Genomic DNA, 202,271 nt, shown 5'->3' on the forward strand with positions numbered 1-202,271 from the left:
TACACCAGCGGCAGAGAACCCAGTACTCAGGGCAGGGTACCCAGTCCGGTAACTACTGCAGAGCAGGGCAGTACCAGTGTCCCAGTACCAGCCAGCACAGAGCACCCAGTGCAGGACCAGTCCAGGACCAGTCTACCAGTCCGGGACCAGTCTACCAGTCTGGGACCAGTCTACCAGTGCAGAACCAGTACAGAGCATTAGGGCTGCACCGATGGCGAGTGATGCCGATGCCGATCCCGATGCTGATGCCCGATCCCGATCCCGATGCCCGATCCCCGATCCCGAACCCGATGCTGATGCCGATGCCCAATCCCGATGCCCAATCCCGATGCCCGATGCCCAATCCCGATGCCTGATGCCCGATGCCCAATCCCGATGCCTGATGCCCGATCCCGATGCCCGATGCCGATCCCGATGCCCGATCCCGATGCCCGATCCCGATGCCCGATCCCGATGCCCGATGCCGTGCCCGCGCGGAGGCGCCGGGGCCCGCCGGTGGTCCCCGGTGCTCCGGGAGGTGGCGCGGCCCCTTTAAGAGCCCGGGCGGCCGTACCAAAACAAAACGGCGGCGCGGCCATTGGCTGGGGCGCGGGCACGTGGCGCACAGCTGGTTTCCTGCGGCCGCGCGCCGGTGGCAGCCCCGCCGCCCCCTCTCCCGCTCCCGGTGCCGCCGCCCCCCCCACCCCTCGGGGTTCCGGGGCGGGACCCGGCGCTGCCGCGGCTCCGCGATCGCCAAGGGCCCGGCCCGGCCCGGCCATGGCGCAGTCGGCGCCGCTCGGCCTCCTGGAGCAGGGCTGCCCCATCCAGGTGGAGCACGATCGGAAGCGGCGGCAGTTCACCGTGCGGCTGAACGGTGAGGAGTGGGGGGCCGGGGCTCCGCGGTGCCTCCTCCGCCCCCGGTTCCACCTCCCGGGGGGGTCCCGGTACCTACAACCTCCTCTCCCCCCTCGTTTCTCCCCCGGGCCCCTTCCCCCCCCACACCCCCTGTCCCCTCCTGAGCCCCCCCCCGGTCCCTGGGGTGCCCCCCACCCTCCCTGCCCTTCCCTGAAGCTTGGCCCGGGGGCTCTGGGGGTCTCCCGGCTCCCTGGGTTGGTGTCAGGGTGTGGAGCCCCGGGCAGGTCTTGGGGTGTCGTGTGTGTGTCCCCCCCCTGCCCGGAGCAGGTGCCGGTGGGTGACATGGGGGTGCGGGGGAACATTCTGGGGCGTGCGGCCGCTCGGGGGGCTTTGCTGGTGGGGTTGGGATGCGAGCAGCCCGTGTGGTCCCCGGCCTGGCAGGACCCCTCAGCACGGAGCCAAGCTGGGGTGAGCGCCTGCGGGGCTGCCGGGCTCCGGCGATGCAGTGACCCCCCGGCAGCTCCATCGCCCGTCGGGCAGAGCGAGCAGAGGAGGGGGTGCCGGTTCCTTTCCAGCCGTCCTCAGGATGGTTAATCCCAAATATTCAGCCGTCCCGATGTCTCTTCCCTGTCTGTCATCCCAAGAACCGCTCTGGAGAGCGCAGGCCGGCTCGCTGCCCTGCAGAAATCGCAGGGTAGTTTCCTTTTAAAAAATAAAATAAAATGGGTAGTTCAGAAGTTATCCAGACTGTAGGAGACATTCTCAAGAAAACAACAGGAATAGGCTGGATTTTATTTTAGACTCTTCTTTCCCCCCCACCCCATTTTTATTCCAACCACTAATTACAAAGCGCAGGCTGGAGGCTCCGCGGTGGTGGAACAAGGAAGGAGGAGACGGGCGTGCTGGGTGCGGGCAAAACGATTTCGCCGACTGCTTGTTTCGAACGGGGAGAGGTGAAGCGAGCTCCCGGGTGACGGGTCCCCACTGCCGCCACGAGAGCTGTGACATGGCGTTGTTGCTGTCGGCGAAGTTTGTACACGCACGAAAGAGAGAGGAGGGCTAACTTGTTAGGGAGACGTAATCTTTTGGTCATGGTTTGCCGAATAAAACCTCTGCCAGCCACGCTGTGGGCCGAGGAGCGTTCGGCGGCTGAGCGGGGGCGAGTCGGGTGGGGAGAGGATGAGCTCCGAGGGTGGGAGAATCAACTGTGGGACCCGTGGCGAGTGGCGGGTGTGAATCAGCCCGAAACCTCCTGCTTCGGGAGGGGACCGTCACGACTCGGGGTGGCCACGGCCTTCCCCAGGGTTGTAGAGGGATCCCCGTGATCGGAGTTGGGTTTTTTTTCTGGGAGTTCAGGGAGACTGAACCCCTTTTTTTGTGAGTCCCGTGCCGGCCACGCAAGGCGGCTGAGCTGAGCAGCATCCCGGCGTGACAGTGTTCCTGCCACTGGGCTGACTAACGTCCACGCGGGGCGGGTGAGCCGCCTCTCCTGCTTGTTCGGCGTTTGCTGATAACAGCCAAGCCCTGGAAGGTGGTCAGGCAGTAACCAGCCCCGTGGGGGTGCGGGGCGGGGTGTTGATTTCCTGCGCTGCTCTCTTCATCGCTCCTGGCATGCCGAGCAGCAGCGATGCTGAATGCCCTGGCCAGTTTTCCCTGCGGCACGCAGGGGAATGACACGGAACGGGTCAGGCACAGAATTTAGCTTCAGTGTGACCCGCATGTCCCTCTGAGAGCGCTTTGGCCCTGTGTTCCTGCGCCGTGGCAGAGATGAACAGCAGTCCCGTGGGGCGAGCCCGCGGCTCCTCGCTGGGCTCCAGGGTCAGCTTGCCTCTGGTGTCTCAGTCCTAATTTCAGCCAGATGTCAAGCGTGGGTGACGCTTTGGGAAAACACAGGTGCATCAGGCTTGTGGACCAAGGAGCCAGGCTTCTCTCAGCTCCAGTAATAGCTTGTCCCTGGGTTGTTGGCTTGGTGGTTTACCATGGTGTGATGTTGGGTAGAAAACTTTCTGCGGTGATATTCTTATGGAAATCCTTGGAGCCAGAGGACTGAGACACCATGAAAGCTGCAAACTGGTTGCAGAAGTGTTTTTGGTGTCACCCTGTGTCCCTGTGTAACCTCCTCTCGGGACTCCCTCCGCGTACACAAGAAAGATGAATTGCATTTGGTGATTTCTGGGTTGCCCTGTTGTTCCCTTCTCTGAGCCCTCGTTGCTGCACGTGGCTCCTAGAACTCCGATAAACAGCTGCCTCACTTCAACACATTCCCTTCTTCCTTGCATCCCAAATGCAGAAGCATTGAGAAGCTGAAAGCAAAGCTGATTATAACCAGACCTCACCAAGCTTCGTTGTCGCTCTGAGAGGGGGGTAGAAAGAAGCCCAACCGGATTTGTAATTGGTGAAGATGTGACTGACAGCACGAGCCAGCCAGAAACCTCCCCATGCAGCCACTGCGTTGGAAAACATCAGTTTTTCAAAGCTGAAAACTTCTATGGGAATCATATAGGCTGGTTTTGTCAGGAATAGTTTGGGTTGTTTTTTTTTTTTGGATCCGAGATAAAATTTCTGGTCAAGACAAGAAGCCCAAAGAGATTTCCATCCCAGAGCAGTGGGCCGGTCAGGCCAGCTGCTGGCACAGCTGCTTGGGGCAGGAGAGCAACACGGTTAGCAGCAGCCCCTTTGACCTCTCGAAGCCCACCAAACGCACTGGGCTCTCTGGCTGGGAGACGGGCTCACCGCGTGCACCCAGCGGCTCCGGTTCCTCGGGGACGCACGGGCTGCTTGCACACCCACGCTCCCATTCACTCAGCGCGTGGGTGCAGCAAGCCACGCTTCCCAAACCTCCCGCTCCTCCCCAGCTGGGTTTGGGCAGGATCCAGTGGCTGGAAGCTCCTGCTTTGCCTGCAGGAGATCTGACTCTCGGGAGCTCCCCTTTGGGAGTCTGGGCTCGCGTGTATTAGGAAAACCAGAGCAGGTCGTGCCTTGGTGCTCTCTTCCCTCCCGGGGCAGATGCTCTCCAGGAGGGGAAAGCTGCTGCGTGTGCAGCAGGGACGAAGGGACCTGGCCATGGGACACCGCACCAAGATGTCCCCGCTCTTCTCCTGCGCCGCAGTCACCTCGAAAGAGCTCCTAAACAGGAAACTGCTGCAAACCCGAGTGCTCCCCCACCGCGGCTCCTGCGAGCGAGGCCCCTCCGTGACGGTTGCGCCGTCTCTGCTCGCCGCTGTCTGTTGTGCTCTGTTGTGTTTTCTCTCCGTAGTAACGTGCCAGTAGCTCCCCTGGGAGCCAGGCCAGCCCGCGGCGTGCAGCGAGCCCCGGCCTGGGATGCACGCGCTCCTCGGGACGTCTCGTCCTCCCAGCTCGCCCTGTGTGCAGCTTTCGGTCGTCGCCTCTCGGCTCAGCAGCCAGCAGAGCCGAGCTGCTGCCTGCTTCTGGGTTTTCCTGGGTCTGAGAGTGGGAAACGGGGCTGACATCTGCTCTCTCCCCTGTTGCTCTCGGGGAATGGCTTTGCAGCAGTGCCCGAAGGAGGCTGGAGCTCAGGGGCTGCCTCCAAAGGCTGGTGAGCATGGAAATCGGCCCGCATGCAGCAACCAGCCCTCGCCAGGCCCCTGCCCTGCTCCGGTCCCGCGCACACAATGGTGGATTGTAGTCTGGGCCCGGAACAGAGGGACAGGGAGAGAGCCTCAGGCTGGAGGGATGGGTCCTGCCAGCGCTGCAGCATCCCCTTGCCGGGCCCTGGGAGGGGGGAACCAGTGAAGGACAGGCTGGAGCAGGGTGCCTGTGTCCTCCTGGATGCCTGCCGTGTCCCTTCCCCAGCTCAGGGCTGGGGCCGGGCTCGCTGCTTCTTCCCCCGGGGCTGACGAGCTGCCCAGCCTGGGGACTGGCGTCGGGCAGTGCGGCTCAGCCTCCTCTGCTGCCCAAAGCCGTCCGCCCTGCTTGGGTAGAAGCTCTGTGCCGCTGGTCCCAGTGGAAACCCTTCATGGAGAGCAAGTTTAGACCTGGTCTCTCTCCCACCACCCAGAAAAGCTTCCCCTTCCCTGTGCACCCTGTGAGTCGAGGGAGAGAGGGAGGGCTGGGGACCAGCTGCGCTGCCATTTTCATCGCGCAGCCTCTTCACAGAATCACAGAATGGTGGGGGTTGGCAGGGCCCTCTGTGGGTCACCCAGCCCAACCCCCTGCCCAAGCAGGGTCACCCAGAGCAGGCTGCACAGCACCGCGTCCAGGCGGGTCTGGAATATCTCCAGAGAAGGAGACTCCACAGCCTCCCTGGGCAGCCTGGGCCAGGGCTCCGTCACCCTCAGAGTGAAGAAGTTCTTCCTCGTGTTCAGCTGGAACTTCCTCTGCTTCAGTTTGTGCCCATTACCCCTTGTCCTATTGCTGGGCACCACTGAAATTAGTCTGGCCCCATCCTCTTGACATCCACCTTGGTCTCTCCCACCGCCCAGAAAAGTTTCCCCTTCCCTGTGCACCCTGTGAGTCAAGGGAGAGAGGGAGGGCTGGGGACCAGCTGCGCTGCCATTTTCGTCACGCAGCCTCTTCTTGCTCCCCTTTCTTGCTGTGCTGGTTTGCATTGACTCAGGCTTCCTCGCTCGCGGTGGCCTCAAAGCCGAGGCGCTGCGCAGGGAGTGTCTGCGAGTCAAACACCGTGATCGGGCTCTCGGGGCGCTGCTCGGGCTGGCCGAGACCTGAGCCTGTTTCGCCAAGCTCAGTCTGCGCGGGCTGGTCAAATCCCTGCCCCGAAGTCCGAGGGGGGTGAGACAGACAGGCGGGAGGCCGGCTTGCGGCGTCCCTCATGCCGTGTTTTGGTGTGGTTTCTGCTTGCGTGCCCTGTCTTTGGAGGGGATTGCAACAAGCTGGGGCTGGGCTGCTCCTGCGAGGAGTCAGCGCTGCTTCCAGCTCCCCTGGCTTTGCGATGTTCCCTTCGCTGGGAGCAGCTGCTGGTGGCCAAGGTACCATGTAGCTGCAGGGTTTCATCCAGTGCCATATCGCAGCGAAGCGCCTCTGCTCCCTCCGCTCATCCCTCTGGCCCCAGGGAGGCCTTTTGGTGTGAAAAAAAAGGTTATCCCCGGAGCTGCTCTTGGAGAGCCCAGGAACAGTCCTGGTTTGGGGGTACAGCCTGCTTCACCCTGCTTCTCCCTCAGGCTCTGGGCCCCGGTGAGGACGGTGCGGAGAGGACGTGCAGAGCAGCTGTTTTTGAAGGAAACAGGCTTTCCGCAGCTGGTCCTTCCCCTCCCTTCATGAGCTACTGGCCACCTCCAGCCTCGCTCAGCAGAGGAAAAGGGATCTCGATCTCCGGGAGAGGCTGTTCCTGCAGGACCTGTGCTCTGAGCCGGTGTCTCTGCGGCGGCAGGGGTGCTGCGAGCACACAGCCCGACAGCAGACAGTGGGGAATCCGGGCAGCACGCTGTCTCACAAGACCAAAACCCTTTTGGATCCTGGCTAGTTTCTCCTTTGTTGATCTGGGCTTTTTCCCACCTCCAGCCCCTGTGGCGGTGCGGTCCCATGCATCCAGCTGTGCCCAGCTTGGCTTGACCCGCTCTTGCCTGGAGAGGCTGCTGGGTGCATCTGCGGCGACCTTTAAGCGTAACCGCTCACCTCTGGCTGTCGCAGCTCCGTCTGTGGCTCTGCGTCACCCACCGTCCCGCTGCGGGCAGCTGGAGACAGGCGACCAGGAGGTGCTCGGTGTAGCCCAGCCCCGGGGCTGCGCAGGAGTGGGGACGCAGCAGCGATCTCCTCCCAAGCCGTCGGCGTCACCTGCAGGGTCCACACCAAACCCTGTGGCACGAGCGTCCCTAATTTCATGTGCTGGGTGGCTCAGGGTCCCATCGCCGAGGTGAGCGCATGCAGATGCACTTATGTACTTTACTTGGGATGTTTTTCTGAACTGGGACCAGTTTCCCACAGTGTTGGTGGCACTGGGTTTCTCGGCAGAACCGGCTGTAAAACCCTCTGGGCTCTGCGTCTGGTCGTCTGTACGCTGGCAGCACCCTGCAGCTCCCGTCCCGGCTGGGGTTTTGCAGCGCTGCTGTGATGCAGCGAAGATGGAGGGAAAGTCTATCCAGGGCACATCTGAGACTCTTCAAATGCTGCATCATCTTCCACTTTAAAATGTATTTTTGTGGGTGATACTTCTGTATGGATCATATATATATAAATTTAAGGTATAAAAGTATATTTTTTAAAGAACCCAACAATCTTGCTATGTCATCACTTGGAGGAGGATTTAATTCTGAACTTATCAAAACTTCAGGGAGAGCCTACGGAAAGTTTTGGCCTGCGAGAGCAGAGTGGAAGGTCCAGAGCATGTGAAAGCCGCCGTTTTATAAGAGCATTTTACAGCCTTTGGTTCTGCCAGCTCTGCCAACAGCACCTCTGAGAGAGGTGCTGCTGAACGTGTTGCTTCTGATGTGAGAGTGAGAGCACCCGGCTTTGGCTGCGCCCCGATCTGGGCAGGCTTTCTCTGTGCTTCTGGGGAAGAGCTGGGCTCGCAGCTGCTCCCTTGGCTCTTGGCTGTTTTGGGGTGCCTGCATCCACATGGGGAAATGCTGTGGTTCTCCTTTTCCCCCCCCCCTCAGAGATTTGCAGCTGTAAAATCTGTTGGGTTTTGTTTTTTGGTTTTTTTTTGCGGCTATAGGATCTCATCTGCGCTGGTCTTGCTAACGGGAAAGAGGCGAGCACCCCATCAGCCCCTTCCCCACCCCGTTACCTCTGCCCATCCCAGTGGTTCACCCCAAACCCTCTGGCCTGAGACAGCGCGGGGAGTCTGGGGTCTGCAGGGAGACTGAAGGAGCTTGGCTTTCTGGCGAACTAGAGGCTAAGGGGGCAGGACTGATGCCTGTAAATACTCAGGGAGGGGGGGAGTCGCAGGGAGGAGAATTATTTATGTCCACCCAAGAACAATGTTGGCACAAGAACGAGCGGGTAGAAACCAGCAGGAATAAACTCAGGCTGGAAACATGAAGGTTTCCACCCGATGCAGGAGGATGGAGTCTCTGCCTAAAAGGAGCAAGAACAAAAACTTGAGCTGCTTATTTTGAAACACAAAATTGAAATGGGCTCATTTCTAGTGCCCCTCAAATACAGGGATCAGGGGAACTGGGCTGGAGTTTTCAGCTGAAATGCAATCAAGTGTACTGAGCTCAGCTAAAGCCTATGGTAAATGCAGGTGAACTTTGCAGCCCTTCACTCTCCGATAACCACTGGAGGGAAAGGAAAGGTTTCCATTATTTTAATTGAGCTTGTCTCTTTGACTGGGAGCTTTCTGAAACTCACTTTTGAATACAGAAACCCTCTAGAAATGAAATGTTTGCTTTTGCATTGAAGACAGAAGCTCGGGTTCTGCAGGCAAAGCTGGAGGGGTGTTATTAGCTCTCCTCCGATTTACACGTGTGCTGAAACTTCTTTTCTCCTCCAACTGAACTGCTGTGAGAAAGGTCAGGGTGTCACAAACAGGAAGCCTCTGTGTGTGTGCGCATGTAAATGTGTGTGCGCAAACCCCCCTGCACGCCTGCCCACGCGTTCCTGGGTGTCTGTGGGATTCATCTCTCCCAGCATCTTCCCCACAATGTGTCTGTCCAAACACTGCAACACCAGGCCAGGAAGTCTTGTCCCATTTTAAATGCTGTGACAAAAAACTCTGTGCTTCAGAGAGGAAGGAATTGGCCGTTACCCAGGTCAGCTTTGCCCTGTGCATCCCCCTTCTCACTCCCCCGTCACCCCTCCCCGCCAGCTGCTCTCCTGCCCTAAACACTGTTGCGTTGGCACATCGGCCCTTGATTCAGGGCTGGATAGAAAAAGTGAAGGAGCTTGGAAAAGCCAAGCAGATCCTCCTCAGCTGGCACCTCCGGGGGACCAGCAGGGATCTCCAAACGTCAGTGAAAGGAAAATCTCTGCTGAGACTTTCCTATGTGAGGCCACCCAGCACTACAGCCCTTCCTGTGGGTGCAGGGAGCCGTGCCAGGGCAGTCCCAAAGCTGCCTGTCCCCTGCTGTGGGCTCCCCGGTGAACGGCTCCATCCAACGGTGGGCTGGGAGCCAGGGGTCCCCGGGGACGTTCCGAGCCTCACCCCTCTCTCGCATCCCCCAGGTTGCCACGACAAGGCGGTGCTGCTCTATGAATATGTGGGGAAGCGGATCGTGGACTTGCAGCACACGGAGGTACCGGATGCCTATCGAGGGAGAGGAATAGCCAAGCACCTCGCAAAGGTACGGCCCCAGCCATCCCTTTTACCCTGGGCGGGAGCTGTCACCATCCTGGTCGTGGTGAGAGACCCTGGCCAAAGCCAGGCCCCATCACATTGGCACTGTGTGCCCCACGGGAACCACCCCCGCTCTGATGGGAGACAGGGGGCAGCTGGTAGGATGGATGCAAATCTGTGGTCAGACATTGAAGGCTTCAAGGCCCTCGTGAGCCCTTCAGCCTTGCTTTTGAAGCCCGCAGCTGTGCAGTGAAAGCTGAGGAGCCACGAGCACAGTGGTGGGGGGGACTGCGGAGTGATGCTTTGGTGTTACAGCTGCTCCCTGCCCTGTAAGCCAGGGCAGATGGGTGACTTGGTGGCCTTCATGTGATGTGGCTGGGTCTCCTGCAGTGCAGCATCCACCAGACTGGGTGCGTTGAGGGTTACCTGGGGGGTCCCTGCGCACCTCTGGTTAAATTGGGGATGTTGTGGCAGGATGGCCGTGCTCTCCCCCAGCCCTCTGCCCGCAGCTGCCTCGCACAGAGGGTACGTGCGGGCAGCCTGCCATTTCCCCCAGCCGCATGTGGGGTACGGGAGTCCAGACCCCCGGCACGTTTCAGAGGAGAGCGTAGGCTGGGGGTGCTGGCTGTAACCCATCTGTCCTCTCTGGCTGGTTGCAGGCAGCCCTGGACTTCGTGGTGGAGGAGGACCTGAAAGCTCACCTGACGTGCTGGTACATTCAGAAATACGTCAAGGAGAACCCGCTGCCGCAGTACCTGGAACACTTGCAGCCTTAAGGCAGGACTGCTCTGACACCAGCGCGCCTGTCCCTGACTGTTCAACGCGGCCTTCGCTTCTCTGCGGTCTCAGGAAACCCCCTGCCCACACTCGGTTTTGGTTTTTTTTAAGCACATCCATGTGGTGCATGAGTGTGGGCATGACCTCCTCCTCTCTGCCCACGTGGGAGTGTGGCTACGGCCCCTGGGCCAGGCTGGCTCCGGGCACACGTGGTGCTCCCCGGTGCTCTTCTTCCCAGGGGGTGGAAGAGGATGATTTTCCCATCAAACTCCATCACAAGACCAGGGGATGACTCGATCTGCACCTCAACCTCTCCCCGCCGCTTGTTGACGGCTGTGAACTTGCTGGGGGATGTTGGTTAATGGTGGTCGCGGGGTACCAGCCCCCCTTTCCTCCCGGCAGCTGGGGAAGATGCTGTGGATGAAGCCTTGGGGGACAGAGGGAGGTGCTGGAGGAGCCCCAGCCCCACGGCAGGTTCATCCCCTGCAGCATCTGCTGGGCACCGAGCTTTGCCCAAGCCCACGTGGGGCGCGGGTGAGAACATGTGGGCCACGGTGCTGCCTCAGGGCCTTTGCTGCAGTGGCTGTGGGGATGCTGGGACGGTGACACCTTCAAGCCTAGAGACAGGAGCCGTGTGAGGAGCAGGCTTTGGCCACAGGAGCTGCGGCAGAGTATATGCTGTGTGAGTGTGCAGAGGAAGAAAGGCGGCTGAGTTGCAGATGCTGCTCCCCAGAGATGCCAGCTCCAGCCCAGCCTTCTGTACATAGCCCCGACGTGACACCCCCACAGGCTGTCACTCCTGTCTCTGCTCCCTGCTGTCGGTGGCGGCCATGCTGGTGTGGACACAGCCTCCTCGGGAGAAGAACGCCAGCCACCTCAGCCAGTCCTGGCCTAAGCAGTGAGAGGACGTCCCATGCTTTAGGAGGCCCCAGGGTGGTTTCCTGCAGCTGAAGATGAAGGCTCCCCCCATCTCCCTCGGCACCAGCTCTGCACCCCGGATTGTAAGGTCTGAGCCATCGTCACATCCTGAGGGCATCAGGGGTAAGGCCTCTGGGACCTGGCCCGTCTCCAGGGCCCGACGCTTGAGCTGCCTGTCTCTGCCTGGATGCTGATCACCTCTCCCTGCGGGCTTTGGAGAGAAGCCCTGGCTCAGGGCATTGCCCGTCTGCCCACTGTCCTCCTCGCAGCTCCACGCCCAGGGTGCTGGCAGCATGGCGGGGTCCCCAGCCAGCAGCAGGAGCACCCTCGCGTCGCGCTGTTACCTCCGCGGATGATGACCTCGTAGCACAGCTCAGCGTTGCCGCAGTCAGATGCAGAGGTAACGTGTGACGGCAAGGCACTGCCTGGCTCCAGCTTGCTGCCTGTCCTGCCTTGCCCAGGCTCGCCAGGGCCTGAGCAAGATCCCGGAGCATCTTCCCCTGAGCTCTTGGGATTCCGTGGTGTCCCAGGGCTGGGCGGTGGTGGGGCAGATGGCGATATCGGCATGCCAGCCCCGAGCAGCTGCTGGGGGCTGCAGCCAGGCAGAGCGAGCGAAAGCGCCTTTCACCTGGAGCCTGAACCTAGACCCAGCTTATCTCTCAGCAGGGACTAAAGTTTACAATCTGTGCCACGGACTGAACGAAGCCCTGGCCAAGAGGCAGCTCAGCCCTCTGCCAGAGCCCAGTGCAAAGTCCGCGGAGGCAAAGGCAAGAGCTCCTGCAGCCTGCTCTCCTCTTGGGTCGGTCGGAGATGGAGACCCTGTGCCTGATCTCAGTCAGGGAGGCCCTGAGCTGTTCCTCACAGGCACCAGCTCGAGGCGAAGCCCTGCTGCCTGCCTGTGCTTGTGGGCTGCCCGCTGCTGACATAACGCAGCCCTCTGCCCATGGGTTTGAGTAAAACCTCCCAAACTCCATCCCTGCCCTGCCACAACGCAGGCTGAGACCCCTGCCCGTGTCCACCGCCTGCCTGGGGTGGGGCCTGTGTCCAGCGGCAGACCCAGCTCCAGCTCGCGCTGCTCAGAAGCATCGGGCTCAGCCCTGCTGCTGCCTCGTGCTTCTCCCTCTTGCTGCCTATTTCAGCCTGGCTGCGACCTTCAGGATGGCTTGGAGGGACTGGGAAAGGGTCGCAGGTGATGAACTAAAGAAGAGAGGCTCAAGAAGAAATCTGGGCTGCTAAACGTTCACTCTTTAACGTGCAAAACACACTTCAACATCCAGTTACAGGAGCAAGGCTGGTTCTGTTACAGCCAAGTGATGACAGAACCATCACTGCTCTTGGTGCCAAGGTGAAGCTGAACCGTCTCCTCTCCTGCAAGCCAAGATAAGACACCGTCGTATCTTTGTCGCAGCAGGGCTGGGTTGTTGGAAGAGATGTGTGCCTGGTTGCCTCGTGGGAGCAATAGTGTGAGCCCTGTGCTGCAAGCCTCTGCCCTGGTTTTGGGCTCATTTCCACTGTGAGACAGTTCCCAGAAGTACCTCGTCGTGTCTGCTGCACGAGAGCGGCTCGCTGGAGGGTGTGCTGTGGTCGCTGCACTGGCAGCGTCCCAGCGTCCAAGCCCGGCCCTGGAGCCCTTCGTGCTGCTCTGGCAGGAACCTTGTGCTTCCAGGTGCTGGATGATAAGTGGCAATCGCTGCCTTAAATCAGGCACAGCACATGGTTTTGCTGCTGCTTCCCTTCGAGGTGCTGCAATCCCTCCGGTGTCTGACCTGACGGAGACGTGTGCCAGCATCCGTGCCAACCGTTTCACTGCTGTACCCGTCCTCCGCCCCAGCCTTCCCTTCCCTGTGGTCTTTGATGTCAGCGAATAGCAATACCCACAGATCACCAGCGATGCCACGATCCACGGTGCTCCTGTCATCTGGCGCTGCCGGGTGGGAGATGGCTCGGTGTCCCTCGGCGCTGGGCAGCCCTCCCGCCCGCCTCTCCGCCAGCTGCCCTTTCCCAGCTCGTCTCTGCAGGAAGGAGCTCTGAGTCCTGCACTGCCCCTTGGTGCTGACTAAGCCTGGAGGAGTTGGGGATCCTGGACTCTCTGCGGCAATGGGAGCGTGGAAGTGGTTTGGTTGAATATTGAGGTCCCCAAACCCATTTGAACTGCAGACCTTGGTGGGTGGGGAAATGCAGGTTGCTGTCAAGCCTGCTTCCACGTCACCCAACTTGAAACACCCCCATCCCTTGTCTGCTTTCCAGCGTTGTCTTCCTCTGACTGAGGTTTCCATTCTGTTGAATTCAGTGGTTACGATGTGCCTTTCCTTCTCAGGACCTGTTACAAATGACCTTTCTGCTTTTGTTTATGTCTAACATTTATCTTTATCCCTCCCTCTGTCATACTATAAAACATGAACATATTGCATGGAGTACAACACAATAAAAAGTGCGGATTAACCGACCCGCAGCAGTTCCCTGTGCTGCGCTTGGTGGGAGGCAGAACAAGGGGACCTTGGGCATCCCCAGCTCTGTCGCTGCTGGGCTGGGTCACTTCAGCAGGGCGCCTCTTTCACAGGTCCTGGCAAACAACTCTGCTCTCCAGTCCGTGTCCAGGGTGGGGTTTTTCACTGCTGTGTTGCTGCGTATTCATTTTGTACATAAATGTAAACAATCTTTTTGTCGCTCTCAAAAAACACATCCTCTAACAAGTCTAACTCCAAATCTCTCAGACAGTAGCTACCATGCATCTGTCGGTGTCTTGGAGGTGGGAGAAAAGGCCGAAGTTGGCAGATCTGCACGTTGGTGTACTCAGCAACTACTCTCCTGCTGCTTAATCTACCCTTCCAAAAAATGGAGAAAATGCTCCTTCTCTTCCTCACGAGGAAGAGGATCTTGTGCAAGAAGGACCCCATCCAGGCAGTGAGGACGATGGAGGGTCCCCAAGACCCCAGGGTACCGAGGGAGCTGGTGGAAGTGCTCACCAAGCCACTTTCAATCGTTTATCAGCAGTCCTGGCTAACTGGGGAGGTCCCAGTGGGCTGGAGGTTAGCAGATGTGATGCCCACCTACAAGAAGGGCCAGAAAGAGGACCTGGGAGCTGCAGGCCTGTCAGCCTGACCTTGGTGCCGGGGACATTCTGGAGCAGATCATCTTGAGTGCCATCACACAGCACAGACGGGGCAACCAGGAGATCAGGCCAGGTCAGCATGGGTTTATGAAAGGCAGGTCCTGCTTGAGTAACCTGATCTCCTTCTGTGATAACGTGACCTGCTTACTGGGTGAGGGAAAGGCTGTCGATGTCGTCTGCCTAGACTTTCAGCAAAGCCTTTGACACCATTTCCCACAGCATTCTCCTGGAGAACTGGCTGCTCGTGGCTTGGATGGGCGTTCCCTTCGCTGGATGAAAAACTGGCCGGATGGCTGGGTCCGAAGAACTGTGGTGAATGGAGTTAAATCCAGTTGGCAGCCAGTCACAAGTGGTGTTCCACAGGGCTCAGTACTGGGGCCAGTTCTGTTTAACATCTTTATCAACGACGTGGACGAGGGGATTGCTTGGCGTCAGCTTGCAGATGACACCAAGCTGGGCAGGAGTGTTGATCTGCTCGAGGGTAGGAAGGCTCTGCAGAGGGATCTGGACAGGCTGGATCGATGGGCTGAGGCCAACTGTATGGGGTTCAACAAGGCCAAATGCCGGGTCCTGCCCTTGGGTCACACCAGCCCCACACAATGTCATGGGCTTGGGGAGGAGCAGCTAGAGAGCTGCCTGGTGGGAAAGGACCTGGGGGTGCTGGTCGACAGCCGGCTGACCATGAGCCAGCAGTGTGCCCAGGTGGCCAAGAAGGCCAATGGCATCCTGGCTTGGATCAGGAATGGTGTGGCCAGCAGGAGCAGGGAGGGGATCGTGCCCCTGTGCTCGGAGCTGGTGAGGCCGCACCTCGAGTGCTGTGCTCAGTTTTGGGCCCCTCACTATAAGAAGGACATTGAGGGGCTGGAGCGTGTCCAGAGAAGAGCAACGAGGCTGGTGAAGGGTCCAGAGCAGAAGTCCTCTGAGGAGCGGCTGAGGGAGCTGGGGCTGTTTAGTCTGGAGAAGAGGAGGCTGAGGGGAGACCTTATCGCTCTCCACAACTCCCTGAAAGGAGTCTGTAGCAAGGCGGGTGTTGGTCTCTTCTTCTAAGTGACAAGTGATAGGACGAGAGGAAGTGGCCTCAAGTTATGTCAGGGGAGGTTTAGACTGGATATTAAGAAAAAATTCTTTACTGAAAGGATTGTCAAGCACTGGACCAGGCTGCCCAGGGAAGCAGTTGAGTCACCATCCCTGGAAGTATTTAAAAGATGTGTAGATGTGATGCTTAGGGACCTGGCTTAGTGGTGGACTTGGCAGGGCTAGGTTAATGGCTGGACTTGATCTTAAAAGTCTTTTCCAACCTAAATGGTTCTATGATTCTATGACCCTTGCTAGGTTCAGGACAAAGGAGCCCTGGTCCCAGTCCCGGTGCTGGCCGCAGCTCCCTGTGACCTGTGGGCAGCCACTCTTGTCTTTCATCACCCAGCCTGGGTGCTACCTGCAGCACCCTTCTCCCGTTATGGAGCACCTCGGAGCCAGATCCCAGCCGAGCCCGGCATGCTCCCATGGCAGATGAACAGGGAGGTATGGGCTGAAGCTATTGAATTTTATTTCAGGTCACAGGGCTGGCTAACCTCACGATGACAGCGCAGAGCTCGGGGTGAGTGGGACCACAGCTGGTTCCTCTCCTTTGCTGGCTGATCTGCCCCTGCTCACACTCACCAGTCCTGCCTCGAGATCTCAGGACAGTCTTCAGGGGCCATCCTGCAAACGCAGCCTCTGGTGAGCAGGCATTCAAGGTTTGTGTTCATCAGTTTAAGATGTTTGAAAACATTAAAGCAGGAAAACATTTATGAATAGCCAGCCGGTGGAGTTGTTCCCTGCTGTGCTTATCCAGAGCAAGGCAGTGTGCGGGTAGCTCAGACGAACCCAAGGCGCTTCCCTCCCGGGCCCAGCGCTCCTCAGCCCCGGGAGCACAGCCCGAGCCCTCAGCACGCGGCTCCCAGCACGGCGCCTTTCCCTCGCTTCCTAAAGCCAGTGCAAGCTACGGAGGCTGAGGCTGGAGTTTCAATAGCTGAAAATGCCAGGGCTGGGGGGGTTGAGGGGGAGAAGGGGCACAGCTTATTTACCCTTATGATTTGATCCAACAGGACAAGTGGCCCCTGGGCTGCAATTTGAGCAGGCAGGAGCGTGGGGTTTGCTCCTCCTGAGACAGCAGAGTAGGTTTGGGTTATAGCATGAAGCGGGGCTGTTGCTGGTAACACGCTCTGTTTACATTCCACATTCCAGACAGTCCGATGCTCCGGCCTGCCCCAGCAATGCCGCCGCTCGGCCGCGCGCTCTGCCAGGCTGGGCGCGCTTCCCAAACACCTCTTGTTTGTGCCAATGCACCATTTACCTCCGCCGAAAGAACCGACCCCCAAATTATACAGCTGAGAAAGCAGGGGCGCGGGAGGGCTCTGCGGTCTGGCAGTGCAGCCTCGCGATGCCTGGGAAGGTGGAGGCTGCCATGGCTCTGTTCTCTGTAGTTACATCGCTTGGAAATGATGTTGTCAAAAAGAGGGTTTTTCTAGGACTGGGAGATGCAAAGGCAGCGCTGCTCTCTTCTGAAACACACCGTCAGGCTGGTTGCGCTCTCCGGCATGTCCTGGGAGCCGAGGGTAGCTGGCAGCGCAGCGTCTCCAGGAATGGCGAGGCTGTGGGGCAGGGAGCTGCTGTTTGTGAAGGGAAAACGAATTCCTGAGAAAAACGCTCCTCTCCTGGGAGGAGTCGCAACTGGGAGCCCGAGAGGGCCCTGCAGAGGCACAAGGATCGCGGAGGCAGACCGTCCAGATGCCCCGACACAGGTCCCCTTGGGTGGCCCCGGGGCTGGAGGCCGAGGACGGGGTGGGCCCTGGGACACCCCCGCCCAAACCTCCCCATCCACTGCTGCTGGATCCGGGAGCTGGGAAACGCGGGACAGCGGCAAAGCCACGCTTGGCTGTTTAGTGAAGTGTTTGGCTATAAACCCTCATTCCTCCTCAGAGATGCGGCAGCGGTGGGGCCTGCCCCTGCCCCACTCCTCCTTCAGCGCTGACTGAAGGGGCTGCACTGGCCTCAGCAAAGCCCCGTCTCTCTTCCCCGGGGAGCTTCCGTTCCCCCCCCACCTGCCAGCAGAGCTCCTGCGTTTCTTTTCGAGCAGGAGAACAAGGCAACGCTGCGGCTCTGGAAGGCTGCGGAGCCCCAGCGAGGAATGACCCCGCTCCCGCCCGCGGCCCGGCCCTGCGCGCCTCGCCCGCGGCGGAGGCCGCGTCCCCTCATGGCGGGGCCGCGGGGCAGGCCGGGACTCGACCCGGCGCTCCTCCCACGGCCGGCCCGCGCCTCTTGGGGCGCTCCGGCGGAAGAGGCCGGGAGCGGGGCCCGAGCCGAGGGCCGCGGGGCTGCTCCGCCCGCCGCAGCCGATCGCTGGTGACGGAGGGCCACGTCCGCGCTCCCACCCCGGGCCTCGGCAGGCCCCGCCATCCCTGCCCCCGCCGAGGGGACTACGCGTCCCAGGGGCCCCCGCGGCCGTCTGGTGCGCGGGGCACTGTGGGACTTGTAGTCCGCGGTCGGGTCCGCCCCCCCTGCCCGGCGGTTCCGCCGACCCCCGCGCACTACATTTCCCGTCGGGCGCCGCGGCGGGCCTAGGGTCCCTCGGCGGAGACATTTGCGAGCCGAGTGTCTCCAAGATGGCGGCGTGGGGAAGGAGGCGCGCTGGCCCCGGCAGCACCAACAGCGGTGGCGGCCGGGAGAGGTGAGCCGCGGCCGGGGCGGGGGCCGCGGGGCTGACGGGGCGCTTCGGGCGGGCGGGGAGCGGGAGGAGGCGGACTGCAGCCGCTCGGGGCTCCCCGCGACCCCGGGGCAAGGGCGGGGGCCGCGCTGAGGGGAGCATGGCCGGGCAGGGCGGGCGGGGGCCGCGGCCCCGCTGAGGCGGGCCCGGGGCGGAGGGGTTCGTCGGGACCGGCGGCCTTCCGCTGCGGGCGGGCGCGGGGAAGGGGGCTGCGGGCGGGGAAGGTCAGCGCGGCCCGCGGTGTAGCCGCGGCCTCAGCCTTTCCCGCCGCGGGGATGCGGCGCTGGGGGCCGGGGCGGAGGAGGGCCGGCCCCGGGGAGGCTCCTTCCACGGCTATTTTTAAAGGCGGCGAGGGCAGCGGCGAGTCCTCCAGGGTGACCTCCTTCGGCGGGCCCGGTCCGGGCCCCGGGGGCGTCAGCGCGGGGCCGGGGCGGGCGGCGGTGGGCGCCTCGGCGCTGGCAGAGAGCTCCGTAACGCTCTCCCTTTGCCTCTGTCAGGACGGAGGAGCAGCTAGGACGTGCTGGAACTACCCACGGAGTAGCTGTGGAACTTTGGGAATCGGAACTTTAAAACAGGAAAAAGAGACAGAGGAAAATCTTGTTGAGCTGCTTTAAAATCTGCGTGCGCGGTTCTTTGCCTGCTTAAAACGTCCGGTTAAATCCTGTGTTTCCTCACGTTGGCGTCGTCCCTGTTTCGCCCCAGGGCTGACTGATGTAACCCGCAGCTGCTGAAAGCTGCGGTTTTATTGTGAGGAGTTTTCTTTTGTCCTGCCGCCTTGCCTAGAGACTCTGCTGTCTCTCCGGTTTTGCTGTGGCTGTTACTTCGTTGTGTTCCCTTGCTGTAATTCGGTAGTGTTGGTTGTGATGGTGCTGAATCTGCATAGCCAGGGAGAGGCACAAGTAGCCCGTAAAATCCTGGTGCTAGTGTGAATTGCAGGAACGCTGCTTGTGTTAAAGGAACTTAAAAGTAATTGAACTGGAAGAGCCAATGGAATTACTGCATCAGTGTAGTTTATATAAACAACTAAGAATACCACGGAGCTCGGTGGCCCGGTGGTAAAGCTGTCTGCTCCCAGGCTGGCACCTGCCCCAGAGCTAAGCGCATGAGGTGTGGAGTTTTCATGCGGTAGACCTGTCCTCCCAGCAGAAGTGAAGAAAAAAGTGTGGAAAAGAGCACTTAATAACATCGGTGAAAATTACTCTACCAGGATGAGGATTGATGCAGACTTAAAAGTGAGTTGTTACCTTGTAACTTAATCTGTGAACTATACAATAACATAATTGTAGATTGAGGTGACTTTTTAAGCTATGATTACTCTTGATCTTATGATCAAAAATACTTATTCATAAACAGGAGTTACGTCATGAACCTGCTGCATTTCCTTTGGCAATGAGAAGTATATAGCTAAGTATAAGACAGCTCAGAAGTGACATAGCAGAACAACAGATACAGCATTGAGCAGTGTTTCACAATCCCTGTCGAAAGATGATGGTTCTTTTAGGTGTCATCCCATACGAACGTGACGATAGATCGTGCTTCTGACGGGTGTCGGGTGATGTCAGCTAGGTACTGCTTCTTCCTTGCAGAGCTGGAGATACGCATGACTGGGCCTCTGCCTCTCTCCATCAGTGGCTAATCCCAAATCACACCTACCCATCTTGTTTGACTGCTGGCAACGCCAGTTGTGTAAAAGGCAGTGCTGACAGACCTGATGTCATCAAATGATGACGTATGCTTTTTATATGGTGAATACAGTTTTCTTACACGGAGCAGGATTCTTGTCCAAAGACACATTCCTTTGAACTGAATATTCGAATCCAGCTTTCCTCATAAATGAGCTGCTTCAAGGAGTTTTTATAGTTGTCAGCCAGCTCGTCTGAAAGGCATCTCTGTGTTGGGAGGTGGCGCGAGGAGACTCAGGAGTGAATAAAATACTGTCTGTTATTAGACTAGACCAACTTTTGTTAAAAAAAAAGTCCAGCAGGTCTATCTTTGGAGACTGTATCCCTTCATAAACGACTTTATCGATACAGGGCAGGCTGTAATTGGTCAAAAAGTGCTTTCCTCACTAGGACTAAGTGTAAGGACATTAATTTCAAAGGATGTTAGCTGTGAACTCCAGCTGGCACTCTAGTGGTGAAATAATAAAGTTAAACAAAATAACCCAAAACACTGAAGAGAACCGACTAAATATTTGTTTTTCTTCATTCTGGATAGACTCTTTAATGGAGACTGTCTGAAGGGAATTGTTGTTAATCTGTAGACCAAACCAACTTTTTTATACAGAACAGACACTGAATTGTACTTAGTGTTTTTTTGTATAAAATTCAGTGCGATGACCGCCAGAACACAAGCCAGAATGCCATTTGTTCCCCCGGGAGATGTGCTAACAAACTCCAGAAAGACCAGCTTTAATGTCATCGCCACTGCTTGCATTGGCTTCTCAGCGCCCTTAAAGAGGTCTCTCCTTTCGCTGCCTGCACTGCTCAGATTTCTGGTACTCTGTTTGCTTACAGCAATGATTGACCTATTTCCATTAGCCTGGCTAATCATTAGTTGACTTAAAATTGACACCTCCTTTTCGTCTGGTGGCTGGAGTGTTTTGTTATGGTTTGGCAATGTTTTCCTTAGTATTGTCTTCCCTTGCCGAGGCTGCTTGAAGATCTTGCTTATGCTCCCCTGTTCTCTTTCCTATTTGTATTTAAGGTACATCTTTTGAACAGCAGTCTTGCTTTATTGCTACGCTGTTCCTGTTCTTCCTCTGCTTCAGTGCGTGCATTGACAGCCTGTTGAGAATGGCCTTTTTAAAGCCATAGGCCTGACAGCCGCGGCTAATGGCCTGAGACTGGTAGATCGTGGGGACATTCAGCAGAGAAACAATTCCTCAGGTGTTTCAGCTCAGATGTGTCAGTACTTTCTGTACCCTGTATCCTGGAGCCCTCCCGAGTAGAAAAATATGCTGTTGAATATGACTTCGAGGTGGAGTATTTCCACTGAGAATTAAAGCCAGACCACAGCTCATTCCCAAATCTTGAAATCAAATTTCAAGAAGGATTTATGTGGGTGGAGGGAAGTTTAGTGTTTGAATTTTTTATTATGTCTTGACTTTATTGACTTACTCAAGCTTGGGTGAGATGCTAATTAATAATGATTCCACACACTGTGGTTTGGCCATCGGTAAAGTCGTTTTTCTGCAGTTCACTTGCACAGCCATCACGAAGTCTCTCTGTTGCATTGCTAAACTAGATTTTGTGCGTGTGTGCTGCTTGCGACAGGTGTTATCACACTGCTGCAAGCCTCTCCTTTCTTATTTTTTTAACTACTAATCAGACTGGTCTTCATTTGCAGTTAATTTGAATGTATGTTTGGTGCTCCAAGCAATACTGCTGCCCAGGAACAGTCTTCTTTTATTAAAAAAACAAACAAAACTTGACCTATATGTTAGGGGAGGGGTTTAAATGGAACTTTTTTTGCACAGAACTGTACTTGTGCTTTGTGCAGATTGCTTCTAATTGTGATTCTGAACATTTTGCAGAACCGAGATAGCTGGACGACTTGAAACCCTCACCAAAAGTCTTGTCTGGCAGATCGAGGAACACCTTTAGGCTGAGGGCAACGAACTCGTGAGGCTCAGTCATTCTCCCCTGCAAGTGGACAGTGGTAGAAGGATGCTGGGGTTTCTTCCAGGATGTCGTCATCTGCCCTGTTTTCAGCACTGTGATGATTTATTTCTCTTTTTGCCATTTGGCACCTGGCAGAACTTAAGGTCTTTTCACACTGAGCGGCACTGTACCTCCTCCTTAGAAAGGTATTTACTTCATCCATGAAGACCATCCAAGTGAAACTTACATTCAGCAGACAGGCTGCTGTTTTCAGGAGGCAGCTAGGAGACTGCCTCTGCGTTGGAGGCAGAGAAATGGAGCTGCCTTGAGGGCTGCAACTGGGAAGCTGCTGGAGCTGCTATTGTTCAGGCAGCCGCAGCACCCCTCTCCTGGTGCCCTCTGATATTCCCATGTTAGGAAGATAATCCAAATGTAATTTGAAGCTTGCCCTATAGCTAAGACAGACGCTTCTGCCCCTCCTGCTGGTGGTAGCTCTGTCAACAACTGATTCCTTATCTGTAACTTTGGCAATACCAAAATTTTACATCAGTGATTTTAAATCATTTTCATCTTTCTATGCTGAATAGTTGAGTGCTGTCACATTCCCCCATCTATGGATGGAGTTGGCACCAGGAGTGGGACATGTAATATTTCTGAAGAATACAGTGCACAAGGATGCAATAGAATAAACTATTTGGATATAAGGTCCAGAACTATTCTCAGAGAACAGCTGCACCAGTTTTTAACATAGTCCTCTTTTTTTTTTTGGTGAGGAGACACAGGTCCTGGAGAATCATTTGATTGAATACTATTAACAACTGTTTTTAGGTTCTGGTCTGTGTAGCAAATAGCATGCTGGGCTTCTGAACGTGTGGCAGCATTTTATGACTTCTGGAACTAGATCCTCTCTGACACTGGTTATTTACTATTCTTTTAAGTAAAATGGAATTTATGTAAAATCATTACAGTTTGTAACCGGTGGATGCTGGCTTGGAGTTGATTGCATAGCTCTGCATTTTTGTTTGTCAGTGCTGGGAGTGGGGGACAAGCTCCAAAAGGCAAACTCCTAGCGTCCAGTGTTTGAGCAAATCCAGTTGCTTTGACTGGGTTTGTTCATGTGCAAGTGCTGTGCTCAATTGAAGGGCTGCGTCAGGAGGGATTGCCTCTGTGGACTGAGGTCCTCTGCATGCCAGCAAGTTCTAAAACCTTCTCAAGCCTGCGTATCTCATCTGTGTCTGTATTGTCTGAAAACAAACCACTTTTCAGGTTGACATCCTCCAAGGGCAGCCGGTTCTTGTGTGGAAATAATTCGTGATAAATCCCACTTCCTCTGCTACAGAAATTGAGGCTTTCTGCTTGCGTTGCTCACTCTTCATGTGTCCTATTGTTTGAGCAGCTTATTTTTTATTCTTTGTCCTTCGTTTTTGGATTGCCCCCGTTGCCATTTGCAGCTTTAACACTGTGACAGATACTTATTCTGATACTTGACCACTAGTTTGGAGAAACAGCATAGTCAGGGGGCTGGACTCTATCGGAGATGAAGCCTTTGTGCGGTTTGGTTCCCAGTAATTTTTTTGCAACAGAACGTATTTTAAGCTCTGCTTGTTTTGGCTTGGGACGATTGTGCGTTGATTGACTTCATTGTTACAAAGCCCCAGCGCCCGGCAAGCTCAAATATTCCAGAAGAGATGGACAGTAGTGCCTCTGGCCAAAGCCTATTGTATTCCCGTGCTCTGACAGGTGGTTGCTGCTTGTGGTGTGGCTCTGCTTGTGTGGGTTATGGTGAAAGGAAAAAGGGATATTCGGAGGGAAGAACAGGCAGGCCTGAGTGAGGAGAAATGAGGCTGATGGGTTAGTGCCACCCGTCCTGATGGTGAGCCTGGAGAATTCCCCTGTAATCTAGTTCCTTCACTTACTTCCTAGAGTTAGAAGCCCAGTCCCCATGGCTGTTCTACAGGAAGAGAAGAAACAGGCTTGCTTCACCCTTGTTTTCCCAGTGATGGCTGGGAGATCCTAGGGTGGCTAGGCGACTGTGCTGTTCCTACGCCTCTGCAGAGTTCCTAACGGAATTTGGATTCTGCTTCTCTGTTTTGCAGACCCAAGCTGCGTGTTCCGAGGTGTTACAAAACATTGAAAATGCTCCTTGGTAGGAAATACTAATTTTATCTGGAGGGTTGTGTTAGCGCTGGGTCAGCTTCCAGCTTGAAAATGCCTTTCAGCAATAACTTTTCCCTGAAGTCGTTATGCCTTAGCAAGTGGTTGCACATAGTCATCGGTGATGTTTTACAGAGTTACCTTAAGTCTCAGCATGTCTTCTGCAATGAAACTGGAATTTTTGATTTGGAAGAAGCTGTGCTTGGAACAGTTGTCATCAAGAAAAAAAAATTCTTGGCAGAAACCATTACCAGCTGTGTCCTTAATGTGTCAGAGTAACACCTGGTTAGCTAACTCTTTGTTATGAACCCCTTAATGTTAGCTGATACACCTAGTGATTTAGAGATGTAGTACTCTGTAAAATTTTTATATCGGTGCTGTCCTTCAAAATTTTTCTTTAAATACTTGCCAATTCACAACAGAATGCCAGAGCCCACCATATCCTGTGCTGAAAGGGTTAATCGTCATTTTCCAAACAGTGTCTGACAAGGTGATGGCCTGAAAGAAGCCCCTGGCGTACACAGCATTGAGGTGGAGTCTTGTTTTTCTTTCTACCCCATGAACAGGCCGAGGGGCAAATGCACTGCAGAGAACTCAATAACTAGGTTGTAAGTTGAGTTTTCCTTGTTGTTTATATGAATTCCAGACAGACTTTTAATGAAACTGCTTATTACTGTGCTTTGAGAGAGGCTGCTGTGTCTTGGGTCTTGCTGTTTTATATGTTTGCCGCTGTTCACAAAAGCAGCTACGTCTGGCAACAGCTTGTAATTTAACAATATTCTTGATTACAGATGGCCACTGCACGATACCCTTTGCAGCATGAATGGAGCTGCACATTAAGAGTAATGTCTGGTAACACAGTAGTTTGCGATTGTGTATTTTTCTCCCTTATTTTCCAGCGCATGCACTTAACTACCATTGTGCTAATGGAGCAAAAAATGCTAGTTTCATTCTCCATCTCAGCAGCGTCTTACCTTCCTGTACTGGGTAGGTCTAAATGCTGTTGGGATGAGGCAGTTTTGTCTGCTGTGATTAGGTCAAATATGTGTGCGATTTGTTCTCCTTCTACTAAAGGAATCTGCTAGATATTTTTATCCCTGAGAAGCGACATGCTCAGTTTTGCTCTGGTTAAGCACAAGTATGTCGGAAATAGTTATTACTTCTGCTTCAGAGGGAGGATTTTGCCCTTTCTCAGCACAGGTAAACAGTCATAATCTTATTTCTTAGCAGTCTGTTATGTTAATGTAGCTGCAGCTAAGGTGATGTGTGTGAAGAGGCTGGAGGGAGGGTGGAAGTTGCCGTCACTTTTAGGTAGCTAAAAGCTGCTGCAGAAATGGAGGATGTAGAAGTCTTGTGAATCCCCTGTCAGTGGGGAGCCTGCTCCAAGGTAAAGCGCGCAGCTCTTTCTTCGCTGTTCAAGTCTGCCTGGGTTAAAAAAATGTTCTTTCTTGCTTTGCTGTGCCTTATTTCAGCAGAGGGAGTGAATTGTTCTGTCACAGAGTGCTCTGCTACCTTGCTCACCTTCGCTCCCAGCAACATTTCTTGGCCATCCTTGTTGGATTTACTATGGAGAACTAAACAGCACACTGCATCAGTGGCAAGGAGGTGGTTATTGTGGGGAAAAAGCAAACATCTTTGTCTGAAGATGCTTCCTCTCTTAAAACTTTCCAGTGCAACTTGCCCTCTTGATGGATGAGTAGTCTTATTTTCAGTGCAGACTCCTGAAGTCTGTACGGTTCACTCATTGATCCAGTGTGGTTGCTAAGGTGTGACAATTCCAGTATCTCTAGAGAAACTGCTTGGCTATCAGTGTGAGGAGCCATTTCGGGATTGTTAACAGGATCCTGTCTTCTCAAAATGTTTCAGTTCCTCCAAGTTAGGAAAAGGTAAGCAAAAATAAGTTGCCTTATTTTGGGATGGCTTCATGTACAGCAGGCATAATTAGCTGATGTGAAATGAACCTTGAGCTGGAAAAGCTTCTTATTGTTGAACAGAGGCAGTGACTGACCTTGAGGGACTGCCTCATTTCAGGTGTTCTTCTTACAGCTGGGTGGGTGAAAAGTCTGTCTCTAAGCTCTGTCATTTTAATGCTGTGTTTCCTGTGAACAGGGTCACCTTGTCCTCCACGGACTGTTACATCGTGCATGAGATCTACAATGGCGAGAATGCTCAGGACCAGTTTGAGTACGAGCTGGAGCAGGCCCTGGAAGCGCAGTACAAATACATAGTGATAGAGCCCACTCGCATCGGGGATGAGACGGCCCGCTGGATCACCGTCGGGAACTGCCTGCACAAGACGGCCGTGCTAGCGGGCACCACTTGTCTCTTCACCCCGCTGGCACTCCCAGCAGATTACTCTCACTACATCTCCCTGCCTGCTGGTGTGCTGAGCGTGGCTTGCTGCACCCTTTATGGTATCTCCTGGCAATTTGATCCCTGTTGCAAGTACCAAGTAGAGTACGATGCCTATAAACTCTCCCGCCTGCCCCTGCATACGCTCACCTCCTCCACTCCGGTGGTGCTGGTGAGGAAGGACGACCTGCACAGAAAGAGACTGCACAACACGATAGCACTCGCTGCCCTGGTGTACTGTGTAAAGAAGATCTATGAACTCTATGCTGTATGACTTCAGCAGGGAAGAGAGAAACCCACAAAGACAAGTGTATTAAGACTCCCACAGTAACATTTTGTTTTTCCTCTTTGAGAAGCAGTGGAGACTGGGAAGGATTTGGTTTAATGGAGCTGTTATTTTTAAAATAACACATCACTGGTGCACCAAGGTTTTTCAGTTCTTCGTTACACTTAAGATGTGGATGTGTGGTGACTTGAGAGCTGTATGTTAGGCCACGGGAGTCCAATCCAGCAGCAGAATGTCGATGAAAGAAAGATACAGAAAGAGGGGGTGTGAGAGCTTCTTTTTTTTTTTTTTTTTTTTTCGGAAACATTTAAGTATATTGTTTAATTGTATTACACAGAACCAGCCAGAATTATCATTGACCATTAAAGGATGAGAATTTCAAAAGCTTTTGCTCTCTTGTTACTGTTATCATAGTTCCCTTTGAAAGCGTGCTTCCAGGGGATGGAGGCTTTGCTGTGAGAACTCCAGTGGTGGTAACGATTTGTGCATGCTCACGCAGAGACCTGATACTCCTCTTGTCCACTGCACATGGCAGCAGCGTCCGTGTTGCTTCACAGCAGCTGTCTGTTGAAGGACTAGCTGTAGAAAGTTGCTTTCCCTCTTGCTTGACTAGTTGTGTTTCTTGGAAGAGGGCTTACTATTACCCCAGTGTTTATATCTTCTTGGTAACAGCTGAAACGTTGATGGTTGGGGCTAATGGTGTCCAAGTCCTCTGCGGCCCTGCCACCTCCATCACTGCTCTGCCCAGCGGAGGTAACGCTGCAGGTTTCAAGCTGCAAACACATTCTGCTCTGTTCTTGCCAAGCTCTTTCTAATGTGGACACGTCTCCACTGACATGCGCTGTGCCACGTGCGGCTGAGGACTGCCGAGGTGGGAGTGCAGCTGTCCTACCCTTGTGCGTTGTTACTGCTGCTGACACTCGGACGGCTGTGCCCCGACTACGCAATTCCACTGCTCTTGCTTGGAACGCGCTTCTGGAGTTGCCTGCTGCTGCCGCAAGGCATCCGCGTGATTGTACCCGGTAACTGTGTTAGCTGAAATTTTAGAATTCAATCTTGTGCATTAATTCATCTTTTAGCTCAAAACTGTCAAAATCTTGTTATTAGAATGGGAAGTATTTACTGTTCTGCCAGACCTGCCAGTTCCTTTTCAAAGACAGGGGCTTGCTTTCTGCAGTCTCCTCCTACCAGGTGGAAAATAGGTGTGGCTTGCGTTTACAAGGCCAGCTTGGCACAGCTTCAAGTGTTATGATCTGAATACAGGAGCAAAGCCCTGCAATAAAAGCTGCCTGCGCACAGGTGTACCGCTTGCTGCAGTGGTAGCTGCAGGCTGACCTCCACGGCTGAAGCACTGACCTTGGGAGGGAGCCTCGTGAGGTCGGGAACCAAATGCAGGAGTTCTATCTTTATCTTCCCAAACGGCAACAGCAGGCAGCGAGAAGTGCCCCTCGCCTCCGGGCTGCAGCAGGCTTTTCTGGCTGCTGTTCCCACTCGGGCTTTTCTGCTGATGCAGCTGTATTGCGAGCGGGGTGTGCGTCCCAGTTGTGTGCGTGCTGGGCAGACAGGGTTTGCTGGGAGTTCTGGACCAATTATTTTACCAGCCGTACCTGAGCAGGCACGCGGGCTGGAGGAAACTCCAGGGGCATCAAGAAGTTTCTAGGTGGTAACAGCCCTTTGCCTCTTTTGCTGGTACAGTGGCTGAGTTGTCTCTCTCCAAGGTTAAAAGAAGCTGGGATCCGGAGCGTCTCTATTTATAGCAACAATGTACAGTTGCCTTGGCAGAGAGGAGGGGAAGAAATGCAGCTACTTCATCGTTCTGTGGTTAGGCCAAGACTGCCGGGCAGGCTGCCTTTGAGTCCTGATGCTGTTTGTTTCTGAAATCCCGTCTACTGGATGAATTTTAAACGAGCGGCAGATCTGCCGCAGCTAATATGTACTTTATTGCTGCAGAAGGCCCTGAAATATCCTTGTGCTAATCACACAAACAACATTCCTGCTGGTTTTAATCAATGCAGGGTAATTGTCAGGGCTATTAGTTCATTTTCTTCACCAAATCTCTCTGGTCCTGGGCACTTTTCTTGTGTTAAGCTTTCCCTTGCCTGGAACGATCACAATGGCAGAAGGTCTAGGGATAAACACATGACTTGCATCAAAGACTCTGGAGTTTAAAATGAGCAAATGAGCATGTTTCCTGTGGTCTCTTATTGCAGGAGGAAAGGTGGAAAGTCAGCCTAGCTGTCACAACAGGTAGGTCTTTTAAAACCACGCCTTTCACTCTGTTCTGAGGTGTAGAGGACAGATGGGGGTGGGGGGGAGGGCTTGTTTTCCAAGAAATATTAGTGATAATCTAGTTCAAGTGCTTGGTGACATCCTGGCTATTGGTAAGTCGGTTCCGTAACTGTGCAAGGTGACCCAGGAGAGCAAGAGGGGTCTCGAGGGTCCCGTGTTGCAGTGCATTGCATGAGGTGGTTGCCGTATCTGCCCCCCTGTGCCGGCAGCAGTGGGTTACGGTGGCTGGGGACAAGGCTCCCTTCCGAAAGCCCCACACACCTTGCTGCCCATCCTGCCCATCCCGGAGGGGCTCTGGAATGGAGCGTGCTGCATTCCTCTTGGCCCAGAGAGGAAATTTGCTTTCAAAGGGGCACGTACAGGCTCCCAGTAACCCCTGACTTGTAGTTCAAACAGGAACCACAGTAACTCCCCACATGTAATTTTTTTCCCCTCAGGCCTGATGTGTTACCCGCTCAGCACCCTGGATGGTAACACAGAGATGCAGAGTGGCCCCTTGGTCCTTCCTGGGTAACCGTGATGTGAAACACCAGAAGACGGAGCAGCTGGACAAGACTGCCAGGAGTTCTATATTTTGCCAAGAAATGGAGGACCTGAACATGCAAAACTGAAAGGAAAAGCACAGCTAATGCCTATCGAATCTCCCCGTGTGGAGAGGGGGGGAAGGTAATGCCTTGGTTTCCTGTCTCAACAGGAAAACAGATACATACACTTGAAAGCTGCAACTTGGAATTTCGGCACTGGGCCTTTATGTAACAAATTTGCAACCTGAGACCCAGTGAAAATGGTAGAGGATGCCCTAACTGAGCAGCAGCATACGATCGTTAAACATGTCCTGGTCATCATCTGGGATGGACTCTCAGACAGCAATTATAACTGTAGTGGTCAAGAAAAGGCTTTTTGAAGGAGAAGGTCCTGCCAAGTCTGCACTCCTCCGTCAGAGTTTTAGGGTGACTAATCCTCGGTGTGGATTCACACCATGTCTGCTGTGAGCTAGCAGACCATGTAAAGAGGGCTGGGATGAAGCATGTTCTGCAGCTGCTGGTACAACAGCACCTTGCAGGAATGTAAGAAAAAAAATCCAACATCCCCCCCCTCATGCCTTCCCTTCCTCTAATGTTACGTGCTGTGAGGAGCTGGAATAGAACAGAGGATTAATTTCATAGCGATGTGATTTATTTGTCATCAGATGAGCGCTCACAGGCAGGACAGACTAGGCAGTACGCATGGAGAATGCTGCTAAGTGCATGGAGGCGGCAGCGGCGGTCTGGACCTTGTTCCTACTAGTAGGCTTTATTTCAATTACAAGTTGAAAGAAGATTGTTTCTGTCCTTGCTGAACTGTCTCTGTGCAGCCACTCCTTTTTCCTGGTGGTGCTGTTATCCCTCACGTGAGGAGAAGGGGTGAAGAACGGAATGTGGCCCTCCCCCAGGCTGTCAGACTCCCTGAAGCCTGTGATACGTGAACAGGCAGGTACCATTCCCCCACTGGATGAGATCCTAATTAGCACCCGCGATTGCTTTAAAACAGATGAGGGCTGAGGGTCTGTCTCCTACACTGTCCACCCTACGCACACAGATGTTCCTCTGCTTGCCAGGAGACAGTGTGCCTGGCCCTGAAGAACTGCCCCTGCTCCGTGCTCTAGGCCGGGGCCAGGCGCGCTGCTGTCGGCTGCACAGTGTTTGCACGCACCAGCACACCTTGCTCCGCTATCTTCTATCTGTCCAGTGCTTCCCCTGCATTAACTTGTGCTGGGGTTATGCTGTACTGTCAGCTAGCGCAGTTACGTGTCCCTGGGCATCGGTAAGGCGTGATTCAGACAGATAAAATAATTGCCAAATAAAACTTAAATTTTACATCAGTTACTTCTTTAAAAGTGGCACTGGGCTGGACTTCACGTATCGGGCGATTTGGCATGTTAACAAGCAGGGGCTCCGTGAAGTTTCCCACTTCCAGCAACATGTTCTAGGTCAGACTAGAAGGCGTGGGAAGGAGACAGGGATCATGAGAGCTCCCAGCCGGGGACTGTACTTTGCAGGGGCCGTGGCGTGGGGAAAGCCAAGATCTGCTTGTGTGAAGGCAAACCGGCGGGGGTTTATCTGTCCCAGGCCAGCAAAGCTGCGCGTGCGTGGAGCAAGGCGAGGTGCTGTCTTCCAGCACATGGGCCTCCCCTGCTGCAAGGTGTGTTCCCTCGAGCGGCCCCTGCAGCCCCAGCTCTCCCCCTCTGTCCAAGCACCCTTCTTCAGGTGAGGTTTAGGGGCTGTCTTCCAGCACGTGGACCTGCCCTGATGTGGGGGAAACCGCTCCCCACTCTCCATGCAATGGTAAATTGCGCCGTTTTGAGAAGTTTTTCCTGCAGGAGCAGCTCCACTGATGTCCCAGGCAAACTGCAGGGGCTCAGCCTCTCCCTACAGTTACGCTTGAATGAGTTGAGTGCTAAAAGTCCTTTGCTTTTCTCTCCTTTTTTGCTCTAGTTGCCATTAAGGTGAAGAAGAGCCGGGGGAAGAGGTGTCGCAGGTAGACAGCCAGGGAGGGTGTTAGGCCAGCTACAAGTACTTCCTTCTTCTTCTGTCCCACTGCATTGAGAACCACCTGAGCGACCTCTGCGGCTGTCTGTCCTTCGGCGGTGTTCTTGTCCATCACTGCCAAAGGAAAGCCGAGTAAGCAGCAACGCCAGCAGGTAAGCCCACGCTTAAGCACCTTTCCTAGGAATGCTCTAACTGTACAGGGCTGCTTGCATGGTTTTGGTTTTTACACCAGCTGTGTATGGGAGCACAGGCAGGTATACTCCATGGTGGGGCTAGAAGCCAGCAGCTGCTGTCTAGGAGGGCTAAATTTTGGGGGTTATTGTTCCTACCCTGCATGCAGAGTTGGCTTTTGGTACTTCAGGGCTAACCTGTGTCCCCACCAGAGGCTGTATGTCGTCAGCACACTTTGGAGTAACTCAGTGAGGTGGAGATTCTTTAGATAGAGGGCACAAAATCATCTCTCACCTCCATAGCGAGATCCATCTGCCGTTACAGCATTGAGAGAGAGGTTTGTCTGAATGTATCCGGGGCTCACAACCGTCACACTGATGTCATACTGCTCTACCTCTGCTCGCAGACAATCAAAGAAGGCCTGGGTGGCATGCTTAGAGGCAGCATCTGAAAAACAGGAAAAGGACTGTGCGCTAAGGAGAAGGAGCAAGTCTGAAGGAGGATTCACTCCCCTGAATGTCTTTTTAACTGCAGTGCAGCCACTTCTCAGCAACAACCCAGCAGCTGCTCTCCAACTTCTAGGTGGGTTTTGTTTGGTTTTTGTTTTTGTTTTTTTAGTGAATGGCAGCAATAGGTAGTGGGAGCGACAGGCAATTTCGGAAGGCAAAATGTAAATACTCAAGTTGGAAACTGGCTAGGATCCTGAGCTTAATATCACAGCCGTGCCAAAGTACTATGGAGTGAACCCAAGCTGCGTCCCACTCAGATCAGGGAGACGCGAAGCCTGGCTTGGGAAGCGCTTGCGAAGGCAGGCTGGGGCTGGGGGAATGCGATGCCAGTACAGGAGGGCAGAGCTGACGTTCGCTGCGGGGCGTGCTGCTGGCCTGCATGCGCTGAGCAGGTTCAGCAGGTTTAGAGCTGGGCTGCACACAAGTCAAAACCTGATCCCACAAGCAGACAGGAGCAGAGAAGTGTGGCCTAGGGCAGGATTCCCCCGTTCAGTGGCTGAGCGACTCCTTTTGCTCACTCCCTTTCCACGTATACTTGGTCACGACCACCGTGACTGCCACCACCGTGACTGCCATCGCGTCATCATGGCTGTGGGGCTGACGCCAGCAGCACAGAGCTGAGCGCAGGCTACTGCCCTGCCAGAGCAGAGGACCTAGGCAGGAGCTGAGCTCCTGCTGCCAGGCTCACGCGGCTCTGGAAGCTCTTCAGAACACCCTTCCTGGGGCAGTCGTACCCACATCATCTGCAAGACCAGATGGCCCAGACGTTCCAGGCTCTCCTTCGCTCAGCATCATGCCCTACCACTCTTCTGCCATCCCCACTGTGCACTTCATTTTTATCTTTATTTTCAGGGGTTTACAGAAGCTTGCATGCCAAACACTCTCCTTTTAGTTCCTCCATCTTTTATAAGGCTTTTTCCAGTAATCTCACCAATATTATTTCCTGTTGTAACTGATTTAGCATGAAGAGTTTGCTGGATGAAGATAACTGTTCAGGTTTTTATTTTGGCATTGGTTGTACTATGGTACTTCTTAACTTATTAAAACAAAACCATCCTGCTTTCTCACAGGAGATTAACCAGGCAAACAGCAAGGATAAAATGCAATAAAATTATGGAATTAATCAGCAAATTTATAGGGACTCTCAAGTGTTAAGACAGGAAGATCAAGCTGTATTCAAGACATTGAAAATATATTCTCCTTTCCCACCCCTTAACAACTTTAGGAAAGGGCTAAGATTTTGTATTTGAGGGTGCTTTCCTCAACAGCTGTCAGTGGTTTGTGACCACGCTAGGAGTGACGCACAGCTCTGCCTTCCCTGCATGCAGCCAGCTCTACGGAGAACTAAATGTGGAAGTGGTAGCCAAGTATTCATTCAGTCCGGTGCCCCAAATATGTCTCCCCCATCTTCTGTGGAGGTACTTACATGCGGATCTGAAAGGAATGCTTATTTTGCCTTGAACACTGCTGATGGCCACAATGTGGCCTTGTCTCCTCTTGATCATGGAGGGGAGAAGTGCTAGCAAAAGACAGAAAAGACCCATTCAGAATAACAGTCCCGCATTGCTGCTGTCAAGAATCGATGCTTTCGGAGCATTCAAAGATGCCTAAGTGAATTACAAGATCCTTGTTCAGTGCTGGGGCTGGGCAAGGGACAGTGCTTAGGATGCCTCTAACTGAAGCTGCAGTCTGGCTGGGAGGCTCACCTACGAGGAGACTCCTTGTACCAGGCTGCACAAAGGCCACTACAGTTGCCATGATCTCCTACAGGCACGGTGAGCAGGACTTCTTCTTTTCTGCCACCAGTACATCCTTCCATTTCCTGCAGCTGACGTACTCCAGGCTGAACTTTCTGTGTAACGGAAGAAGCTTCCTAGAAAAGCTACAGCTTCACCTAGAAGCCATACTATGTTCTCTAGGGTTTTATCAGTGCAGACAGGCTTCCCATCTCTCTCTTCATAAGTTCCTGCCAGAACTAGAGTCAGGAGGTGTTTTAAACAAGGTGGTATCTCTAATCGGGTACTTACCATGCAGTCATGCCCAACCATCTCCTTTAGGCCTGCCCAGAAAACAAAACTTTCCTCCCCTCTTACACTGCACTGTACCAAACACAATTACAAACAGAAGTTAAGCTGCGCTCAGCTGTGTTAGCCTGCAGAAAGTATCAGCCAAGTCCACTGTCCCCCTGTAATCCGGATCACCGGTACCTTTGGTGAGGGCTATAGGACCAAAATAATTAGTTTCCATCACTTTCTTATCCACATCCAGTCCTGTGTCCACAATTGTGCCTCGGAAACTGATGCCCGCATTGTTGATCAGTATGTCCACATGACCCAAGTACTTCAGGATCTCTTCAGCAGCATTTAGGACAGTTTTAGTGTCCGAGAGGTCAAATACCACGGTGTGAGGCTTGTGTGTCTGTGAATAAACAAAAGTTGGCAAAAGACCAGTTCAGGGCATGCTGAATCTGCTGTATGTTCACAGTTGTGATGGGATGTCCCAGCTCTGGGAGCACAGAAGCAGGGCCATCCAAGCCTTGTGCAGTTAGGGTGCAGCAGTCCTGTTTGGTAGGAACACACGACAGAAGCAGGTTGTGCTCTTGTCTTTACTGTTCCTGGAGCCTGTTACTTATACCAGAGCCTAGGAAAGGGGCAAGTGAGATCTTGCTCAACTGCTAAAGTTTGCTATTGTCTTACTAAAGAAAACACATCTGAAATAGCAAAAAATCTAACCCATATGTCTTCTTCAGAAGCCAGGAACACCTTTCTTAGCCACTGTCAGCAGAACTAGACATGGTAAATAAAAGTCAACAGAAGGAAAGTCACTTTCCCAGATTCAGTATGTGACGCACAAATGCAAGGGGGTCTGGGCACTCTGCACTCTCATATGCTTTCACCTCCATTACAAGGCAAGGAGTCTTTCAGTTGGCTTCTTTTTGTAGGGTTTTTACAAGATACAACACGTCAGCTCAGTGTGCTCCTACAGCACTATCTATCCCTCACCACAGAGTTGCATTTTTCCTATTGCTCAACAGAACAACCCACAAGCAATTCTGTAACTGCTGTAGTAACACAAACAGAAATCCCAGCTGCACGAGACAACAAGCCTTGCCTCCTCCCAGACTTACATTCTTCCGGTGATTGGTCATGGTAGAAAGCTGCTGCACCAGGTCTTTGAGTTTCTCGCTGTCTCTGCCGCAGAGCACCAGCTTGGAGCCAGCTGCATGGAAGGCTTTTGCACATTCTTTGGAGGAAGCAAGGAAGAGAGAAAAGTAGACATTTGAATGCCAGAGACAAATAGCAAATCCACAGCGTACCTGGTGACAGGCGAAAACTTCTTTTAGCTGATGAGGTCTAAGGTGGCTTTATCACTCCTGAACCATAGGCTCACTTACGGTGACGTCACAGCAAGGAGCCATTTTCCTGGGACTTTGCCAGACACGTGACAGCGGTGAGGTGGCTGCTGTGTTCACAGTTACTGTGCTGGTTATGCAGTTATCGTGCTGTTTACGCATCCGCTCCCATCAACCTGAATTTGCCTGTGCCTCTTCATTTTGGACTATATGCCCCTCTTAAAAGGGACTACAGCTACCTTGCATAGGTCATCTAATGCAGCAGGGCCTGGTCTGAGGAGTCCCAGTTTTAGTGAACACCTCCAAAAGTTTCACAAGCCTTGGAGCTAATGGCTTCATCAAGGTGGTCCTCTTCATCAGGAAAAAGCTGAAGAAGGGATGCCATGCTATTGTCCTCCTTTCAGTGCTACCAGCTGCTGAGGCAATCGCACGTTCTTCTACCCTACCCCGCTGGGATCCAGTGAGACAAATTGCTTATTTGTGCAGGAGATGACAGTGGATGGTAATGAAGGGTGTTTAAGAACACAGTAATTAGAGGTGGTCTAGTATATTAATGACTGGGAGTGATGGGAATAGTGTAAGATCTTGGCAGTGAGCCAATAAGGGAGGAAACTTCACTGTACAGCGGTGGAAATCACCACACCCAACACCACACAGCGCTTCGCCTGCCCGGCCTGTCGCAGCTGGAAGGTCTCTCTCGAGAAACCAGTTCTATCTCGTCCCGGTGTGAAATACAAATTCTTTCACTGCTACCAGCTCTTTGATTCTGACAGGCAGAGAGGACCATTTCACCTCCTTTGGCCATTCAGTTACTGAACACCCCGATCCGAAAGGACAAACCCACATGCGAAGACAGCATCAATTTAAGCTCGATTTGTTCCACAAATGTATTCATCCTAATGAAAGGCCTTGACTACAGAGAGCACCTTATCTTCCCTTCAGGAAGCTTTTAAAGCAATTATAGAAATCAGAATTAGAGAATATATCCAAAGAACAAATTTTTTGGGTAAAAAAAAATACTGTGTTTTTATTTAGAAAAATATACTCACTGGTGTTAATGTTGCCAAGAGTTTGAATTTAGAACGGATGGATTTGTACCGCAAGAGAAAAGGTACCTTAGTGTGGAGGTGAGAGGCGGGGAGGAGGAGTGGGAAGTATGGCAGGGTACCTGGAAATACAGCACACATGAATGCAGAACACCCGTTCTGGGAATTTTTAGAGAAACAATCTGACTTTTCAGGATTTAGAGGAAATACCCCCGACAGTACGAGAATAGTATAACTTGTTCCTTACTTTGGTGAGCTCCAGTCTATACAGCATGATTAAAATGTTCCTCAACAAATTTTGAGACTTTCTTGCATCAGGGTTTGTGCTGGCTATAGTTATAACTGATAGGGCTGTGCAAGCTCTGTCTCTCAAAATTCAGAGCAATGGGAACTTTCTGCTCATTACTGCTTTATTCCAACAGGTGCCCCTTCCACAACCCCCTGCTTGTCCTGCCACTGGCGCCCTTCTCTCGGTACCTACCTTTTCCCAGGCCAGAGGTAGCCCCTGTGATCACGACCACTGCTTCCTGGAGGTAAGCTCGCATCCGCATCCACTGCAGTAGCCGAAAAAGGCCGAAGATCCCCAAGCTGCCAAACAGCAGCGGGATGATCACTGTGCTTGTGAGATCCATGAGTTTTCCTTTCTGAACGCTCTTCCTAGAGCCACAAAGTGAAAGGAAACAGACCGTTTCACCATCAGGAAAATTAGCAGAGGCTTGAAAACTAGGGAAGTCCTTTATCTTAACCCTGCCTTAGACCACCAGTAAACCGAATCCCATACAGAGGTATCTTCAACAGATTTCCTCATCCCTTTATTTAGACCTGCAAAAGTTGACATCAGTACCCAATTTTAAGCATTTAAATGCTAATCTGAACGTCCCAGCAGGACACTTGGCCTTGGATCTTGTCAGCTGTCATGTAACAAACTTGGGTTCAGAGATGCTGTTCCCACATTTTGCTCTAGATGCACTCTCCTGTACAACGTGTATTTAGAGTGAAAGCTCCTCCAGGCTGGGATACATCTCTGCTTTCTTCTGATTGTAATAACACCTCTTAGATGTCTCTAGAACAGCCCGTACCACAGTATCCACATGCCATACACCAGTTACTGTGTATGATCCCAGATGTATACAAGCCAATCTGTCTTCTGGAGGCTCGGAGTAAGTTTTCTCCCTGAGCACTTTATTTGCTTAATGCACTGAAATCTGTGCTTCCATCTCCAGTGTCTTTCACCACCTGTTAGCAGAGACAAGTTGTCTGATTTAAATGAACCACATGTCTAATCTGGTAGGCTAAAGCCCACATTCATGCTCTTTACTTTTATGCCAACGTTAATTGTGCAGTTTAACAGCATAAACCTGTGCTCTGATATGCTGAAATTAAACCTGTGAATGAAACCCAAGCTAAAGGTTTGGGCTTTAAAAGTAGGCTAGAGACCAAGCTCATCCTGGATTTGGATTCTGATACCAATGCATAGCCCTAATCTCCTTGCTAAGCCATTGCCTTCAAGGGAGTAGTTTATGTTACAGCTTACTACATGGCCAAAAAGTAAGTGATACTTCTGCTGTCAAAAAGGTCACTGATTTTCCCACTGTGTCTACCCCCAAGCTTTTATGCTTGATGTCACAGTAAAGTCAGTTACAACCCCTTCCTGGAATCTATACAACCGTTGGGTCGTACATGAAGTCGAAACCAAATATTAGTGTATCTTCCCTGTTGTGCAGATAGAGTTTGAATTCTTGCAAGATAGGCCTTTACCAGGAAGATACTGGAAAGGGCACACAACTCATTCACTACTTCAAACAAAAGGACAGCATGAGAAGCAGTAAACAAGAGGTAACTAATAACGCTAAGCCAGAATTCAGTGTCATTAAGTAGGACTGAGCTTGTATGGAGCTGAAGGCTCTACATGCCGTGGAACAGAGCTAATGTGGAAAATGTCAGGCTCTTCCAGATTTCCAGCAGGGCCTTGGACAGAATTCCTCAAGTAGCTGGTCAGTGAACAGACTGGCTTGCTGAAAGAGTAGTGAACTGTATAAAATAAGTATTTCTGGAGGTATAGCTAGAACACAATAAAATAACGCATAAAGATAGCTGAGCTAGCTCTAAATGCACTTGACAAGGTCTAAAAATAAAACCATCAAGGTAATACACAACTCTTCTCGGGGTACTACGGAGCTTCCCACTCCTGAGCTAACTCATGTATCTAGAGTCCGTCCCTGTGTAATACACCGCGCGTAATGCAGCTGGACATGCAGGCCGCAAGCTCCCCTGGGCGTAGGGAGTTTGCCCAGAGTGGGAAATCGGAAACCCAAAAGGAGGATTAAACTCATTCCATTGCAAAGCAGCGCATGAGCGCAGCAACCAGTTGCTCAGAGCAGCGCCTCGTTCCTCCCCCTCTTTGGGCTGAGTGCACACAGAGGGCACATTTTGTACTGATTTACAGCAGAGGACTGCTAGAGTTGTTTTAATGTAAGAGTGCGTCTTGCCCCTAAAACAATTCCTGGGAAAGAGCTGTTTAGACACAAGGGCACTGGCCTTCGTTAGGCTGGATACGCAGGAGGTGCTGCTGACTGGTTCCTGTTCAGCTTGTCATTTAAAGCAGCTGCCCTCTTTATGTCGTGTGTGTGTGTGTCCCCCCTTTTTTTTTTTGCTCTAAAGGTCTCTTGAGATTCAGAAGATGAGATGTGGGCAGGGACAACAGGCTCTGTGCTGACACTGAGCAGCGTGGCTTACAGGACATTTTGGAATAAAAAATCTTCAGCTCCGATTTAGGACCTTTTGTTATTTCCAAAGTGGGAGCTGGCAGGTGGAGTGGCACTTCCCCTGTGAGCCCAGGTTGGAGCTGAGGCATTTTAAAAATCTGGCCCTGACCAGCTTTGCTTCTGATTTCAGTAAAACGCAGACAACGGGGTAAAGCAGATAAAAAGGTAACTGGGAAGACAGGGCCTTTCTGACAGCTTTTCTAACTGATCCACACCAGGAGATGGGAGGGAGTCCCACGTGTGATTACAGCGTGGTTCTTTCACATTCTTTGGCAAAAATAAAGGTTGACTTTGCAAGGACTGAACCCTCTGCCACAGGGGCTGGTGGAAAAGAGTCCCCAAGCCTACCAACTAAAAGCTAACCATGTTTTGGTCATGTAGCATCCATTGCTCATCACTATGAACCAGTTATGCCTGCTTAACTTATTCCTTAATCATACCCCTTATTCATCTACTTTCCAAACAAAGAAGGTCTGCCTTTTATCCTTTTTTCATTTGAAAAGTCTTTCCTAGCCTTTTATTGTCTGTCTTTCCTCCTCCCCTCCCCCCCCCCCCCCCCCTATTCTGTACAGGAACTGGGCAAATTACCCAGTCTCTGCCCACAGGTTGCAGCAAGCCATGCACCCAGTCAGCAGCAGCAACCCACCTTGCAGCTCCCAGGCTAGAGCATGAACCAGCAGGTGACTCCCTCCGATAGATGGGAAGGGGAAATATGGGATGGGGAAGAGAAAGACTGGATGAAGGAGGGGAGCAAGAGAGAGAGGGACTAGCTGATCAGAGATGTAGACCCTTTTTTATTAGGGCATACTGTTGCAGTACCTTCTTCCAAGGAATGTACTCAAATGGCCCCTTAAAAAGAGCCCTCAACAAAGAAAATGTCAGTTCAGTCAGGCTGGAGAAAGAGGACAACCTAGCTGAACCAAATTGTTTTGGAAAGAAGACAGAATTCCTGTAGCACTTCAGACCTTCAGCAACAAGGTTTTCTTTAATTTCATAGACCAGCTTATATCACAAAGCCATGAGTCCTTATTTTAGCTTGTCATATTGAACATGCTATAAAAAATCATTGACAAAATAAATATCAGTGGAACAAGAGAGCATGGAAATCGGCTCAAGCCATACTGCAGTCATGTTCACCAACATCCATCTTATGGAGCCCAGTGCCAGGCTACTGGCACAACAGGGTGGGAGTGAAGTTCTGTTCACTTTTCAGGGTTATTTGGTGGAAAGGCCAAAGGAAAAAATTGCTGCAACCCAAATAAGAAGTTATATTCTGTTCAATATTAGGGTTATTTGCTGCAAAAGCCAGAGGTAAAAACAGCTGCAATCTAAAGGAGAATGAGATCATAGACTAAAAAGACTTGATTCACACCAGCTAACATGCTAAGTTGCAAGAGAAAGGCTGGGAGAAGACGACAAAAAGCATAAAACCCAACTTAAGATAGATAACACTGAAGAAGCTAAGGACATCCCAGGGCAGCTAACGCCATGGCACATTAAAAACATGGGGGAGGGCAGGGAACACACGGGATTCCACACCAAATTCGAGATGAACTGGGTATCCTCAGACCTCCTGCTCAAAAGTCTGAGACCCCATGATCACCTTTGCTCACAAATTTGGCTATTAACTCCGGAAAAAACCTGTTAATAATTCTTGACAATGTTTATGACACCAGATTACGAGCAGTGGCTTCTCTCCTGCAGATACTTGGTTCAATAAAGTCCCGTAACTGTCACTTCTCCATCTCAAAAGGCAGGATGGGAACATGCAGGTTATCAGACAGCAGAAATAGGAACACTGATAACGTCCGCAAATACAGGCGATTGGAAACTTTTTGAAAGGCTTACCATGAAATACATCACACATACCCATTTTTAAAAAATCTTCCCCTTGAAACAAAAACTGGATGTTATCCTGTAAAAGCCAGGACAATGATTTCCAAAGGAACAAGGATCTTAGTTAATAAGGTCAAGAGCGCAGCAAAGGCAGCAAAGGTGAGATGGAGCCCTAAAAGAAACTAAAACATGGTCGTTTCCCTAAGCAACACCTATTCTCCTGTAGCTTCAGCCACCTAGAATCACATTGTCCTTTACACGACAAATGTCAGCAATGGGGAGGCTATTTTCAGAAATCAAAAGGTGTCATTTAAAAGGTGAGGGGATAAAAAGAAGGGAAAAAAATCATTTTTTTTCCTAAGGAAGCCCTTGTGCAGAATCACAGCGGCTCTAAGCTTGATTAGGTACCGACTTTAGTCTGAAGAAAGCACAATATCCTACCTTTGGAAAGAACTCACTTGCCAGTGACTCTGTGAGCTGGTGTCTCCCTCTGGTCTTTTAACAGGACAGACCTGACTTAAATTTGGAAGTGGCAGCAGGCCAAGCAAAGGCGCTCTGTCCAATGCTAGCACAGCCAAGAACTGCCTCTAAAAACAAACCTCAGGAACACGGTCTGTGACCTTTGAAAGGGGGGGGGGGGGGGGTGTCATCTAACCCCCAGATTAAATAGATAGAGGCGAACTCAACATGATACGAAACTTACTATGACCCTCTGATTATTTCTAGTACTAAACAAATGATTTCTGGTATTGAATCCAGAACATCCATCAGGACCAGTGTGAGTCTTTCCACACTCTAGATGGAAAAAAAAGGCAACTTGTGGATCAGTTGCAATTCTCTATTACCGTAATTAGTTTTGGGGCATACGCTGATGTTACAGCGCACACCCTAAAAGGGGTATCATGCTAATTAAAAGAAAACAAGACTTTTCATTTCTTCCCTTAGGATTCTTGAGAACTTTGCGTGCTGTGAGTGGCCAGATGAGTTTCTCATCACACTCCGCATCACAAGCCGGTACTCACTGGGGAAATGGGCATTCCCTGCAGCAGAGCAAATTCACTAAATCCTTATAAGCCATTTTGACAGGGAGAAAAGCGAGCGTTACTTGCATTTTGTATCAGCTAAAGTTTTACTGACCCACCTGCTTTGGAAAGAAACTGAAATCAAATTTACAGACATCTAAGCTAGGGGGAGGGGGGAAGTCACATAGCATTGTCTGTTAAATCTGGTGGTAACTTCTCTGATGCACAAATCCCCCTAAACGGTAAGTTAAACTTCAAAACCCACATTCATATCCCAACGAGAAAAAACAATGACTATATTAATTCAAACAACTGAATTATTGAAAGGCCACTGTACACTTACATGCTTACATCATCAGGTTTTGTTCCAAAGTTTCTAAACAGAAAATAATGTAAAAAAATACACTGAGGTCATTAGAAACCGTGAAACTCCAGAGGAGTGTGGGAGCTGGATGGAGCTCCTCACTACGATACAACCCTTTCAGTCAGAGACAGAGGAGGGGCTGAGGAGAAGGAATACAATAACCCAGCTGAAATTCTCCAAAGAAATGACGGCAGCTGGCCTGGGGAAGGGTGCCACAAAAGCACAACGTGCCGGTAGCTGGCAGGGCTCATTGCAAGTCACTGGCAACAACCAGCAGGCGCCTGGGCTTTGCCGAGGGGTGGGTCACGCTCAGCTGTAAGATCTGGAATTAACTTTTCTGGTGCGATTTGAACAAGCTGCCGCTTCAGGTGCGTTACTTGAAGCCACATCCAGGAGCACTAGCTGCTGCACCTCAGAGCCACTCAGCGGCACCCCGCCTGTTGTTACGCAGAACAGCCACCTCCCCTCGCGGTACCAGGAAGGCGGGGGGGGGAACGCGTTTCTAGCACCCAAAAAAACCCAGACTGGGGTTAAGAAATCGTCACCTCGCAGACCTCGCCGCCGCTTCTCTTCAGCCACCGGCTGCGTTCCCCACCCTCCCGCCCGCCAATGCTCTGCTGGGGCCTGGGCCGCGGACAGAGGCGAAGCAAAGCGGCGAAGAACGGAAAGGTTGTCTGGGCCGGAGGGGAGGATGCCGCAGCCATTCACCAACCCGGCCGCCGCCGGAGCACCGTGCGGAGGGAGGGCCGGCGGCAGCGACGAACGGCGCGCTCGGGAGCCCGGCGCGGCGCGGCGCGGCCCGGCCCGGCCCGGCCCGGTCCTGCCCGCCCCTCACCTCAGCCGGGCCCTACCTGCCCACCGCCGTCACCATGGCCACCGCCGGAAGTGCCCGGGAGCTGCGCGCATGCGCCCGAGGCGCCGCGGGCTTTCCGCCAATCAAGGACCGCTCCTTCGCCACGCGAACCGGAAGTGGATGCCGGAGGGCGGCCTGCTCTCGCCGGTCCGCCCGTAAGTGCCGCCCGGCCGGGGAGCGGCGGTCCCAGGTCGGGGTTCCGCTGGGTGGGTCTGTGTTCTGCTGCCGGTGGCTGGGCCTTCCCCGCGCAGAGCGGGGTCTGTGGCCGTGGGCCGGGCCTGCAGCCCTCGGTACGGGTGCGGCTTGCCCCGTGCCTCCGGCCAGGGCCGCCTCCGGCCGCCTGACTGACCCCGCGGGCAGGGAGCGCCCAGCCTGCTGCCCCCGGGGCGAGGGAGGGACAGAAATGGGGAAGGGGGGGAGGAAATTGGATTAAGGGGGGGGAGCAGCTTGGCTTCGCCAGACCCCGGCAGCTGAGGCCAGTGGTCACCCTCGGCGGGAAGGCACGGGAATGTGGCTGCTCCTCAGCGGCTGGGCTGGGCGGGCAGCGTCCGTGGCTCGTTTTAGGGGAATCTCCTGTGATGACCAGTTTGCCCTCGGAACAGGATCTGCGAGGAGCTCAGAAGACCTCCCGTCTGCAGTGGTCATTAGCTGATTAACGGGCACAAACTGAAGCAGAGGAAGTTCCAGCTGAACATGAGGAAGAACTTCTTCACTCTGAGGGTGACGGAGCCCTGGCCCAGGCTGCCCAGGGAGGCTGTGGAGTCTCCTTCTCTGGAGATATTCCAGACCCACCTGGATGCGGTGCTGTGCAGCCTGCTGTGGGTGACCCTGCTTGGGCAGGGGGTTGGGCTGGGTGACCCACAGAGGTCCCTTCCAACCCCAAACATGCTGGGATTCTGTGATGTGCGCGTTGCTGATTGCCCTGACCGGGGTCCTGTGCTCTGCTTTGACATCTCCGCAGGAAAGCTGCAGATGGAGAAACGGCTTGCGACAAGACTGCGCGCTGTGCGTGACTGTTTCAGAACGACGGACAGCAAAGTCCTGTAAAAGTGGAAAAAGAGGCACTTCAGTAGAGTCCCTTTCGAAGCTGTGATCAGGGGAAATCTGATTTCTCTCTGATTTCTCCATTTTTAAATGAGCTCTGGGTGGTGATGCTGACAGACTGCAGCAGTGGTACGGAAGCGTTTCAGTGTCTGATGAAATGGGGCCTGCGTGTGCCCCGTTCTGCAGGTTTAAATCTCCTCATTGAGGTAGTGGCACTGGTAAGGGGCAGCAGAGCATTGCCGGGCTGTAGCGCCCGAGGCCCCGGTGATCACAAAGCCCAAATGGGCTCAGTGGTGCAACGAGCTTTTGCCCTGAGGATGAAGGGGTGCCTGCCTTCATCCCAGCACAGGGAGCTTCTCCAGCTGCTTGTTACGGTGTGCGTGAGCAGAAGACACAGAGACAATCAGGAATATGTTAGTGTTATCCAGTGACAAAGGCAGTTAATCCCAGATTTCTTTTCCCTGTGAGCAGCAGCGAGATAAAGGATAGCTTTTTATGTCGGTTGTTTGAAGGACAGTTTTATCACAAGTTTTTATGATAAGAGTGTTCTGCTCCTCTCTTCTAATAAGGGAAATACACTGAAGCTGTGAATTCATTTCAGTAAGTTTGCCATTAGTAAGGGATTGATATTTCAGGAAAAAGGAGAAAAGAATTCATGGTCTTCCTAAAAAATTGCATTCTGAAAAGTCTGATGGTAATGCTCTTTTTTGGCCTCAGGACCAACGTGAAATGAAGGGATCAATACTTTTGTTTGCACAAATGATATTGAAAAATAAAATGCAGAAGAAGGTAATTCATGTTATGGCGACCTTACTGGAAGCTGTTGTCTTCAGTTGTCTTCTGAAAAGGAGAGCTGAAAAAAGCCATTTCAGACCGTCTTTCCCATCAAATCCGGGCAGTCTGAGCTGCAGCTGGATGCATTCTCGTTCTTCCAGGACAGCAGCGGTCCGAGAGCTCTGTCCGAGTGCCTGTGGTCATTTACCTGGTATCTGCCAGCTTATTTGTTTTAACAGGGAATAGTCTGTCACCAGTCTGGCAGGTGCTGGCACAGCTGACTGAAACCAAGGGCCCTGCAGCAGTTGTAGGAGTAGCGGAGCCCTGTAGCGAGGGGTTAGACTGCAGTCGCAATTAGAGCAGGAAACTCATTGAACTCAGGCTTGACTTTGTTGCTTTGATGGGGATTCTGTTTTCTTAGGTCAGCCCGGTGTAATCAGCAACAAACTCGCCGTCGATTTAAACCTGCTGATTCACTCATCGCACATTGGGTGGCAGTTGGGTGGCTTGGGTACGTTGACCTGGTTTTCTTCTCGGGAACATTAGACTAGAGTCGGTCCTGAACCGAAGACTTTTGTTTTGGAGACCGCACAGGCCCGACTGGTAAATGTTGGTGTAGTCTGCTAAAACGACGCCTGTTGTTTTTCTTAGCACTCGGTCTGCTCTTTTCTTTCCCACTGTGTCAGGCCAGAACTGCAAAGGGCTGGAATCCTTTTAGCATTTTAACACTTCCTTGACAGACATCCTGCTGTTCTGTGGCTGCCCTCCTGAAGTGTAGGAGCTCTTTTTTGAGAGGAGAACTATCTCCAAACTCAGGGAACTATTTGCACTTGTGTTTGTACTGCAAGCATCACAGAATGTGGATCTACAGCCTTTTAACCCTATTCTCTAGGGCAGCAATTTTGTGCTCTAGTTCTTCCAGGCTCTTATTTATAAGTCACCATTTTTCAAGGAGTAGAAGATGTAGCTTCTCTCTTAAGAAAAGCTTTGGTTGCTTATACTAAGAGCAGAGATCTCTGCAGAAATCCCCACAGGGTAACAAAAACCTTCTCCAGGGAAAAGATCCTTGAACTAGTTCGAACTGAAAGCTCCCAATTTCACAGTGCCTTTGGCTGGAAAATGCAAATGTTCAAAGGGCTGTGGCATGATTAAAGATTTTCTTGTCTCAGCCTCTGATGCAAGAGTGCAGGCTCCCCTCCTCCCCTCCCTGCTTGCATGGATTGGGTTTACAGGAGTGAATGAAAATGGACCGGGGTGTCAGGGGAAGAAACAGAGACCTAAGGTAGAAAACAGAGAAGGAAGGGCTTTGTGGGGCTTCTCCATTCTTTGCCCCTGCAGCTCGGTGCAGATCAGTCGCCTGTGTCCCCTCCAGGCGGTGGACCCAAGAGCATGGTGTTGGTTTTCGCCCCAGTTTTAGTTCTGGTTTGGAACTGGGCTCTGACTCAAGGACATCAGACTCCTCTCGGAGGACTCTTGCTGGACACCTGGTCACTAGTCTCCCAGCTCTTCTCTCTGGGGGAGTTTTGCTTTAGGTTCAGTTCACTGCACTCACAGGTTTTTGCACCATCCGAGTCTTCTTCTTTTAAGTTAGTTTCTGTAAGGTTTGGTCCCAGTTGTTTATAATTACTCTCTTCTCCAGACCCTGCACTGCAGCATTTCCAAGCTCAGTATGGAAACAGTGTAGACGTAGTGAGACTGCAGTTCTGATGTACGATCGTGCTGCAAATCCCTGATCTTTGCAGCTAACCCAAAAGCTGAGGAAGAGGGAGCAATATCCTCTCCTCCTGCAGCTAAAGGTCCTCAAGCATACACCACCACCATTTTAACTGAGAGCTGAACACCTCCGGGGCGACAGAAATGGAGACATGGCAAAGCTGAGGTACCATTTCCACTGCTTTAATTGCTGAGTGGACAGCTCGGGCCCCGTGCATAGAAATAGTCTCCTACCTGCAGCTTTGCTGATCTCAGGGTGTCCAACCTGGTCTCTCCCTGCAGCCTTCCCTCTTTGGTTTAGAGCAGATGAGGGCTGCGGGCCGGGCCCCCAGGAGCTGTAAGGCAGCAGGCTCCTATGCGGAGAAGTGTATCGCTTACCCCTCTTCTGCTTTTTGGTGGGTTAGGAAGGAGTTAAATGACAACAGAGGGAGAGGCCCTGCTATTGTTCAGGCATCCCTGGGTCCAGGGTAGCTGGTCTCTATTCCCGGATCTGCCTCCGGCTTCCTGCATGACCTTGGACTGGTCACTTACCTTTTCTTTTCCTTAGCTCCCAAATTATAACATGGAAATCATTCTTTTCCTGCGGTGCCTCCTTCCCTGCGGGTTTCAGGGTGGCGGAGATTCGCTGGTGGGAGATGACGGGAGGAGGAGAGCGCTTTTCCAACGGAGCGATGTTTACACAGAGGGCAGCAATTCTTGGCCGTGTTCTTGTTCGCTCAGATACAGCGCAGGCTGCTGCATATGGTGATATTTGGTTTTTTTTGTAGGCAAACCTGTGGTGGAAGTCAAATTCCATTTGTCGTTGCTGCAGCTGCCCGAGAGCAACGCCAGCTGCGTTGAGCCTGCTCTGCACTAGATGGTGCTTTTGGGCAGAGAGTGGAAGAACGGCAGTTCCCTGCACAGAATTTCCTCGTCTTTCTTCCCCGGTCTCCATTCCTTCCCCTCTTCTTCCTGTGCTTTAACACTACGGGGAGACACTGAACGATGCTGGGTATTGAGCAAGGCTGATGTGGCGGTAATACAGGCTCCGAGCCACCCGCGCCCACCAGCCAGCTTGTCCTGGGGGCTCTGGGTTTCGAGGCGTGTATCAGTGCTGCTGGGCTGTGGCGGAGAATTGAATTCTTTCCGTGTTTTCTATTCCCATAAGGAAAAGGCTTCAAAGAGCAGGTCCCCTCCCCCTCTCTGCTGGTGAAGGGCATTTAGGGAAGCTGGGAAAAAAAACCCCAGCTGACAGACGCGTTTATTTAACAAACCACTGCCTTTCCCTACCTTAGCAGAAGATTGGTTGTTTTTTAAAAAGGGAATTGCTGCTTTTATGCCCATCTTTGTATTCAGGAGATGGTTACCTAGCCAAGGTCATTGCTGCTGCATGCCAGTATCAAGCAGAGAGCCAGCCTGCTCTTGCTTGAAGGAGCACCGGTTTCAGTAAGGCTTCCCCAGGTAAAGAACAGGAATAGGCTCGAATCTGCCAGCGCAAGGCCCCACGCCGCTACTGGGCAGGGAAAGCCACAGGAGCAGCCTTCCCTTTTGTAAAGGCGGCAGAGGAGATGAATGAAATTGTGATCAAACATTTCCTGTGCAGACGGGCACGGGGATCGGCTGTGAGCTCGTACAGGGCGAGGGCGTGTGGGGGTGTGCTGTCATCACCCGTGACAGCGCGTGCGGGGCGAACGGCGCTGCCTGCCCCCGGCACCCCAGCCCAGCACGCACAGACCGGCACCGTGCTGGGCCCCTTCCCGTCCATCCTGAGGCTTCGCCCCGCCAGCGCTCGCCTGCAGCGATGGCGTTGGTGCTCACTGGTGTGCTGGCAGGGCTGCCTGCAGCCTGCTGTGCCTTCTGCCACGCTGCCTCGCATGCTGCAAGCGCGTACGCGGACGTTCCCATCGGGGAGGCTGCGAGGTTGCATCACTTCCAGCTCCCTCCTCGTGGAACTCCACAGGTATGAGTGGGGCTGGATTGCTGCTATGATCCCAATCGGCCATGCACAGATTTTCAGTCTGAGGCCAGGAGAGATTATGCTTCTGCCTCTGGCACCGCACCAACAACGGCGATTCCGTGTGCGTGCTGACAAGCCCGCAAGGCCGGTGCCTGCAGCAGCCCTGTCCTCACGTGCTGGATGTGATGCTCAGGGCAGTGACGTCCCCGCAGCAGGGACACGAGCTACACTCAACTGCGGTGTGACACAAGACTCCTCTTGGGACTGGGAGCTGACAGTGATTTCTTTGTCATTCCCCTGTTGGCATCTTCCCACTGCACATACGTTTGTTCATCATTAGCAAGATATTGCTGATGACTAAAGCCTGGGTCTGCATCACAGAGAAACTGTTTGAAGGAGCAGCGCAGAACGGCAGGGTTCGAACTGGTCTAAGAAGAGTGAGGAGTGGGGACAGTGCATTTCCTCACATCTGTTAGATCTGGAGAGCAAACCGCTCTCCCAGTCCCTCCTGACTGAGAGGGAATCACATCACTGGCTCATGTAGATACTTCTGAAATCTTGTTTTATTGTTTTCCTCTGATGGAATTTGCCAGTGTGTCTCAAATTACGTGGTTCTGAAATTTAAAAGCAACATACCTGTGTGTGGGGAGAGAATGAGCGGTTTTCACTTTGCAATCTGGCTCTTCCCTACCTCCTCCCTTTTCCCCACATCCCCCTGTGTTACAGAGCCAGCTGCTCCCGGAATAGTTTGGGAATGAAATGTCACCGTTTGAAACTGGTGAGTCACAGTTTTTGGGGGGAGAGAATATGCAATCTTGCGGTGTGGCAGAGCGTCTCCTGGTGAGTGCAGAGAGATTTTTAAAACCACAGAATCCCTGATGATGGAGTTGAGGGGCTTTGAATAAAGGCTGCTGGGTGTGCCTGTGCTGCTTTTTGCAGGAGGATCTCAAAACCCTCTGCAAACTTTAATCGCCTTCCTTAACGTGCCCACTGCAGCTGGATCCTAGTGCCTCCCCCAGCAGGACTAGGCTGTGTCTGTCTGACAACACACCTACAGTGACTCTCTTAATTAAATCTCCCTGCACTGCTGCGAGGTATGTAATTACTGTGAGACCTGACTTCAGCAACCACTCGAGGGACTAACAAAAAAAAAATTCTTTACTTGAGCAGGGAGGAACAGAATTTTACTGAATACATTTTTGGGTATATTTTAGGGAAAGTTTATTAAACAAAGGAGGTTAATTATGCTGGTTTCTTCTCAGTCTATCCCAATATTAGGATGTTGCCTTTAATATACCGTGTGTTAACATAATCAGTGTTTATTTTCCTTCTAAAAGGATCCTTGAGATCTTTTGTCTTTTAACAGAGATTGCTATAAAAAAATGTCAATTAGTGCAAATGGTGGCAATGGTCTTGTGAAATGAACCGTTGTTCTTCAGAGACTTAGTACCCAACCCCTGGCCAGTGGTAAAAATACTCAGTCAAAGGGCAACATTCAGGATTCCTGCTCTAGGGTATTACCACCACCCATTTTCGTGACTCTCATGGCACCTCGTAGTAGGTACTAGGAATCTTGAACTAGATTACCAGAGTAGTTGTGAGCCTAATGGTGTCTCCCACAGAGCTCTCGCAGTTCCAGGCAGGCTGGTTTCCAATGTGGCCGCCCCAGCCCACTGTCAGGGGTCTGTTCGGTACCCGAGGTGGCAGCCTGGACTGCACGCTGTCATTCTCAGCCCAGCGCATTAAACTGCCAACTATTTCAGGTTGCGGTAATATTCCCAGCACTGAACTGTGGCGGCCATGGAGAAGACATGCCACCCGTTTTGCAGCCTCTGCTTCAACAGTAATGCTCTCCAGCTGAAGGACAGGAAGAAGCTGGAAATAGTAATATCATAAACAGTCCCAGTATGGGCTGGCAGCCCTCCCCTCGAGTCCCACCTTCCACAGCATTCTGAATGCATGCTGTGAGTAAAACTCCCAAATTGCAAGCCAAGCTATGCAGCTAACTTGGTGAAGATTTTTGCAAGTGTAAGCCCCAGGGGGTTTGACGCCATCTCTATCTACTTTATTTGGAAGACTGAGCTAGTAGCAAGATTTTATGAAGTATGCATTTCTATCTCAAATTTTAGATAATGTTAACTAGAAACCCACATACTCTGTCATCACTGGATATGACAAAAATAATCTCTGGCTGCACAGATTTGCTGCAGAGCCTAAGATTTTATTTAAGACAAAACAAAACAACCTCAGAGACAACCTTGAGAAGTCAAATCTGGGTGCTGTTCCACATGCTTTTTTCTCTGCAGCAAAGGCTGCTTATCTGCCCCACTGTCTTCTCTTTTACCTGTCATTGTTGCCCTTTCTCCTTAACTCAGCCTGCTTCAGGGTTTTGGCTTACACTGCGGGTCTGCGAAGAGTTGAACCAGCAGCACCGCAGGAGCTGTTGAGTTGCAGCAGCAACGTGGGAATGAGCCAAGGAACCAGGGAAGAAAAGGCTACCCCGACAGGTACCTGCTACGCTGTCAAGTTTAGATTTCAGATATTCCAAACCAGTAACTCTGTAAGAGATATGAATGCCAGTGGATGGTCAGTTCTGAAGCAAAATGACAGTATTTTAGCTCTTGATATTGTCTTCTTAGCCTCTGTTTCTTCTAGGATAGCTGTCTGCCTGGCTGTTTACCTCCCCAGATCCCTAGTGGGGATTCCCTTTAGCTCACAGTTCCCCGCAGATAACTCCCAAGATAATGCCGGGCACGATCAGTACACATACGCCCTACTAAAAAGTAGCTTATTTCTGAGAATGAGGTTAGTGTCACTTCAAATTGAGTGACAAAAGATTAATTTACTGCGTATACAACTTACTGAAGCATGGAATTCAGTAAGCATTTGAATTCTCAAAGATAGGTGACGATTTCTTTACAACTTAATGGATTTTTGCCCAAAACAAAGGATTTTGCCTCATCACCTACTGTGGGATTTCCCAGTCTGCCCGAGACCACACATCCTCAGCCTCTTGGACCTTGGCATAACTGATACATAATGTGTGGAAGTCTTGCTAACATCAACAAGCATTTCAGTTCATTCTGAAAGGCCAAGATTACTACTGATTTGTTTTTTGGGGAAAAAAAAAAAAAAGGACAACCGAAATGAGGTTGGACATTCATTACCAAGGCATTGTCAGAACACAATAGAAGAACAGACAAAAGCCAGTCCAGATTCTGTGGTATTTCCTAAAGGGCTCCCTCTCGCACATGGTTATTCCCTGCCAATCCTTTTGTATTGTTTTTGATAATGAATAGAAGCTGAACAGATGATTGTTGCATTGTCCACTAAGTGATTCATTTACATTAAATAGTGCTCCAAAAGTAGGCTTTGGGTGGACTTTTTTAGTCACTTCAGTTATTTATTTGTACAGTTTAATTACTGTCTTTTAACTCTCCACTGTACATAATTATTTCCTGATTGTTTCAGCTAAATTACACGGGGTGTAACTCCTCTGAAGTCAGTGGTCCAACAAGCCCTGACCTAAGAAGTCGCATCTCTGCATTTTCAAATATGCTTAATTTTGAATGGCCACTTCTAGAAAACTGCTTCTGGTTTGGGAGGGTGCTGAGGTTCTTAAGCCTCTGCAGGTCCCCCGCGTCCTTGGTCGCTGTCTCCGAAAGTCAGGCTGTGGAGCACAAACCTTGCTGCTTAAACCATCACAGTTCCATTGATTTCCTCATTAATCGCTCAACTCCTGCTGGATGTCTGCACCAAGGCTTCTTTATGAAACCAGGGCTTCCATTACAATTTCAGGCTTCTCTTACAGAGGTCAGAAGTTTTATTTTGTGTTGTTTTGTTGTGTTTTATTTTGTTTTGTTTTGCAGGATGTGACGGGTGTTATGTGCTTGAGGGCATATTGACAGTTCTGCAGTTAGAAGAACTTCAATGTAAGAAGCTATTTAGCCCCAAGTCCAGAACTACAGGTCCGCTAACTTGGATGTTCTAATGGGTGGGGGAGAATGACACACACTGAAGGGCTTTTTGATGGCTGAAGAATCTAAGGAAATCAACACTCTAGGCCTTTCCATCTGCCGGTGTCTGAGAAGTTGCATGGCTTTGCATTTGTTGTAGCTGTAGTTACAGCTCAGAAGCCCTGATTTCCTAGTTATTCTCTGTTCCCCGTTCCATGTACCACAAAGAGAGGTTCAGTGTGGGCTTTTGGTTCTAGAGTCTGGGGAAAGGCAGCAAAATAGTGATGCAGAGAGGGAAAGGGAACAGTCCTAATAGGGTTGGGTTGTTCATGTGATATGGCCTAGGTTTAAATCCCCCAAGGCAGAGCAAAGCAGCCTTTGCAGTCTTTTGTGACATTTTCTCAGTCCCTTCTCCATCCAGTTAGGAAAAATGAAATCACCGGTCCTGTGCCTAAATATGAAAGAAAGAACACACCTTTGTTTTGAAGAGTTTATATGCTGTACCTGCCAAGGTGAGGCAAGAAGAAGATGGAGTTTTTGCAACCGGTTTCCTATCAACTCGTTAGCCAAATGAACAGGGAGGACAAGTACGGTCCAGTAATACTGTAGCCTTCCAACTGCACGACAGCTCCTTGCCATTCTCTGCTGCTCTGGCCACAGAACCCGGACAGAAGCTGCTATGTGGCTGCCTAAGGTTTAGGCTTCTGTGTAGGCTGTGTTTCTGCTACCCTGCTTCAGAAACTGCCTTTGCCTGGTCTGTGATTAAAGCAAAGTATCCACCCCTTAGGATCTCTCTGAGCTTTAGCCTTCTTTTGGGTTATATGGCATCTTCACAAACCCAGATAAAACTCAGCAGACACACTAATAAAACCAGCCCTCCCTCTGCATAAAACCGCAAAGTATTGCTAGGGTTTCCCCACTGCCTTCCACTTTAACCCTCCAGCATTGCTCTCCTTGTAGTCATGCTCTCCCAGGAGCCCACATCGCTCTGTGTTTAGTGGCAGGCGATGAAATCAAACCGTGCATTAGCAGCTCCATAATAGCTTTGCTCAGTGGAACCCAGCTTCCTTCATTAATCCAGAAAATGAGAGTTGTTTTCGTACATTTGAGAAGCTAATTATTTAAGTGCTGGGAATTAAGGCTCATCAGATACTGGAGACTGATTTTGGTTTTGCTTCCCAAGGGATAGAGCGAGATGGAAGGAAGCTGGCTTTGCACAGGTGTGCAGTATGGTAGCTCACCAGTACTTGGAGCAGGGAACAACAGCGTGCAGATCCTTGTCTACCTTAAGCATAAAAGCCCCTTTCTTTGTACGTCCCTTTTCCTCCAGACATCACCCGATGATTCTTCCCATTCGAATAGATTTTTAAAGTCATGACTGATAAAATAACTTAATAGCTTTATTTTTTTCTGCCATGAAAGATGTACCCCACTTGTGGTTGACCTAGCCTGAATATTTTGCAGTAAAACAATAATCCCTTGTCTCAGCTGGATTTTTAGAGAGGGAAACCAGCTCACATCAGTTGTCTTTATTCTAATCAGTTATCCTTCAGCCTTACCTTTGATCACCGTACTCAGAGAGGGGCTTAGATAGATGAGCTGCTGTCTAACCTAGCAAGGCCCCTTCTGGTGGCTTGGGAAACAGAAGATGAATTGGGTGAAAACCCCCCTTGTCTGTGGGAAACCACAGACGAGGACAGATCTGTCGTTATAAACAAAGTTTTTACAACAGAATGACTTTCAACAGGAGATGGGTGCTTTTGACATTCTTCCCAGAATACGACAGAGAATCCATTGATGCTATTGCCACTAACTATATGCTAAAGAACGGGCATTTGGTTCCGATAGTCACACTGGACGGATCCACTCTTCGTTACAAGCAGCTTGCCAAGAACAAATTTTTCATTTTTATTGAGATAGCCAATGTCCTGTGTTGTCTTCAGAGACTGAGGGAGGGAACTTTTCTGTGTGTTCAGTTGAAGCCAGATGTTAAAGTATTGTCTGGGTGTAATTGACTTGACAAATAGCAGGAGTGACATTTTAGCTCCATTTAAGTCAGTGGCAGAATTCCTGTTGAGTTCAACTGGGGCCAAGATTTCATCCTATGACAGTGGTGACGGGAAATCTAACAAATGATCTTCAGAAAAATAAGCACAGGCATTCTGTTTCTCTAGGACTCTTTTCAACCTATGGGCCACGAATCCTTGGAATTCTGTGCACCTCGCTGAAGAGATGTGCAAAAGATCACGAAGACAAGGAAGCTTATTATCAGCAGATTTAAATAAGCTATACAGGGATCCATAATTCCAGGGGAAAACTTCAGGATTCGATTGCGAAGTTCTAAGTCAGTGCAATCCATTGAAATCCGCCCATCTTTGTACTCCTTGGACTCACAAGCATCCTTCTGGCAGGACCCGTGCAGCTGAACTAACCCTTTGTCACTGAATATTGTGGATTCACGCAGCCATTCTGTCCCCTATACTAGGACTCAGCCATGTGGAAATCTCTAATCTGGCACCTATTAGGTGCCGTTACCAATGGATTGGGCTGAAAACAAAAACTTTGGTTTAGAGAAGCCGGTGTAGCTGGGACTATACAACCAAATCAGTTTTGCAGTAAGGTCAGTACTTTGTCCTTGAGATAAATGAGCAGATGCACAATGTTCTCCATGGACTGTGAGGTGTCTGAACCATCTCGGATGAACTTCATTGGGAACTAAAGGCAACCAGCTTCAGCTAGAATCACGGAACAGATCCTACCTATGATAACTCCAGAGGTTTAAGCCCTGTGGTCAGACATACAACCTGATATGTTTTAAAGGCTTTGGACTAAGTAATGGTAGTACTACTTGGATGGAAGTTCATAGTGCTTAGATGAAAAAAAAAGGCTTGAGCTAGGGAAAAAAAAATCACTAAAGATTTAAAAATAGAGTAATTGAAAAATGTTTAAAGTGTTCTGTTTAGGGTTTCAGAAATTTTTCCATGTGGGTTTTGGCAAGCAGAGTTGTTCTATAAGTTCTTTCCCATTATATTGTGGGAGAATTTGTGGTTTCTAGAGTGCCTGAAAAAATGCAGGAGAGGTACTGAGGAATCTATTCTGTACTGGATATTAGCATGGAGAGTCCTTGTGCTTGCAGGAGCAAATAGACTCTTTGTGACAAGCGCAAGATGCCATAACTGGATCTAGCATTTTAGCCATGTGCACACAGGCGGACTTCTCTGTGTCTCTTACTAGAAGATGAAATGGGATTCATACCTGGAGACCTGGGTCCAAGGGAAGCCAAAAAGGAGGGAGTGATGAAGCCCAGCATCTACCACAGAATACCTCAGCCATGCTTCTCTCCTCTTTCTATGGAGGCATGCCTACTTGGGAGTCTGCTTTGACTGCTCTACCGGAAGCAGGATGACACCTAAGGAGCACTACTTTATGGCAACGTATTCCTGAGTTCCTTTTTCAGTTCTACCAAGCATGTGCAGAATTAAGAACTTTGCAAGATACTCAGTCGTGGAGTTTCAAACCAGCAAGCAATGCAAGCTCCTGAACAGCCTCCTTCAAATCCATTTTTGGAGCCAGGGTCTTCAGTCTCTTGTAGTTCAGACTTAAGACAGCTTCACTTGTAATCCAAGGTTTTCTGAGGAACCCTAGCTAAATCCATGATGTTGCTCATACAACTGATCTAATGGAAGCGTTCATGTTTACCTGAGAACTAAATTGGACATTTTAACGCATATTATGTGGAAAAGCGTTCCCAAGTGATAAAGTAACAATTGATTCATGGCTATCCAGCAAAGTCTATCCGTGCCACCTTGGGATGACATGGATCGAAGATACAGTTACTTTGCTTTTCCATGTGAAGAACTCTGCTTCTTCCCAGCTGAGCTATCATGTAACGTAGATGACTCTCCGGAGGAAGTGTTTGCTGCATATTTACAGTATGTTTTAGCTACTATCAACATTTATATTCCATTGTCATTTGGGGGTAAGCACTAATTAGCATAATCATCAATGCTTTAAAATTAAAAATTCCTCCAGGAGACACAGGAGGGATTGAAACTGTTTCCTGCCCCCAGGGGCAAATCCTTTCCCAAGCTATCTGCTGCACCAAAAGGTTTTATTCTAGACACATTTCCAAGCTATGCCCAAGAGTAAATTAAACGACAGCAAACTTGTAAACTCTCATGTGCGCGCGCGTGTGTGTGTGTGTGTGTGTAGCAAGCAGGCCCTGATCTGACAACTACAAAGTGACAAAACGTTGTCACTATTTTCCACTCCTATTTTGTTTTGACTGCTGCTCAGTGCTGCCTTGTCACCTTTACTGTGTGGGCTGGAACAATCAAGAAGTAGAGTCTGAAGTTTTTATACTTCACAGGAAAGTATGTGCTGTCTTAACAACATGGAAAGCAACGGGTTTAATGACACTGCCCCCTTCTAGAGCTTGCCTCAAGCTCCCCAAGTCAGGAGCTGGCCTCAAAAAATCTCAAGAGCCATTCTTTTCTAGACTATTTTAGAGTGGATTTTTACTGTGGTTCCAAAATGATTCATTGATAACAAGAACCTCAGATTGGATTTCTGGCTTAAAGAGACTTCTCTTTATAGAGAATAAATGCCAGGAAAACCTTGGGAGATCTTTGAAAGGTTATGTCCATACCTTGAAAATGTCCCCTAGGAGTGGATCTTTAAATTTCTACATTCCTGCCTTTGGGAGGTGACAGTGGGCCTCAGCTCCTGTTGATGGCAGGTGTGGTCAAGGTTGGGCATCCTGCATGTGGGTTTGTTGTGCCCCAAAGAATGCTTCTTGCATCCTCAGAAGGTCTTCAAGTGGTGGGCTGTGAAACCTCAGGGAGCAGGAATAGTTAAATGTTGTAATTGTTCTTGAAATGGACAGAGAGAACAATATTTTTCCAAAGGAAATATTTCTTTGAGAGGGAAATGCTAACAAATGCAGGTGTTTCTTAAAAGAAAATGATTATGTTTATAAACTTGCAATTCTTGTTATTTCTGCATAAGACAAACGCCACCACACCCTACACTGAGTAAACATGGGGACTCTGCATGAAAGAGTGGCACAGAAATCTCTGTGAAAATTTCAGAATCTGCAGGGCATTGAACATATGTATTGTCTTTTTGGTATCCTATGTTTTCAGAGAGATGGACTTAAATTTCATTGGCAGAAGTTCTCTCTTTTATCTTTATCTCTTGTTTTGATGTGGTAGCCATGGAGAAAAGCCCAAGATTAGTAACAGCAGGTTGTTGCAGAATAAGAATAACTCTCTACTTGGATTTAGACTGTCGTACTATCAGGGGTTTTGTTTAACTGGTAGATACTCAGATTGCATAGAATAAATACTAGATGTTATTAGGACATTAATCACCCATCCCATTGAGTTCTCTCCACCTTGAACTAAATGCTGGTAATCTTTAACTTCCGTCTGTTCTGAGGGATGTTTGGGCGGCTTTCACAGGGTGGGGGGTCGCTCTCTACAACTTCTGCTGTTGGAAACAAGGATTAGTTCTCCTGAAGGTCAATGTGTTTGTACTTTTGCCCTGCTACAGACATCAGGGCAGCCAGACCCTTAGAGCTTGACTCTGTTTGGCTAATAATGAATGAAACGGGCTATATTCTGAAGCTGAGATGCCTCAAGTGCCACAAGAAAGCCAAATTCAAAAATACTATTTTAACAGCAGTGTCTAGCAATGAGTTTCCAGACTCCCTCTGGAAGCCTGTAGTGAGAAACTTTAGAGGAAGGAAGGAGGTGGTGAATCTTTTCTCAGAGAACCTAGGAAGAGCCTGAATGCCTTTGGCAGTGACACGGGCTAAGAAAGCAGGACAATGGCAGGAACAAAGACACCACACCTTGCTCTGGTTTGCTGTTGGTGAAGCAGACTATGGGTGGGATTAGTGAATGTTTGACCATAAAGTTTTAGTTTCCCTAGTACAGCTGATATCCTTGCTGGCTGGTATATTACCTGATTTGCCTCTCCTCAGCATCTTGGCATGTAGCCTCATGCACGTTTCGCAACTCTTCTTTAGAAAACTGTTTTGCATTTTACAGCAACATAAAACCAGAGCTCTTACAGCGTATTTAGGAAGAAGGGAATTTACACTGCTTTTGCTGGGATGACATTCTAGGACGACAAGAGACACATAATGACACATAGAGATAATATCACATATTGTTAAGTTCTACCAGTCAATGTGCTATTGCAACATACATCTTCTTTCCAAAGGATGACAGCTAATGTCTGTTTTGCTTCATGGTGATGGAAACTAGGTGTGGATGACTAGCTAATTTTAAGGCTACAGAGAAAAGGCAGCTTGTCAGAGACCAGGGTCTGCCTGAAGACCTGAATTAAAACTAATCGGTAGCTTCCTTTGATGGCTCTTTTGTATCTGGATGAGAAAGATCCAAGATAACTTATGTTTATTACTTATTTCCCGCCTTAATTTTAGCAGATCATGTCTGAATGCCATCATGACTTATGTACATCTTTTTGAGAAGATAAAAGGGTTTGATTAGTAAATGTAAAAGATCTATATTTTCTGCTGTGTTTTCATTGCTAAAGATCTGATAGATCTTAAGATCAAGGTTATTGAAAACAGTTTATGACATTTCTTAGGTGAGACAGTCTTTTGAATATGTCTACTGTAGGTCTGGTGTTAAAGTGATATTGAAGAGTATGGCTGATTATGGCATGTAAGAATTTTCTTTGGTATTGAATTTGTGAAGAGATGACAAGTGTGCAGCATTTAGAGTACAATTCTTTAACAACTGAAGTGAATGAGGAATATTAACATTGACTTAGTGGAAGTAAAAAAGGATCTTCACCAAATCCATGAGGCTGTTTCTTAACACCGGGAGAGCCTTCTCACATCTAATTTCACTTTAGCTCAGTTATTACCATTTATTATAACACCTAATAACCCCCACTGATCCTCCTTGGACAAATGCAAAAAAAAAGAAAAAAAGAGAAGTCTCTGCTCCAAACAGCTTAGGAGCTAGGACAAAGTAAGAGGGAGATTTTGAGAGCAGCAGAGTTCAGGGAAACAACCTACTAATCTACAGGTAGCCATTGGTACTGATATGTAAGTCATTTAGCGAGTCTCAGCTTCTTTGTGCGTGCTGCAAGCAAAGGGTTCTGATCCGGGGTTCAAAGGAAAGAAAGAGACAGCTACGTAGGTATCATCAGGGAGCTTGTCCCAAGCATGGGAGAAAACAGAGCTTAATTGGTTCATACTGTTTCTTATGTTTATAAAAGAGCCATTCAGACCGTGGGGAATGCTTGTCTTAGCAAGACATCCAGCCGTTCCTTGATGTGGGAAGTGCTCAACACCGGGGTCGTTAAACTGTGTTCATTAGCATCAGGAAGGTGTCACACGTGCAGGGATCTTCTCCCACAGAACGGATGAGCACTTAGAAGTCCTGTTACGGCTCATGGTCTCTCTGATGCATTCGGGTGAGCAGGTGGTGTCAGAGCTGCAGCGCTCGGGTGACTCTGGTTGGAAGCCTTACACTGCAGAGTCATGGTCAAAGATGTCTCTGAGGGTGACGGGTTAACGTGGGAAGTATGTGCAGCACCAGTTCCTGTTACCTTGTCAAGAAGAAGTGTAGGTTGCACGCTCACTATGATGACTTAATTGGTGATTATGTAGGGTCAAAGAGAGGGTACAGCCTTACTCCAGATTTCGCGTGTAAGCTTCTGAAACTTTAGCAGTGCAACTAGCAACCTCTACCAGCTTGTGTTAGCAACCTCTACCAGCTTGCGTACACAGCAGGATAATCTGGTCCTTTCCTGTCATATGCAAAGGTCTCTTGGCATCCTTTTTTCCTCCTGTGGGGCAATTCTAGTTTTATTGCTGGAGCCGTAATCCCCAAACTGCATGGAAGAGGGATTTCAGAGAGCGGCCAACAAGCAGTATGAGCCAGGCAGACTGAACAATCCGTGTCACCATTACAGGAGGTCTCCCATATGGCACACAGCTACGCTGGCAGGACAGCGTGGCCTGCTGCTGCTTCGCAGTCGGAGGGTGTAAACTCAGGTCTTCCACTAGCCCCATATTCCCTCCTTGCTTTGGCACCAAACCTTATGGTTACACACAAATCATGAAAAAACGTCTCTTGTACTACCAGATACCCTGTTTTCTTTTCAAAATGGCAGCACCTCTAAATAAAGTGGGAAGTGATTCGCTCCTCAGGTGATGGATGCAATTGTCTTTGATTTCTGCAGCAGTAGGCCAGGGAACTGGAGAGGGCCTTATAAAAGTCTGCCAGGGAAAGACTTCAAGGTTATAGCTCCTGAGAAAGAGTGTAAATAGCTCGTACTGAGAAATGGATTGAGAAAATAATGTGGTGGTACTTCACCACTTTCTCGTTGCACAGTCCTTCCAGGGCTCATGCCTCTGCAAAGCCCCCAGCCTCTCTTTTCACCAGTCATGGCAAAATTCCCATCCTTCCCCCCCTGCTCCACTCTACCGTTGTGCAGCCCTGCCGCGTGCCTGGCCTGCGATTGTCTCCTCACTTCCTTACATAGTCATTTCTAGGAAAAAGCTGCACTAACACCAGTTCTGGCTCCACACTACTTGTGTTTCTCTCCTGTGGAAGCACCGGCGGGGCAGGATGGCAGTAGAGGCACCACAGGCGGGCTTCGGGGCAAACCGCAGCGTTGCGCCCGTCTCCTCCCCAGAGCCCAACGACCCCGGTGCTGCGCCGGGCCCGTTACACCCGGACCTGCGCCCCGAGGCCGCACCCGGCCTTCTGAACCTGCGGACCACCGGGAGCGGGCAGGGCCCGCCTCTCGCGTTGGTGCTGTCCCGCCATACCGGCTGACCTCGCCGGAGCCCGCCCCGGGCGGGAGGCTAACGGCCGTTAACAGCCCTCAGCGCAGGAGCCCGGCGCGGGGGCCAACGCTGCCAGGCAGGGCCTCCGCCAAGAACACGGGGGCACAGGCGGGGAGGCGGCCCTACCCCGGGGAGCGTCCCGGCCGCCGCCGCCCCTCTCCCCTCAGGAAATCACTGAGGGAGCAGCGAAACAGCCGGGACCAGCGGATGTGACAGCAGCGCTGCCCCTACAGCGCAGGCTGCTGCTGGGAGGGACCGCCTCCTCAGCCGGCCAGCGCCAATCCCCTCTCACCTTGGGACGTGATTGACGACCCTTCCGGTCAATCCGGCCGCAACACTCGCCACACTGGCCACGCCCATGCTCTCCGTTGGCCGGATGTCCTGTCAATCGGCCGAGACCTTCCCGCCCCTTTCCGGCAGGGGGAAATGCTAGGTAGGAAGGGTGGAGGGGGGAGAAGAAAGGGAAAGAAACCAATGAGACGCTAGAGAAGGACACCTCGGCGGCGGAGTGACAGGCAGGGGGACCAATCGTCGCGCTCCTTCCCCCTCCGGCTCCCTCCCTCCAGGGTGGCGGGGCACAGGGGGCACACCTACCGCCCCTTCCCCGTTGGTCTGTCCCACTCCGGGCCTGGCGGGCTAGGTTGAGTTAGCGGCTCGGACCATTGCACACGGCGGGCGGAGGGGGGTGCGGGCGAGGAGGAGGAGGAAGGAGACGACGAAGGAGGCGGGGGGGGCGGTTTAAAGAGACAAGAGCCGAGCGGGCGGCCGGCTGGGGGAGCAGGAGCGGCGGCGGGCGGAGACTCGCCCCCTTCCCCACACACGCTCGCTCACACCGCGGCCAGGGTCGCCGCCGCCAGCGCCCCCCCCCCCCTTCCCCTCCGCCCGCCGCTTCCACAGCGGCCTCTATGAGGTAGAAGGGAGCGGCGGCCACTTCGGGGGCGGCAGCGGCCGCTACAGCCGCCGCCTCCTCCTCCTCCTCGCCTCAGAGAGCCCCATCTTTGTGTGTGAGGGAGAGGGCGGGCGAGAGGGAGTGCGCGCTGCCCGCCCGTCGCCGCGCTTTGTTCGGAGCCGGGGGGCCGTGGCGGCGCGGAGCCCCGGCTCTATGTGCCAGCCGCTCCCCGCGCCCCCACAGCAGCCGGCGGGGGCGGCGGAGGCCGCGGGGCGGGCGGCGGCGTGAGGGGCCGGGGCCCCTGAGGGCGGGGGGGGGGCCCGCGCCCGTGCGGTTGCTGCGGAGGAGGGGAAGGGGCCGGCTCGCTGCCCGCCGGCCCGGCCCGTCTGCGGGCGGATTGATGTGGGGGGGTCTGACATGAGTCCGCCGGCGGCCGGGTGCTGCCATGTGACCGGCTTCAAGGTGGAGAACTGGAAGCAGAACCTGCGGGCCATTTACCAGTGCTTCGTGTGGAGCGGCTCGGCCGAGACCAGGAAGCGCAAGGTACCGGGGGCGGCTCGCATCCACCCCCCTTCCCCTCCCGTCCCTTCCCCACACGCGCTCCCGTCCCTTCCCCTCCCTCCCTCCCCCGACCCAGCCGCCCGCCCTCCTTCCCTCCGCCGCTCACACGCACTCCGCCGCCTCGGCCTGCCCGCGGGCGCGGGGAGGGGACGGGTCCCCCGCCCCCCCCCCCCCCCCTCCCCTCCCCTCCCCTCCCCTCCCCTCCCCTCCCCTCCCCTCCCTCCCCACGGGGGCAGGTGGGCCCGGGCCACCCCCGGGGCCCGTCCCCGCCCCGCCGGCAGGGAAGGGGCCCGGGCTCCCACACGCGGTCGCGGAGGGAGGAGGAAGCGGTCGGCGTCGACGGCCTCCGGGGTGGGGTTGGGGTGTTGGGGGGGGAGGGGGGCAGAGCGGAGCCTCCCCGCCACCTGCCCCTGGCGCCCGGTTTCCCGCAGCGGGGCCGTTCCGCAGCGCCGCCGCCTCCTCCTCCTCGCGGGAGGTGCGGGAGGCAGCCAGGGTTTCCCGGAACGCGGCGGCGCGGGGGAGGGGAGTGGAGGCCCGGGGCGGCGGAGCGCTGCGCCGGCGGGGCCGCCCGGGGCACGGCGGGGGGCGCGGAGGAAAGGGGGCTGCCGTGGCTTCATTTATTGATTTGTTGTTCCCCCCCCCCCCCCCCGTTTAAATAATCGTTCTGATAATCCACTTGGAAAAGGAGGGGGGGAAGGAACGGACTCGGTCTGGATAGCGCGGAGGGGGAGAGGGGAGTTTGCTCCCGGAGCGTCTGGGGGCTGCGGGCGTGCACTGCTCAGGCAAACACCGGGAAAAAAAGAAAAAATCCCTGGAAAATTGAGGCAAAACGCGAGGGAAGAAGCACTTTCCCCCATGTTTCTTCTAAAATTACATCCCTGTCCAGACGCGTGATTCTGGAGGACTTCTCTCTTCACGGTGCGACTAATTGCTGGCTTCCAGAAAATAATCAACTAGTTTTTACTTCCAAGTGACTTGGCAAATTTCTGTCAGTGGTCGTATTCGTGACTGAGGAGGGGAGCGCAACAGCTACGCGTAGCAAAACTTGTTTCCTGGGACAGCACAGACTGTGGTGAAGGAACCCATTGAAAACTTTCCGATCCCAGTTGCTTTGCATTAAGCTGCTCAGCTTATTATTCATAATAGAGCTAGAGCATGAAAGATGCACTTCAGGGGTGAGGTGGCTAACCATTTTTCTGTGTTCAGTTTATGTTCTCAGGACAATCCAATTTTCCAGGTTTTTACTTGAACAGGAATAAGTGGAATCTCAGAAGAAACATATTTTAAATGTATTTAGTTACTTGATAGCCCTGCAAAATGTAGTCAAACTTGTTTTCAGTATTTTATAATCCCCTACAAGTCAATATTGTGAAGTGTATTAGTCAAGATCTGGTTTTATTTAGCCTTTAGTGCGTCAAAATACAAATTGGTATTTAATACACAGTACTGACAGCTTAAATGGAGGAAAAGATTATATATGTGCTGTGGAAGAAGAAAGGGACAAGTGAGGTAGGAAGATGTCTCAGACAAATACAAACCAAGGGTTATGTGGGAGAATCAAAACTTCATTAGCAAAATTAACGCTTCACCTTTTTTTTTTTTTTCAGTATGGGGCATCCTTCGTAACCTGCATACCATTTGTATGCTGCAACAGTTTGGGATTTTTATTCTGATATCTGATGGTAGTGATGTGTTCATCATTGCTTGAAAAATAGCTGGAAATAAATAGTATTTCATTGTAATCAATCTGTTCTCACCTCCTCTTTGCACAGCCAGGCTCATAAAGCAAAACAGGACTGTTTCAAAATTATCTGTCATCTCATGGAAAACATCAGTTTTCCAAATGCATGCTAAAAATATTTGTGTTTTCTTTTTCCCCTTTTTTTTTTTTTAAAGCACGTTACCAGTCTGAAAATAGCTGAACTCCCGAGTTCAACCAACCTGAAATGATCACACATAGGAAGTACATGATCACGTACAGGGAAATATTTTGGCTAGCTGAATTTGGGATTAAACTCCTAGTCTATATTCATAAAGATTGAAGAAAGTGTATAAACAGCAGTTACAGTACTTACCTCTCCTGCATATGGGCGTGAGACCATCTTCCATGGAATTTACTTTACTGAAATTCTCTGTCCATATGTATGCCTTACAGTTTTACATGTAAAATTTGATAAATGATATTTTCTGTTTGGAGGCATGTTTATAGTCCAATAACTAGAAAGCAATCCTTTGTCCTTTAATATTTTATATATACATTTATTATGTATGTGTATTTGTATATTTTAGGAGTATAGCTCTGACTGCTGAAGAGTACCTATTTATTGGTAAGGATTCTTGTTCTTAATCAAAATGATGAGGTCAAATTAAAGGTTTGGTAAAAGGTGATTTCCGTTGCAAGATCAAGGACAATCGCATCGTTCATTTGTCACAGAAAACATTTGACATATGTAGTTGATTGTTAATGGGAAGCACTGGTCAATTTAGTGAGATGAACCTAGCTATAAAAAATGTCTTGGCTGTCTGGTGATGGCCAGATGTAAATTGTTGGGTTTCTGGAATGGTAACCTAAGGCTGTCTTAAAAATCTAGATAGCAGTGGAAACTGCAGGGGGCAGAAAGTGTCTGTTCTCCTGCGTTACACTGCCTGCTGCATTATGCTTTGGAAGAGCATTTTAATGCTGCTTGCTGTTTGCTGTTTGTTTTTAATACGAACCTTTTCTGCGAATAAGCTTTTATGAGCTCCAGCTCTCAGTTCAGTGTGCTTGACAACCAGGGTTTTGAATAGAATAGCTGTAAAGCACAGTTCATAGTTGGAAAGCCATCTCCTGAACGTATACTTGAATTCTCAGTCAAAAGCAAGAGGTAGTTATGTGTATATCTTTGTAGATACTGGAATTCCGGTGAAGGTTTTAGGAGCACCTTTGCTTCTGAAGCGTTGTCTACACTGGGATTTAAGCTGTCGTCATGGTGCACTGTTGTATCCACACGAAGGAGCGAGGCTGTAGCTTGCCTCACCTCACTGCATCTTGGCCAAAGTAGTGAAGTGCAGCAGTCGTCGTACATGCTGTTCCAGGGAAAGGCTTTGCTTGGGAAATGCGCTGCTGATGGCAAAGCCCAAGCAAAGACAAAACGGGTCTGTCACGTTTGAAGAATGGAACAGGAAAAGGGGTAGAGGAAGAAATCTGAAGAATGGCTCTTGAAATTGTAATAATTGTGATTAAAAGTTGGAACTAGATTTCAGGGCTTAAGTTGTATGTGAAGTGGCACAAAATTAGGGTTGACCGTCTTGGCTTTAGGACATTGGCCTGTAAATCTTGATATTTAATTTGTGGTAGTTAGAATCTGTTTAATAAGCTGATGGAAAAGCTCATCTTTCTGTAGGTCATGGACTTTACCTTGAATATTTTGATGTGGAAATTACCTTACACTTAATTAAGTAGCGCTGTGTAAGAGGTTCTTAAATTTGACACCACTACCTCCCATTCAGGAATTATGGAACAGACAGAGAGGATGCTAAAAAGACCTGCTGCCAGCCATGCATGCCAGCCTTTTCCATTTTTTTGTAGGGTCACACTTAAAATGCTTTGTTTATTCCTTTGGAATTACAGATGAGAAAAATCTGTTTTGCAGTGCTGAATGTAGTTATTTGTCCTCATCAGTGAGCAACTGGACATGTAGATGCATCTTTGTGTCTAGGGGTTGGTAAGTAATGGTTTTGGTTCTTGAAGGGCAGCTGAATTTACAGTTAAATTCTGTCTTACTGGACTGTACACCTTGGAGGAAAACTGTCTTTCTCATTCTGAATGGTTCTTATTATCACTGCTTTGAAAAGGACCTTGATGATAAAAGTAAACTGCTCATCATGACCACAGTCGTGATATGCACAAGTTCCTATCTGGAATTTCAGAATGTTTGTTCTGTTCTTCTGCCAATAGATCAAAGAATAATTGCCTGTCAGGGGCTGTACTCTCTCATTGACAGCGGGCGCATTCTGGCATATTTCTTCCTGTTTGAGAGCTTCTGTTGTTTTTCTTTTTATTCTCTCTTTACATGGACCCTCCAGACTGGTTGATGCTTTCAGATAGGAAGAAACATTTTCTTTCCTAGACGATGACCTTGCCACAGGTATCCTCCCCATGTACTTGCCATGTCAGTCCTTCGTTCCTTGTAATATTTGACAGATAATTGATTCATAGATACTTATAACTGAAATGACTTTGGTTTGTTTCTTAACTTTAAAAGTAGAAAAAGCTTAGTAATATCTTAGCAAATAAATGCCATGTCATGTTTTCGGTCACAAGTATTGTGGTTCACAGTCTAAAGACGTCAAGTTCTTGCTAGAATGACCTTGCAGTTGCAGGATAAGCTAATGGTGGAACTTCTCATCGAAAGCCTGTTGAGGCATGCTTGCTCACTTGCTTTCTCCCTTAGAGCCTTGCCCCACGTACCTGTCCAGGAACAGGGAAGTGTTGCTTAGGCGATTTGCTTTGTACCATGACAGATGGGCAAGGAATCTTACCAGGCTGTGCTGCCTTCTCAGGCTCGGTGTTTTGATTGCTTAAATTAGTAAGGAAATCTTAGCTTGTTTTTCTTTAACGTTTTTAGCATATGCACCAAACTTCTGGATTACAAATCCTGTGGAGAATTTGAAAGAGGAGTCCAGAATTCAAGAAGCATATCTCTTTCAGCTGCATACTCCGCTTTGGCTGCCTATGTGAACTGTCTGATTCACTCAGGAAGGATGATGTTCTTTGCCAAGTGTTGCTTCTCCCTGAAAACCCATAAGAAGTGTCAAAATCAACTGCAAGCTTCATTGTTCAGGAGGTCTCCAGTTTCATAACTGAACGGTCTTCCTTAGTTCTTAATATCTAAGGAGTAGAAAGGTCCTTAGACCTGCTGAAGGTAATGTTCTCTTTCCTCTTGGCGCGAAGACACGATCTTTGGTGTGAGAGAGATCCAGACATGAGATTTTGGCTTGATACACAGCGGAGCCTTGCATATGTGGGACAAGCCAGACTGAAAGTGCTTCACTGAGCTATGTCTTTGTCGCCGAAGAAGGATATAATACAAGGCCTTCCTCTTCCTAGTGATGTTAATCCCTATGTTGTATCCTCTGCCATGTTTTTTAAAATAATCGTTGGTTTCTGGGCCAAAGCTTAGGAATTAGTCTTGTACAGCGGACTCTACAGTGGTGAACAGCAGTTCTTGAGTTGTGGGATCTGAACCATCAGGACTTGCCCAAATGCTTGCTCATCTCTCTCTCTCAGGTCAACACCCACAGTCTGATGTAAAGGTTACATAGGTCTCTGTCATTGAAGCTCACTCATGAGTAGCAGTTGTATTGGAACCACTTCATTCTCTATTTTTTTTAATATGGATGGAGAGACAGATGAGCACAATAAATGCAGTTTTCCCCATGCTTTTGTTTGTTCCCTGTTGCAGAGAAAGAAGATGGATCTGCACAAGCTGACGAAGGAAAAAGAGGGATATGCTGGACAAGAAGGCTTCTTTTTTTCTGTAGTTGTATCAACAGCCGAGGTTTTCTAATAGCCACGTTGTTTGTTGGGGGCGGTTGTAGCATCTCTCTAACTTCGTCTGCAGTCAACTATCTTATGTGCTCGATGTTGAAAATGTTGAAAGCTTTCAAACTAGAATGACAGCTAGTAGTGTGAAGGTGACCAGAGTGGAATGGCTTTGTTTGATTTGTTGGACTATCTGTTGGGCTTTATTTTAAGCCATCAAAGCTTTAAACCCCAAACAAAGGTTAGCTGATATCCTCATTTTTGTTTCAGGCCTTAATCTGTAGTGTTAACGTGAAACCGGAGCTTCAAATCAGTTTCAAACCTTCTACTCTCCTTCTTTCATTTGAGGATTTTCTGTCTTGGTAACTGGAGTAACAAATCAACGGGTAAATGCTGCTGACTGAGAGTGGAAGATGTCTGCCTGTGAATTGCTGACTCCCCTTCTCCTCGCTTACTACTACTTGAGACTGAGCAGAAAAAAGTATGTTTTCCTTTGGGACATACTTTGGGGATCCTGCTTTGTAACAAATGCTGTTGCAACTGTTAGTTTAATTCCCAGCGGTGGCAGAGGTGCCTGATTTGTTTTAAACCAGAGAAAGACTACCTCAGTTTAAAAGCTTTTGTTTCTCAGTTGAACCTAGCACCTGTAGTTTTGCCTTTTTATGTGTGACTGACTTCAAACTATGGTTTCTTGAAGTTTTTTTCCTGGTAGGTGTAGGGCTTTTTTTTGTGCCTATACCTTTCCATTTCATTTGGCTTATAGCTACTTGAAAAGGTTGGGTTTGGGTTTTTTAATTCTTGTATTCTTGCAGCTTTCCAAGTGGTTTTAATGTCTGTAGCATGTGGCAGCATCTAAACTGAAGCAATACCTATGTCTTGCTTATATTTCAATTATGGTGGCAGCGCAAGAAGGGCAATCTGAAGGTGACCTGTATGCATTTTGCTGGATTTACTAGAACTATATTTTTGAAAAGTAATATTTTATTTTTTTTTTTAGCCATGGAAAGAGCCATCGTTGTTAGAGCCTTTCTAGGCTTGGACAGAAAGCTGCCTAGAGCAGCTATCTCCAATCTCTTGTTAACGTATGGGCAGTAGAGCTAAGTGAGTGAAATGCTATGATGACGTTACAGTTTATTATGTTTTCTTGGACTGTGTTGTCAGCAAGCGGTGCTGAAGCGTAGGGAGAGCCATATGTTGTCTGAGAGGCCTGAATTTGGAACCTTGTCTTAGCAGAAGCAGTTCTAGAAGCTGATAGATCTGTTCTGACTGGATGAAAGCTCTGTCTTGGTAGTTGTATTCTTTTACATATTGATTTGGCAGTCCTTTATGTACACTCTGCTTACTTCAAGGTAAGAACTTTGCTGCATTAGCTAGTGATATAATCAACGTTGTAAATAGTTACTCATTGCAAAATTAGCCTGTGTTCTGTTTGGTTCAGAACACAAGCAACTTGCATAGCAACTCCAGAAAGATCTGTGGTTTGCTTTAGTGCTACGACAGCTTCTACCATGTTGGTATCATTTAAGAAAAAGAATAATTTTATCTGTTTCAAGACCTATTTGATGATAAGTGAACTGTTACCAGACACCAGTTGACTCAGAGTAACCTGAGATTCGCTTTATCTTGGTAGCTGATTAGCAGTAAGGTCTGTCTTGTCCCATTCTTTTGTGTGTGAAATACAGCAAATACTCAACTTTTTTTTCAGTTCCCTACCTCGGGAGAATGTTGCTCAAGTGTGGGATTTTTTTTTTTTTTTTTAAAACCTTTCAGTTATATGTAACACATTTAAAATTCTTACTTTTTTTTATGTCTGTCTCTGCTACTTTTCCAAGTTGGTAAAGGTAACTTTTTCTCATTTCTCCTTCTCCCTTTCCTGTGTTTAATGGAGCTTGAAATTAACGTGGCTCCTCTTGTCTACCTTTTGCATAGTATCAGTGGTGATGTCAGCATATCCCTGTGAAATATTTCTGTGAAGGTCTACAATGTACTAAATTTGTCACTGAATTAAAAAATTGGGTGTTAGACAAGGTGAAACTCAAAAAAAAAAAAAAAAAAAGGTAGACATAGTAACAAGTTGTTTTCAACACACCTAAATGTAGTGTCTTTTTAGCAGAAATATTGAGGCCAATGGAAGTTTGGAAGTTCTGATGTCCAGTAACAAATTCTGACATTAAACATGTCATATATATTAAATATCCTCATATTAAAAATAGTAGTGAGGAGCAGCTCACTATGTGTAGTGCTGCCTTAGTAGCACTGAAAAGAGCCTAGGTTTAACTATGCTTACGTGGTCTTGTTCTTATACCGTGCTGTTTTTGCAGTGTGACAGCTGGTTTGCACACACAGCCGAGTTCTGCACATACACGTAAGATGTAAAAATACAACTATTCGTAAATTCAATGAGTTGTATTTATGTAGAATTAAATTGTGGTGGTGATTGGTCTACATTTCAGTTAAGAGATTAATAGAATCTCTTCTTTTCCGTTAGCATCTTAATCTGGGGTTCTGTGTTGCAGCTCTTGACCTAGTACATTAAACCAAGTTGTTTTCATCCGTGTATATATATGTTAATTCACAATTTAGAAAATAATATGTATAAATCCAGAAAGGAAAGATTACAAAATTAGAAAGTATTTTTGTCTTAAACACATGAAAAAGCCTGTAGTACTTGAATATAGTAAAGTGGTGGGGATGATGCAGTATCAAACACCAGCGTGACACTGAGTTCCATTTGTGGTGATTGCCTTGCTTGTCACTCAGAAGTTCATGCATCCACGTAGTCTTTTTTAAATAGAATTTGTATTCATCTTAATGAATTAACTGCCATAGCTTTTATATGTATGTTTTACTTCTGTTTTTAAAGGGCTTTGTTTTGCATAAAGTACAGACTTGAATTCTGTTACTTCAGTGTGTATCAGCACAAGGAGAGAAAACAGCAGCTATAACCTTTATTTTTGCCTTACCACCCTTCTCTCCTCCGTAATTTGTGTTTTGTTTGGTTTTTCTTTTAAAAAGAGATTAATCTTCCCCTCCTTGTTTCTTCGAACCTCCTAATGTTAGTTCACAAAGTTTGTCTAATTATAATTTGTGCTTCTGTCCTGTCCTTGCATGCAAGTCAGATTTTAAGGGGCATTCTTTAGAATAGACTTGATAAATAAAGGTAAGATTTATTGCACAGCAGATGTGTGATGACTTCATGAGTGAAGACAGCTGAGATAGCTGACTGATTTCAGTACCTCACTTAGGTGAGGTTTTGTGACCCTGTGCTCTCCAGGGACAAATGCAAAATTTGTCTTAAGGTTTTATGTTTTTCTTTGCTGTGTGTCGTTATCTTCGTATTACTGCCCAGTTTTCTTCTTAAACTGGATCACAGTCCGGCTTGGCAGCTAGTAACCAGGGTGAAATTCTCATATGATCCTGTCTCCTGTACATTACTGACTCTCTTAGCAAGCATCCTCCCCAAAAAGCCAATCATGGGATATGTTTGTCTGAATGGTTAACACTCAATTCTTTGGTCATTTGTGACTACATTTTGTGTTTTTGGTTGTGGGATGATCTTAGTAGTGATGTGGAGAACAGAATGAGGAAGGCAGTGAAAATAGTTTCAAGAGTTATTGCAGTTATGTGTGTGAAGAGGAACAAGGCTCTCTTCTCTCGTTATGAGGCTCTTCCCTAACGAAATTGATCTTACAATTGATCTTTGTCCAGCATAATATTGTATTACTACCCCTAGTGATGTGTTTCCTTGTCACACAGTAATTCTGCTTCTTGTAACTTTCCTTGATGTTTGTTGCCCCAGTAAATTCACTTTCTTTTCTGCATCTCTTTGTAATTATTCTGCATTGATTTGGTTACCAGGATTGATTGACTTGCACATGTGGAAGAGTTACTGTCAACCGCTTGTTTGCAAATTGAGGGGATCTCAATCACAAAGTGCAATGGAACGGCACCAGAGTTCGTAATTACATGGAGTATATCACTGTGTATCTGTGAAATAGTGCCAAGTTTAAAAATTAAAAATACACATGGAGCATTAGAGAAATTGCTTTATGATGCCAAGTAAATCTTTTGTTGATCCATGCAGTTAAGTATCTTACAGAAAGGAGACTTGAGGGGAGAGATCCTGGTATGACTGAGGTCACAGGGACATCTCGTAATTGGAATGCAAGATTTCAGGCCCTGACCAAAAGATTTCAGGCCCTGATCAAAAGATTTCAGGCAGTAGGAGGTGGAGGGTTTTTTGTCTGTGTTACACTGCGTACTACAAAAATCAGACTGTAGAAAAACAGAACTCCAGTCTAGTGGTAACCTGAAGAATTAGTTCATTATAGCAATTCTTTATAAAGCAAGCAATTTAATTCTGTAAGCACATTGTACCTGTAGGTTGAAGCTGTTTTGCAAACAAGTTGTTTTAAGCAGTGGAAAAAAAAAAAAACCACAAGAAAATTACTTTAAGGAGGAAAAGGCAAATTAGCAAATCTGACAAATTTTAAAAGCTTGAATTAAAATTTAAAACCTAGCTATATATGTGGGTGCTAGTGAGACACAGATATGTGGTGGAATTGGCAGATGGTTTGGATGACAAAAATGCCATTCAGATACAGGACAGGACGATACTTGATTCAGCAGAGGAGAGCAAGAGATGTGAAATTTAGACCTTTCTGTGCGTGATCACTGAAGACTAGCGAGTGGGGAATATGAAACCCAACTCCCTGGCTTGTGTATATGTGTGTCTTTCCTTAACAGTCTAAGGAATTACCCGCTCTAGGTTGCATGCTCTTGCTGTCGTACCATTTGCTGCATCGTGTTCGTGCAGTTGTGCTGTGAACCAGAAAGAACAGATAAGGATGAAAGATATTTCTTTTTCTCTTAGTAATATTTCACCTGAATTGACTCTGTTATGTGTCTGTGTAGGGTTGAACAAAAAGCTGTAGCGTTGGTAGCTTGAGGGGAGCGGTGCCTGGGTGATGGCAGAGGACCTGAATGGTGATGCTTGGAGGCTACGTACGGCAGTTTGAGTAACAACTGCTGCTGGTGTGCAACTGCTGCTTTCCTCTGGACTTTGCCACTGACAGATTGAGTGTGTTTGAATGTGCTCCACGTACTAGTGTTTTTTATTGTGAAGTGTGGCTAATACTAACTTCATTTGAAAGGTTCCGAGAAGGTAGAGCCCTGTTACTGCTACAGTTGTACGACTGTACCTGCTACTCTAAGTATTGCGTGGTTTCACAGGTGTACTAGGGTGTGCTGAGGCTGATATGTGAAACTTGTCTTATGTTTGCAGTCATTAGAACTTATTCCTGTATGCAAATAATTTGCTTCTACTCCAGTTTCCCTGTGAAAAATAAATGAACCAGGGAGCGTAGAATGCGTGTAATCAGTGATCAGCTATTACAGAAAATCCACTTTTCACATTACGGCTTAATGAAATTAATAGTGTTTTTCTAAGTAATCAAGTTATGAGCCACTTGTTTCCCTCTTTAAACAGGCCTATCTCTAAGTTAAGATTTCTGTCTTCTATAATCAAACTCTGTGAAGATGTTTTAACGTTTTTGGTGGTGGTGGTTTAAAGCATCTGGTCACGGGGCATGTGCCTAGATCATACTCATGCTGCGTATAGTTGAGGGTGATGGGATAATGGGTTTGTAAATTAGCTCTTTATGGTACTGGTTTTCCTCTGGCCTGCTCCGTTGTGTAGTCTAGAGCAGCCCCAGGGCTGTTCTGAGCTGTGCCAGCTGGCTGTCGCCCTGCGGGACTGGTGTGCCAGATGGAGACAGCAGGAGAATAGCAGCACTCCAGGAAAACCCTGCCATGCTTCCTAGGGTGAGGAGAGGTGCTAGCTCTGCAGCCCCGTCAGCACGTCCTTGGGCAAGTGGCTGTGCTGGTACTCAGTTACTCTTGTACTGGTGCGGCTGTGGAAAGGACTGGACTAGGGGGTCTGGGGGTCTTTTTTTTTTTTTTTTGAGGAGATGCATAATACAAGATTCAGCTTTTGAAACATTTTGAGTGTGATAGCATCTCCTTTTTTTTTGTTTTATGCTTCTGTACTGTCTGTGAAATGTTAAATTTCATAGCTTGTACGGATAATCAAATAAGAAAAGAAATCTATCTTCGTATTAAGTGTGGTGTTTCCTGATATGTTATCCTATTTTTTTTTCCCCGACTACTGAAAAATGCTGTTATCGGTAAGATATCCAGACAAGAAAAAATTTGTTAATGATGATGGTTTTTCTTTTTTGTTAAAACAAAACCACCAAATGCTTCATGTTACTGCCTGAGAATGACAACTTCAAACATACTCAAAATGCAAGATATCAGAAGTTTTAATCCCCTCATTGGGTGAGCTGACCTCATAGGTTTTACTGAAAGAAATTTGTTTCTTCGAATACCAGTGAAATCTGTTGTTGGTACTACTGCAGCATATTCAGGTAGGGCTGCTGATCCGCCTCAGCCCTGTGGCCTTCTCTGTATTCAAGAGCAAGCTTAGTCAGAGTAGTCTTCATGCAGCAGCAGCAGCAGCATAGTGTCATCTGCAGAAGATGTACCCCACAAAACCCATGCGTTTGAAAATTTCCGTCTTGTGGAGATGAGGACAGTAAATGGGTGAAACTCCTTGAAGAACTGTATTGCCTGATGGCTGCTCAAACAGCAGACACTTTCCAGAGGAGCTGAGATGCACCAACTTACCCGGTGTTTCGTCACTCCCTTGCCACAGAAGACTTTGTTCTCATTGCCCCATTAATGCAGCTAACACTTCTAATCCAGCAGCCCAAAATAGCTGTCAAGCCTGGATTTTACTCTGGTGGCATTTGCTGCACAGATAGTCGATATAACCCTATATGCTGAATGGTAGCTGGGGAAAAAAACCCAACTGAGGAGCATAAGCCTGTTTTGGTGAAATATTTCAAATAACTGATTTAAATAAGCTAATAAACTCAACATAATCGTAGGTAAAAAGGCCCTTCTCAGAAGAACAACTTCATGTGAGACAAAAATAATCCCCTATCAACCTTCAGAACTGTGTGGGTTCTAGTGGGAATACATAGGCAAGGAAGGATGTGCCCTGTACCTTCCTTGCTCCAGTGATTGTCTGTGCTGAAGGCATGAACTAGGAGGAGAATGGACCACGCAAAGTGGTGGCTCTCATTCCCCCTTCCCGCGTCCCCCCTCGGCAGTATCTCTTTCTGCTCTTGAAGACAGAATCGTGGTATTTTTGTGATCCAGTAGGCCATTGTGTAGTTTTGGGAGTCAGCATTTTGTTAGCAAAGACCAGTGATTTAAGGCTGTGTCTATCATGAAAGATACACTAGCTTGAAGTAATGAAGTACTGGGAAGAAAGGTGTGGTGAGAAATAGTTTACAAGCTACTCTGTGGGAGTTAAAACCAGAACTGTCTGCTTTACCCCCCTTGTAATTTTACAGGAGTTGGAGGCTCGTGTGTTTTTGTTAGGATTGATGTGTGGATTTTTTTTTTTCTTTCCCTTGAGTGATCAGTTATAGATGATCATCAGCAGGTGTGATCTGTATGAATAATATGAATTAACTAGTGTTTCACAGCAATCTAGTGGAGCTTACGTGCTAGCGCTCTTCCCCAGAAGACGTGTCCAGCCTGCAGACACCTCACACTAAGCTGTGCCCCCTTGGATGAAGGTTGGTCTTCCCAGCCAATATAGCATTCATTTCATCATTACAAGCCAGAATTAAAAAGCATTAGATGCATTTCCCTAATTGCTTTCCAAAGTAGATTTTTCCAAACTGACTTCGGTTACAGGATTTGCTTCAACTCGATGTTTAGTCCTTTTTGCTAGACAACTTTCTTGCTACTTTCTTACAGGGAAGCTTCTAATCTCAGGGAATTGGAGCTAATTTTCTAGCAGGATAGTAGATGAATTGTAATCACTTCCTTACAAAATTCGCAACACATACTGTTCTTTTAATTCTGTCTAATGCTGTCATATTTGAGAGTTCGGAGGTATGTTACATCTACTTACAGGTATGTGTTTGAAATAAAGCTCTTCAAGGAAATAGTAAAATTTCCCTTTTGTCTTGCAGAAAGCTGTGTTCTATGTAAAACCATGCTGATTGTGATGCCTGTTAGACATTTCCTGTTACTTTAAGCATCTTTTTATATCCAGCTATTACTAATAGTGAATTAGATTTTTTTATTTTCTTTTTTTAAGAGAAAAAATCCTTTTGTCCTGGTTTTCCCCAGTGCTGAATCCCTTAACCTCACCTATTCATATGCTCCAAGTCACACTGCTTAACTTACTGAAGTATTTCCTTCAAGTGAAGATCTTATAAGTAGAACACATAATCTGTGAAATCAATTCTATCAGTATAATATTACATGTCTGTTCTGGTTCATGAAGCAAAGTAAAGTTGCATTTAGAGGCGAAGCTGATGGTTGGTGGGGTCTCCTAACTGCCTTTATAGAAAAACTCCTAGCAAACCAGATCAAAGAGCAGAAGTTACGCTTTACAGTCCTGTCGGTTCCGCAAAGCAGAAGGTCTAAATATGGTGAGTGTTCAAGAACGAAGGAGATTCCACCATGTTTTGTTTTCTTCAGCTTCATGGCTTTCTTCATTTCCTCTGTAGTTTTTAAGAAACTTGTGGTAAGGAACTTTGTTGTCAGGTGTCTTCTCTTTCTGGTCAGTTAGCTGGAAAAGTGGAATGGATGACCGTGAATCTGCCAGGCAGGACTCCTTAGTAGAGTTGGTTTTGATGTAATGTCGTGTCTGACCTTCCAGTGACACCAAAGCTGGTTTTGAATCTGCACTTGACTGACAGGTAATGGCATGTAGTGTTGGAAGACACAAAAGACTTGACAAACTCTGTAGCTCAGCATGACTAATGTCCTAAGTTGGACTTGGTGGTTGGTTTTTTTTTTTTTCCCCATACAATTTTCTTACTTCATGTCAGGTTGGTTTGACTTGATACTTTAATGATTTTGTCTTAAGCAGGAGAAATGTGCTGGGCTGTTTTCTAATTTTTATTTTTGTTCTGTAACTGTTCTTCGGAGCACATCCTCCATCATAGGCAGTACCTTGATTTCAGTTGCTGGTTTTTTTTTTTGTTTTTTTTTTTTTTTTTTCTTCCCCTTCCATACCTTGATTTTCACTTGGTGTTCCTACTTTTTTGGCTGTACACTGCCTTTTTCCCTAGAAATTATCTGTTTGTTTACAGTTTAGGCAAATGTCTGCATTTCTGTGCTCTGAAGTTTCTTAACGTGAGTCCACCCTTTCGAGTCTGGTCGTGGAGCACTACTCCTGGCACACTATCTGAGCAGACTGCTCTTCATGCCAAGGTTGTAAGTGTTAATCTTGCTGCAAACTGGGGTGATAATTCACTGCTGTCACAGCAACACATGCTTAAAGTTGCTTCTTGCCAGATTTGTTGGCTATATGCTACACTAGAGAAAATTATTTCAAGAGTCTTATTGCATAGCCAGATGCTGTAGAACTGGTGCAGTCAACCTCCCCTCCCCCTTTTTTATGACTGTTCTGACTTCAGGGAGGAAAAACTATCGTATAGTGCTCCACATTCCTGTGGAACACTAGTAACGAGGTAGACGAACTTCTGATCATGGCTCATTTCTCTGGTTTTGCTTCTAGGGAAGTTCCATTTTGTGTTTAGGTTAAAAGGGAAGGAAGGCTATTAAGGTAGGGTGAGGGGAATTGAAAAAGGAAGTAAACAGTGTCCCCCTTGCTGTTCTTGTTGTGTGTTCTGCAGTAGTTAAGTGTTGTGGGAGTTTGATGTGTTCTTTAAGAACACGTGCTAATGACTAGATTGGCTTGATTCTGGAGAACTGGTAACTTCTCCTGCCATCTTTGTCCTTAGGATCTTTCAGAAGAAGGAAACTTTGTGAACTCTCATTTGCTAATGATTAACATTATCTAGGCACTGGCCTGTAAGATGCTATTTGATTTACTTATGACTACTTTAGCTAGGTTAGGTGGTTCTAATTTTACCTCTCTTGGAATCTTTGTGCTGTTCTGTAAATTCCCAAGGATACATATCCTGCTACTGAAACTTACGGCTGTAGCCTGCAAAATCCTGTTATTTGCACTCAATGTAAGCCAAAGCGCAGGTCACCACTGACACTTGGTCACATCTACTCCTTGTAAGGCTTCTACAAGCCCCTACATCAGTAGCTGCTCAGTCGCTGAGATATTGTAGAGCTCTGAAGGATTGGTGGCTTTTTGGTACAGGATCTGAGGTCCCCCCAGACAACTCAACATTTGCCCTCGTATACATGCTGTAGGAAAACGCAAGTTATTTAGTGCATTGCTTCTGAGGAAACTACATTTTGTGCATGGTGGTGTTTTGATTACCAGGGAAGTGAGATTTACTGATTGTTTAGTCAGACATATATTGGGGAAAGCATATTAGCAAGTTTATTTCCAGCATAAATCTCACAATGTCCAGTGGCTAGGCATTGTGTCACCAGTAAGTTTATTCTCTCTTATATTTTAAGAGAAGTTGCCATAGAAGTTACATTATTATGAAAGTGTTCCCACGGGTCAAGATCCAGGCAAAAATGCGGTGTAGGAAAGTTTGCTGTAGCATCACCCAAACTGTGTGTCCTGCAGCCTCCCCTGCTTTTCACTCTTTGTACCTTGATTATTTGCACTACCAGATTATAGGAAACACTAGCTTGAAAATCAGATCTAGGAAGGACTTTTTTCAGACCTGAGTAAACCACCTCTTTACTTGGCAGGGTTAGCTTTTAAGCAACTGGAGGTGCTCTCAAGAAGGGCTGAGGCTGTACTCTCAAATTCTTTTTTTTAATCCCACTGTAAAGCGTGAAGACTGTGTATTTGTCCACAAAACACTACACATGTTTATAACCATAGAAACAAAGCAAGAGATCAGAACTAGAAATCTATATGGGATCTCGGGTAATACTTTTGCTCTACTCTGTGTGAGATTATTGGTGATTTGCAATTGTAATACTTTGCTCAAGAATCCCCTGGTTTTGCTTCAAGCTCTTAACTGGTTTTTCAAGTAAAGTATGCCAAGGCAGTTCTGGTTTTTGCTCAGGCAAAAGACTCAGTAACTCACTTTCTCCCACACTCCTGTGTTTTCCCTTGTCACCCCCATCCCAATGCTGCGGTTTGTGTGTACGTATTAGCCTTTCATTTTTCTGTATGCAGGGGCTTTAAGAGCCCAGACAACTTTATCATGCTGCTGGGGTAGCCTGTACAGCTCTTGGGAGCTGAGTAGAGAAAGGTTGAGTTCTGTGTCGTATTTCTGGCCTCCACTGACACATCGGAGTAAATCAGAGACTGAGGCTGAACCTGTGTTGCCGTGTGCGTTACAGGTATTGAATTTATTAGAGGTACCATTTATGTGAGCGCAGGGACGGAGATTTGCTCAGAACAAATTGCAAGATGAGTTCTCTGTTCTTACCAAAATTCATATTGTACTGTGGCTATCTCTTAATAGCAACTTTTTTTTTTTTTTTAACCAATACCAAAAGCATGTGCAAACTTCTGCTGTTGCGTTAACTTGAGTAAGGAGTCTGGAGCTGTAATGAGCTGTTAGAATACCAGCTAATGCCCTAATCAGCAGAAAGTGCTGGTAAGTCTATCTTAGTTTTGGAAACAGAGACGAGCTAGATCAGTGGAAGAGCATACCAGAAAGTACACCTCATCTGCTGAAGAATATTTGTTAGTATGTTGGGAGCAATAAATAATGAAGAGTTTCTGAAGACTGTTAATGTTCCTGTAGTATGGGGAGGAACAAGGAAAGCACGTAATGATGAATACCTTAGTTCTCTCTTTCCCAGTGAGACAGCAGTTTCAGATCTTCAAGTCCAAAGCAGCTGTCACCCCCTCCCAAATTCAATTGTTCAGTTGGGAGACAGGAAGTATTAAGCTTATCTGTTGCTTGAACTGATTGATTTCAGACCTCAGTCATTTGCAGCTTTGGGGCAGAGCTTGTGGAGTCCTACCTTTTGATGACGTTTCCTTGTTGGAATGCAATGTGTTAACTTCTGAGATTGCATCAGATGGATTCCCTGCTTAAGGGGAAGCTGCGGATACCAGCAGACAGTTCGTGCTGATTTGGGGACAGAACTGAAATTCAGCAGGGAAGGCAGGACACGCAAAACCCGTGCCATCTGTCCTCTGGCTTGTTCAGGCTTCTCTGCAGCTCAGTCTTCCACTTAAATCCACTTTATATAAATCTTTAACAAAAAAACTTTTCAGTTTCTGTATGGAAAGTAAGTAAACTGAAAATAATGATAGATGGAAGCCCGACCAGCATCTAATGCCAAGTGGAGGAAGGTAGAAGAGTTGGAAGCAAAGTGTGTTGTTTGGGGTGGGGAGATGTTGGGGGAAGAGCGTTGTAAGAATGGATGGTCCAGGGAACCCGTGGTGTAAGCAGCGAGGTTACACCGGGGAAGTAACTCTAGCAACTAGCTACCTGAGCAGCAGAGAAGAAGCCAGAGTGCTGTTCAGGTGTAAATATCCCTCTATCTCAGAGGGGAAGTACGATTTTGGCTTGATTCTGTCCGAGCGGGTTTTGGTGATACAGCTGATTCTGTACATCCCCGCAATGTGTTCTCTCATAGGAGATTGCTCACGTGAGGCCTTGGAGCAGGCACTGTTGGCCAGGTTTGATTTCCCCAAAGGACGTTATGATGTCAGCAGAAGTTACTGTGTAGACTTAGGCTGCCTGTGTGTATGAACACAGCTTTTTCGTATGAATGGCCTTCTTACCTTTTCGTCTTTCTTTTAAATGCTTAAATTCTGTGCAAAGTCTGTGTAGTTGCGTGTTAAACATAACTCAGCTTTTTCCATTGATGCATGCTTGTGTTGAAATTCAAATTTAAAACCACTTAACAAAATAAAATTTTTCTATCTGTCTGAAAAACCGAACCTGTCACTCTTGTGCTGTGGTAGCATACAAGATTTTGTGTTTCTACCACTATTCCTTGTTTTTTGGAGAGAAACTTGAATTACCATTATATTGGCTGCTGGGAAGCCAGTTAGAAATGATAACTTTTTTTATTCATTGGAAAACTAAATGAGTATATATGTCCCTGAAAAGCAGTGCTTGTGGTATCTAATGTCTGTTAATAATTTCTTAGGAGAAATTAGAGAAATACCAGTCAGTGTACTGATCTTCTACAGCTTTTCTAATTACTCCCTTGATTTTTGAAGCATAGATTTGTGTCAAGGTACACTGGGGTATATTTGAACAAAATTCAGAGCAATAAAACTGTAACTGTAATTCATGTATGATCAGCAAAGCATGTATTTTATTAGTTTTGCTAGCAGTCTCTGTGTTTGAAATGCGTGGTTGGTTCTTTCTTAAGCTCGTGCTTCATTAAAGTTTTTGGACTATTCTGTCTTGTCTATCGGGCAGTGTCTCGCATTGCATTGGTGTTTGTAGGTATGTGGGTATTTAATTAAAAAAAAAAGTGTGTAAAGGCTGGTTTAGTAGTTACTCTTGGTAAAGCCTTTCCCCTTCTCTATGGGATTATCTTCACCATAAAAGAAGAAAAACGTCACTGAAGTTGTTCCAGTCAGTCTGCATTCCATTGTTAAGTACTGGTGTGCTGAACAGTCACTGTTCTGTTGTATTAGATTAATCATACAGTGACTTCATCAATATTGTTTTACTAAAAAAGCAGAGAATTATTGTAAATAGTTTGAAAATTAATTTCTCATTACGATCTCTGTGTCTCATGGAAGACTTCTATTGAATTTTATCTTGTATCATGAGAGACCAGAACTGTGGGACGAGAAAATCTTTTGGTGTTTAGAAGCATGTAAGAACACTTCTTTTTTGTGATGTTACTGTTGGGTAGAGCTCAGGGGCTTTTTTGGCAAGTATAAATGTGTTTCTGAATCTGAACTTTCTAAAGTCTTATTTTGAATCTTGATTTTTTTAAATACTTGATTGCACAGAATATCATTGTCATGGATTTTTGACTTTAATTAGTTTTTTTGTGTATATATATATATGTTAACAAAAATACATATATAGTCAATGATAATTTGTTTAACCTTGGGAAGGAAAAGTGGAGAATGGTAATACAAGATAATTCAAGGTGTGTGGTATCCAGTAGAGTGCGGAATCTGTTTTTTCTCTACCTTTTTAAGGATCAGGTTCACTAATTTAGCAATCAATTAACGACTATTCAAGGTCTGCTGTGTTTTGTCAGAGCAACACAGGTAGACCACATGCGCAACTTCCCCCCTCCGCCTTTATATCTTTTGGTAATTTCTTTGGATGTGCATGGCTGTTGGTGTTCCTGTCTCCTCTTGTTTGATTAAAAGAGGAATTTAGTAGTTTTTTAATTACGCACAGTATTAATGGTTACTCTGAATTTTTTGCTCGTTTTCTAAGAGAATACTTGGCAGCAAAAAAGCTGCATAAAACCTGTGGTATAAAGAACTGCTGTCCCTTGAAATAGCTGCTGGTGCTGACTTTTTTTTTTTCCTCAGTACAAGCAGAATCTAGCTGCCCAAGGAGAGAGAGTATCTTCTTTTGCTGTAAATAAGGAAAGCTGAAACTGCCGCAAAGAACAGGTGAATGGAGACAATAGTGTTCTTGTAAATGCAAACACCATTCCTCTGCTCCCTCCCCAATAGTCTGGTTGAAGAATGATGGCAATAGTGGCTGCTTTTGAAAGATTGTCACTGCTGCAAAGCGCTGCTCTTTAGTCTCTTTCAAAAACGTGTTAGGAAAAAAAAAAACACACAACAAACCCGCCCCCCCAAAAAAAACCCAAAACAGAAGAGGGCAGTCTTTCCAGGTATATTCTTGTAATATTTTACTCAATGTTAAGTTCACAAAATCATTATTATAACAATTAGAAGTGAAGTCTGAGCCATATATAAAATATGACAGGACCCACTTTTTAAATTAATTTGTGGCTAAAATAATAGAGAATTTGTTGTATAATGGAGAATTTGTAAATTCTCCAAACTCCTGTTTTATACTGTACGTGCAGTGTAATGGATGTGAGGATGGGCTGTATTTTGAGTATTTATCAAACATAGCAAATCTGTATTTTAAGGTGTTGCAGCTCACCATCTTGTAATGCTTGCAAATCCTGACTGGTAAATAATCCCTTCTCTGAAGAACTACAGAATGATTTCTTATCAGTAAATGGAGTTCTGGTTATTTCAACCCATTATCTGCTTGCCCAGCAGTCTTGGGTAACTGGAATTCATCTGTATAGGACTGCCTTCTTTTCCTCTTTACCTTGCACCCCCCCCCCCCCCCAAACCCCCCTTGCAAAGAAACAGGATTTTGCTTTACCTCTTTCATTTATATGTTGACCTGAGAGTTTGAACTTCTGATGTTCAAAGAGCTACGTCTTAGGGAGAAGTGTGGAGCTAGTCCAGGAATAATTTTTGTATGAACTGTAAAAGCCCTGCTGTTTCAGATGACCAGTTTATATTCTAAAGCAAGTAACAGAGTAACTTGTTTGCACAGTGGATTGTGAGGCTTTGCAGCTACTGCTTTTTTATCAGTAATGCTTTTGGGTGGGGTTTGGTTTTTTTTTGAGAATTTAAAAGATCTGGTGATCTAGCTTTGTTTCTGGTTTTTAATTCAATCTTTTAATAAAATCTCATACTGCAGGAAGTTTCACATTGGTATACGGAATAGTTACACTGATACTGGTATAACTAACTCCACACATGCACAAGCCCCGTATTCTAGGATTATCGTCAAGACATCAGTAGTTTCTGCCATAGACAAGGCTACTTTTTGCGAGTACAGGAATGCTGGAGCCTTCTTTTCCCATCGGTTCTGGAGCATTGTGTCAAATCCGAAGCTGTACTTGGAAGGCTTTTTGGATACTGCTTTCCTGTCGTATTTTCAGACTCAGGCAGGTATTTCCTTCACAGCTCTGAGTGAGCTCTTCTGTCCTCGAGCAGGTGTCCTGAGGAGCAGTGAGTTCTGCTTCATCATTACACAGACTATGAGAGTTTAGCTGGCAAAGAGGAGACTTTCTTTTCTTGCAGCTTGTGTGAATCGTGGCAGCCATGTTAAGGTGAGATTCCATTACACAGAATTACGAGGTCACTGACTACAGCCCAGTCTGGCTTTGCAGATGTCAGTGACACTCAGTCTGTTTGGATGGCCAAAAAGATGATTTGATTTTGTCACAGTTGCTGTCTACGAATAGCTCAATTGTGTTTGCTATAGGAGTTAAAAAGCAATTTGTTCCACCAATGCATTTTCCAATTTTGAGTTGTGTATTTTTTTCACTTGGGAGTCCTCAGATCTCTGGCTTTTGCTTTGCAAAGAAGTTATTTAAATCACGTGATTATTACATTTATACAACTGAAGTTGTCTTTTCTGTGTTCTGCTTTACATGAAAATGCATGTGCACCCAACTACCTTTAAACTCTGCTGATAAAATAAACTGTAAATTATATCCGAGTAATGTGTTTCTGAAAGCAGTCTGCAGCTTTAATATACAGATGCTCTATTTGTAAATGAAACAGTACTTACCTTAATTATTAGTGTTAATGGACATTCTGTGGGCCCAGTATTTGCTAATGTCAGGTAGAATCTAAGTTCTGTCTTTTTATGCTTGACAAATGTGACAGTCACTGTAGTTCTGACTGTCTTGTCTGAACGAACCAATGGCATGTGCACGAGTAGTTGCTGGCAGTCACCTGCAATGCATAAGCAGACTATGTTGTTCCCTTCTTTCATGCATCTTCTGCAGGCACTGTTACTACTACAATGCTACATGCTACTAATTTGTCAGGTGCATGTGCTCCAGAATGCTCTCTGTAACTGGTGAATGTCTTTCAGTTTCTCCTTGTACATTTATCTTTTTTTAAAGGTCTCTCTGCTCTTGCTGAAACCGATATGCTTCTGTCCAAGTGTGTGATGCTAACTACTGAATGTCTATGGCGTTAATATAAGTAGACATAAATAGAGCAGGGCCTCTACAAAAAATGTATCTTCTCCCATCATACAAACTATACCTGTGTTCAGATACTATTTTTGGATAGAAAATTTGCAGTGGCTTCCTGGAGCTCAATATATACTTGAGTATATAATGTACCTTTGGAAACTATCTTTACAGGAAATTGAGATTCAGAGTCCTTTTTTTTTCCTCTTCAAAGTAGAATGGTTACACGTTTTTAACGTGTATGCGTGTGTATATGTACGTAAGTTGTGGTTTCATTTGACAAGGAAGATTCATATATGGTACAGTTCTGTTCAAAAGCCAAAGTTTCCCAAGAGCCAGTGGAGGAGAAGGGAGACATGAATGAAGTGGCTGAAACAATGTTGATTGTATTTGCAATGCTCCTATTTTGCAAGATATAGACAGGAAAATAACGTTTTGGTTTTTTTTGAAACATAAAAACTGAGCTGGCTTACAGAATTTGAAGCAATGTGTACAAATAGCTACTCCTGTTTACTTCTTGCCATGGATGTTATTTGGGGGGTTACTGTCTTTGTTTTAATAAACTAGTTTAACGTTTGGAGGGCAAACTGTACATCTTTTACATAAAACTGAAGACGAATCTTTACATGAATGGTGACATTAACTCTTAGCTGCACTAAATGCTTGCATATTTAAATGTTCTAGTAGTTGGACATTGCACAGAACAGCGTTTATATATAATTCATGTTTCTTGTACCAAGTGCTAAAGGAGTTGCCTGCAATAGTGATGCCTAAGAAGTTGTTGCATTCACTGGACTTCTGGTTTCCCACATTCTTCATAGCATTCCTGACCCGTCCACTATGTGAATTTTTTTTCTCCTGTCTCTTTTAGTGTCATCATTTATTTTACTTTTCTCTAGCAAAACTGTAGTGATGAGTTTGCTGTGCAGAAACACTTGTCCAAAGGGTTATGTGGAGTATGAATGTATCTGACAAATATTTTCTGTATTTCTCTTAGGAGGTAAGTTTTTGCCTGGGATTGGGGAATTGGGGAGTCCTAATGCAGATCTTGGGCTAAACACATGTAGGTAGTACTGTTCACAGAATCACAGTGTGGCAGGGGTTGGCAGGGACCTCTGTGGGTCACCCAGTCCAACCCCCTGCCCAAGCAGGGTCACCCAGAGCAGGCTGCACAGCACCGCGTCCAGGCGGGTCTGGAATATCTCCAGAGAAGGAGACTCCACAGCCTCCCTGGGCAGCCTGGGCCAGGGCTCCGTCACCCTCAGAGGGAAGAAGTTCTTCCTCATGTTCAGACGGAACTTCCTGTGCTTCAGTTTGTGCCCGTTGCCCCTTGTCCTGTTGCTTGGCTCCACTGAAAAGTGTCTGGCCCCATCCTCCTGACACCCACCCTGCAGATATTTGTAGGCATTTCTAAGGTCCCCTCTCAGCCTTCTCTTCTTCAGGCTGAACAAGCCCAGCTCCCTCAGTTTCTCCTCGTATATTCATATGTTCCCGCACTTCTGTCATCAGTTACCACTGCTATCACTTGATTATCAGAAACGGGATGCCAGGAAATCCTCCTCTGATTAAGTCTTCTGACACTTGAATTCCAAAAATTATTTCACTACTGAGAAAGAAATGCCCAGGCATGGGTACGCAGTACTGATGAGAAACACTTGAACTTGCCTGCAAACTTTCAGAGAAATTTCCATGCTCTTAGAGAACCTTTTCTCTGCATTCTTAATTTCTGTGTGATTAATCAAAGAAGAACTGGAGTAATTCATTACCTTTGACAGGCAAATTGTCTTCTGCATCAAAGTACTGTTCCTTCTAGCTCTCTGACAATGGACAATATTAAATCTTTAATAGAAATCTTAATGTCTTCACCAAAAAGAAGTGGAAAATGTTATGTATTATGTAGCATGTTACTTTTTCTTGCTTACAGGGTACAGGCATAATGGCTAGTACGGCATCTGAAAGGTGAGAGTATTGTTTTTAATACTTCCACTGATCTGACATGTATAATGGCAGTTGTTAAAACTGCTGAAGGTGAATCCATTTGTGTTTCTTTTTAAAATCAGGTCTTTGTGCTGATATGTATAAGCTTTTTTTTTATATATAGTTTTAAGGTGTTCTTCAGCACCTTTAAACATTTTTCTTTGCTGTCTCTTAACTTGAGTTCCAGTATTTTAATTTAAAGAGCGTTCAGTTGTGAGAATGTGAAGCAACGTGCGTATTATGAGTTCTGAAGTATTGTCAAAAAGATGCATCGTGGAATGAAACAACGGCATTGCGTCGAAAGCATTCTGTCTTCATGGTTCCTGTTCTGCATAACTTGGAATAGTTTCAAGAACTGGAATACTTTCAGGATTTTTTAAAAGTTGTTAGCCACAGCTTTTCAATTATTGAGTTGAAAGCTGTGTTCATTTCGAAAGGTTGCTAACGACTGTTTGGAGCTGGCTACCAGAAATTCTGCTCGTAACTCCCCAGTTGCTTTGTAAGATCAGTCTTTACCCCATAAAAGTGGTGTGGCGGTGTTATGTTTTTTTGTTTGTTTTGATACGTGTGGTTGTTGGGGTGGTTTGGGTTTCGGGGTTTTTTGGTGGGTTTTTTTTTGTTTTTTTGTTGTGGTTTTTTGTTGTTGTTGTTTTTGGGTTTTTTTGTTGTTTTGGGGGTTTTTTGGGTGGTTTGTTTTTTTTTTTTTACACTTTTCACTCTCTTCTGAAGCTACTTAAAAGGAGGCTTAGTATTTACCGTGTTTGGTAGCATTGCGGTGCATTGGTTAGTACCTTGCCAGGATTGGGTAGCACTTTGGCTGAAAAGTCTTCTTCCTTTCCATCTTTCATATTTCCGTAGGGGTATTAGAATTTTATGAAACCTAATGAATTGAGAAAGAAACTGACGTTCACACAGACTGATTGTATAATGGTTATGGCTCTGGGTACGCTTTCATGCTTGACATGAAGGAAGTAGGGGATGTTTTAGGTCCTGAAAGTGATGTTAACTGCACTTAATTGTGTTTTCGCCCTTTGTTCTGCAGCCCTTCCAGCATCTTCCTTTGGAATGGTAGAGGGTAGGTGAAGCTTTTCTAGAGACAGGCTTGACTTTAACACGTGGCTAGTAAAATGTCAAAAGTGGAGATGCCTTGTTTTTGTTCTATTTTGTCCTTTAAAGAGCAAGGAAAATGGGAAGAAAGATCTGTTGTTGATATTATGCAATAGGCCTTCACTGTAATTAACAGTCTGGGAATTTTTCTGCTTGCTTGTCTTATCCTCGTGTTGCGAAAGCTTGCTGTCCTGCTGGGGTTTCTTTTTGCAATGCAGAGGTGTGTTCTAGCTAGAAAGCATGTGCTTTGCCTAATAAGCTTTGCTAGCCATTGAGCCCAGCTGGCTGCTGCAGCCTGTATTTGTTTTGTCTTAGCCAATTTTTATATCCATGCTTTAAATTCAACTAACACTTTTTGCATTAAATGACAAACCAAGCACAATGTCCATAAATGAAACCAAACACTATAATCTACTAATTTTTGTTTTCCATGTGCAGCATTATGTAATCAAGCAGCCTAGTAAAAAGATGATGTGGAAATAATACTGGTGGCATGTAAATGGTGCTAAACTAAAACTTATCAGCCTTTGTTGAAGGGAATGTTTGTGTGGAGTTAAGGGTTTAGCACTTGCTCTCGTAAATACAGAAGACGAAGAGAGCAGGGTCTGGCTGTCCAGCACAGAAAGTGTTCTTGTCGAATCTTCATATCTTTTGCTGTAGGAGATTACACATGCTGCCAGCACGTGGCACTTAGCTGGAGTCTGCTGATGGGTTAATTTTCAGGGTTGCTGCAGTCTTGCAGCTGCTTCTGAAGTTGGTAAAAGTTCCAAGTACTTTCTGAAATTCAGCTATGTGTCTTTCAGTTTTGGTCCAAATTGTGAATGAGCAGAATAAATGTCAGAAGATGAAGCATGTCTATTTCAAAGTAGTTATGAATCAGTATTTACAAGGCTACAGCAATGACACTGGAATTGTTGCTGTAACATTGTTCATGTATTTGTGGAGCTTTAAATACGGTTTTTTTTCATATGCACCCTTTTGTTCTTGTGTCTCGGGTTTTGTTAGTGATGGAGATGTTTTCTGGCTACGAAAACATTGGCCAATGGGAAAAGGGATGCTTCTTTGCATCTTCTGTGATTGCTCATGGTTTTGAGACCATTGGATCGTATGTCCTTAGCTGTGGACAGAGACAGACGCACTGTGGCTGGTAGGTGTAATAAATACATGATTGTAATGTGGGTTTCGGCCTTGGAAGAATGCAGAGCCTTAGCTGCGTGGCTCGTGGTATATCATCTTCAGTGCTCTTTCAGTCAGTATTGCTTCTGTTCTTCCTCTCTGGGCTTGTGGGTGGCAGCAAGAGCTTGGGCTCTGGCACAGTTCCCCTCACCTCCCCAGCCCCTGTCGCTGTCAGCTTGGGGTGTGTGCCTGCCTTTCTTTTCTTCTCCTCCAGATGTCCATGCCTGACCCTGGTTTACAGCTGCAGTTGCCACACTCAATGCAATCGTAAGCATGGATGCAAGATGTAGGCTTGCCTCTTCTTTGGCTTTATTGCTCAATATGAAAGTTTTTCATATGGCACCAGTCAAATATACAAAGCTCTGGCCACTTCCCATTCTGCTGTTAAGTGCCAGACGAGATTTTTTTTAAGAAGATGCAACAGCTGCTTGGGAGTTAAATAAAAAACCTACAACAACAATAAACAACAACAACAACAGCAAAAATACCATCTTTTACCCTGTTTAGATATTTATTCTCACAGTAGTAAGGACAGACTATTTTCTTCTAGTGAATTCATGTAGTTTAAAACTGCTGTGAGTAGAAGCTTCTCCCTTTGCTGCTGGGTTGAGTGGCTTCTGACCTGCAAGTAAGTGCTCTCCTGTTCTCGTATTTGTTGTAGGCAAGCAGTCTGAGCTGGGTCAAAATGCAGATTTGAATCTATGTGATGATTTTCCATGTTGCTCTGCAGAGAATTGCATTGCAGTGAGGCTCTAGACCTTTTTTTTTTTTTCTCTCTACACAAATGTCAGTGGACAGATTTAGGGCCTGGATGTCAACTCCATTCACTTCCAGGTTTGCCTCATGTTTATTAAACTGTGTCTGATCAGAATCAAAGTAAATTTCCAGAAGTTAAAGCTACTGATGGTGAGACCTCGAACAGACTCAAATAATTGCATTTGTAGTTACGCTATCAAAAAAAGGCAAACTTTGGCATATGACTAAATTAAAAAACACCTTTTTTTTCCTAATAGGACCCCTTTTAGTAATGTACAAAATAGACTAATAAAAGTACCAGGATGAATTTCTCTAGACTTGATTTAAAAATCTCAGTTCAGAAGTTTGTCTGTTTATGTTTTGTCTGAACAAAGCAAGGACACTAATACACGAGATGTAATCTGTTAATGGCTTACAGGCATCTGTGAGAAGGGAATATGTGGATTTTACTTAATGGTATTGTTTGGTACATTAAAAAAAATGTATCATTGAGTGGTTGGATATTGCTGGAAAAAAAAACTCGGAGTATGAGAAGGAGCTCTCTTTAGCTGTAGTCAACAAACTAAAATGACGAAAAAAATGAGAACTCTTATGAGGTTGACATCCTTCACTTCTGAGGAGAAGGTTTCAGCATTGTAACTGAAACTTTGTTTTGTTTTGTTCTGTTTTTTTTTTTTTAAATAGTCCGGACATCAGTGATGGAAATTCATCACAGCCACTGTGACCTTTACAGTATTAAACCTGTCTAGGGATCGCTGTCCCAGCTTCTCAATAGCGCTCTGAAGCTGTCAAGAAATGGTGTCCTTGCTTTTATGAATTTGCTGCCGATGTGTATTTGAAGTTCGATAGTATGGGAGGAACAGAGATTTCAACCAGAAAATACAAAGATTGTGTTACACTAGTTCGGTTTAAACACAACTAGCTAGGTTAGAGATACTTCAAATGTAATAAACTTAAAATGCTCTTTCCTTAGTGGAAGATAATTAAGAGATAATTAACAAAGTGCTTGCTAGTATCTTGGGGGCAGGGGCAAAAGGAGCAGGTGGCTGAAACTTTGTACTTCCATTTTTTTACAGAAAAGAAAGTATTTGTTATGGCAGCATTGTGTTGTTTTTTCTTTGCCTTAACCTGTGGACAAGATGCTCTAGAGTCAGCTCCAAGAACTGAGTCTTAAGTGCCAAGCTGAAAACGTAATTGTGAAGTATTTTTTGTGTTGGCTTTTGGGGTGTTCTTTGTTGTGGGGGGGAGGGCCAGGTTGGAGGGTTTTTTGGCTCCTTCTTGATTCCATTTAGGTGATTCCAAATTTATCTACTTGGAAACCATCCTTTCCCTCAGCCATCCTTAACAACAGCAGCTAGAATTTGATGTGCCCAGATCTTGAGAGGTAGTAATAATTTAACTATACCTGTCCTCCCAGTTCGTTCCTTTGGGGGGCAGATAAAATGCACTTGCTCTGCAAAACAAGTTAATGTTCCAGGTGCAGCATGAAGCATTAAAACATAATAAATGGCCATACATCCTATGTAAAAAGACAGAAGCTCTTCACTAGGAAGGTATGACCCGCTTCCTACACACATTGCAATTAGTGATTATTCTGTGAGACCACAGCAACTTGCAAACTCTTTAAATGGATAAAGGAATACATTTTTGGCACGAGAATAATTATTTCCCAGTTGTGGTTTTTTGAAGATGTTTTCATTCATTTTACCAGTTTTAATGTGAGAAATCAAAACTCCTTTTCTCTTCCTGCAGGTATTTTGTGTTCATACTGCTTTAATAACAGTTTTTCTAGGCTGACTTGCTTGTCTGTAGGGTTCAGAATATCCGTCTAAATATTAAATCTTCCAAAGAGTGAATTGCAGTGCTGACTACCTCTGTCTTATCTCCATAATTTAGGTTTGTGAATTTGCATGAAAGTTTTCCAGTGAATGGAAGACATCTTATTTTGCCCTGGTAAAATGAATTATTAATTTGTTTTGTACTGAGGTATGAGGAAATAGTAAGCTCCAGCTTACTAGATGCCAAAGCGTGTTCTGTGCAAGCATACTGAGCATTAGCTTTCATTCGCTGGGTGTTTCTAGGGAGTAATATGCTAGTTGGCTTAGAGTATTCCTGTACATATACAGCTAGGTGAGCATAAATACGTCCTCAGATGCTGATGTCTTCGTATCGTAAGTGGGACTAGACAAGCAAAATTTCTAGTTTGTCCCTTATAGTTTCATTTTATGCTGCATGCTAGTGAAGCACTGGTGTTTGAGACCCTCTGAATGTTCTGTCTTATTTTCACCAGAGGACTCAATGTGTGGTTTTAGAGGATGCACTTTTTCTGTGATGAAGACTATTTAGTGTGTACAGATTAATGCTCTTTTCTGTGTTAGCTCATGTTTCTGGCGTGTTTTTAAGGGGGAATGTGTTTCTTGGGAATGGTTTGTGGTGCTTTGGGCCAATTGGTCTTTGGAAGAAAAAGCAGTAATGTTCTGTATAGCTCTTGTAAAACCAAAAGGGAAGTTTATTTTTTATTGCTCTAGTGGTTTTTCTTGTAGGCACTGTGAGGGGGCTAGAATTTGTCCTCAGCTCCCATTAGACAAAAGAAGTTTTATTTCTTGTTGCAAGAAGTGAGTTTGGCTTTTATGCCTGATTTGTTTGTTACATGTATCATCATTGAAACCCACAATTGTCAGAAAAGTTGTAAGCAGTGGGGTTAATTTCTGTGCTACCAGTTGGCTTGCTTTGATACAGTAAATATAAAAATGTCGTGTATAATAACTCTTAAACTCTTGTCAGAATGGTGCATAACTCATTGAAAGCTTTTAAAAGCAGAAATGTTCTCTACCAGACTAATGCTTTTTGGTTGGGCTCAACAATGGATCTACCCTATTTAGTGTGGCTTCTTTTTTTTTAAAAAAAAACAAATAGTCGCTAATAGATCCACTCTGTCACTCTGTTGTTGCTCATTTTCTACTAGTCTCCTTTTCTGCTGAGAGTATTTGTCTCATAAATAAGTCACGCCGCAGAGAATCTGTGCTGTAGCATCATCCCATCCATCTTTCCTACTAGTGGAATTGCTTTGACTTTGATGTGGACTAATTAAGTTCACATATTTTTATGGACATCTTAGAGTAGTTAAGGAAAAGATAGCTGACATATCTGTGCTTTTCTAAATGAGGCTGTAGGACTTGTTAGGGCTTTGATCCTGTGTATCCTGAAGTTTCTTTTTTCTTTCCTTTCTGAAAGGATGATCTCTAGAGTATTTCCATCAAAGTAGTATGGGAAACTTCCCAAGAGCATACCTGTTTTCATATGAAGAATCATATTTCTTAGTTTTATGCATGGCAAAATACAATCTCTGCGGCATGGGCAGGGTTTAATAAGACTCTCTGCACAGCATCAGGCAGGTTTGTCTGTTCAGCTTGCTCCTTGGATTGCTTCCCAAGTCATGTGCTCACAGAGTAGATCAATACATTACCTAATAGGACGTTTAAAAACATTTCCACTATTTGCTGACATGGGGGAATGGCGAGGTAAAGTAATAGATTTTTGTACTAGATCTTAGAATACACTACTGCGGTATTGGCAAGCCCCTTGTTCTCGTGTGAAGTTCGCTACTGCAGTGGTGCATTGCAGGAAATAGATAAAAATCAACACACAGAACATATCCACGCATCATATATATTCGGGGAAGGAGACATACATTTGAACCTTATGCACCTGACATGTTTTCACAAGACATATAGGCTTTCTACTTCTAAAAGAATCTTACTGTAGAAGGACATGCAATTTAATTTGAACAAGATCCTTTTTAAAATGATTTAAAAACACAACAGGCTCTTAAATGCGTCTTTTATAGAGTACTTGAGAAATCATTTAGATTTGTAAATGCTAGTGGTGGGGATAAGCACATACCAAAGGAGAAGCAAATAAGCAATTTCAGCATAGTCATTGGTATTCTAGAGAATTGCTTTGTTCTTGTTGAAATACAGCTTTTACTACTGCGACTATATATGGGAAAACCAAAATTACATCTTTAGAGCATCGTCCTATTTTCTCCTCTAGCTTGTGCTGTCTTTTAAATTGTGCAACTTTTTTTTTTTCCTCTGAAGTATTATTTCAGCCTTGTATCTGCTGTCGAATTCTCTGTGAAACATTAATTGGAAAAAAGTTGTGGTTTTTTTTTTTAAAAAAAAGACAATAAAAAAAAATCTCATTTAATGTCCACCTCTTGGCATAATATATCATCCAGAGTAAGGAGAGCAGGAAAAAATCTGTATGTAGAGGTGAAATGATAACTAGTCAGATCTCGTTTCACCCCAAATAGAATTCTTAATTTCATTGAAGTTCTCTAGTTTTAGATTGATTTGCACTGCTCTCTTGAGAAGAGCACTTGAACCAAAGCTGTGGTTTTGGAGCTTGCGCAGACTTTGGCTACAACATTGTTTTCATTTAAGAACATGTCTTTATTGCAGAGTTGATTCAGAAAAATGTTTTGTCTCTCTTCCGAGTATTGTCCATGTGTGTAATCCCTGAACTTCAGTGTGTTGGAGCTTTAACCGTGATTCCCTTCAGGGTACAGACGCTCCAAGCTTAAGATGGTACAGATTGTCTGTAGGAGTAACTCTCCAGCTGCGTAGTCTAGTTGTTTTAGAGCAGGAACACAGGACTACTGCACAAACAGCTGCAGTTGCTGTACATGTGTGTCACTACTCCTCGTTTGGAGATGCTTCCACCTACAGCTGAGCTTGTGGAACAATGTGAGTGCTCCTCATCAACATGAAGTCACCTGTCTCAGTTTAGAAAAATACATTAGGTGCAAATTGTATGAGATGAAGCAGAACAGTTTAAACCAGTCCCTTCCAGTAGGAAGGGGACAAATAAGATGAGTTTACTGATGTTTTCCATCCTGCCGTTTAGTGCAGAGCCTCACTGGAGCTTTGATCGTATTGAATGGAAAACCACATTAAAAGCAAGTCATTATTCTTGTTCGGAATCCTTGGGAAAAAATGGCTTACTTGAAGTAGCTCACTTAAGAATGGGAAAGGTCGCTCTAGGATAGGGTGATCCTAGTGTGTAACAGCATATAGTGTTAGCAACTACTAGATCAAGTTTAGTAGATGGGAACTAAAGTATCTGTTCTCAGGAGATGTGGTTAGTTCTAGAAGAAAGGCTCCAGAAAGGCTTTTCTGACTCCTAATCAGTCTTTCTATGTATTAATCGAGTATTTGTGGATAAGGAAGGGGGAAAAAGGAAGTTGTCTTTTCTGAAAAAACTTTCAGTGATTTGTTTTGTTTTGTTTTCTTCTCTCTCTCCCTTTACTGGTCTCAGAGCATCTCTAGTATGTTTGGGCACAGTGGAAAATGGTCTTTAACACTATTCTCTAAATTAATGCACTTCAGAATTCAGAAAAGCATGTGGAGTCGTAAGAACCCTTCTATATTATATGACAGTATGTATAGAAGCATATTTAAAGCTTTTTATTTGGAACCTGTTTGCCGTCTTTTTTTTTTTTTTTTTTGGACTCAAAGCTGTTTCAAGGTTGTTTCTTTCAGTTCAGATCAATGAGTCTCCTTATTTCATACTGTATCTTTTTCCAACTGCTGCTTAGTGAAGTGTTACCTATATTTTCCTTAACAGTGATAGGGAATGAACCCCTGCCAATTCAGGGCTGGAACAGTACTGCCAGGCAAATGACTCGTTAACGTAACTTCTCACTCTGCTCTAGAATGGCTCGGCGATATCCATTCCCATTTTCTGGTGCAGTTTGGACGAGGAGAGGGAATGTTCTGGCTATTGCTTTGTAAGTCACTGGACACTGGGATATTACCTGCTCTGTGAAAGTTTCTGGGATAACTTAACCCAAATTTTTCATCCTTCAGCAGAATGGATAGTGTTATTTCAAAAGAGCTGTGGCCCTTTCAGGCTTATGCTGCATGTTATTGGAACTGGAAACAATGTAATTGGTCTCTTTTTTCTCTCTCTCTCTTTTTTTTTTTTTTTTTTTTTTTTTTTTAAACTCAATTCTACCATTATTGTTTCTCTGGATGGGGATCCTGGTCCAGTCAAAATATTTGGCCAACTGTGCTTTGGCTCCTGGTGGGTTAGCCACACTGCTGTTGTGCAAGCCGTCACTCCTGCAGAAGGTAGCTCAGGCTGCTTAATTAATTAGGATAGACTCCCATTCTCCTCAGCCTCCAGAGACTTTGTCAGCCTGGCATCGGAGTACCACAGAACATTTAGCAGTGGCTTGTCATTGCCAGATGAGGAAATTGAGATAATTTGTCACAACCAAATAACACAACTGAAAAAGGAATGGGATTAGTGTGCTTTTAAAACTTTTAGACCAAAAAGTACTAATTAACCAGTCCATTCAAATTATTCTGATATTGTCCTCAAAAACACTCAAGTCTTGTTTCCCTTGTGTGGTTGCTAGTGTGTCTTCCGTGAAGAAAGGGGGGGGGGGGGGACCTGAAAAAATAAAGGGGAGAAAAATTGCCTTCAGTATTTGAATTGCAGAAAATATTTAGTCATTCTTTCTCTGGCAGTAGGTACTGTGCAACTAATATTTTTACAAAATCGAGGTTAAATTAAGATGAAATGGTTCTGAGGCTTAAACAGATGAGTTTAATGTACATGTTACTTTGCCTTATTGAAAGACAGTAGTTTGTGCCCTTGCTGTGATGCAGCATCTTGAATAAGGTGTAATGGAAAAGGTTTATCGGTTTGGAAGAAAAAAAATTTCCTCCAGTTGCTCTCTGGCATCTTTTGTAGCATGTTCAGTACTTTCGTTTTTCCCTCTTTCACAGTTTTTTCACATATAGGGAGAAGTAGGATTCGTCTGAATTAGCTGTGGGTTAATGTAATCTAGGAAGGACAGCAAGCTGCTCGCATCGTTATAATGGTGTCTTTTTACTTGCACTCAGTTTGAGTACTGTGATGTGATTTAACAATTTAAGCTATTTCATCTTTAATTATATATTGTGGTATCGGTGTCTCCAAGCTTGTGCTGGGGTGGTCAGAGCCAGGCGTCCTGTTCAGACTTGGAAAGCTGCGTAGGCCCCTTCTCTGTGCCGCACCCGCTGGCAGTATGGGAGCCAGCACATACACCAGTGTCGGGCAAGCGCCGGAGACTCAATGTTTGCTGCTGAACAGAGCTGAGATACTGAACTGCCTTTGCCTGCTGCTGTCTAAACAAACGTTTAGAATAACCCAGTTAAAGAGTTACCTGTACTTGGCTTTTTTTTTTAAAGATGGCTTTCTGAACACTTACTAAGCCACAAAATTCTGTAACTAGTGCAGTTTGGCTAGTACTAGTAAAACCTTTACTAGTACCCCAGACCTTGGTGGGACTGGAAACAAAAGTTACAGTATTTATGGAATATACTTTTTAAAAAATAATTGACATTTCTAATTGGACAATATCATAATTAAGACTTGGTTGCAGGGAGTGAACAATTCTTGATTTCTTTTTTTTTATAGCTGATGTGTCAGAAATGTGCGCTGACTCAGAGTAACTCTGAATCATCCTGTGAGCAGGTGGAGGAGTGATTTATATGCCATATCATGGAGAACTGTAGAATCAATTCCCTCTTTTTGTTTCTTGAAACCAAAGAACATGGCTTTGAAGGTTTAAGTATTTAAATTTATGAAATATTCCAGCCGCTATACTAATGGATGATGGGTCTGTGGCATACCTGCCTTAGGAAAGCAGTACAGTGAATCTTGAATTAAATGTAGCATGAGAAATGATAGAAATGTTGTAAAGCAGATTTGACCTATATTTGTTACTGTTGCGGTGCAAAGAGTACTCAAGTAATAAACCTTGTCAGCGGTGGCTTAATACTGGCTTTCTCCTCCCACGAGGCAGAAGGTATGCTACTGTTGGACTAGCCATAGGGTCTCTGCCTTCAGCGAAGAAAGAAGCAGTGGTTGTGTGACCTTTGTGATTGTCTGTCCTTTTTTTCTTTCAACAAAAAGTAGGCTGGGGGAAGCGTGCTGTTCATCACTCAACATGTGCTGCTGTGTCTGCATTACGTTTGGACAAGAATGGGTTGCAGCACAAGTGGATAACAATAAAAAATAAAGGTCTGCCTAGGCTATGGTCTAGATGTGGCAAGGTGAATAGCAGAGGCAAAAATTGAGAGAGGATTGACTGTACCAAAGATCTGCATATTAAGACCAGGAACTCTGAATATGTGAGGAAATGTTTAAATCTCCCTTAAGAATTTGATCTGTGGCGCAGTGAGGGCATTTGCACTTCATGTCTCCAAATTTTCAGTTGAAGGTCTCTGACTCTTTTGTTTTGGGCTGTGTTTTTTTTCTTTCCCCTGTTCTGCTGTTAAACTAATGAACACTGCAAACTTTAAATCGGGCTCTTCAGTTTGGTTCATGTGTCTGTAAGGGATTAATAATTCAAGAAGGTTTTATTGCGAAGGCTGTCACAGGTTCCTAAGGCTCTGGGCAGGTGGACCCTCATTTGTTGCTTTCTCCTACTTGCTTCCCCCACCAGTGTGTAGAAGCATGACCAGGAAAAAGGGATGGGACTTGAAAGGATGTATTAGTTTATCTCATAATATCTAGTTTTAACTCAAAGCAAGTTTAAACATAGAAACATCAAATTGTAACAGGAGGGAAAGTATTGATAATTACAGATACTCTGCTACCAGGCATCTCACAGCATTGTGAAATTTTGCCTCTTGACTTTCGGGCTAGCAGCTTGTCCTGCCGAAGTAACTGCTGTGGTGGTTGTACGAAGGTTATCTCTGGAATACGTTTCTCAATTTCTCATGGAAATCCTACTTCAAAATTCAGCAACCACAAGTGGGACTCCTCAATGTCTCCTTGTGCCTGGAGTTCACCTTCTTTCAAGTCCACTTAAGTACTGCCTTGTAAGGAATAGTTTGAGCCGCAGTAACACTTCTGGAGCACAAATGCTGCTTCTTGGGAACAAAGCAGATTATGGTGACAAACTTATGCATGGAGTAAGAATTTCCCACATATATCTGTATTCTGTAGGTAGGCATATTTAGAGCTGCGCAACAAACGCCTTAATCTGTGTAGACAGATTAAAGTTCTTTCTGAAGAATTAGACTTGGTTTCACATTGGAGAGTGAAGCATACCTCTCCAAAGACTGTCAGTAATGATGATAACATATTAGAAAATAAAATACTTTCTCCTCTTGTTTCTGACATGTCTAAATGTTATGTCTGCTTTACACAAAAGCTTACTTTAATAAGTGGGGAAATAGATTTGTGTTGGGAAACTTCTGCTTTCCTAATGCTACCAATTTGTACATGATGAAACACTTGCAGAGATCCATAGCTGGTGTATTTGCTTTAAGACTACCTTAAGAATCTGCTTCTTCGAGTTACTTGTGAACACGTATGGTGTGGCAACGTCTTCCTTATGATCTTTTAACCTGCTAAGCCTCCCACTGTCTTGTTAGTGTTACCTAGTTCATCTTTTCCCATCAACCTTGGTGGTGAATGTGGTTCGCAGACTGCGAAAGGTAGGAGGTCTTTGGCTTACAAGCTTGTAACTCACAACAGCTCTGTTCTGAAAGTGCTTTGATATATTTAGTGTGAGCGTGAGAGGCAAGACTCCTTAAGTACCCTAATGGAAAACTTCTTTGAAAAGGTGTTCTCCTCTCATGTACAATTAAATAAAAATTGTGTTTCAAAAGCTACTTGGGAAATAGCTGGAAATACGGAAGGGTATTTTGCAATAGCTAAGGCCCATTGTATGCCGCTGCCTTTTCTGCACGGTTTGCTCTGCAGAGGTAGTGTATTGCCACTCAAAACTGCTGTTCATTGATTTGGGGAGTCAGTATTACAAGAAGTTGGGACAGGTTTGTAAGTTTTGGGAAAAACTGATGCTATGTGCCCAGCGTGACCTTCTTGCTTTAGGTGGAGCCTGAGCTGGCCCGGGGTGGGAGAGCAGGAATGGGACCTGTCAGCTAGAGAACTGCTAGGGCAAAGCAACGTAAGCTGGATGCATTCATTCTGTCCACCGCGCTTTCGATGGTAGGATGGTAAACTAATAATAAGCTGTTCTGACAATTTGGGAAGACTTGAAGTGTCAGCAGTCTAGTTTTTGACCTACCGATGCCTGCTGCTTTCTTTTTAACTCATTTCATGTCATACCTATGAACACTGTTAAAAGAGCAGGTAGCCTTTTAGAGATGGACTCTGACGTGTATTACAGGTGATGACAACCAGTTCCCTGTTGTGTGTCGTGCACTAGTTTTTACACCCTCATTTGCTAGGCTGTTTAAAGCTGCTTTAGAGAAGTTACAGAACCCATTGCTAAGGGTCTGGGCACGTGAGTTACTCCTGTCTTAGTAGCAAGAAGGGAGGTAAGTGGAAGAAAAGACACTGAGGAGAGAATTGGGATATCTAATGTTGCTCACTCCTGCAGCTTTGTCAGGAATGTTGTCAGTTACTCTGTGTGTGTATTGTGCAGGATCATTCTTTCCAGTTTTCTATTATAGAAAAAGCAGGTTATAATCTTGCAGAAAGAAAACGCTGAAGGCATCTTTTTGTTTCTGTGTGCAGTTTGTTAGAATATCAAAGCAAAGTTAAAGGAGATAGACAGAGGTTCAGTATGGACTGAAGGAGGTCTGGCTGGGGGCATAAGAGGGACAGAGTGTGTGGTGAGAGAGAATAGGGTTAAAGATGGAGAGTGGAGTACTTGAGGATGAGGAGAATAAAGGAGAGAAGCAAGTAGGGAACAGAGTAAAATGATGGGAGGAGCAGAATAATAATAACAACAGGAGAGGGTATGGAGGAAGGGGAAGACTCTACATTTATGTCTTGGGATAAGGAAGGGGGTTTCTTGTATCTAGGAGGACATACCAGAGAAGAGAAGTGACAGGTTGATTCTGCAGCCGAAATTCTGGTTGACTTTCCTAAAGCATCTGGACCACAAACAAGATCTAACTTGCTTTTAAGAAAGTTGAGTTGTATTCTAAAGCAAGCTTGTGACTTTTTGCTTCAATTGATTTTGTAGATTACTCATTTGCAGTATTCTGTTTCATCTTAAACTGTAGAGATGTGAGCAGGGGTGGGAGTATTATAAAACAAAATAATTTGATTATTTGGGGTGGGGTGGGAGGGTGGCAGATTTCTTTTAACTTAAATTGTTTAAAAGCACAGACAGATGAACAGGAGACAGCTAATCTAGTTAAGAATAGCCGCTATCTTTTTGATATTGATTTCTTTCTTCACTCTGTGTCTTTTAACCTTGTTTTCTTACAATTTTAGAAAAACCATCTTGAACTATACTGAATATACAGAGGACATGGATAAACAATTTACATAAGCGATTGAACTTCTTTTTTAACTTACCACTTTTTTTTTTACATTCTTCAATTTCTCTTAATTTTCATTGAAAGAACAGCATTTAGTATATGAATTTTCTGCCTTTTAGCCTAAAATGATTGGGTTTTACATGCTTGTTATGTTATCTATTTACGATACATTTAATGCTAAAAGATTTATTTTTAGCTGGCTAAGTAAAATAGCTAGTTGCTAGAGTTGTTGTCATAGCAGCAATCTTAACAGATAGGCTGATCCTATTTAGTTTTTGCAGCCAAAGAGCGACCGTTAGGCAACAGTTTGACAGTTCTGCAGTATTTTTCTAAAGATGGAAATTGTGCTGCTGAGGGTGAATTTTTTTGGTCCTACTTTAAAATTTTTCCTTCTGTAGGTGTGTGGAGTTTGATTCAACTGATCTATTTTCATCTAACAGAACTTAGGAGAACTTTGAATACACAATGTGTGATATTCAGGATTTAAGTCTTAATTAGTAGAGGCTTGAAAATAAATTACACAGTGCAGCATATTGCAAGCTTCTTTGTGGATTGCTTTCTTAACAGCCATAAGTATTCTGAAAGAGAAATGCCAGACTAGAGAACGGGATCATGTGTTTATTCAGCACTAATTTTAAGTTGTGGCAGACTGTGCAAATATTACTGAAAAACTTTGGGGGTTATTTTTGATGAAATGCACTGCTTGGGTTAGATGATAGCTGAGTAGTTTAGTAATTCTGTTTCTTATTTTTATAATATGAAGAAAAAAAGGTGCTACTATATTGACAAGAAAAGGAGTATTATTTTCAGATTAATCTGTAAAACAAGGTGTATGTCTAAGTGTCTCTGTAGGTCTTGAGCTGTTACAGAAGTTCACTTACTCTGTAACGTATGTCTGAATGCAGTTGCTGTTGTCTGAGATGAAAAGTGAATTTACTGTGAGGAACTTCTGTCTGTAACTTCCAATCAGATGGTACTGGACCTGAATTATTTTTGGTGATGTCGAGCGAAAGACTTATCCCTCAGACTCTCTTAAGTCTCTTAGTAGACAGTAATTTTTCAGAAGATTTGTTGAAGTATGTGAGTTTAATGCTAAGAGAAAGTTTTGGCTGTTAGCTGAAAGAGTGCTTCAGATATGATTGAGAGTCCAAAATTTTACTACTTAACCTTTTAATTGCCCTTTTTTTTTTCCTCTCCAGGACTGCTTGTTTAAATGTACTGTTACAGGAATGCAAGCCATCATGTTACACTTACATGTTTATTAATTTCCAACAAATCGTCGTAACTTTCATCACATACCTCCCCATTCTGCGTCACTCTGGGGAATAGTCAGCACATTGCTTTCAAAACTTGATTCAAAGCCAGTCTGAGTGTGGCAAAAAGTGACTTCTGTAAGTCTTTGACTGGTGTGAATTTGATGTTGTGCCACTATTTTGTGGGCTGATACAAAGAAATCTGATGAATGAATCTGGCAGACTCTCCTAGCAGAGAAATGAGATACCATATACTCACAAACATCGCAATGTTCAAGTTACAGTGCAGCTTTTGAGTGGATCAAGGAGATTGGTGCTGTGAAACAGCGGCGTTCGTGCTGTGGTCCCACCACCCAAAACTCCTACTTCTTCACTCCTTTTATCTCCCTGCTAGGCATCTGCTTTCCCTGAGCTCTGATGTTCATCTGAGTCTACTCCATCTCCCCTTATCTCCGAATTTACTAACCTGACAGACAGTTAGTTTTAGTGTAGCTTCAACTCGAGACCTCGCTCCACTGGTAGTCGTTGTCTGTGCTGCTGTAATGTTAAACCCGTGCTGCGCTAGCCATAATGCCCAAAGGTTTTACACCAGCAGTGAATGTTTGCGTGGCTCGTAGTGAGCTGGATGGAGGAGCTGATAGAGGTTAATCTGGGGGGGAGTGGCAGGTTTGTTTCACACACATCTTTCTCCTGGGTTGCACATGGCTGTGCAGGTCGTTCTGCTGGTACATGGTTTGTATGGGAACGGAGATGCCGAGGTGGAGTGGGGGAATGGTGGGATTGTGTGTATTAGCAGCAGTGCCTGCTTATCCCTGCTTGAAGTGTTCATTGAACTACAGGCTGAGACTGTCATCTGCTCTTAGATGAGACCTGCTCCCTATCAGGACTTGGAAAAGTGTTGGACAAATGGAAGAGTTTTCTCTGTTCGTATTTCTGATTGGTGGTTTTGTCACATGGGGGCAGAACTGTTTCCTCTGATCTGCAGTGTTGAAAAGGGACCGAGGGAAAGGGAAAGCTGGCAGTTAGATCTCCACCCATTTACCTGGACTCGGAGATACGTTTCGGTCGCTCATATTGTGTGTCTGTTTGTCTATTTCAGGCAAAGTCGTGCATTTGTCATATGTGTGGTGCCCACCTGAACAGACTCCACTCTTGCCTCTACTGTGTCTTCTTTGGCTGTTTTACAAAGAAACATATTCACGAGCACGCAAAGACAAAGCGACACAATTTAGGTAAGCTTGTCATCCTGATGTACTCACTGGTGCTTTTTAACTCGCTGCATTATCCCTGTCAATTCCAGGCCAGTAAGGCGATACTTTCTTTTATCTATCTCATTAGACAGGGAGACCAATTTTATTGGCATTTAGTGATATTATTTTAAACTTGGTGCTTAAGCTTCCCCTACATCACAGAGAAGTTTTTGTTCATAACTTAAAATCTGAATTATTATTATATATTATCTTAGTATTTATGAATTAAGGTCATATATAGGGAAAAATAATAAAAATGTGTGTAGACAGAGGGTTTGTTTTTTTTTTTTTCTAAGTGTGAAAAATAATGGGTTTAGTGCCTTGAACTAGAGCATTTATTTCAGTGAAACTTCTTCAGGAGATTGTGTTCACACCTTTTGTTCGTGCTAAGGAAAAAAGCATTATTCCTATCACAAAGACAACTAATCAAGTAACAATCACAATTATTTAAACTTTGAAAGTTTTGGTGTGGGTTTGTTTTTTTTTTTTCTGTCTTGGCTTCTTGTTTCCCGTTGGGTCAGTAACCTAAGCAATAAGAAAACAGCGTAACTGACAGGGAGTACTTTCCCTCAACTGCCTCAAAAACATTGTTAAAATGACAAGAAGTTCTTCTATTCTGTCAGCTTTGGTGCTACATAATGTTCAAAACCAAAAGCATTGAGTTTTGTTTTAAATTACTTAGTGATTATAGTTTAGAACATTTTAGAGTTATAATGCAAAATCCTGATCATATTATATTAAAATTCTAGCTGTGTCAAAATGGGTGTATATAGTTTTGCTTGGTGTACAGCACACTTAATTTTACTTCAAATGAAAATACATTCTTGGTGGAGTGATACAAGAAACAGGAAAAAATGCATTGTTTCATGGAATAAATTTTCTCTTGACCAGTGTGGCCACCATTTTAATTTAATTTATCCTAAGTGCTTATGGAACAAACCGTCTTTATCTTCCATGAAGACAAAGATGCTCTAGAAGTCCAACGGAGCTGTGTACTCCTGTGCTTAAGAAACTGTTGTGTAAGTTTGCTATTTATGGAAAAGATTATTTCAAACAGCAAATCACTACAGTTTCTTCCTCCATATGTCTCAAGAAAGTAAAAAAATCAGGCTCCATAGGGGTATAGCTTAAGTTTGTAAATGCCTCAAGAGCTAGAACACTGGAAAATAGTGCTGAATATCCATAATGTTTATGAAGTTGGTAGCCTTTGCGAGTGACGTGATCATAATTCGTGATGTCAAGGTAAGCAGCAATATTCAGTATAAAGTGAAGCACAGGTAGCTGTACTTGAAGTGATAAGTTCCGGGGAAAAAAATGAAATGTACTGGTATGAGAAGACATCTGAAATTGGTAAGTGCTGCTAAGGCCACATCTGGAATCCTGTGTTGAGTTCTGGGCTACCCAGTAAGAGGGAGACTGGAGCTACTGGAGAGAGTCTAGCAGAGGGCCACAAAGATGGTGGAGGTGCTGGAACACCTCTTATGAGGAAAGGCTGAGAGCACTGTGAATGTTTACCTTAAAAAAGTGGAGTCAATGCCTGTACAACAGGCACTGAACACCAAGTGAAACCCAGAAGGTTCTGTCTGATCCGTCAGGGAACACATTTTTACTGTGAGGGTGACCAAGGACTGGAACAGGTTGCCTCAAGAATCTGTGAAGTGTCTATCTTTGGATATATTCAGAAGGTGTCCTGGAAAACCTACTCTAGATGGCCCTGCCTGAGCAGGAGGGTTGGACAAGGTGAGCTTCAGAGGTCCCTACCAACCTCAGCTCTTCTTTGAAAATAGAAAAAAACAAACCAACCCTGTATGGCAATCTTTTATTGCTTTTTACAGGATGTAATCTCAAAGAGCTTTTGAAGTCAGTTCATTAGGTGAAATTATTTGGGATTCCTTACCAGTGCGGAAGTACGAATTACTCTAGGTAAACTCTGTCTAAAGATTTCTGGTAAAACGTGTATATGTGTAAAAAACCCTTTTGTGCCAATATAAGTTTATGGTCAGGTTTAAGGTTTAAAAAAATACAGTGCTAAATTGAGTCCGTAGACAGTATTTGCCTGTTTGTCTGTGGATACTGTGTAAGCACTGTAATATTTTTATCACTAAACTTACCATATTTATGGAGAATCTTTTAAAAGAGCTTTATGATTGCGCATGTTGGGAGCTGCTGTTTATCTGCATATTTGGGAAGCCAAAATTCTTCAAGTTAATTTTTACGCAAGGTAGAATTTGCTGTTGTCTGCTGTAGTGAAATATCTTATGTTTCCATAAAGGGAAAACAAAACTGGCAGAGGAAGAAGATGCTTTGAAGATGCACTGTTGCTTAAAGACTGTTGTAGTTATTGTCGTGGTACTAGACAATTAAGGATGTGTCGGATAAGGTACCTCCCAAGAGGAATAGCCTTTATATAAAAAGGACAAGAGTTAATTATACAAGCCAAAGTACAGAATACAGTATTTTATCATCCCAAAAAGGATTCTGTTGCAGCTAAATATAATGTACCCGGCGCACAAATACGCGTAATGTGAGGAGGGTGCAACTGGCTGCTTGATTTCTGGTTTCGGAGATTCCTTTTATCTTTTTTTTTTTTAATGTATGTTTTGGTGTTTAATTTCCAGCTGCATGTGAAATGAGCTGTAAAAATATTTTTTTGTAGTTTTGCTAGTGCTTTTGGTTGCTTTTACTGCTGCAGTTTTCATTGGGGAACTAACTCATTTTTGCCTATCAGATGTTAAGTGCTTTGAAATTTCAAAACGAACAGAAATTATTTTAAAACACTTGGTGACTTTTTGCTGAGCCAACATCAGTCTCCATGGAGACTAGCAGGAACTGCACACTTAATCACAGTTCTAAAAAATACCATAGATTTCAGCTGTAACAGCTGTCTGAGCACTGGAAGCGATGTTTCTGCAGCTAACTGCTATATGTTTCAGGAGGCTTCAGGATCGTGGTCCAGAGAGTTCTTAAAATACATCTCGTTATCTGTGCTTCCCTGAGCAATATAAACTAGACATTTACTCTGACCTTATAGTGGTACCTGTGCTCTTGCATCTGCTTGCCTATTCAGTGTATATTAATAGTACTGCACTTATTTTAATGTATTCCGTGAGTTGTAGGTGTACGTGACGGGTAGGTGAAGTAATATCTGGCTATATGAACTGCATTGAACAGTCTCTGTTAGTCGATCACCATGGTAGGCTGATATTTCCACTGGCTTGGGAGTTGTTAATGCAGTGTAAAATTTTCATACAGGTGTGAAAACCTTTGGAAAGCAGTAGATAAGGCTGACCTTTCCAGGACCTTGAAGACTTGGGAGAATTCAAACTAACCTTTTCCTGTTGTGTTTCAGTGCTGTTTCCTTAGTATGTAGGCATTCCTCACCCCCTTCCCTCCCCCCAGTACATTAGCATGGTATCAAAAACATGTAGCATGCAAAGGGGTTGTCAGTAGCAGATGAGGCAGGGCTGTCTGTCCATGCCCTCCTTGGGAATTGTAAGGTACTTAATCAAAGTCACTGTTGTCACAGACATGATTGTAGATGCTACGGATCTGAAATCCGGCAGCCTAAGCCAAGTGATGTCTTAGTCTGTGGAAGTTGTTACTTCAGGGAATAGTTTCTGCTGTTGCAATTTTAATGACATAGAATCTTTAATTTTTCCTTTTTTTCTCTTGTAATTTCGTAAAACAGGTTTTGCTCTTTTGAAGTGGTTGTACTGGCTGAAGCTCGACCATAAATATCCAGCCTCCTATACCTGATAGTGGTCAAGAGAGGCAGCTTAGAGAATAGACAGCAGTATAGTTATTAAGCATTTTTTCCCTTGTTCTGCTCTCCCTTTTTCTACTACTCAGCTCTTCAAAAACCTTCTGAACAGGAGACTGCTTCTAGGTGTGTTCCAGTAGCTGCCAATAGCCTGTCCAGTGTTGAAGCCTGGTTCCTTTGTGGCACCCACAACATGAAAAGGCAGCGAGTTCCATGTTTTTTCTGAGCCCTATGAAAAATGCATGTGTGTTTCTGCTTTGCTTTATAAAGGATCCTGTAACTTTGCTCTGTGTTTCTTTTGTGAGGAAATGAAAAAGGGTGAGTAAAATGTCTATATTGATCTCTTCTGGGATTGTTGATCTGTTTGAGATTGTCAGATGTTTCCTTTTCTGACCCTGTAGGATCCCGAACTACTTTCAGTTTTTCTTATTGAAACTGTTGCATGATTCTCAACATCCTCATCATAACTTCTTTCTAGTTCTAATGTGTCCATCTGTGGTGACAACTCTCTGGATTAGTACAGTTTACTAATGACTTGTATTCTTAGTTAATACTCAGTGACTTCTGTGTTTCTTAATATGCTGCTCAACACTGAGCTGATGTTATTTGGGAGTTAAGTGACTCCAAAACTTCTTTCCTGAGCAGTAATTGTTACTCATCCACTACCTTATTGGTAGCGATTAGAGTTTCACACTTGGTGGTATTGCCTGTTTGCTCAGTATCTTGAAATCCTTCTGGAGCTTTTTGCAAGCTTCAGATTTGATTGTTCTAAATGAATATGTGCAATCAGTGTACTTTGTCCTGTGTAGTCGTTCCAAATTGGGTTCCAGCACCTGGGGAATCTGCTTTTGGTTTCTGTGCTTGTGAAAACTGGTGGTCCCTTCCTTGTCTCTTCTACAGTTGCACTGTGAAGGAAAATACGTAGCAACTTGGTCCCAGAGTAGTAGCAACAGGAAGATGACTGTGAACAGTAGTTCTAAAAGAGGAGAGAGGTTGGTGCTGTACAGAGAGTTAATTTTGAAACTGTGGTAGTGATTCTTTTATCAGTTTCCTGTTTGGGACTGAAAATCCTGGGCAGGAACCAAATGGAGTTTTAATATTCTCTCAAAGTGAGTGTTTTCCATTTCTGTTACATAAGGGTTAAAACTTGTGTTGGGGGATGTCATATGAGAAAACAAAATTGAGGATTTTGGGAGTGGAATATTTATGTAACCTTGCTTGGGAGTTTTCCCCTACATGCTTTTTTATGTATATATTTCTTTTTTTTATATATATGCACACACTTAAGTGCAAGCAAAATCACGGGTATGAGGCTTAGGAGTCTTGTTACAGATAACCGTTCTGAGTTAGATTAGTTCAATTATGGTATCAAAGCTCTGTGTAGACCTATTTAAACTCCTTGGTGAGGAGCCAACTCATGCATTTCCCTGCTATGCTTCTGTCTGTTAGAGATGCGCTCTTAACACATGAATAGTATCTCTGAAACAGCACGTAATGAAGTTTTTGGTTGAAGTCTTGGTCTACTCTAAGGCCCAGTTCTGGAGTTAAAGAATAGAGGTAGGTGACATAGCAGGACTGAGGCTCTGTGGTTAAAAGACTAAACAAGAAACAGTTGGAAGACTGAAGTACCATTCAGTTTCTAAGGAGACTGGCAAACAGTTGATTTCAGAATTAGTTCTGTTAGAGTACATTGATTATTTATTGGGTCACAAACTGTTCGTTGAGGAACTGTTTTTTCTAAGTATATGCTGAGGTAAGGTTCAGTCTGTTAAACACATTTGTGGTGAGAGGAACTGGGTGGGTGAGCATAATAATAATGCTTTTAGATTAAGTTGAGGATTTTTTGGTGGAATTAACAAAGCTTTTGCTTCCTCTAGAAAATGACATTTTTTTCCTCTGAGTCCGGAAACGTGACAAAAAGCTATTTCTGCACTTGAAGTTGGTCAAAGGAAAAAATTTGGTTACTGCCGCTAATACATACCTGTCTGTTGAAATTTAATATGTAGAAACAGAATGCTTATGTAAAGGAACGGCAGTAAAAGTTGTTTGATTTCCATTGGAGTTGGAAGGTATTGACTGTAGTGTTAATGCTGCATGATGGCAGTGGAGTTCTCTTGTAAACAGCGAAGGCTTTGATGATACTCTGTGTGGAAGGGGCAATTAAAGCACTCCCCAGTGCAGTGTGTTGCAGTGCTAAAGTAGCCATTTGGTTTTTGCTGTTGCATTTAGGCTCAGAAAGGGGTAGAAAAGGTCATCTGGGCATTTTACCAGCCTCTTGATTTGACTTCTGTTCTAGTGTTTTGCTTGGTGTGGGTGTTGAAAAAGTCTGTTAAGGAGATGAAAGCAAATGGAAAACAGGATACAGTGTTTTTCAGTCCTGTCAGAGATGGATTGTGTCAGACTAATACATCTTTTTGACAATATAACTGATTTTCTTAGGAAAAGGAAATACTCTGGACCTAATTTGTCTAGATCAGGTGAAGAATTTGACATTTTTCCCCCTTGGAAATTATTACATGAGGTGGAAGTGACAAAGATTAATGTAAGAATTGTGGTATGTATGAAGCAGGGTAAAGGGAGACTGAGGATGCGTAAACTGCAGGTAGCGTGTGTTGGAAGCATGGACTTTACTAGCAGGACCAGTCCTGGTTTACCGCTGTTTTCTGCTAATTGAAGAGAACGAATTGTATCCGTGTATGAAATTCATGATGGTCACAAAATTAAGCGGTATTGCTTATACTGAGGAGGGCTGGGTAGTCTTGTAATAAGAATTAAATAGCTTCATTGGCTACAGTCATAAAAGTGAGATGAAATTTGATAACAGAAAGTATAACTCTTTGTACTTCAACATAATAATAACCTTGTGATGTAAACCAGAGCGTTCATTGACTGGAAGTGGAGAAGGAGAAAAGCGTTTTGGATATACAGGTCAGCAGCAGGGTATGGTTTTGAACCTATGATTTTTCTCATACCATTAAGATATAAAAATATCTGCTGTTCTAGGATGCATCGTGCAAAGTACTGCAAGCAGTTTTTCATTTGCGTATGTGACGCACATTCCAGCATGGCATTCCTATAGCTTAGCTCAATTTTGGAGCCAGACTGAACTCGTAAGAAGGCAGCCGGCGTGTGTTCATTGCAACTGTCTTGTGCTAGGAGCTGCTTTGGTAAGGGAGGGTAGTTGTGAGCTCCTGCAAACCATCATGAGAAAGCTCCTCATAGCATCAGAACTGACTCCTGATGACTTCTCTGTACACCTGGAATATTCTTAGCCCTCAGAAAGCCAACCTTCTGAATAGTTGCCTGCATATTGCCAGCTCTGCATGCATCTGCTTGCCTCAGACCCAACTACTAACTACTGTGCAGTTCTGGATCTTACTACTGCTGTTACTGAAAATAGTGCTTTGTGGTTAAGTCTCCACTGTTGATCAAATGAGAATATGCAGATGAGCGCAAGCATTCTGCATCATGGCAAATGAAGCAACGCAAAACTTGGTGGCTGTGATTTTGGGATTCTGCCCCCAAATTTCTGAAGAAAACAACAAGATTAAGTGGGGGATGTTGAACAATTTTGCTCCTTTAAACCTGAATAATATTTTGTGGGATCAAGAAAAGGTGCTTTAGCCTGGAGGATTTAATCCTTTTCACTTTTCAAATACTTGCTACAAACAAGGGAGCTGTTGAAGTTTTTGTAGGGTCAGAGAAGGGCAGGGAGAAGACTGACAAAAGGCAAAATATCTTTTATAAGAGGAAGTGCAGGGCAGCTTAAAGATAGGCATGCTGCAGACTCCTCTGTAGTATACTGGGTGCATGCACCCAGTGTACAAGTTGTGTGTGTGTGATACATGTATTTCTGAATAAGGTCAAGGAGCTGAAGTTAATATTTTGTTCATAATAAATTAACATAAAATGTTTTGACAGATTGGTTCCTCTGAATTAACAGTCAGAAATATTTTTGGTGTCTAGATTCCCCAGGGATACCAGGACATATTTCCTTCATCTGAACATCTGATCTTTCCTGGCTTGAATTTGCATGTTAGTGTAGGATAATACTCTAAACCATCACAGAGGCAAGCGTACAGCATAGAGGTTGGGCATTTGGCTCCTCGTTTTTCAGTGTAGTATTGGGTACTTGCCATGTTTGGATTGCAGGCAAATCGGTCCCTTTAAATATTAAAATATTAGATCTATATGGGGCCAATAGGCATCTTAGAGACTTTAGAGCACAGCCCACAAAAACACTTCTTATCTGTCGGCTGCTGGTTTAAAAGAAGTAGTAGTAGTAGTACTTGGAAGAATAGAATGGTTTTATCTCGAGTATTAGGAGAAGAAAATACCATTTCTGTTACATATTGAATGTGTGGGGGAAGGATAATGCTTAACTGTGGCTATAATTTTTAATGTGTGTTACAAGATTTGGTATCTGACACTGCATTATTTTGGCAACAAAAGGAAGTTTGGTGTCCCACCACCTTCTCCCCGCCCTGCAGGTGAGTACCTGCGATTCGCATTGATTTCAGTGCAAGCTAGCTTGGCTCACCATTTAGCAGGATAAACAGCGTATACGTGGAGAATTGATAAGGCTGTGATTGCCTTGATACAGACTGAGAGAATAAGGGAAAAGTGTGAATAGCCTTTAATGTGTCTGCTCACTAGTTTCTGGAAAAACCTCAAATATGTAAGTTGATTGATGCCTCAGATGAGTCTGCTGGTGTGTTTTGTCATCTCTTTTTTTGTTTTTTTTTTTTTTTCTTATTGAGATTAGTAAGATTTTTTTTTTTTACTCGTACCAGTAAACCTTAATTTCTCATCAGTTTCCAGGTGCCAAGAAAACAGGAAGAAAGCAATCAGATACTTGTTTTGTGCTAATATATCACATAGAAGAAAAGTGGAGAGCTGGCTGAAGTTTACAAAATCACTTCTTGTGGACTTGAGACTATTATCTAAAACTGGTTTAATGATTAACACTTCATACAAGAAATTAGGGAGTATGAATTAGCCTAGGATGTTGGCTTGGAATACTGTCTAAGAGTTACCAGTTTAGTCTCCTTTTGTTGCACAAGTTGAACAAAATGTAGGTGACTTGCATAGAGTAGGAGTGTGTGTTGATTTTGGGTTGATAACGTGCCAAGACTGAGTCACAGAAATTCACAGTGGAATTAATTTCAATGCAGGTAAAAATTGACCTGAATTCTGTGTAGCTGAATGTTTTATTGTATTTGAATGCAACCAGTGTTCCTAGGAAAATGATCACAGAATCACAGAATGGTAGGGGTTGGAAGGGACCTCTGTGGGTCATCTAGTCCAACCGTCCTGCCGAAGCAGGGTCACCTACAGTAGGCTGTAGAGGACCTTGTCCAGGCGGGTCTTGAATATCTCCAGAGAAGGAGACTCCACAGCCTCCCTGGGCAGCCTGTTCCAGGGCTCCATCACCCTCAGAGGGAAGAAGTTCTTCCTCATGTTCAGCTGGAGCTTCCTCTGCTTCAGTTTGTGCCCGTTGCCCCTTGTCCCATTGCTGGGCACTACTGGAAAGAGCTTGGCCCCGTCCTCCTGACACCCACCCTTCAGATATTTGTAGGTATATATTAGTTCCCCTTGCAGCCTTCATGATACCAAAACATAATTCACAACTACATGATATCTGATGGAAGGCTGTTGTATAATGTGAAGGATCCCATTTTCAACTGAGCAGAGTTAGTTCTGTTCACCTGGGTTTTTAAAAAACTGAACCTACAAGTTTCCTAACTGGATGAGACGTGTGTGCACGTGCGCACTCTGGATGTAGCACGCTTCCCAGATTTTTTTACATATTGTTGTTTTGTTCCCATCATCTCTGGTCTCTTAACATTTTCACAAGGACGTCAGTAGATATTTGGCAAAGTAAAGCACTCGGACTTAAACAAAACACTTCACTTGGCTCCCAGGCGGAGAGTTGGAAGACCTCTTGCTGCCTAAATTTAAACTTTCACCCCTGAGCTGTTGTCTTTTGAAAATTACTGTCACTTGCGCTGGTAGATAAAGTTGCTCTCGTTCCCTTATGATCTTCTGTGATGCTTCATTGTTTGTCTGGGCGGATAGCTTTATTTTTAAATGCAAAATGAATCTTTGGACTTTCTCTCTCTTGTATTGCAGCGGTTTAGAATTTTGTATGTGAAGGGGTACAAGAAGATTTGACGTCAAAATAATGGTAGCCTGTTGTCAGCGTAGAAGGTATGAAAGCAAAGAAAAATGTTACATTCCAAGAGGCCTTTTCATTCTTAAATTACTTTGCCTGTGATCCACAAGTAGGTAGTTCGAATTCCTGAAACGGGAAACTAGATTGGTCAAATCTAATAAAGTGACATTATGATTCTTCTGGTTCTTCCCTGTGAAAGAAAAAAGTATATGTCTACTGAATGTATGTTTTATTTTTCCAGTGTAATCAATTCTGTACATGTATTAAGATAAAACTCAATTAAAATAGTGGCTTTACCCTCCGCCCCCTTCCAAGAGGGGTGGTAGTAGTGTTAGGAAAAGCAGATATTGAAAGGTAGGAGTAGCAGCTATGCTGGAGGAGCCTTGGAAAAGGGCTGTTTATCTTGAGGAGTGTGGGGCGTCGTGGCAGTTGGCAGTGGATTAATCCGAAACATCTAGGCTTCTTGGTTTGTAGTTCCCAAATGTCTTACGAATTTGAGGCCCATTTCTGTTAGTTTTGTGATCCGCAAATAATGAAATTTGTTACACGTGTGTTCTCATACTTTACTGTCATAGTGCTTTTTACTGAATTTTCTGGTCAGGTGTTTTGTGGTACAGCTTCACAGCAATTTAGTTTAAAAAAAACAAGCAAACAAAAAACAAGCAAACAAAAAACAAGCCAACCAAAACCCCCCAAAAACCCCGTTTTAGCTTGTTTCTAACAGTGAAGTGAAATTTGTGTTGTGCCCTGCCAAAAAAAATTGTTGAAGGGAGAAAGTTTTATATAGACTTTGTCCTTTTGGGGTGGTTTAACTTCAGTTAGTGCTAACGATGTGCTTGCTTTGGAAGCATTCCGTCAGTAAGACGAGTCCCTGCAGTGGCTCCTCCGTTGGGGACCCTCGGCCCCGCACCTGCCAGGCAGGTAGGGGGGCTCACCAGGGTGACTTGGTAGCGGATGTTTTGCACTTTGCCCTAAAGAAAACATCGTTTTCACCTCAAGAAGACCAGAAGGAGAAGGTTAAAGTACATTTCAAGGGAAAAATTCAAATTATCCTAATTTGAAACAGTTAACTTAGGAACTTTACTAGTGGACTCTCTTCCTAGGGTCCTGAAAGTGAGCAGCCGTGTTCTGGCTCTCATGAGAAACTCCTGTCCGTCCTTTGTGCTGTAACCAGGCCTGTACCAGCTGCCTTGTCACTGGTGCTTGAGGTAATTTGTCCGAAACCTATTGCAGTCGTCTTAATGCCGGTGGAAGTGTTGGCATATATACAACTGTATTGTTCAGATAAGTATGCTGGAGAGAGGACCTTTCCTCAAGAGTCCTTAATCAGGCGCTGGACAATGACAGCTTTTACTCCAGCAGTGTTTCCGTTAAACTCACTGATTCTTTACACCAGAAATTCATTCTGCTCTGAACAAGTGGTTTCTGTGAGGTGATCTGTTGTTGGTTATGATCTTGACATCTATACTTCATCACTTGTCCGTGTAAATCCAGAAAACTGAGAAAAGTAAGGAATCCTCTGAGCACAACGTAGGCCTGTCTGTTCTGATGGTCGACTGAAGGTCTTAGTGCTGACAGAGGGTCCTGTTTATTGAATGTTCTGCTGGGAGTGGGACTGGCCTGTTTGTGGGATCTGTTAAAAAATAGGTGGAGAACAATATTTGATTTTGTGTTTTGAGACCAATACTTTGGATTTTCAACAACTCTCTGTTGACAACTCTGTATAACGGGTAGTGCAGTAGATAATGGACTAAATATTATACAACTCTAATACTCTGTGGCTCAATTGTGATGATTTTTTTTTCTTTTTTCCCTTCCCCCCTGTGTTAGGTTGTCTTGTTATTCATCTCCACCTCGGCTAAGATTCTTATCCCTTTTGTGATACTTTGCTAAAGGAGTTTAAGTTCTCTGGGCACCAGGGTGAAAATTCTGGTGTTCAGACATTACACAAAGTAGTGCAAGCAGACCTTACCCTCTTCCACAAACTGATTGTGGTCCGAATAGACAAAACAAAAGTGTAAAATAGTGAAGCAGGCAAGCAAGATGACAGCCAACAGACATTAAGCGAAGTCTTTAAAGTAGTCATTCCCTTTATTACAGAATATGAGAAGTAACAAACAATTTTGCATAATCATTGAAAAAGTGATTTTTGAGAGAGGAGGAGAAGGAGAAGAAAAAGGGACGTACAGGACTAAAGGAGAGGAGTAGTGGGTTGTGAGATAGGTAGAGGCTGCGAAGGATGGATGAGACGTGGTTAGAAGCTTGCCAAGCTCACCAGCCTTACCAAGGCTGCTGTGGGGGAGGGCACAAAGACTGCACCTTTCTCTTCCTGATGAGACTGGCAGCAGAACTCCTGCTGCGTGGCGTGTGGTTTGCCTTATTGATAACTTCAGAGTAACCCAGTGCTGTTTCTTGCAGGCCACCTCTTGTGGTAGTGGGTTCCTAAGTTTCTACCATAGTGAGATTTTTTAAAATAATGCTACTTATCTGGAAATAAAATGAAATAAAACAAATGGAGGATACGCTCTTGAGGGAGAACGGTGATGTGTTTCTCGGCTGTCTGCTAGATGCAGATCATATGTTAGTACCTGGCTAAGAATTTGTTAGTGCCCACTGATTTGATTTTTTTTTTTTTTTTCCCCCCTCTGGTTGTGGCTTTTTCCATATCTATATACTGAAAATAAGCAATTTGCTATGATTAGTTTGCACTTACTCTTCAGTATATGTTGAAGCAAAATGTCATTTCGCAGTTAGCTGATTTATTTAATTTCTTGGCTTTCTTTTATGCAGGGTTCTGTGAGAAAAACATTTTTAACATTGGTCAGTGTTCATATGTCCATTCAAAAACAGCATGTGAAACAAGAAATTGAGAGACATGTAACCTGTGCAGTAAGCTACTGTGGAAAACCATTCCCCTGGACAAGTATCTTTGACCTTTCAGTGCTGTCTTCCGTTTGAGCCTTCATCTGGATAGGTGCTTTCTAATTATTGTAATGGCTTTGAACAGAAATTACTGAAGTCTTAGAAAAAGTTCAAACTTGCATATCAAATCTAGTGGTGCTAGTTCTGCATGCATTTCAGTCAGTCACTGTAATTATGCCTTTTGGTTACTTATGTCTTTGAAAGGTATATTGTGAATTACAAACAACTTGAAGGCAGCTAGTGCTTTGTTGTCTTGCGCAGCTTTCTTGCTGTGCCAGAAGCAATTCAATAACTCATACTGTAACTGGAAAAATATCCCTGTTTTTTTTCTGGTTTTTTTTCCCCTCCAGATTCAAGGTACAGATTTTACTTTTTGTGAACTGCTGAGAAGAAAGAGTGCCTGACTTGGAAGCCTGATTTAAAATGTCTTCTAGTTTATGAACTCACATCTTTTTTCCTCCTCCCCAACTTCCCTTCTGTTTTGCAGCCATAGACCTTTTGTATGGGGGTATATACTGCTTTATGTGTCAAGATTACATATACGACAAAGACATGGAACAAATTGCCAAAGAAGAACAACGAAAAGCTTGGAAATTACAAGGTTTGGTTTTCCTGCCTGAATTTCTTGTTTCTGTTTTTAATCATACCTATCCCTCCCATTTGTCAATGGCAAAAACCAGTAAGAGGAAGAAAAAGCTCTTTAGAGATAGTAGTGCAGGCCTTGGGAGAGAACGATGTCTAGCTATTGCTTTCCAGGAGTTAGACTGTTAGTTTAACATGTGCACCACACCTAATTGTAGCAAAAATATTTAAATTTTAATTGCAAAAAATATAAAAATAGCTAACATTAATCCTGCAAAACTTGCATAATAGCAGAATCAGATCTGTATTAGGTAGAAAATGTAACAGTCTGCTCCTTTCGGCTAATTTAGGCAATACAGGCAATCAATCTGTTCCCCTCACATGAAATGCCACCCTTGTGTGATTTTTTTTTTCTTTTTTTTTTTTTTTCTTTTTTTAGTTAATAGAACGTGCCAGCTTACTTACACACCTGTGCTTTTGTGGTACATGCACAGTATCTATGTAGAAATATTTACACACAAATATATGTACACACATTTGTTTTATTCAGTTTGCTTTCCCTAATTTTTTCTTTTTTAGCCTTCACCCCAACAGTGGTTTCTCACTACCAGTGTACAATGACAGGTAAGAGGCGTGGGCTGGCGACGCACTTCACTAACAAGCGTCCCTTTGCTGATTATCCTGCCATTTTAGACATGAATCACAGTTAAGAATGCCAGTTTTATCGTGCAAATTGTTTTCCTCTTGTTTGGATATGTTCCAATGATTGAATGATTACAGCAGACTTGATTTCATATGCCCTTTCCGTAATAGAACTACTCCAAACCAAACCTTTCTCTTTTTTATTTATTTTTTTTTGAAAGGAAAGGAAGTAGCATTTACCTTTAACTGAGTAGTTTTTGAGCATCAGTTATAAAAGCATGTCATCTTCCATTTCCAGTGGCCTCTAGGGGGTGTGTTTTCTTAAAGTGGGAAAGTCTGTATCTGAAGACAGATGACTTCTGTCTAGTAATGTCTCTTACTGAATCCATGGCATCCTGTTTCAATGTGACAGCCTTAGTCAGGGCTGATATGACTTCAAACCATTCTTAACCTCATTTCCAATTTTAAAAATAGCAGCTAACGTCGTATTAACTAGAGCCTTTCTGATGGCATATCAAAAGTATAGCTGCTAGTTTCTTAGTTCCTACTACAGACCCCATTCTACTTTCTGCTTTGCCCCGTTTTGAGGGAGTGGAATCAGAGGAAAGGAGGATAGTGAGATCGCCAGTGAGCCATAGGACAAGAAAATACGGCTTAAAATGCTTTAGCACAAAGCACTGGTTTTCAAAGCAAGGCAGAATGGAAGGAGTTTCTAAACCTTTCATTTAGGCTGTGCACCTCATCTGAAAACACCTTCAAAAACCCTTCTAAGCTGTGATGTTTAAGGCACCAAACTAATCAGCTGTAACAACATAGCACTTCTTCATGATGCTATAGAAGAGGAAGGCCTCCCAGTTCCTTACTTTTGAATAAGGAAATTCAAAGAGCAATTTCTTAATTGTGTTGTCCCAAGCAAAGGATATATTTGTGCCTTATCGACTGAGATACAGCCAGTTTGTCCTCCAGTGGATGTCAGGCTGCTATAGCTTATATTCTAGGGTAATTACAGCTACAAGATTGTTCATCTTGTCACCTTGGACCACAAAGTTGTGCGGTGAAGGGAAGAAACACCAAGAGGAGCTGCCAGGCAGAAGAACTTCTCTATACTAGTTAACTGACTAATGAATGGTATATTAAATATATATGTGGGTGTATATTTATATGAATATGCACATTGCATCTTCTGTCACTGGAGAGCCAATCTGTAATGACCAATGAAGATATAAAATGAAGAGATAGACAATGATACACTTTAAATTACTGGTGTACACAGTATAGACAATTTTTCTTTAAAGTTATGGCATAGGATCTTTGTTTTATGGCTTTGCATCGTGAAACCATGTGTGTTTACCCGCAAATTTATGTAAGGAATGGGAAAGGGAGATACATGCGAGAAACAATGGAGAATTTTATCGTCTTTTTTTCCTTCTTCCTCCATTGCTTCAATCTATCCCCTCCTTCCTGTAGTGACTTGTGTTGTCTGAAAGATGATAAAGGGAGAGGGAACCCTTCTTCCTCCAAACTGAATGTCAACTTCAGTACAAACCCCAAACTCGGTGTCTTGGTTCTATATTTCTACCACAGAGTTAGTTAACATCAGATAGTGTTGCCAACTTAGAGAACTTAAGAAGCGGATCCAGTCTGCAAAAACTGAGATTGGCTTAAAACTTGAATTGTCAATGTTGCGTATTTTCAGACTTCTATCCATGGTGCTTGAAGGATATTAGTATGTACTTTTATAGATGCTCACATAACAACATGATGCCTGGAGAAAAAACTTTAAGAAAAACCCCAAATATAATGAGATTCATTTCATACTCTTGTAATATGAACTTGTAGTGTGATGAGTTCCCATGTTCAGCTGGAGTTCAGGGTTATGTGATGTAACTCTGAACAAGTTGCAACTCAACCATTTTTTTTCTTTTCTCTACTGTTGAATATTCTTTAATAACGAGGGAGGTGAGAATACATGGAGCCCTTCATTCTAATTAACATTTGGATTTTTGGGTGGGGTGGGGGGGCGAGGGGTATTTGCTGAAGTATAGCAAAGTAAACAATCTATACTAGTGATTACTTGAAAAATTATGACTTCTATGATCTAGAGCCTTCATCGCCTTTTCCTTCACTCATCCATATCTCCCTGATAAAGTCTCTGAAAAAATTGTAATTTGTATATTTGACCTAGTAAAATTAATTCTTGGATGGAGATTTCACATGCTGACTTGAATCTCTGGCTATTTTATAGCATCATTTTTAAAATGATGAATTTTCACTCCTATAACGCTACTTTCCTTTAATTGTAAATGGTAACCTGTGCATGTCTTGCAAATCTTTAAGGTAGTTTATATTGGAGTTTTTGACGTGTTTGTGGCAGTTACTAAACCTTTTTCCTTTTTTTTTGTTATTGTTGGTTTGGTTTTTTTTTTATTTTAAACACTGAACCATTCCTAATAAATGGTTCTGTTTTCCAAATTTTCAAGAGTAATAAAACCTCAATATTGTTGTTAAATTATATAGACAGAACAGAACACCTTTTAATTTCTGTCGCTGACTTAACTTGTGCTCTGTCTAATGAAAGGTTCCTGTAAGAAAGTTTTCTGTCTGTTTTGCTCTGTATTTGTTGTGGCATTAACTGTATGTGTTTTTCTGTTTGGTTTCATTTCTTTTTAATTGAACAAAATTTGATTCACCCAGAATCCTGCAAAGTAATCCAGTTTGTCATGTTTAACTTCACTTGAAGGGTTGCTCTTGTGAAATGCTTTGGTCTGCATCTTCTATAAGCATTTAAGCTATATAATTGTATATAGATATAAATATATATGAATAGTCCCACTGACATATGTGGAACTATTGCATGCCTAAAGTTGAGCGCACATGTGTTTCCAGGTGTGAATTTTGTTGTATTTGATTTAAAACAGGATTTAAACATATCCAAGTTTGTTTTTATTACGAGATTTCATCCCGTTGTCAGATTATACGAACTGTGCTTGGCTGTGTTTAAATTACGGTGAACCCAAATGCAAGAGTTCACGTTTACAGCTGGCCAGTGCAAAAGCTGGTACTAACAGGGTGTTGAAAGTTATTCTGAGCTTTTTTACAAACCAGTTTATATAAATTCCGAAGGGAGTATTGCAAATATGAAAAGGGTTGCTGGAGACATCTAATACAAAACTTGTTGCAAGCCAATGTTCTGTCATATGTGAACTGTCCATATGTGCGTCTCTAAAGTTGCTTCATGCGTTTGCCTATGCATACTGTGTAGTGTGTTCAAAGCATTGCAGCTGTTTTATCTCATCAATCTGTTACACAGTAATTAGTTTCCTTTTCTGTTTTCCTGGGTGTGTAGCTTGATGCTGAACCTTGGATAAAGGAAAGGGACTGTATGATCCTGGTATTCTTTCTTGTGCTTCTTGCATAATCTATTGTTGAATCAAATAGTGAGAGATGGGTGCATCCATGTAAATAAGAATTTCCTAGTCCTCAAGAATCTGAAAATGAGACCTTTTATTACTAGAACCTGGAGGGTCAGTAGTAACTATGAATTGAACATTTTTGGGTGGGTAGCTGCTGACAAGCATAGCTATTTCTGAAAATGAAGATCAAAGAGCTATTAAAATTTAATGTATATTATGCAGAATGTGTAAGCCTCTAGCTACGTTTTCTACTCCCCTTCTTTTCATATGTATGATTTATAATTTATTTTCTGTAGCACAGCACTGTTTCTGCTCCATGCATTCTGTGAAAAATAACTCTTAATTGACTTTAATCCTCAGTTTTAGACTATATTGCTTGTCATCTTATTATTCTTTATTGTTAATGCCAAGATGCTTATGTGACTCACTATAATTGACCTTGCATAGTAGCTGCTCTGTGCTGCATAGAATGCTGCAGCAATACTTAGCTGGTCAGCACATAAATCGTCTCTCTTGTTCTTGTATCAGACTTACATTGAACACAACTCTGTGCTTGCTTTAGAGCTATTCTCTGTACTACTTACCTGACTCATTTCTGCTGTGCTTTCCTTTGAACAAAAGAAATGTATTGGAGCTACAGTGTTGATGTTTAAAGAGAATAATGACAGATTTTAGCTGCAGCTTATGAGAAAGGGTAGTTAAGTATTTGGAGAGCTTTGGTTGGTTGGTAGGGGGGAGGGTTATGGTTAAACCTACTACTAATGGCATTTTTAGGTAACGTTAGATCTGTCAGTAAAGTGATCTCAAGTGTTAGAACTTGCTAATACTCAGTCCTAGATCACTGGTTATAAGGAGGGACCATACTCTGTAATGGTATATCCTAAGACATGTAGTAACTACTTAGTATATTGAATTACTAAATTCTGCTGTTCATCTGTAAAGATTAAGCCTGTATCTGTCCATTAAGTTGGGTCAATTTTGATTTATTTCATAACTTGTCAAAATTTGGTGATGAGATTTCTTGGTTATCCTGTATCTTCTCCTAAAATCATATGGTGGTTCTTTCATTTGACCTCCTCTGAGCACAAAGAAATGCATTTTTGAGTAGCAGTGGTTTATTCTTGTGCTGGAATGTCTTTTTAACTGAAAGGAGGATTATAATCCAATAATGGAAAATTTATTTGGGCTAAGTATTCTTTATAAGTAAAGAAGTGTTTCCGTTTTTTTTAGTTCTTATTTGTTGGAAGATTGATATCTTTCTGAAGAATATTTTTTGAGGGGATTAAAAAGAAACCAGTCTCTTGTAGTTGTACATATATTGAATCTAACTTAATGGACAGCATGTTGAAAGTTTTAATTTGAACAGAGGTTTTTAATCTTTTTACTAAACAGCTTCCTGAAACTTTCTTTTCGTCTGCTTAGGCATTGGAGAGAAGTATTCAACATGGGAGCCAACCAAACGAGAGTTAGAATTGCTACGACACAACCCCAAGCGGAGAAAAATAACCACAAACTGCACCATAGGTAAGTTCTAGAAATCCTTTCTAAACCCAATTCTCATCCACTTGTAAGTTCAAAATTGTGTGGTGTTTTTCGATAAATATTTTTACCCTGAGGTGGTAGTTGTAGATTTCCTTAACTGTTAGGATAACAAATTTATTTTACACTACCTTTTTCTCACTATAGAAGGATATCTGCTCTGTCACTTCAGGTACTGAGGATGAACGATCTGTGTAACAGCTACAAAACAGAACTTTTTTTTGACAATATACATTTAAAGACTTTAGCAGAAATCAGTGATACTGTCTCGACTCAGTCTTCATCAGCGGTCCAATGCAGGGAAGTATGAAGGGAAATCCTGTTGTTGAGATGTATGCTTGACTGTAGCAGTATATTGGGAAATGCATTTTTAGCAGACAGAATAAGCACAGTGATGTCTTTCTGTTTCAGATTGTAAACTCAAAATGGGGTCTCTTCAGTTTCATATTCACTCTGAAAAGATGCGATTTGATCTCCATTGTATGTCAAATAGCAGTTTTGAAATGCATATCAGATGTTTAATGTTTGGTGTTCAGTACTCTGACATGTGGGCATGTATTTACTTATGGCTGGAGAGTATATGGGTAAGGCTGATGAAAATGAACAGTGTTGTCCAATTTTTTTTTTCTCCTGTCTTTAGTCTGGGGGAGTAGGGGGCTAGAAGCAGCTTCCTGACAAGCTCTAATGAAGATTATTGGGCATTTTCCTGTACTGTTAAATACACAGTAACACTTTATTGGTGAAGATACAAGGGCGAGATGTAGCTACAGGCATTGGAAGTAGGAAACTGTTAAATTTTTTTCCTAATTTTAAGCTGCTTACTGTTTTGTGAGAACGCGTCATGCTTTCAGCATATTTACTTTTGTCAAAACACACCAAACACAATTGCTAAAACTTTCTAATGTCATGTTTCTAATACGGTAAATCATATTTAATCCAGAATATGTGTGTAACTATCTGGAAAAATGGACTGAGAAGCACAGAGTAAGTTGTAAGTTGAAAACGTGTATGGCATGGCAATTCTAAAGAAGGGACCTATGTATGTGCAATAGTGGAACAGGAAAGACAGTTGGAAAAACATCTGGGCTTTAGAAACTTCAAGCAGCCTGGGAAAAAATAACTAGGCAAAGATTGCCTGCATCATGTTCACAGTGGGATTTTGTGTTTTATGAAACTGCAGTATATTTTGTAAAGGCTGTTACAAATTACTCGAGATAACAGAACTGCACATGTCCAAAAAAAAAAGTTTGATAGAATTTTGAAGGTGAATGTGACCTTTCTGAAGAATTGAAGCACATTTCTATGTTTCTTTTTCCAATTTGAAGGAATGCTGTGCCTACTTTTAAAGGATTTTAAATTTTTCAGTCTATTTAAAAAGGGCATGTCTGGTTGCATGAAATCTCATACAACGCTGCATGGGCGGGGGAGTGCTCGTGAAACACAGGGGATAAGGGAAATGACTGATCTCTTTACTTCTGCAGGCATGCTTTTAATAATTTCTCCTACTGAGCCCTGGAGCTGTCTGTGTGCCGAGATTTAGAAAGAGAAAAAAAATCAAAGCACCCAGGAGACATAATGCAGTTTTGGGCTACAGTTAAAAGAAAATGACTAGCTTTCTTTCACAAAAATACATTGGGGGTTTAGCTGAAGGAAGAAAAGACCTGCCATTGTCCTTGAGCCTTTTCTCTCCATCTAACCTGCTGCTAAATATATATCTGCTTCAGAGTCTTTTTCCCTTCGCTTTCCTCACATTGACTTGTCTGTTTGCAGTTTCAGATCAGTGAAGAGCCTATATGCAGACTGAAATGCTGCAATTATCTGGACATTCCCATTTCTCTCTTTTTCTAATACTCAATTCTTTTGACATCAAGTTTTTATCAATCCCATAGCAGATATTAGTGAATCCAGTTTATCTTCTGAGGTAGGTAAATGACTCTGAGAATAGGCATAATGTCCAGTTTTATTGCTTCTGAAAATGAAGATGATGTTGATAACCATCTATAATAAGCATTGCACATCTGTTGATCAGTTCTGTTTACAGAAGAGTCTGTTAAAGTATAACCAACTGCCTTTTATGTATAAAATGCTCTCTGCAAAGCTGTTTCAAGAGAAAGGCCAGAGGTGTTTGCTGCTTTGTCTTACCTCGAGAGATACACTGGTGCCAGTTGGGAGACAACATGTTTAACTGCTCTGCGATGACCTGAAATGGTTATTGTGCCAATGCCTGTTTCAGCATTTGTGTAAGACAAATGTGGTAGTGTTAGAACTAAAGTAGGTGGGACAGTACTCTGAAACCTAGACAGGCATGGCCTGGAAAGGATGCACTTAACTTGTATGTGAAGGACTTGCATATGATTTTGACTCCTAATAATTAAATACATTAAACGATGTTATTCATATGTGGAACACACTTAGGTGGTAAAGTATGTTTTGTTGTAGTTTCCCGGTACATCTGTATTATTTGCATGACGCATCATTTAGGTGAATGTTTTACTCTATGGCAGAACCTTCTTTGTACATAAAGGGATCTTTTTATTCCAGATTTGTAGCGATCTCACAATGCTTTTCAAACAGTTGGATGTGTCTGCTGCTTTTTGAGCTGTTTGAAATTTTATACAGCTACGGGATCCTTTGTCTTTCCTTGGCACCATAATTATGTCTGAAGAATACTCAGTCATGAAATTAATATGTTGGAAGATTGAACTGGTAGTTCCTTAGAGGAAATACTGTGCAAAACTCCTAGCTTTTGGTTTAGTGAAATGAAATGATGTTTCCATGTGACAATTTGAAAGCCATTGAAGAAGGAACTTCTTGTTCACATCCTCGAAAAAAGCAAAACAAAAGACCTCAAAAAAACCCAAAAAATTTTGCTTCATTCACTATTAAAATGATGTGTGTGTTTCCATTTTCCAGCTAGTAAGAAGACAGAGTAGGTAGCTTTGCTTGAATTACTATTTTGCCATGGAGCAAATCTCTCGTCAAATGAAAACTCACGTCAGGCACCGCTGCGGGCTGTAGACACTGTGCTGATTCCTGCCTTTCAGGATGTAAACAAAGGGCTGTTCCCAATGTTATACAAAAGTGTCTTCAAAGTGACTTGGAACACTCTGTTAGCCAAGAGGAAACGTTGAGCTATCTATGTGCAAGAAGCCGTGATGAAAAATCCTCGCAGTGTGGATTTTATGTGAGGCGTTTCATACTGTGATGTCGTAGCAGACTCGAAATGTTGATGGAGTTTCTGTATTTCAGGACATTCAAGAAGAGTGTACAGTCTACTCAGACCATAAACGTACACTCTTTGGTAGCAAGATCAGCTCAAGACGTTCTCAGACCTTGTGCCCGGATGCTATAGCATGCTGCCTTTTTCATTGTGCTGGTGCAGTTTTCAGGTGAACTAGATCAGGTTGAAGGGATGACATATTGTGGGGAATGCAGAGGGTGAGTAAAAAGCAGAAATTTCGTAAGTTATTATATATTGTTCTCAGCAGCAGTACTGAATCATGGCCTGGACTATTCAATTCAGAATATTTCTATTCATAGAAATGCTTATTTTGATTTTTGGTTGAAGCTGGTGTTTCACGCATCCTATAAACACCAAAACTTTTATATGAAAAATCAGATGAGACTTAGCAGTTATCAAATTAGATTCCAACAGTTCAAAAGAAAAACCCAGTCTTTCAGCTGCCTCTTGTCTGTGAAGAGGCTGCCCTCAGCAAGTGAGGGTAACGACAAAGCTCCAAGTTCACAAGCAAAGATTTTATTACGGGGCTGTACTAGAAGTGGAAGTGATGCAGTATCTTTCAGGAACTATCTTCCAGAGCTTGTCTTTCTCTGCTATCATTAATACTCCCAGCAGATCGGTTCTCCTGAGTACGTGAAGTATTAGCTTGGGATCAGCTGGTCGCTGATTAGCATATGAAGTGGCTTTGTGGCTAAAGATTGCTATATTAACAATAGGAAGAACTAGACTCCCAAGGCACATGGGTAATTAGCAGGAGCCACCTGGGATTCCCATTTTCAGTGTCGCAAAAAGGCAGAGGGGATAGCGTTTGTAGGAGACTGAGCAAATCCATTTCAGAAAGACTGATGAGATGTGGGGGAGGTAGCAGAAACAATGGCTACATGGGAGTAGCAGGTGGGTTGTGCAGCTGTGCAACGCTGAGCAGCGCGACGTGACCGAGAGCAGCATGAGTGGAATAAATATTGCAGCAGAGCTGCCGTGTAAAGGTGGCGAGGGAAGAGGAACAGTGGCCTGGAAGATATTTCTGGTTCTCTAGACGAGCTACCAGGAGCACTTTCGCTTCTGTAGAGGTAGTAGTAACTTGAGGTGTTGAAGACTCTGTTCGCGCTTGGAAGTTTTTTGTGAGCGTACCTGCTTTCTAGTATACTTTTTCTAGTGGAATGCTACTTAAGGTAGCTCAAATGGAAAAGTGGAATGAAAAACACGTTTTGGTACAGCATCAGATTTTTAGCTGTAACTTTAAAAGTTACTGATTTGTAAGCAGTTTTATGTTTGAAATCGTGACAACGCAAAGTGCACCTTGAATAGAAGTCATCATTGCATCTTAATTTTTTTTGGACTGCTGTGTGATGAAGGAAAAGAAAACCTCCTTCTAAGACTGCTCGGGTGAATGTTTCCTCTGTGACTTACTTTTTTCATCTAACTGCATAATTAGAATGGTGATACGGTTGGAAAACTTTACTAAAAGGTTGGATTAGTAAAATCAACCAATGCTACCCTTCTATCAGGGAGATCCTTCTGTTCCTCTTTTATCTTGTCGTGACCTCTCACCATTGGACTGAGTTGTGTAATATTTTTCTTAGGTCTAAAGTTGACAAACCTGATATTAAAAATAAATTAGAAAACCCTTTCCTTTCAAAGCTGCCAGGGAACTTGAAGAAAAATCAGAGGGGTGTGAATCTCTTCAGAATGCTAAATCAGAAGCTGTGATTTACTTGCTGAGATATGTAGATATTTGCTTTCAGAAAGTCTTGCTGGACTTTCAGTTTACCTCTTTAGCAATATAAAACACAAAGCTTTCCTCTGCAAAAGATGTTTCAAAAAGAAATTCCAGATTTGGTATTTCAGTCACCTTTTTGTGGCCTGGATAGGCTGGAAAGCTGGGCAGAGAGGAACCTGATGAGGTTCAACAAAGGCAAACGCAGGGTCCTGCACCTGGGGAGGAACAATCCCATGCACCAGTACAGGCTTGGGACGGACCTGCCGCAGAGCAGCTCTGCGGAGAGGGACCTGGGTGTCCTGGTGGACAACAGGTTAACCATGAGCCAGCAGTGTGCCCTGGCTGCCAAGAAAGCCAGTGGGATCCTGGGGTGCATCAAGAAGAGTGTGGCCAGCAGGACGAGGGAGGTTCTCCTTCCCCTCTACATTGCCCTGGTGAGGCCCCATCTGGAGTACTGTGTCCAGTTCTGGGCTCCCCAGTTCAAGAAAGATGAAGAGCTACTGGAGAGAGTCCAGCGGAGGGCTACGAGGATGATGAGGGGACTGGAACATCTGCCCTATGAGGAGAGGCTGAGGGAGCTGGGCTTGTTCAGCCTGGAGAAGAGAAGGCTGCGAGGGGACCTAATAAATGCTTATAAATATCTGCAGGGTGGGTGTCAGGAGGATGGGGCCAAGCTCTTTTCAGTGGTGCCCAGTGACAGGAGAAGGGGCAATGGGCACAAACTGAGGCACAGGAAGTTCCATCTGAACCTGAGGAAGAACTTCTTCCCTCTGAGGGTGACGGAGCCCTGGAACAGGCTGCCCAGGGAGGTTGTGGAGTCTCCTTCTCTGGAGATATTCAAGACCTGCTTGGACAAGGTCCTGTGCAGCCTGCTGTAGGTGACCCTGCTTCAGCAGGAGGGTTGGACTAGATGACCCACAGAGGTCCCTTCCAACCCCTACTATTCTGTGATTCTGTGATTCTGTTTTCTGAGAGCATGTCACCTAGTTTTCCAAAGCTAGTGGCAGAAAGCAATTTGCATTACTGCTGTAATGTCACTTTGTATGGTTTGTCTTTGCAGCAGTCATTGAGTTGCCTGTGATTTAACTGCTCCTGGGTAAGCCTAGGGACAACCACATTATCACTGAAGTCCCTGCAGTGTCTTACCTGCTTGGAGTGAGCAAACTTTTGTTATAGGAAAGCAAATCATCCTACCTTCACATGTATTAATTAACAGTACTTCTTCAGAATGCTTATTTGATCCTGGGCTAGCTTTGCTGAAGATCAAGGGAGGGTTTCTGCTCTTACTATCTCCGTATTTGATGGAATTTTAGGCCCTCTTTCACAAAGGACATAAGCTGATGTTTTGCATTATAGGAGTTATACTGTTTATGTTTTCATTTCATGTTGTGGTTTTGCAGGGGCGTACTCTTTAATGAACATCAAGAGAACCAAACTCCAAAAAGCATTTCTGATGAAAGCAGTAAGACTTATCTTTCCCTCTCCCCTCCCTCCATGTTGATGGTGTGCTTTAAGCAAAAGAACTAGCAGTGTACTTCTCTCTAATACCTGCAAAAGGTGAAGATGTATGCTACAAATGAGGTGGACAGCTTTCTTCCGTCAGGGGAAAATAATTTTTTTTCTCTTCATCCATGTGTATGCTTCCTCTTAATTCCAGCAGCATGGTCCTGTGTCTCTTGGGCATTCACTCTTGTGCTGTCAAGCTGGTTGCAGAGTCTGCTCAGCTCATTGACCTGGCAGAAAACATTGTGCTTTTTGGTGGTGGTGGTTTTGCAAGAGCAGTGTTCTGCTGTGTTACCGCACTCAGCAGTTGGACAAAGGTTCTGACACGTGCACAGAGCGGCGTGAGGAGGGCTTGGCACAGGAACAGGGTGCGTGGCTGGGATTAACGGGCAACCTCCTTTTGCTGCCAGCAAGCTACACTGCATCTGAGCTGTAGTTCTGTTTGCCACAGCAAAGTCAGCAAAGATTAACAGCTCCTGGATTGTCACCTTAGTAAGGCTTGAAATTAGAGTAAGCCAGGAAGTCAATTTTAAACAGCGAACAAACTTTTTGGGCTTTTTAGGATTGCATGTGAAGAAGACAAATTCTTTGAGAAGCTGACACCAGTGATAATGTGGCCTATATTGCTGCATACTTAGCTTAATATTTTTTTAAGTACATATTACATAATTACATGAATCCATCTTGTCTGCTGTGATTCTAAAATCAGTCAGTTACTACTGATTGATTTTTAAAAAGAAGTAAACTGATAAATACAAGGTAAGGCTGAAATCTAAATGACCTTTTTGGCTTAAGCCATTTGCTGTTCCTGCTGTAGTGTGTATGGATAACTGCAAAGTTATGGCTCTTCCTTTTCAGCCTTTATACACAGTCCCCCTCCCCAAGAGGGAAAAAAAAAAAAGCTCTTTGGAAGTAACTAACACAAAATGTTTGCCTGTCTTTTGGTTGATGATGGAAGAATAGTTGAAACTTGCAAGGCATGTTTTTCAGCTTGTAAAGATTAATGGAAGAAGGATACCGATTCCCCTTACAAAGAACTTTTTTGCCCAAGGGTTTAGTCCAGCTTTCAAGTTGAAATGCTGTAACCAGGTGACGTATAAACCAGTTAACATTTTTTTCTCCAGGGATTATCAGGCAATAGTATTGGGATAGCTTGGAAAATAAAATTGTGTTTTCAAGGAGATCATGGCTAGTTTTGGCCCTTATTTGGCCTCCCAGTATTTTTCGGTTTATCTTCTTGCAGTAGTGTATGGGTTGAAGAAACCACCAGACCGAACTTCTGTAGATCGGGAGCATTCTTAACAGCTCTTAGAAATATGATACTCTGAGGTTGTGTTTTGGTGTGGGGTGTTTTTTGGTTTTTGGTGATATCGGTACACAGAGTAAATCCTATGCTTTTGCTTTGTTTCCAGTAAAAATTCACAAGACGTCAAAAACAATTTTGAGGAGAAGTTACCTTGAAGCTTGAGCTTGGTGGTGGGCTGGCAGTTGAAACAGCTTCTGCAGTGATGTGCTAAATGTGTTCTGGAGGAGATTCTTGGGTTCAGGGGTCTGCTTGAAGGCTTTAATTTACATGGCTTTATGTGGGAGCAGTTTAGTTTAAAACAGAATAGCAAACCAAGTAGAACCTTTGGGTATATTTGCTGTCTGAGGAGTAGTGGGTTTTCACACAGGTTTTGGAATTCTTAAAAAAAAAAATAGTCAAAGCATGCACAATGTTTTATATTTTTCCTTCCCTATTAAGATTGTTTTGCATGTTTTATTAGTGGGGAAATAAGAGCAGACACAGACATGAAAGTATAGGCATGTGCGTAGCTGCAATAATAAAAAATACTGAAGATGAAGAAATGTTGACGTAAGCATCAAATGTTTGTAAAGCTGTAACTCTAATCTCCAGGGTTGTTTAACTCAAACACAGCCCCTGCAGACTGTACGAAGTTAAAACTACTTGTGTATAAAACAAGCAGGTTGCAGTTGGGGTTGAATTTTTCTGTTGTCCTGTCCTGGAAAATAGCCATTCATATTACTTGCATAGAAAATACTTGAATTTTGTAACTCTAGGTGGCTCTTAGGGATTTGAGACAAAGGAAGATGCACTGTGCGTGTTCATAATGTGAAATTCCTTCGAAGACAGGGTTCTTAATCCAGGGCTTGGATTGTGTTCCAAGCTTCTAACTCAAACCTGATTTTGCTCCTCTGGACTTCTTCAAAGTGGATTCATGGTTGTTACTGGTCCACACACATCATTTTTAGTTTACAGACAGTGTTTCAATTCAACTGTTCTAAAACTGTGTTCTGCACTTCTTCAGGTGAAACTTCATCATTTAGATCCAGCTAGGTAGCAGCACAAAAATCACCTTTTTTTCCCCTCCTAGATGCTGATTCAGCTTCCAAGTGTAAAATGTTTGCTGACTTAATTATTTGTCTTACCTGTCTCTCTCTAATGGTAGTTCATTTTTTTCCTGTGCTGTGCTTTCTTCACCAAGTCATTATATAACTTCAATATGTAGTCAAAACACTAGGCTTCTAACATGAAAAATGCAGTAAATGTTAGTCACTTGTCATCATCTGCTTGAACAGGTTTTTATGGGAATGGGAGGTTTCTTATCAAGAAAAACGCAACAGTAATATGTAGCCAGAATTTGATTCTGACCATCTGAACAAGATACCGTTATTTAGATAAAGTATTTTTTGTTTACTTGTTTAAAATTAAAGAAAATTTATCAGAGCATTTCTTTAAAGTAGTGCTTAACTGGCTTAAAAAGAAAAATTAAAACGGTGGATGCTTACAGATGAAAGTGCTTGGCTTTCTGTGCCTGTCAGAACAAACAGCAGACCTTACCCCTCTTCGACAGCGAGCCCTGAGCTCAGCAGGTATGTCTCCTGTTTTCTTGACCATGCAATGCCAAGCCACAGACTGTTGCTTTTTTTGTCAACATCATGCAGGGATCCTCTAAAAACCAAAGCCTTTCTTGAAATGGAGGGGATATTTTTGTTGTACAGTGGTGCAGTCAATGCAAAGATACTTTCATAAACTCTAAATCAAGAACCCGATGAGGAAGTTCAGAATTAGCCCATGTAGCTATGCTAATTACAGTCTGAACATGTGCCTGTCGTCTTGTCATGGGCAGAGATGCACCCTTAGCATGAGAAGGTTCTTTTTCTTACTATTTAAAAAACTCAATGCAAAGAAACAAACTTTGATTTACCACTGTATTTTAACCTAATTAACTCCGTGTCGTTACAGAGAGCACGGCATTTTCAGCAAGGCCAGTAATCTCCGTCTCAGTTTTGTTCTTTTATGGATCGCTTTTGGATTATATTTACTATGACCTTCCATTCTGCTCTCGTATCTGCTTCTAGAGTTGGGCTTTGTGTGGACAGAATGTAGATACAGTATATACTGAAACTAGGAATATGCATAAACAGCATGTGGCATGGTTGGTGTGATGTGGATTGTTGGAATAGCTCTGTGCCAATTCATCAACAATAATTTGTGCATATTAATATATTTGGATGCATTTAATTTCATTGGCAGTTAGCCTACTCTTTAAGTTATTAATTTGTGAAATCTGTTTTGGGGAAGGGCAAAAACTTGTAGGCAGCATATGGTGTGATATTGGGGGGAAAGGACGGCTGTGGGTGTGAATTTTATTTTGTCAGTTTGGTGGGAGTACCTCTTGTTCTTTAAAGATGCCATCTGCACAGAATTCTCACTGTAAGTCTTATGCTTCTGTGCAGATCATCCAAGATTGCACTGAGCTTTTAAGTTTGGCTGCTTTGGGGGAGGGCAAAGGGAATATTTTATTCTGTGCCACCTTTTGAAGTATTTTATTTTGTATAAAGTCTGTTTTTCTTTGCCATCAGGTTGCCATATAAAAATACCTTGAAGGGTCTACAGTTGAGCTAGCTTTTAAAGGCTAGTTGACGTAATGCCCCAACTCGATCGTTCAGTCATTTTGGCAAACAGAGTTCCTGTTCTTTACCTGCTACAGTTCTTCTTTGACATTGGGTGTCATCTGTCTGTTCTCCCTGACCTTCTGCAATTATCAGATTAATCATTATTTTCATGCGCTGGTTCACAGGACTTCAATGTCTTGAACTTTGCTCTGTAGGGTGCGTGAGATGGGGCAGCTCCTATTTTGGTTATGGGGTTGCTTTAGGAGCTTCTCAATGCCTTTATTCAGCTTTTGAAAATTCATTCAGCTCTATATCTGAGCATACTACGAGCACCACAGTTGTGAGGGGTCTGGCTTCATTGTTAAACTAAGGCATTTTGTACGACGCCCATACCTATATGCGGCATTTCATGTCCTGTTTTCTGCTGTGCAGAAACAGGCACCTTTCTCTTTGCTCTGGCTCTTGGTGTGACGTGTCCTTGGAATGCGTTGTGTTTCATCTTTCTCCTCCAGCTGATTGATCTTCATGTGTTGCAGGGATCAGATAATCAAGTCTATTACTAAGTATCAAAGCATTATGTGATGATTTCCAGTGCCATATATGAAAAATGTTTTCTTCCATTGCGTGTTCTGAAAATTTGAGATCCAGATTGTATGTATGCATTCCTCAATGTGTTCACTCTCTGCTAAGAGATCCTGACAGAGACTGGATCAGGTTGAAGCATGACAGACAGAATTTGTTCAGTGGGTCTTGATATGCCAAGATAGGAATTCAGAGAAGTTTGGGACAAGTTCTGCTGCAGAACTTAATGCCGTTTTCAGTCTTACTCATTTCAGCTGAGAGAATCCAATAGAGAGAAATGATTGCCATGGATAATTACATGCTGCGTAGCTTTCTGTTTTTGAGAACATGGTGCATTGGCTTCTTCTTGAGACACCTGAGAGATGCAGATGGTCAGTAAAAATGCTGAAGATAAGAAATTACAGGTACAAAAACTGACATTTTCTATACTCTTGTAAAAAACCAGAAAGGCCTTTGTTTGCAGAGTGCTCATGGGTCCTCCTCCTGCTAGGTGACTTACCAAAAGGTTCAAAACTAACCTTGCATGTTGCAGAGATCCTTCACTTTAGGCCCCCTTTCCCCTCCTGCCCCACACTTATTTTAAACTTAAGCTTGGCTATGGGAGTCAATAAATTCATATAGATTTCTATTACATTTATAAATATTTTAAAATCAGTTTTTAGGTGTAGATTCAACTTTGTCACCTTAGTTTCCTGGTGCTTTTACTTTTTTTTTTTTTTTTTAATTCAGGTTATTCTTTACACTTTTATAATACAAGCCAGTCATTGCTTTAACAGGAGGAACAATTCAGCTTCACATCCTGACCAGGAGAAATGGCTCCTGGAAAATTTTTTTTATACTACCTAGATGAAAACCTAACCCTTGTGGACTTGTCACATGAAACTTTTTGTGCTTGTATCAGGATTGTTGTCCTACTCTGCAGCTACAAGACAGCAAAATATTTACTCTAAAGTGAAGTATTTTTACTTGTATTCTGAGCTGTTCCTTTTTACTGTAATTGTGACCAATCAGGGGACACATTGGCTAGATTCGGCCCACAGAAGGCTTCTGTCTAGCTGTTATTTTTTCTTCCTTGTGGGGAAGCATATGGGGAAATAAAATGGCTCATGCCATACCCAGTCAGGTGTACAGAAATTTCTAGTGGAGAAAACCAGTGATACCACAGTAGCTTGGACAATTGTCTCCTTCCTCGTTTTTGGAGCTGTTGTAAAGCTATTGCTATTTGAAGTATTAAAAAAAAAAAATTATTCTAATTCAGAAGTTTTAATGCTACTAGTAGAGGAGCTTATCTGTAGATTTCATAGTGTATCTTCCATATTAATGTTGTTGCAGTTCTTACACTCTACATTAATGTATTTACCGAGGTGACACTGGAACACTTCAGAATACAATTGCATCAGGGGATATTGCAGGATCTCTTCACTGAAGAGTTTTAAGAACAATTCAGGGAAACATTTGTCAGGAATAATGTAGGTAGCATTAATTCTGCTTTGAGGTAGAGGGATAGACCGAGTAACTTCTCTAGATCTGCTGCAGCTATGTTTCCTGTGATTTTAGTGGAACATTCAATGTACTTTTCAGTGGTTTGGTCAAAAACACTCACTTTGTTTTGTTCCGGAAGCATGTTTCTTAATTTAAATTCACAGGGAAGAAATACTTGCAGTCCCTTGTTTGGCTTTAAATAGGTTCTCTATTTACATGGGCTATGTAAAAAAATTAAGAGGTTTGTTTGTTTGTATTGCCAGATACTTTAGGAATGCTGACTCATTTTACCAGGCCAAGAGTGTGCACACATGAGCCAATTGCCATCAAATCAGAAGGGTGAGAGCTTAAAGGACATGAAGTGCTCCTAACTCATCTGTGTGCTTGGTCTTAATCCAAGAATACAGTTACTGCAAAGTAAATGACAGGCCATAACCTCACAGCCTGGCTTACCATGCCCACACCATTAAAAGAAGTCACTTGCATTGTTTGAAGTGCTTTACGCCTGGAGAATCAGAAATAAAAATAAGTGTAATTGGTTAATACTCTGCTGGAGATTCAGGCACGCAGTGCTTGCACACCACTGCACTTGCAGAGTATCTCCAGGTAAACGAAATCATAGGCAGTGTGCCCTAAGGCAAAGACTGGAAACTCCTCTGGGCTGTGAAATCGTTCCTGATTTGGCATCAGGAGTTTGTGAGTGTTCAAAGATGTACATACTGTAAGTATAGTATGGAGGGTACTCTGTGTCTGGCACACTGTGCACTTGGGAATCATTGTCTGGTTGCGGGTTTTGTTTCATCTGTGCAATAATAATCTAAAACGCTAGACTTTGTTTGCTTGGTCATGCTCAGGGTAACTTGTTTGATCTGTTTGCTCCAAGGATGTGACTTGCCCTTAGGTTCGTCCAACAGTACATGGCCAAATAGCATGTGTGGAAAGGCCAATCTGTTCCGAGGAAGAACCTGTAGTAAAGCTGTCTTTGGTAGTCATTGCTTAGAGATGTGCATTCTTCTCCCAAATCTGGGAAGGTTAAGGGTAACCTTTCTTGAATCTTTGCTCATTTTCTTGCTGTTACTTCCATACCATTACGAGAAATTCTTTATTTAAATAAGCTACAAACACGTATCTCCTATGCTGAGCCTTTAGTCCAATGTTGTTAAAATGTTATGTGATTGCTTTTACTTGAAGGTACAGCACGATGCATGGACACTGAAGAGCTCCTCTAGAACTGATATATAGCACTGCCAGTAGCTACAAACGTAAATTTTTTTTGGACCACGCTAGCAGGTATGACACAAAGGAAGTGAACTGGAATACCAGATCCAGTGAATCTCTTTGCATTATCCTGTGACTCTCTCTTTTTTTAAAAATTATTAATGTGAATGAGTGATGTATTGAGCTGCAAATGCAAAAGCGCATATGCAAAATATCTGTGTAGTCTAAAAATGAAGATAGTTAGCAGCCCTGGTTTGTGTTACCTGTTCTCCATCCCTGCCCGAGTGGCAGCGGGGCAGCTAATTTTGGTTTCAAGAGCCATGTGATAGGAGTAGGGATAGAGGCATTAGGGCTATGGCTGTTCTGCTGCCCAGCCTGTGGCTTTTAGACAACTGCTTGTGCTGGAAGCTTGTTACAGCGGGGGGGATACAAGGGCTGGCTGGCTGAGAGACACCAACAGGTCCTGCATCCCTCCCTCATTCTGGATGGGGCCTTTTGTCCTGAGCTGTGGTGAGCTGTGTGAACCTGCTTAGAGGGGTCAAAGACTCATCATTATTTGCAAGTGACAAGTTCACCCTCTCAAGGTGAGACTATTTTTTTGCTGTCAGATGGGCAAGGTGAACCATTTCACCGTGGAGTCAAGCAGATGCCAGCTCAGTGCAAGGGGAACATCCCTTTTGGCATCAGTGAGCTGTTAGATGGGTTTAGCTGTCGTGTGAAAATGCCCTCACCTTTCCTCTCCCTGTCAAAGCTGGTTCCGGTGTTTTGTATCACGCTGTAATATTAATCTGGATGTGTGAACAGTCATGGGGTGAAAAAGCAGAGGGGGTGTTACACACCTCTTCTGAGCCAGGGTCAATGGACTGGGCCATTCCTGATGGCTGGCAGAGCTGCTTTTGGAACTGCTCCAACAACTGGGAGTCCCAGACTCCCTTGTTGCAATGTTTTCTAACTGTGAGACAATTATTTTTTAATATCTAATTAGATTTCATTTTTTGTGAGCTCAGTCTTTTTTTTTTGGTAGGCCACAAGAGTTAATTACAGTCCTCTTTACAGTGGCCTCGAACATACTTGAGAATTGTCAGCCTGGCTGTTCCTCCATCAGCACTATCTTTTTTAATTAACTGACTCAACCAGTGGGTTCTTCAGCTGTTTCTCCAGTTTCAAATATTAATTTCATGCAAATTTTCACTCATGTTCTTGACTTCTTTACAGTTTGCATAGATCTCTTTAAAAAGGGTGCTCAATTCCAGACATCATCCAGCTGAGGTTTTCCTGTCACCAGAGCAGAATAATTACCTCCCAGGCCTTCTCATGTTCCTGTGAAGTTTCAAAATGCTGTTTGTCTCAGAACTACAGCACAGTATGAAGTCATTTAGGTTGAGTTGCTGTAGCCATTGCTCCTTATTTTGTGTTTGTCCACTTAATTTTTCTTGTTTCCTACTTCACAATTGTTTTTATTGAATTTAATTGATTTCAGATAGTTTCTCCAATCTAACAAGTTGCTCTGGAGTTATTGTTCTTCGAGTTACATTTGCACTGTCTTGATGTAGTTTGCCCCTTGTGTAAGAAGATATTATGTGATGTCACTGAATGAAGGTATTGAATAAAAATTGTGAATGCAATCAATTCCCCCTTAACTAAGAGGGGTGGGGACAAACTGAAGGCTGGAAAAACATTATTGGTTTTGACACCAAGTCAATGCAAATTGAGCTTAGACTCAGAGCAGCAGGAGTGTGCGTGGTGCCAGTGTGGGTCTGCAAACGGCGTGAATGTGCTCGCATGGCGCTGTGCCCAAGGTATCGATAGCAAGTGTGGTGCAGAGGCACTAAATCTGGTTGCATATAGAATGTAACCACATATACTTGGTCTGGGCTACTTGATCTTGCCTGTACAGAACCAGTGCTGTTGTTTCTTACATTGTGGTGTGGATGAACTAGATGGTCCGCATAGACATGCTAGGAAGTAGGTTCACCTCAACTGCTGAACACACGCTGCAAACATCACCATCCCTATATTTTCTGATAATTTAATGTAGGTAGGTTGCTACCTATTGGTAACTTTTCACGGATTTTTGGATATTTTAAGGGAGAGAAAGAGTAAAACCAATTACTTTTGAATGGCAGTCCTAGCACAACACAGAGAGGGATAAATCTAGAAAGTCTCCTGTGAATGTTGAGGTGACTCCAGAACTGCAGTTGCACACAGATATGCCAGAAATTACAAAACAAAAAAAAACAGACTTAAAGACTTTGAGTTGTCATGTGAACCTGAGTAAAGTACTTGAGCATTCATTTGAGTGTTGCATTTTAGTGATAATACTTAAAGCGAGATTTTTCTTAGGGACAGCAAAATTGGGAAATATGAACTGACATGTTGGTTTGGTCTTTTTGAACCACTTGGTAATCTGAAAGGTGGGGAATTGACTCTCTTTTCTAAAAGCAAAACCACCGTTGGCCAGTAATGAGTACCTTAAGTAAAAGGCAGAGCATCTAGTTAGCAGAACTTGCATTCAGTGCATGGAATATATTTCCCATTCTTTTTGTTAGTTACTCAGATATTGAGCAAATTGTGTGTGGCTAATTTCTTTAAATGGACTGACCAATCCATCTTTGCCTCTGGGTAAAGTTGTGTTAATAGGTAAACAGATTAGTAATGAGAATTAATTCCACTTACTCCATATAGCAGTGACACTCTGCAACTGAGAACTGTCTGGGCTTGTGCGATTTGTCCATCTAAATAGTCTTTGTCTTCTGCTGCTGGTGATAGGTGCAAGGAGGAATACTTACTATATTCTTTTTCTTTCAACAATTGATGATTTTGTCATACATCTGCCATTCATGGCATATACTTCTTCCCTCTGGTGTGCCATCTTTTGTAGCTGGACTCCAGGATTTTCAAAAGGAAACAAACTCCAGGACAGTTTCCTTTTTGTACACATAAGCAAACTTTTTTTCTATTGAGCAATCTGTTGTTTCAATAGTAGTGGAAAAAATGCAGTGATCCAGAATCCTTTTGCCAGAAATTGGGAGGTTAAAGATGGGTTTTCATTTAGAATGCAAATATTTATTTTTCCTGAGATACTTTTTTTTTTTTTTTCCTTCCGAAAAGCCTCTTCTGATGCAATTGCCTTTCTGTCTGTGTAGGCGTGGATAAACTTGTCATTTACGGTGCAGCGTATAATGCAGTGTATCTAAAATAGTCCTATAATTTTCTCTCTCTTAGCAGGAGATATCCTTCATAGTCTTGTACTGACTGGTTCTGTTTTCAGTGTCTTCCATGTTTTAAATTAGTTTCCTTATGCACCTTGATTCTTATGATAAGAGTTCCCAGAAGGGGTCGGGTGGGGAGGAAACATGCCAATGTTACGTTAGTATGTGTCAGGAAAAAACCCCACCTCGTTCTTCTTGTGTGTTTGGATAGGGTAAGCAGTGGCAATACAGATAAACTTATTTTCTGTTCTAATCCCAGTATTCTACAGAATGGACCTAATTTACGGTTCCCCCAAATGATGTGTGTGCAGGTCAGGTGTTTAAACTAAAGAATGTATCCTTCAGCTGCACCAGAGTGCGTGTTCTGTGTGTCTGTTGGGGCTTCGGGATGGAAAGGGCTGGCTTTTTATTTGACTCCTGTCAGTGCCAAATGAAAATTTCTGTTTGTAGTCAGAACAGGAAAAGGAAACCTGAATTTGTATAACAACATTAGCTAAATACAATGTACTCTCTCATTCTCCCAAAACTGCAGGATTCCACATGGCCTGTGAATCTTGATGCACACACGTATATACATGATATTTAATAGGTATTTTTAGACAATGGAATAATGGAATACAGGAATATATTTATATAGTCAGGTAGAGCAGAAGAGTGAGTGAAGTTCTCCAGGTTGTGCCTCTTGGTGGTTGAATAGCTTGAGGGGCCTGGGAGAGCGGGTGGGTGGTGGTAGTGGTATAGCTCAGGAAAATGGTTTGTTCGGAAGGGATTTACAAGGATTCAAAAAGAGCGATGACTAACCGGGCAGCCTTGGATAACTGGAGAAGAGGAGCCGAGTCAGAAAAACAAACACAGGGGAACTCAAGCACATCTTCACCTGGTTCAGCAGTAACCAGGAAGAAAGATTATTGCCCAAAGTGTTCATCTTAATTTATTTGACTTGTCATATAATCATTTGCAAACTGCTTCCATGAAAGATACTCTGTTAAAAAAGATTTACTGATTAACCAGTCTGAATCGGTTTGGAGAGCACTTCCTCAAGCAGTTGCTGCAATTTACCTGCTGGGTATCTGTCATTGACGAGGACAGGGGCAGTAATAAGCAGTCTGGTTTGTAACCTGCTGTGCCCATCAGCTGTGGGACGGAGCAGGATGCGTCTGGTTGGAAGAGCCATGGTGACTTGGGAAGGGCTTTCAGCGGGAAGTCGAGGGGAGAAGTCTGCTAGGTGAGAGAGGGTCGGGGCAAAGAGGAGATGCAGTGACAAGAGCCCCATCGCTGCAGCCATGGTGTCCTTGATTTTGCTGCTCAGCACTGCTCAAAGAGGGTGATCTCATCACCGGTGTGATGTTCTTTAATGTTACTGGGTTTGCTCTTGCTGTGAGAGCTCCTGGAACGTATTTGTGGTTTGTTCATTATTCTAAGGTGGCTGGATCTTGCTACATGTTTTTCATTCATTTAACTGAATTGTTTTAGACTAGTCTGCCAAAGCGACATGTCCATTTTCCCTTCCTACCACCTTCTCTGCTTAGTGAGGGTGTTTTTTGTACCTTGATGATTATATAAAACCGAGAAAGTTTCAGTATAGGGATGCACAGTGTTTTCAAGGTTAGCCTCTTGCAAATGTCTATTGTCTTGCTTACAACTCAGCAGTTTATAACTGCTCAGCTTCTTGAGTGGTTCATATTATTTTAGCATTATGCGTTTTCTTTGAGTTTCTTCTTCCTTTTGTATCTATCTCCTAAATTTTTACCCTTTTTGGAAACCCTTTTGGATTGACAGAATAGTTTTGCTGTTGGCCCAGGCTGTTTCTTGAACATAGACTATGTTAACTAGCACTGCAGTAGCTTAAACCTGTTGTGGGTATTTGGCAGGCCCACGAGTAACTGATTTTCTGGGGTGAGGGGGTGTCAAAAGTGTATCATAAAAAAACTTTCACATCTGACAAGGATGGTTATCGACTTATTGAAGGAACTGTGTTCAGGATTTAGTGTCAGCGTCTGCTGAAGTGTCCTCTCACCAGCAGTAAAACTGCAAGTCCACCTATGGCCGCCTCAGAGGCTCACCACAAAGTAAAAAGTTTTTCTGCACTGCTGTTGCTGGACTGTATGGTCTTGGGCCTAGGGTCATGAGAGACCACCTTCATTCTGCTGGAACAGCAAACTGTGTGCAAGTAGGTAACTTGCTGCAATATCATTGCTCTGCAGATATAGCCTTTAACTTGCTTCTGGGCAGAGGGTATTCATTTTGCGGTTATTTGTAGTAGGTTTTGTAGTAGGTTTTGACGATACTCTGAATTTTGTAGTTGTTCTAAAGTTTGTACTTGCAAAACTTTTTTGCTTAAATTCTTTTCTCAAACTCACTACATATTCCAGAAGGAGTACTGCTGGTGTGGCCTAAAAACCAACAGAATATTGTGGGGGCATTTTTATTAACTCTTGAAATGTACGTGAAAGGGCTCGGGGAAATCCCCAAACATTTCATACACGTCTGTTCTGTATATGCTCCTCTGACAGGCACTGGAACCAAAGCCCATAGCAAAGCCCTCCTGGTTGCTGCAGGCTTCCTCCTAGCAAAGCGTCACAGCATAGGTGCTGCCAGATGTTTCAGTTCAGCCATGTACCAGGTCACGCAAGTGTTTGCTATCCTTCTGTGTTCTTCATCAAAGCTGTTTGGGGTCTGTGTTATTTTTGGATATTATTTTTACAGTGTTTAAAAATCAGCCAAACAAAACCCCCAGTTTCTGTCTTCATAATGTTCTGCAATATAAAGAAGGCATAATACCGAAATACAGTGGCTTATTACTGAAGGAATATGTTCATGCTTTTGCCTTCTATCTTAGAAGTGGTAGAAAAAGTACAAGACGTGGTTGGCAGAACTCAGGTGAATTTCAAGGCAACTTTTGAGAATTTTATGTCAGAATTTTCCTATTAAAATATGAACTTAACGTGGTCAAACTGTTTGCTGGTACCGTTTAGGAATAAAAAAAGGAAAATAAATTAGTTCTTTACAAATTCTAAAGCAAAGCTATAACACTGAATGTAAAGAGTACAGCTTACATTTTTGGAAACTCACATTGTACTCAAACACTTTTTTTCTTTTATGGTAGATTTAATTCTGTGTGTTTGGTGGTAGAGACAGTGAATTGTTAAGTTAATTTTTAAGATCATATGGATGCAATTTTTTAATTTAACTTGGCTGCAGCAAGAGTTTATGTAGCTTTTTCTTAAACTGTTGTCAAAATAATTTAACACCCGAGTGTGTCATCGGTAAGTTGGTAAAAAATGTCGTGTAAAAAACTTTGGAAAAAAAAAACCCCTTTCCAATACATTTGAATCAATGTTTCTGCTCAAGCAGTTACATGTGGGTTTCATTCAGCCACTGAGAAAGGATGCTTCAGCTGAAGAAGTGTGGAATAAATTCACCAAAACTGCATGGTTCTCTGTTTTGGTAACTCAGATGATAACTAGTGTCACAGAATGTCATGCTGTTTCCTGCATAGACTTGTAATTTCATGTATCTGCATACTGTTGCTTTCTGAAATGAGTAGATCTTTTTCTTTCTCTCAAAAAGGACTATCTTTTGAGAGTAATAGCTGTCACTAACCCCATTAGCAAAAACTATTCCGCTTCTGGTGTGCAAGCAGAACAGTAATTTACTGGCCTAGATGGGGCCAGTGTTTGTAAATAATATGTTTTGGTAATGTACGGTATGGTCAGCACCGAAAACTTGAGAGAGAATTTGATTTTAGTTTTAGGTGCTAAGAAGCAGGGCGGTTCTCCCTTGAAATACATTTTCTCAAAGATGCTCTTAAATGATGTTGCAGTTTCTCTTGATGAACATAAGATGAAAACCTGAAATTGTTCTAGAAGTCTTCATTGCTGTGCTACGCTGTTTCCCAAGGGTTATGTTGAATTCTGTGTAAATATTTGGGTGAGCACTTCCCCAGCTTGCACTGACTTCTGATACTGTCTGATGGAGCTTCAGGGAAACAACAGTGCCAGATGGGGAACTGGGAGGGCTGGGAGCAGGGGACAAGAAATTGCTCGAAGGTGTTGCCAACCTGTGTTTAATGTAGAAAGGATCTCAAGCTGGCTGTGCTTTACTGCATCTGCATCATGTCCTGATGGTCTCACAAAGTTGTGTTGTGTAGTGACCTATGTTCTTACTTCCAGAGCCTTCATTCAAATGAATCACAGTTTTTGTGGTTATATTTGTGCAGACTGGTTTGTCTGCTGTCTTTCCTGTCCCAGCATGAAGCCTAGAGACAAACAGCACCTCTTCCAGGAGAGCGAGATAGGCTCCTGATTGGTTTTTCTGTATTTTGTATTCATGTGTGGTCCCCTCACTTCTCTGCTTCCCCACCTTTAAGAGCTGTAGAGTTGCATTTCACAGAGAAGTGGAATTTCCTTATCTTGTTTTGGTTTTTTCATCTCGCCTGCGTGGGTGGACTTGCAGAACCAGTGTTCTCGATCTCCCTGCATCACAACAAGCGTTGTTGTCCAGTATTGCAGATCTATTACTCTGAGCACTCGAAAAAACAAAACCCGTTACTGGAAGAAGACTGAAGAGCTCAAGCTGACAAAGGTAAGCCAGCTGCTTAGAACCTTGTTTTGAGACAGAATGTAAAAAGAATTTCCCAGACAGGTTCACCTGTGCTTAGGCCATTGCAGGAGTAGATGTCTTGCTTTTTTGTTTACACCGTGCCAGTCCAGCATGTGCCAGCATGAGAGTAGTGGTCGTACACCATGCATGGTAATTACAGGATATTTTCTTTTTTATGATTATACCATACATGACAATTTTGTCTTGACAGCAATATTAATTTGTTCCAATATTTACATCAGCAAGGTTCAGAAGTACAACAGTGCTTTTCTGCTAACTACACTTACCACAAGAGCATACGTCTGTGTATATAATACATTATCTCACTGGTTGCTATTGCTCACTTCGTAAGCAGTTCATAAGAAACAGAAATAAAGATAACGCTGTGAAGCACAGCAGAAGTCTGTAAAGTGCCACAGCTTTATTACTGGAGGGTGGATCCTATTGGCAGTCCCTAGACAGTTAGCCCCCTCCCCTGTACACGTACTGTCCACTGATTAGACACTAGTGGAGACAACTGTTGATGCTAGCAAAAGTGGACTGCTGCATTTGAGGTTTTGGCCCATTATTTTTCTGTTAATTTGACCCACATGTTGCAATGTTTGGCTCTTCCAGCTAAATATTGCCAGGCTCTATTAATGGGGAGGGAGTACGTGTGGCAGACGCAAGTCTTTTACATTCTTAATGTCTTATTGACCAGAGTACACTATGGGCATTAAATTTTAGCTATTTTTCTTTCCAGCAAAACTCATTTTGTCCCATAAAAGTTAAGCCCAAGAGGGATGTGTTGCTCTGAGTTCTGCCGGCACTTTAGTTTGTGTACGTCAAATTTTGATGTTTTCTGAGATGCTGCAATTAGGTGCGCAGTGTCTTAACTGTAGTTCAGTGCGTCGTACCTGTTTCATTTCAAACGTCAGTGTAAGAGACAGTATAGCAGCTGCAGTTGTTCTTACCTCAAGGAGAAGACTGGTGTATGCTTCTTTACATTTTTCCCCTTTCAGCCAAGTAAGTTCTCTTGTTTTGCTACATTCGCCATTTTCTTATTTTTATTAGGGGTTGGAGTATTCACGTTTCAGCCTTGTCTGTTTTGCAGGTTGCTTTCTCTCGGTTCATTCGAGTGAAGTCATAGCATGTGAAGCACTCCATTTAGACCTGTGAAAGACTGACACCGAAAGACCAAGCAAATAGCATAAACCAGGAGCCTTCTGAGCCTGATGCCTGTAACTAGTCTTCTGGTGGCAACTTTGAGGAAGATTTGATTCTTGTGGTCACAGGGAAAGAAGGTCCAGCCACAGGCATGTAATAAATGATGCTTTAATAAATGATTCCAAAAAGCTGCCTTTATGTGTTTGCTTTTACTTGTGATTGCTCCATGAGATATCGGAAAGTGATAGGGCGAGTCTCTAGGTGTACTGCTGGTTTTCCACTAGTCTTCAGCTGAGTGTGAATTCTGGCGCTAACCAGAGGGACCAAGTTTTCGAGAGAGAAGTAGGGAGAGACTCTTTACTTCTCTGAATCCCCTGGTGCATCTCAGGCATTTCCAGGAAGCCTTACAGGCTTCTGTTTGGACAATCTGTGATTTTAACTAAACCCAGTAAGTTTTAAATGGAAAATACAGGTGAGAGGTAGGCAAGAGGTACCAACCAAGCATTTCTCCACTTGCGCAGCCTGGACACCTTTCTGTCGTGACATTGTTTGCAGAGACACCTAGACTGGGGATTGAAACAGGACTGTGTACAAAGTTGAAGTGTCACACTGTATTTCAAGCTGCTACAACAGATTAACTATTTAACACTTTGCTAATGTTGTGCGTACACTTGTTGCCTTGAAATAAAGCAAATAGTTGTAATGAGCTTTCTGCCCAGTAGAAGATATTAGAATATAATGAGAAACTGTGCCCTGCACATTGAGTAAACAGAAGCAAGAGGAAGCTGTTGGAAGGAGGACGGTGTTGCATTAGATACAGGAAAGAAAATTTAAGAGGGCTCTGTGTCCATCGCCTGCAGCTCGGTACGCAGTTCAAGCTGATGTAGTGCCGTTTCTCTCTGGTAACGTAGCAACCGGACCACACCTCCTCCCGCTTAAAGATGCGAAAGAGCCCTTTGAGCACTATCTGGTGTACTGCAAGGGAACTGCACCATTTCTGATTACCACAGCACTGCCAGCTGATACTTTTTTTTTTTTCTCATGGAATGGCGAGGAAATTCTTCATTCTCTGTCAAGTAATCCTTTTTTTTTTTCGTTCACCATTTGTGTAGTAATTCCATTTATATCGCAGCAGAGGACTGTTAAATTAATGCCAGAATTGTATCTTATCAGTGTGTTTTATCTTGTTTCTAAATAACTTTTTGATTAAAAATAAGCATTCTTGTCCACCTGATGCTCTTCTTGTTTAGCACTCCTGTATGGTGGTATTATGTTAACATTTTGGAAGAATACTCAAGGATTTGAGCTTGTTTTTCTTCTCGCTTAGACTTTGCAAATGACTGAAAAGCTTTCCCCACTCCTAACCTCTCTTCTGTTGTGCAACAAAAGAGCTTTCCTTTAAGCATCTTGGTTTCCAAGCGCAAGAAATCGTCTCTGGGCATTACTGAACATTTGACTTAAGGTGTGATGAATCCTCTTATGCCAAGTTGAATTTTTTGGTGTATACTGTAGAGTAATGTTGAACTTAGCTAAAACAAGTGTGGAATTAGTATTGTTCAGAGTTTTTCTTTAAGGTTGTCTTGTTTGGATCTCGAGTTTTGTACGAAGGAAGGATATGCTAAGTCTGCACTGGATGTCACAGCCTGACTTTGTTTTGTCAAGGCTGTTTCCTTTGCTGCCTGTCTTAGATGATTGTTGCACTATAACAGTACAAAAACGTTATTCTGGCTTCGTGACCTGCTTGGGGGAAAGCCTTTTAAACGATCTGAAAACTTACTTGTTGATTTATTTAAATGTATTGGTTCATACTATAGTGACTTAACCAGTTGTTGTCATTGCACTTTGGGGAGGGGGCATGTTTTGGTGATGTATGACAAAACAGCCATTGCAAAATAGGCTGTTGGTGTTGCTGTACTTCGAGGTTCCCTTCCTTCTGAGAATTAAAAAATAAATAAAATCCTAGTGTGGGTCAAAGCTTGTGGCATCTTGTGCCTTGAAGACAGCAAAACCAATAGCCTACCTAAAACAATATAAAACTCTACTTGGAGCTGTGCATATACTGGAAATCTGTGGCAATATTGTGAAAACTATATAAAAATGCAAACACACTATTTTGTTAACTTGATAATGCTTATGCCTCCCCTCCCCCTTCTGTCTTTATAGGTCTACGAGGGCTAATCAATCTTGGGAACACATGTTTTATGAACTGTATTGTCCAGGCACTTACCCACACTCCACTGCTGCGAGATTTCTTCCTCTCCGACAGGCACAAATGTGAAATGCAAAGCCCCAGCTCATGTCTGGTCTGTGAAATGTCTACGCTTTTTCAGGAGGTGAGTGCTGTTTGCTGCGATAGCATTGCCTTTCCACAGGTGCTGGCCATTTCTTACCCCAAAAGGGATTGTGTTCTATTTGCAAATATAAAGGGAATGTCAGTTATGTTTCCTCTCAAGGTGTGGCAAAACACAGCGGTAAAGGTAGAGTGAGACCCTACTGTCAAAAATACCTGACTGCTGAAAAGGAAGCTATTGGCCTTTTAAGTCCTGTTAAGTCACCCTTCTTTAGGCAAAACTGGTATTGGAAATAATTACAGTGCTGCCTGCTCTTCTGAGACTGATCTGCAAGTCTTTAGTCTTAAAGCTGAATGTGTGCTTTTATTAAAGGTGCAGGTTGTAGCTGGAAAATATGTCACAGGCTCTTTGGGTAATATTGCAAGTAAGAATAAAGCAGTAGTATATAGCCTTGTGATTTAAGGCACTGGTTCATGTAGGTCTGTGTAAATATTTTAAAGATCTTGATTCAGTGCTTCCTAACAGGGAGAAACATCTTTGTTACCATCTCTAACGTGGAAACTCATTAATGACCCGGGGGATGTAAAAAAGTGAATGTGTTGGTACAGTTTGTACCTTCCATGTACCAGTTACTCTTCTTTCCCTTTCTCACTCGGGTGACTGGCTTTGCAGTGCACCTTTCACTGTAGGTCTAGTCTGTGCTGTATGAAACAGGCATGGTCTTTTCCTTAATAATAGTCAAAGAACTTTATTAACTATCTTGATTCCGCATCAGTATCATAAGGACTATGGCTAGATGTGGGCTTCTGGTTTTAAGATGAGTCTTTAAAAGCAAAAAAACAAATCCAGTCCTGTGCCATTTCTTCAGTGATAGATCTGCTTGCTTGGTAAGTTTATTTTTTTTAAAAAAAAAAACCAAACAGCCACCCCCCCACTCCCCCCAAAAAAGCTATAGTATATACTGTCATAGAGTATGTAAGATAGCTGCAGATGTCTGTACGCTGGGCATGTCTTTTGTGTATATGCTGTCATGGAAGTTCGTTCAAACTGAGACCAACCTAAAATAGCTTTCCCTTTATCTTGTGATTTTCAGTTTGATTTTACTTCTGTGCCTTTTTCACCAGAGGTGATTATTTTCGGTCGTTGCAGGCAAGTTAAACATGTGTGGAAGGTAAAGTCCCCCTTAGCCATTGCAGTACAAAGTTGTTTTCTGTTCATACTCGGCACTCATGTGAATTTGCAACTTTTCATGCTGCTTATGAGTCATTAGTTGTATATTATACTTCTTTTATTTTTCAGTTATTCCTGAGTCTGTCAGGAAAGGAGGTAGAAACAAAAGGCAGGCATACCAGTAGGTAGCAGCTGCAGGATTATTGAAACCAGATGTGCAGTTAAATGGGGAAATATCACTCTGCCTAGATTAAAAAAATCAGTCATGGCATAGAAATAACTGTTTGTGTACACTGTTAATATAGAAACCTATTTGCTTATTTAAAAAAAAAGGTACTATTATAATCTTGATATCCTTTCATCAGACTGTGGTATAAAGTCTCATTCTGATGGATATCACCGCGTTCTGTTTGCACATGTGCATTTTTAAAAAAATCCCTTGGGAAAGGGGAAAGGAGTGTTACATTACAGATTGAGGGGCTGGAGGAAAGATCAAGACTGTCTAGGTACTGATTTTTATTTCCATTTTTGTACATGGAGACCTGCTGATAGCCTAGGATGCCTTTTGCCAGGCTACATACAAGCATGTAACAAAGAAAAGGCTGTTACCCAAATTGGGGCTTAAATGCAGCACTTGCATTAGTTTCAGTTGTAATCAAGTTTAATTTCACATGCAACTTTGGGAATCTCAGCCTTCATTTTCCCCAATCAAAATTCATGCCTATGCTTGCATTAGTTCTAATAATTAATGTTCTGCAACATGAGGGTCTGTGAATGAGGGAAGAGCTGTATCTGTGATACCAGACTGTGAAGATAATAGTACAGTAGTCTCTGTCTTTATTTCACATTGAAATACTGCAGCTATGTGCTGTGGGAGGATGACAAAATGTGACTCAACCACCTTGAAGTTAAGCTACAGCTTAGTCCTCCACCAGCAAAACTGTAGTGCCTGTAACCAGCTCAGTCTCTTTTAACTTGCAAGCAGTAAATACCGTGTTATGTTTATAGCTCTGTCAGCAGTCATTGTAAAGGTCTGTTTCCCAGTGAGTTTTAATTTCTCTACATTCAGAATTAAAACCAAAATCTTGCCTTTTTGGAGAAGACTGGTTATCTTTCATGTCCCAACTATATGCAGTGGTTATGATGAAGATTCCTGGACTGTCTTTGCAGAGATGAAGTCTGAATGAAGGAAAGCTAACCAGCGGAGATTTCAGTGCTACGGTTAAGAATTCCTTTGTAATTGAATTACTGGGGAAACTTTGGTTCAGGTTCTGTCTTGTTCTTATGTAGCTTTCCCACCGGGATTAACTGATGTAGTTATCCCAAGGCATTTTACCCAGTGACAAACGATCAGGGCAAGGGTTAACTTCATCTCCCCTCCACCCTTCTTTTCTGAAGGTGTGATCTTAGGCAAATGGAATGCCAGGGGATCTGGTGAGTGCGTGCCAGCAAGAACTCTCCAGGAGTTTTGAAGATTAAATGAAACTTACTATATGTAAATAAGCAAGTTTTGCTATTTGCTTCTTAAACAGAAAACACTTCTCCCCTTTTTTTTTTTTAAGATCATTTAGCTGTAAAGGTTGTGTGATTTCTATGTGATAAATAGGAAGCTACAAACTACTTCTGCCGTGAAGTAGGTTGATGGTGAGTAATGAGTGTCAGATGGTTCTCAAATGAGGTTTTTTTTCTTGGTAGCTTTCCTTGCAAATATGCCAAGCATTGAATCTCTGTTTGTTTTAAAAATATCTGACTGCATCAATTAACATTCTTATTTGTGCTACTTGAAACCTATTTCTCAATAGAATCATGGCATGAATTACACTGCATAAGAAAAGGAATGGAAAGGATTTGGGAGTAACAGATAGTGGTGAAACTGGATAGAGGAAAGGTAGAACACACAGAATCCGTTCATTGAGCCTTTTGGTTGAAAGGGTTTGTGCACTACTTTTTACCTACTGGTATTTGTGTTTTAGTCTGTCTTCACCGAAGAAAATTAATTTCAAAATGGTCCATACCTTAAGGTTTATCTAAAACCTTTACAGAATGACCATTCGGGGTGTGAGGATTAGCGGATCTGTGTATCGGTGTACTCTGTGACTGGAATAGCAAGAATACCTGGGAATACAGCAGAAGTCAGTGCATCCACTCAGAAGTGTAAAGAGCAAAGCCTTCTTTATTCTCATCATTACTCATCCTCATGAGCCTATCAAAGTGTACAGCACAACTATGTGGAGAGTTGAGAAGTGAGGACAAAAAGGAAAGAGAATGAGATGATTTATGGCTTTGATACCGTAAGGTGGTACACTCTTGAAATGGATTGTGTACAAAAGAAGTTACAACAAAGGTACCAGGTAGAAAAAGTAGTTAAGTCTCTTTACATAGACAGAGGTCTTGCATTTTGTAATGGGAAATACAGTTTGTGCCGATTTAGTAAAATCTTTTCTCTTAAAGAAGTATAGAACATACAGAGTGTGTGCAAGCAAAATGGGTTTTCTGACTCCTTGAACCGTCGCTCTTTGGCAAGCCTCCAGTAGGTGTTCTGTTCTTCTGAAAGGCGCGTGTATTGCCCACTCCCTTTATCCATTGTAAATTTTCAGTACATTTAAAGTCTTAGTTGAGAACCAATTTTTTAAGAGGAGGTTTTAGCTTCTCAGATTGGACTGGAGCCTGGGACAGGATTTACGCCTATAAATGCTCGATTACAAAGCTTGGAGCCTGTTTAGTTGATACATATGCAGGACAGATGAAATGCATCTGTTCACGTAATTGGGAAACTTCTGTGCATGTGTGTGTGGCAGGAGGAGGAGAAGGAAGTGCAGATGTGTGTGGTGGTGTGTGGTTTTTGTTTTTTTTTTATACCTGACTGATATCTGTATATTTTTTTGTAACAATGGTGCAAAATACAAAGTGTAGAATCCTCTAAATCCGCTATAGATTCTTCCTTTTAGAATCCAGGAGCAAGTGTTTTTAAGTGCAATAAAAGAATGCTACTGTGACTTGAGTTGTATGTAAGAATGGAGGCTTTGAATCCTGGTTATTTGGGGTTTTTTTCTTTTTCTTTTTTTCCCTGGAACAGCAATTAAATGGTGTATTGCCAAGCATTTTCAAATTGCTTGAACTAGTTCTCTCCAATATAAACAACTGATACTGCTGAATTGAAAACAAATTTAAATAAAAATTGTTTCATGTTTGGAAGAATTGTGCCATTGAAGTGTTTTAAAGGTGACTTGCAAATACATCATTACTTATATTTGCACACTTTAATGAATAGTTTGTATATTTGTGGTTGAGTAAGACTTTACATGGACTTTTTTGCTTTTTGTGGATTGGAACAGCTCTGATAGGCTGGTCTTCCCAGCGAGAAGGAAATGAAAGAGATAGGATAGATGTTTTATATGTTCCAGTTAAAATATTGCTATTGAATGTGCTCAGATTCTTTTGTTTCATTTTTGATTTATTAGAATAGTGAAGCTTTCCCCCACCCACACGTATGTTCAATAGTGTTCTTACAAGGTGTGTTTCTAGTTTCTGTGTGATAATAGCCAATAATTTGATAAAGCTTCTTGTTAGAATCTTCTAATCCTAATGAAGCACTAGAGAATGTAAAAATCTGCTGGCAGGTCTAGTGTCTGCAGTGGAGTAATTACGGAGAGTGCTGTTGGTTAAAATGACCGGAGAGCTCTGGGACTAATTGTAAGGAGTGACAGAACAGAGAAGTTTTATTGCTGCAGTTCCCTGAATTATGTTGAGCAGCAGCTGCGTCAGCAGATTTCAATTACCATACTACTGCTCCAGTCCCTTGGTGTCATTCTGGTTGGCATCAGTGTTAACTATTGATCTTTTTATTTATAGAAGCATTTTGTGTTGTTTGGCTGCAAAGGTATATTTTCTTGTTTGGATAAAGCGGAGCTTGCAATAAAGACATTTCTTTGCAAGGAAATACACTAAAAGCATTTACAAAACCCTACAAATATGAAGAATAGATGAGAGAATTGTACTACCTTTTGCCTACCTGTCCCTTAAAATACAGTGTGTTTTATCTAGGCAGGTTTGTAGCACAATGCCTGTGCTTGCACTGATATAAATTGCTCAGAGACTGGGCAGAGAGAAACTTAGGGCCAGGGAAGGAAGCCTGCTTTTCCAATGAGATGAGAAATTATATACTGCTGAGGTTTTAAATCTCACTTGTGTTCTGTGTATTTGCTGCTTACTGTCTCCTTTTTGGGGAGAGTAAGTGAAACTAAACTGCCATTGATTTGATAGGATCTTGGCAAAACAAAATCGTGGTGCTGCAGGCACTCTTTACTGGGAAATACCTGTTCCAGAGGTTAGGGAAGGCAAAACAATGTATAAATTATCACGTATTAAAAATAAAATGTTACTGCATTAAATCAAACCTGAAGGGCAAGGGAATAAACTCTCCTGGGCCTTTTCTGGCTCCCTGCAGGGACACCACAATCATCTCTGCTTGCTTTTGGAACTGGTATCGTGGTGCAGAGGTTCTTGAACAGGTACAGAAGTTGGCTTGCTCAAGAGGAGACTGTTAGCTTTAGTCCATCTCCCTGGATGCCAGAATTGGCAGCAGAATTGAGGACCCGGGAAGATAAAGGGGAGACGAAAGTAGAAGAGTTGCGGCGGTAGCACTTGGATAGAGAGCTGAAGAATAGAAATGGAAGGAGGTGAACCTCAACCCAGGGAAACACAGACCTTTAGTGGGGGGATGGTTGGTGTGATTTGTTGCTTTCTGGGTTTAAGTGGGACCTGGCTGTTTTGGTGTGTGTGGGTTTTTTTTTTGGTTTGTTTTTTTTTTAAAAAAGGCATGAAATTCTGTAGGTAGTTATCTGTCCTCCTCTTCTGTGCTGATTTACCTCCCCAGCTGTGTATCACCACTCAGCAGTGGTGTTTCACATAACAGTTTTGCTGACTGAGTAATTTGTCCGTGCACTCTCTGATATGCTGCTGGCAAGAGCACCTGGGGCAATTTCAGTCACTACTGTAGCCAGCTCATCAGATTTTGACTGAAGCAGATTAAGAAGCAGATGCAGAAGCTGGTCCAGGACCACATCTCCAGGCAGTGACACCCTGCAGGAGCGGTAATGGGCAGCTGGCTTTGGGGATAAGTGAATGAAGGAGTACTCTCAGCTCTGCAAACAACTGTGCTGAATAGAGTTGTTGCTAAAGCCTTGCGCTGGTATAGCTGTACAGTGAAAGACCAATACTGGCATGAGGCAGCTGTCACCCATGTAAATTTTTCCATAAGATAGGATTGTGCATAGCTATTGGATGCAGAATGTCACTGTGACTTGTTCAGGGGCTGGATGGCAGCTGGCATCTGATATTCTCATCACAGTTTGTCCCGATTTTTGGGGGCATGTAATTTGTGAATGAAATTGCTGATCTCTTGCAAATGTAGGAAATTTTCTCTCCCCCTGGCTATTTTAATAAAAGTCAGTGGTATTAGTAAGGAATTTTTGATGGGTTTTGCCACCCCCCCTTCTATTTTAGGCTAATCCATCACAAAATGAAGGAATTTCAAGGGAGAAAATTGAGGTGCTCTGTTCTGGGATCACTTCTTCAGTAGCCTGTGATAAAAAGCTGTCTCTGTATTTTATTATTAAGGCCATCAGAATTAAATGGTTTAAATTTATTTGACTAATTGCACTCATTTAAGTTTTTAATAATTAAATGCACTGAGGCTATGTAACTTGTTAACAGTCATGTCCTTTTCTTTGCTTTGAGCAGTTTTACTCTGGGCACCGATCTCCTCACATTCCATATAGGTTATTGCACCTGGTATGGACTCATGCACGGCATTTAGCAGGGTACGAGCAACAAGATGCACACGAGTTCCTCATTGCTGCATTAGATGTGCTACACAGACACTGCAAAGGTAAGGCTTGTACTGAGTCTTCAATCAACAAGGATCAAAAGGAGGTAGAAGAATCTCTTCTTAAAATCAAGTGTAGTGTCTTCCAGTACAGCAGTCTAGCAGATTCCTTTTAAAAAGTTTGAGGAACTTAAAGGAAAAAGATCTATAGATAAATAAGTAAACCATTCCCACTGTCAGAAATTATCTAGAGTTAGAAGCAGACAGGTCTGTACATTGATTTGAATCACCATCATGATGTTCTCTAATTGGTTGTGAGTCACTGTCTTTTCTTTTAAATTGCCATTTTAATTCTATTTATACTTGAGGTAGCTGGAACTCTTACTCAGTGTGTCATGGGACTGATGAAAATAACATAGAGGAGGCTATGGCTGTTCTGCTTAAATATTATTCTACTGTATTTATGATGCCCAACTGCATACAGAAATGTGAATAAGAAAAAAAAATAGCATTTGTTTTTGGTGTCTTTTATTAGTTTGTGTATAAAAATACATAGTTGTATGATTCAGTAAAAATACTCAGTGGCATGCTTTTAGAGATGAAATATCCAAGTCTTGGATGAGTTTTGTAATATCATACGAAATTATGTATTTCATGTTAGTTAACTGACCTAAATCTGAACTGAAAATTTGCCAATCTGCCAGTATTTGATCTAGCTGGATTCATTTAAGCACAGAAATTTTTACTATTCTTGTAAGGGTAAAATAGTAGGGTTGATGCTAACAAAACAAACAAACAAAATCCTTAGTCACTAAAAATAAGCTTTAAAGCACTCAACTTTCCTGTAGTACTCTTAGAAAAAGCACTTAGAGGTTATTTTTTTGGCTTATCAGAGGACTATCAAAGGGAAGGCTGCTGCTGCTTCTCTGAAACATTTTGAAGTCTTGCTTTTATCTTGGAGATAGTCTTACATGGTAGCAGATGTGCTTGTTCAGATTCATAATAGGTGTCCTCCAAAAGAGTCTTCTCCAGAAAGAGTACTTGTAAGGACAGGAGTACATAGAACAGATCTTTTGTAATTATTAATATCTGTCATTTGACAATCACTTAACTGCAGTTCAAGAACTGTGATGAAACTAGTGTTGAAGCACTGTAAGGAACAGTGTCCACCCAAACACTGACTTCTCACTTCTTAATACTGAATAAACTCAGCTGCAAACAGAAATACTTCATGGTTACTGTGAAGTTTCTGAACCACTGATCTAACAAATCTTGAAGCTTTTTCATCATCTTTGATATAAAAAGGTGTTCATATTTCTTCTGTACTTCTTGACTAGTTCATGAAGGAGGAATACTTCTCAGAATTGTCAGGAAAAAACTTGCAACGATAAAGGTCCCTGCACTCTTAAAACTGATAAAGAATCTGAAAATACACACACACACACACACCCCCCCCCGTGGTTTGGGTTTAGATGAAGCTTTCTCAACAGTTTCTTTATTCTTGGTTCTGTTTGGCCTCTCCAACCTGAATGAAAATGCAACTGTGATGTGTCCTAAAAGTTTGAAAACATTGTATGTTAGACATTCTTTGGTAAGAGTGTGTGCATGAGTGGGGATTCTTTTACTACTGGTTGGGTATCACAGATGTGTTGGAAACACTGACTTCTGAATTGGTGTCAAGTTTTGTAATGGTTCCAGCCAGCCTGAACTGACTTAAGCGGGTTTTGCACTTTTCAATATTGAGCTTCTTTGGGTTGTGGCAAGGGTACCATTTACATTCAATACAAGGACTGAAATTGAGTTATTTAATGGATATCCTTAAATTTGAGCTACTTGCAGGGACATAAGTAAGCGGTTACAGTGCTGCTAGGGGGAAGGCATTAGCGCTAGATCCTTGACATCTGTGCACCAAGGTTTTTAAATTTCTGTTTCAGAAGAAATGGAGAGACTTTTATTAAACTATGGTAAATAATCTATACCACATCAAGGTAATTTAAAAGAAGTGGTTGAGCAGTTGTGTGGGAACCAAACAAGTTAATCTGAACAAGAACTTCAAGTACGGTCATGATAAACCACATTTGGAACTAACTAGTTTGCTCTGTAATAAGAAAGTTTTCCCACTTATGTATGCACACAGACATACACATGCATCTGAAGTATACATGTGCAAAAATATTATTACTAATAGTGAGAATATGTCCTAAAGCCACAATAAGCAAATAATGCCTCCCCTGCCAATTTTACTGAATCAAAAGAGCTTTTACAGCTTCTAGTCATAGTAATCAAGTTCTACAATTAACCCACAGTGAAGTAAAAGTATAGGGAAGATTTTGTCAAAAATCCTAGCTTATTGTTTGTGGTCACAAAGGCTTCAGGCACCAAAATAAATGAAAGTATTCCTTATGCTAAGGACTTCATAAATATCCAGTGATACTTCTTTGGCTGAATTTGGTCATTTATCCCTTTTCCATTCCATGTACTCTGCTTTCTAGGAAGTGTCCTACTGCAAGTCAGAGAAGGCGGTGAATGCTCATTATAGGTGTCTGTCATTGCCTAAATTAGGAAAAGTATGTGATTTTGATGTGCATTTAAAGATAAGTTTTGTAGTACTGCATCCTGTGAAGCATAAAATTAACTGCCCTGAGATTCACCTATGGGGCTGGCCCAGGTAGTTGGTCGTTTGTGTTTTTGTTTTTGTTTTTTTTTAATGCTGGTTCAATATAAACATTGTTTTAGTGACATCTGTGGAGTTCTGGAAGCTCAGGTTACCTGTATGATCACCTGTGGAAATCACGTCTCGGGGCTGGTAGCTCTCCTTGTGCTAGCACTGCTGTGTTGAGCTGTGGCATCTGTGCAGCGCATATTCTGAACTCTTAACAGGGCTTCTCCGTGCTGCTAGAGCAATAGAAAATGTTTCTGAATAAAAGGAATCTAATCTGTCATGCCTGTGCATCACTATTTTTCATTCCAACAGCTGGAGTAAGATGGACTCACTGGAAAGCAGCATTTTGGGGGTGGGAATGCTAAGTTATTAATTACTCCTCTTTCTCTACCATTCACCCGAAGTGTGCACAAAGGTCTGTCCTTAAATGCATACTTCAGCTAGAAAGGCAAGAGCTTTCTTGAATCTGAATTCTTTTTCCAACATTGCTACTATAAATGATATTTCAAGTTGTACCTGCATTTTGTGCTCTTCTGGTCTCTCTTGCTGCTTTGACAGTGCTCAGAGTTCTGCAGTGTCATTGTACGTTACTGTTTGTGGTCGTTCTCACCACAAAAAGCTTCCAGATGAGCTTCAGAGCTTACTCTACATCAGATAGTAGCTTCTTCACCAGAGTAATGCTGTAAACAGCCTTGTTGTGTAGGTAACGGCTGCTTTCTTTGTACTGAAGTCGAAGCATTCCCCTGGACTTTGGCATGTATTAACTTTCATCTGTAAAATGCATGGTAGCTTTGAGTTTTGGTCTCTGAATAATCTTGGGTTATAGAAGATGCTGAAAATGATCAGCCATTGATCTGTTGCTTCTTGCATGTGTTCTTGGACTCTTCTGTGAAGAGCAAGTACAAAGTATACCCCACTCTTCACGTGTGATCCTTCAGGAGTTTCGGGTCTCTTCAGTTGTCAGATGAACATAAATCATGGGTATTGCTGCCCAGTGTGTAAAGCATTAGGTCAGCTTTTGGTCAACGTGACAGATACATCTGAATTATCAGCGCTCTGGAAGAAATTCAGGACAGTGAGGTTCCAATCATGCAAACACTTTGTAGTTTGCTAACTTTGTCTCAGACATACTCAGACTTGGAGAAACTTAGACCAGAGTTGTTATTTTCTTGTATGGAGCAGGACCACAATTCGAAAGTTAGTCCAGCCCAGTGATACCACTGCCTGGGGGTTTATTTTTATTTATTGCGGGAGCAACAACAATCAAGCAGAGTGGCAGAGATGGGCATTTGTACACAAAGGTTCAAAAAGCAAGATAAAAAACCTGAAGTAATCCTATAATTTTATCCCTAACTTTATTCAGCCAATGTTATGCTACTCTGACAAAAAGAGAGTAGTACTTTAAAGCTGCTTATTCCTCATTTATGTGGTTTTCATGGAGCATTTTGCATTCGTCTTTAGCAAGGACTGCTCCAAAGCAAGTTTGAAGCCTGGTGCTAGGTATCATTACAGAAAAGAAATGCTGTGCTGAGATTTGGGAGTAAAACACTACCCCGCTCTCTGAATTCTGCAGGATATTCTTAGGAACTGATAAAGCATATGCTGGCAAAACAAGTCATCTCCTATGATCCATGTACATTTGCGCGTACTGCTTTGTCGTTAAGAGTAACAAGCACATGCTCAGAACACTGGGAGCCAAAGTAAAGTGGAGAAGTCAACAGTAATGTCTTGTTTTGATAAATGCCCCTTTTAACACTGGCAATTTCTTAAATTCCTTTTTGTCATTTAAAATGCATAATGGAGGCAAAATGTCTTTATTTTTATTTCAAAACCACAAGCAATGTTAAGAAGTAATCTGTAGCTGTTCTTACAGTTGTTAGGTACAATTTGCCTTTAGTGTTGTTTAACTTGTGTTCAAATAGATATGCATGTAAATGTGCTTAGTTATTGCACAGACACTGTAGTAACTTCTATGGATTTTTTTTTTTAAAGAATTGCATTTAATTTGAATCCAAACTTTTAAACTCAACTTCTTGCCATTCTCATAATTAGAGCATATATTGGCGTCTTCTCAAGTTTGGTTTTAGTTTTGTGCTGACCAGTCTCTTGCAAGAAGCTGCTGATTTCCCTAGTAGGAATTATAACTAGCTTCAAAAACAAAAATGCATGAAACTAAACCTACTTTGTAAGACAGAAATGTTGAAGGGAACCTTAACTTGAGCACAGCAATCTAGCAGCTTCTAGTTCTCAGCTGCATAACATACCTCCTCTCAGCATCTGTTGCATATTGACAACTGTGAGTAGGTGGTAATCTTACTTTTTTTTTTTTTTTACTCCTCTCCTACCAAATATCATGGCAAATAATGTTGAGTGGCTAATGCCCTTCGGTTTTGCTGGGAACAAGCTCACAGGATATTCTTTTGAGATTCTCTCGTCACTGATCCTAATATCTTGTAGAATAGGAAAGGGAGTGTTCGTTCTCTCCCGTCAGTGGAAATGGCTGTGTATTAAAGGTGTGTGTCCAACAGGGATGTTACCCGTGGTCTGGTGAAAATCTCTAGGCACTGTTTCTCTGCTTCTGCCCCCTGGAAACGAAACAGAGGGAGATAATTCAAATGGTGAGATTGCAAGGATGTGGCAGTTGCATGTGGTTTCTTTAAAAAGTGGAGTTTTAAAATCAAGGATAAAAAACTTCAAAATTTTTTTGAAAATCCACATGTAGTCTTTAAAGCTTATAAGTGATCTTTTTCTAAAGGTGAAGAATGTCTTGTACAGTCTCTGTGCTGTGTGCTCTATTCATTAGCTTAGCATAATTGAGACTGCAGAAGGATCTTAAGTTCGGTACGATTTAGCTGAAATTCTCATCAAGAAATGCCTGAGGCTTGGTCTGGTAACCCCCAACTTGAACCTCATACACTCGAAATCTAATTCTAGAGCATTTTGTTCAAGAGCCATTTTAAGGAAACAATGTGCTTTTCTTGACAATTCACTCAAAAGTTTCTGAAGCAGGCAGCTGAATGAGAGCTTTTCTGAGGCATTTAGGGTCTAATTAACTGAAGTGGCCCATTGCAGCTTAGTAGGTGTTACCTATCTCTGCTTTTCCACACATAGGATCAGGTGGAACCTTTGTCAGTTTATATAGTGTTTTTCTACAATCTTCTAAAGCTTCATTGGAACAAAAAAAACAACAAACATACCAACTCATTCCTTCAGCAGCAAGAAGACTCCAGCTAGAGCACCACTAACACAGGAAAAGTGGTGGGGTTTTGCCCTATGCTTTTAGTTTCCTTGGGTTGTTTTTTGACATGCTTGACTAGAAATTAGTTGGTTTAGAGTAACAGCTGTGATTTGAGGAGTCAGCATGTTAGTGTTTCAGTTTCTGAAATCAAGTACTTCCTAGTAAGTTAAGGATACTAGGAAACATGGCAAAACTGAATCCCACCTTAGCAGTTTCTGTTGTAGGAGGCTGGAAGACATCTGAAGATGTACTTTACAAAATAATTAGCTGGTGCTGTGAAATAGTTTGTGTGTGTATCTCTGCTTACAAAGCAAAACCAGTTGTGTCTATCCTACCCAAGGAAAACAAGCAGTGCAGTCTTGAAAATCAAAGTCTGTCGCTCCTAGTTCACCAGTGGGGAATGGAAGGAGTTTGCTTCAAAGCTGAGAACTGCACCAAGAAATTTTTTGGTTATTTAATGCTCTGGTTAGTCTAAGAAAGCCAAATTGGCCTAATCTCAGCATTCAAATCATAAAAACAGATTACTGTGCTCCTGAGACCTGCAGTAACAGTTTATAATACCTAAAAGGTGGGTATGCCTTCACTGTGCCCCTTAGGAACTTAGAGGATTGCCGTGCCTCTGAAGAAGCTGGAGGAAGACACAGCACTTACCTTCCCACTTCAGATAAGGACATCTTGCATTTTCTCACCAGTGAAAACTTGAGCGGAAGGTCCATGTTTTCGTTGAAAGCACAGGATGTAGACAGCAGGCTGGAAGCTAAAGGGTCTGAACAAACCCCCTCCCCTCACTCTCAGAAGTTGACTGGGGTAGAATAAAAAAGTAACATTTGCTGACATTCCTCCTCTCTGTTCATTTAGGAAAATAATGTGCTATTGAATACTCTGCCTAAGCAGAAACTAGTGCTTCTGTGGTCAAGAGCTGGCCATTTGTTTAGATACAAACGTTGCATGGTGGTGCTCTAAGTGAAGCTTAAATATTTATTTTCATGAACCACCTTGGCAACTCCTTTGTCTTAGGAACTGATCTTTACACCAGATAGCGCAAAGCAAATCTCTGTAAGGGGAGACAGGGCTGTACCCTGAAAAAGAGTTTGGCTAACAGCTGGTAGGGCTTAAAGCTTCACCTCTACAGGAGCTAACTGTTTTTGGTCACATTCTGATTATCTTCTATATTTTTCTAGGAGTTCTATTCTTGTTTCCTTGTTTTTTCTTCAGTGCACAACATTTTCACGGTTCTGTGTTTTCTATGTGAACTTGCAGTATGTTTATAAGCTTACGTTATAAAGAGTACTGGAGACGCAGTCCAAGACAAACCACTGTTCCCTCGGAAGATTTTTGACTGCTGAGTCTGTGTTTGCATTCCTCCAGGTGATGATAATGGGAAGAAGGCCAACAACCCCAACCACTGTAACTGCATCATAGACCAAATCTTCACAGGCGGACTGCAGTCTGATGTTACCTGTCAAGTCTGCCAGTAAGTATTTTTTTCTGATTCTGCACTCTGGTCAGAATCTGTACACACTCCAGTGCAACAGTGTACTGAATATTTTCTTTCTGGAATACCAAAAAAATACCAGCAAAATTCCAGCAAGACAAGAAGTGTTTAAATACAGCATCAGCTACGTGCAATCAATTACCAGTTAACTGTCATATATTAAGACGTAACAAAAAAACTACCTGGAAGGTACCACAGGGCTATAGACATAAACTTTTTACTAGTCTGTAAAAGGTGGTTCTTTTCAAAGTTCATGAGGAAAAGGGTTCCAAAATCTTTTTGGTTGTGAAAGTATGTAATTGCCAATACATTTGAAGAAAAATCTGGTATGCAATGATATATTCCTTCAGTTAGGAGCCTCGTGTATCATCAGGAGAGGTTTCAAACAGGCTGACACGTAATGTAGTCTCAGGTACCAGCAAGTGAACGCTTTAAAATAGTAGGGAGAAATGTATTTGTTGTTGTACTCTGTGTACTGGAGCAAGTTGACTTCTCTTTCAAGATGTTTGGTGTTGGCATAGTGCAGAAGTCAGAGTTCTTGTTTTTTGTTCTGTCTTGCGTTCTTTATAATTACGCACACTGTCCTACAGCTGGAGTGTTGTGCTGTGCTGGTTTGAATCTGCTTTTATTCTCAGGTTCCTGGAGAGATTTGCGGAAGATTTACACAAAATCCTTATATGATAATGAAAAGCTTGATGTGTTATGACACAATATTAGCATTGATGAAACTTTAACAAAAGAAGTTTGCTTTTGAAAATTGACAACTTTTGCACAAATGAAGCTGAAAAAAAGGCAGAATATTGTAGGCTTAATAAGATTGCAGAGTGAAAGACAGTCAGTTTAGAGGAAGAGAGAACTTGGAAAATAAGCACAACAAGTACAAACAGAAAATGCTTCCAAACTAGGAGCTTAGACCCCTGAAGTTCTGGAGTTCTCTTAAAAATGTATATACTGGAAGGAAAGATTTGAGTCAGTAGAAGTTAAAATTTTGAGAAGCTTTTTCCATAGTCTAGCTGTTGGCTTGTCTTCAGCTGTCTGGTAGAGAAATCTGATGGAGAACATACGCTACTTCTTGATGCATTTTTTTTCTTTGGCTTCTCAAATTCCAAATGCTGAAAGAGATGCTAGTATGAACTGCAAAGCTTAATTCAATGCACTACTGTATAGCAAAAGTATTTGGGGCTCTCTATTGAGTTAGCCTTAAGCACCATCTTCCCTGTTTTGACCAGAGAACCATGCTTCTAAACTAGTTGGATCGTAGATTTTAGCTGGTTTATACTGGTCAGTAGTAAGACCAGTACTTCCATCTCTGAGTAACCCTGCTTGTTCGCTTTGAGTCACAGGGCTCCGGTAGTGGGAGAGTGTATGAAATGCATATATTTTGCATTTAGTACATCAGATGCGTTTTCTAAAACACAAGGCTTTTAAATGTTCAGAAGAACAGTGAGCTGTGAGGAAACATTCTGGAGTAACTGCATTTTCTGTCATCTTTGAGTGCCCTCTAGGGGTGATGTAGATCCTATAGATCTTAAAGGTAGGTATCTGGTGTGCACCCTATAATGAGAGAGACTGTTAATTTTACTTCCTTTACACATGTATTAAACTGCTTTCTTTTTCACAGTGGCGTTTCCACAACGATAGACCCGTTTTGGGACATCAGTTTGGATTTGCCAGGCTCCTCCACCCCGTTCTGGCCACTGAGTCCGGGGAGTGATGGCAGTGTCGTAAATGGGGAAAGCCATGTATCAGGCACCACCACTCTCACAGACTGCTTGCGAAGGTATGAAATGAGACTAATACACTTTTGGCCAGTTAAAAAGAATTTGGCTTCATTCTGTTCTCCAGGTGGCACTGAGCAATGGGAGTAAGTGATGCTTTATCATGGCATTATCCTCAAACAGCATTTTTATACATACTTTAGGTTTTTGCATAAGAGCAAGTGAGATGATAAAGAAAGCTTAGAGAAACAGCAGGCCTAACAATAAGCAATCAAAATCAGTTGCCATACGTGCAAGAAGGAAATAATTTTTCACATTGGCTGCTGCCAGGCAACGTGGTATTACATGATTGAAACCACTAGTGTACGTCTCCATGTTCTTGGTTGTGTCAGCTAAGCAAGCACATAAAAAGAGTTCACAATGTGTTTAATATTTGTCTAAATCATGACACCAAGTAAAAATCTGATTTTACTCTAAGCAGAGCTGAGGGTCTGCTACTGTCAGCTTAGTTGCGGGAATAGCATTAAGAATTAAAGGAATGGGGCTTTCAAAAAGAAAAGATAATTCTGAGCAGGAGACTTAGGTATTTTGGAAACTGGAGAGAATGTCATGGCTTCATACACAGTTAACTCGGATCTTCTAGCAGATCTGAAAGTCATTCTCTTGTGGCAAATGCAGATATTAGTCGAGGGTACCTGTCTGAGGAGATTACCTGTAGCCTGGGGCAAAGCTAATCCTCCTGAAATAAAATTTGATAGCCTCTGACTTCTGATTTCTAACCACTTTAATACTTTTAAAGATCAAGAATTTTGAGAAAACAAGGGAATTGGTGTAGATGAGAAATTGCTGATGCAGGAATGCACCAAGAGGCAAAACCAGTTGAATTTTGGGGATTTTGGTGATTTTCTTCAACATGGGGATTAGTAGAATCAGAGAGAGATAATGATAGGGAAGGAAAAACATCCAGGTTCAAAGATACCCTCCAAGAGTGTGGATTTTGGAAAGAAGCTGAACTCTAATGGATAAAGAGGATGGCTCTAGGTTGTACCCAAAAATTAGCAAGCAAGTTGAATATTCTATTCAGACAAGGAAGGTGTGTAACTTCATTTCAACCAGTATGGCCATGCAACTTGAAGCTGGCTTGAAGGAAGGATTGAGCAGGAATGTGACAAAAACCCAGAAACGTGTAGGCACTCCTGACAACAATAACAACGAATTTGTAAGCCTTTATACAGACTTGAGAGAAGAAAAAACAAAATCCAAAACCAGAGAATGGTGGTACATAGGCTGGGTGAAGGAAATCTTGTCAATCAAACAAGAGAGGAGACCAGGAGGTCGTGATGATGATTTAATGCTGGAGGATGCATTGGCTATAAACAGAATGAGGCAAGGTAGAGGTAGTGACGAGCTGATACCACGTTGCCCTCATGTGCTTACTGTCTGCATTAATGTAAAATGTTCAATTGCATTTCAAAATACTTCATCTCAAAAATTCTAGTTGTAAAGCAGCTTCTGGGGAGATGGTTTATTTGCCCCGTGGAAGTCTAAGCTTGGAGGAAAAGACTTCGCAGTCCATCCTCCTAGCCTTTTCTGTGCTGACAGTTTCTGAAAAACTGAGAGATATTTTGCTGTAGTGTGCTGTGAGAACATAGAGGTAGTATATTTTCTCTAAGCAGTTCCCTATTCTGTAATGGTCTCTTCCTATAGCTCCCTTGAGTGGTTCTGTCTGAAAATTTTGAAAGAGATTTTTCTGGTTGTCAACACTTGGGTTTTCTTGGAAGATATCTGTATTTTGAAAAGAACTTCATGTTTACAGCCCTTTCCATCTCACTGCTTTGATCCTGGCCCAGGTGGGCTACAAGCTAGAAGTGTCCTGCAGACTAGCACGCAGCTGAGCACAGAAGTTCTGTCATCTTGCTTCCGAGCTTCCATATATCAGTGTTTTTGTTTTTGAAAACAAAAGATCTTTGCTTTCTGTATGAAAATTGGCTGTCCTGTTCTGGGAGATGAACTAACATTTAACTCCTTTCTCAGACACTGATGCATTTCGGTGCAATGTTCCTAAGTAGAGCAATGCTAAAGGCCAAGTTTGGGTATCTGAACCATAGCACTTTACATTATTGTAGGTATTGGGTTTTTTCAAAATGACATTTAAAAGCCATGAACTCTGTCTCTTGTGGTGCCAGTGACCCACAAGTAAGTGTAAAAGAGATGTTTTCAGCATGTGTGGAAAATCGTCTGATCGTTTTGTGCATCCCTTTGCTTTTTAATTTTTTTTTTCAGGTTTACAAGGCCAGAACATCTAGGAAGCAGTGCCAAAATCAAATGTAGTGGTTGCCATAGCTACCAGGAATCTACCAAACAACTCACTATGAAGAAGTTACCCATTGTGGCCTGTTTTCATCTCAAAGTAAGTTCACAGGGGGCAGACAGAGCAGAGGACGTATATTCCTCTCCGAGAGGATGAGTTAAACTCCTGGACATATCTTCTGGCTTTCACTGGCTAATCTTTTATGATACAAATTAATATAAAGAACAGCTTGCATGCCCAGCTAGGTTTTCTGTTAAGATAGCATTACATTATCTATAATGTAGCTTTGCAGTATGTCTGTGCGAACCCAACTCATCAGAATCCATAAACAAAGTAAAAGGCTAGTGCAGTACCTGAAGCAGCGTAGAAACTGATCTCCAATAACACTCATCCTGCATGGTGAAATTTATACCCTATGCTTCTACTGGAAGAATGCCACAGAGGAACTCTGTGTTGGAGGAAAAGCATGAAAAAATCGGTTGCAGTGGAGAAGGCTTCTTGTATCTTTCCAACTGATGTAGTTTTCAACATTTCCAATCCAGATTATGTCAGATGCAGTGATGGGAGATAATGTCATAGTTGGTGCCCTCAGGTAGTTTAGTCCTGTACAATTTATGTCTTAAATATAAAGAATATGATGGTGGTGCAAAGTAGGCAGCTATCGCAGAAGATGAAGGTCGTTCTGTGTCAAGAGGCAAGAGGTCCTTGAAAAGTGATGCCACAGGCCTTTGTAGAAGCAGCCACCGTAGTAATTTAACTGCATCCTTGATCTGCTTGAGCTTTTCAGATGCAGACCTCGAAGGTCTTGAGTGTCCCCTGGAAAAGAATGACAAAGTCCTCTCATTGCTAGGCAGCAACTGATATCACTGGCTGCAGCTCTTACTATGACCACTGTTTCAAGAAACTGCTTATCTGATGATGATACTGATGTCAAATAAGCTACATAATGAAAACTAGCATTTTACCTATGACCGTGGTGACTGGAAACGGATCTTAAAACGACAGCCTATATGTTGTGTACAAATGAAGGCTTGTATTGCTTCTCTTTCCAGCTGGGGAGTGGTGACTTGAAAGAACACACGCTCCAGAGACTGTTCAGTTGTTCAGTTCTTGCATGGTTTCTAGGCTTTGAACTTTGGTAAAACAGCCAGGTAACTTTAATAGTGTTGGAATTAGACCTTTATCTCATAGCTGTCATGGCAAAGTGCGGGCTGGACTTTGCTGTAGCATGCACGCAGGTTTTCTGGTTTATTTTCCAGTAGCCCTCCAAGCTAGGTCAGAATATTCATACTGGAAAATCGTAATAATCTGTGTAGCTATAGTGTCATGGTCTCACTGAGCAAGTCACGGACTGTATTCAAGAAATGGTTGTAGTTTGGAATTGTTTAATTACATAGCAACTCTGTGTCCAGCATAGCGGCAATTTAAAACTTATGTTCAAAATCTGGCTTGTACAAAAGCTTGTTAATGAAATGCAGAGGTCTTGATGTGAAAACAGAATGTCACAGGAAGGTCTATATTTGTGAGAAAAGATTGATTCTGCTTTCTACTGGAAAAAAAAGTGCTACAGGTGGAAAGATTTGCCTCTTCTGTAACTTACAGGACTTTTCAGACTGTTTGGAACAATCGTGCCTTCAGATGTTCACCCCCATATACCAGCAGTTCTTCAGTCGCATCTTGAGCATTAACCAAGATGATACACGATATTACATGCTAAAGATACTAGCCTGGCTGGAGTAGATAGTAGCACAGTTCCCTTGTTGTTCTTTGGCTGTTTGTGGTCTTCATGAAGAGCATTCTTGCATGACTGACTTGGAGGTTTCAGGAGTGCTTGGCTGGCTGCTTGGCTTTTGGGGCGGGTTTTGGGGGTGTTGGGCTCTTGGGGTTTTTTAAATTTTAATTTTAATGCAGAGTGGTTGGCACAACATACCTGGGTGATTCTGCTCTTTGGGCAAGGCAATGTGAATGTGCCCAACCCCTTACCTACACTCTGTTCCTACATTCTGTTGTCCAGAATGACTGAAGATTTCTTTTTTTTTTTTAATAAATTACTACTCCTCAGTGATTGTGTTGTCCTGTTCATGCAAAATGCAAATTTCATTTCACGTGTTAAAGCAAAATAGAAACCCAAAAGATAAGAATTACAGAAGTCTGAGCTTTTCACGTCTGGATCTGTTGCTAGGGAATTGTTACGGCACCACAATTGGAAAATAATTAACTTGAAGTGTAAATAGAGCAGGATTTTGAGAAATGGGGAGAGAAGCTGCCTTTAAATAGAAGCTCATTCATCTCTTCGTGGTATTTGTTCCTGTTTCCATTTAAAGTTCAGTTGAGAAGGTGAGGAGAGGATGGTGGGTATTGCAGGCTCCTTTTGGTGGAGGGACAAGGCTTTTTTATCATATTCTATTTTTGCCTTGATTTGAATTGGTATTCCTGTGTAGGCTTGACTCCTGTCACTTGGGGTGATTGGATGGGTGGATTAAGTGTGTGAATCTGATGGCAAGCTCTCGTTGTTGCCTGTTTTGTGTGCTAGTGTAGGCAGCAGCCATCTATGTGAATAGTGTGTAGTACAAATGAACACTGGTTTGGGTAAAGGCTGTGTGTGCTGTCTCTGTTTAATACATTTTTTTCTTAATGTCAGTTGGCAATAAGTTTGTATGTATAGATATTAAGGTAAATACTCTAATCAATATTGTCTTTTTTGCCCCCACAAATTGTGGTTTATTTTCCTGGTAGAAATGTGTTAGCATTTATGTGGGGGTTCCCAGCCCAGACAGTTGGTAGAAAAAATCGGGGGATGTGTCTGGATACTGACTGCTAATAGACTTCCGTGTTGTTGTTCTTAAGCTTAGGACATTTATAAAAGACAGAAAACTTAGCCTTTCTCTAAAGAAAAAAACCCAATTCTTCTACTTTGTCTCCAGCGGTTTGAACACTCAGCCAAACTGAGGCGAAAGATCACTACGTATGTCTCGTTTCCGCTGGAGCTGGACATGACACCATTCATGGCTTCCAGGTGTGTACCAAATTCAAACTCCCCCAAAGACCTGGACAGAACTGTTTACCAGTTCATACATGTGCAGCATGAAACAGGAACATCCTTGAATCAAGGTTATAGAACAGTATGTATAATGATACTTCTGCTGTAAGCTTCTCCTTGAAATGTGCATCTTTTCTAAACTAATTTTTAGATAAACTGTTGTTTTGTGTGCCAGAAAAGGCTTAATATTTAAATTTTTTTAAATTAATGTATGTAATGTTTCTGGTTGCATGTTAAACTTGTAGGCTCAGATCCATTGTGCCGTCCCATCACCCGAGTGCCCACCCACCAGTCATCTCGTGTAATCAGGCAGACTAGACATAATCTAATGCCTAACCTGGTGTTTCTCGAGTTATAAAAATCCTTCCTCTTTGTTCCTGCACACATACAAATCTGTGGTTTTTTGTTTTGTACCCTCAGCTTTTGTTTAGAGAGTGCTGCAAGCAGAAAAACCATAGTCCAGATTAAAATAGATATTTCTAGCAGGTATTTAAACAGGAACAGCAGGACTTCTCCCACCTCCCAGGTTTGTTGAAGACATGACATTTATATAAATATACCTTTATGAAAGGAACTTAATCGGCTCAGTTAACGAGTATTTGTCAGGTATTCTATTCAAATATACAAGAGGATATTCCAGTTTAATTTATATCTGAAGCGATGCAGAAAGCCCCAAAACATGTCACCTCTTAACACAGGGGCTCTATTTGATGCTAAAATTTTACTAGTAATTTCAAGGTTTGCCTCCCCCTCCGCCCCCCGCCCGAGAAAAGCAGACACTTCTGCCAGGAGAGAAAGGAAAGCCCTGAAGCTCTGCTAAATAGTGTTATATTAAGAATATGGTTTATTCCAGTATATTCTGGAGATTTTGAGACTTTCCTGTTCCTCTGTGGTGAATTCTCGGTGGATGGAACAGGCTCTGCTGATGAAAGGTATCAAGCCTAATGGAATATAGATGGGATAATCAGCAGGCATAACTCAGTAATCTGAATTTCATCAACTATGAAATCAACAGCATAATCCTATTGCTGCTGTCAAAACACAAAATGAATTTACAAGTCAGGCCAGGATGATTGACCCATCACAGGATAAAGGACTGATGTAATTAGATGTTTTTCCAGGTTTAAAATACAAATCTTTTCTTAACCTGTTTTTAAGCTTTCTGGATAGGACATTTGATGTAAACAGATCTGTATTTGCAGCACTGAAGCCTTGACCAGGAGGAGAAATGGTGTTTCTTATGTAGCATTGCTGTGAGAACAAATAAAGCATCTTTAGCATCCTAATCAGCAGCCCTTCTCTGCTGCTAAGCAGCATTGTGCTTTTGAATAAGGATCTGGATTCGGCAGACAGGCTGTGTGTGTCATGTAAAACCTGTTTTCTGGGAAGCCACTGCTTGCAGTGACTGGATTTTTGTGTGTGTGTTGCAGTAAAGAGAGCAGAATGAACGGGCAGTACCAGCAGCCGACGGACAGTCTAAACAATGATAATAAGTAAGTGGTACATTCCATGACTTCTGTTGTGAAAGGTAGTTGGCTTCTAGAAGGAGACACACAGTCTGCTGTATATCCCGCAGTGCGAAGCACATTACCATGTTTGACAGCGCAGTAAGTCTGAACTGTTGCAAAGTAAAGCTTCCTTCACTAAATTGCCTACCCTTTCGTGGTTTTATGGCAGCTGACTTTCAGATCTGAAGGGGATAACCCCAGCAATCAGTCTATGAATAAAATGAAAAGCTATGGTTACAGTAATAAAAGGGATGGGTGTTTCCTTTGAATAATCCTATTTTTATTGCAATAGCAAAGGGAGTTCCGGAGGACCAAAAGAAAGTTTATAGAACACTGACACTCGAAGTCCCAAATAGATGGCCCCAGTAATTCCGGGGTCTCTTGGTCAGGCATTGATTCCAGTCAGAATAAATGGCAGGCTGATACGGGACTTGCTCAATGATACAAAGGGAGGGTAGTGGAAACCAATATCCGTAGCTTTATGAGAATAGAGATGGTCACACAAACCTTGTCTTTTTTTTTTTTTAATAAGGTTACAATGTTGGTTACGAAAGTCATGTGCTGATGTTGTGTATTATTTAAATTCTTCAGGGCACTTCATTTGGCATTCAAAGTTGCGTTAAACTGGAATCACACAATAGATTTAAAAACTAGCAAATTAGGTCTTAGTGCAGTGGTCATACAAGCAGGTATCAGGCAGGTGTTACGGGTGGTCCTATAGCACTTGATTCATTAGGCGTGTGGTGTTTAATAGTGTTAGCAAAGATCTGAAAGAAAACGCAGCTGATTGCTTTTGAGCTTTGCACATGACTTAAGTTGGAGAAGTTGTTAACAATGAAGAGCGTTAGGTGATGACAGCAGAGGCATCTGGGCTGCTTGGTAAGCTGGGTGCCAGTAAACAGGGCAATCCTGGAAAGCTCCATCTAGGACTGCAGAGTGGTGTCCCTCCTGGCTGGGTTAAAGGACTCCGCTAGCAAGAGGGTGACGTTACAAATCAGTGGCTCTGTAGGCAGTCGACTGAATAGGTGTCTTGTTGCAGCACCACCGTGTCCAAAGAGCTCTGTGAATTTTGAACATAAGTAGAACAATATCAAGTGAGATTAGAGAGGTTGTTTCACCATTGTGCAGATGTGCTTGTATCCCAGTTTGAGGACAGCATTTAAGAAAGGGTTAAAGAGAGTGGAGAACATTTGAAAATGAGCTGCAAGTGTGTTTAAGACTGGAAACAAAGTTTTACCGTAGAACAAAAGACCCAAGGACTTCAGTCTTCTCCTTTTTAAGAAAAGGGAAAAAAATTAAGAACAACTTGATCAGTCTACAAGTATCTTTCTTTGGAACAGAGATGTGTCTGCTAGTTTTCAGGCTATCAGGCAAATGCACAGCAGCATCTGAAAGCTGCAAGTTGAGGCTGAATATATTCAGTGTTTCAAAATAGGTACACACTTTCCAGATTAAGGACAATTAATCAGTACTGCAATTTATCACTAGAAATATTTAAGATTAGCTATATTTAAGGTTACCTCCTTCCCCATCCCTCAAATGCATTTTGCTAGTTCACTTGAGTTGCTAATTTGGGGAAATAGAAGATCAGACCAGATAATCAGTGGTCCTCTTCAGGAATGTGTCAATATTGATCTGTTTTAGAAGAAAAATATTTGGAAGCCAGTATTGATAAGGCTGACAGCTGTCATCAGACTGGAGTCTCACAGTAATAGCAAGACAAAAAAAAATGCAGTTATTTTCCCTGGTCAAGGATGCCCTCTTCCCAGTTAATGTTAGGAGGTTGTGTTTTATTCATGAGTCAGATCCTTTACTATTGCTGTACGTGTTTATGGACACAAGCTTCTGTCTAAAATGTCAGGTTTTTCCCTTTTTGATGCGCTTACTCGTTAACTCTTTTCTGTACCAGGTATTCCTTGTTTGCAGTAGTTAATCACCAGGGAACCTTGGAGAGTGGGCACTATACCAGCTTCATCCGGCAGCACAAGGACCAGTGGTTCAAGTGTGATGATGCCATTATCACCAAGGCTAGCATTAAGGATGTGCTAGACAGTGAAGGGTAAGTTGTGAACTGGAAACGGAAAAGGAAGGGAAACTTTGATCTTTGGGTATTCCTTACTTTTGGTTAAAAGACCCTTTCGTCAGAGAGACTTAATTACTCCCTTTGAATATCTGATATCTCTGTGTACGTATCAGTGCTTCAGAATGTTGCTTTATAATCCTGGATTTGTTGAAGGAAGAAGAGGGGAAGGCCAAGGTCGTCAGCTGACTCTGCGGTGTCTGTAGCTGGTGCTCGTGTCCACAGAATCACAGAATGGTCGGGGCTGGAAGGGCCCTCTGTGGGTCATCCAGTCGAACCCTCCTGCCGAAGCAGGATCACCTACAGCAGGCTGCACAGGACCGCGTCCAGGGGGGTCTTGAATATCTCCAGAGAAGTAGACTCCACAGCCTCCCTGGGCAGCCTGTGCCAGTGCTCCGTCACCCTCAGAGGGAAGAAGTTCTTCCTCATCTTCAGACGGAACTTCCTCTGCTTCAGTTCGTGCCCGTTGTCCCTTGTCCTGTCACTGGGCACCACTGAAAAGAGCTTGGCCCCATCCTCCTGACACCCACCCTTTTAGATATTGATAAGCATATATTAGGTCCCCTCGCAGCCTTCTCTTCTTTGGGCTGAACAAGCACACCTCCCTCAGCCTCTCCTCGTAGGAGAGATGCTCCAGGCCCCTCACCATCCTCGTAGCCCTCCGCTGGACTCTCTCCAGTAGCTCCTCATCTTTCTTGAACTGGGGAGCCCAGAACTGGACAGAGTACTCCAAATGGGGCCTCACTAGGGCAGAGTAGAGGGGAAGGGGAACCTCCCTCGACCTGCTGGCCACACTCCTCCTAATGCATCCCTCGCCCACCCCAGCCTCCCCCCGGACGCGTACTCACTGCTGGCCAAGACTGTACTGCTGATGGAAGGGACTCTGAAAACCAGGGTGGTGTGGTCGCCCTGTGTAGGAGCAGGGGTGTTCCAACAGTTTACCTCCATGACACAATCCAGTCTTTGTCTGCAGAACCTCTGGATTACTAAGAGTGCAAAAGATTTGAAGAAAAGCCATTAAGAAAATACTGTGCAGCAGAGTGGCAAGGCTGTATGGGAGGCTGGTATAGAACACGAGCTGTTTTTTAGCTCATGGCTTCGAACTGATTGCAGATTGACATTATGGTTTCAGATAATTGCATTAGGCAAGTACTGGGAGTGCAGAGCAGTACTTGGCAAGGGAAGCAGCTTGGTATTCCTCATCTGAGGGAAGCATTCGGGACTGATACATGTTTCAAGAATAAGGTAACTTACAATCTGATGTCTTCATTTTACATTTTCAACTATGGACTTGGTAGTGGAAAGATAAGCCTGTATTGTTCTTGTTTTAATTTTCCTGGCGTTTCCACTGATTGCTGCAGGCACAGATGTTCAGTTAGTAGTTTTTTTAACAGATTTTCCCATTTTCTCAATTTTTTTGAACTTCAGCCAGGAAGTAAAAAAATCTAACCTATAATACCTGAATTTTAGTGTTAAGTGATTTGACAAAGTAACTTCTGTTTTGAGGTCAGCAGAAAAATGAATTTGTTTTTCTTCAATAACAAGTGGCTAGCTCTGGTCCTCAGTGGGGTGTGTGTGGAAGAAACTGCCACAGGCAAGGAGGAGAGAATATGCAACGCAACTGCCACCCATCCGTCTCGTTAGAGGCTGGTTTGAGCTCTGATCCATTTTTCCTGGGTCAGATAAAGGCTGACACTGATCGGCCTTGTATAAGGGAAGCTCCGTAGGGTGTGAGATGGAACGATAATAATTGGAAAGTCTCAAAAGCGCTTTGAAGCGTTTTGAGAGAGTCACGCAGTGACCCTGTCAGTGTGTGGTGTATAAAGGGCGTGTAGAGATGAGTCTGCTTCCCTCTGACGTGTAACTGCTTGAGGGCTGGGCTCTGCTATGTAGCAGTACACAGAAAGTAATTAAGGGCAGGAAGAATTTCATCCTGTTAAAACACCAGATTTGAGTACAGATTGAGACATGAGATATTGGAATTGGATTGGATGGGGACACAGGAGTTTTCACCCACGTGCCTGGTTCTTCGTTTTGCTTCTCTAACAGTAAATGGCAGGCAGTTTGCAATAATCCAGAGTGTCTGATGCTTTGGTAATGTGACTCTAAAGCAACAGTTGCACCTTAAGGCATCGCAGTTGTATTTTGTGTCATGGTAGTGTTAAAGGGGTGCTGTCTATGTGGGCACCAACACGGTGTGATCTTCCGGGGCTTTCAGGTTCTAAATAGATTGTAGAACAGAAGGGTTTGAGCATTTGATGTACAAGTGTTCAGGTTCCTGAGTTGCTGCTAAAACGGTTTCAGCTGGCTTCCCCCCTCCTCATCCATGGTTACTGCAGGGAACTGGCATGTCTCTGGAATCGCTTCAAATTGAAAAGAAAACTGAAATTAATAGTCCTCATTTTTTATCATTACATCAATGGAAATACTAATCTGCTCCGACACACAGCAGAAAGCTGAAACTGTACCTCTGCTTTCTTGCAGATATTTGCTGTTCTATCACAAACAGTTCCTGGAGTATGAATAGCCTTATCCAGCAGCTTGGCAGATACAAACAAGGAAGAAAATAAGCAAGCCTTCTGAATCGACACACAAACCTACCTGAAATGAAAAGACCCTTTAAAAAACAACTAGCACTGAGCTGTAACAGGACCTACTTGACACTGACTCAAAGCCCGGCGGAGTAAGAAATGAACAATGTCCAGCGTGTATGCAGTCCCGCAAGGACAGAAAGGGGGCAAAAAAGAGGCTGCAGTCAGTCACTTAACAGAGGAAATATAAAATGAAAAGAATGCTCTGGGTGGGGGAAATGGGAGCAGAGGAGTCCAGGCACTGGTGCATCTCCTATGTTCCTCCAAAATGTGTGTGGGAAGGCAAAGGGTTGTACCCTCATCTCCATAAAGCATCTTCTCCATTTGGTGCTTCAGCTCCAACGACCAATCATATAACAGTTAAGATTAAAAATCCAAGCCCATTTTTTATGCCTATGGGTCTGAAAGCAGTAGAGTGGAGGAGGAGGGGATGACACAACTAAAGGACTTTGCAAGTATCTTTTTATTTGTGAATTTTAGTTATTAAATAAATACAGTATGAAACTATTAGGCTCTCTTTTTTCAACAACCGTATAAGAAATCCTGGATTGTGGAACTGAAGCTACAGTACTAAGACAGGTTTTCAAGCATGCCTGCTTGCACAGGTAATGTTTAATGCCATCGGACTGCTCATCAAAAGCATCAGCACAGATTCTTTTCTGTTTGAGCCCTTTTTTTGTTTTGTTTTCTATAAATAGCTATTTTCTTAATTTTTTTTCCTTTTATTCCCTTTTTTCACGAGAATGAAATTCATAAATGCAACCATCAGTAAAAATGAATGAATTGGCGTGTTTATACTGTAAGAGTGGTCTTGGTTCTTTTTTTAAGGTCTTATGAATAAGTTTGAATTTCTCGAAATTGCTTGTTTCGTTGTTGCTGGTTTTGGTTTGTTTTTCCCCCTGCTGCCTTCCGAAGGCAGACGTACGATACGTGGAAGAACCTCGGTACCGAAAAATGTCCCATCTGTTGGAAGCCGTTGCTGCTGGGGGCAGCATTGGGCGACAGATCCGCGGCTGTCGAGCACTTCTGCAGCGCGCTGGGTTTTTAAGTAAACACCACATTTTCCTGGTATGTGCTAGGCTGGTGTTGGCTCCTTGTATCCTCCCACATGGATTAACTCCTCACGTGCTCCTCTCCTCCTCGCAGAACCACAGCCTCCGTGTCGGTGTCCTTCGCCAGCAGCGCTGGGTGCACCCGCTTGCTCCTGCTTTGTCAGAGACGCGGTTTTGCTCCTGTTCTCCCCCTCCACTGCTGCCTGTTGAAAGCAGCTCGCTGGCTGGTCGAGACCCCGGCAGTAACCGCCCGTGTGCTGGAGCCTGCTCGCGGCAGGCTGGGCTCTGGGCTGGACTGCAGCCCGAGAGAGAAACCGCTCAGAACACAGAGCTTAAACGAGCGCAGGCAGCTTTCTTCTCCCTTCCTTATGGAGCCTGTAGGGAGCTGTGTGTAAGAGTTGGGCACTATACAAATCGGTGCAAGAGCCACACAAAAAGGTCATTGAGCTCTGCATATGTATCCAGACAGCCATTCTTTGACTTTATAAGTGTAGTTAAAATGATGGAATGGTCCAGCCTTATAGATTCTGCGCTCTAGAAGCGAGTTACAGGTGTCTGACCTGCCCGAGACAGAGGTGGAAAGCAGTCTGGTAAACCGAAGAAATAGGAGGAAAATAAGGGAAGAGGGTTGGTTTGTTTCTCAAATGAGCATCTTACAAGAGCAGCTGAACAAAAGGACGGTGGAATTGCATTTGATTTGTACACAAACGGGAAGAGTACAAGGTGGTTTTGTACATCAGGAGATTTCTGCCACAGCTTGCAGCAGGGAAGGAAGAAGGGACAATGAATGCAGGCGACTTGAATACCGAATCAGACGCAGAAATGTGCCGTACAGTGTGCGAGTTACCTAGGCAGCCTGCTGTCTGCAGAAGTGAGCGCGCACTCCGGTTTTGTAACCTGTCCTTCCCTATCGTCGTGCTCGAAATAATTTTCAGTTGTAATTGGGTGCTGCAAGATTTAACCTGGGCGTTCGTGTCGCACATGAAAAACGGCTGGCGAAATGCGGCTGAGCGGTGAAGGGGGCTCCTCCCTCCGCGGCGCGGGCACGGGGCCGTGCGGATGCTTGATGATGCTTTCTGCTGCCTTTTAATAATGCAGCAAGCTTGCGGAGGAAGGCGAGGAGCAGCCTTTCGTCCCCGCTGCGTCGTGCTGCCGGAGGAGGACTGCCACCGCGCGGCTGGCGGCTCCGGGCTGCCTTCGCTTTGTGGCACCCGCGGCTCAGCCTTCGCCTGCGGCTTCTGATGCCGGAGCCTGAACAAATGGATTCTGTTTTCCACTAGCATATCGGAGCTGGTGCAGGCTGTTTTATTAATCCTTTAGAAACAAATTGTTTAGGGATGAGACTAGCCATATAAATCAGCCTTAATTTTTTTTTTTTTTCCCCACCCCATAAGGCTGGTGAAGAGAGGGCTGTGCTCTGTGCAACTGCACCAGCGCAGATGGGTTTCAGTGGGAGATGGAGAGCGAGGTAGATTTCAGAGCTCTGTTTCTGCTTTCAAAAGCAGAATTCCTGCTGTATTAAAAGCTCTTATTCTTTTCTCCCCCATCCCCCCTCCCCACCCCCTGTGTCTCCCTGAATCGTACCAGGCACATTTCTATTTCCAGCAACAGTAAATCAGCGCAGATTGCTAGAGGAGGGGAGAACGTTTTCCCTCTTCCTATAAAAATGGAAGAACAGCTGCTGTCATGGGAGCAGCACCACGCTCACGCTGCTGCTTCTCCATCACAGCCTTCTCTTACCCTGCACCTCCCCAGAAGCAGCCACGCCTCTCCGACGCGGGGTTTGTTCCCTGCAGAACCAGGAGGTTTCTCAGCGCAGAGCTCTCTGAACGTCCCCCTTCGGAAAACGCCGACCGCAAACGCCTTGCTGTGCAGCGAGACGCCAACGGAGCACGCTGGGAGGCGGCGGGGAAAGGCGGCCGCCTCTGCGAACGATGACTGCGCGGCTTCTGCGGCCGGCCCTCTGCGTCGGGGCGCAGTTTGGGGCTGACCTGTTCGCTTTGAGGTACAGTTCAGTACTGGCACAGCTTCATGTGGTGTGAGGAAGCGTCTGCAGAAGCGACTGGAAACAGAGTGGTGGGGTGGTGCTGGCTCACAGCGGAGCGTATGTTCTGTTACCTGCCAGCAATGAACACGGCTCTGCATGGGGCATAAAAATAGCCAGAAAGTGGCCTTCAATATGGTATTTCCTTGTCCCTCAGCCACTTGACTAGCGATGAAGCTTCACTTGGTGCTGGTGCCTAAGGAAAACCTGAGCAAAAGCAGAAAGGTGAGAACTGGTGAAACCCCCAGGTGGGTGCTCTTGCTCCAAATCAGTGCCCTTAATTCCGTGTGGTTTAACTCATCCCTGCTGTACCTTGGTGTCCCTCTGGCACTCAGTGCTGTCTCCATGTGTGCTCCGTCAGGGCTGGTGGCCAGTGGCTGCCAATGCCGTGCCAAATCCATGGATTCCTCCTGGCTCGCCAGTGTCTAAGGGCTGGATCGTGGAGGCCGTGTGTCCCTCTCAGTGCTGGGCTGTTCCAGCTGCTCCATGTCCCTGCAGCAGTTCTGTGCCCCGAGGGACGGCAGGGTGGGGAATGCTCCCCTCTTGCCTGTCGGCACAGAGGGAAGGACTCGGCTCCTGAGGAGCATTTTCCCCGGTTTCTGGGGGACCAGGCTGCGTGGTGACAGGGGGACAGCCCCAGCCCAGCGTGTGGGAAGGCGAGTGGCCTCAGGGACCAGCATCTGGCAGGGTGAGCTCTGTGCGAGCTGGTGTAAATGCTTCCTAAAAGCTTTCTGGTTTGAATAATTGATGGCTCTTGATCCTCAAGAGATGCTCTAATTGCAAAACTGGTGCCACATGTTGCGTTATTTCAATCCTATTTTTAAATAAGGTTCTGTTCTGAATCTCCCTGCACAACTGGCATGGCCGGGGAGTCCTGTGGGTGACAAGCGCCTGTCCCCGGAGGTGACACTGGAGGGTCCGCAGGGCACCAGAGCCGGGCTGCAGCTGCGTTCCCCATGCTGGGCAGGGATAGCGTGACAAGGCACCGTGGTTCTTGGGAGGATTTGCTTGACCCAGAGCCCTCGTCCTCACTGGGAAGTGCTTGGGCAGAGCAGGGCATGGGGCCAGGGGTTTCCAGGGGAGGGGGACAGGGACCGGCCGGTGGTGACCAGGGGAAAGGCTGCAGGGAGGGGAAACCAAGCAGAGGGAGGGAGGCAGCACTTTCAGTGCGGGGGAGGGCGAGAGATGGAGGGGGAGGCTCTGCCCGAGAGGAGGACGCGATGCTGTAGGAGGCCAGAGAGGAGTGGAAGGTGAGGAGAGGCCGGGAGGCTGCGGGAGGGTGAGCAAAAGCAGGAGCCTGACAGTGGGGCAGGGAGAGAAGCGGAAGAGGAGGATGAGAAGGGGAGACTTGGGGAGGCTGAAGGCTGTCAGACATGGGAGGCAGGGAAAGAGCAGGTGCGAGAAGACCATGGGAGGGCAAGAAAGAGTGAGGCCGAGCTGCAAGTGGAACCGAGAGCCTGGGGGAGGCTGATGTGGAGGTCAGCGTGGGCAAAGATGGAGGTCGAGGAGAAGTTGAGGCTGACCAGGGGTGAAAGGCACAAAGGGGGCAGGAGGCTGGGAAAATGTGGAGGCTGATTGGGGGTGGGAGGCTGACAAAGGGTTGAGGCTAAGATAGGTTGAGGCTGATCCCACGTGTGAGGCTCAAAGCGGGTGGGAGGGCAAGGAAGGATTGAGGCTGACCCGGTGGGAGGCCAAGGTAGGGTTGAAACTGATCTGGGGTTTGAGGCCAAGGAAAGGTTGAATCTGACACGGGGTGTAAGGATGAAAGGATGGGGGAGGCCAAGGTGAGGTGGAGACTGAGGCATGGTTCGGAGGCTGAAAGGGGATGGGAGGCCGAGGTGGAGTTGAACCTGATCTGGGGTTTGAGGCGGAGGAAAGGGGGACGTTGAGGCAGGGTTTGGATGGCCTGAAGGGGTGGGAGGGCAAGGAAGGGTTGAGGCTGAACCAGGTTGGAGGATGAGGAAAGGGCGAGGCTGATCCCGGAGTGGAGGCTGAGCTGGGGTGGAAGCACAAGAAAAATTGGAGGCTGATCCCTGGTGAGAGGCTGAAAGGGGGCGGGAGGCCAGGGAAGGGCTGGGGCTGAAACGGGGTGGGAGGCCGAGGAAAGGTTGAGGCTACTCTCGGGGTAACAGCTGAAAGGGGGTGGGAGGATGGGGAAGGGGATAGGGGGTGGGAGGCAGAGAAAGGGTTGGAGTTGAGCTGGAGTTTGGAAGCCGAAAGGGAGTGGGAGGCTGAGGAAGGGTTGAGGCTGAGCTGGGGTGTGAGGCCAAGGAAAGGTTCAGGCTGAAGTGGGATGGGAGGATGAGAAATGTTTGAAGCTGAGGTGGGGCGGGTGGCAGGAGGGGGTGGGAAGCCAAGAAAGGGTTAAGGCTGGGGCCAGGTCGGAGGCAGAGGAAAGGTTAAAGTGCAGGAAGGGGTTGTAGGTCTCAAGTGGGTGGGAGACAGAGGAAGTGTTGATGCTGAAAGGGGCTGGGAGGTCGGAAGCGCGGGGGAGGCCAAGGAAGGGTTCAGACTAACTGGGGGGGGGATGCAAAAATGGGGAGGGAGGCTAATAATCAGCGGATAGCTGGAGTAAAAGTAGAGGCCAGAATAAGTTGGAGACCAAAAAGGGGTGGGAGGCCACGAAGGGGTGGGAGGCCGGAGGGCCGGTAGAGGCCAGAAAAAATCAGAGGCCGAAAAGGGGTGGGGGGCCGGGGGGCGGGTAGAGGCCAGAAAAAATGGGAGGCTGCCAAGGGGTGGGAGGCTGCCAAGGGGTGGGAGGCCGGAGGGCGGGTGGAGGCCGAAAAGGGGTGGGAGGCCGCCAAGGGGTGGGAGGCCGGAGGGCAGGTAGAGGCCAGAAAAAAGTGGAGGCCGCCAAGGGGTGGGAGGCCGGGGGGGCGGGTAGAGGCCAGAAAAAATGGGAGGCTGCCAAGGGGTGGGAGGCTGCCAAGGGGTGGGAGGCCGGAGGGCGGGTGGAGGCCGAAAAGGGGTGGGAGGCCACCAAGGGGTGGGAGGCCGGGGGGATGGGTAGAGGCCAGAAAAAATGGGAGGCCAAAAAAGGGTGGGAGGCTGCCAAGGGGTGGGAGGCCGGAGGGTGGGTAGAGGCCAGAAAAAATGGGAGGCTGCCAAGGGGTGGAAGGCTGCCAAGGGGTGGGAGGCCGGAGGGCGGGTGGAGGCCGAAAAGGGGTGGGAGGCCACCAAGGGGTGGGAGGCCGGGGGGATGGGTAGAGGCCAGAAAAAATGGGAGGCCAAAAAGGGGTGGGAGGCTGCCAAGGGGTGGGAGGCCGGAGGGTGGGTAGAGGCCAGAAAAAATCGGAGGCCGAAAAGGGGTGGGAGGCCGGAGGGCAGGTAGAGGCCAGAAAAAAGTGGAGGCCGCCAAGGGGTGGGAGGCCGGGGGGCGGGTAGAGGCCAGAAAAAATGGGAGGCTGCCAAGGGGTGGGAGGCTGCCAAGGGGTGGGAGGCCGGAGGGCGGGTGGAGGCCGAAAAGGGGTGGGAGGCCGCCAAGGGGTGGGAGGCCGGGGGGGTGGGTAGAGACCAGAAAAAATCGGAGGCCAAAAAGGGGTGGGAGGCCGCCAAGGGGTGGGAGGCCGGGGGGCGGGTAGAGGCCAGAAAAAATGGGAGGCCGAAAAGGGGTGGGAGGCCGCCAAGGGGTGGGAGGCTGGGGGGCGGGTAGAGGCCAGAAAAAATCAGAGGCCAAAAAGGAGTGGGAGGCTGCCAAGGGGTGGGAGGCCGGAGGGAGGGTAGAGGCTGGAAAAAATAGGAGGCTGAAAAGGGGTGGGAGGCCGCCAGGGGGTGGGAGGCCGGAGGGCGGGTAGAGGCCAGAAAAAAGTGGAGGCTGAAAAGGGGTGGGAGGCTACCAAAGGGTGGGAGGCCGGAGGGTGGGTAGAGGCCAGAAAAAATCGGAGGCCAAAAAGGGGTGGGAGGCCGCCAAGGGGTGGGAGGCCGGGGGGCGGGTAGAGGCCAGAAAAAAGTGGAGGCCGCCAAGGGGTGGGAGGCCGCCAAGGGGTGGGAGGCCGGCGGGCAGGTAGAGGCCAGAAAAAAGTGGAGGCCGAAAAGGGGTGGGAGGCCGGGGGGCGGGTAGAGGCCAGAAAAAATGGGAGGCCGAAAAGGGGTGGGAGGCCGCCAAGGGGTGGGAGGCCGGAGGGCAGGTAAAGGCCAGAAAAAAGTGGAGGCCGCCAAGGGGTGGGAGGCCGGGGGGCGGGTAGAGGCCAGAAAAAATGGGAGGCTGCCAAGGGGTGGGAGGCTGCCAAGGGGTGGGAGGCCGGAGGGCGGGTGGAGGCCGAAAAGGGGTGGGAGGCCGCCAAGGGGTGGGAGGCCGGGGGGATGGGTAGAGGCCAGAAAAAATGGGAGGCCAAAAAGGGGTGGGAGGCCGGGGGGCGGGTAGAGGCCAGAAAAAATGGGAGGCCGAAAAGGGGTGGGAGGCCGCCAAGGGGTGGGAGGCTGGGGGGCGGGTAGAGGCCAGAAAAAATCAGAGGCCAAAAAGGAGTGGGAGGCTGCCAAGGGGTGGGAGGCCGGGGGGCGGGTAGAGGCCAGAAAAAATCAGAGGCCAAAAAGGAGTGGGAGGCTGCCAAGGGGTGGGAGGCTGGGGGGAGGGTAGAGGCCAGAAAAAATAGGAGGCCAAAAAGGGGTGGGAGGCCGCCAGGGGGTGGGAGGCCGGAGGGCAGGTAGAGGCCAGAAAAAAGTGGAGGCTGAAAAGGGGTGGGAGGCTGCCAAAGGGTGGGAGGCCGGAGGGTGGGTAGAGGCCAGAAAAAATTGGAGGCCAAAAAGGGGTGGGAGGCCGCCAAGGGGTGGGAGGCCGGGGGGCGGGTAGAGGCCAGAAAAAAGTGGGAGGCCGCCAAGGGGTGGGAGGCCGCCAAGGGGTGGGAGGCCGGCGGGCAGGTAGAGGCCAGAAAAAAGTGGAGGCCGAAAAGGGGTAGGAGGCCGGGGGGCAGGTAGAGGCCAGAAAAAATGGGAGGCTGAAAAGGGGTGGGAGGCTGCCAAGGGGTGGGAGGCCGGGGGGCGGGTAGAGGCCAGAAAAAATCAGAGGCCAAAAAGGAGTGGGAGGCTGCCAAGGGGTGGGAGGCCGGGGGAAGGGTAGAGGCTGGAAAAAATAGGAGGCCAAAAAGGGGTGGGAGGCCGCCAGGGGGTGGGAGGCCGGAGGGTGGGTAGAGGCCAGAAAAAATCAGAGGCCGAAAAGGGGTGGGAGGCTGAGGAAGGGTTTAGGCTGAGCTGGGCGGGTGGCAGAAAGTATTGGGAGGCCGAGGAAAGGTGTAGTTTGAGGCACGGTTTGGAGGCTGAAAGAGGATGGGAGGCCGAGGAAAGGTTGAGGTTGAGGCGTGGTTTGTAGGCTGAGGAAAGGCTGAGACCAATCCCAGGTGTGGGTCCAAATGGATTTGGGAGGCCGAGGACGGGTGGAAGCTGAGACGGGGTGGGAGCCTGAGGAAAGTTTGAGGCTGATCCTGGGTGAGAGGCCGACAGGAAATGGGAGGCTGAGAAAAGGTTGGGTCTGATCCAGATTGGGAGGCTGAATGGGGGTTTGAGGCTGGAGAAGAACTGACGCTGACCTGAGGCGGGAGGCCAAGGAGTGGCTGAGGCTTATACAGGGTGGTTGGCCAAAAGGGGGTGGGAGGTCGAGGAAGGGTTGGGGCAGAGGAAGGGTTGGTCGGTCTAAAGGGGGTGGGAAACGGAGGAAGGGTTTAGGCTGAACTGGGGTGGGAGGCCGGAAGGGGGTGGGAGGCCAAGGAAGGGATCGGGCTGACCCCAGGTGGAGGCAAAAAGTGGAAGGGAGGCTGATAATTGGTGGGAGGCTGGAATAAAGTTAGAGGCCAGAAAAAATTGGAGGCCAAACAAGGGTGGGACGCCAGAGGGCAGGTAGAGGCCAGAAAAAATTGGAGACTGAAGCCGGTTGGGAGGCCGAAAGGGGAGTGGGATGCCCAAGAAGTGTTGAGGCTCAGCTGGGGTGGGAGACTGAGAAAGGTTGAGGCGGGGTTTAGAGGCAGAAAGTGAGTGGGGGACCAAAAGGGGGATGGAGGCCCAGGAAAGGTTGAGGCTGAGGCGGGGTTTGGAGGCTGAAAGCGGGTGGGAGCGCTAGGAATTTTTGAGGCTGAGCCGCGGTGGAATGCCGAGGAAAGTTTGAGGCTGATCCTGCATGCGAGGCTCAAAGGGGGTGGGAGGGCGAGGAAGGGTTGAGGCTGAGCCCGGGTGGGAAGCCGAAAGGGGTGGGAGGCGAAGGAAGGGCTGAGGGTGAGCCGGGGTAGGAGGCTTAAAGGGGGTTGGGGGGGCTGAGGAAGTGTTGAGGCTGATCCGGGGTGGGAGGCTGAAGAAGGGTTGAGGTTGAGCTGGGGTGGAAGGCTTAGGGAGGCTCGAGGCTGAATCCCGGGTGCAAAGCTGAAAGGGGTTGGGGAGGCTGAGGAAGTGTTGAGGCTGAGCCACGGTGAGAGTTTGAAAGGGAGTGGGAGGCCGAGGGAGGGTTGAGGCTGAGCTGGGTTTGGAGGCCAGAAGGGGGTGGGAGGCTGAGGAATGGCTGAAGCTGAAGTGGGGTGGGAGGCCAACACGAGGTGGGAGGCCAAGGAAGGGTTGAGTGTGATCTGGGGTGGGAGGCCGTGGAAGGGTTGAAGCTGATCCAGGGTGGGAGGTCGAAAGGTTATGGGAGGCCGAAGAAGAGTTGAGGCTGTGTCAGGGTGGAGGCCAAAAGTGGGTGGTTTGTCAAATATGGTTTGAGGCTGGGTGTGAATGTATTCCAACATGGCTTCTGGGGCCGAAAGCCTTTGGAGGTTGAGATGAAGGGTTGTAATGACGCCATGGTGTTTGGAGTCATGGTGTCAGATCCGAAGGGAGCCGAGGCCATGGTGCAGGAGGCCACAGGAACTGACGCCATGATGCCAGAGGCCATTAAAGCAAATTCCACAGGAGCAAAACGACTGGAGCTAAGGCCATGGAAGATGATGCTATGGAGTTGGAGGCCCTGGGGGATGACTGGCTGTGTGAGAGGAGATGCCAAGAGGGAGCAGGGGGCCAGGAGGATCTTCAGGTTTGTCTTTGGGTTGAGAGAGTGGGAGGTAGAGGAGGTATGGAGGGTGAGAGGCCATGGACTGTGAGTGCCAAGAGAGAGTGGGAGGTGACAAGAGTGTGTGGCTCAGCGGGTGGAGGTCGGGGGGAGGCCCAGCCAGCGGAGACTGCCACTGTCACCGTACCCTGCCAGCAGCTTGCTCGTGGCCAGGGTCTGTGTTTTGTTCTCTGCGCATGTGGGTAAACCTCCATTGCACCGTGGGGTGGTGGCCTTCAGGGCTCACCTATTTGCACCTCAAATACTGTGTGCAGTTCTGGGCCCTTTGCTATGACAAGGTCATTAAGGGGCTGGAGCGTGTCCGGAGAAGGGCAGCGAGGCTGGGGAGGGGTCTGGAGAACAAGTCTGATGAGGAGCGGCTGAGGGAGCTGGGACTGTTCAGTCTGGAGAAGAGGAGGCTGAGGGGAGACCTTCTCACTCTCTACAACTACCTGAAAGGAGGGTGTGGTGAGGTGGGGGTTGGTCTCTTCTCCCCAGTAACCAGTGATAGGACGAGAGGCCATGGCCTCAAGTTGCATCAGGGGAGGTTTAGATTGGATATTAGGGAAAATTTCTTTACTGAAAGAGTGGTCAGACATTGGACCAGGCTGCCCAGGGCAGTGGTGGAGTCCCCATCCCTGGAAGGGTTCAAAAACCTCGTGGATGTGGCACTTCGGGACATGGTTTAGTAGGCGTGGTGGGGTTGGGGTGACGGTTGGACTCGATGATCTCCGAGGTCTTTTCCAACCTTAATGATTCTGTGATTCTATCGCATTCAGAAGACTCATCTGACCACAACGAGATCTCAGTTCTGAAAAGGCGGATTTTCTCCCCTGGGATACAAACGCAGCACGATGCAAAGCTCATCCCTCATGCTACTGTGGGATTAGGACTTTGCTGAACAGAGGGAAGAGATGAAAGGCAATACACAAGGATGAGGGAATTGCAAGGTTGGTTCCTGGAGCAATTCAGGACAGCTAAACCTCGCCCCACGTGCCAGCGGCTGGACCAGCGCACGGGCCCTTAGTCCTCACCTCAAACCATCTCTTGCGCTTTCTCGTTCTAATGGGTTTCATGTGGTCCTAATGCTGTTCTGCTTTGTGACCAGACATCACTCATGGCACTGGCTTTGTCGTGGTCACCCACTGTGTGGTGCCTTCTTTAGTGATAAGAAAACATTGACATTTAAAGAAATACATAATACCGAGGGGACAGAGACTGTTACAATTACCTGCTCGTGCATCCTCTAGCTGTCTACTTTCCCAGCACCAATCTGTGCAGATATTGACTCATATTTATTCTTCCAAGTTTGAAGCTCTAGTTTGAGAAAGTGGAGGGGATAAGCTCCTACCAGGAGCGGTTTCTCACCGAGCAAAAAAATTCCTACACCCTCCTTTAGTGAAAATGAGAACTTCAAGTTACATGTTGAAATCCATATTTTTCCATAGTAGCTTTCAAAGCCAGGTCAGATAAAAATCTTCCCTCAAAGCAGCTGTATCTCCAGCTGGTTCATCACTTTTACCAGCTATTTTGAGTAACCCAGACCAGATGCATGTAAATCCGGTCTTTTAGAAAGTTCTACGCCTTGGATTCCGAGTTTTCACATTTGAACCCAATTCCATCAGGGATTTTGGTGCCTGTCCCAGCTCCTCCCATACAGCGTTTGTGTCCTGTCACAAGGCAAAGCCTCGCCATCACCAGTGACCTGTCCTCCCATCCTAAGCAGTGCTGAAAGCTGGCGGGGGAGCTTTCCACATTATGCCTGACCAAATATTCTGTCCTAGAAAGAAACTTCTGTGGCAGTCGGAAAACATGCCACTCCTGAGAGCATGGCAGTGGCATTCAGTGGTCATTGTCACTTCCACAAGTAACTTCTTGGGGCTGAGTCCGTGTCTGAGATGCTTACAGCTCTGCAGATGAGTAGCTCGTGTTACACAGTAGAGTTTTCAAGCAGGTAAAGGTGTGATCTCCATGGGGACCAGTGGGCACCACGGTCTGGTCCTGGCTCTGCAGAGACAAGGCGGCGCTGATGGTGGAACCAGGACGGAAAGCCTGGATGAGACATCACTCCCAATGACTGGGACGCATGGAGGAGTCTGCGGAGGTCGAGTTGGAGGATGAAGACACTACTAAAAGGGAAGCGACTTCTGTCACCGGGAGCGCACAAGAATAACGAGAATTTCATTTCCTGAGTGGAAGAAAACAGCGTTGTCTGGAACCTACAGCCCTGTCTGTAGCCTACAGCCCTTGGGCAAAGATGTGCCAGGTCCGCTGGTCCTGGTGGAAGCCGTTACAGTCACGGGAAACGGAGGGTGAAGCAGCTGTGTTTTGGGGGCAGAGGGAGCATCCCGCCTTTCTGATCCTGTGCAGGAACATTCACTATGGTCACACCATGGGCATCTTCTCTTGTGCAGGAGAACATATGATTTTGAAGTGGCCATCCTCAGGGCTGGAAATGGCCCCAGCACTTCCCGTGCTGCATATCCCGGAGTGAGAGGGAGCAGCTCTTTCCCCTATGTGATACGAGGTGCCGTGGCAGGATTTGGTCTCTTGTACAGCAGAGCCGTGTCCGGGGAAGCAGAAGCCGCAGGTTTCCACGGGCTCTGGGACCCTGCCACCAGCGGATCCATCACCAACGCTGCCCGCTTCCACCAGTCGATCTGCAAACAAACTACGCGTGTTAGCTCCAGGGTTGTTAGCAGCCCCATTTACCCAAGGAATGCTCAGCATTGCTGCACTAGGGCCTGTAAAGAGCCAGTCCTGGAACTGGAGAGGACAGCCACCTCCCACCGCTCTGATGAAGCCCACGGCACTGGGTGCCGCATGGAATGCATCACCCATGCCCTCCCACCTAGTCCTGCCACCCTGGGAGGTGAGATCCGAGGGGGAAACTGGGAAGTGCCTTGAACAGGAACGCTGGAGGTTTAGCACTAAAGCAACTGTACTATAATATGATGTTTAAATTGTCTTTTCATTAAATGCTGCTTTTGTGGCGTATGCAGATGCAATGGTGCAGCGCTGTGCAAGGTGGCAGAGCTCCAGCAGCCTGGCTGCCCGTGGCCAGTTCAAGGGACCCACGACGCTCCGCAGGCTGGACGCTGGCTGTTGAAGGGCTCTGCTCCTTCGTCTGAGATCGGGTAAGCAAGGTTAGGCTAGGGGCGTTACAGTAAATCTCTTTGAACCTGGTGGCTTCCCTTAAAAGTGAACGTTCAACGCCACCATGTCCTTCGACCAAAGCAGGTAGGAATGGCTGGAGTTACAGTTCTGGGGGAGAGTGACTCCAAGCGACACAGCAGCTCTGGGGTTTTTCTCTGTTATTTTTGACACCCAGCATGACTGGCTTTGACGTGTACATATGTAAACACGTATGTGTATATGTAAATAGGTAGACAGACCTTTTCATTTTTAAAAGCAGGGGAGGACAGGAGAGGATGAGGGAGAGTAAAAACATCTTTTCTCCATTGGCTTATTCCACGTTATCCTTTCCCTATATTTTCTCCTTAATGCAAGGACTTGTGAAGGCCCTCTGGCTCCAGAGCTAAAACTTTGGCATTTGATGCTGCAAGATAATTCAGCAGACGGCTGCGTCGTTCGCCTGTCTGAAGAAGCAAGCAGCCCATGTTACCATGGTTCTTGCCAGGCAGCGGTTCGCCCCAAAGCAGCCCCGATTGCTGCAATTGTCATGAAAGCCCTGGCTCTCCTTTGGGCGCGTTCGGAAGAGCGTTGGCTTTTCGCAACTCCTCCTCCTCCTCCCCACGCCTCGGCTGCCCGTCGGCCTCTCGATGGAGACGGGAGAGCTGCTGGCTGATGGTGCAGCTCCAGCCCCAGCAGTGGGAAGCCATGTCTGTGCCTTTGCAAGAGAGCGACTGAGAACAGGGTTACGGTGGAGAGTCGGGGCGCAGGGGTCCAGCCCTTCTCCTCTTCCAGGCTCAGACCACACCGCATTGCGTATCGTTCGCCTTTGCACCCTACCCCTGTTATGAACTGGCTCTGCTTTCTGTCCCTCCCAGTGGTACCTGGGAGACCGTCCACCACGTGCTCCCCATCCTCTCCCAGTCGCCCCAGCACTCACCTTTGGAGGAGTCCTCCCTGCGGTGGCAGGTCCCAGCGCTGGCCTGGCAGGAGACCACCTCTCCCTTCCTCCGCAGGTGGGTCCAGCCCAGGAGCAGGGAGCAGACGAGGGCGCAGAGGCAGAGCCCCAGCAGCAGGTACACCACCAGCCACGGCTCCTGCTCTGCGCACACCTTCGGCTCCAGCACGCCCGTGGGTGGCGAGGCAGTGACCAGGGCAGCAGGTGGAGGGGGGGTGCCTGCCAGGGCACCCGCTGTGGACCAGGCAAAGATGGGTGAGCTTAGAAACCCCTCTACACACTTCACGCTATTGACTTTTTGGTAGGGAAAGTGCTGACAGCACTCATGTGCTCTGCTTGGAAAGAATTTGAAAGCAGCTATGCACTGCCCCTGTGCACTTGCATTTCTCTTCGGTGGAGAGGTAGAGGAGATCTCTCCCCCCCTTCCACACCCAGCCTTCCACCTTCTGCAGAGATCACGTCTCAACCCCAACGTGGGACTTGCAGATCTCGGGGAAAACAACGCATCCCCTCCCGCTCCCCCTCCGTGAGGGCTGGAGGCAGCTCGGCGCGGTGGGGGACGCGAGTGCCGGTCCCGCCGCTGGCTGGTAGGGCCAAAGGACCCATCTGTAAAAGACCATCACGCAGAAGGGATAACGCACCGTCTGGTGGAGTTATGTGATGGAGAAAGCGGGAAAGAGGCAGACGCCTGGCTTGCTTTTCCCCAGCCCCAGTGAAATGGCAGCACACAAAGGCAGAACTCCCCGAGATGAAGAGCAGGGTGTTCGCTCCCCTTTCCCTAGCTTCCATCCCATAACCTGGCTCCTCTTCCAGCCCAGTCCCGGGGGGTCCTGCCCCGCATCCCCGCTCCACCTGCCCTCGCGCGCGGCCTTACTTTCGCAGGACGGCGCGCATTGCTTCGGGTGCTGCCCGCAGACCGTGGTGCAGTTGATGCATTTTTTCAGGAGCTCGTCGTAGTAGAAGCCGGCTCTCGTGTTGCAGTCCATGGACTCTGTGGGAGGGGAGGGAGACGAACACGGTGTCCTGAGCACGTTCTCCTCCCCCTTTGTTTGAGCACAAGGCTCCCAAACTCCCAGTGCCTGGGTTCGTGCGAGGACGAGCCCACGGCCGCTCTGAACAAGCTCGCGGCTCCAACAGGCACAGGGCGAGACCTGCACGCTGCCGTCAGCGCTGACAGCCTCTCCAGGTGACAGATGCGTGGGATCTACGGCCTTGGTTGGCCGCGTGATGAATACCGGAGAAAGGCATCTGCTGGCAGCTGCGCGGGGACGGAGCGTGCCAGGTCTCAGACTTCTTAGAGCTGCTGCTGCCCTGGGGCTTGCATGGCTTTTTGGGATGCACTAAAACCTGCCCGAGCACCAGCTGGGCACCCCAGGGATGGCATCTCCTACGCTAGGCGGGGAGACGTGGCTTGTCGCTGCGTGCAGCCGTGGCGAAGGGCCGGGTCCCCGCGGACAGGGTGCAGCAGCCCCAGCCGGCGGCTGGCTGGGGAGGGAAGGGGCCGCGCGCAGGGTTTGGGTGCAAAGTGCGTCCGTCTCTCCTCCTCCTCCTCACCCGTTATCACTGCACCGAGTGCCTGCCCCAGCACAGCGCCCGCGGTACAGCCTTGCAAACGCACGGCGCGAGTTTATAATTACCCACATCAGCTGAACCCGGAGCGTCTCCAGGCCCTGCCTCTGGAGCGTGGGGTGTCACCCATGGGGGGTACGAGTGTGGGTGCGGCTCTGGGAAGGCTCCCTGTGACCCCAGAAAGGAGAGGTCCAGAGATGCCGACAGCCTGATCCTGGGCTGAGCCGAGCTGTTGCCAGACCCAGCCCATCGCGGGGAAGCTGTCACCTTCCCCCGTGTTTTCGGCTTGAAGCTCTGCCAGGCTGAGCTGGCTCCGAGCCTTCCCCGTGGCCCATCCCAGGGCCTGAGCTCCTCTCCCAGCTTTGCCCCTGTCCTGGCTGCGGCTGGGATAGATTTGATTTTCCTCCCAGTAGCTGCTGTGTTTCGGATTTAGCACAAGGAGAATGTCGGTAACACTGATGTTTTCAGTTGTTGCTATGAAATCAAGGACTTCTTCCAGTTTCCCGCATTCGGCCGAAGCGCAGGTATGCAGGGAGGGAGCACAGCCGGGCAGCGAGCCCAGCTGGCCAGCGGACATATCCCACACCACGGACCCCACGCTCAGCTTGCAAACGGGGGCTGGCTGGGGGGCAGGAAGCTTGCTTTCTCATTTCCGTGGGTTTGAATCCTCTCTGGCCCAAGAGTTTGAACTCTTCCAGGAGTTCATTGTTTGGGGGAAGTTTTGTGAAATTCGCAAAATCCCTGAGTTGCGGGTTCCGCGATCACTGCTCGGGGACCAGCTCTGAATCAGTCATCAGGTGGTGAGAAAATTCTATTTTGTATAGTTTGGTTTGCATATTATAGAATGATAGAATCACAGAATGGCTTGGGTTAGAAGGGACCTTAAAGATCATCTAGTTCCACCCCCCTGCCATGAGCAGGGACATCTCCCACCAGCCCAGGGTGCTCAGAGCTCCATCCAACCTGGCCTTGAGCACTGCCAGGGAGGGAGCAGCCACAGCTTCTCTGGGCAACCTGTGCCACGGCCTCACCACCCTCATGGGGAAGAATTTCTTCCTAATATCTAATCTAAATCTGCCCTCTTTTAGTTTGCAGCCGTTCCCCCTTGTCCTATTACTACACACCTTGTGCAAAGCCCCTCTCCATCCTTCCTGTAGGCCCCTTCAGGCACTGGAAGGCTGCTCTAAGGACACCTCGGAGCCTTCTCTTCTCCAGGCTGAACAGCCCCAGCTCCCTCAACCTGTCCTTGTAGGAGAGGTGCTCCAGCCCACTGATCATCTTCATGCTCCTCCTCTGGATCCGCTCCAACACATCTGTGTCCTTCTTATGTTATCATTGTTATTAGCAGTACTATTATTAGCATTTCCTTTGTTGTCCAATTAAACTGTCTTTATCTCAACCCACAAGTTTCCCCTTTTGTGCATTTCTCCTCCCCAGCCCATTGCGGGGGAAACGGAGGGGTGAGCGAGCGGCTGTGTGGTCCCAGTTGCCAGCAGCCAGGTTAAACCACGCCAGCCCTGTTGCTGCCCGCTCGGCCCCGGGCCAGCCCCGCAGGCGCGGGTCCCTCCGTGCCCACGACCGGCCGCCCGGCACTCACCGCACAGAGCAGCACACCTCCTCACTGTGGGCCGGCCGCACACGAGGCTGCAGGGGATGCACTGGCAGACGAGGGTGTCCCAGTACTGCCGATCGGTGCAGTTGTTCATGGCCTCCCACCCGCCGCGCGTCCCATCCATGGCTGCAGAATGGGAGGTGAGTAGGTACGGGGCGGCCTTGCAGCCCCCTCGTCCCTTTGTGAGGGCTGGGACCACTCGCAGGGCGATGCCCGGCTGTGCCCCAGCCCTCCCTGGCCCAAGGCTTGGGCAAAAGCAGACAGCAAAACCTGCGTCAGGCTTAGCAAGCTCTTCAAATTATGGCCCTGCATGAGCACGTCCTGTGCTGGTCCCTGGGGAGGTGCAGGGAGACCACCTGGGCTCGTGGGTGGCCCCGTGCTGCGCCCTGAGCTCTGGGGATGCACAAACCTGCCTGCGGGAGCAAGAGCAGTGGGAACCGCTCCTGCCTTTGTATGCCTTTCTAAAAATAACAGAAATGCAGCCAGTGTGACCACTGGCAACGTCTTCTGAAACAATTTTTAATTCTGGACAGTTCTGATTTCCTCTGTGACGTCGGGCCGGTGCGTGCCATCCCGCGCGTGATTTCTGACATCTCCCTTCGGTGTTCTGGCATCATAACGAAACCCGGTTTTGATGTGTAAAACTCTCCGAAGCAGCAGACAGAGGGACATCTCCCCAGGAGAGCATTCAGCACTGGTTTAACCGGCCCCAGCTGGGGCACGCGGAGGTGGACGTGCTCTTGTTCGTCCCATCCTCCTCTGCCGCACTGCGCCCTGTGCCTGCATGGGCAGGGTTTGGCCTTGGAGGCAACGTGAGTGGTGGTGTCCATCCCTGGCTGTGCCCCTGCTGATCCCCCACTGCCCAGCAGTACCTGCCGGCGTGCCGTGCCGTGCCGTGCCGTGCCACACGTGGGGTCTGCGGCAAGCACGACCGAGCGACCGCAGGCACTGCAGCTGCAGGACCGAGCAACTGCTACCCCAGCACAAGGGCGGCCGCCGTGGAGATGTGCCGTTTGCTGACCGGGAGGGCTGGCGGGCGACCGCATCCCTCTGCGGAGCCGCAGCTGTTTCCTGAGGGTGCTGACAGGGCCCGAAAGGTTCAAAGCTCACCGATGCCGCAGCGCGGCGCTGGGCTCCGCGTGCCCAAAGGTTGCGCGTTGCCTTGGCCGGAGCCTCTGCGCCGCGGGCGTTGCAGAGCTAAATTTTGATTTTTATATAGAAAAGCCCTGGTACTCTGGTGGGGATCTCTCCTCCTGCTCTCTCTCTAGTCCCTGAGAGTGCGCAGCAGTCGGGCACTCTGCACGTCCCTCTGTCCTGCAGTTGCCTGCACAGCCCCTTCCCCGCAGCGGGGCTGGGGATGGGCTCCCTCTGATGCCTGCTGTGAACTGGCTCCCAGCTGGGGCAGCACCGTAAAACCCACCTGTTCTCGGGGGTAAATCCACTCTGCACAGGCATGTTGGCAGCACAGTCCCGGTTGTTCAATTCTCCTTGCCATAAAATTAAATAATTACTTTCTATCAAGCAGACTGAAGTCATTCCCCAGGGCAGAGCAAGGCTCAGGCTGGTGCTTTCCTCAGACGCTTTTTGAAGATATTTCGTACCCAAAGATAGGAAAGAGAAGACCCCCACGGCTGGCGGTGAGCCCAGGGGAGAGCGGCGAGTGGTGGGGTTTCACATGAGATAACTGCATGGGAAATGGAGATCTGGGGCTGCGTCTCAGCTGGGGGCTGCAGGCTGGGCAGCTCCTTCCCCGCTGCCGCTCTGCTGCGAGGACAGGTCCAAGCCGGGCGTTTGGCCCCGTCTAGGAAAAATCCTGCCGACGGCTGAGCCCCCCTCCCCAGCGAGCCTGACGGTAAGCGTGGTGCTCCCGGCATGGTGCAGCCGGGCTTTGCACCCGCGCATTTTCCAGCAGAACCAGGTGCGTCTCCCCCTCTGCCTCTGCACCCACCAGGGACCAGCACCCCAAACCCTGCTGCGGACCCCTCACCCAAAGCATTAAGCATTTTATGCCCAGCCCCATGGCACTGACCGTCTTCAGCAGGGTGGAAGCTCCTTGCGGCAGCTCTGCTCCTCCAGTGAGAGCCCAGGGGGACCCTTCCCTCCCCGCCAGCACTCTGGAAACGTCGCCGTGGCCCTAAGCCCTGGCACGGGCAAGCCCTTCGCTCCCACCTCCCCATGCGACCCCTCCGTGGGGAAACTCACGTTTGACTCTCCCGCAGCGTCTATTCACCCTCGACTCCGGCCATGGCACTGCGAGCTCCAGCCCCGAGCCCGCACATTGCTCCGGAGGTTTATTATTAGAGATAGATTTGATTAATGCCTGGGCCATGCGTTTCCTGGGGTTTCCCCTTATCCCTCCAATGCAAATTGACCACGCGCAGCGCGCCTTGCATTGGCTCGCCGGGCATCCCGGGGCTCCGGGCACGGGGAGGGGGGTCCTGCGCCAGGCGGCCACGTTGCAGAGGGGCTTGCAGGGGTGGGGGCTCCGCAGCACTTGCATTTCCTGGCTGTGGTGGGATGCTTCCTTCTGCGGAGAAGGATGTTTCGCTCTGTAGAGGAGGCAGTTACACTAAGTCAGAGCCGGCGGGTGACCGTGTGGGTTATTGCTTTCCCGGGCTTTGCCAAGAAGGAGCAGCTATGTGTGAGCAAGGGGCCGTGCCCCAGCCCTCCCTACTACATGGGGCTGCAGGAGGAGAGTCACAGAATCACAGAATCACAGAATGTTTGGGGTTGGAAGGGACCTCTGTGGGTCATCTAGTCCAACCCTCCTGCCGAAGCAGGGTCACCCACAGTAGGCTGTAGAGGACCGCGTCCAGGCGGGTCTTGAATATCTCCAGAGAAGGAGACTCCACAGCCTCCCTGGGCAGCCTGGGCCAGGGCTCCGTCACCCTCAGAGGGAAGAAGTTCTTCCTCATGGTCAGCTGGAACTTCCTCTGCTTCAATTTGTGCCCATTTCCCCTTGTCCTGTCGCTGGGCACTACTGAAAAGAGCTTGGCCCCATCCTCCTGACACCCACCCTTCAGGTATTTGTAGGCATATATTAGGTCCCCTCTCAGCCTTCTCTTCTCCAGGCTGAACAAGCCCAGCTCCCTCAGCCTCTCCTCGCAGGAGAGATGCTCCAGTCCCCTCACCATCCTTGTAGCCCTAGTAGGATGAGAGGACGGTGCGTGCCTGGGAGAGGAGCAAGTGCCCCTCACTGGGGCTCTGTCATGGACGCAGAGCCCCGTGGGTAGCGTCCCACTGACACCGCACAGCGCCGAGGACCGGCCAACCTTATCCTGCCTCTGGCTGGGACCGAGCATCGCTCTGCGCACCCGTCCTTTCCCTGTCCGCAGGGTGGTCAGCCCACGCCACTGTCTTCTGCTCACAGCACGTAGAGCATCTCGTGGACCCCAAGATGCTTCAGACACTGCTTTTCTCTAATGCAGACGCGTCTGGGGGGCAGGAGGGTTGCGGGAGGGCTGCGCCGTCCTGTGCTGCCCTGCGCGGGCAACGGAGGTCCTGATGGGCTCCAGGCCTGGCACCGCTGGCACTGGAGTGCATGAAGCATTAATGACACGGCTCGGTTTTCACAGAGGGAAAGAGCTATCTCTGCGCTGCTGGCAGCCTCCAAGAGTATAGCTGTGAATTTATTTTTAGATCTCACCTCACCCTGAGAGAGGAATGGGCTTGATCAGCAAAGCCATGGAGGGGCAGCCGGGCAGCATCCGCAGGACTCAGACCGTGCCGTGGTGCTGAGAGCGTCTGCCCTCCCGCAGCCGGCGCAGGAGGGACCGGGCTGTGATCACCACCCATGGCTGCCCTGGTCCCTCCGGCCAGCAAAATACCCCGGGTAGATCTGGCCGGTGACGTGATGCTCCGCAGGGAATCTCTAGAAAATGCAAAGCCGGACCGTGCGGTTACTGGTTTCCCCCTGCTCCAGTGGCAGTGCATTGGTTTCTGCAGGTTTCTCCCCGTTTCCCACAGCGGTGCCGGGCAGGGCTGTGCTGCCGGGCAGGGGCGAGGGGTGCTGGGAGCGTGGCAGGACAGTGACTCAGCTCAGCCTGGCGAAACCTTTCTGCAGAAGCAGCTGAAGGGGGAAGGAAGAAGCAATACCTGTTACTTTCTATAAACATCAGCGGGGCCGCGTCAAGGTTTTTTCCGTTTGGTTCAAAAACTCCTGTCCTGTGCTTACCGCGGTGATCTGCCGCTCGGCGAGGCCAAAAGGCCGCTTGCAGGGTGCAACGCTCTGTGTCCGTTGCGGGGACGTCGGAGGCTGAACCTGCTCACAGGGTGCAAAGCCCAAACCAGAGAAACCCAGCACCTCGCGGCTGCTCGGCACTACAGGAGCTGGATGTGGCCCTGCGGGAGGGAGGGAAGCAGCATCGTCCCCATCCGATGGACCACGGGGCTTGGAGCAAGGCACACCGTGGCCACGGGGACACGGCAGCTCCAGTGCCGTGCTGCATGGCGTGGGTCTGCGCGTGCACCCGGTGCCGAGGAGGGGATCATTGCTGGGCTGGAGTGTCCCACCAGGAAGACCTGCGGAGGGTTCTGGGAGGGAGCGGGAAGGCAGAGACATGGCTGGGAGGGGAAGGTGCAAGGACTTGAGGGGAAAATGCACCTTTGGCTGCACGTAGCTGGTGGCCATCTGGGCGCAGCCTCATCCCACTAGCGCTGCGCCCCGGGCAGATGGCAGAGCCCGCTGCCCGTTCGCCGGCAGAGATAAAGCCGACAGCCACGGAAATCACGATTTCGGCAGCGCACGGCCCTGGGGCGCTGGCCCCAGCCCTGCCCGCCGGCTCTCGGGGTTTTGCAGGGGGAAACCTGCCTCTGTAAATAGCAGCGGGAGACTTGCAGTTTCCACCCTGCCGTGCCCTCGAGAGGGAAGTGAGAAGCACTTTGGGGGCGGATTGTCCCTCCTCGCTGAGCAGAGGTCAGGCTGTGTGATTTCGGCTTTAAAATTCCGGGTGCGTGCTGCGACGGGAGCCCCATCTCCTCAGCCGTGTGCCCCAGCAACCTTGATCATCTGCACCCCGAGTGGCATCACCCACAGAATCACAGAATGTTCGGGGTGGGAAGGGCCCTCTGTGGGTCACCCAGCCCAACCCCTGCCCAAGCAGGGTCACCCAGAGCAGGCTGCACAGCACCGCGTCCAGGCGGGTCTGGAATATCTCCAGAGAAGGAGACTCCACAGCCTCCCTGGGCAGCCTGGGCCAGGGCTCCGTCACCAACAGCCTCCAAGGATGGTGCATGGCTCTCGAGAACCTCCAGACATGGTCCCCCGTGAGCTGCCATCTTGCAGCCAAGGCGGTGGCTGCTGGCCTGCCCTGCCTGGGGTCGTCCCTGGGCTCTGGGACACCGGCAGGGACCCGGCAGCAGCCGCCAGCGCCCTGTTCTTGGTTCCTGGGTCAAACCCTGCCTTTGCTGTGTGCTGCTGGTGGGACAGCATCGAGCGGGCGGGCGGCCTCCCGGCGTGGTGCATCCCTCTGCACGGCTTTACAGCCCACAGCACTGCTTCTGCATCCTCCTGCATCGCTTTGCATCCCTCAGCACCCATCTGCGTATGACTCCAGAGGTGCCACGGGCCGTTTGGGGTGACAAAGCCTGGTTTTGTCCCGACAATACAATCTTTTTTTTTTTCCTGGGCTTTTGTCTCAGTGGCATTGCTACAAGGAGAGCTGCAGGTAACAGGCGGATGATGTTTGACTCTGGAAATTTTTGGAGGACGCCTCACCTTCCCTTTGAGCAGTTCTGCTGGTATATTTTCCTCCCAGTCCCTCCTCAGCCCGTCTGACTTTCGCAGTGCTCGGGCAGGGCTGGGCCTTGGCCAAGGCGTTTGCTCGCACACGTGCTCCCTTTGGGACCTCAGAAAAAGGGGCCACGTCGGGGGGAAGGGGAAGACGAGTCATTTTGGGTCGAAACCAATAACCCTGAGGCCAGGCTGAGCACAGATGGCTCTGAGCGCGGCTGCTGTGGACTCATTTCTTTCGCCTTCATTCCCCGCAGACGCGCGCTCTCGAATGCGCCGGGGTTGGGATGTGCGCGTCCCCCGCCTGCTGCCTGGCTGTCCCTGTGCTTACAAATATCTGCAGGGTGGGTGTCAGGAGGACGGGGCCAGACTCTTTCCAGTGGTGCCCAGCGACAGGACAAGGGGCAACGGGCACAAACTGAAGCAGAGGAAGCTCCAGCTGAACACGAGGAAGAACTTCTTCCCTCTGAGGGTGACGGAGCCCTGGCCCAGGCTGCCCAGGGAGGCTGTGGAGTCTGCTTCTCTGGAGATATTCCAGACCCGCCTGGACGCGGTGCTGTGCAGCCTGCTCTGGGTGACCCTGCTTGGGCAGGGGGTTGGTCTGGGTGACCCACAGAGGTCCCTGCCAACCCCTGCCATGCTGGGATTCTTGTGTCCCGCCACCAACCGATTCCTTGTGGCAAAGCGCAGAGCTGCTGCGTGACCAAAGCCACGGCGTGGCTGGGTGTGAGGGGAGAACGGGACCACCAAACGGGACCTCTGCTGCCCGGTTTGCGGGTGCAGGCCGGGTCCGTGGCTCAGGACCAGCACCCACGCACGGCTGCGGATCCACAGCCGTCCAGTTCGTGAAGAACCCACCGTGCCATGCTTGCAGTCGCGGGTTGAGCATCCCGGTACCCCCCTGCCCGCCCTGCCCGCAGCCCCGCAGCCCAGCCGGGAGCCCAGGGCGGCAGGGCTCAGCCCGGGGGTCCCGGGGTGCGGGTGCAGCTCCCCGCTCCCGCACCCCCCTACGGGGTGCCCGTCCCGCGTCCCAGCTCTGCCGGCTGTTGGGGTCCCTCCCCAGGAGATGGCACCCTCGGCCAGCCCAGCCCGGCTCCCCGCTGGGTGCTCCGGCTGCCTTCGCAGCCTTTCCGACCCGTCACCCCCAGCCTGGCCGGGCCGGGGTCTCAGGGCCACAGGGGATGCTCCCGGGGGGCAGCCGGGCCCCGGCGCCTCCGCTTGAGGCAGCCCCCCGTGGGAGGGGGGGGTCGGATACCCCCAGGCACCCCTCGCTGCTCCATCCCCGCCCTCGCACCATGGTCGCATTCCGCACTGCAGCACGGCATCGTCCCCAGAGTGCGCAGCACCCACCCGTGTCCAGCCACCGCTGCGGTCCCCGTGTCGTGGGGGGTCACAGCGGCTGCGTCAGGGGGCTGCGGGACAGCCCAGGGGCGAGCCAGGGTCTGGAGGTGTCGGTGTCCATCGTCATGCTGCTGAAACCCAGCGCAGATTGGGAGTGGGAAGCATTCCTGAAAAGAGAATCACAGAATCACAGAATGTTCAGGGTTGGCAGGGCCCTCTGTGGGTCACCCAGCCCAACCCCCTGCCCAAGCAGGGTCACCCACAGCAGGCTGCACAGCACCGCGTCCAGGCGGGGCTGGAATATCTCCAGAGAAGGAGACTCCACAGCCTCCCTGGGCAGCCTGGGCCAGGGCTCCGTCACCCTCAGAGGGAAGAAGTTCTTCCTCATGTTCAGCTGGAGCTTCCTCTGCTTCAGTTTGTGCCCGTTGCCCCTTGTCCTGTTGCTGGGCGCCACTGAACAGAGTCTGGCCTCATCCTCCTGACACCCACCCTGCAGATATTTCTAAGGTCCCCTCTCAGCTCTCTCTTCTCCAGGCTGAACAAGCCCAGCCCCCTCAGCCTCTCCTCGTAGGAGAGATGCTCCAGTCCCCTCCTCATCCTCGTAGCCCTCCGCTGGGCTCTCTCCAGTAGCTCCTCATCTTTCTTGAACTGGAGAGCCCAGAACTGGACACAGTACTCCAGATGAGTCCTCACCAGGGCAGAGCAGAGGGGGAGGAGAACCTCTGTCGTCCTGCTGGCCACACTCCTCTGAATGCACCCCAGGATCCCATTGGCCTTCTTGGCAAGCCAGGGCACGCTGCTGGCTCATGGTCAATCTGTCGTCCACCAGCACACCCAGGTCCCTCTCCGCACAGCTGCTCCGCAGCAGGCCCGCCCCAAGCCTGTACTGGTGCAGGGGGTTGTCTCCCCAGACCCGGGAGGGTGAGGGTGGCCGGGCAGGAAAAGGCCCGGCTTGGCTGAGGGCTGGCACGGGAGCGACGGTAAAACCCTACAAACGCGTCGCGAAGGGGCAGGGGAAGGAGGCTTCCGGGCCGGGGCTGTGTGCTGAGGTGTGAAGCGTGGGTGGCAGGGAGGAAGAGGAGTGAAAGAACAATCTTTGGCCGGAGCAGCCGATCAGAGAACGCGGCGTTTTCGACCTGGCAGTTACACCTCCTCATCCCCATCGCCGACGTCGCTGGATTTTCTTGGGACAAGGGGTGTTTCTGGCGGGACCCTCGCGGGAACGCACTCACAGGCTGCCGAGGAGCTCTGTTGTTAATTTTTAACACTCAAAACCCTGGGGAAATTCCAGAGGGCTGGAGGGCGGCCAGTGGGAGTCTAATGTTTAAAAGGAATAAAAGGGCTGACCCTGGGAATTACAGACCAGGTAGGCTGATCGCAGTCCCTGGGCGAATTATGGGCTGGGTAATTGGGGATACTGTCAGCCAAAAATTAGAAGCTAAAAATATAATTAAGGTCGTTAGCTTGGTTTCATGGATGGCAGCTCCTGTCAAGTGAGTCGGCTCTGGTTTTTGGCATGACTGTGGGCTGGCTGATAAAGTTAATTGTGTTGCTGCGTTATAATGGGTTTCTCCAAAGTATTTAATTTACGGCCATGTGACATTTTCATTTGTAAAACTTGCATTATACGGAGTCAGCAGAGCAGACATGCGACGGCGGCGGCCGGCGGCTCAGGGGCGGTGGCCGAGGGGGTTAGCGATGGAGGAAGCTGGAGGGACCCCATCTTACACGGGAGAACATTTTCAGCGGGGATGCTGAGGCTTGCAGCGAGAGGAGGGTTGGCAGGGCAGGCAGCCGCTCCCCTCGCGGGGGGATCCGCTCTGCCCGGGCCCAGCCAAAAGGTGGTGGGGGGGGACAGGTGTGGGAACAAAAGAGCCGGATTTTCCCTGCTAGAGCCCAGCAAGGTCCAGTGGTGGGAAGCAACCATGAGACCCGGTCACCAATAACCCGACCAGGAGCGTAATTAACCACTGGCCCAATGCTAGGAGAAGGGTATGAACTTTCAAGCTTTTGGCATCTCTGGACAAGAGGAAATCTCTGCTTGGTGGGACATGATTTAATGCAGCTTCTGGGACAAGCTCAAGCCTGCGTGTGTGTGGATGCAGCGAAGCAGAAGGCTGCGCTGGACCATCCTCGTGGTCTTTTCCAGCCCCGTGGAAGCCTCATCCTCCTCTCTGGGCTGCATCACCTGCAGTCGAGCGCTGTGGATGTCCTCCAGTGGATAACTGGGGTCCTTTTATTTTTTCCAGTAGCAAAATTAGGCACAGGTAGGGCAGGGCACAGAGACAGTACCAGGGGCAGCCTGGGTGACTTTCCCTTCATCTGTGAGGGTGTTTTTCACCCCTGTACAGATTTCTGACCTCTGGTTTTCACCTCTATTAGGCACAGGGTGGCTTGAGGGGCATCCAAGCCTCCCCTGGCCAGTGGCTCCCCTGCCAGATGTTCCCCAGGCAGGGCTGGGCTGGGGGCTCTGGACCCCCACAGAGCCAGCCTGGCAGGCTCGAGGGGCCGCATCCAGCCCCCACGGCTGGGGCTCCACTGGGTGCAGGGCGGGAGGAGGGGAGCCCTGGCTGGCGCCGCACGGTCCCAGCCTGGATCCAGTGGGGAT

At 46.1% G+C, this 202,271-nt stretch overlaps 5 protein-coding genes across 15 annotated transcripts; 3 read left to right on the top strand and 2 right to left on the bottom strand.

Annotated features, from left to right (window-relative positions):
- Positions 1-653: 653 nt before the first annotated feature.
- NATD1 (N-acetyltransferase domain containing 1) lies at positions 654-13,169 on the top strand. The gene is made up of 3 exons (XM_075436738.1): positions 654-853; positions 8,917-9,035; positions 9,688-13,169. Exons 1-3 carry the CDS (start codon positions 757-759, stop codon positions 9,802-9,804), a joined length of 333 nt encoding a protein of 110 aa, XP_075292853.1. The 5' UTR covers positions 654-756; the 3' UTR covers positions 9,805-13,169.
- Positions 13,170-17,452: 4,283 nt separating this feature from the next.
- Positions 17,453-26,358, top strand: TMEM11 (transmembrane protein 11). 6 transcript variants are annotated; one of them, XM_075436597.1, is made up of 4 exons: positions 17,467-17,544; positions 18,078-18,812; positions 21,116-21,388; positions 25,446-26,358. In XM_075436597.1, exons 3-4 carry the CDS (start codon positions 21,249-21,251, stop codon positions 25,960-25,962), a joined length of 657 nt encoding a protein of 218 aa, XP_075292712.1. In that variant the 5' UTR covers positions 17,467-17,544; positions 18,078-18,812; positions 21,116-21,248; the 3' UTR covers positions 25,963-26,358. The 6 variants fall into 6 exon arrangements, with proteins under 6 accessions (XP_075292716.1, XP_075292712.1, XP_075292713.1 ...); XM_075436598.1 differs by having other exon boundaries at positions 17,473-17,544; positions 18,656-18,812; XM_075436599.1 differs by lacking the exon at positions 18,078-18,812 and having other exon boundaries at positions 17,473-17,544.
- Positions 26,359-29,417: 3,059 nt separating this feature from the next.
- DHRS7B (dehydrogenase/reductase 7B) lies at positions 29,418-42,769 on the bottom strand. 2 transcript variants are annotated; one of them, XM_075436317.1, is made up of 7 exons: positions 42,708-42,769; positions 36,351-36,526; positions 34,599-34,714; positions 33,679-33,889; positions 32,898-32,990; positions 31,257-31,409; positions 29,418-30,905 (listed from the first exon to the last, which is right to left on the bottom strand). In XM_075436317.1, exons 1-7 carry the CDS (start codon positions 42,725-42,727, stop codon positions 30,700-30,702), a joined length of 975 nt encoding a protein of 324 aa, XP_075292432.1. In that variant the 5' UTR covers positions 42,728-42,769; the 3' UTR covers positions 29,418-30,699. The 2 variants fall into 2 exon arrangements, with proteins under 2 accessions (XP_075292432.1, XP_075292433.1); XM_075436318.1 differs by lacking the exon at positions 42,708-42,769 and adding an exon at positions 41,836-41,954.
- Positions 42,770-62,175: 19,406 nt separating this feature from the next.
- On the top strand, positions 62,176-175,729 carry USP22 (ubiquitin specific peptidase 22). 5 transcript variants are annotated; one of them, XM_075436396.1, is made up of 14 exons: positions 62,176-62,400; positions 103,501-103,633; positions 116,996-117,109; positions 117,670-117,714; positions 122,568-122,669; positions 147,454-147,623; positions 154,494-154,641; positions 161,847-161,952; positions 163,595-163,753; positions 165,975-166,101; positions 168,927-169,018; positions 170,473-170,535; positions 172,460-172,609; positions 175,115-175,729. In XM_075436396.1, exons 1-14 carry the CDS (start codon positions 62,275-62,277, stop codon positions 175,155-175,157), a joined length of 1,578 nt encoding a protein of 525 aa, XP_075292511.1. In that variant the 5' UTR covers positions 62,176-62,274; the 3' UTR covers positions 175,158-175,729. The 5 variants fall into 5 exon arrangements, with proteins under 5 accessions (XP_075292511.1, XP_075292512.1, XP_075292515.1 ...); XM_075436399.1 differs by lacking the exon at positions 62,176-62,400 and adding an exon at positions 63,205-63,336; XM_075436398.1 differs by lacking the exon at positions 62,176-62,400 and adding an exon at positions 68,294-68,423.
- A 10,749-nt stretch (positions 175,730-186,478) lies between these two features.
- TNFRSF13B (TNF receptor superfamily member 13B) lies at positions 186,479-192,715 on the bottom strand. Its single transcript, XM_075436516.1, has 4 exons — positions 192,577-192,715; positions 190,285-190,401; positions 189,393-189,644; positions 186,479-187,980 (listed from the first exon to the last, which is right to left on the bottom strand). The coding sequence occupies exons 1-4, from the start codon at positions 192,713-192,715 to the stop codon at positions 187,706-187,708; spliced, it is 783 nt and encodes a 260-aa protein (XP_075292631.1). The 3' UTR covers positions 186,479-187,705.
- Between the last annotated feature and the right edge of the window lie 9,556 nt (positions 192,716-202,271).

This window comes from Opisthocomus hoazin, chromosome 15 (assembly GCF_030867145.1).
Source record: "Opisthocomus hoazin isolate bOpiHoa1 chromosome 15, bOpiHoa1.hap1, whole genome shotgun sequence".
NCBI classification, from domain to species: domain Eukaryota; kingdom Metazoa; phylum Chordata; class Aves; order Opisthocomiformes; family Opisthocomidae; genus Opisthocomus; species Opisthocomus hoazin.

Bases quoted from the DNA above. Each gene is read 5' to 3' on its own strand.
- TNFRSF13B (XM_075436516.1), bottom strand. From the start codon at position 192,715: ATGGATGGGACGCGCGGCGGGTGGGAGGCCATGAACAACTGCACCGAT. The intron at 190,402-192,576 runs GTGAGTGCCGGG...CCCCTCCCACAG, and splicing joins GAGGTGTGCTGCTCTGTGCG to AGTCCATGGACTGCAACACG. The intron at 189,645-190,284 runs GTAAGGCCGCGC...CCTGGTCCACAG, and splicing joins ATGCGCGCCGTCCTGCGAAA to CGGGTGCCCTGGCAGGCACC.
- DHRS7B (XM_075436317.1), bottom strand. From the start codon at position 42,727: ATGGTGACGGCGGTGGGCAG. The intron at 36,527-42,707 runs GTAGGGCCCGGC...TTGTGGCTCTAG, and splicing joins ATGGTGACGGCGGTGGGCAG to GAAGAGCGTTCAGAAAGGAA. The intron at 33,890-34,598 runs GTAAGTCTGGGA...GTTTATTCACAG, and splicing joins TGACCAATCACCGGAAGAAT to ACACACAAGCCTCACACCGT.
- TMEM11 (XM_075436597.1), top strand. From the start codon at position 21,249: ATGCTGGGGTTTCTTCCAGGATGTCGTCATCTGCCCTGTTTTCAGCAC. The intron at 21,389-25,445 runs GTATTTACTTCA...TCCTGTGAACAG, and splicing joins TGTACCTCCTCCTTAGAAAG to GGTCACCTTGTCCTCCACGG.
- USP22 (XM_075436396.1), top strand. From the start codon at position 62,275: ATGAGTCCGCCGGCGGCCGGGTGCTGCCATGTGACCGGCTTCAAGGTG. The intron at 169,019-170,472 runs GTGTGTACCAAA...TGTGTGTTGCAG, and splicing joins ACACCATTCATGGCTTCCAG to TAAAGAGAGCAGAATGAACG. The intron at 172,610-175,114 runs GTAAGTTGTGAA...GCTTTCTTGCAG, and splicing joins GATGTGCTAGACAGTGAAGG to ATATTTGCTGTTCTATCACA.
- NATD1 (XM_075436738.1), top strand. From the start codon at position 757: ATGGCGCAGTCGGCGCCGCTCGGCCTCCTGGAGCAGGGCTGCCCCATC. The intron at 854-8,916 runs GTGAGGAGTGGG...CGCATCCCCCAG, and splicing joins GTTCACCGTGCGGCTGAACG to GTTGCCACGACAAGGCGGTG. The intron at 9,036-9,687 runs GTACGGCCCCAG...GGCTGGTTGCAG, and splicing joins TAGCCAAGCACCTCGCAAAG to GCAGCCCTGGACTTCGTGGT.